Source organism: Balaenoptera acutorostrata, chromosome 2, assembly GCF_949987535.1.
Source record: "Balaenoptera acutorostrata chromosome 2, mBalAcu1.1, whole genome shotgun sequence".
Classification (NCBI taxonomy): domain Eukaryota; kingdom Metazoa; phylum Chordata; class Mammalia; order Artiodactyla; family Balaenopteridae; genus Balaenoptera; species Balaenoptera acutorostrata.
Window position 1 is genome coordinate 169,229,193 of NC_080065.1, and position 272,667 is coordinate 169,501,859.

Here is a 272,667-nt window from a genome sequence, read left to right on the forward strand (position 1 = left end):
TCCTCCCCCAGCCGCCCCAAGCCTCTGCCCTTTGCCTCCCTGGGGCCAGGGGTGAAACCAAATCTGGGGCAGTGACACCCAGGCTATTTTGGAGCTGGGCTGGGCGGGCTGGCAGTGGTGGGGGCGGGGTGGGGGCGGGCCCAATCTCCTTCAGCTGATAGCACCCGCCTGTCCTTTTGTCCCTGTCCAGTTTGAGGACCGGCAGGAGTGAGGGCTGCTGGGCGGGAGCTTTGTCGGTCCTGGGCCCTCGGAGGGAGGTGAGACCCAGCAGCCCCTGCCCCAGCATCTGAGCGCCTCGCCTGGGTGCTGCCCAGTGCCCCTGGTAGAGACAGGTGAGGAGGCAGAGAGCAGACGGGGTGGGGGGCCATCCAGTGCCCCTGAGGACGGCTCTGCTGAAGGTCACGGCTCCGGGGGATGGAGGGACCTGGGGTAGGGTTTCAGCCAGGCGGTGCTGCCCCTGGGGTTGGGGCCATGGATTCCAGCCCCTGCCCCATTGGTGAGCTGAGCCAGACCCTCATGTGGGGAGGGAGCAGCTGGGGGAGGAGGGGGGCGTCAGAAGCACCCACCTCCTCCTTTGCCCAGTGTCCTGAGGGTCTGGCTGGCCCTGCCCCCAGCTCTGTTGAGATGGACACCCGCTGACAGCTGGGGCTATTTTGGGCCTGTTGGCTCGGCGGAGGGGACAGCCAGAGGGCCAGTGACACCTGACTCCAGGAAAGAATTTCCCCTGGGGTTCAGGAAGCTGGAAGGCCCAGGGGTCTCAGGGGAAGGTACAGTCTGCGGGAGCTGCCCTTTGAAGTCTTTTCTGGAAGGGTGTGGGGGCCACAGGGTTGGGGGCAAGCTGGGGGGACAGGGCTTCTGGGAGGGGGCCGCCCAAGGTTCTGCTGTGAGGCTGTGAGCCACTTCCCACTCTGGACTCATCTGGAAAATGGCCCAAGACCCACAAGGACCCCAAGTTCTGGAAAAGCAAGTGTGGAGGGGCTGTGGGTGTGGCATGGGTCAGCCACAAGGCTCCCTGGCAGGCTTGCAAGGGGGGAGGGTCCTGGCCTCAGAGTGAAGGTCCTGCCAGTGCCAAGCTGGGGCCTCCAAGGGGCTAAGGAGCCCGAGCGGGGTCCACAGGGAACTGCCTTCCCAGGTGGGCATCTGTGAGAGGAAGGGTCTTCCTTGAGAAGCTGGGGTTGAGGTCCTGGCCCAGTCTCTCCTCCTGAAACTCCTGTTCTGCCCTTGTGGCTGCAGCTCCAGTAGCCCCAGCCCCCAACATGGCAGGGGGAGGAGGAGGACACTGCAGGTGACCCTGTGCCCAGAGGGGCCTTGGGTGGTCGCGGCCCCACACTCAGCTTGGATGAAGGCGGCTCCAGAGTCCTGGGGCATACCTTGGGGTGCCTTGGCCCTGCTGCCCAGTGGGGGTGCCTGCCTGGTATGGGTGTCAAGGGGTGTCTTGTCTGGGTGAGCCCCCTTAGACCTCCATGGGTCTGCCGCAATGAAGGTGGGGCATATAGGCCCTAGACAGGGAACGCATCCCCGGTGGCTTTAGAGGTTCTAGGGGTCTGTGCCCACCCTTCTGCACCTGCTGAGAGCTGGCTCTCCCTAAGCATGTGCAGAGATGAGACCTCCCTCCCCATCCCTGTCCTCCTGGCCCCCAGAGGCTGCCAGCTGTGGAACTGGCTCCCTGCCCCCTGCACATACTCGCTTATGAGCTCAGAGCAGTTGTCTCCCACAGCTGCTCTGGGTGTGGCAGGGGGAGGATGCCATGTCCTTCCTTGGGGAACCCACAGAGCTACTGTGTAATTCAGGAGGCGGTGGTGTGCTGGGAAGAGCCCAGAACTCAGGGCCCTGGGGAACTGGTGTCAAAGTAATCTTTCCACAGAGGGACGCTGAGGCCCAGGAGGGTGTCCATGGAGGCGGGTGGCCACCTGCCCAGGTCCTTCCCAGGCCAAGAGCCCAGCCAGGCCATGGGGGAGCTGGGGGCGGGGCAGAGGTGCTGACCGCACAGTGAGTCAGCAGGATGGTCCCAGCTCACCTCCTTGAGGGGGATTAAGGAGATTAGGTCCTAAATCACAGGGTGGGGAGCTGGAGGGCCTGGGGACATTGTCCCGTTTGTGCCATGGTGGGCAGCCCATGCTGATGGCCCGGCTCCTGGGGTGAAGAGAGTCAAGTCACTTGGGGACAGCCCAGGGCCCAGTGGGGTCCATTTGTGCTGGCTCTCTTTACAGAAGCCCCTGTGTAGGCAAGGCCCAGTTTCACCTCACCCACCTCTGCTGGGGGCCAGCGGTGCCCAACCTGGAGTGGGCAGAGGCCAGAGTCGGCCTGGGGCCTTTGGCATTGATGGTGCCAACCCCATCCCTGCAAGGGGTCCAGTCGGCAGAGCCACAGCCAGTGGAGCCTCAGCTAAGATCTGCAGAGTGACTACGTTACCTGCAGCAACCCCATTTGGGCCTGGCTAGCCGGCCTGCCCATTCCCAGCCTGGAACTCCTTGGCTCTTCCTGGGGGATTCTCCGATTGTCCTCCACAGACACACCATTGACTGACTGCCCCTGACCCTCCCCATTCCAATTCCTGGGGGAAGGAGGCAGGCACTCAGGGCGAGGGGGCGTGGGCAGCCCTGTGTGCTGGAGGAGCCCCCACCCCCCAAGCTGCAGGAGTTCCATTTTTTGCTCATTGATGAGCACACCCCCTCAGCGGTCCAGGGGAGGTGGGGGGGATCCCAGGAGAGGTGAGATGTGACCCGGCCCAGGACAGCTTCAGGCGGGACAGGCCCTGTGTACAGGGCTCTCTGTTGTGGAATGCCCAGTGAGGAGGGCTAGGCAGCTGTGCACACAGCCTGCAGTGGAGCCCAAACGCTTGGGTGGGGGAAGTCACTGAGGTGGGAGGATGGGGAGCAAAGGGGGGCATGCCAAGCAGAGGGCTCGGACGAGAGTCTGCTGGGGTGCAGAACCTGTGAGCTCTGGTGTGCCTTAGAGAGAGGGGACAGGCCAGTAGTGGGCACTTACTGTGAGCTTCCACAGCCAGGCCCTGTCAGAGTGCAGAGAGTGGCCTCTCTGTGACTGGGGGAGACTAGGTAGGTTGGAGTTTCAGACTCTAGGAAGCAACAGTGTGTGTGGAGGGCACAGGACACCTGCTGGCAGTTGGAGTGGCCCAGGAGGGACAGGGAAGGAAGGTCTTTGTGATGAGGTACAGCGTGGCAGATGCCGCACAGGGAGGAGGGCAAGCTTGGTGCTGGTGTGGTGTTTTGGGACAGGTGCTCAGCTGGACCTTGAGTTGGGGCAGCAGGCCTGGCGCTGGGACGAAAGGGAGGAGACGCTCCTGCCAATGAAAAAGAGTCCATTTGGGGGGTGGGGGTGGGGCCAGACCCCAAATGCCCAGAAAGAGGCAAATCGGCACTTCTGGACCACCATACCATCTGGTGATGCTACCTGCAGGGATGGGGTGTGTCGGGGGAGACGGCACCCGGATGGGGAAGAGGGGCCATGTGGAGGGCTTTACCCTGGATTAAGCTGGATTTTCCAGGACGGGTGAAGTGGCCACGTGGGGAAAAGGTGGGGGGCTCTGAGCACAGCAGGGTCTCATCCCCACTCTGCCCTTCCCCCTCACCCCACTCGCAGGTTCCCCCGCCTCCCCCCACCCCCACCCCCATGGATCACTCCTCGTTCAGCGGTGCACCTCGCTTCCTAACCCGGCCCAAGGCCTTCGTGGTGTCAGTGGGCAAAGATGCCACGCTGAGCTGCCAGATCGTGGGCAACCCCACGCCGCAGGTCAGCTGGGAGAAGGACCTGCAGCAGGTGGAGGCAGGCACTCGCTTCCGCCTGGCCCAGGACGGCGACCTGTACCGCCTCACCATCTTGGACCTGGCGCTGGGCGACAGCGGGCAGTATGTATGCCGTGCGCGCAACGCCATCGGCGAAGCCGTCGCGGCGGTCGGCCTGCAGGTGGACGCCGAGGCAGCGTGCGCCGAGCAGGCACCCCATTTTCTGCTGCGGCCCACATCCATCCGCGTGCGCGAGGGAGCCGAGGCCACCTTCCGCTGCCGCGTGCGCGGTTCGCCCCCGATGTCTGTGAGCTGGGACAAGGATGGGCGGCGCCTGGGCGCGCTGCAAGCTCCCCGAGTGCGCGTGGAGGCGAGCGGCGAGGCGAGCGCGCTGCGCATCCTGGCCGCGCAGCCGCGCGACAGCGGCACGTACACGGTGCACGCGGAGAACCCGCTGGGCGCCGCTAGCGCCGCCGCTGGGCTTTTGGTGGACACGGAAGCAGACACAGCCGGCCAGCCCGGGGCCTCCACAGCCATGCTCCTGGCGCACCTGCAGCTGCGGCGCGAGGCCATGCGCACCGAGGGCGCCCCGGCCTCGCCGCGCAGCGCCAGCACGCGCACCTGCACGGTGACTGAGGGCAAGCACGCGCGCCTCAGCTGCTTCGTGATGGGTGTACCCAAGCCTGAGATAGTGTGGAAGAAGGATGGGCAGCTGGTGGCCGAGGGCCGGCGACATGTGGTGTACGAGGACGCGCAGGAGAACTTCGTGCTCAAGATCCTCTTCTGCAAGCAGTCAGACTGTGGCCTCTATACTTGCACGGCGTCCAACCTCGTGGGCCAGACCTACAGCTCCGTGCTAGTCGTCGTGCGAGGTGAGCTCCTGGCACCGGGCGCAACGTCACTGTGCACAGTGACCACAGGCAGAGGCTCCTCCCCAGGCCTCCTGTCTTTTCCTTACAGCGGCGGCTGCTGCTGCCATCTCCCCACCCTGTGCCTGTCTGGTAGAGGAATCCGTGGTTGGAGGTCTTGGCAGCTCTCGCTGTTCTGTTCCATTGTCTTTGTGAGAGTAACACAAGTATACAACAAAGTGCTTTGTCACTATCACCCCCTCCCTCTGGGAGATGGTCAGGGTGCCCAGTGGCTGAGCCTGCTCTCTCCAGGCTGAGGGTGACCGAGGCTCTCCACCCCTCCTACAGGATGCTAAGGGGGTCTCCCTGGCAGAGCTGGAAGTAGGGCAGGAGCAAGGACAAACCTTGTGCTGTCAGAGGCCTCAGGCTGGGGCTGCACCAGGGTGCAGCTTGAAGGTGGTTCTGGGTCAGTTTGCAGGCTCATGTCCAGGTCTGGGGGCTCCCCCAGGGCACCGGGGCAGCTGTAGGCAACACCATCAGAATTTGCTGGAGGGCCGTTTACTCTTGTTTCCTAAGATCAGCCTCTTGAAGTGGTTGGAGTCCCACCTCCACTTTTTACCAGCTGTAGGATCTCCAGCAGGGCACTCAACCTTCGTGTGCGTGCCTCAATTTCCTCGTTTTTCGCACGGAAGTGCGCCCCTAGAGTTGAGCAATTTCGCAGGCCAGTACTTGTCCAGTGGCCTCACTGCTGTGTGAACCCAACCCATCCTGCCTGTCCAGGACCAGCTTAGGGGCCTGCTCAGTGGGGCTGCTTGCTGTGGCTTCACCTGCCTCATTTCTCCTTTTCTCTTCCAGACTTCTCCTTATATTTTTTTGGGGGGGAGCTCTTTCCTTTAAGTTCTGTTCCCTCTTCTTTGTCCTCCCTCCTTTTCTATACCCCTACCTCCCTCTGTCCCCTCCTTACAGCTCCTCTGCCCTCCCACCCACCACCCTCTGCCCCCAAAGCTCCTCCAACCCCTGTCCTGGCTCCCTGCCCCCACCCCAGCCTTACACCTCCCTTACCCTGCCCCCCTCCTTCCCCTCACCCTCCTCCTCGCCCCCTGACCGCCCCCTCCGTCACCCCTCCTGTCTGCCCCTCTTCCCTCTCCTCGCCCCACTCACCTGAGCTCTTTTTCCGCAGAGCCCATGGTGCCCTTCAGAAAGCGGCTGCAGGACCTGGAGGTGCCAGAGAAAGCGTCGGCCACGTTCCAGTGTGAGGTGCCGCTGCCGCCCGTGGAGTCTGCGTGGTATAAGGAGGAGACGCGGCTGTGGGCCAATGCCAAGTACCTCATCGAGGAGGCAGGCGCTGAGCGCCGACTGACCGTGCTCAATGTCACTTCCGATGACGATGCCGTGTACATCTGCGAGACGGCAGAGGGCAGTCGCACGGTGGCCGAGCTGGCGGTGCGAGGTGGGTGGGCAGGGGGCCCAGAGACTGGGCAAGGTCCGGGTCTCACAGGAGCTGGGCAAGTGGCATAGGTAGTGGCCGGGTGGGGTGGGCAGGACCCTGGCACGAGGGGTGCGTCAGGCAGGGGTGGGGTGGGCACTCGGGGGACAGGGGCGGGAAGGAGGTAGGGGTGGGACAGGCCTACAGGGGTCTCTCTGACCAGCTGCAGCCCTTACCCCTCCCTTTCCCCACTGCTCCTCTGCCCACTCCAGGCAACCTCCTTCGAAAGCTCCCGAGGAAGACAGCTGGGCGAGTGGGAGACACGGCCATGTTCTGTGTGGAGCTGGCCAAGCCAGAGGGCCCCATCCACTGGCTGTGGAACCAGCAGGAGGTGGTGGCCGGGGGCCGAGTGGCCATTACTGCCGAAGGCACGTGCCACACGCTGACCATCTCCCAGTGCAGCCTGGACGATGCGGGTGAGGTTGCCTTTGTGGCTGGGGACTGCCGGACGTCCACCCAGTTCTGCGTGTCAGGTAAGGGCCTAGGGAGTACCTGTCAGACAGAGGGTACCTCTTTCCTGCCCACAGTCCACTGGGCCCTGCTCTGAGTTGTCGCCTGTTGCGGGGAGCGCCGTGCGGGGCAGGGAACGCCTAGGTTGTAGCTCTGGTTCTCTGGGGCTCATGGCTTGTTTGACACCCGCCTCCACTATGGTCACACTAGGCATCTGCAAAGTAGGAGTCCTGGTGGCCCCCGACCCTGTGAACCAGATTAGAAAGTGCAGGCTGTTCTAGAAGCACAGCGTGTAGGGGGTGACATTGCGGGTGTGTCCTCTTTCTGTGGCCTTTGGTGTCGAGATTGGCTCCCCCAGGGTCAGCCCTTTGCTGGGGACAGGGACCCTGCACGTGGGTCTCAGCACCCTTGGAAGGGTCATTGTGCCTTGCCTCAACCATCATCCAGCCCAAGATCCCAATGCATAGATGGGGTCAAGGCTGAGGACTGGAAAGAGTTCCTTTCCAGGCCACGTGGACAGCGTAGGGTGGTCCCTGAGGCCCGGGCACTCTTTCCACTGCAAACAGAGAAATGGCCACAGAGCTGAGACTGGGGTTATGGGCTCACAGTGTCCTCTTGGGCTGGCAGTCCCCTTGGGCTGAGACCATTTCAGACCACCAGGGCAGTGCCCCCGGGGAGGGCTGGGAATTCTGTGACAACCCCTTTATCCTACTGTGACCTTGGACCCAGGGCTTGGGGAGGGGGCTCTCAGTTGGTGACATGGGCCCGTGCTCTGCTCAGCCCCCAGAAGGCCACCCCTGCATGCTCCTGAGGCCCCTGTGGTGAAGGCCAGGACAGAGAGCTCCGTGACCCTTGGCTGGTCCCCACCACCCCATGGGGACCGCCCTGTTGCTATCGATGGCTACCTGGTGGAGAAGAGAATGGGCACCCACCCCTGGAGCCAGTGCCATGAAGACAAGTGGGTGGCCACGCCTGAGCTGACCGTGGCTGGCGTGGCCGAGGAGGGGGAATTCCAGTTCAGGGTGTCAGCTGTGAACAGATTTGGCCAGAGCCCCTACCTCGAGTTCCCGGGAACTGTACACCTGGGTAAGTGTGGAAGGTTCTGTTCTCCCCGGCACCCTGGTGACAACCTGTGGGGCCATCTGCCCCTGAATCACCCAGACCCAGAGTGTGGCCCAGCCTTGGAGAGGCCAGAGTAACTCATGGGTCCTCTTTACGGTAGGGGGGTGAGCCCAGGGTCCTGATGCTATTGAAGACTTTTTTGTAGGAAGGCCAGGGGACCCCAAGACAGGACTTGAGCCCCACAGGAACCTATCTGTATCCACCAGCCCTGGGGCACTGGGCTACACAGCTGCCCCACCACACTGGGTTTGTGGGATCTGAAGGGGATCTCGGGTGGCTGTAACTTGTCCTCACTCCACCCTGCGTCTGACTTTCGCTCGTGGTCTCCATGTGCTTGTTCAGTGGACTTCCTAGAGCAGGGGTTATTTGGGCCCAGGCATTGGGGGAGAGGAGGGCAGGGGCCCAGCTCCTTCCTGAAGCCCCCATCCCACAGCCCCCCAGCTGGCTGTGAAAACACCTCTGAAGGCGGTAGAGGCAGTGGAAGGTGGCGAGGTGAGCTTCTCTGTGGACCTCACTACGGCCTCAGCAGGGGAGTGGTTCCTGGACGGGCAGGCCCTGAAGGCCAGCAGCGTGTATGTGATACACTGTGACGGCACCCGACACACTCTCACCATTCGCTTGGTGCCTGTCAGCCTGCACGGGGCCGAGCTCAAGTTCGTGGCCAATGGTATCGAGAGCAGCATCCGCATGGAGGTCCGAGGTAGGGGGACCCCGTCCCATGACTCTGGGGCCCCTCTGAGCCCCGTTTCCTCTGGGAGTGGGGGTGGGATGGGGTCCCTGGGGTCTCAGGGCTCGGGAGATCTGTCGTTGCTCCTAGGGCAGGCGGGCTGCTGGATGCAGTGGGGCCAGGCGGTGGGGTGTGCAGGGTCACCGGGTGTGAGTGGAAGAGGGGCTAAAGTGTCCCCGACGGCGCCAAGCTTCAATTCTCTGTCTGTATGTCCCCCCTTCCCTTCCCCTTCTCCCCTCCTCCCTCTTTGTTGATTCCTTCTCCTACGCCACTTCTTGTCCTGTCTCTGCCTTTCTTTCTTGCCTCTCTGACTCCCCTCCACCATATCTGGCTCTTCCCCCTCTGTTGACTCTGCCTCGTTCCACTTCCCCCGTCCCCTTCCCCCTATCCACACCCTGCTGTCTACACCCCGCTCTGTCCACTCCTTCATCCCACTTCCCTCCCCCCACCCCCTTCCTCCGATCGCTCTCCCTCTGTCCACTTCCCCCTTCACCCACACCCACTTTGTCCACCTGTCTGTGACTTCCAGCGGCCCCGGGGCTGACGACCAAGTGTCCGGCAGCAGCAGTGGCAGCACGGGAGGTGCTGGCCCGGCTGCACGAGGAGGCCCAGCTCCTGGCCGAGTTGTCGGACCAGGCTGCAGCTGTGACGTGGCTCAAGGACGGACACGCACTGTCTCCAGGCCCCAAGTATGAGGTGCAGGCGTCAGCCGGGCAGCGGGCACTGCTAGTGCGGGACGTGAAGCAAGAAGACGCAGGCCTGTATGAGTGTGTCAGCCACGGGGACCGCATCGCCTACCAACTATTGGTGCAAGGTGACACCAGTGTGTGTGTGTTCATGTCCTCCCTGGGCCGCCGCTGTAGCCAGGGCTGCGCATTCTGTCCTCCAGCTCTGGATAGGCTCTGGGGCACCTGGGTAGCAGGAGCTGCTGTTCTCTGTTTCCGTGGGGAGGGTGGGGGATCAGGGGCTCTGCCGACCCCCTGAGGAGGGTGGGGAGTCAGATAGGCTCAGGTGACCCTGTGGGGAGGGCAGGGGTGTGTGTGGGGTGCTCAGCCCACCCTGTGGAGACAGTGAGGGGATGGGATGGAGTCAGGTGACCATGTGGGGAGGGCAGGAGTCTGGGCAGCTCTGCTGACCTTGTGAGGAGGGTAGGGGGTCAGGGCAGGCTCAGGTGACCCCTGAGGGTAGGGTGGGGAACCAGGGGCCCATTGCCAACCCCGTTGGGAGGGTGGGGGTCAGGGACTCTGCTCAGTAGGGGAGGAGCTTCCTATGAGTGGGTGGCACTTGGGTGGTTGAAAGTCAGCAGCTGAGGCTGGCCCTGTCTCTGAAGGGGCCTAGGTTTGGGCGAGGGCCAGTGTCTCCCATGATCCTGAAGCCCCGAGCACCTTCATCTGCTAGCTGCCTGGGCACGTGTGTGGTTAGGGCTCTGTCGGACCCCTGACCTGCCCATGTGCCCTTGTAGGCCTCACATATTTTTTTGCACAAGGACACGGCTGGTGGCTGTGTGGATGCCGTGGCCGGGGGCTCAGCCCACTTTGAATACGAAACCTCAGAGGCCCACGTGTGTGTACACTGGTACATGGATGGCGTGGAGCTCAGTCACTCCTGCCAGTGCTTCTCACAGGAGGACATGGGCACACGGCACTGGCTGGTGGCTACCTCAGTCACCGTGCAAGATGAGGGCACCTACTTGTGCCAAGTGGGCGAGGACTCTGTGGACTTCTGGTCGTGGGTCTGTGGTTAGTGCACTGCCTCCCAGGTTTGGTGTGTGGGGAGCAGGTCTGGCTGCATCCAGCTGTGCAGCACTTGCAAGGCCAAGCTGTCTCTCCCTTCATTTCTTCTGAGAATACTTGGGGGTAGGGGCAGTTACTTCTGAATTTGGGTGAAGAAACTACCCACGAAACTAATATATATATGGGTGAAGAATGCAGGCTTGGAAAATAAAAGATAAGAAGGAAATTTAAAGCCCTTGTCCTCTTTTTAAAGATGGGGAAATGAGGCAGAGCAGACCTAGAAAGTGCTGGAAGTGTCCTTGGAAGGTTAGATTTGGATCTTGGTGAATCTGAGGCCCTGGCTCTTTCTAGAAGCCATTGAGGTCTCTTGGCAGATTCTCCAAGTCCAGTTCTGCCCCATCTTGGCCCTCAGAAGGGTCTCTGCCATGCCGCCCAAGCCTCCTTCCATCTGAGCACAGGCACTGGGACCGAGCTGCCCATCATGGAGCTCTGAGGCTGCTTCCCATCACACCCAGGAGGGGTTGGGGTACCTGGACCACCTGTGCCCATGGAGGGTTCCATGTGCAGCACCTGATCACAAAGGATCCTCATGGGAGGGATCCGAGGCTGCCTGGGGTCTAGAGCAAAGCTCTGTCATGGCTCCAGGACTTGGGAAACCTCACCTTGGCAGAGCCTCTGCTGTGCATCCCTCCCTGTCACCAGAGCCCTCAGAGATGTTTGCCAAGGAGCAGCCAGCACTCAGGGAGGTACAGACCGAGGTGGGGGCCAGTGCCACACTGAGCTGTGAGGTGGCCCAGGCCCAGATGGAGGTGACATGGTACAAGGATGGGAAGAAGCTGAGTGTGAGCTCAAAAGTGTGCATGGAGGCCAAGGGCTGCACCCGGCAGCTGGTGGTGCAGCAGGTGGGGAATAGGGACGCAGGGGAGTACAGCTGCGAGGCCGGGGGCCAGAAGGTCTCCTTCCGCCTGGGTATCACAGGTCAGTTGATGAAGCAGACATTTGACCATTTCACAGGAACAGGCCTGGAGGAACCAGGCCTGTTTTCAGTGTGGGTGACGGCAGTGCTCAGCTGACTCATCAGGCCCGTATCAGTTATACAAATAACCCCAGAACTTAGTGACCCAATGGAACGATTTGTGGGCAGGAATTCAAGCAGTGCTCAGCGTGGGTGGCTCATCTCTGCTCCACATGGTGTTGACTGGGACACTAGGATCCAGTCTGGCCTCATTTGTGTGTCTGATGTCCCAGTAAGGGGGCTGGCTGTGATGGCAGGCCTCTCTCTTCTAGTGATGTTGTCTGGGCTCATTCCTGTCTGGGACCATGCTGTTCTCTCCTCTGGGCCTATGCTCTCCATGTGACGTCTCATTCTCAAGGCCTCTTTCTCCATGTGGGTAGCCTGAGCTCCTTCATATTCTGGCTGGGTTCCCTTTAGGGATTAGGAGATGCTACAGGGTTTGTTAAGGTTTGTTTTCACCAGTCCCAGAATATTACATTCTGTGTGTTTTATTGCACAAAGCCAGACATAAGGCCAGCCTAGTTCCAAGGAGTTGGAGAAGTAGACCTCACTGTTGATGAGGAGTCCCCTGGTTAATTGGGGACAGTTTCTAACAATCTACCACAAGGACACAGGCTCTATCTGTCTAGATCTTTGCTTTCTTGAGCATAAGATAAAGATCTTTCTAATGCTTATTGCCTCATGGTCACAAGATGGCTTCCATAGTTCCAGCCATAATGTTCAAGGTGGGAAAAACATGTAAGGATTGTGTGTGTGTTTGTTTTTTTCCTTTTCACTGCTCTGCAGTAAATTATCACAAACTCAGTGGCTTAAAATAATGCCCATCTGTTAGTTCACAGTTCTATAGATTAGAATTCAAGATGTGGATTCTGGATTCTCTTATCAGGGTCTCAAGGGCTGGAATCCATGTGCCATCTGGCTGAGTTCTCTCAGGGCCCTTCCAAGTTGTTGGCAGAATTCATTTCCTTGTGGTTCTGGGTCTAAGGCTATTTCCTGGCTGGCTGGCAGCCAGGGGCTGGTCTTAGGTCCTTTGCCACATGGCCCCTCATGTCCATTCACTCTTTTTTTTTTTTAACATCTTTATTGGAGTATAATTGCTTTACAACGGTGTGTTAGTTTCTGCTTTATAACAAAGTGAATCAGTTATACATATACATATATTCCCATATCTCTTCCCTCTTGCGTCTCCCTCCCTCCCACCCTCCCTATCCCACCCCTCTAGGTGGTCACAAAGCACCGAGCTGATCTCCCTGTGCTATGCGGCTGCTTCCCACTAGCTATCTATTTTACATTTGGTAGTGTATATATGTCCATTCCACTCTCTCACCTTGTCACATCTTACCCTTCCCCTTCCCCATATCCTCAAGTCCATTCTCTAGTAGGTCTGTGTCTTTATTCCCGTCTTACCACTAGGTTCTTCATGACCTTTTTTTTTTTCCCTTAGATTCCATATATACGTGTTAGCATACTGTATTTGTTTTTCTCTTTCTGACTTACTTCACTCTGTATGACAGACTCTAGGTCCATCCACCTCACTACAAATACCTCCATTTCGTTTCTTTTTATGGCTGAGTAATATTCCATTGTATATATGTACCACATGTTCTTTATCCATTCATCCGATGATGGACACTTAGGTCGCTTCCATGTCCTGGCTATTGTAAATAGAGCTGCAATGAACATTTTGGTACATGACTCTTTTTGAATTATGTTTTTCTCAGGGTATATGCCCAGTAGTGGGATTGCTGGGTCGTATGGTAGTTCTATTTTTTGTTTTTTAAGGAACCTCCATACTGTTCTCCATAGTGGCTGTATCAGTTTACATTCCCACCAACAGTGCAAGAGTGTTCCCTTTTCTCCACACCCTCTCCAGCATTTATTGTTTCTAGATTTTTTGATGATGGCCATTCTGACCAGTGTGAGATGATATCTCATTGTAGTTTTGATTTGCATTTCTCTAATGATTAATGATGTTGAGCATTCTTTCATGTGTTTGTTGGCAATCTGTATATCTTCTTTGGAGAAATGTCTATTTAGGTCTTCTGCCCATTTTTGGATTGGGTTGTTTGTTTTTATGTTATTGAGCTGCATGAGCTGCTTGTAAATTTTGAAGATTAATCCTTTGTCAGTTGCTTCATTTGCAAATATTTTCTCCCATTCTGAGGGTTGTCTTTTGGTCTTGTTTATGGTTTCCTTTGCTGTGCAAAAGCTTTTAGGTTTCATTAGGTCCCATTTGTTTATTTTTGTTTTTATTTCCATTTCTCTAGGAGGTGGGTCAAAAAGGATCTTGCTGTGATTTATGTCATAGAGTGTTCTGCCTATGTTTTCCTCTAAGAGTTTGATAGTGTCTGGCCTTCCATTTAGGTCTTTAATCCATTTTGAGTTTATTTTTGTGTATGGTGTTAGGGAGTGTCCTAATTTCATTCTTTTACATGTAGTTGTCCAGTTTTCCCAGCACCACTTATAGAAGAGGCTGTCTTTTCTCCACTGTATATGCTTGCCTCCTTTATCAAAGATAAGGTGACCATATGTGCGTGGATTTATCTCTGGGCTTTCTATCCTGTTCCATTGATCTATGTTTCTGGTTTTGTGCCAGTACCAAACTGTCTTGATTACTGTAGCTTTGTAATATAGTCTGAAGTCAGGGAGCCTGATTCCTCCAGCTCCATTTTTCGTTCTCAAGATTGCTTTGGCTATTCGGGGTCTTTTGTGTTTCCAGACAAATTGTGAAATTTTTTGTTCTAGTTCTGTGAAAAATGCCATTAGTAGTTTGATAGGGATTGCATTGAATCTGTAGATTGCTTTGGGTAATAGAGTCATTTTCACAATGCTGATTCTTCCAATCCAAGAACATGGTATATCTCTCCATCTATTTGTATCATCTTTAATTTCTTTCATCAGTGTCTTATAATTTTCTGCATACAGGTCTTTGTCTCCTTAGGTAGGTTTATTCCTAGATATTTTATTCTTTTTGTTACAATGGTAAACGCGAGTGTTTTCTTAATTTCACTTTCAGATTTTTCATGATTAGTGTATAGGAATGCAAGAGATTTCTGTGCATTAATTTTGTATCCTGCTACTTTACCAAATTCGTTGATTAGCTCTAGTAGTTTTCTGGTAGCATCTTTAGGATTCTCTATGTATAGTATCATGTCATCTGCAAACAGTGACAGCTTTACTTCTTCTTTTCCGATTTGGATTCCTTTTATTTCTTTTTCTTCTCTGATTGCTGTGGCTAACACTTGCAAAACTATGTTGAATCATAGTGGTGAGAGTGGGCGACCTTGTCTTGTTCCTGATCTTAGTGGAAATGGTTTCAGTTTTTCACCATTGAGGACGATGTTGGCTGTGGGTTTGTCATATATGGCCTTTATTATGTTGAGGAAAGTTCCCTCTATGCCTACTTTCTGGAGGGCTTTTATCATAAATGGGTGTTGAATTTTGTTGAAAGCTTTCTCTGCATCTATTGAGATGATCATATGGTTTTTCTCCTTCAATTTGTTAATATGGTGTATTACGTTGATTGATTTGGATGTATTGAAGAATCCTTGCATTCCTGGAATAAACCCCACTTGATCATGGTGTATGATCCTTTTAATGTACTGTTGGATTCTGTTTGCTAGTATTTTGTTGAGGATTTTTGCATCTATGTTCATCAGTGATATTGGCCTGTAGTTTTCTTTCTTTGTGACGTCTTTGTCTGGTTTTGGTATCAGGGTGATGGTGGCCTCGTAGAATGAGTTGTGGAGTGTTCCTCCCTCTGCAATATTTTGGAAGAGTTTGAGAAGGATAGGTGTTAGCTCTTCTCTAAATGTCTGATAGAATTTGCCTGTGAAGCCATCTGGTCCTGGGCTTTTGTTTGTTGGAAGATTTTTAACCACAGTTTCAATTTCAGTGCTTGTGATTGGTCTGTTTATATTTTCTATTTCTTCCTGGTTCAGTCTCGGCAGGTTGTGCATTTCTAAGAATTTGTCCATTTCTTCCAGGTTGTCCATTTTATTGGCATAGAGTTGCTTGTAGTAATCTCTCATGATCGTTTGTATTTCTGCATTGTCAGTGTTATTTCTCCTTTTTCATTTCTAATTCTATTGATTTGAGTCTTCTCCCTTTTTCTCTTGATGAGTCTGGCTAATGGTTTATCAATTTTCCATTCACTCTTATGCTTCAAATCTCTTTGGCCAGGAAGAACCCCCTCCCTTCTAAGGTCTCACCTGATTAGGTCAGGCCCAACCAGGATAATCTCCTTGTTAATGAACTCATAGTCAACTAATCTGGGACCTACATTCCTTCTGCAGAATCCCTTCACAGCAGTGCCTGGATTAGTGTTTGGTGGAATAGCTTGGAGAAGGTGCATGCATACTGTGGTGCAGGGATTTTGGGGCAGTCCTACCTAGCACAGGGTGTCACCTGCTCTTTCTTCTATTCAGAGAACAGATGCTCTCTGAGGAGCCCACAGCCGATTTTCCCTATGCCTCCCAGTACTGTGTGGGTCCGATGGCCATGCCTTGCTCAGGCACCTGGGAAAGTGAGTGCCTAATCTTCCAGCTTCAGCAGTGGAACATTGAGGGTGGTAGAGGTGGGCGTGTGGTGGTGTGGCTGGCCTGGTTCTGCTGAGGGATCTGTCCTGTGGCACTGGCCCATGCCCACACCAGGGTGGCTGTGCCCTGGTTTTGGACACTGACTTCGAGGCAGGCTGTGGAGGGATCAGAGTGGACAGGGTCAGACCTCACTCCTGCCTCTTAGGAGACAGGTGACCTTAGGCAAGTCGTCAGTGTCATGTCCCCCTGAAGTCTGTCTGGAAACTCAGAATGTGGCCTTAACTGGAAATGGGGTCTTTGCAGACAACATCAAGGAAAGGATCACAAAATGAGATTACCCTGGATTAAGGTGGGCCCTGACTCCAATGACAGGTGTCCTTTGAGAGAAAGAAGAGGGATATTCGCGATACAGATACACGGGGACATGGCCAATGAAAATGGAGGCAGAGATTGGGGTGATGCAGTCACAAACCCAGGGATGCCTTGAACCACCAGATTATAGCCATCCTGGTGGATGTCAGGTAGTATCTTACTGTGGTTTTGATTTGTATTTCCCTGATGACTAATGATGTTGAGCATCTTTTCATATGTATTTGGCCATTTGTATATCTTCTTTGGAGAAATGTCTATTCAGATCCTTTGCTTGTTTTTTAATTATTTATCTTTTTATTACTCAGTTGAAAGAGTTCTTCATATATTCTGCATAGTATAGCCTTATACTATATATAATATAGTGTAGCCTTATCAGATATATGATTTGCAAAGAGTTTCTTCCATTCACTTTCTTAATTGTGCCCTTTGATGCACAAAAGTTTTAAAATTGTGATGAAATCTAGTTTATCTTCTTTGGTTGCTTGTGTGTTAGGTGTCACATCTAAGAAATCGTTTCCCAATCCAAGGTCAAATAGATTGACACCTATGTTTTCTTCTAAGAGTTTTCCAGTTTTAGCCCTTGTATTTAGGTCTTTGATCCATTTTATGACAATTTTTGTGTATGGTGTGAGTTAGGGGTCCAACTTCATCCTTTCCATTGGATGTCCAGTTGTCCCAGCACCATTTGTTGAAAAGAATTTTACCCCATTGAATTTTCTTGGCATCCTTGTTGAAAGTCAATTAACCATTAATTAAGTATTTACTTCTGGACTCTCAATTTTATTCCATTGATATATATGTCTACCACGGTCTTGATTATTGTAGCTTTGTGGTATGTTTTGAAATTGGGAAGTGTGAATTCTTTAACTTTTTTTTCAACATTGATTTGGCTATTTGATGTCCCTTGCATTTCCACATGAATTTTAGGATCATCTTTTTAAGTTTTGCAAAAAAGACAGCTGGTATTTTGATTGGGATTGCATCAAAATGTGTAGGTCAATTTGGGGAATATTGCCATCTTTTTATTTTATTTTAAAAATTTATTTATTTATTTATTTTTGGCTGCGTTGGGGTTTTGTTGCTGCAAGTGGGCTTTCTCTAGTTGTGGCGAGCAGGGGCTACCCTTCGTTGGGGTGCGCGGGCTTCTCATTGCGGTGGCTTCTCTTGTTGCAGAGCATGGGCTCTAGGCATGCGGGCTTCAGTAGTTGTGGTGCATGGGCTTAGTTGCTCCGTGCATGTGGGATTTTCCCAGACCAGGGATTGAACCCATGTCCCCTGAATTGGCAGGCAGATTCTTAACCACTGCAGCACCAGGGAAGTCCCCAAATGACTGGTATCAGATTTCTTTTTTAATTTTATTTTTTGGCCACGCCGTGTGGCATGCGGGATCTTAGTTCCCTGACCAGGGATCGCACCTGAGCCCCCTGTAGTGGAAGTGCAGAGTCTTAACCACTGGACCACTAGGGAAGTCCCCTTTGCCATCTTAACAGTGTTAGTCTCCTAATCCACAATATGAGATGACTTTCTATTTATTTTGGTCTTTTAAATTTCTTTCAGTTATGTTTTATAGTTTTTAGTGTGCAGGAATTGCGCTTATTTTGTTAAGTTTGTTGCTAAGTATTTTATTCTTTTTGACGCTACTGTAAATGGAATTGTTTTCTTAATTTCATTTTTAAATTGTTCATTCCTAATGTATGGAAATAGAATTGATTTTTGTATATTGGTCTAGTATCTTGCAGCTTCTCTGAATTCATTTATTCACTCTATTAGTTCTTTTGTGGATGCCTTAGGATTTTCTATATACAAATCATGTCATCTGCAGGTAGTTTTACTTCATTTCCAGTCTGGATGCCTCTCATTTTGTTTTTGATTACTGATTAAATCTCTTTACTTGTTATAGGTCTATTCAGATTTTTTTCCATTTATTCTTGTGTTAGTTTTGATAGTTTATGTGTTTCTAGGGATTTCTCCATTTCATCTAGGTTATCTAGTTGGTGTGCAGTTGTTCATAGTATTCTCTTATAATCCTTTTTATTTTTGTAAGGTCTTTATTGATGTCCCCAGTTTTTTATCCTGATTTTAATAATTTGAGTCTTCTATCTTTTTTCTTAGTCAGTCTAGCTAATATTTTGTCAATTTTGTTGATCTTTTCAAAGAACCACCTTTTGGTTTCCTTGATTCTTTCTATTGCTTTTGTATTCTCCATTTCACGTATCTATGCTCTAATCTTTATTTTCTTCATTCTTCTAAGTTTGGGTTTAACTTAATCTTTTTCTTGTTTCTTAAGGTATGAAGTTAGGTTATTGATTTGTGATCTTCTTTTTAAGATAGGCCTATAGCTTATAGCTATGGATGGCAGGAAACTGAACACTGCTTTCACTGCACCTCATAAGTTTTGGTATGCTGTGTTTTCATTTTCATTTATCTCAAAATATTTTCTAATTTTCCTTGTAATTCTCCTTTGAGTGTGTTGTTTAATTTTGACATACTTGTGAATTTTCCAGTTTTCTTTCTAGTATTGCTGTCTAGTTTCATTCCATCATAGTCAAAAAGATTCTTTGTATGCTTTCAGTCTTTTTAGATTTATTGAGACTTGTTTTATGGCCTAACATGTGGTCTGTGTTAGAGGATGTTCCATATGTGCTTGAGTAAAATGTGTCTTCTGTTGCTATTGGGTGGAGTGTCCTCTGTAAGTCAGTTAGGTCTAGTTTCTTGTATAGTGTTATTCATGTCCTATTTCCTTATTGATCTGTCTGGTTGTTCTATCCATTATTGAAAGTAGGGTACTGAAGCCTCTGACTATTCTTGGAGAACTGTCTATTTCTCCCTTTAATCTTTTAGCTTTTGTTTCATATATTTTGGAGCTCTCCTGTTAGTTGTGCTTATGTTTATAGTTGTGATATCTTCTTGATGAATTGACCCTTTTAATCAATATATAACATCCTTAATCTATATCTGTATATATTAAATATAATGTCTTGTAATGTTTTTTTCCTTTTGTTTGACATTAGTATAGCCACCTCAGGTCTCTATTGATTGCTATTTGTATGGAGTATCTTTTCACTTTCAACCTATTTGTATCTTTGGATCTAAAGTGAATCTCCTGTAGACAGCATTTAAAAAATTCATTTTGTATTAAGTTAATTCTTATAAGGAAGTGTTTCCTTCTGCTATTTTACTCTTTGTTTCTTATATGTCATATCTTTTTGCCATTATTTTCTCCATTATTGTCATTTATGATTAATTTATTTTTTCTAGTGTACCATTTTTGTTACTTTCTCATTTCTTTATGTATATGTACATTCATTTTTTCTTAGTGATTACCCTGGGGATTGTCATTAACATCTAACTTTGTAATAATCAAGTTTGAAATTATATCATCTTAGTTTCAATAGAAAAACTCTGCTTCTTTACGGGTTGTGCCCCAAGCTGAATGTTGTTAATGTCACAAGTTATGTCTTTATACATAGTTGGTCCGTTAACTTTACAGTTTTATAATTATTGTTTATGCATTTGTATTTTAAGTCATATAAGAAATAAAAGGAATTATCTAAGCACCAGAAGAATGATCCAATATAAATGAGAGTTGGAACTTACAAACAAGAGCAAGATTAGAAGATCAGAAGTTCCACCCAGAAACTTCAGATGATAGAAAAACAATCTGAAAGAGTATGTCAAATAAGTCTACTTAAAATGATTAAAGAGATGTATGGAAGACTAGAAAATGTAAGAAAAAGTGAAATACTAGGAAAAAGAACAGGCAGATTTAAAGAACCAAATGAAACTTCTTAATAAGAAACACAACTTTTGTAATAACAATTCAGTGGAGGGATAAACAGCAAATTAGACATAGCTGAAGATAGAATTATTGAATTGGAAGATAGATCTGAGAAAATTACTCAGGATGAATCACAAAGAGGTAAAAAATAAGAGATAATGACAGACATAGAGAAGAGAAGTAGAAGGCCACACGTATGTCTAAAAGGACTTCTAGGAGAGACTAGAGATAATGAGGAAGATGAAATAATGAAAGAAATAATGTGGAGAAATTTTAGAAATGGTAAAAGACATGAACCCTAAACTTCAAGATTCATAAGAAATAATGGGAATTATAAAAAAAAAAAAAGTCACAGCTAGTGAATTCCAGAAGGCCAAAAACCAAGAGGACATCTTAACCTCCAAAGGGAAAAAGATTAATGGGATGATAATTATTATTCCTGTAGATTTTTCAACAGCAATGAAGAGCACAGAAAAGATGGTATAGTCTCCAAAGCACTGAGGGAAAATAACTGTTGATCTAGAATTCTGTATCCAGCTAAACTATCATTCAAAAGTTAAGGTGAAATACAGACATTTTCAGAGAGTAAATGGAGAGAATTTATCATTCATAAAATCTCACTGAAAGAATTACCAATGAATATACTTTATAAAGAAGAAAATCAAGTCTAGAGTAGTAGAATGGATTCTAGAGCAGCGGTCCCCAACCTTTTTTGCACCAGGGACCAGTTCTGTGGAAGACAGTTTTTCCATGGACCAGGGAGGGGGGATGGTTCAAGCGGTAATGCGAGCTATGGGGGGGATGGTTCAGGTGGTAATGCAAGCGATGGTTCAGGCGGTAATGCAAGCGATGGGGGGATGGTTCAGGTGGTAATGCGAGTGATAGGGAACAATGGGGAGCAGTGGGGAGCAGCAGATGATGCTTTGCTTGCTCACCCACTGCTCACCTCTTGCTGTGAGGCCCAGTTCCTAACAGGCTGTGGACTGGTACTGGTTTGTGACCCGGGGGTTGGGGACCCCTGTTCTAGAGGAATGTGATGTCAAGCAAATACAGTAAGTTAATAAAAAGCAGCATCTGATTCTCAAAGCCAAGGATTTGATTACACCAATGGTGATTGGCCTGCTAGAAGTTGTAGACTGCATTAATATATTAGTGTTCCTGTGACTCAGGGGTATTGCCTGCTCTTGGTGACATGGTACAAGAAATTCTCCCTGAAAATACCAATGCTGTGATATGCCAGCCACAAATTATGCCTCTGTTTGTTAGGGTAATTATGAGATCACAGGTGCTAAGTAGATGCCAGAGCCTGAATTGTAACATATACCAACATGAAAATTATTGAACTGAGAGCCTTCAGATTCTGAGAACTAACCTGTTCCCTGCTTTGTACATCTTCTGAAGTTCTCTGTGTTGAAAAAGCTAGGAATAGGACCGGCTTATGGCCAAGGCATCATGGTGTTGAGATCCAGAAGGTGGGCCCTCATCCAATTCTAGAAACTTGATTGTCTCTGTGTCTTCCTCCCTGTCCCCAGAGGCCACACTGATATTTGCCAAGGAGCATCCAGCATGCAGGGAAGTGCAGGCTGAGGTGGGGGCCAGCACCATGCTAAGCTGTGAGGTAGTCCAGGCCCAGACAGAGGTGATATGGTTCAAGGAGGGAAAGAAACTTGAGTTCAAGCTCAAAAGTGTGTGTGGAGGCCAAGGAAGGGCTGCACCCCGAGGCTGGTGGTGCAGCAGGTAGGCAAAGTAGATGCTGGGGGTGTACAGCTGAGAGGCCAGGGACTGGAAGGTCTCCTTCCACCTCGACATCACAGGTGGGTTCCTTGAGGCCCTTCTTATGTTCCTCAGGTTAATTATTAGGGAGTGGGGGTGTGTGGTCATGCCCCCTAAAAGTGTGTTTTGTCACAAAACTTACCACATAGCAGCTAGCGGGTATTAATTACATGCCAAGGGCCAGATTTTATGAAGTGCTTCTTGTCTTTTTACTTGTATAAACTTCACAAACACCTCGGGAAGAGGAATTCTGATTATTCCCATTTTAAGATAAGGCACAAGGAAATTCCATAACTTGCCAAAGTTCACATAGCCAGAGAATTACAGAGCCAGGATTTAGGCCCAATATTCTGAGGGCTGTTTTCTCTGGTTATCAAATTACAGTTTAACAATCCTCTGCCCATATTAAAAAAAATTTTTTTTAGAGACTATTCCACTGTCTTCCAGATTCCATGTATTATTTTGGAATATCAACTGTCAGATATATTATGTTCCCTCAAGGGTCAAAATTTTTTTTCTTTTCCTGTTGTTTTTAAGGTATTGTTTTTGATTTTGATTTTCAGCAGTTTACATTGATGAACCTAGGTGTGATTTTCTTTGTATTCATCGTGGTTAGGGTTGCAGAGCATTTTGAGTCTGTGGATTTTTGTCTTTCCTCAACCATAGAGTGTGGTTTCTCACATGTCTCGTATGTATCTCTCTTTCTCTCTACCTCTTAATTCTTTTTCTCTCTCTGCTTTAGTCTGGATATTTTCTTTAGATCTGTCTTCCAATCCACTAATTTTCTATTCTTCTATATCTAATCTGTTGTCAAACCCATTTATACTGTGTTTACTTTCAGTTATTGTATTTTCCAGTTTCATAATTTCCATTTGTTTAATTTCTTATAGATTCTATAGATTCTAGACTCTGTAGTAAAATTTTTGTATTTGATATATTTTCTTTTCTTTCATACTAAAGAAATATCATGGTTATATCCTGGTCTGATCATCTGATATTGCTTTTTTTTTGGATTTCTATTCACTCTTGTCCTTGGCATGCCAGTGAATTTTCAGTTGACTGTCAGACATTGTTTGAGAAAACTTTTTGAATATGGATGATGTTATCTTACTTCAGACAGAAGATCAGTATTTCCTTTGCTAGGGAGGGAGAGAACATCTAAGAACTTTAGTCTATTCAAGGACTGCACTGACTCAAGGCTGCATTGCAGTTTTGATCAGGGTCATCTATCTCTGGTTTGCCCCCAGTCTTGGGCATAGTCCTCCAAGGATTTCTACAGAGACTTGGGGTATGGATGGGGGTCTCTTTTCAGGCAGACACTCAACTTTAATCTTTGTCTCTCTGGTAATGCAAGGTGCTAAAAAGTCTGCTATAGTTTTCAGAGGTTTTCTGCTTGGCTTCGTAGTCTCCTGGGCCATGCAGTTGTGGAGCTCATCAAACATCTTGAGGGGAATGTTGTTGAGTGTGGGGCTCAATTCTACAAGATCTCTTTTCCCTGGAGGCTTGGCTCCTCAATCTCTAACTTTATCTCTCTGCTCACACAAGGTGTACATAGCATGACCAGTTTTCCTGTTTCGTAGTAGCAGCCCTATGCCTTTTAGTGTCATGCTGTACTAAGGAGCAGCAGTGTCCAGAGGAGAAAATCAGATGCCCAGTGTGGTTCCAAAAGTGCAGTTCCCTTTTACCTTCCTCACTCACTCCACATCTATCCTTCTAGGAGAGCCCTGGCCCTCATCTCTGTTAGAATGACTCCCCTCAGCTTTCATCAAAGCTGCCTCCCTTTTATCATTTAGCACTTCACCTAAACATTACTCCTTAGCAAGATTTTCTCTGACCACCAAATCTAAGTCACCAGTCAGTCCCTTCTCTCTAGCATGTCACTCTGTCTTATTTCATCACAGCATTCACCGTAGCATTACATCATTGTCATGTTTGTATGTTTGTTTGTTTTTCCTCAGTAGAAGGTAAGATCTGTAAGAACAGAGACTGTGTTACTCACGTTTCCAGCCATGGTGTAGCATTCCCAGCTACCACCATAGTGCCTGCAGATAATGGGCCCTCCATTGACATTAGTTGCATCAGTGATTGAATGAATGAATGACTGCATCTACAGCATGGACTCTCTGAGATCCTATATGTATTTATTTGAGTTTAATGGAACATATACAATTATTTAAATTGATGATATCAGCCATTGGTAAGGATGTGGAGAACTGGAACTCCAACACACTGCTGGTGCGAGTGTAAGTTGGTACAAAAATTTTGGAAAACTGGAAATATCTGCTAAAGCCAAAAGCAGATGTTCCTATGTTCCAACAGTTCTGGTGCCCTAAAAGATATGTGAAAGAATGTTCATAGCAACTTTACACATCATATCTCCAAATTGAAAACAACCCAAATGAACCACAAGAGAAAAAGGAAAAATAAATTGTGGTGCTCACTCATACAACAGAATCCTGTATATCAGTATGAAAGAACTGACTGCTGCTACATGTATAACGTGGATAGATCTTACAGACATTATGTTGAGTGAAAGAAAAGAGACCCAAAGAACACATAATGTATAATTCCATTCATGTGAAATCAAAGAACAGACAAAAGTAACTGATGGAGGTCGAGGTCAGAATAGTGCTTCCTTTTGGGGAGTGGTCAGTAGTGAAAGGGGGGCTGTAAATGTTCTGTTTGTTGATGTGTTTTGATCACATGGCAATAGGTACACCTAAATTTCATTGAGCTGTATGAATGAATTAGTGCACTTTACAGGTGAGTTATACCTAGAAAAATGTAGAATAGTTTATGGAGGACATACCATATGCTTGGGTCTGGGGATACAAGTGCACACAACCCAACCTGCCTGCCAGAGGTGACTGTCACATGGGAAAGACAATGAACTAGCTGTGACAGATGCTAGAATAACTTTGGCCACTTTCCTCCAGCCTTAGGAATCGACCTTGAGTCAGAACATCACCAAAATGTACACTTGAGATATATGTTTGTAAACACAACTCTACACCTTCCTGGGCACATGGCTCCAAGGAGAAAATTTACTGAACTCTCAAGTTTTGGTCTCACAGGCTGGTACCAGCTTTGTGTCTCTGACACTGTGTGTCCCTTTCTGTGCCCAGAGTCCTCTGCGGTGTTTATCAAGGGGCAGCCAGCACATAAAGAGGTGCAGGCCGTGGTGGGGGCCAGCACCACACTGAGCTGCGAGGTGGCCCAGGCTCAGATGGAGGTGACGTGGTACAAGAACAGGAAGAAGCTGAATTCGAGCGCAAAAGTGCGTGTGGAGGCCAAGGGCTGCACCCAGAGGCTGGTGGTGCAGCAGGTGGACAAGGCAGACGCCGGGGAGTACAGCTGCGAGGCCGGGGGCCAGAAGGTCTCCTTCCACCTGGATGTCACAGGTCAGTCCTTGGAGGTAGTAACTTAGCCTTGTGTGGAGGTGATGGGACTGGCTTGCATCCCCTGACAGACCCGATGATCTTCCCACTAGACTTCATCTCTTTTAGCTTTCCATCTTCCCACCTCCCATTTTCATACCCATGGCTGGACCAAGGGAGGCTGGATGGGCAGGCTGTGAACAGAAGGGATAATGGTGTTCCTATAAACCCTGAGTGGTGTTTCCACACAGTAATGCACAGTCTTCAGTTCCCAGCATCTGCCCAGAACCTGCCGGGTATTCCTTGGTGTCTGGGACTCTGGTTCTGTTTTGCACTTGGAGTCTGAAGTAGACCAGATGTCTTTTAACTGTGGGTATGTGAATTTGCTCCTCCTGGATGTCCTGACAGCTCCTAGATGCCATCACCTAGCAACGCATGTGGGTTCACACTAGGGAGAGATGTTTGAATTTCATTAAGCCAGGACAAGGGGAAATTTCTGCCACACAGTCATACTTGGATTTATCTCAAGACTGAACTATGGATTATCAAAGTTTTAGGTGTTCTGAACACTCTTTCTTCCTTGCACATGGATATAGAAGTTATCTGTGCATCTACATGTAACAAAATCTAGATCCATTTTTCTTGCAATATGTGTGCAAAGTAAACAGAGACCAGAGGGTTGGTCGATATGTGCCTGAGATATGCACAAGTGAGGTCTGGAATTCTCTTTTCAAAGCAAATACTGATTTCCTTTTGTTTTCTTTTAGAACATTCTATGTCATAATTCCCCATGGAGTCTGATTTATAGATTTAGAGTTGGAGAGGAATAGTAGCTTCTCCTATACCAACATGTATGTATCTTTTAAGAATGGTATTTTAGAAGAATATGACAATATTTTTTCATGGCAATAAATGTGAAAGTTTTGACAAATTGATCACATTCTTAGAAAACGATATAAAAAGTGACACAAGAAACATTCAACAACTCAAGTAGTCCTATAATCTTTTAAATAATTGGAACCATAATGATAAATCTTCTCATAGAGAAAGATCTAAGCCCAGTAGTTCCACTGATAAATTATATGAAATACTTTGGAAAGAAAATCCGTGTTCATGGATATTCTTCTAGAGAATAGAAAAAGGAGATAAACAGTCTCTGATCTGTTTCATGTAGATGGCATAACATTGATACCAATATCTGACAAAAAAATTGTAAGAATTAAAATTACAGACCAACCTATTATAGATATCAAGGCCAATATCTGAAACAAAATATTATCAAAATAAATTTAACAATATATTAAGAGGAAAATTGGTAATACACTGTGATAAAAGTCATAGTCCAGAAATGCAAGGTTGTTCAAACACTAGAAACATTAGCAAAGAAATCTGTTCATGACATGCAGAATAAAGTATTTGGTAAGATTTGGCATTATAAATACAGAAGAAAAGTTTAATAAAGTTGGCATCAATTCATGACATAAAATTCTTAACGAATTATAAATAAAACAGTTCTTAATCTGATAAATGATGCTGCAGACAAACCAGCTAATTGCACACAAAAAAGTGAAAGTTTGAAAGTTTGTCTGTGAGATAGGGAACCAGACAAGGAAAGCAACTGTTACTGCTTTTAACCAACATTGTACAGCAGAGATAGGAGGAAAAGAAAGTAAAAGACATAAATGTGTGAAGAAACAAAAGTTGAATTCATGCATAATATGATTAATCCAAAGGATAAATTATGAGACTTAATAAGATAGTTGAGAATGATTACCATGTAAAAAAATCAATATGAAGAAAACACGTCTACATCTACATTGTACCAACAAACATCTGGAAAATGAAATTTTTAAAAGAGTTACAATAGCATCAAAAGAATCATTTTCTAATTCCAAGTCTAATAAAGGGTGTTGAGAGGCTCTGTGTGCGTGGGGGAATTATTAAAAATGTTTTGAGAGACAGTCAAGAAGTTCTAAATAGTTGGGTAGAAATCCAGGGAAGAATAAAAAATGTTCAATACCAATTAAAATCCAAACAAATGTTTGTTTAGTGGGGATTTTGAAAATTCAGAAGTAAATTGCTAAGATCATATACAGTCAATACACTCTTGAAGAAGAGCAAAAAGTGAGTTATTTGCTATACCAATATCAAGATTGTTATAAAGCTACAGTAATGAATACAATAGTGTCTCGTTGCAAGGAGAGATACACAGACCAAAGGACCAGAATAGTGATCTTCGACACAAATCTGAACATGAATGGATGCCCACATTCCCCTGCTCCTTTTTTTAAAAAAAATGTGGAATCATGCAAGGAGTAGAGACAACATGGTTTTAATAAATGGTACTTAAACCATTTAACCATATAGAAAAACGATTAGGCCAGTAATTCATATCCCACACGGTCAACTCATGTTGGGTTAAACACCACAGAATAGAAGGGAAAATCATAGAACTCTTAGATGATAACATAGATGGTTTTAGTTACCTCAGATTAAAGAATGATTTCTTTCTTTTTTTAAATAAATAATTAAAAAAATTTTATCATTAGTGTATAGGAATGCAAGAGATTTCTGTGCATTAATTTTGTATCCTGCTACTTTACCAAATTCATTGATTAGATCTAGTAGTTTTCTGGTAGCATCTTTAGGATTCTCTATGTATAGTATCATGTCATCTGCAAAGAGTGACAGCTTTACTTCTTCTTTTCCGATTTGGATTCCTTTTATTTCTTTTTCTTCTCTGATTGCTATGGCTAAAACTTCCAAAACTATGTTGAATAATAGTGGTGAGAGTGGGCAACCTTGTCTTGTTCCTGATCTTAGTGGAAATGGTTTCAGTTTTTCACCATTGAGGACGATGTTGGCTATGGGTTTGTCATATATGGCCTTTATTATGTTGAGGTGAGTTCCCTCTATGCCTACTTTCTGCAGGGCTTTTATCATAAATGGGTGTTGAATTTTGTCGAAAGCTTTCTCTGCATCTATTGAGATGATCATATGGTTTTTCTCCTTCAATTTGTTAATATGGTGTATCACGTTGATTGATTTGCGTATATTGAAGAATCCTTGGTATTGGCACAAAAACAGAAATATGGATCAATGGAACAGGATAGAAAGCCCAGAGATAAACCCACGCACATATGGTCACCTTATCTTTGGTAAAGGAGGAAAGCATATACAGTGGAGAAAAGACAGCCTCTTCAATAAGTGGTGCTGGGAAAACTGGACAACTACATGTAAAAGAATGAAATTAGAACACTCCCTAACACCATACACAAAAATAAACTCAAAATGGATTAAAGACCTAAATGTAAGGCCAGACACTATCAAACTCTTAGAGGAAAACATAGGCAGAACACTCTATGACATAAATCACAGCAAGATCCTTTTTGACCCAGCTCCTAGAGAAATGGAAATAAAAACAAAAATAAACAAATGGGACCTAATGAAACTTAAAAGCTTTTGCACAGCAAAGGAAACCATAAACAAGACCAAAAGACAACCCTCAGAATGGGAGAAAATATTTGCAAATGAAGCAAATGACAAAGGTTAATCTCCAAGATTTACAAGCAGCTCATGCAGCTCAATAGCAAAAAAACAAACAACCCAATCCAAAAATGGGCTGAAGACCTAAATAGACATTTCTCCAAAGAAGATATACAGATTGCCAACAAACACATGAAAGAGTGCTCAACATCACTAATCATTAGAGAAATGCAAATCAAAACTACATTGAGGTATCACCTCACACCGGTCAGAATGGCCATCATCAGAAAATCTGCAAACAATAAATGCTGGAGAGGGTGTGGAGAAAAGGGAACACTCTTGCACTGTTGGTGGGAATGTAAATTGATACAGCCACTATGGAGAACAGTATGGAGGTTCCTTAAAAAACTAAAAATAGAACTACCATACGACCCAGCAATCCCACTACTGGGCATATACCCTGAGAAAACCGTAATTCAAAAAGAGTCATGTACCAAAATGTTCATTGCAGCTCTATTTACAATAGCCAGGACATGGAAGCAACCTAAGTGTCCATCATCAGATGAAAGGATAAAGAAGATGTGGCACATATATACAATGGAATATTACTCAGCCATAAAAAGAAACGAAATTGAGTTGTTTGTAATGAGGTGGATGGAGTTAGAGTCTGTCATACAGAGTGAAGTAAGTCAGAAAGAGAAAAACAAATACAGTATGCTAACACATATATATGGAATCTAAGGGAAAAAAAAAAGGTCATGAAGAACCTAGTGGCAAGACGGGAATAAAGACACAGACCTACTAGAGAATGGACTTGAGGATATGGGGGGGGGAAGGGTAAGCTGTGACAAAATGAGAGAATGGCATGGACATATATACACTACCAAATGTAAAATAGATAGCTAGTGGGAAGCAACCGCATAGCACAGGGAGATCAGCTCGGTGCTTTGTGACCACCTAGAGGGGTGGGATAGGGAGGGTAGGAGGGAGGTAGATGCAAGAGGGAAGAGATATGGGAATATATGTATATGTATAACTGATTCACTTTGTTATAAAGCAGAAACTAACACACCATTGTAAAGCAATTATACTCCAAGAAAGATGTTAACAAAATTTTTTAAAAATTTATTATTTTTGGCTTCGCTGCTCCACCCGGGCTCTCTCTAGTTGCGGCAAGCTGGGGCTACTCTTCACTGTGGTGTGCGGGCTTCTCACTGTGGTGGCTTATCTTGTTGTTTAGCATGAGCTCTAGGTGCGCAGGCTCAGTAGTTATGGCTCACAGGCTCTAGAGAGCAGGCTCAGCAGTTGTGGCGCACGGGCTTAGTTACTCTGTGGCATGTGGCATCTTCCTGGACCAGGGCTCGAACCTGTGTCCCCTGCATTGGCAGGCAGATTCTTAACCACTACACCACCAGGGAAGTCCCAAAGAATGACTTCTTAAAATACAATTGCACTAATCATAATGAAAAAAATTTGACTACCTTAAAACTAAATATGTATTGATAGATTCATCAGAAGATAGCATAAAGTACTGAAAAGGCAAACCACACAGATGTGGAAGACATTTAGAACATACACACTTGTCAGTGCCTAGCATTCGTATGTATAAAAACGTCCTTAAAGTGAACATACAAATGGCAGACAATGCTATTGAAAATAGGGCAAAAACGTTGACCAGTGACACCACAGAAGAGCAAACACTGATGACCAAAAACATCAGAAATGGGTCTTTACTTTGAATCATCAGAAAAAATGCAAAAGACTGCCACAGGAGGTACATTTCACTCCCACCACACTGCCAACAGTGAGAGTAGGTGAGGGTAGAACTTCAGCAAATCTCATTCACTGCAGATGAGAACATGCCCTGCACATTCCTGTGGGAAAAGATTCTGGCCTCATCTAGGAAGTATGAGGAATGAACCCATAATGACCCCACAATTTCTGTCCTAGAGGAATTGTGCAAAGAGGAAGTTTATCAGAGTATCCCCATCAGATGCTTGCACCACTTAACAATACAAAAAAATTAAATTGTACTAGCAATTCCCACAACACAGAAAAGTGAAGTCATGGTGGGGTAGAAACCCAGTGTAAAGGTAAAAACAAAAAAACCCACCGATGATACTGTGGTTTCTTTAAAGACTGAGGTAAGGAAACATTTCTAAATAGAACACAAATGCTCTAAACTGAAAGGGCTGAAATGGACATCGGTGAAACTATTGAAGGGAAAAACTTTGATTCATCAGAGGACTCGATCACACAGTGAAAGGTCGAGTCCCAAAGTTGGGAATAAACTTGAGAGCTAGCAATCTGTCCTTTTGTAGTATTTCAATGCATAAAGAGTGCCTAGAGATGAATGGAGAGAAGAGAGAGCCTACTATTGGTGAGTGGGCAAAGTTATGAATAGTGTCACCAGGAAGAACAAAAGAGCAATGGGGACCCCAGTTGTAAGGGAAAAGGTGCTCAGCTTCTTTATTCCGCAGACAATGGAAAAGAAAGCCCCGGGGAGGTGCCAGCACTCCCTCCAGCTTGTCACAAGGTGACCATCCTAAGTGTAGGCCAGGGCGCCGAGCCTCAGTGATTTGCCTGGACTGCAGGTGCAAAGTTCCCTGCTTAGGCGTATGGAGAAGACTGTGGCCCCACGTGGGAAGGTTTGGGAACACGAGGGTGGGACCCTGCAGATGCCATGAGCAGGGGAGAAGTCTCTTCCAAAAGCGCACCCTCCCCCAACCCCCCCACCTCCCGGACCAGCTCACGTGGACCCGGGTGAGAATGCATCACTTGTGTGACTTGTCGCTGAGAAAGGCAGGGGGACGTCTGCAGGGCACACGCCTGGTGCAGAGCCTGGAGAAATTTCCAGCTTGGCCCCCGCCGCACCTCCGCACCCTTCGCACCCGCCTGGCCCTCTGCTCCCCACTCAGGTCTCCTTTGCCCGGGGCTGCCTTCCTGACTGAGATGGTGTCCTTGACCCGTGTATCCCTCCCTGTCCCCAGAGCCCAAGGTGGTGTTTGCCAAGGAGCAGCCGGCACGCAGTGAAGTGCAGGCCGTGGCGGGGGCCAGTGCCACGCTGAGCTGCGAGGTGGCCCAGGCCCAGACGGAGGTGACGTGGTACAAGGACGGAAAGAAGCTGAGTTCGAGCTCGAAAGTGCGTGTGGAGGCCTCGGGCCGAGGGCGGCGGCTGGTGGTGCAGCAGGCGGGCAAGGCAGACGCCGGGGAGTACAGCTGCGAGGCCGGGGGCCAGAGCGTCTCCTTCCACCTGGATGTCACAGGTCAGTCCTGGAGGAGGATACTAAGCTAGCCTATTTGGAGGTGACGAGGGGACTGTCTTGCGGCCTCCACAGACTGGTGTTCACTCTCCTGTAGCCTCCCAGTCTTCCACGTCCCACGTTTATAGCCATTTTTGCCTGGGGGTGGTAGGATGGAGAGGGTGGGCGTGGAAGGAAGAGGGGCCATTTGTGTCCAGCTGTTTCCATGTGGTAAGGCTCAGTCACAGTGTCTTAGCACCTGCCCAGAGCCTTCCTGTTGTTCCTGGTGTCGGGACCCTGGCTCTCCCTGATGCGTGGGGTCTGAGGTAGGCCTGGGGATATGTGACTTTCCTCCCATGGTACGTCTTTCCTGACATCTACCACATGGCTCCTGCCGGGTCTCAGTTTGCCAGATGGGGTTTCAGTATCATTGATGGTGGATTAGTTGAGATATTGGCCACACAGTCCTGCTTGGAATTTTCTTAGGAGTGAACTTTGGATGATCAGATTGGAGGTGTCTGGGATGCCGTTCCTTCAATTTCCTGGATAAGGAAGCTCCGGTTGCCTGTAGGTAGCAGAAGATAGGCCCAAGTTTTGTTGTCACGATCTTGCAAAGGGTGAAGGAAAGGAGGATTGGAACAGAGTCACCTGTGCTATTTAGGGTGATCTTCTTAAAGGCAATAGGATTTTGCCTTTGTCTTCAAACAGTTTGGATGCTGCAGGTCACTATTCCCTGTGGCATCAAATTGATGAATTTAGGAACAGAAAGGGAAAAGTCACTTCTGCCCCGTCAGTCTGCTTTGCTAATGAGCAGTTAGTGTAGTAGCAGCAGACTCTCACTGGCAAAGCAGTCTTTATTTCGTTGCATTTTCCTAAAGGTTAGTGAGTGTCTCTGCCTCGTGGCTGGAACATAAGGCAGTCTAAGAACTCAGGTTACTCGTCTTCTGTGGAGAGAGCCTTCATGCTGAGTAGGGGTGGGCCCCCATTCCACATTGACTCCTAGGTGCCAACCCATAACTGTTTGAGACCGTGCGAGCATAGGATGATTCATGGGTGTGTATAAATATCCCAGATCCCACCAGGCATTTCTCTAAAATGTGGCTTTCGGAGAATATTGGAGAGTGTTCTAAGATAAAAGCTTTGAAAAGTTGTGAAGTTTGACGAAATCCTGGGCAACTGTATGAAAACTGACAGAAGAAGATATAGAAAACTGAAAGAGTTGTATGACTTGTCATACAGTAGGACCAATAATGAAAAATCTTCCCAGGAACTACCTTGTAGTTCTCTGGTACAGTCTACGAAATATCCTGGAAAACTGTTATTCCATGCTTGTGGAGATGGTCTTAGAGATAGAAAAAGGTGGTACACTCCATAAGTCTCTTTAAGTTCAGAACATAACATCAGTGCATACCAGAATCGCAGAAGAAAGGCAGGAAGGATGACTGACATTCCAGACGTATGTATTGCGAATGTCACAGCCAAAATCATGAATGAAATGTCAGCAACAGGAATTCAGCCGTGCCTCCACGGGGTGGAGATGCGTGATGAGAGTCGTATAGTCCAGGATTGCACGTTGTGTTCAAGGTTGTCAAAGTGAATAGATATAAAGCTTGGCATTAAGAGATTGAATGCAGAAGGATGTGGCCCTCTGAAGGAGTAGAGAATCAAACGGTAGATGCAACTTGATCGTCCGAAACCCAGGCAAAAAGTGTGATAAAACTGAGCACCAGTTCCTGCCATATAAATCTTATCATAGTGTAGAAAAGTGTTCTTTTTGTCACGTTATAATAAAATTCCTCCAACAACAACAGCAACAACAAGAGCAGCATCCCACTGAACGTGTCCCTGGACATCTTTGTTGTGAGGGAGAATGCTGTACAGTGGGCCACTGTCACCACTGAGTGGAGTGAGGAGGGGCATAAAATCCCTGGCAAAGGGTTTAGAAAAACGCAAGGTAGAATTTGCTGATGATGTGATTATCAACTCAGACAATCCGATGGATGAATTATTAGGCTGTGTACGATTGTTGAGTAAGACTAGGGTGGAAGAGAATCAACATGCAGAAGACATTTCCACAGCTAAGTCCTGGCGAGAAACGCTTGGAAAGTGAAACTTTTGTGAAAGAGTGAAAATGGCACAATTGTATCATGTATCTAATTCCAGGTCTGATCAAAGTTGCTATGAGACTATGTGGGGAAATTATTACACATTGTTGAGAGAGAGTCAGAGGTTTCAATCGATGGACAGTAATCTGAGGAGAAAAATCAAAGATGTTGATTAACAACGAAAATCGAACGAAATTTGTGTTTTGGGTGGTCGGATGGTAGAATAGCAGGCAGATTCCAAAGGCAAGGTACAGCCAATGTGCTATTTGCTTGAAGAAGCACGGTGGGAGCACTTCCTGTGAGCCGTTGTTAAGAATTATCGTGAGGCTATATAGTTTTCAAGATAAGGGGATCCCAGTGCAGCTATATTTACCGCATCAGAGGAATGTAGTAGTGAGGTCAGAAAGAGCTCCTTGCAGGAATGGATTCCTGCACCACCAAGGACTAATCCCCCCTCCTGCCCCGCTCCCAGCCCCCACCCCTCCGCCACAATTTCATCTGTTACTGTGCTGTCTCTTCGAGATGACGAGGAGGGATGTTGTCTTCATAAATAGTGCTTGGACCACTTACCCATAGGGAAAAATTAAAGTGTACTGACAATTCACACCACACACAAAAGTACACTCGTGGTGGGTTAGAAACCTCAGTGTTAAAAGGTACAAACCAAAAAAGAGTCCGGCGATACCGTGGTTTCTTTAAAGACCGAAGGTAAAGGAAGATTTCTTAAATGGAACACCAATGCTCCAAACTGAAAGGGCTGAAATGGACATTGGTGACACTCTTGAAGGTAAAAACTTTGATTCATCGGAGGACTCGATCACAAAGTGAAAGTGCAAGTCCCTCAGTTGGGAATAACCTTGAAAGCTAGCAATCTGTCCTTCTGTAGTCTTTCAATGCATAAAGAGTGCCTAGAGATGAATGGAGAGAAGAGAGAGCCTACTATGGGTGAGTGGGCAAAAACGTGAATAGTGTCACCAGGAAGAACAAAAGAGCAATGGGGACCCCAGTCGTAAGGGAAAAGGTGCTCAGCTTCTTTATTCCTCAGACAAGGGAAAAGAAAGCCACGGGGAGGTGCCAGCACTCCCTCCAGCTTGTCACAAGGTGACCATCCTAAGTGTAGGCCAGGGCGCCGAGCCTCAGTGATTTGCCTGGACTGCAGGTGCAAAGTTCCCTGCTTAGGCGTATGGAGAAGACTGTGGCCCCACGTGGGAAGGTTTGGGAACACGAGGGTGGGACCCTGCAGATGCCACGAGCAGGGGAGAAGTCTCTTCCAAAAGCGCACCCTCCCCCAACCCCCCCACCTCCCGGACCAGCTCACACGGACCCGGACCCGGGTGAGAATGCATCACTTGTGTGACTTGTCGCTGAGAAAGGCAGGGGGACGTCTGCAGGGCACACGCCTGGTGCAGAGCCTGGAGAAATTTCCAGCTTGGCCCCCGCCGCACCTCCGCACCCTTCGCACCCGCCTGGCCCTCTGCTCCCCACTCAGGTCTCCTTTGCCCGGGGCTGCCTTCCTGACTGAGATGGTGTCCTTGACCCGTGTATCCCTCCCTGTCCCCAGAGCCCAAGGTGGTGTTTGCCAAGGAGCAGCCGGCACACAGTGAAGTGCAGGCCGTGGCGGGGGCCAGTGCCACGCTGAGCTGCGAGGTGGCCCAGGCCCAGACGGAGGTGACGTGGTACAAGGACGGAAAGAAGCTGAGTTCGAGCTCGAAAGTGCGTGTGGAGGCCTCGGGCCGAGGGCGGCGGCTGGTGGTGCAGCAGGCGGGCAAGGCAGACGCCGGGGAGTACAGCTGCGAGGCCGGGGGCCAGAGTGTCTCCTTCCACCTGGATGTCACAGGTCAGTCCTGGAGGAGGATACTAAGCTAGCCTATTTGGAGGTGACGAGGGGACTGTCTTGCGGCCTCCACAGACTGGTGTTCACTCTCCTGTAGCCTCCCAGTCTTCCACGTCCCACGTTTATAGCCATTTTTGCCTGGGGGTGGTAGGATGGAGAGGGTGGGCGTGGAAGGAAGAGGGGCCATTTGTGTCCAGCTGTTTCCATGTGGTAAGGCTCAGTCACAGTGTCTTAGCACCTGCCCAGAGCCTTCCTGTTGTTCCTGGTGTCGGGACCCTGGCTCTCCCTGATGCGTGGGGTCTGAGGTAGGCCTGGGGATATGTGACTTTCCTCCCATGGTACGTCTTTCCTGACATCTACCACATGGCTCCTGCCGGGTCTCAGTTTGCCAGATGGGGTTTCAATGTCATTGATTGCGGATTAGTTGAGATATTGGCCACACAGGCCTGCTTGGAATTTTCTTAGCAGTGAACTTTGGATGATCAGATTGGAGGTGTCTGGGATGCTGTTCCTTCAATTTCCTGGATAAGTAAGCTCCGGTTGCCTGTAGGTAGCAGAAGATAGGCCCAAGTTTTGTTGTCACGATCTTGCAAAGGGAGAAGGAAAGGAGGATTGGAACAGAATCACCTGTGCTATTTAGGGTGATCTTCTTAAAGGCAATAGGATTTTGCCTTTGTCTTCAAACAGTTTGGATGCTGCAGGTCACTATTCCCTGTGGCATCAAATTGATGAATTTAGGAACAGAAAGGGAAAAGTCACTTCTGCCCCGTCAGTCTGCTTTGCTAATGAGCAGTTAATGTAGTAGCAGCAGACTCTCACTGGCAAAGCAGTCTTTATTTCGTTGCATTTTCCTAAAGGTTAGTGAGTGTCTCTGCCTCGTGGCTGGAACATAAGGCAGTCTAAGAACTCAGGTTACTCGTCTTCTGTGGAGAGAGCCTTCATGCTGAGTAGGGGTGGGCTCCCATTCCACATTGACTCCTAGGTGCCAACCCATAACTGTTTGAGACCGTGCGAGCATAGGATGATTCATGGGTGTGTATAGATATCCCAGATCCCACGGGGCATTTCTGTAAAATGTGGCTTTCGGAGTATATTGGAGAGTGTTCTAAGATAAAAGCTTTGAACAGTTGTGAAGTTTGACGAAATCCTGGGCAACTGTATGAAAACTGACAGAAGAAGATATAGAAAACTCAAAGAGTTGTATGACTTGTCAATCAGTAGGACCAGTAATGAAAAATATTCCCAGGAACTACCTTGTAGTTCTCTGGTAGAGTCTACAAAATATGCTGGAAAAGTGTTATTCCATGCTTGTGGAGATGGTCTTAGAGATAGAAAAAGGTGGTACACTCCATAACTCTCCTTAAGTTCAGAACATAACAGCGATGCACACCAGAATCGCAGAAGAAAGGCAGGAAGGATGACTGACATTCCAGACGTATGTATTGCGAATGTCACAGCCAAAATCATGAATGAAATGTCAGCAACAGGAATTCAGCCGTGCCTCCACGGGGTGGAGACCAGTGATGAGAGTCGTATAGTCCAGGATTGCACGTTGTGTTCAAGGTTGTCAAAGTGAATAGATATAAAGCTTGGCATTAAGAGATTCAATGCAGAAGGATGTGGCCCTCTGAAGGAGTAGAGAATCAAACGGTAGATGCAACTTGATCGTCCGAAATCCAGGCAAAAAGTGTGATAATACTGAGTACCAGTTCCTGCCACATAATTCTTATCATAGTGTACAAAAGTGTTCTTTTTGTCACGTTATAATAAAATTCCTCCAACAACAACAACAGCAACAACAAGAGCAGCATCCCACTGAACGTGTCCCTGGAAATCTTTGAAGTGAGGGAGAATACTGTACAGTGGGCCACTGTCACCACTGAGTGGAGTGAGGAGGAGCATAAAATCCCTGGCAAAGGGTTTAGAAAAACTCAAGGTAGAATTTGCTGATGATGTGATTATCAACTCAGACAATCCGATGGATGAATTATTAGGCTGTGTACGATTGTTGAGTAAGACTAGGGTGGAAGAGAATCAACATGCAGAAGACATTTCCACAGCTAAGTCCTGGCGAGAAACGCTTGGAAAGTGAACCTTTTGTGAAAGAGTGAAAATGGCACAATTGTATCATGTTTCTAATTCCAGGTCTGATCAAAGTTGCTATGAGACTATGTGGGGAAATTATTACACATTGTTGAGAGAGAGTCAGAGGTTTCAATCGATGGACAGAAATCTGAGGAGAAAAATCAAAGATGTTGATTAACAATGAAAATCGAACGAAATTTGTGTTTTGGGTGGTCGGATGGTAGAATAGCAGGCAGATTCCAAAGGCAAGGTACAGCCAATATGCTATTTGCTTGAAGAAGCACGGTGGGAGCACTTCCTGTGAGCCGTTGTCAAGAATTATCGTGAGGCTATATAGTTTTCAAGATAAGGGGATCCAAGTGTGGCTATACTTACCGCATCAGAGGAACGTAGTAGTGAGGTCAGAAAGAGCTCCTTGCAGCAATGGTTTCCTGCACCACCACGGACAAATCCCCCCTCCTGCCCCCCTCCCAGCCCCCTCCCCTCCGCCACAATTTCATCTGTTACTGTGCTGTCTCTTCGAGAAGTCGAGGAGGGATGTTGTCTTCATAAGTAGTGCCTGGACCACTTACCCATAGGGAAAAATTAAAGTGTACTGACAATTCACACCACACACAAAAGTACACTCGTGGTGGGTTAGAAACCTCAGTGTTAAAAGGTACAAAGCAAAAAAAGAGTCCGGCGATACCGTGGTTTCTTTAAAGACCGAAGGTAAAGGAAGATTTCTTAAATGGAACACCAATGCTCCAAACTGAAAGGGCTGAAATGGACATTGGTGACACTCTTGAAGGTAAAAACTTTGATTCATCGGAGGACTCGATCACAAAGTGAAAGTGCGAGTCCCTCAGTTGGGAATAACCTTGAAAGCTAGCAATCTGTCCTTCTGTAGTCTTTCAATGCATAAAGAGTGCCTAGAGATGAATGGAGAGAAGAGAGAGCCTACTATGGGTGAGTGGGCAAAAATTTGCATAGTGTCACCAGGAAGAACAAAAGAGCAATGGGGACCCCAGTTGTAAGGGAAAAGGTGCTCAGCTTCTTTATTCCTCAGACAAGGGAAAAGAAAGCCATGGGGAGGTGCCAGCACTCCCTCCAGCTTGTCACAAGGTGACCATCCTAAGTGTAGGCCAGGGCGCCGAGCCTCAGTGATTTGCCTGGACTGCAGGTGCAAAGTTCCCTGCTTAGGCGTATGGAGAAGACTGTGGCCCCACGTGGGAAGGTTTGGGAACACGAGGGTGGGACCCTGCAGATGCCACGAGCAGGGGAGAAGTCTCTTCCAAAAGCGCACCCTCCCCCAACCCCCCCACCTCCCGGACCAGCTCACACGGACCCGGACCCGGGTGAGAATGCATCACTTGTGTGACTTGTCGCTGAGAAAGGCAGGGGGACGTCTGCAGGGCACACGCCTGGTGCAGAGCCTGGAGAAATTTCCAGCTTGGCCCCCGCCTCACCTCCGCACCCTTCGCACCCGCCTGGCCCTCTGCTCCCCACTCAGGTCTCCTTTGCCCGGGGCTGCCTTCCTGACTGAGATGGTGTCCTTGACCCGTGTATCCCTCCCTGTCCCCAGAGCCCAAGGTGGTGTTTGCCAAGGAGCAGCCGGCACGCAGTGAAGTGCAGGCCGTGGCGGGGGCCAGTGCCACGCTGAGCTGCGAGGTGGCCCAGGCCCAGACGGAGGTGACGTGGTACAAGGACGGAAAGAAGCTGAGTTCGAGCTCGAAAGTGCGTGTGGAGGCCTCGGGCCGAGGGCGGCGGCTGGTGGTGCAGCAGGCGGGCAAGGCAGACGCCGGGGAGTACAGCTGCGAGGCCGGGGGCCAGAGTGTCTCCTTCCACCTGGATGTCACAGGTCAGTCCTGGAGGAGGATACTAAGCTAGCCTATTTGGAGGTGACGAGGGGACTGTCTTGCGGCCTCCACAGACTGGTGTTCACTCTCCTGTAGCCTCCCAGTCTTCCACGTCCCACGTTTATAGCCATTTTTGCCTGGGGGTGGTAGGATGGAGAGGGTGGGCGTGGAAGGAAGAGGGGCCATTTGTGTCCAGCTGTTTCCATGTGGTAAGGCTCAGTCACAGTGTCTTAGCACCTGCCCAGAGCCTTCCTGTTGTTCCTGGTGTCGGGACCCTGGCTCTCCCTGATGCGTGGGGTCTGAGGTAGGCCTGGGGATATGTGACTTTCCTCCCATGGTACGTCTTTCCTGACATCTACCACATGGCTCCTGCCGGGTCTCAGTTTGCCAGATGGGGTTTCAGTATCATTGATGGTGGATTAGTTGAGATATTGGCCACACAGTCCTGCTTGGAATTTTCTTAGGAGTGAACTTTGGATGATCAGATTGGAGGTGTCTGGGATGCCGTTCCTTCAATTTCCTGGATAAGGAAGCTCCGGTTGCCTGTAGGTAGCAGAAGATAGGCCCAAGTTTTGTTGTCACGATCTTGCAAAGGGTGAAGGAAAGGAGGATTGGAACAGAGTCACCTGTGCTATTTAGGGTGATCTTCTTAAAGGCAATAGGATTTTGCCTTTGTCTTCAAACAGTTTGGATGCTGCAGGTCACTATTCCCTGTGGCATCAAATTGATGAATTTAGGAACAGAAAGGGAAAAGTCACTTCTGCCCCGTCAGTCTGCTTTGCTAATGAGCAGTTAGTGTAGTAGCAGCAGACTCTCACTGGCAAAGCAGTCTTTATTTCGTTGCATTTTCCTAAAGGTTAGTGAGTGTCTCTGCCTCGTGGCTGGAACATAAGGCAGTCTAAGAACTCAGGTTACTCGTCTTCTGTGGAGAGAGCCTTCATGCTGAGTAGGGGTGGGCCCCCATTCCACATTGACTCCTAGGTGCCAACCCATAACTGTTTGAGACCGTGCGAGCATAGGATGATTCATGGGTGTGTATAAATATCCCAGATCCCACCAGGCATTTCTCTAAAATGTGGCTTTCGGAGAATATTGGAGAGTGTTCTAAGATAAAAGCTTTGAAAAGTTGTGAAGTTTGACGAAATCCTGGGCAACTGTATGAAAACTGACAGAAGAAGATATAGAAAACTGAAAGAGTTGTATGACTTGTCATACAGTAGGACCAATAATGAAAAATCTTCCCAGGAACTACCTTGTAGTTCTCTGGTACAGTCTACGAAATATCCTGGAAAACTGTTATTCCATGCTTGTGGAGATGGTCTTAGAGATAGAAAAAGGTGGTACACTCCATAAGTCTCTTTAAGTTCAGGACATAACATCAGTGCATACCAGAATCGCAGAAGAAAGGCAGGAAGGATGACTGACATTCCAGACGTATGTATTGCGAATGTCACAGCCAAAATCATGAATGAAATGTCAGCAACAGGAATTCAGCCGTGCCTCCACGGGGTGGAGATGCGTGATGAGAGTCGTATAGTCCAGGATTGCACGTTGTGTTCAAGGTTGTCAAAGTGAATAGATATAAAGCTTGGCATTAAGAGATTGAATGCAGAAGGATGTGGCCCTCTGAAGGAGTAGAGAATCAAACGGTAGATGCAACTTGATCGTCCGAAACCCAGGCAAAAAGTGTGATAAAACTGAGCACCAGTTCCTGCCATATAAATCTTATCATAGTGTAGAAAAGTGTTCTTTTTGTCACGTTATAATAAAATTCCTCCAACAACAACAGCAACAACAAGAGCAGCATCCCACTGAACGTGTCCCTGGACATCTTTGTTGTGAGGGAGAATGCTGTACAGTGGGCCACTGTCACCACTGAGTGGAGTGAGGAGGGGCATAAAATCCCTGGCAAAGGGTTTAGAAAAACGCAAGGTAGAATTTGCTGATGATGTGATTATCAACTCAGACAATCCGATGGATGAATTATTAGGCTGTGTACGATTGTTGAGTAAGACTAGGGTGGAAGAGAATCAACATGCAGAAGACATTTCCACAGCTAAGTCCTGGCGAGAAACGCTTGGAAAGTGAAACTTTTGTGAAAGAGTGAAAATGGCACAATTGTATCATGTATCTAATTCCAGGTCTGATCAAAGTTGCTATGAGACTATGTGGGGAAATTATTACACATTGTTGAGAGAGAGTCAGAGGTTTCAATCGATGGACAGTAATCTGAGGAGAAAAATCAAAGATGTTGATTAACAACGAAAATCGAACGAAATTTGTGTTTTGGGTGGTCGGATGGTAGAATAGCAGGCAGATTCCAAAGGCAAGGTACAGCCAATGTGCTATTTGCTTGAAGAAGCACGGTGGGAGCACTTCCTGTGAGCCGTTGTTAAGAATTATCGTGAGGCTATATAGTTTTCAAGATAAGGGGATCCCAGTGCAGCTATATTTACCGCATCAGAGGAATGTAGTAGTGAGGTCAGAAAGAGCTCCTTGCAGGAATGGATTCCTGCACCACCAAGGACTAATCCCCCCTCCTGCCCCGCTCCCAGCCCCCACCCCTCCGCCACAATTTCATCTGTTACTGTGCTGTCTCTTCGAGATGACGAGGAGGGATGTTGTCTTCATAAATAGTGCTTGGACCACTTACCCATAGGGAAAAATTAAAGTGTACTGACAATTCACACCACACACAAAAGTACACTCGTGGTGGGTTAGAAACCTCAGTGTTAAAAGGTACAAACCAAAAAAGAGTCCGGCGATACCGTGGTTTCTTTAAAGACCGAAGGTAAAGGAAGATTTCTTAAATGGAACACCAATGCTCCAAACTGAAAGGGCTGAAATGGACATTGGTGACACTCTTGAAGGTAAAAACTTTGATTCATCGGAGGACTCGATCACAAAGTGAAAGTGCAAGTCCCTCAGTTGGGAATAACCTTGAAAGCTAGCAATCTGTCCTTCTGTAGTCTTTCAATGCATAAAGAGTGCCTAGAGATGAATGGAGAGAAGAGAGAGCCTACTATGGGTGAGTGGGCAAAAACGTGAATAGTGTCACCAGGAAGAACAAAAGAGCAATGGGGACCCCAGTCGTAAGGGAAAAGGTGCTCAGCTTCTTTATTCCTCAGACAAGGGAAAAGAAAGCCACGGGGAGGTGCCAGCACTCCCTCCAGCTTGTCACAAGGTGACCATCCTAAGTGTAGGCCAGGGCGCCGAGCCTCAGTGATTTGCCTGGACTGCAGGTGCAAAGTTCCCTGCTTAGGCGTATGGAGAAGACTGTGGCCCCACGTGGGAAGGTTTGGGAACACGAGGGTGGGACCCTGCAGATGCCACGAGCAGGGGAGAAGTCTCTTCCAAAAGCGCACCCTCCCCCAACCCCCCCACCTCCCGGACCAGCTCACACGGACCCGGACCCGGGTGAGAATGCATCACTTGTGTGACTTGTCGCTGAGAAAGGCAGGGGGACGTCTGCAGGGCACACGCCTGGTGCAGAGCCTGGAGAAATTTCCAGCTTGGCCCCCGCCGCACCTCCGCACCCTTCGCACCCGCCTGGCCCTCTGCTCCCCACTCAGGTCTCCTTTGCCCGGGGCTGCCTTCCTGACTGAGATGGTGTCCTTGACCCGTGTATCCCTCCCTGTCCCCAGAGCCCAAGGTGGTGTTTGCCAAGGAGCAGCCGGCACACAGTGAAGTGCAGGCCGTGGCGGGGGCCAGTGCCACGCTGAGCTGCGAGGTGGCCCAGGCCCAGACGGAGGTGACGTGGTACAAGGACGGAAAGAAGCTGAGTTCGAGCTCGAAAGTGCGTGTGGAGGCCTCGGGCCGAGGGCGGCGGCTGGTGGTGCAGCAGGCGGGCAAGGCAGACGCCGGGGAGTACAGCTGCGAGGCCGGGGGCCAGAGTGTCTCCTTCCACCTGGATGTCACAGGTCAGTCCTGGAGGAGGATACTAAGCTAGCCTATTTGGAGGTGACGAGGGGACTGTCTTGCGGCCTCCACAGACTGGTGTTCACTCTCCTGTAGCCTCCCAGTCTTCCACGTCCCACGTTTATAGCCATTTTTGCCTGGGGGTGGTAGGATGGAGAGGGTGGGCGTGGAAGGAAGAGGGGCCATTTGTGTCCAGCTGTTTCCATGTGGTAAGGCTCAGTCACAGTGTCTTAGCACCTGCCCAGAGCCTTCCTGTTGTTCCTGGTGTCGGGACCCTGGCTCTCCCTGATGCGTGGGGTCTGAGGTAGGCCTGGGGATATGTGACTTTCCTCCCATGGTACGTCTTTCCTGACATCTACCACATGGCTCCTGCCGGGTCTCAGTTTGCCAGATGGGGTTTCAATGTCATTGATTGCGGATTAGTTGAGATATTGGCCACACAGGCCTGCTTGGAATTTTCTTAGCAGTGAACTTTGGATGATCAGATTGGAGGTGTCTGGGATGCTGTTCCTTCAATTTCCTGGATAAGTAAGCTCCGGTTGCCTGTAGGTAGCAGAAGATAGGCCCAAGTTTTGTTGTCACGATCTTGCAAAGGGAGAAGGAAAGGAGGATTGGAACAGAATCACCTGTGCTATTTAGGGTGATCTTCTTAAAGGCAATAGGATTTTGCCTTTGTCTTCAAACAGTTTGGATGCTGCAGGTCACTATTCCCTGTGGCATCAAATTGATGAATTTAGGAACAGAAAGGGAAAAGTCACTTCTGCCCCGTCAGTCTGCTTTGCTAATGAGCAGTTAATGTAGTAGCAGCAGACTCTCACTGGCAAAGCAGTCTTTATTTCGTTGCATTTTCCTAAAGGTTAGTGAGTGTCTCTGCCTCGTGGCTGGAACATAAGGCAGTCTAAGAACTCAGGTTACTCGTCTTCTGTGGAGAGAGCCTTCATGCTGAGTAGGGGTGGGCTCCCATTCCACATTGACTCCTAGGTGCCAACCCATAACTGTTTGAGACCGTGCGAGCATAGGATGATTCATGGGTGTGTATAGATATCCCAGATCCCACGGGGCATTTCTGTAAAATGTGGCTTTCGGAGTATATTGGAGAGTGTTCTAAGATAAAAGCTTTGAACAGTTGTGAAGTTTGACGAAATCCTGGGCAACTGTATGAAAACTGACAGAAGAAGATATAGAAAACTCAAAGAGTTGTATGACTTGTCAATCAGTAGGACCAGTAATGAAAAATATTCCCAGGAACTACCTTGTAGTTCTCTGGTAGAGTCTACAAAATATGCTGGAAAAGTGTTATTCCATGCTTGTGGAGATGGTCTTAGAGATAGAAAAAGGTGGTACACTCCATAACTCTCCTTAAGTTCAGAACATAACAGCGATGCACACCAGAATCGCAGAAGAAAGGCAGGAAGGATGACTGACATTCCAGACGTATGTATTGCGAATGTCACAGCCAAAATCATGAATGAAATGTCAGCAACAGGAATTCAGCCGTGCCTCCACGGGGTGGAGACCAGTGATGAGAGTCGTATAGTCCAGGATTGCACGTTGTGTTCAAGGTTGTCAAAGTGAATAGATATAAAGCTTGGCATTAAGAGATTCAATGCAGAAGGATGTGGCCCTCTGAAGGAGTAGAGAATCAAACGGTAGATGCAACTTGATCGTCCGAAATCCAGGCAAAAAGTGTGATAATACTGAGTACCAGTTCCTGCCACATAATTCTTATCATAGTGTACAAAAGTGTTCTTTTTGTCACGTTATAATAAAATTCCTCCAACAACAACAACAGCAACAACAAGAGCAGCATCCCACTGAACGTGTCCCTGGAAATCTTTGAAGTGAGGGAGAATACTGTACAGTGGGCCACTGTCACCACTGAGTGGAGTGAGGAGGAGCATAAAATCCCTGGCAAAGGGTTTAGAAAAACTCAAGGTAGAATTTGCTGATGATGTGATTATCAACTCAGACAATCCGATGGATGAATTATTAGGCTGTGTACGATTGTTGAGTAAGACTAGGGTGGAAGAGAATCAACATGCAGAAGACATTTCCACAGCTAAGTCCTGGCGAGAAACGCTTGGAAAGTGAACCTTTTGTGAAAGAGTGAAAATGGCACAATTGTATCATGTTTCTAATTCCAGGTCTGATCAAAGTTGCTATGAGACTATGTGGGGAAATTATTACACATTGTTGAGAGAGAGTCAGAGGTTTCAATCGATGGACAGAAATCTGAGGAGAAAAATCAAAGATGTTGATTAACAATGAAAATCGAACGAAATTTGTGTTTTGGGTGGTCGGATGGTAGAATAGCAGGCAGATTCCAAAGGCAAGGTACAGCCAATATGCTATTTGCTTGAAGAAGCACGGTGGGAGCACTTCCTGTGAGCCGTTGTCAAGAATTATCGTGAGGCTATATAGTTTTCAAGATAAGGGGATCCAAGTGTGGCTATACTTACCGCATCAGAGGAACGTAGTAGTGAGGTCAGAAAGAGCTCCTTGCAGCAATGGTTTCCTGCACCACCACGGACAAATCCCCCCTCCTGCCCCCCTCCCAGCCCCCTCCCCTCCGCCACAATTTCATCTGTTACTGTGCTGTCTCTTCGAGAAGTCGAGGAGGGATGTTGTCTTCATAAGTAGTGCCTGGACCACTTACCCATAGGGAAAAATTAAAGTGTACTGACAATTCACACCACACACAAAAGTACACTCGTGGTGGGTTAGAAACCTCAGTGTTAAAAGGTACAAAGCAAAAAAAGAGTCCGGCGATACCGTGGTTTCTTTAAAGACCGAAGGTAAAGGAAGATTTCTTAAATGGAACACCAATGCTCCAAACTGAAAGGGCTGAAATGGACATTGGTGACACTCTTGAAGGTAAAAACTTTGATTCATCGGAGGACTCGATCACAAAGTGAAAGTGCGAGTCCCTCAGTTGGGAATAACCTTGAAAGCTAGCAATCTGTCCTTCTGTAGTCTTTCAATGCATAAAGAGTGCCTAGAGATGAATGGAGAGAAGAGAGAGCCTACTATGGGTGAGTGGGCAAAAATTTGCATAGTGTCACCAGGAAGAACAAAAGAGCAATGGGGACCCCAGTTGTAAGGGAAAAGGTGCTCAGCTTCTTTATTCCTCAGACAAGGGAAAAGAAAGCCATGGGGAGGTGCCAGCACTCCCTCCAGCTTGTCACAAGGTGACCATCCTAAGTGTAGGCCAGGGCGCCGAGCCTCAGTGATTTGCCTGGACTGCAGGTGCAAAGTTCCCTGCTTAGGCGTATGGAGAAGACTGTGGCCCCACGTGGGAAGGTTTGGGAACACGAGGGTGGGACCCTGCAGATGCCACGAGCAGGGGAGAAGTCTCTTCCAAAAGCGCACCCTCCCCCAACCCCCCCACCTCCCGGACCAGCTCACACGGACCCGGACCCGGGTGAGAATGCATCACTTGTGTGACTTGTCGCTGAGAAAGGCAGGGGGACGTCTGCAGGGCACACGCCTGGTGCAGAGCCTGGAGAAATTTCCAGCTTGGCCCCCGCCTCACCTCCGCACCCTTCGCACCCGCCTGGCCCTCTGCTCCCCACTCAGGTCTCCTTTGCCCGGGGCTGCCTTCCTGACTGAGATGGTGTCCTTGACCCGTGTATCCCTCCCTGTCCCCAGAGCCCAAGGTGGTGTTTGCCAAGGAGCAGCCGGCACGCAGTGAAGTGCAGGCCGTGGCGGGGGCCAGTGCCACGCTGAGCTGCGAGGTGGCCCAGGCCCAGACGGAGGTGACGTGGTACAAGGACGGAAAGAAGCTGAGTTCGAGCTCGAAAGTGCGTGTGGAGGCCTCGGGCCGAGGGCGGCGGCTGGTGGTGCAGCAGGCGGGCAAGGCAGACGCCGGGGAGTACAGCTGCGAGGCCGGGGGCCAGAGTGTCTCCTTCCACCTGGATGTCACAGGTCAGTCCTGGAGGAGGATACTAAGCTAGCCTATTTGGAGGTGACGAGGGGACTGTCTTGCGGCCTCCACAGACTGGTGTTCACTCTCCTGTAGCCTCCCAGTCTTCCACGTCCCACGTTTATAGCCATTTTTGCCTGGGGGTGGTAGGATGGAGAGGGTGGGCGTGGAAGGAAGAGGGGCCATTTGTGTCCAGCTGTTTCCATGTGGTAAGGCTCAGTCACAGTGTCTTAGCACCTGCCCAGAGCCTTCCTGTTGTTCCTGGTGTCGGGACCCTGGCTCTCCCTGATGCGTGGGGTCTGAGGTAGGCCTGGGGATATGTGACTTTCCTCCCATGGTACGTCTTTCCTGACATCTACCACATGGCTCCTGCCGGGTCTCAGTTTGCCAGATGGGGTTTCAATGTCATTGATTGCGGATTAGTTGAGATATTGGCCACACAGGCCTGCTTGGAATTTTCTTAGCAGTGAACTTTGGATGATCAGATTGGAGGTGTCTGGGATGCTGTTCCTTCAATTTCCTGGATAAGTAAGCTCCGGTTGCCTGTAGGTAGCAGAAGATAGGCCCAAGTTTTGTTGTCACGATCTTGCAAAGGGAGAAGGAAAGGAGGATTGGAATAGAGTCACCTGTGCTATTTAGGGTGATCTTCTTAAAGGCAATAGGATTTTGCCTTTGTCTTCAAACAGTTTGGATGCTGCAGGTCACTATTCCCTGTGGCATCAAATTGATGAATTTAGGAACAGAAAGGGAAAAGTCACTTCTGCCCCGTCAGTCTGCTTTGCTAATGAGCAGTTAATGTAGTAGCAGCAGACTCTCACTGGCAAAGCAGTCTTTATTTCGTTGCATTTTCCTAAAGGTTAGTGAGTGTCTCTGCCTCGTGGCTGGAACATAAGGCAGTCTAAGAACTCAGGTTACTCGTCTTCTGTGGAGAGAGCCTTCATGCTGAGTAGGGGTGGGCTCCCATTCCACATTGACTCCTAGGTGCCAACCCATAACTGTTTGAGACCGTGCGAGCATAGGATGATTCATGGGTGTGTATAGATATCCCAGATCCCACGGGGCATTTCTGTAAAATGTGGCTTTCGGAGTATATTGGAGAGTGTTCTAAGATAAAAGCTTTGAACAGTTGTGAAGTTTGACGAAATCCTGGGCAACTGTATGAAAACTGACAGAAGAAGATATAGAAAACTCAAAGAGTTGTATGACTTGTCAATCAGTAGGACCAGTAATGAAAAATATTCCCAGGAACTACCTTGTAGTTCTCTGGTAGAGTCTACAAAATATGCTGGAAAAGTGTTATTCCATGCTTGTGGAGATGGTCTTAGAGATAGAAAAAGGTGGTACACTCCATAACTCTCCTTAAGTTCAGAACATAACAGCGATGCACACCAGAATCGCAGAAGAAAGGCAGGAAGGATGACTGACATTCCAGACGTATGTATTGCGAATGTCACAGCCAAAATCATAAATGAAATGTCAGCAACAGGAATTCAGCCGTGCCTCCACGGGGTGGAGACCAGTGATGAGAGTCGTATAGTCCAGGATTGCACGTTGTGTCCAAGGTTGTCAAAGTGAATAGATATAAAGCTTGGCATTAAGAGATTGAATGCAGAAGGATGTGGCCCTCTGAACGAGTAGAGAATCAAACGGTAGATGCAACTTGATCGTCCGAAACCCAGGCAAAAAGTGTGATAAAACTGAGCACCAGTTCCTGCCACATAATTCTTATCATAGTGTACAAAAGTGTTCTTTTTGTCACGTTATAATAAAATTCCTCCAACAACAACAACAGCAACAACAAGAGCAGCATCCCACTGAACGTGTCCCCGGAAATCTTTGAAGTGAGGGAGAATACTGTACAGTGGGCCACTGTCACCACTGAGTGGAGTGAGGAGGAGCATAAAATCCCTGGCAAAGGGTTTAGAAAAACTCAAGGTAGAATTTGCTGATGATGTGATTATCAACTCAGGCAATCCGATGGATGAATTATTAGGCTGTGTACGATTGTTGAGTAAGACTAGGGTGGAAGAGAATCAACATGCAGAAGACATTTCCACAGCTAAGTCCTGGCGAGAAACGCTTGGAAAGTGAACCTTTTGTGAAAGAGTGAAAATGGCACAATTGTATCATGTTTCTAATTCCAGGTCTGATCAAAGTTGCTATGAGACTATGTGGGGAAATTATTACACATTGTTGAGAGAGAGTCAGAGGTTTCAATCGATGGACAGAAATCTGAGGAGAAAAATCAAAGATGTTGATTAACAATGAAAATCGAACGAAATTTGTGTTTTGGGTGGTCGGATGGTAGAATAGCAGGCAGATTCCAAAGGCAAGGTACAGCCAATATGCTATTTGCTTGAAGAAGCACGGTGGGAGCACTTCCTGTGAGCCGTTGTCAAGAATTATCGTGAGGCTATATAGTTTTCAAGATAAGGGGATCCAAGTGTGGCTATACTTACCGCATCAGAGGAACGTAGTAGTGAGGTCAGAAAGAGCTCCTTGCAGCAATGGTTTCCTGCACCACCACGGACAAATCCCCCCTCCTGCCCCCCTCCCAGCCCCCTCCCCTCCGCCACAATTTCATCTGTTACTGTGCTGTCTCTTCGAGAAGTCGAGGAGGGATGTTGTCTTCATAAATAGTGCCTGGACCACTTACCCATAGGGAAAAATTAAAGTGTACTGACAATTCACACCACACACAAAAGTACACTCGTGGTGGGTTAGAAACCTCAGTGTTAAAAGGTACAAAGCAAAAAAAGAGTCCGGCGATACCGTGGTTTCTTTAAAGACCGAAGGTAAAGGAAGATTTCTTAAATGGAACACCAATGCTCCAAACTGAAAGGGCTGAAATGGACATTGGTGACACTCTTGAAGGTAAAAACTTTGATTCATCGGAGGACTCGATCACAAAGTGAAAGTGCGAGTCCCTCAGTTGGGAATAACCTTGAAAGCTAGCAATCTGTCCTTCTGTAGTCTTTCAATGCATAAAGAGTGCCTAGAGATGAATGGAGAGAAGAGAGAGCCTACTATGGGTGAGTGGGCAAAAATTTGCATAGTGTCACCAGGAAGAACAAAAGAGCAATGGGGACCCCAGTTGTAAGGGAAAAGGTGCTCAGCTTCTTTATTCCTCAGACAAGGGAAAAGAAAGCCACGGGGAGGTGCCAGCACTCCCTCCAGCTTGTCACAAGGTGACCATCCTAAGTGTAGGCCAGGGCGCCGAGCCTCAGTGATTTGCCTGGACTGCAGGTGCAAAGTTCCCTGCTTAGGCGTATGGAGAAGACTGTGGCCCCACGTGGGAAGGTTTGGGAACACGAGGGTGGGACCCTGCAGATGCCACGAGCAGGGGAGAAGTCTCTTCCAAAAGCGCACCCTCCCCCAACCCCCCCACATCCCGGACCAGCTCACACGGACCCGGACCCGGGTGAGAATGCATCACTTGTGTGACTTGTCGCTGAGAAAGGCAGGGGGACGTCTGCAGGGCACACGCCTGGTGCAGAGCCTGGAGAAATTTCCAGCTTGGCCCCCGCCTCACCTCCGCACCCTTCGCACCCGCCTGGCCCTCTGCTCCCCACTCAGGTCTCCTTTGCCCGGGGCTGCCTTCCTGACTGAGATGGTGTCCTTGACCCGTGTATCCCTCCCTGTCCCCAGAGCCCAAGGTGGTGTTTGCCAAGGAGCAGCCGGCACGCAGTGAAGTGCAGGCCGTGGCGGGGGCCAGTGCCACGCTGAGCTGCGAGGTGGCCCAGGCCCAGACGGAGGTGACGTGGTACAAGGACGGAAAGAAGCTGAGTTCGAGCTCGAAAGTGCGTGTGGAGGCCTCGGGCCGAGGGCGGCGGCTGGTGGTGCAGCAGGCGGGCAAGGCAGACGCCGGGGAGTACAGCTGCGAGGCCGGGGGCCAGAGTGTCTCCTTCCACCTGGATGTCACAGGTCAGTCCTGGAGGAGGATACTAAGCTAGCCTATTTGGAGGTGACGAGGGGACTGTCTTGCGGCCTCCACAGACTGGTGTTCACTCTCCTGTAGCCTCCCAGTCTTCCACGTCCCACGTTTATAGCCATTTTTGCCTGGGGGTGGTAGGATGGAGAGGGTGGGCGTGGAAGGAAGAGGGGCCATTTGTGTCCAGCTGTTTCCATGTGGTGAGGCTCAGTCACAGTGTCTTAGCACCTGCCCAGAGCCTTCCTGTTGTTCCTGGTGTCGGGACCCTGGCTCTCCCTGATGCGTGGGGTCTGAGGTAGGCCTGGGGATATGTGACTTTCCTCCCATGGTACGTCTTTCCTGACATCTACCACATGGCTCCTGCCGGGTCTCAGTTTGCCAGATGGGGTTTCAATGTCATTGATTGCGGATTAGTTGAGATATTGGCCACACAGGCCTGCTTGGAATTTTCTTAGCAGTGAACTTTGGATGATCAGATTGGAGGTGTCTGGGATGCTGTTCCTTCAATTTCCTGGATAAGTAAGCTCCGGTTGCCTGTAGGTAGCAGAAGATAGGCCCAAGTTTTGTTGTCACGATCTTGCAAAGGGAGAAGGAAAGGAGGATTGGAACAGAATCACCTGTGCTATTTAGGGTGATCTTCTTAAAGGCAATAGGATTTTGCCTTTGTCTTCAAACAGTTTGGATGCTGCAGGTCACTATTCCCTGTGGCATCAAATTGATGAATTTAGGAACAGAAAGGGAAAAGTCACTTCTGCCCCGTCAGTCTGCTTTGCTAATGAGCAGTTAATGTAGTAGCAGCAGACTCTCACTGGCAAAGCAGTCTTTATTTCGTTGCATTTTCCTAAAGGTTAGTGAGTGTCTCTGCCTCGTGGCTGGAACATAAGGCAGTCTAAGAACTCAGGTTACTCGTCTTCTGTGGAGAGAGCCTTCATGCTGAGTAGGGGTGGGCTCCCATTCCACATTGACTCCTAGGTGCCAACCCATAACTGTTTGAGACCGTGCGAGCATAGGATGATTCATGGGTGTGTATAGATATCCCAGATCCCACGGGGCATTTCTGTAAAATGTGGCTTTCGGAGTATATTGGAGAGTGTTCTAAGATAAAAGCTTTGAACAGTTGTGAAGTTTGACGAAATCCTGGGCAACTGTATGAAAACTGACAGAAGAAGATATAGAAAACTCAAAGAGTTGTATGACTTGTCAATCAGTAGGACCAGTAATGAAAAATATTCCCAGGAACTACCTTGTAGTTCTCTGGTAGAGTCTACAAAATATGCTGGAAAAGTGTTATTCCATGCTTGTGGAGATGGTCTTAGAGATAGAAAAAGGTGGTACACTCCATAACTCTCCTTAAGTTCAGAACATAACAGCGATGCACACCAGAATCGCAGAAGAAAGGCAGGAAGGATGACTGACATTCCAGACGTATGTATTGCGAATGTCACAGCCAAAATCATGAATGAAATGTCAGCAACAGGAATTCAGCCGTGCCTCCACGGGGTGGAGACCAGTGATGAGAGTCGTATAGTCCAGGATTGCACGTTGTGTTCAAGGTTGTCAAAGTGAATAGATATAAAGCTTGGCATTAAGAGATTCAATGCAGAAGGATGTGGCCCTCTGAAGGAGTAGAGAATCAAACGGTAGATGCAACTTGATCGTCCGAAATCCAGGCAAAAAGTGTGATAATACTGAGTACCAGTTCCTGCCACATAATTCTTATCATAGTGTACAAAAGTGTTCTTTTTGTCACGTTATAATAAAATTCCTCCAACAACAACAACAGCAACAACAAGAGCAGCATCCCACTGAACGTGTCCCTGGAAATCTTTGAAGTGAGGGAGAATACTGTACAGTGGGCCACTGTCACCACTGAGTGGAGTGAGGAGGAGCATAAAATCCCTGGCAAAGGGTTTAGAAAAACTCAAGGTAGAATTTGCTGATGATGTGATTATCAACTCAGACAATCCGATGGATGAATTATTAGGCTGTGTACGATTGTTGAGTAAGACTAGGGTGGAAGAGAATCAACATGCAGAAGACATTTCCACAGCTAAGTCCTGGCGAGAAACGCTTGGAAAGTGAACCTTTTGTGAAAGAGTGAAAATGGCACAATTGTATCATGTTTCTAATTCCAGGTCTGATCAAAGTTGCTATGAGACTATGTGGGGAAATTATTACACATTGTTGAGAGAGAGTCAGAGGTTTCAATCGATGGACAGAAATCTGAGGAGAAAAATCAAAGATGTTGATTAACAATGAAAATCGAACGAAATTTGTGTTTTGGGTGGTCGGATGGTAGAATAGCAGGCAGATTCCAAAGGCAAGGTACAGCCAATATGCTATTTGCTTGAAGAAGCACGGTGGGAGCACTTCCTGTGAGCCGTTGTCAAGAATTATCGTGAGGCTATATAGTTTTCAAGATAAGGGGATCCAAGTGTGGCTATACTTACCGCATCAGAGGAACGTAGTAGTGAGGTCAGAAAGAGCTCCTTGCAGCAATGGTTTCCTGCACCACCACGGACAAATCCCCCCTCCTGCCCCCCTCCCAGCCCCCTCCCCTCCGCCACAATTTCATCTGTTACTGTGCTGTCTCTTCGAGAAGTCGAGGAGGGATGTTGTCTTCATAAGTAGTGCCTGGACCACTTACCCATAGGGAAAAATTAAAGTGTACTGACAATTCACACCACACACAAAAGTACACTCGTGGTGGGTTAGAAACCTCAGTGTTAAAAGGTACAAAGCAAAAAAAGAGTCCGGCGATACCGTGGTTTCTTTAAAGACCGAAGGTAAAGGAAGATTTCTTAAATGGAACACCAATGCTCCAAACTGAAAGGGCTGAAATGGACATTGGTGACACTCTTGAAGGTAAAAACTTTGATTCATCGGAGGACTCGATCACAAAGTGAAAGTGCGAGTCCCTCAGTTGGGAATAACCTTGAAAGCTAGCAATCTGTCCTTCTCTAGTCTTTCAATGCATAAAGAGTGCCTAGAGATGAATGGAGAGAAGAGAGAGCCTACTATGGGTGAGTGGGCAAAAATTTGCATAGTGTCACCAGGAAGAACAAAAGAGCAATGGGGACCCCAGTTGTAAGGGAAAAGGTGCTCAGCTTCTTTATTCCTCAGACAAGGGAAAAGAAAGCCATGGGGAGGTGCCAGCACTCCCTCCAGCTTGTCACAAGGTGACCATCCTAAGTGTAGGCCAGGGCGCCGAGCCTCAGTGATTTGCCTGGACTGCAGGTGCAAAGTTCCCTGCTTAGGCGTATGGAGAAGACTGTGGCCCCACGTGGGAAGGTTTGGGAACACGAGGGTGGGACCCTGCAGATGCCACGAGCAGGGGAGAAGTCTCTTCCAAAAGCGCACCCTCCCCCAACCCCCCCACCTCCCGGACCAGCTCACACGGACCCGGACCCGGGTGAGAATGCATCACTTGTGTGACTTGTCGCTGAGAAAGGCAGGGGGACGTCTGCAGGGCACACGCCTGGTGCAGAGCCTGGAGAAATTTCCAGCTTGGCCCCCGCCTCACCTCCGCACCCTTCGCACCCGCCTGGCCCTCTGCTCCCCACTCAGGTCTCCTTTGCCCGGGGCTGCCTTCCTGACTGAGATGGTGTCCTTGACCCGTGTATCCCTCCCTGTCCCCAGAGCCCAAGGTGGTGTTTGCCAAGGAGCAGCCGGCACGCAGTGAAGTGCAGGCCGTGGCGGGGGCCAGTGCCACGCTGAGCTGCGAGGTGGCCCAGGCCCAGACGGAGGTGACGTGGTACAAGGACGGAAAGAAGCTGAGTTCGAGCTCGAAAGTGCGTGTGGAGGCCTCGGGCCGAGGGCGGCGGCTGGTGGTGCAGCAGGCGGGCAAGGCAGACGCCGGGGAGTACAGCTGCGAGGCCGGGGGCCAGAGTGTCTCCTTCCACCTGGATGTCACAGGTCAGTCCTGGAGGAGGATACTAAGCTAGCCTATTTGGAGGTGACGAGGGGACTGTCTTGCGGCCTCCACAGACTGGTGTTCACTCTCCTGTAGCCTCCCAGTCTTCCACGTCCCACGTTTATAGCCATTTTTGCCTGGGGGTGGTAGGATGGAGAGGGTGGGCGTGGAAGGAAGAGGGGCCATTTGTGTCCAGCTGTTTCCATGTGGTAAGGCTCAGTCACAGTGTCTTAGCACCTGCCCAGAGCCTTCCTGTTGTTCCTGGTGTCGGGACCCTGGCTCTCCCTGATGCGTGGGGTCTGAGGTAGGCCTGGGGATATGTGACTTTCCTCCCATGGTACGTCTTTCCTGACATCTACCACATGGCTCCTGCCGGGTCTCAGTTTGCCAGATGGGGTTTCAATGTCATTGATTGCGGATTAGTTGAGATATTGGCCACACAGGCCTGCTTGGAATTTTCTTAGCAGTGAACTTTGGATGATCAGATTGGAGGTGTCTGGGATGCTGTTCCTTCAATTTCCTGGATAAGTAAGCTCCGGTTGCCTGTAGGTAGCAGAAGATAGGCCCAAGTTTTGTTGTCACGATCTTGCAAAGGGAGAAGGAAAGGAGGATTGGAATAGAGTCACCTGTGCTATTTAGGGTGATCTTCTTAAAGGCAATAGGATTTTGCCTTTGTCTTCAAACAGTTTGGATGCTGCAGGTCACTATTCCCTGTGGCATCAAATTGATGAATTTAGGAACAGAAAGGGAAAAGTCACTTCTGCCCCGTCAGTCTGCTTTGCTAATGAGCAGTTAATGTAGTAGCAGCAGACTCTCACTGGCAAAGCAGTCTTTATTTCGTTGCATTTTCCTAAAGGTTAGTGAGTGTCTCTGCCTCGTGGCTGGAACATAAGGCAGTCTAAGAACTCAGGTTACTCGTCTTCTGTGGAGAGAGCCTTCATGCTGAGTAGGGGTGGGCTCCCATTCCACATTGACTCCTAGGTGCCAACCCATAACTGTTTGAGACCGTGCGAGCATAGGATGATTCATGGGTGTGTATAGATATCCCAGATCCCACGGGGCATTTCTGTAAAATGTGGCTTTCGGAGTATATTGGAGAGTGTTCTAAGATAAAAGCTTTGAACAGTTGTGAAGTTTGACGAAATCCTGGGCAACTGTATGAAAACTGACAGAAGAAGATATAGAAAACTCAAAGAGTTGTATGACTTGTCAATCAGTAGGACCAGTAATGAAAAATATTCCCAGGAACTACCTTGTAGTTCTCTGGTAGAGTCTACAAAATATGCTGGAAAAGTGTTATTCCATGCTTGTGGAGATGGTCTTAGAGATAGAAAAAGGTGGTACACTCCATAACTCTCCTTAAGTTCAGAACATAACAGCGATGCACACCAGAATCGCAGAAGAAAGGCAGGAAGGATGACTGACATTCCAGACGTATGTATTGCGAATGTCACAGCCAAAATCATAAATGAAATGTCAGCAACAGGAATTCAGCCGTGCCTCCACGGGGTGGAGACCAGTGATGAGAGTCGTATAGTCCAGGATTGCACGTTGTGTCCAAGGTTGTCAAAGTGAATAGATATAAAGCTTGGCATTAAGAGATTGAATGCAGAAGGATGTGGCCCTCTGAACGAGTAGAGAATCAAACGGTAGATGCAACTTGATCGTCCGAAACCCAGGCAAAAAGTGTGATAAAACTGAGCACCAGTTCCTGCCACATAATTCTTATCATAGTGTACAAAAGTGTTCTTTTTGTCACGTTATAATAAAATTCCTCCAACAACAACAACAGCAACAACAAGAGCAGCATCCCACTGAACGTGTCCCCGGAAATCTTTGAAGTGAGGGAGAATACTGTACAGTGGGCCACTGTCACCACTGAGTGGAGTGAGGAGGAGCATAAAATCCCTGGCAAAGGGTTTAGAAAAACTCAAGGTAGAATTTGCTGATGATGTGATTATCAACTCAGGCAATCCGATGGATGAATTATTAGGCTGTGTACGATTGTTGAGTAAGACTAGGGTGGAAGAGAATCAACATGCAGAAGACATTTCCACAGCTAAGTCCTGGCGAGAAACGCTTGGAAAGTGAACCTTTTGTGAAAGAGTGAAAATGGCACAATTGTATCATGTTTCTAATTCCAGGTCTGATCAAAGTTGCTATGAGACTATGTGGGGAAATTATTACACATTGTTGAGAGAGAGTCAGAGGTTTCAATCGATGGACAGAAATCTGAGGAGAAAAATCAAAGATGTTGATTAACAATGAAAATCGAACGAAATTTGTGTTTTGGGTGGTCGGATGGTAGAATAGCAGGCAGATTCCAAAGGCAAGGTACAGCCAATATGCTATTTGCTTGAAGAAGCACGGTGGGAGCACTTCCTGTGAGCCGTTGTCAAGAATTATCGTGAGGCTATATAGTTTTCAAGATAAGGGGATCCAAGTGTGGCTATACTTACCGCATCAGAGGAACGTAGTAGTGAGGTCAGAAAGAGCTCCTTGCAGCAATGGTTTCCTGCACCACCCCGGACAAATGCCCCCTCCTGCCCCCCTCCCAGCCCCCTCCCCTCCGCCACAATTTCATCTGTTACTGTGCTGTCTCTTCGAGAAGTCGAGGAGGGATGTTGTCTTCATAAATAGTGCCTGGACCACTTACCCATAGGGAAAAATTAAAGTGTACTGACAATTCACACCACACACAAAAGTACACTCGTGGTGGGTTAGAAACCTCAGTGTTAAAAGGTACAAAGCAAAAAAAGAGTCCGGCGATACCGTGGTTTCTTTAAAGACCGAAGGTAAAGGAAGATTTCTTAAATGGAACACCAATGCTCCAAACTGAAAGGGCTGAAATGGACATTGGTGACACTCTTGAAGGTAAAAACTTTGATTCATCGGAGGACTCGATCACAAAGTGAAAGTGCGAGTCCCTCAGTTGGGAATAACCTTGAAAGCTAGCAATCTGTCCTTCTGTAGTCTTTCAATGCATAAAGAGTGCCTAGAGATGAATGGAGAGAAGAGAGAGCCTACTATGGGTGAGTGGGCAAAAATTTGCATAGTGTCACCAGGAAGAACAAAAGAGCAATGGGGACCCCAGTTGTAAGGGAAAAGGTGCTCAGCTTCTTTATTCCTCAGACAAGGGAAAAGAAAGCCACGGGGAGGTGCCAGCACTCCCTCCAGCTTGTCACAAGGTGACCATCCTAAGTGTAGGCCAGGGCGCCGAGCCTCAGTGATTTGCCTGGACTGCAGGTGCAAAGTTCCCTGCTTAGGCGTATGGAGAAGACTGTGGCCCCACGTGGGAAGGTTTGGGAACACGAGGGTGGGACCCTGCAGATGCCACGAGCAGGGGAGAAATCTCTTCCAAAAGCGCACCCTCCCCCAACCCCCCCACCTCCCGGACCAGCTCACACGGACCCGGACCCGGGTGAGAATGCATCACTTGTGTGACTTGTCGCTGAGAAAGGCAGGGGGACGTCTGCAGGGCACACGCCTGGTGCAGAGCCTGGAGAAATTTCCAGCTTGGCCCCCGCCTCACCTCCGCACCCTTCGCACCCGCCTGGCCCTCTGCTCCCCACTCAGGTCTCCTTTGCCCGGGGCTGCCTTCCTGACTGAGATGGTGTCCTTGACCCGTGTATCCCTCCCTGTCCCCAGAGCCCAAGGTGGTGTTTGCCAAGGAGCAGCCGGCACGCAGTGAAGTGCAGGCCGTGGCGGGGGCCAGTGCCACGCTGAGCTGCGAGGTGGCCCAGGCCCAGACGGAGGTGACGTGGTACAAGGACGGAAAGAAGCTGAGTTCGAGCTCGAAAGTGCGTGTGGAGGCCTCGGGCCGAGGGCGGCGGCTGGTGGTGCAGCAGGCGGGCAAGGCAGACGCCGGGGAGTACAGCTGCGAGGCCGGGGGCCAGAGTGTCTCCTTCCACCTGGATGTCACAGGTCAGTCCTGGAGGAGGATACTAAGCTAGCCTATTTGGAGGTGACGAGGGGACTGTCTTGCGGCCTCCACAGACTGGTGTTCACTCTCCTGTAGCCTCCCAGTCTTCCACGTCCCACGTTTATAGCCATTTTTGCCTGGGGGTGGTAGGATGGAGAGGGTGGGCGTGGAAGGAAGAGGGGCCATTTGTGTCCAGCTGTTTCCATGTGGTGAGGCTCAGTCACAGTGTCTTAGCACCTGCCCAGAGCCTTCCTGTTGTTCCTGGTGTCGGGACCCTGGCTCTCCCTGATGCGTGGGGTCTGAGGTAGGCCTGGGGATATGTGACTTTCCTCCCATGGTACGTCTTTCCTGACATCTACCACATGGCTCCTGCCGGGTCTCAGTTTGCCAGATGGGGTTTCAATGTCATTGATTGCGGATTAGTTGAGATATTGGCCACACAGGCCTGCTTGGAATTTTCTTAGCAGTGAACTTTGGATGATCAGATTGGAGGTGTCTGGGATGCTGTTCCTTCAATTTCCTGGATAAGTAAGCTCCGGTTGCCTGTAGGTAGCAGAAGATAGGCCCAAGTTTTGTTGTCACGATCTTGCAAAGGGAGAAGGAAAGGAGGATTGGAATAGAGTCACCTGTGCTATTTAGGGTGATCTTCTTAAAGGCAATAGGATTTTGCCTTTGTCTTCAAACAGTTTGGATGCTGCAGGTCACTATTCCCTGTGGCATCAAATTGATGAATTTAGGAACAGAAAGGGAAAAGTCACTTCTGCCCCGTCAGTCTGCTTTGCTAATGAGCAGTTAATGTAGTAGCAGCAGACTCTCACTGGCAAAGCAGTCTTTATTTCGTTGCATTTTCCTAAAGGTTAGTGAGTGTCTCTGCCTCGTGGCTGGAACATAAGGCAGTCTAAGAACTCAGGTTACTCATCTTCTGTGGAGAGAGCCTTCATGCTGAGTAGGGGTGGGCTCCCATTCCACATTGACTCCTAGGTGCCAACCCATAACTGTTTGAGACCGTGCGAGCATAGGATGATTCATGGGTGTGTATAGATATCCCAGATCCCACGGGGCATTTCTGTAAAATGTGGCTTTCGGAGTATATTGGAGAGTGTTCTAAGATAAAAGCTTTGAACAGTTGTGAAGTTTGACGAAATCCTGGGCAACTGTATGAAAACTGACAGAAGAAGATATAGAAAACTCAAAGAGTTGTATGACTTGTCAATCAGTAGGACCAGTAATGAAAAATATTCCCAGGAACTACCTTGTAGTTCTCTGGTAGAGTCTACAAAATATGCTGGAAAAGTGTTATTCCATGCTTGTGGAGATGGTCTTAGAGATAGAAAAAGGTGGTACACTCCATAACTCTCTTTAAGTTCAGAACATAACAGCGATGCACACCAGAATCGCAGAAGAAAGGCAGGAAGGATGACTGACATTCCAGACGTATGTATTGCGAATGTCACAGCCAAAATCATAAATGAAATGTCAGCAACAGGAATTCAGCCGTGCCTCCACGGGGTGGAGACCAGTGATGAGAGTCGTATAGTCCAGGATTGCACGTTGTGTTCAAGGTTGTCAAAGTGAATAGATATAAAGCTTGGCATTAAGAGATTGAATGCAGAAGGATGTGGCCCTCTGAACGAGTAGAGAATCAAACGGTAGATGCAACTTGATCGTCCGAAATCCAGGCAAAAAGTGTGATAAAACTGAGCACCAGTTCCTGCCACATAATTCTTATCATAGTGTACAAAAGTGTTCTTTTTGTCATGTTATAATAAAATTCCTCCAACAACAACAACAGCAACAACAAGAGCAGCATCCCACTGAACGTGTCCCCGGAAATCTTTGAAGTGAGGGAGAATACTGTACAGTGGGCCACTGTCACCACTGAGTGGAGTGAGGAGGAGCATAAAATCCCTGGCAAAGGGTTTAGAAAAACTCAAGGTAGAATTTGCTGATGATGTGATTATCAACTCAGGCAATCCGATGGATGAATTATTAGGCTGTGTACGATTGTTGAGTAAGACTAGGGTGGAAGAGAATCAACATGCAGAAGACATTTCCACAGCTAAGTCCTGGCGAGAAACGCTTGGAAAGTGAACCTTTTGTGAAAGAGTGAAAATGGCACAATTGTATCATGTTTCTAATTCCAGGTCTGATCAAAGTTGCTATGAGACTATGTGGGGAAATTATTACACATTGTTGAGAGAGAGTCAGAGGTTTCAATCGATGGACAGAAATCTGAGGAGAAAAATCAAAGATGTTGATTAACAATGAAAATCGAACGAAATTTGTGTTTTGGGTGGTCGGATGGTAGAATAGCAGGCAGATTCCAAAGGCAAGGTACAGCCAATATGCTATTTGCTTGAAGAAGCACGGTGGGAGCACTTCCTGTGAGCCGTTGTCAAGAATTATCGTGAGGCTATATAGTTTTCAAGATAAGGGGATCCAAGTGTGGCTATACTTACCGCATCAGAGGAACGTAGTAGTGAGGTCAGAAAGAGCTCCTTGCAGCAATGGTTTCCTGCACCACCACGGACAAATCCCCCCTCCTGCCCCCCTCCCAGCCCCCTCCCCTCCGCCACAATTTCATCTGTTACTGTGCTGTCTCTTCGAGAAGTCGAGGAGGGATGTTGTCTTCATAAGTAGTGCCTGGACCACTTACCCATAGGGAAAAATTAAAGTGTACTGACAATTCACACCACACACAAAAGTACACTCGTGGTGGGTTAGAAACCTCAGTGTTAAAAGGTACAAACCAAAAAAAGAGTCCGGCGATACCGTGGTTTCTTTAAAGACCGAAGGTAAAGGAAGATTTCTTAAATGGAACACCAATGCTCCAAACTGAAAGGGCTGAAATGGACATTGGTGACACTCTTGAAGGTAAAAACTTTGATTCATCGGAGGACTCGATCACAAAGTGAAAGTGCGAGTCCCTCAGTTGGGAATAACCTTGAAAGCTAGCAATCTGTCCTTCTGTAGTCTTTCAATGCATAAAGAGTGCCTAGAGATGAATGGAGAGAAGAGAGAGCCTACTATGGGTGAGTGGGCAAAAATTTGCATAGTGTCACCAGGAAGAACAAAAGAGCAATGGGGACCCCAGTTGTAAGGGAAAAGGTGCTCAGCTTCTTTATTCCTCAGACAAGGGAAAAGAAAGCCATGGGGAGGTGCCAGCACTCCCTCCAGCTTGTCACAAGGTGACCATCCTAAGTGTAGGCCAGGGCGCCGAGCCTCAGTGATTTGCCTGGACTGCAGGTGCAAAGTTCCCTGCTTAGGCGTATGGAGAAGACTGTGGCCCCACGTGGGAAGGTTTGGGAACACGAGGGTGGGACCCTGCAGATGCCACGAGCAGGGGAGAAGTCTCTTCCAAAAGCGCACCCTCCCCCAACCCCCCCACCTCCCGGACCAGCTCACACGGACCCGGACCCGGGTGAGAATGCATCACTTGTGTGACTTGTCGCTGAGAAAGGCAGGGGGACGTCTGCAGGGCACACGCCTGGTGCAGAGCCTGGAGAAATTTCCAGCTTGGCCCCCGCCTCACCTCCGCACCCTTCGCACCCGCCTGGCCCTCTGCTCCCCACTCAGGTCTCCTTTGCCCGGGGCTGCCTTCCTGACTGAGATGGTGTCCTTGACCCGTGTATCCCTCCCTGTCCCCAGAGCCCAAGGTGGTGTTTGCCAAGGAGCAGCCGGCACGCAGTGAAGTGCAGGCCGTGGCGGGGGCCAGTGCCACGCTGAGCTGCGAGGTGGCCCAGGCCCAGACGGAGGTGACGTGGTACAAGGACGGAAAGAAGCTGAGTTCGAGCTCGAAAGTGCGTGTGGAGGCCTCGGGCCGAGGGCGGCGGCTGGTGGTGCAGCAGGCGGGCAAGGCAGACGCCGGGGAGTACAGCTGCGAGGCCGGGGGCCAGAGTGTCTCCTTCCACCTGGATGTCACAGGTCAGTCCTGGAGGAGGATACTAAGCTAGCCTATTTGGAGGTGACGAGGGGACTGTCTTGCGGCCTCCACAGACTGGTGTTCACTCTCCTGTAGCCTCCCAGTCTTCCACGTCCCACGTTTATAGCCATTTTTGCCTGGGGGTGGTAGGATGGAGAGGGTGGGCGTGGAAGGAAGAGGGGCCATTTGTGTCCAGCTGTTTCCATGTGGTAAGGCTCAGTCACAGTGTCTTAGCACCTGCCCAGAGCCTTCCTGTTGTTCCTGGTGTCGGGACCCTGGCTCTCCCTGATGCGTGGGGTCTGAGGTAGGCCTGGGGATATGTGACTTTCCTCCCATGGTACGTCTTTCCTGACATCTACCACATGGCTCCTGCCGGGTCTCAGTTTGCCAGATGGGGTTTCAATGTCATTGATTGCGGATTAGTTGAGATATTGGCCACACAGGCCTGCTTGGAATTTTCTTAGCAGTGAACTTTGGATGATCAGATTGGAGGTGTCTGGGATGCTGTTCCTTCAATTTCCTGGATAAGTAAGCTCCGGTTGCCTGTAGGTAGCAGAAGATAGGCCCAAGTTTTGTTGTCACGATCTTGCAAAGGGAGAAGGAAAGGAGGATTGGAATAGAGTCACCTGTGCTATTTAGGGTGATCTTCTTAAAGGCAATAGGATTTTGCCTTTGTCTTCAAACAGTTTGGATGCTGCAGGTCACTATTCCCTGTGGCATCAAATTGATGAATTTAGGAACAGAAAGGGAAAAGTCACTTCTGCCCCGTCAGTCTGCTTTGCTAATGAGCAGTTAATGTAGTAGCAGCAGACTCTCACTGGCAAAGCAGTCTTTATTTCGTTGCATTTTCCTAAAGGTTAGTGAGTGTCTCTGCCTCGTGGCTGGAACATAAGGCAGTCTAAGAACTCAGGTTACTCGTCTTCTGTGGAGAGAGCCTTCATGCTGAGTAGGGGTGGGCTCCCATTCCACATTGACTCCTAGGTGCCAACCCATAACTGTTTGAGACCGTGCGAGCATAGGATGATTCATGGGTGTGTATAGATATCCCAGATCCCACGGGGCATTTCTGTAAAATGTGGCTTTCGGAGTATATTGGAGAGTGTTCTAAGATAAAAGCTTTGAACAGTTGTGAAGTTTGACGAAATCCTGGGCAACTGTATGAAAACTGACAGAAGAAGATATAGAAAACTCAAAGAGTTGTATGACTTGTCAATCAGTAGGACCAGTAATGAAAAATATTCCCAGGAACTACCTTGTAGTTCTCTGGTAGAGTCTACAAAATATGCTGGAAAAGTGTTATTCCATGCTTGTGGAGATGGTCTTAGAGATAGAAAAAGGTGGTACACTCCATAACTCTCCTTAAGTTCAGAACATAACAGCGATGCACACCAGAATCGCAGAAGAAAGGCAGGAAGGATGACTGACATTCCAGACGTATGTATTGCGAATGTCACAGCCAAAATCATAAATGAAATGTCAGCAACAGGAATTCAGCCGTGCCTCCACGGGGTGGAGACCAGTGATGAGAGTCGTATAGTCCAGGATTGCACGTTGTGTCCAAGGTTGTCAAAGTGAATAGATATAAAGCTTGGCATTAAGAGATTGAATGCAGAAGGATGTGGCCCTCTGAACGAGTAGAGAATCAAACGGTAGATGCAACTTGATCGTCCGAAACCCAGGCAAAAAGTGTGATAAAACTGAGCACCAGTTCCTGCCACATAATTCTTATCATAGTGTACAAAAGTGTTCTTTTTGTCACGTTATAATAAAATTCCTCCAACAACAACAACAGCAACAACAAGAGCAGCATCCCACTGAACGTGTCCCCGGAAATCTTTGAAGTGAGGGAGAATACTGTACAGTGGGCCACTGTCACCACTGAGTGGAGTGAGGAGGAGCATAAAATCCCTGGCAAAGGGTTTAGAAAAACTCAAGGTAGAATTTGCTGATGATGTGATTATCAACTCAGGCAATCCGATGGATGAATTATTAGGCTGTGTACGATTGTTGAGTAAGACTAGGGTGGAAGAGAATCAACATGCAGAAGACATTTCCACAGCTAAGTCCTGGCGAGAAACGCTTGGAAAGTGAACCTTTTGTGAAAGAGTGAAAATGGCACAATTGTATCATGTTTCTAATTCCAGGTCTGATCAAAGTTGCTATGAGACTATGTGGGGAAATTATTACACATTGTTGAGAGAGAGTCAGAGGTTTCAATCGATGGACAGAAATCTGAGGAGAAAAATCAAAGATGTTGATTAACAATGAAAATCGAACGAAATTTGTGTTTTGGGTGGTCGGATGGTAGAATAGCAGGCAGATTCCAAAGGCAAGGTACAGCCAATATGCTATTTGCTTGAAGAAGCACGGTGGGAGCACTTCCTGTGAGCCGTTGTCAAGAATTATCGTGAGGCTATATAGTTTTCAAGATAAGGGGATCCAAGTGTGGCTATACTTACCGCATCAGAGGAACGTAGTAGTGAGGTCAGAAAGAGCTCCTTGCAGCAATGGTTTCCTGCACCACCCCGGACAAATGCCCCCTCCTGCCCCCCTCCCAGCCCCCTCCCCTCCGCCACAATTTCATCTGTTACTGTGCTGTCTCTTCGAGAAGTCGAGGAGGGATGTTGTCTTCATAAATAGTGCCTGGACCACTTACCCATAGGGAAAAATTAAAGTGTACTGACAATTCACACCACACACAAAAGTACACTCGTGGTGGGTTAGAAACCTCAGTGTTAAAAGGTACAAAGCAAAAAAAGAGTCCGGCGATACCGTGGTTTCTTTAAAGACCGAAGGTAAAGGAAGATTTCTTAAATGGAACACCAATGCTCCAAACTGAAAGGGCTGAAATGGACATTGGTGACACTCTTGAAGGTAAAAACTTTGATTCATCGGAGGACTCGATCACAAAGTGAAAGTGCGAGTCCCTCAGTTGGGAATAACCTTGAAAGCTAGCAATCTGTCCTTCTGTAGTCTTTCAATGCATAAAGAGTGCCTAGAGATGAATGGAGAGAAGAGAGAGCCTACTATGGGTGAGTGGGCAAAAATTTGCATAGTGTCACCAGGAAGAACAAAAGAGCAATGGGGACCCCAGTTGTAAGGGAAAAGGTGCTCAGCTTCTTTATTCCTCAGACAAGGGAAAAGAAAGCCACGGGGAGGTGCCAGCACTCCCTCCAGCTTGTCACAAGGTGACCATCCTAAGTGTAGGCCAGGGCGCCGAGCCTCAGTGATTTGCCTGGACTGCAGGTGCAAAGTTCCCTGCTTAGGCGTATGGAGAAGACTGTGGCCCCACGTGGGAAGGTTTGGGAACACGAGGGTGGGACCCTGCAGATGCCACGAGCAGGGGAGAAATCTCTTCCAAAAGCGCACCCTCCCCCAACCCCCCCACCTCCCGGACCAGCTCACACGGACCCGGACCCGGGTGAGAATGCATCACTTGTGTGACTTGTCGCTGAGAAAGGCAGGGGGACGTCTGCAGGGCACACGCCTGGTGCAGAGCCTGGAGAAATTTCCAGCTTGGCCCCCGCCTCACCTCCGCACCCTTCGCACCCGCCTGGCCCTCTGCTCCCCACTCAGGTCTCCTTTGCCCGGGGCTGCCTTCCTGACTGAGATGGTGTCCTTGACCCGTGTATCCCTCCCTGTCCCCAGAGCCCAAGGTGGTGTTTGCCAAGGAGCAGCCGGCACGCAGTGAAGTGCAGGCCGTGGCGGGGGCCAGTGCCACGCTGAGCTGCGAGGTGGCCCAGGCCCAGACGGAGGTGACGTGGTACAAGGACGGAAAGAAGCTGAGTTCGAGCTCGAAAGTGCGTGTGGAGGCCTCGGGCCGAGGGCGGCGGCTGGTGGTGCAGCAGGCGGGCAAGGCAGACGCCGGGGAGTACAGCTGCGAGGCCGGGGGCCAGAGTGTCTCCTTCCACCTGGATGTCACAGGTCAGTCCTGGAGGAGGATACTAAGCTAGCCTATTTGGAGGTGACGAGGGGACTGTCTTGCGGCCTCCACAGACTGGTGTTCACTCTCCTGTAGCCTCCCAGTCTTCCACGTCCCACGTTTATAGCCATTTTTGCCTGGGGGTGGTAGGATGGAGAGGGTGGGCGTGGAAGGAAGAGGGGCCATTTGTGTCCAGCTGTTTCCATGTGGTGAGGCTCAGTCACAGTGTCTTAGCACCTGCCCAGAGCCTTCCTGTTGTTCCTGGTGTCGGGACCCTGGCTCTCCCTGATGCATGGGGTCTGAGGTAGGCCTGGGGATATGTGACTTTCCTCCCATGGTACGTCTTTCCTGACATCTACCACATGGCTCCTGCCGGGTCTCAGTTTGCCAGATGGGGTTTCAATGTCATTGATTGCGGATTAGTTGAGATATTGGCCACACAGGCCTGCTTGGAATTTTCTTAGCAGTGAACTTTGGATGATCAGATTGGAGGTGTCTGGGATGCTGTTCCTTCAATTTCCTGGATAAGTAAGCTCCGGTTGCCTGTAGGTAGCAGAAGATAGGCCCAAGTTTTGTTGTCACGATCTTGCAAAGGGAGAAGGAAAGGAGGATTGGAATAGAGTCACCTGTGCTATTTAGGGTGATCTTCTTAAAGGCAATAGGATTTTGCCTTTGTCTTCAAACAGTTTGGATGCTGCAGGTCACTATTCCCTGTGGCATCAAATTGATGAATTTAGGAACAGAAAGGGAAAAGTCACTTCTGCCCCGTCAGTCTGCTTTGCTAATGAGCAGTTAATGTAGTAGCAGCAGACTCTCACTGGCAAAGCAGTCTTTATTTCGTTGCATTTTCCTAAAGGTTAGTGAGTGTCTCTGCCTCGTGGCTGGAACATAAGGCAGTCTAAGAACTCAGGTTACTCATCTTCTGTGGAGAGAGCCTTCATGCTGAGTAGGGGTGGGCTCCCATTCCACATTGACTCCTAGGTGCCAACCCATAACTGTTTGAGACCGTGCGAGCATAGGATGATTCATGGGTGTGTATAGATATCCCAGATCCCACGGGGCATTTCTGTAAAATGTGGCTTTCGGAGTATATTGGAGAGTGTTCTAAGATAAAAGCTTTGAACAGTTGTGAAGTTTGACGAAATCCTGGGCAACTGTATGAAAACTGACAGAAGAAGATATAGAAAACTCAAAGAGTTGTATGACTTGTCAATCAGTAGGACCAGTAATGAAAAATATTCCCAGGAACTACCTTGTAGTTCTCTGGTAGAGTCTACAAAATATGCTGGAAAAGTGTTATTCCATGCTTGTGGAGATGGTCTTAGAGATAGAAAAAGGTGGTACACTCCATAACTCTCTTTAAGTTCAGAACATAACAGCGATGCACACCAGAATCGCAGAAGAAAGGCAGGAAGGATGACTGACATTCCAGACGTATGTATTGCGAATGTCACAGCCAAAATCATAAATGAAATGTCAGCAACAGGAATTCAGCCGTGACTCCACGGGGTGGAGACCAGTGATGAGAGTCGTATAGTCCAGGATTGCACGTTGTGTTCAAGGTTGTCAAAGTGAATAGATATAAAGCTTGGCATTAAGAGATTGAATGCAGAAGGATGTGGCCCTCTGAACGAGTAGAGAATCAAACGGTAGATGCAACTTGATCGTCCGAAATCCAGGCAAAAAGTGTGATAAAACTGAGCACCAGTTCCTGCCACATAATTCTTATCATAGTGTACAAAAGTGTTCTTTTTGTCATGTTATAATAAAATTCCTCCAACAACAACAACAGCAACAACAAGAGCAGCATCCCACTGAACGTGTCCCCGGAAATCTTTGAAGTGAGGGAGAATACTGTACAGTGGGCCACTGTCACCACTGAGTGGAGTGAGGAGGAGCATAAAATCCCTGGCAAAGGGTTTAGAAAAACTCAAGGTAGAATTTGCTGATGATGTGATTATCAACTCAGGCAATCCGATGGATGAATTATTAGGCTGTGTACGATTGTTGAGTAAGACTAGGGTGGAAGAGAATCAACATGCAGAAGACATTTCCACAGCTAAGTCCTGGCGAGAAACGCTTGGAAAGTGAACCTTTTGTGAAAGAGTGAAAATGGCACAATTGTATCATGTTTCTAATTCCAGGTCTGATCAAAGTTGCTATGAGACTATGTGGGGAAATTATTACACATTGTTGAGAGAGAGTCAGAGGTTTCAATCGATGGACAGAAATCTGAGGAGAAAAATCAAAGATGTTGATTAACAATGAAAATCGAACGAAATTTGTGTTTTGGGTGGTCGGATGGTAGAATAGCAGGCAGATTCCAAAGGCAAGGTACAGCCAATATGCTATTTGCTTGAAGAAGCACGGTGGGAGCACTTCCTGTGAGCCGTTGTCAAGAATTATCGTGAGGCTATATAGTTTTCAAGATAAGGGGATCCAAGTGTGGCTATACTTACCGCATCAGAGGAACGTAGTAGTGAGGTCAGAAAGAGCTCCTTGCAGCAATGGTTTCCTGCACCACCACGGACAAATCCCCCCTCCTGCCCCCCTCCCAGCCCCCTCCCCTCCGCCACAATTTCATCTGTTACTGTGCTGTCTCTTCGAGAAGTCGAGGAGGGATGTTGTCTTCATAAGTAGTGCCTGGACCACTTACCCATAGGGAAAAATTAAAGTGTACTGACAATTCACACCACACACAAAAGTACACTCGTGGTGGGTTAGAAACCTCAGTGTTAAAAGGTACAAACCAAAAAAAGAGTCCGGCGATACCGTGGTTTCTTTAAAGACCGAAGGTAAAGGAAGATTTCTTAAATGGAACACCAATGCTCCAAACTGAAAGGGCTGAAATGGACATTGGTGACACTCTTGAAGGTAAAAACTTTGATTCATCGGAGGACTCGATCACAAAGTGAAAGTGCGAGTCCCTCAGTTGGGAATAACCTTGAAAGCTAGCAATCTGTCCTTCTGTAGTCTTTCAATGCATAAAGAGTGCCTAGAGATGAATGGAGAGAAGAGAGAGCCTACTATGGGTGAGTGGGCAAAAATTTGCATAGTGTCACCAGGAAGAACAAAAGAGCAATGGGGACCCCAGTTGTAAGGGAAAAGGTGCTCAGCTTCTTTATTCCTCAGACAAGGGAAAAGAAAGCCATGGGGAGGTGCCAGCACTCCCTCCAGCTTGTCACAAGGTGACCATCCTAAGTGTAGGCCAGGGCGCCGAGCCTCAGTGATTTGCCTGGACTGCAGGTGCAAAGTTCCCTGCTTAGGCGTATGGAGAAGACTGTGGCCCCACGTGGGAAGGTTTGGGAACACGAGGGTGGGACCCTGCAGATGCCACGAGCAGGGGAGAAGTCTCTTCCAAAAGCGCACCCTCCCCCAACCCCCCCACCTCCCGGACCAGCTCACACGGACCCGGACCCGGGTGAGAATGCATCACTTGTGTGACTTGTCGCTGAGAAAGGCAGGGGGACGTCTGCAGGGCACACGCCTGGTGCAGAGCCTGGAGAAATTTCCAGCTTGGCCCCCGCCTCACCTCCGCACCCTTCGCACCCGCCTGGCCCTCTGCTCCCCACTCAGGTCTCCTTTGCCCGGGGCTGCCTTCCTGACTGAGATGGTGTCCTTGACCCGTGTATCCCTCCCTGTCCCCAGAGCCCAAGGTGGTGTTTGCCAAGGAGCAGCCGGCACGCAGTGAAGTGCAGGCCGTGGCGGGGGCCAGTGCCACGCTGAGCTGCGAGGTGGCCCAGGCCCAGACGGAGGTGACGTGGTACAAGGACGGAAAGAAGCTGAGTTCGAGCTCGAAAGTGCGTGTGGAGGCCTCGGGCCGAGGGCGGCGGCTGGTGGTGCAGCAGGCGGGCAAGGCAGACGCCGGGGAGTACAGCTGCGAGGCCGGGGGCCAGAGTGTCTCCTTCCACCTGGATGTCACAGGTCAGTCCTGGAGGAGGATACTAAGCTAGCCTATTTGGAGGTGACGAGGGGACTGTCTTGCGGCCTCCACAGACTGGTGTTCACTCTCCTGTAGCCTCCCAGTCTTCCACGTCCCACGTTTATAGCCATTTTTGCCTGGGGGTGGTAGGATGGAGAGGGTGGGCGTGGAAGGAAGAGGGGCCATTTGTGTCCAGCTGTTTCCATGTGGTAAGGCTCAGTCACAGTGTCTTAGCACCTGCCCAGAGCCTTCCTGTTGTTCCTGGTGTCGGGACCCTGGCTCTCCCTGATGCGTGGGGTCTGAGGTAGGCCTGGGGATATGTGACTTTCCTCCCATGGTACGTCTTTCCTGACATCTACCACATGGCTCCTGCCGGGTCTCAGTTTGCCAGATGGGGTTTCAATGTCATTGATTGCGGATTAGTTGAGATATTGGCCACACAGGCCTGCTTGGAATTTTCTTAGCAGTGAACTTTGGATGATCAGATTGGAGGTGTCTGGGATGCTGTTCCTTCAATTTCCTGGATAAGTAAGCTCCGGTTGCCTGTAGGTAGCAGAAGATAGGCCCAAGTTTTGTTGTCACGATCTTGCAAAGGGAGAAGGAAAGGAGGATTGGAATAGAGTCACCTGTGCTATTTAGGGTGATCTTCTTAAAGGCAATAGGATTTTGCCTTTGTCTTCAAACAGTTTGGATGCTGCAGGTCACTATTCCCTGTGGCATCAAATTGATGAATTTAGGAACAGAAAGGGAAAAGTCACTTCTGCCCCGTCAGTCTGCTTTGCTAATGAGCAGTTAATGTAGTAGCAGCAGACTCTCACTGGCAAAGCAGTCTTTATTTCGTTGCATTTTCCTAAAGGTTAGTGAGTGTCTCTGCCTCGTGGCTGGAACATAAGGCAGTCTAAGAACTCAGGTTACTCGTCTTCTGTGGAGAGAGCCTTCATGCTGAGTAGGGGTGGGCTCCCATTCCACATTGACTCCTAGGTGCCAACCCATAACTGTTTGAGACCGTGCGAGCATAGGATGATTCATGGGTGTGTATAGATATCCCAGATCCCACGGGGCATTTCTGTAAAATGTGGCTTTCGGAGTATATTGGAGAGTGTTCTAAGATAAAAGCTTTGAACAGTTGTGAAGTTTGACGAAATCCTGGGCAACTGTATGAAAACTGACAGAAGAAGATATAGAAAACTCAAAGAGTTGTATGACTTGTCAATCAGTAGGACCAGTAATGAAAAATATTCCCAGGAACTACCTTGTAGTTCTCTGGTAGAGTCTACAAAATATGCTGGAAAAGTGTTATTCCATGCTTGTGGAGATGGTCTTAGAGATAGAAAAAGGTGGTACACTCCATAACTCTCCTTAAGTTCAGAACATAACAGCGATGCACACCAGAATCGCAGAAGAAAGGCAGGAAGGATGACTGACATTCCAGACGTATGTATTGCGAATGTCACAGCCAAAATCATAAATGAAATGTCAGCAACAGGAATTCAGCCGTGCCTCCACGGGGTGGAGACCAGTGATGAGAGTCGTATAGTCCAGGATTGCACGTTGTGTCCAAGGTTGTCAAAGTGAATAGATATAAAGCTTGGCATTAAGAGATTGAATGCAGAAGGATGTGGCCCTCTGAACGAGTAGAGAATCAAACGGTAGATGCAACTTGATCGTCCGAAACCCAGGCAAAAAGTGTGATAAAACTGAGCACCAGTTCCTGCCACATAATTCTTATCATAGTGTACAAAAGTGTTCTTTTTGTCACGTTATAATAAAATTCCTCCAACAACAACAACAGCAACAACAAGAGCAGCATCCCACTGAACGTGTCCCCGGAAATCTTTGAAGTGAGGGAGAATACTGTACAGTGGGCCACTGTCACCACTGAGTGGAGTGAGGAGGAGCATAAAATCCCTGGCAAAGGGTTTAGAAAAACTCAAGGTAGAATTTGCTGATGATGTGATTATCAACTCAGGCAATCCGATGGATGAATTATTAGGCTGTGTACGATTGTTGAGTAAGACTAGGGTGGAAGAGAATCAACATGCAGAAGACATTTCCACAGCTAAGTCCTGGCGAGAAACGCTTGGAAAGTGAACCTTTTGTGAAAGAGTGAAAATGGCACAATTGTATCATGTTTCTAATTCCAGGTCTGATCAAAGTTGCTATGAGACTATGTGGGGAAATTATTACACATTGTTGAGAGAGAGTCAGAGGTTTCAATCGATGGACAGTAATCTGAGGAGAAAAATCAAAGATGTTGCTTAACAATGAAAATCGAACGAAATTTGTGTTTTGGGTGGTCGGATGGTAGAATAGCAGGCAGATTCCAAAGGCAAGGTACAGCCAATATGCTATTTGCTTGAAGAAGCACGGTGGGAGCACTTCCTGTGAGCCGTTGTCAAGAATTATCGTGAGGCTATATAGTTTTCAAGATAAGGGGATCCAAGTGTGGCTATACTTACCGCATCAGAGGAACGTAGTAGTGAGGTCAGAAAGAGCTCCTTGCAGCAATGGTTTCCTGCACCACCACGGACAAATCCCCCCTCCTGCCCCCCTCCCAGCCCCCTCCCCTCCGCCACAATTTCATCTGTTACTGTGCTGTCTCTTCGAGAAGTCGAGGAGGGATGTTGTCTTCATAAATAGTGCCTGGACCACTTACCCATAGGGAAAAATTAAAGTGTACTGACAATTCACACCACACACAAAAGTACACTCGTGGTGGGTTAGAAACCTCAGTGTTAAAAGGTACAAAGCAAAAAAAGAGTCCGGCGATACCGTGGTTTCTTTAAAGACCGAAGGTAAAGGAAGATTTCTTAAATGGAACACCAATGCTCCAAACTGAAAGGGCTGAAATGGACATTGGTGACACTCTTGAAGGTAAAAACTTTGATTCATCGGAGGACTCGATCACAAAGTGAAAGTGCGAGTCCCTCAGTTGGGAATAACCTTGAAAGCTAGCAATCTGTCCTTCTGTAGTCTTTCAATGCATAAAGAGTGCCTAGAGATGAATGGAGAGAAGAGAGAGCCTACTATGGGTGAGTGGGCAAAAATTTGCATAGTGTCACCAGGAAGAACAAAAGAGCAATGGGGACCCCAGTTGTAAGGGAAAAGGTGCTCAGCTTCTTTATTCCTCAGACAAGGGAAAAGAAAGCCACGGGGAGGTGCCAGCACTCCCTCCAGCTTGTCACAAGGTGACCATCCTAAGTGTAGGCCAGGGCGCCGAGCCTCAGTGATTTGCCTGGACTGCAGGTGCAAAGTTCCCTGCTTAGGCGTATGGAGAAGACTGTGGCCCCACGTGGGAAGGTTTGGGAACACGAGGGTGGGACCCTGCAGATGCCACGAGCAGGGGAGAAGTCTCTTCCAAAAGTGCACCCTCCCCCAACCCCCCCACCTCCCGGACCAGCTCACACGGACCCGGGTGAGAATGCATCACTTGTGTGACTTGTCGCTGAGAAAGGCAGGGGGACGTCTGCAGGGCACACGCCTGGTGCAGAGCCTGGAGAAATTTCCAGCTTGGCCCCCGCCTCACCTCCGCACCCTTCGCACCCGCCTGGCCCTCTGCTCCCCACTCAGGTCTCCTTTGCCCAGGGCTGCCTTCCTGACTGAGATGGTGTCCTTGACCCGTGTATCCCTCCCTGTCCCCAGAGCCCAAGGTGGTGTTTGCCAAGGAGCAGCCGGCACGCAGTGAAGTGCAGGCCGTGGCGGGGGCCAGTGCCACGCTGAGCTGCGAGGTGGCCCAGACCCAGACGGAGGTGACGTGGTACAAGGACGGAAAGAAGCTGAGTTCGAGCTCGAAAGTGCGTGTGGAGGCCTCGGGCCGAGGGCGGCGGCTGGTGGTGCAGCAGGCGGGCAAGGCAGACGCCGGGGAGTACAGCTGCGAGGCCGGGGGCCAGAGTGTCTCCTTCCACCTGGATGTCACAGGTCAGTCCTGGAGGAGGATACTAAGCTAGCCTATTTGGAGGTGACGAGGGGACTGTCTTGCGGCCTCCACAGACTGGTGTTCACTCTCCTGTAGCCTCCCAGTCTTCCACGTCCCACGTTTATAGCCATTTTTGCCTGGGGGTGGTAGGATGGAGAGGGTGGGCGTGGAAGGAAGAGGGGCCATTTGTGTCCAGCTGTTTCCATGTGGTAAGGCTCAGTCACAGTGTCTTAGCACCTGCCCAGAGCCTTCCTGTTGTTCCTGGTGTCGGGACCCTGGCTCTCCCTGATGCGTGGGGTCTGAGGTAGGCCTGGGGATATGTGACTTTCCTCCCATGGTACGTCTTTCCTGACATCTACCACATGGCTCCTGCCGGGTCTCAGTTTGCCAGATGGGGTTTCAATGTCATTGATTGCGGATTAGTTGAGATATTGGCCACGCAGGCCTGCTTGGAATTTTCTTAGCAGTGAACTTTGGATGATCAGATTGGAGGTGTCTGGGATGCTGTTCCTTCAATTTCCTGGATAAGTAAGCTCCGGTTGCCTGTAGGTAGCAGAAGATAGGCCCAAGTTTTGTTGTCACGATCTTGCAAAGGGAGAAGGAAAGGAGGATTGGAATAGAGTCACCTGTGCTATTTAGGGTGATCTTCTTAAAGGCAATAGGATTTTGCCTTTGTCTTCAAACAGTTTGGATGCTGCAGGTCACTATTCCCTGTGGCATCAAATTGATGAATTTAGGAACAGAAAGGGAAAAGTCACTTCTGCCCCGTCAGTCTGCTTTGCTAATGAGCAGTTAATGTAGTAGCAGCAGACTCTCACTGGCAAAGCAGTCTTTATTTCGTTGCATTTTCCTAAAGGTTAGTGAGTGTCTCTGCCTCGTGGCTGGAACATAAGGCAGTCTAAGAACTCAGGTTACTCGTCTTCTGTGGAGAGAGCCTTCATGCTGAGTAGGGGTGGGCTCCCATTCCACATTGACTCCTAGGTGCCAACCCATAACTGTTTGAGACCGTGCGAGCATAGGATGATTCATGGGTGTGTATAGATATCCCAGATCCCACGGGGCATTTCTGTAAAATGTGGCTTTCGGAGTATATTGGAGAGTGTTCTAAGATAAAAGCTTTGAAAAGTTGTGAAGTGTGACGAAATCCTGGGCAACTGTATGAAAACTGACAGAAGAAGATATAGAAAACTCAAAGAGTTGTATGACTTGTCAATCAGTAGGACCAGTAATGAAAAATATTCCCAGGAACTACCTTGTAGTTCTCTGGTAGAGTCTACAAAATATGCTGGAAAAGTGTTATTCCATGCTTGTGGAGATGGTCTTAGAGATAGAAAAAGGTGGTACACTCCATAACTCTCTTTAAGTTCAGAACATAACAGCGATGCACACCAGAATCGCAGAAGAAAGGCAGGAAGGATGACTGACATTCCAGACGTATGTATTGCGAATGTCACAGCCAAAATCATGAATGAAATGTCAGCAACAGGAATTCAGCCGTGCCTCCACGGGGTGGAGACCAGTGATGAGAGTCGTATAGTCCAGGATTGCACGTTGTGTTCAAGGTTGTCAAAGTGAATAGATATAAAGCTTGGCATTAAGAGATTGAATGCAGAAGGATGTGGCCCTCTGAAGGAGTAGAGAATCAAACGGTAGATGCAACTTGATCGTCCGAAATCCAGGCAAAAAGTGTGATAAAACTGAGCACCAGTTCCTGCCACATAATTCTTATCATAGTGTACAACAGTGTTCTTTTTGTCACGTTATAATAAAATTCCTCCAACAACAACAACAGCAACAACAAGAGCAGCATCCCACTGAACGTGTCCCCGGAAATCTTTGAAGTGAGGGAGAATACTGTACAGTGGGCCACTGTCACCACTGAGTGGAGTGAGGAGGAGCATAAAATCCCTGGCAAAGGGTTTAGAAAAACTCAAGGTAGAATTTGCTGATGATGTGATTATCAACTCAGGCAATCCGATGGATGAATTATTAGGCTGTGTACGATTGTTGAGTAAGACTAGGGTGGAAGAGAATCAACATGCAGAAGACATTTCCACAGCTAAGTCCTGGCGAGAAACGCTTGGAAAGTGAACCTTTTGTGAAAGAGTGAAAATGGCACAATTGTATCATGTTTCTAATTCCAGGTCTGATCAAAGTTGCTATGAGACTATGTGGGGAAATTATTACACATTGTTGAGAGAGAGTCAGAGGTTTCAATCGATGGACAGTAATCTGAGGAGAAAAATCAAAGATGTTGCTTAACAATGAAAATCGAACGAAATTTGTGTTTTGGGTGGTCGGATGGTAGAATAGCAGGCAGATTCCAAAGGCAAGGTACAGCCAATATGCTATTTGCTTGAAGAAGCACGGTGGGAGCACTTCCTGTGAGCCGTTGTCAAGAATTATCGTGAGGCTATATAGTTTTCAAGATAAGGGGATCCAAGTGTGGCTATACTTACCGCATCAGAGGAACGTAGTAGTGAGGTCAGAAAGAGCTCCTTGCAGCAATGGTTTCCTGCACCACCACGGACAAATCCCCCCTCCTGCCCCCCTCCCAGCCCCCTCCCCTCCGCCACAATTTCATCTGTTACTGTGCTGTCTCTTCGAGAAGTCGAGGAGGGATGTTGTCTTCATAAATAGTGCCTGGACCACTTACCCATAGGGAAAAATTAAAGTGTACTGACAATTCACACCACACACAAAAGTACACTCGTGGTGGGTTAGAAACCTCAGTGTTAAAAGGTACAAAGCAAAAAAAGAGTCCGGCGATACCGTGGTTTCTTTAAAGACCGAAGGTAAAGGAAGATTTCTTAAATGGAACACCAATGCTCCAAACTGAAAGGGCTGAAATGGACATTGGTGACACTCTTGAAGGTAAAAACTTTGATTCATCGGAGGACTCGATCACAAAGTGAAAGTGCGAGTCCCTCAGTTGGGAATAACCTTGAAAGCTAGCAATCTGTCCTCCTGTAGTCTTTCAATGCATAAAGAGTGCCTAGAGATGAATGGAGAGAAGAGAGAGCCTACTATGGGTGAGTGGGCAAAAATTTGCATAGTGTCACCAGGAAGAACAAAAGAGCAATGGGGACCCCAGTTGTAAGGGAAAAGGTGCTCAGCTTCTTTATTCCTCAGACAAGGGAAAAGAAAGCCCCGGGGAGGTGCCAGCACTCCCTCCAGCTTGTCACAAGGTGACCATCCTAAGTGTAGGCCAGGGCGCCGAGCCTCAGTGATTTGCCTGGACTGCAGGTGCAAAGTTCCCTGCTTAGGCGTATGGAGAAGACTGTGGCCCCACGTGGGAAGGTTTGGGAACACGAGGGTGGGACCCTGCAGATGCCACGAGCAGGGGAGAAGTCTCTTCCAAAAGCGCACCCTCCCCCAACCCCCCCACCTCCCGGACCAGCTCACACGGACCCGGACCCGGGTGAGAATGCATCACTTGTGTGACTTGTCGCTGAGAAAGGCAGGGGGACGTCTGCAGGGCACACGCCTGGTGCAGAGCCTGGAGAAATTTCCAGCTTGGCCCCCGCCTCACCTCCGCACCCTTCGCACCCGCCTGGCCCTCTGCTCCCCACTCAGGTCTCCTTTGCCCGGGGCTGCCTTCCTGACTGAGATGGTGTCCTTGACCCGTGTATCCCTCCCTGTCCCCAGAGCCCAAGGTGGTGTTTGCCAAGGAGCAGCCGGCACGCAGTGAAGTGCAGGCCGTGGCGGGGGCCAGTGCCACACTGAGCTGCGAGGTGGCCCAGGCCCAGACGGAGGTGACGTGGTACAAGGACGGAAAGAAGCTGAGTTCGAGCTCGAAAGTGCGTGTGGAGGCCTCGGGCCGAGGGCGGCGGCTGGTGGTGCAGCAGGCGGGCAAGGCAGACGCCGGGGAGTACAGCTGCGAGGCCGGGGGCCAGAGTGTCTCCTTCCACCTGGATGTCACGGTCAGTCCTGGAGGAGGATACTAAGCTAGCCTATTTGGAGGTGACGAGGGGACTGTCTTGCGGCCTCCACAGACTGGTGTTCACTCTCCTGTAGCCTCCCAGTCTTCCACGTCCCACGTTTATAGCCATTTTTGCCTGGGGGTGGTAGGATGGAGAGGGTGGGCGTGGAAGGAAGAGGGGCCATTTGTGTCCAGCTGTTTCCATGTGGTAAGGCTCAGTCACAGTGTCTTAGCACCTGCCCAGAGCCTTCCTGTTGTTCCTGGTGTCGGGACCCTGGCTCTCCCTGATGCGTGGGGTCTGAGGTAGGCCTGGGGATATGTGACTTTCCTCCCATGGTACGTCTTTCCTGACATCTACCACATGGCTCCTGCCGGGTCTCAGTTTGCCAGATGGGGTTTCAATGTCATTGATTGCGGATTAGTTGAGATATTGGCCACACAGGCCTGCTTGGAATTTTCTTAGCAGTGAACTTTGGATGATCAGATTGGAGGTGTCTGGGATGCTGTTCCTTCAATTTCCTGGATAAGTAAGCTCCGGTTGCCTGTAGGTAGCAGAAGATAGGCCCAAGTTTTGTTGTCACGATCTTGCAAAGGGAGAAGGAAAGGAGGATTGGAATAGAGTCACCTGTGCTATTTAGGGTGATCTTCTTAAAGGCAATAGGATTTTGCCTTTGTCTTCAAACAGTTTGGATGCTGCAGGTCACTATTCCCTGTGGCATCAAATTGATGAATTTAGGAACAGAAAGGGAAAAGTCACTTCTGCCCCGTCAGTCTGCTTTGCTAATGAGCAGTTAATGTAGTAGCAGCAGACTCTCACTGGCAAAGCAGTCTTTATTTCGTTGCATTTTCCTAAAGGTTAGTGAGTGTCTCTGCCTCGTGGCTGGAACATAAGGCAGTCTAAGAACTCAGGTTACTCGTCTTCTGTGGAGAGAGCCTTCATGCTGAGTAGGGGTGGGCTCCCATTCCACATTGACTCCTAGGTGCCAACCCATAACTGTTTGAGACCGTGCGAGCATAGGATGATTCATGGGTGTGTATAGATATCCCAGATCCCACGGGGCATTTCTGTAAAATGTGGCTTTCGGAGTATATTGGAGAGTGTTCTAAGATAAAAGCTTTGAAAAGTTGTGAAGTGTGACGAAATCCTGGGCAACTGTATGAAAACTGACAGAAGAAGATATAGAAAACTCAAAGAGTTGTATGACTTGTCAATCAGTAGGACCAGTAATGAAAAATATTCCCAGGAACTACCTTGTAGTTCTCTGGTAGAGTCTACAAAATATGCTGGAAAAGTGTTATTCCATGCTTGTGGAGATGGTCTTAGAGATAGAAAAAGGTGGTACACTCCATAACTCTCTTTAAGTTCAGAACATAACAGCGATGCACACCAGAATCGCAGAAGAAAGGCAGGAAGGATGACTGACATTCCAGACGTATGTATTGCGAATGTCACAGCCAAAATCATAAATGAACTGTCAGCAACAGGAATTCAGCCGTGCCTCCACGGGGTGGAGACCAGTGATGAGAGTCGTATAGTCCAGGATTGCACGTTGTGTTCAAGGTTGTCAAAGTGAATAGATATAAAGCTTGGCATTAAGAGATTGAATGCAGAAGGATGTGGCCCTCTGAAGGAGTAGAGAATCAAACGGTAGATGCAACTTGATCGTCCGAAATCCAGGCAAAAAGTGTGATAAAACTGAGCACCAGTTCCTGCCACATAATTCTTATCATAGTGTACAACAGTGTTCTTTTTGTCACGTTATAATAAAATTCCTCCAACAACAACAACAGCAACAACAAGAGCAGCATCCCACTGAACGTGTCCCCGGAAATCTTTGAAGTGAGGGAGAATACTGTACAGTGGGCCACTGTCACCACTGAGTGGAGTGAGGAGGAGCATAAAATCCCTGGCAAAGGGTTTAGAAAAACTCAAGGTAGAATTTGCTGATGATGTGATTATCAACTCAGGCAATCCGATGGATGAATTATTAGGCTGTGTACGATTGTTGAGTAAGACTAGGGTGGAAGAGAATCAACATGCAGAAGACATTTCCACAGCTAAGTCCTGGCGAGAAACGCTTGGAAAGTGAACCTTTTGTGAAAGAGTGAAAATGGCACAATTGTATCATGTTTCTAATTCCAGGTCTGATCAAAGTTGCTATGAGACTATGTGGGGAAATTATTACACATTGTTGAGAGAGAGTCAGAGGTTTCAATCGATGGACAGTAATCTGAGGAGAAAAATCAAAGATGTTGCTTAACAATGAAAATCGAACGAAATTTGTGTTTTGGGTGGTCGGATGGTAGAATAGCAGGCAGATTCCAAAGGCAAGGTACAGCCAATATGCTATTTGCTTGAAGAAGCACGGTGGGAGCACTTCCTGTGAGCCGTTGTCAAGAATTATCGTGAGGCTATATAGTTTTCAAGATAAGGGGATCCAAGTGTGGCTATACTTACCGCATCAGAGGAACGTAGTAGTGAGGTCAGAAAGAGCTCCTTGCAGCAATGGTTTCCTGCACCACCACGGACAAATCCCCCCTCCTGCCCCCCTCCCAGCCCCCTCCCCTCCGCCACAATTTCATCTGTTACTGTGCTGTCTCTTCGAGAAGTCGAGGAGGGATGTTGTCTTCATAAATAGTGCCTGGACCACTTACCCATAGGGAAAAATTAAAGTGTACTGACAATTCACACCACACACAAAAGTACACTCGTGGTGGGTTAGAAACCTCAGTGTTAAAAGGTACAAAGCAAAAAAAGAGTCCGGCGATACCGTGGTTTCTTTAAAGACCGAAGGTAAAGGAAGATTTCTTAAATGGAACACCAATGCTCCAAACTGAAAGGGCTGAAATGGACATTGGTGACACTCTTGAAGGTAAAAACTTTGATTCATCGGAGGACTCGATCACAAAGTGAAAGTGCGAGTCCCTCAGTTGGGAATAACCTTGAAAGCTAGCAATCTGTCCTCCTGTAGTCTTTCAATGCATAAAGAGTGCCTAGAGATGAATGGAGAGAAGAGAGAGCCTACTATGGGTGAGTGGGCAAAAATTTGCATAGTGTCACCAGGAAGAACAAAAGAGCAATGGGGACCCCAGTTGTAAGGGAAAAGGTGCTCAGCTTCTTTATTCCTCAGACAAGGGAAAAGAAAGCCCCGGGGAGGTGCCAGCACTCCCTCCAGCTTGTCACAAGGTGACCATCCTAAGTGTAGGCCAGGGCGCCGAGCCTCAGTGATTTGCCTGGACTGCAGGTGCAAAGTTCCCTGCGTAGGCGTATGGAGAAGACTGTGGCCCCACGTGGGAAGGTTTGGGAACACGAGGGTGGGACCCTGCAGATGCCACGAGCAGGGGAGAAGTCTCTTCCAAAAGCGCACCCTCCCCCAACCCCCCCACCTCCCGGACCAGCTCACACGGACCCGGACCCGGGTGAGAATGCATCACTTGTGTGACTTGTCGCTGAGAAAGGCAGGGGGACGTCTGCAGGGCACACGCCTGGTGCAGAGCCTGGAGAAATTTCCAGCTTGGCCCCCGCCGCACCTCCGCACCCTTCGCACCCGCCTGGCCCTCTGCTCCCCACTCAGGTCTCCTTTGCCCGGGGCTGCCTTCCTGACTGAGATGGTGTCCTTGACCCGTGTATCCCTCCCTGTCCCCAGAGCCCAAGGTGGTGTTTGCCAAGGAGCAGCCGGCACGCAGTGAAGTGCAGGCCGTGGCGGGGGCCAGTGCCACGCTGAGCTGCGAGGTGGCCCAGGCCCAGACGGAGGTGACGTGGTACAAGGACGGAAAGAAGCTGAGTTCGAGCTCGAAAGTGCGTGTGGAGGCCTCGGGCCGAGGGCGGCGGCTGGTGGTGCAGCAGGCGGGCAAGGCAGACGCCGGGGAGTACAGCTGCGAGGCCGGGGGCCAGAGTGTCTCCTTCCACCTGGATGTCACAGGTCAGTCCTGGAGGAGGATACTAAGCTAGCCTATTTGGAGGTGACGAGGGGACTGTCTTGCGGCCTCCACAGACTGGTGTTCACTCTCCTGTAGCCTCCCAGTCTTCCACGTCCCACGTTTATAGCCATTTTTGCCTGGGGGTGGTAGGATGGAGAGGGTGGGCGTGGAAGGAAGAGGGGCCATTTGTGTCCAGCTGTTTCCATGTGGTAAGGCTCAGTCACAGTGTCTTAGCACCTGCCCAGAGCCTTCCTGTTGTTCCTGGTGTCGGGACCCTGGCTCTCCCTGATGCGTGGGGTCTGAGGTAGGCCTGGGGATATGTGACTTTCCTCCCATGGTACGTCTTTCCTGACATCTACCACATGGCTCCTGCCGGGTCTCAGTTTGCCAGATGGGGTTTCAATGTCATTGATTGCGGATTAGTTGAGATATTGGCCACACAGGCCTGCTTGGAATTTTCTTAGCAGTGAACTTTGGATGATCAGATTGGAGGTGTCTGGGATGCTGTTCCTTCAATTTCCTGGATAAGTAAGCTCCGGTTGCCTGTAGGTAGCAGAAGATAGGCCCAAGTTTTGTTGTCACGATCTTGCAAAGGGAGAAGGAAAGGAGGATTGGAATAGAGTCACCTGTGCTATTTAGGGTGATCTTCTTAAAGGCAATAGGATTTTGCCTTTGTCTTCAAACAGTTTGGATGCTGCAGGTCACTATTCCCTGTGGCATCAAATTGATGAATTTAGGAACAGAAAGGGAAAAGTCACTTCTGCCCCGTCAGTCTGCTTTGCTAATGAGCAGTTAATGTAGTAGCAGCAGACTCTCACTGGCAAAGCAGTCTTTATTTCGTTGCATTTTCCTAAAGGTTAGTGAGTGTCTCTGCCTCGTGGCTGGAACATAAGTCAGTCTAAGAACTCAGGTTACTCGTCTTCTGTGGAGAGAGCCTTCATGCTGAGTAGGGGTGGGCTCCCATTCCACATTGACTCCTAGGTGCCCACCCATAACTGTTTGAGACCGTGCGAGCATAGGATGATTCATGGGTGTGTATAGATATCCCAGATCCCACGGGGCATTTCTGTAAAATGTGGCTTTCGGAGTATATTGGAGAGTGTTCTAAGATAAAAGCTTTGAAAAGTTGTGAAGTGTGACGAAATCCTGGGCAACTGTATGAAAACTGACAGAAGAAGATATAGAAAACTCAAAGAGTTGTATGACTTGTCAATCAGTAGGACCAGTAATGAAAAATATTCCCAGGAACTACCTTGTAGTTCTCTGGTAGAGTCTACAAAATATGCTGGAAAAGTGTTATTCCATGCTTGTGGAGATGGTCTTAGAGATAGAAAAAGGTGGTACACTCCATAACTCTCTTTAAGTTCAGAACATAACAGCGATGCACACCAGAATCGCAGAAGAAAGGCAGGAAGGATGACTGACATTCCAGACGTATGTATTGCGAATGTCACAGCCAAAATCATGAATGAAATGTCAGCAACAGGAATTCAGCCGTGCCTCCACGGGGTGGAGACCAGTGATGAGAGTCGTATAGTCCAGGATTGCACGTTGTGTTCAAGGTTGTCAAAGTGAATAGATATAAAGCTTGGCATTAAGAGATTGAATGCAGAAGGATGTGGCCCTCTGAAGGAGTAGAGAATCAAACGGTAGATGCAACTTGATCGTCCGAAACCCAGGCAAAAAGTGTGATAAAACTGAGCACCAGTTCCTGCCACATAATTCTTACCATAGTGTACAAAAGTGTTCTTTTAGTCACGTTATAATAAAATTCCTCCAACAACAACAACAGCAACAACAAGAGCAGCATCCCACTGAACGTGTCCCTGGAAATCTTTGAAGTGAGGGAGAATACTGTACAGTTGGCCACTGTCACCACTGAGTGGGGTGAGGAGGAGCATAAAATCCCTGGCAAAGGGTTTAGAAAAACTCAAGGTAGAATTTGCTGATGATGTGATTATCAACTCAGACAATCCGATGGATGAATTATTAGGCTGTGTACGATTGTTGAGTAAGACTAGGGTGGAAGAGAATCAACATGCAGAAGACATTTCCACAGCTAAGTCCTGGCGAGAAACGCTTGGAAAGTGAACCTTTTGTGAAAGAGTGAAAATGGCACAATTGTATCATGTTTCTAATTCCAGGTCTGATCAAAGTTGCTATGAGACTATGTGGGGAAATTATTACACATTGTTGAGAGAGAGTCAGAGGTTTCAATCGATGAACAGTAATCTGAGGAGAAAAATCAAAGATGTTGATTAACAATGAATATCGAACGAAATTTGTGTTTTGGGTGGTCGGATGGTAGAATAGCAGGCAGATTCCAAAGGCAAGGTACAGCCAATATGCTATTTGCTTGAAGAAGCACGGTGGGAGCACTTCCTGTGAGCCGTTGTCAAGAATTATCGTGAGGCTATATAGTTTTCAAGATAAGGGGATCCAAGTGTGGCTATACTTACCGCATCAGAGGAACGTAGTAGTGAGGTCAGAAAGAGCTCCTTGCAGCAATGGTTTCCTGCACCACCACGGACAAATCCCCCCTCCTGCCCCCCTCCCAGCCCCCTCCCCTCCGCCACAATTTCATCTGTTACTGTGCTGTCTCTTCGAGAAGTCGAGGAGGGATGTTGTCTTCATAAATAGTGCCTGGACCACTTACCCATAGGGAAAAATTAAAGTGTACTGACAATTCACACCACACACAAAAGTACACTCGTGGTGGGTTAGAAACCTCAGTGTTAAAAGGTACAAAGCAAAAAAAGAGTCCGGCGATACCGTGGTTTCTTTAAAGACCGAAGGTAAAGGAAGATTTCTTAAATGGAACACCAATGCTCCAAACTGAAAGGGCTGAAATGGACATTGGTGACACTCTTGAAGGTAAAAACTTTGATTCATCGGAGGACTCGATCACAAAGTGAAAGTGCGAGTCCCTCAGTTGGGAATAACCTTGAAAGCTAGCAATCTGTCCTCCTGTAGTCTTTCAATGCATAAAGAGTGCCTAGAGATGAATGGAGAGAAGAGAGAGCCTACTATGGGTGAGTGGGCAAAAATTTGCATAGTGTCACCAGGAAGAACAAAAGAGCAATGGGGACCCCAGTTGTAAGGGAAAAGGTGCTCAGCTTCTTTATTCCTCAGACAAGGGAAAAGAAAGCCCCGGGGAGGTGCCAGCACTCCCTCCAGCTTGTCACAAGGTGACCATCCTAAGTGTAGGCCAGGGCGCCGAGCCTCAGTGATTTGCCTGGACTGCAGGTGCAAAGTTCCCTGCGTAGGCGTATGGAGAAGACTGTGGCCCCACGTGGGAAGGTTTGGGAACACGAGGGTGGGACCCTGCAGATGCCACGAGCAGGGGAGAAGTCTCTTCCAAAAGCGCACCCTCCCCCAACCCCCCCACCTCCCGGACCAGCTCACACGGACCCGGACCCGGGTGAGAATGCATCACTTGTGTGACTTGTCGCTGAGAAAGGCAGGGGGACGTCTGCAGGGCACACGCCTGGTGCAGAGCCTGGAGAAATTTCCAGCTTGGCCCCCGCCGCACCTCCGCACCCTTCGCACCCGCCTGGCCCTCTGCTCCCCACTCAGGTCTCCTTTGCCCGGGGCTGCCTTCCTGACTGAGATGGTGTCCTTGACCCGTGTATCCCTCCCTGTCCCCAGAGCCCAAGGTGGTGTTTGCCAAGGAGCAGCCGGCACGCAGTGAAGTGCAGGCCGTGGCGGGGGCCAGTGCCACGCTGAGCTGCGAGGTGGCCCAGGCCCAGACGGAGGTGACGTGGTACAAGGACGGAAAGAAGCTGAGTTCGAGCTCGAAAGTGCGTGTGGAGGCCTCGGGCCGAGGGCGGCGGCTGGTGGTGCAGCAGGCGGGCAAGGCAGACGCCGGGGAGTACAGCTGCGAGGCCGGGGGCCAGAGTGTCTCCTTCCACCTGGATGTCACAGGTCAGTCCTGGAGGAGGATACTAAGCTAGCCTATTTGGAGGTGACGAGGGGACTGTCTTGCGGCCTCCACAGACTGGTGTTCACTCTCCTGTAGCCTCCCAGTCTTCCACGTCCCACGTTTATAGCCATTTTTGCCTGGGGGTGGTAGGATGGAGAGGGTGGGCGTGGAAGGAAGAGGGGCCATTTGTGTCCAGCTGTTTCCATGTGGTAAGGCTCAGTCACAGTGTCTTAGCACCTGCCCAGAGCCTTCCTGTTGTTCCTGGTGTCGGGACCCTGGCTCTCCCTGATGCGTGGGGTCTGAGGTAGGCCTGGGGATATGTGACTTTCCTCCCATGGTACGTCTTTCCTGACATCTACCACATGGCTCCTGCCGGGTCTCAGTTTGCCAGATGGGGTTTCAATGTCATTGATTGCGGATTAGTTGAGATATTGGCCACACAGGCCTGCTTGGAATTTTCTTAGCAGTGAACTTTGGATGATCAGATTGGAGGTGTCTGGGATGCTGTTCCTTCAATTTCCTGGATAAGTAAGCTCCGGTTGCCTGTAGGTAGCAGAAGATAGGCCCAAGTTTTGTTGTCACGATCTTGCAAAGGGAGAAGGAAAGGAGGATTGGAATAGAGTCACCTGTGCTATTTAGGGTGATCTTCTTAAAGGCAATAGGATTTTGCCTTTGTCTTCAAACAGTTTGGATGCTGCAGGTCACTATTCCCTGTGGCATCAAATTGATGAATTTAGGAACAGAAAGGGAAAAGTCACTTCTGCCCCGTCAGTCTGCTTTGCTAATGAGCAGTTAATGTAGTAGCAGCAGACTCTCACTGGCAAAGCAGTCTTTATTTCGTTGCATTTTCCTAAAGGTTAGTGAGTGTCTCTGCCTCGTGGCTGGAACATAAGGCAGTCTAAGAACTCAGGTTACTCGTCTTCTGTGGAGAGAGCCTTCATGCTGAGTAGGGGTGGGCTCCCATTCCACATTGACTCCTAGGTGCCAACCCATAACTGTTTGAGACCGTGCGAGCATAGGATGATTCATGGGTGTGTATAGATATCCCAGATCCCACGGGGCATTTCTGTAAAATGTGGCTTTCGGAGTATATTGGAGAGTGTTCTAAGATAAAAGCTTTGAAAAGTTGTGAAGTGTGACGAAATCCTGGGCAACTGTATGAAAACTGACAGAAGAAGATATAGAAAACTCAAAGAGTTGTATGACTTGTCAATCAGTAGGACCAGTAATGAAAAATATTCCCAGGAACTACCTTGTAGTTCTCTGGTAGAGTCTACAAAATATGCTGGAAAAGTGTTATTCCATGCTTGTGGAGATGGTCTTAGAGATAGAAAAAGGTGGTACACTCCATAACTCTCTTTAAGTTCAGAACATAACAGCGATGCACACCAGAATCGCAGAAGAAAGGCAGGAAGGATGACTGACATTCCAGACGTATGTATTGCGAATGTCACAGCCAAAATCATAAATGAACTGTCAGCAACAGGAATTCAGCCGTGCCTCCACGGGGTGGAGACCAGTGATGAGAGTCGTATAGTCCAGGATTGCACGTTGTGTTCAAGGTTGTCAAAGTGAATAGATATAAAGCTTGGCATTAAGAGATTGAATGCAGAAGGATGTGGCCCTCTGAAGGAGTAGAGAATCAAACGGTAGATGCAACTTGATCGTCCGAAATCCAGGCAAAAAGTGTGATAAAACTGAGCACCAGTTCCTGCCACATAATTCTTATCATAGTGTACAACAGTGTTCTTTTTGTCACGTTATAATAAAATTCCTCCAACAACAACAACAGCAACAACAAGAGCAGCATCCCACTGAACGTGTCCCCGGAAATCTTTGAAGTGAGGGAGAATACTGTACAGTGGGCCACTGTCACCACTGAGTGGAGTGAGGAGGAGCATAAAATCCCTGGCAAAGGGTTTAGAAAAACTCAAGGTAGAATTTGCTGATGATGTGATTATCAACTCAGGCAATCCGATGGATGAATTATTAGGCTGTGTACGATTGTTGAGTAAGACTAGGGTGGAAGAGAATCAACATGCAGAAGACATTTCCACAGCTAAGTCCTGGCGAGAAACGCTTGGAAAGTGAACCTTTTGTGAAAGAGTGAAAATGGCACAATTGTATCATGTTTCTAATTCCAGGTCTGATCAAAGTTGCTATGAGACTATGTGGGGAAATTATTACACATTGTTGAGAGAGAGTCAGAGGTTTCAATCGATGGACAGTAATCTGAGGAGAAAAATCAAAGATGTTGCTTAACAATGAAAATCGAACGAAATTTGTGTTTTGGGTGGTCGGATGGTAGAATAGCAGGCAGATTCCAAAGGCAAGGTACAGCCAATATGCTATTTGCTTGAAGAAGCACGGTGGGAGCACTTCCTGTGAGCCGTTGTCAAGAATTATCGTGAGGCTATATAGTTTTCAAGATAAGGGGATCCAAGTGTGGCTATACTTACCGCATCAGAGGAACGTAGTAGTGAGGTCAGAAAGAGCTCCTTGCAGCAATGGTTTCCTGCACCACCACGGACAAATCCCCCCTCCTGCCCCCCTCCCAGCCCCCTCCCCTCCGCCACAATTTCATCTGTTACTGTGCTGTCTCTTCGAGAAGTCGAGGAGGGATGTTGTCTTCATAAATAGTGCCTGGACCACTTACCCATAGGGAAAAATTAAAGTGTACTGACAATTCACACCACACACAAAAGTACACTCGTGGTGGGTTAGAAACCTCAGTGTTAAAAGGTACAAAGCAAAAAAAGAGTCCGGCGATACCGTGGTTTCTTTAAAGACCGAAGGTAAAGGAAGATTTCTTAAATGGAACACCAATGCTCCAAACTGAAAGGGCTGAAATGGACATTGGTGACACTCTTGAAGGTAAAAACTTTGATTCATCGGAGGACTCGATCACAAAGTGAAAGTGCGAGTCCCTCAGTTGGGAATAACCTTGAAAGCTAGCAATCTGTCCTCCTGTAGTCTTTCAATGCATAAAGAGTGCCTAGAGATGAATGGAGAGAAGAGAGAGCCTACTATGGGTGAGTGGGCAAAAATTTGCATAGTGTCACCAGGAAGAACAAAAGAGCAATGGGGACCCCAGTTGTAAGGGAAAAGGTGCTCAGCTTCTTTATTCCTCAGACAAGGGAAAAGAAAGCCCCGGGGAGGTGCCAGCACTCCCTCCAGCTTGTCACAAGGTGACCATCCTAAGTGTAGGCCAGGGCGCCGAGCCTCAGTGATTTGCCTGGACTGCAGGTGCAAAGTTCCCTGCGTAGGCGTATGGAGAAGACTGTGGCCCCACGTGGGAAGGTTTGGGAACACGAGGGTGGGACCCTGCAGATGCCACGAGCAGGGGAGAAGTCTCTTCCAAAAGCGCACCCTCCCCCAACCCCCCCACCTCCCGGACCAGCTCACACGGACCCGGACCCGGGTGAGAATGCATCACTTGTGTGACTTGTCGCTGAGAAAGGCAGGGGGACGTCTGCAGGGCACACGCCTGGTGCAGAGCCTGGAGAAATTTCCAGCTTGGCCCCCGCCGCACCTCCGCACCCTTCGCACCCGCCTGGCCCTCTGCTCCCCACTCAGGTCTCCTTTGCCCGGGGCTGCCTTCCTGACTGAGATGGTGTCCTTGACCCGTGTATCCCTCCCTGTCCCCAGAGCCCAAGGTGGTGTTTGCCAAGGAGCAGCCGGCACGCAGTGAAGTGCAGGCCGTGGCGGGGGCCAGTGCCACGCTGAGCTGCGAGGTGGCCCAGGCCCAGACGGAGGTGACGTGGTACAAGGACGGAAAGAAGCTGAGTTCGAGCTCGAAAGTGCGTGTGGAGGCCTCGGGCCGAGGGCGGCGGCTGGTGGTGCAGCAGGCGGGCAAGGCAGACGCCGGGGAGTACAGCTGCGAGGCCGGGGGCCAGAGTGTCTCCTTCCACCTGGATGTCACAGGTCAGTCCTGGAGGAGGATACTAAGCTAGCCTATTTGGAGGTGACGAGGGGACTGTCTTGCGGCCTCCACAGACTGGTGTTCACTCTCCTGTAGCCTCCCAGTCTTCCACGTCCCACGTTTATAGCCATTTTTGCCTGGGGGTGGTAGGATGGAGAGGGTGGGCGTGGAAGGAAGAGGGGCCATTTGTGTCCAGCTGTTTCCATGTGGTAAGGCTCAGTCACAGTGTCTTAGCACCTGCCCAGAGCCTTCCTGTTGTTCCTGGTGTCGGGACCCTGGCTCTCCCTGATGCGTGGGGTCTGAGGTAGGCCTGGGGATATGTGACTTTCCTCCCATGGTACGTCTTTCCTGACATCTACCACATGGCTCCTGCCGGGTCTCAGTTTGCCAGATGGGGTTTCAATGTCATTGATTGCGGATTAGTTGAGATATTGGCCACACAGGCCTGCTTGGAATTTTCTTAGCAGTGAACTTTGGATGATCAGATTGGAGGTGTCTGGGATGCTGTTCCTTCAATTTCCTGGATAAGTAAGCTCCGGTTGCCTGTAGGTAGCAGAAGATAGGCCCAAGTTTTGTTGTCACGATCTTGCAAAGGGAGAAGGAAAGGAGGATTGGAATAGAGTCACCTGTGCTATTTAGGGTGATCTTCTTAAAGGCAATAGGATTTTGCCTTTGTCTTCAAACAGTTTGGATGCTGCAGGTCACTATTCCCTGTGGCATCAAATTGATGAATTTAGGAACAGAAAGGGAAAAGTCACTTCTGCCCCGTCAGTCTGCTTTGCTAATGAGCAGTTAATGTAGTAGCAGCAGACTCTCACTGGCAAAGCAGTCTTTATTTCGTTGCATTTTCCTAAAGGTTAGTGAGTGTCTCTGCCTCGTGGCTGGAACATAAGGCAGTCTAAGAACTCAGGTTACTCGTCTTCTGTGGAGAGAGCCTTCATGCTGAGTAGGGGTGGGCTCCCATTCCACATTGACTCCTAGGTGCCAACCCATAACTGTTTGAGACCGTGCGAGCATAGGATGATTCATGGGTGTGTATAGATATCCCAGATCCCACGGGGCATTTCTGTAAAATGTGGCTTTCGGAGTATATTGGAGAGTGTTCTAAGATAAAAGCTTTGAAAAGTTGTGAAGTGTGACGAAATCCTGGGCAACTGTATGAAAACTGACAGAAGAAGATATAGAAAACTCAAAGAGTTGTATGACTTGTCAATCAGTAGGACCAGTAATGAAAAATATTCCCAGGAACTACCTTGTAGTTCTCTGGTAGAGTCTACAAAATATGCTGGAAAAGTGTTATTCCATGCTTGTGGAGATGGTCTTAGAGATAGAAAAAGGTGGTACACTCCATAACTCTCTTTAAGTTCAGAACATAACAGCGATGCACACCAGAATCGCAGAAGAAAGGCAGGAAGGATGACTGACATTCCAGACGTATGTATTGCGAATGTCACAGCCAAAATCATAAATGAACTGTCAGCAACAGGAATTCAGCCGTGCCTCCACGGGGTGGAGACCAGTGATGAGAGTCGTATAGTCCAGGATTGCACGTTGTGTTCAAGGTTGTCAAAGTGAATAGATATAAAGCTTGGCATTAAGAGATTGAATGCAGAAGGATGTGGCCCTCTGAAGGAGTAGAGAATCAAACGGTAGATGCAACTTGATCGTCCGAAATCCAGGCAAAAAGTGTGATAAAACTGAGCACCAGTTCCTGCCACATAATTCTTATCATAGTGTACAACAGTGTTCTTTTTGTCACGTTATAATAAAATTCCTCCAACAACAACAACAGCAACAACAAGAGCAGCATCCCACTGAACGTGTCCCCGGAAATCTTTGAAGTGAGGGAGAATACTGTACAGTGGGCCACTGTCACCACTGAGTGGAGTGAGGAGGAGCATAAAATCCCTGGCAAAGGGTTTAGAAAAACTCAAGGTAGAATTTGCTGATGATGTGATTATCAACTCAGGCAATCCGATGGATGAATTATTAGGCTGTGTACGATTGTTGAGTAAGACTAGGGTGGAAGAGAATCAACATGCAGAAGACATTTCCACAGCTAAGTCCTGGCGAGAAACGCTTGGAAAGTGAACCTTTTGTGAAAGAGTGAAAATGGCACAATTGTATCATGTTTCTAATTCCAGGTCTGATCAAAGTTGCTATGAGACTATGTGGGGAAATTATTACACATTGTTGAGAGAGAGTCAGAGGTTTCAATCGATGGACAGTAATCTGAGGAGAAAAATCAAAGATGTTGCTTAACAATGAAAATCGAACGAAATTTGTGTTTTGGGTGGTCGGATGGTAGAATAGCAGGCAGATTCCAAAGGCAAGGTACAGCCAATATGCTATTTGCTTGAAGAAGCACGGTGGGAGCACTTCCTGTGAGCCGTTGTCAAGAATTATCGTGAGGCTATATAGTTTTCAAGATAAGGGGATCCAAGTGTGGCTATACTTACCGCATCAGAGGAACGTAGTAGTGAGGTCAGAAAGAGCTCCTTGCAGCAATGGTTTCCTGCACCACCACGGACAAATCCCCCCTCCTGCCCCCCTCCCAGCCCCCTCCCCTCCGCCACAATTTCATCTGTTACTGTGCTGTCTCTTCGAGAAGTCGAGGAGGGATGTTGTCTTCATAAATAGTGCCTGGACCACTTACCCATAGGGAAAAATTAAAGTGTACTGACAATTCACACCACACACAAAAGTACACTCGTGGTGGGTTAGAAACCTCAGTGTTAAAAGGTACAAAGCAAAAAAAGAGTCCGGCGATACCGTGGTTTCTTTAAAGACCGAAGGTAAAGGAAGATTTCTTAAATGGAACACCAATGCTCCAAACTGAAAGGGCTGAAATGGACATTGGTGACACTCTTGAAGGTAAAAACTTTGATTCATCGGAGGACTCGATCACAAAGTGAAAGTGCGAGTCCCTCAGTTGGGAATAACCTTGAAAGCTAGCAATCTGTCCTCCTGTAGTCTTTCAATGCATAAAGAGTGCCTAGAGATGAATGGAGAGAAGAGAGAGCCTACTATGGGTGAGTGGGCAAAAATTTGCATAGTGTCACCAGGAAGAACAAAAGAGCAATGGGGACCCCAGTTGTAAGGGAAAAGGTGCTCAGCTTCTTTATTCCTCAGACAAGGGAAAAGAAAGCCCCGGGGAGGTGCCAGCACTCCCTCCAGCTTGTCACAAGGTGACCATCCTAAGTGTAGGCCAGGGCGCCGAGCCTCAGTGATTTGCCTGGACTGCAGGTGCAAAGTTCCCTGCGTAGGCGTATGGAGAAGACTGTGGCCCCACGTGGGAAGGTTTGGGAACACGAGGGTGGGACCCTGCAGATGCCACGAGCAGGGGAGAAGTCTCTTCCAAAAGCGCACCCTCCCCCAACCCCCCCACCTCCCGGACCAGCTCACACGGACCCGGACCCGGGTGAGAATGCATCACTTGTGTGACTTGTCGCTGAGAAAGGCAGGGGGACGTCTGCAGGGCACACGCCTGGTGCAGAGCCTGGAGAAATTTCCAGCTTGGCCCCCGCCGCACCTCCGCACCCTTCGCACCCGCCTGGCCCTCTGCTCCCCACTCAGGTCTCCTTTGCCCGGGGCTGCCTTCCTGACTGAGATGGTGTCCTTGACCCGTGTATCCCTCCCTGTCCCCAGAGCCCAAGGTGGTGTTTGCCAAGGAGCAGCCGGCACGCAGTGAAGTGCAGGCCGTGGCGGGGGCCAGTGCCACGCTGAGCTGCGAGGTGGCCCAGGCCCAGACGGAGGTGACGTGGTACAAGGACGGAAAGAAGCTGAGTTCGAGCTCGAAAGTGCGTGTGGAGGCCTCGGGCCGAGGGCGGCGGCTGGTGGTGCAGCAGGCGGGCAAGGCAGACGCCGGGGAGTACAGCTGCGAGGCCGGGGGCCAGAGTGTCTCCTTCCACCTGGATGTCACAGGTCAGTCCTGGAGGAGGATACTAAGCTAGCCTATTTGGAGGTGACGAGGGGACTGTCTTGCGGCCTCCACAGACTGGTGTTCACTCTCCTGTAGCCTCCCAGTCTTCCACGTCCCACGTTTATAGCCATTTTTGCCTGGGGGTGGTAGGATGGAGAGGGTGGGCGTGGAAGGAAGAGGGGCCATTTGTGTCCAGCTGTTTCCATGTGGTAAGGCTCAGTCACAGTGTCTTAGCACCTGCCCAGAGCCTTCCTGTTGTTCCTGGTGTCGGGACCCTGGCTCTCCCTGATGCGTGGGGTCTGAGGTAGGCCTGGGGATATGTGACTTTCCTCCCATGGTACGTCTTTCCTGACATCTACCACATGGCTCCTGCCGGGTCTCAGTTTGCCAGATGGGGTTTCAATGTCATTGATTGCGGATTAGTTGAGATATTGGCCACACAGGCCTGCTTGGAATTTTCTTAGCAGTGAACTTTGGATGATCAGATTGGAGGTGTCTGGGATGCTGTTCCTTCAATTTCCTGGATAAGTAAGCTCCGGTTGCCTGTAGGTAGCAGAAGATAGGCCCAAGTTTTGTTGTCACGATCTTGCAAAGGGAGAAGGAAAGGAGGATTGGAATAGAGTCACCTGTGCTATTTAGGGTGATCTTCTTAAAGGCAATAGGATTTTGCCTTTGTCTTCAAACAGTTTGGATGCTGCAGGTCACTATTCCCTGTGGCATCAAATTGATGAATTTAGGAACAGAAAGGGAAAAGTCACTTCTGCCCCGTCAGTCTGCTTTGCTAATGAGCAGTTAATGTAGTAGCAGCAGACTCTCACTGGCAAAGCAGTCTTTATTTCGTTGCATTTTCCTAAAGGTTAGTGAGTGTCTCTGCCTCGTGGCTGGAACATAAGGCAGTCTAAGAACTCAGGTTACTCGTCTTCTGTGGAGAGAGCTTCATGCTGAGTAGGGGTGGCTCCCATTCCACATTGACTCCTAGGTGCCAACCCATAACTGTTTGAGACCGTGCGAGCATAGGATGATTCATGGGTGTGTATAGATATCCCAGATCCCACGGGGCATTTCTGTAAAATGTGGCTTTGCGGAGTATATTGGAGAGTGTTCTAAGATAAAAAGCTTTGAAAAGTTGTGAAGTTGTGACGAAATCCTGGGCAACTGTATGAAAACTGACAGAAGAAGATATAGAAAACTCAAAGAGTTGATGACTTGTCAATCAGTAGGACCAGTAATGAAAAATATTCCCAGGAACTACCTTGTAGTTCTCTGGTAGAGTCTACAAAATATGCTGGAAAAGTGTTATTCCATGCTTGTGGAGATGGTCTTAGAGATAGAAAAAGGTGGTACACTCCATAACTCTCTTTAAGTTCAGAACATAACAGCGATGCACACCAGAATCGCAGAAGAAAGGCAGGAAGGATGACTGACATTCCAGACGTATGTATTGCGAATGTCACTGCCAAAATCATAAATGAACTGTCAGCAACAGGAATTCAGCCGTGCCTCCACGGGGTGGAGACCAGTGATGAGAGTCGTATAGTCCAGGATTGCACGTTGTGTTCAAGGTTGTCAAAGTGAATAGATATAAAGCTTGGCATTAAGAGATTGAATGCAGAAGGATGTGGCCCTCTGAAGGAGTAGAGAATCAAACGGTAGATGCAACTTGATCGTCCGAAATCCAGGCAAAAAGTGTGATAAAACTGAGCACCAGTTCCTGCCACATAATTCTTATCATAGTGTACAACAGTGTTCTTTTTGTCACGTTATAATAAAATTCCTCCAACAACAACAACAGCAACAACAAGAGCAGCATCCCACTGAACGTGTCCCCGGAAATCTTTGAAGTGAGGGAGAATACTGTACAGTGGGCCACTGTCACCACTGAGTGGAGTGAGGAGGAGCATAAAATCCCTGGCAAAGGGTTTAGAAAAACTCAAGGTAGAATTTGCTGATGATGTGATTATCAACTCAGGCAATCCGATGGATGAATTATTAGGCTGTGTACGATTGTTGAGTAAGACTAGGGTGGAAGAGAATCAACATGCAGAAGACATTTCCACAGCTAAGTCCTGGCGAGAAACGCTTGGAAAGTGAACCTTTTGTGAAAGAGTGAAAATGGCACAATTGTATCATGTTTCTAATTCCAGGTCTGATCAAAGTTGCTATGAGACTATGTGGGGAAATTATTACACATTGTTGAGAGAGAGTCAGAGGTTTCAATCGATGGACAGTAATCTGAGGAGAAAAATCAAAGATGTTGCTTAACAATGAAAATCGAACGAAATTTGTGTTTTGGGTGGTCGGATGGTAGAATAGCAGGCAGATTCCAAAGGCAAGGTACAGCCAATATGCTATTTGCTTGAAGAAGCACGGTGGGAGCACTTCCTGTGAGCCGTTGTCAAGAATTATCGTGAGGCTATATAGTTTTCAAGATAAGGGGATCCAAGTGTGGCTATACTTACCGCATCAGAGGAACGTAGTAGTGAGGTCAGAAAGAGCTCCTTGCAGCAATGGTTTCCTGCACCACCACGGACAAATCCCCCCTCCTGCCCCCCTCCCAGCCCCCTCCCCTCCGCCACAATTTCATCTGTTACTGTGCTGTCTCTTCGAGAAGTCGAGGAGGGATGTTGTCTTCATAAATAGTGCCTGGACCACTTACCCATAGGGAAAAATTAAAGTGTACTGACAATTCACACCACACACAAAAGTACACTCGTGGTGGGTTAGAAACCTCAGTGTTAAAAGGTACAAAGCAAAAAAAGAGTCCGGCGATACCGTGGTTTCTTTAAAGACCGAAGGTAAAGGAAGATTTCTTAAATGGAACACCAATGCTCCAAACTGAAAGGGCTGAAATGGACATTGGTGACACTCTTGAAGGTAAAAACTTTGATTCATCGGAGGACTCGATCACAAAGTGAAAGTGCGAGTCCCTCAGTTGGGAATAACCTTGAAAGCTAGCAATCTGTCCTCCTGTAGTCTTTCAATGCATAAAGAGTGCCTAGAGATGAATGGAGAGAAGAGAGAGCCTACTATGGGTGAGTGGGCAAAAATTTGCATAGTGTCACCAGGAAGAACAAAAGAGCAATGGGGACCCCAGTTGTAAGGGAAAAGGTGCTCAGCTTCTTTATTCCTCAGACAAGGGAAAAGAAAGCCCCGGGGAGGTGCCAGCACTCCCTCCAGCTTGTCACAAGGTGACCATCCTAAGTGTAGGCCAGGGCGCCGAGCCTCAGTGATTTGCCTGGACTGCAGGTGCAAAGTTCCCTGCGTAGGCGTATGGAGAAGACTGTGGCCCCACGTGGGAAGGTTTGGGAACACGAGGGTGGGACCCTGCAGATGCCACGAGCAGGGGAGAAGTCTCTTCCAAAAGCGCACCCTCCCCCAACCCCCCCACCTCCCGGACCAGCTCACACGGACCCGGACCCGGGTGAGAATGCATCACTTGTGTGACTTGTCGCTGAGAAAGGCAGGGGGACGTCTGCAGGGCACACGCCTGGTGCAGAGCCTGGAGAAATTTCCAGCTTGGCCCCCGCCGCACCTCCGCACCCTTCGCACCCGCCTGGCCCTCTGCTCCCCACTCAGGTCTCCTTTGCCCGGGGCTGCCTTCCTGACTGAGATGGTGTCCTTGACCCGTGTATCCCTCCCTGTCCCCAGAGCCCAAGGTGGTGTTTGCCAAGGAGCAGCCGGCACGCAGTGAAGTGCAGGCCGTGGCGGGGGCCAGTGCCACGCTGAGCTGCGAGGTGGCCCAGGCCCAGACGGAGGTGACGTGGTACAAGGACGGAAAGAAGCTGAGTTCGAGCTCGAAAGTGCGTGTGGAGGCCTCGGGCCGAGGGCGGCGGCTGGTGGTGCAGCAGGCGGGCAAGGCAGACGCCGGGGAGTACAGCTGCGAGGCCGGGGGCCAGAGTGTCTCCTTCCACCTGGATGTCACAGGTCAGTCCTGGAGGAGGATACTAAGCTAGCCTATTTGGAGGTGACGAGGGGACTGTCTTGCGGCCTCCACAGACTGGTGTTCACTCTCCTGTAGCCTCCCAGTCTTCCACGTCCCACGTTTATAGCCATTTTTGCCTGGGGGTGGTAGGATGGAGAGGGTGGGCGTGGAAGGAAGAGGGGCCATTTGTGTCCAGCTGTTTCCATGTGGTAAGGCTCAGTCACAGTGTCTTAGCACCTGCCCAGAGCCTTCCTGTTGTTCCTGGTGTCGGGACCCTGGCTCTCCCTGATGCGTGGGGTCTGAGGTAGGCCTGGGGATATGTGACTTTCCTCCCATGGTACGTCTTTCCTGACATCTACCACATGGCTCCTGCCGGGTCTCAGTTTGCCAGATGGGGTTTCAATGTCATTGATTGCGGATTAGTTGAGATATTGGCCACACAGGCCTGCTTGGAATTTTCTTAGCAGTGAACTTTGGATGATCAGATTGGAGGTGTCTGGGATGCTGTTCCTTCAATTTCCTGGATAAGTAAGCTCCGGTTGCCTGTAGGTAGCAGAAGATAGGCCCAAGTTTTGTTGTCACGATCTTGCAAAGGGAGAAGGAAAGGAGGATTGGAATAGAGTCACCTGTGCTATTTAGGGTGATCTTCTTAAAGGCAATAGGATTTTGCCTTTGTCTTCAAACAGTTTGGATGCTGCAGGTCACTATTCCCTGTGGCATCAAATTGATGAATTTAGGAACAGAAAGGGAAAAGTCACTTCTGCCCCGTCAGTCTGCTTTGCTAATGAGCAGTTAATGTAGTAGCAGCAGACTCTCACTGGCAAAGCAGTCTTTATTTCGTTGCATTTTCCTAAAGGTTAGTGAGTGTCTCTGCCTCGTGGCTGGAACATAAGTCAGTCTAAGAACTCAGGTTACTCGTCTTCTGTGGAGAGAGCCTTCATGCTGAGTAGGGGTGGGCTCCCATTCCACATTGACTCCTAGGTGCCCACCCATAACTGTTTGAGACCGTGCGAGCATAGGATGATTCATGGGTGTGTATAGATATCCCAGATCCCACGGGGCATTTCTGTAAAATGTGGCTTTCGGAGTATATTGGAGAGTGTTCTAAGATAAAAGCTTTGAAAAGTTGTGAAGTGTGACGAAATCCTGGGCAACTGTATGAAAACTGACAGAAGAAGATATAGAAAACTCAAAGAGTTGTATGACTTGTCAATCAGTAGGACCAGTAATGAAAAATATTCCCAGGAACTACCTTGTAGTTCTCTGGTAGAGTCTACAAAATATGCTGGAAAAGTGTTATTCCATGCTTGTGGAGATGGTCTTAGAGATAGAAAAAGGTGGTACACTCCATAACTCTCTTTAAGTTCAGAACATAACAGCGATGCACACCAGAATCGCAGAAGAAAGGCAGGAAGGATGACTGACATTCCAGACGTATGTATTGCGAATGTCACTGCCAAAATCATAAATGAACTGTCAGCAACAGGAATTCAGCCGTGCCTCCACGGGGTGGAGACCAGTGATGAGAGTCGTATAGTCCAGGATTGCACGTTGTGTTCAAGGTTGTCAAAGTGAATAGATATAAAGCTTGGCATTAAGAGATTGAATGCAGAAGGATGTGGCCCTCTGAAGGAGTAGAGAATCAAACGGTAGATGCAACTTGATCGTCCGAAATCCAGGCAAAAAGTGTGATAAAACTGAGCACCAGTTCCTGCCACATAATTCTTATCATAGTGTACAACAGTGTTCTTTTTGTCACGTTATAATAAAATTCCTCCAACAACAACAACAGCAACAACAAGAGCAGCATCCCACTGAACGTGTCCCCGGAAATCTTTGAAGTGAGGGAGAATACTGTACAGTGGGCCACTGTCACCACTGAGTGGAGTGAGGAGGAGCATAAAATCCCTGGCAAAGGGTTTAGAAAAACTCAAGGTAGAATTTGCTGATGATGTGATTATCAACTCAGGCAATCCGATGGATGAATTATTAGGCTGTGTACGATTGTTGAGTAAGACTAGGGTGGAAGAGAATCAACATGCAGAAGACATTTCCACAGCTAAGTCCTGGCGAGAAACGCTTGGAAAGTGAACCTTTTGTGAAAGAGTGAAAATGGCACAATTGTATCATGTTTCTAATTCCAGGTCTGATCAAAGTTGCTATGAGACTATGTGGGGAAATTATTACACATTGTTGAGAGAGAGTCAGAGGTTTCAATCGATGGACAGTAATCTGAGGAGAAAAATCAAAGATGTTGCTTAACAATGAAAATCGAACGAAATTTGTGTTTTGGGTGGTCGGATGGTAGAATAGCAGGCAGATTCCAAAGGCAAGGTACAGCCAATATGCTATTTGCTTGAAGAAGCACGGTGGGAGCACTTCCTGTGAGCCGTTGTCAAGAATTATCGTGAGGCTATATAGTTTTCAAGATAAGGGGATCCAAGTGTGGCTATACTTACCGCATCAGAGGAACGTAGTAGTGAGGTCAGAAAGAGCTCCTTGCAGCAATGGTTTCCTGCACCACCACGGACAAATCCCCCCTCCTGCCCCCCTCCCAGCCCCCTCCCCTCCGCCACAATTTCATCTGTTACTGTGCTGTCTCTTCGAGAAGTCGAGGAGGGATGTTGTCTTCATAAATAGTGCCTGGACCACTTACCCATAGGGAAAAATTAAAGTGTACTGACAATTCACACCACACACAAAAGTACACTCGTGGTGGGTTAGAAACCTCAGTGTTAAAAGGTACAAAGCAAAAAAAGAGTCCGGCGATACCGTGGTTTCTTTAAAGACCGAAGGTAAAGGAAGATTTCTTAAATGGAACACCAATGCTCCAAACTGAAAGGGCTGAAATGGACATTGGTGACACTCTTGAAGGTAAAAACTTTGATTCATCGGAGGACTCGATCACAAAGTGAAAGTGCGAGTCCCTCAGTTGGGAATAACCTTGAAAGCTAGCAATCTGTCCTCCTGTAGTCTTTCAATGCATAAAGAGTGCCTAGAGATGAATGGAGAGAAGAGAGAGCCTACTATGGGTGAGTGGGCAAAAATTTGCATAGTGTCACCAGGAAGAACAAAAGAGCAATGGGGACCCCAGTTGTAAGGGAAAAGGTGCTCAGCTTCTTTATTCCTCAGACAAGGGAAAAGAAAGCCCCGGGGAGGTGCCAGCACTCCCTCCAGCTTGTCACAAGGTGACCATCCTAAGTGTAGGCCAGGGCGCCGAGCCTCAGTGATTTGCCTGGACTGCAGGTGCAAAGTTCCCTGCGTAGGCGTATGGAGAAGACTGTGGCCCCACGTGGGAAGGTTTGGGAACACGAGGGTGGGACCCTGCAGATGCCACGAGCAGGGGAGAAGTCTCTTCCAAAAGCGCACCCTCCCCCAACCCCCCCACCTCCCGGACCAGCTCACACGGACCCGGACCCGGGTGAGAATGCATCACTTGTGTGACTTGTCGCTGAGAAAGGCAGGGGGACGTCTGCAGGGCACACGCCTGGTGCAGAGCCTGGAGAAATTTCCAGCTTGGCCCCCGCCGCACCTCCGCACCCTTCGCACCCGCCTGGCCCTCTGCTCCCCACTCAGGTCTCCTTTGCCCGGGGCTGCCTTCCTGACTGAGATGGTGTCCTTGACCCGTGTATCCCTCCCTGTCCCCAGAGCCCAAGGTGGTGTTTGCCAAGGAGCAGCCGGCACGCAGTGAAGTGCAGGCCGTGGCGGGGGCCAGTGCCACGCTGAGCTGCGAGGTGGCCCAGGCCCAGACGGAGGTGACGTGGTACAAGGACGGAAAGAAGCTGAGTTCGAGCTCGAAAGTGCGTGTGGAGGCCTCGGGCCGAGGGCGGCGGCTGGTGGTGCAGCAGGCGGGCAAGGCAGACGCCGGGGAGTACAGCTGCGAGGCCGGGGGCCAGAGTGTCTCCTTCCACCTGGATGTCACAGGTCAGTCCTGGAGGAGGATACTAAGCTAGCCTATTTGGAGGTGACGAGGGGACTGTCTTGCGGCCTCCACAGACTGGTGTTCACTCTCCTGTAGCCTCCCAGTCTTCCACGTCCCACGTTTATAGCCATTTTTGCCTGGGGGTGGTAGGATGGAGAGGGTGGGCGTGGAAGGAAGAGGGGCCATTTGTGTCCAGCTGTTTCCATGTGGTAAGGCTCAGTCACAGTGTCTTAGCACCTGCCCAGAGCCTTCCTGTTGTTCCTGGTGTCGGGACCCTGGCTCTCCCTGATGCGTGGGGTCTGAGGTAGGCCTGGGGATATGTGACTTTCCTCCCATGGTACGTCTTTCCTGACATCTACCACATGGCTCCTGCCGGGTCTCAGTTTGCCAGATGGGGTTTCAATGTCATTGATTGCGGATTAGTTGAGATATTGGCCACACAGGCCTGCTTGGAATTTTCTTAGCAGTGAACTTTGGATGATCAGATTGGAGGTGTCTGGGATGCTGTTCCTTCAATTTCCTGGATAAGTAAGCTCCGGTTGCCTGTAGGTAGCAGAAGATAGGCCCAAGTTTTGTTGTCACGATCTTGCAAAGGGAGAAGGAAAGGAGGATTGGAATAGAGTCACCTGTGCTATTTAGGGTGATCTTCTTAAAGGCAATAGGATTTTGCCTTTGTCTTCAAACAGTTTGGATGCTGCAGGTCACTATTCCCTGTGGCATCAAATTGATGAATTTAGGAACAGAAAGGGAAAAGTCACTTCTGCCCCGTCAGTCTGCTTTGCTAATGAGCAGTTAATGTAGTAGCAGCAGACTCTCACTGGCAAAGCAGTCTTTATTTCGTTGCATTTTCCTAAAGGTTAGTGAGTGTCTCTGCCTCGTGGCTGGAACATAAGGCAGTCTAAGAAATCAGGTTACTCGTCTTCTGTGGAGAGAGCCTTCATGCTGAGTAGGGGTGGGCTCCCATTCCACATTGACTCCTAGGTGCCCACCCATAACTGTTTGAGACTGTGCGAGCATAGGATGATTCATGGGTGTGTATAGATATCCCAGATCCCACGGGGCATTTCTGTAAAATGTGGCTTTCGGAGTATATTGGAGAGTGTTCTAAGATAAAAGCTTTGAACAGTTGTGAAGTTTGACGAAATCCTGGGCAACTGTATGAAAACTGACAGAAGAAGATATAGAAAACTCAAAGAGTTGTATGACTTGTCAATCAGTAGGACCAGTAATGAAAAATATTCCCAGGAACTACCTTGTAGTTCTCTGGTAGAGTCTACAAAATATGCTGGAAAAGTGTTATTCCATGCTTGTGGAGATGGTCTTAGAGATAGAAAAAGGTGGTACACTCCATAACTCTCTTTAAGTTCAGAACATAACAGCGATGCACACCAGAATCGCAGAAGAAAGGCAGGAAGGATGACTGACATTCCAGACGTATGTATTGCGAATGTCACTGCCAAAATCATAAATGAACTGTCAGCAACAGGAATTCAGCCGTGCCTCCACGGGGTGGAGACCAGTGATGAGAGTCGTATAGTCCAGGATTGCACGTTGTGTTCAAGGTTGTCAAAGTGAATAGATATAAAGCTTGGCATTAAGAGATTGAATGCAGAAGGATGTGGCCCTCTGAAGGAGTAGAGAATCAAACGGTAGATGCAACTTGATCGTCCGAAATCCAGGCAAAAAGTGTGATAAAACTGAGCACCAGTTCCTGCCACATAATTCTTATCATAGTGTACAACAGTGTTCTTTTTGTCACGTTATAATAAAATTCCTCCAACAACAACAACAGCAACAACAAGAGCAGCATCCCACTGAACGTGTCCCCGGAAATCTTTGAAGTGAGGGAGAATACTGTACAGTGGGCCACTGTCACCACTGAGTGGAGTGAGGAGGAGCATAAAATCCCTGGCAAAGGGTTTAGAAAAACTCAAGGTAGAATTTGCTGATGATGTGATTATCAACTCAGGCAATCCGATGGATGAATTATTAGGCTGTGTACGATTGTTGAGTAAGACTAGGGTGGAAGAGAATCAACATGCAGAAGACATTTCCACAGCTAAGTCCTGGCGAGAAACGCTTGGAAAGTGAACCTTTTGTGAAAGAGTGAAAATGGCACAATTGTATCATGTTTCTAATTCCAGGTCTGATCAAAGTTGCTATGAGACTATGTGGGGAAATTATTACACATTGTTGAGAGAGAGTCAGAGGTTTCAATCGATGGACAGTAATCTGAGGAGAAAAATCAAAGATGTTGCTTAACAATGAAAATCGAACGAAATTTGTGTTTTGGGTGGTCGGATGGTAGAATAGCAGGCAGATTCCAAAGGCAAGGTACAGCCAATATGCTATTTGCTTGAAGAAGCACGGTGGGAGCACTTCCTGTGAGCCGTTGTCAAGAATTATCGTGAGGCTATATAGTTTTCAAGATAAGGGGATCCAAGTGTGGCTATACTTACCGCATCAGAGGAACGTAGTAGTGAGGTCAGAAAGAGCTCCTTGCAGCAATGGTTTCCTGCACCACCACGGACAAATCCCCCCTCCTGCCCCCCTCCCAGCCCCCTCCCCTCCGCCACAATTTCATCTGTTACTGTGCTGTCTCTTCGAGAAGTCGAGGAGGGATGTTGTCTTCATAAATAGTGCCTGGACCACTTACCCATAGGGAAAAATTAAAGTGTACTGACAATTCACACCACACACAAAAGTACACTCGTGGTGGGTTAGAAACCTCAGTGTTAAAAGGTACAAAGCAAAAAAAGAGTCCGGCGATACCGTGGTTTCTTTAAAGACCGAAGGTAAAGGAAGATTTCTTAAATGGAACACCAATGCTCCAAACTGAAAGGGCTGAAATGGACATTGGTGACACTCTTGAAGGTAAAAACTTTGATTCATCGGAGGACTCGATCACAAAGTGAAAGTGCGAGTCCCTCAGTTGGGAATAACCTTGAAAGCTAGCAATCTGTCCTCCTGTAGTCTTTCAATGCATAAAGAGTGCCTAGAGATGAATGGAGAGAAGAGAGAGCCTACTATGGGTGAGTGGGCAAAAATTTGCATAGTGTCACCAGGAAGAACAAAAGAGCAATGGGGACCCCAGTTGTAAGGGAAAAGGTGCTCAGCTTCTTTATTCCTCAGACAAGGGAAAAGAAAGCCCCGGGGAGGTGCCAGCACTCCCTCCAGCTTGTCACAAGGTGACCATCCTAAGTGTAGGCCAGGGCGCCGAGCCTCAGTGATTTGCCTGGACTGCAGGTGCAAAGTTCCCTGCGTAGGCGTATGGAGAAGACTGTGGCCCCACGTGGGAAGGTTTGGGAACACGAGGGTGGGACCCTGCAGATGCCACGAGCAGGGGAGAAGTCTCTTCCAAAAGCGCACCCTCCCCCAACCCCCCCACCTCCCGGACCAGCTCACACGGACCCGGACCCGGGTGAGAATGCATCACTTGTGTGACTTGTCGCTGAGAAAGGCAGGGGGACGTCTGCAGGGCACACGCCTGGTGCAGAGCCTGGAGAAATTTCCAGCTTGGCCCCCGCCGCACCTCCGCACCCTTCGCACCCGCCTGGCCCTCTGCTCCCCACTCAGGTCTCCTTTGCCCGGGGCTGCCTTCCTGACTGAGATGGTGTCCTTGACCCGTGTATCCCTCCCTGTCCCCAGAGCCCAAGGTGGTGTTTGCCAAGGAGCAGCCGGCACGCAGTGAAGTGCAGGCCGTGGCGGGGGCCAGTGCCACGCTGAGCTGCGAGGTGGCCCAGGCCCAGACGGAGGTGACGTGGTACAAGGACGGAAAGAAGCTGAGTTCGAGCTCGAAAGTGCGTGTGGAGGCCTCGGGCCGAGGGCGGCGGCTGGTGGTGCAGCAGGCGGGCAAGGCAGACGCCGGGGAGTACAGCTGCGAGGCCGGGGGCCAGAGTGTCTCCTTCCACCTGGATGTCACAGGTCAGTCCTGGAGGAGGATACTAAGCTAGCCTATTTGGAGGTGACGAGGGGACTGTCTTGCGGCCTCCACAGACTGGTGTTCACTCTCCTGTAGCCTCCCAGTCTTCCACGTCCCACGTTTATAGCCATTTTTGCCTGGGGGTGGTAGGATGGAGAGGGTGGGCGTGGAAGGAAGAGGGGCCATTTGTGTCCAGCTGTTTCCATGTGGTAAGGCTCAGTCACAGTGTCTTAGCACCTGCCCAGAGCCTTCCTGTTGTTCCTGGTGTCGGGACCCTGGCTCTCCCTGATGCGTGGGGTCTGAGGTAGGCCTGGGGATATGTGACTTTCCTCCCATGGTACGTCTTTCCTGACATCTACCACATGGCTCCTGCCGGGTCTCAGTTTGCCAGATGGGGTTTCAATGTCATTGATTGCGGATTAGTTGAGATATTGGCCACACAGGCCTGCTTGGAATTTTCTTAGCAGTGAACTTTGGATGATCAGATTGGAGGTGTCTGGGATGCTGTTCCTTCAATTTCCTGGATAAGTAAGCTCCGGTTGCCTGTAGGTAGCAGAAGATAGGCCCAAGTTTTGTTGTCACGATCTTGCAAAGGGAGAAGGAAAGGAGGATTGGAATAGAGTCACCTGTGCTATTTAGGGTGATCTTCTTAAAGGCAATAGGATTTTGCCTTTGTCTTCAAACAGTTTGGATGCTGCAGGTCACTATTCCCTGTGGCATCAAATTGATGAATTTAGGAACAGAAAGGGAAAAGTCACTTCTGCCCCGTCAGTCTGCTTTGCTAATGAGCAGTTAATGTAGTAGCAGCAGACTCTCACTGGCAAAGCAGTCTTTATTTCGTTGCATTTTCCTAAAGGTTAGTGAGTGTCTCTGCCTCGTGGCTGGAACATAAGGCAGTCTAAGAAATCAGGTTACTCGTCTTCTGTGGAGAGAGCCTTCATGCTGAGTAGGGGTGGGCTCCCATTCCACATTGACTCCTAGGTGCCCACCCATAACTGTTTGAGACCGTGCGAGCATAGGATGATTCATGGGTGTGTATAGATATCCCAGATCCCACGGGGCATTTCTGTAAAATGTGGCTTTCGGAGTATATTGGAGAGTGTTCTAAGATAAAAGCTTTGAACAGTTGTGAAGTTTGACGAAATCCTGGGCAACTGTATGAAAACTGACAGAAGAAGATATAGAAAACTCAAAGAGTTGTATGACTTGTCAATCAGTAGGACCAGTAATGAAAAATATTCCCAGGAACTACCTTGTAGTTCTCTGGTAGAGTCTACAAAATATGCTGGAAAAGTGTTATTCCATGCTTGTGGAGATGGTCTTAGAGATAGAAAAAGGTGGTACACTCCATAACTCTCTTTAAGTTCAGAACATAACAGCGATGCACACCAGAATCGCAGAAGAAAGGCAGGAAGGATGACTGACATTCCAGACGTATGTATTGCGAATGTCACTGCCAAAATCATAAATGAACTGTCAGCAACAGGAATTCAGCCGTGCCTCCACGGGGTGGAGACCAGTGATGAGAGTCGTATAGTCCAGGATTGCACGTTGTGTTCAAGGTTGTCAAAGTGAATAGATATAAAGCTTGGCATTAAGAGATTGAATGCAGAAGGATGTGGCCCTCTGAAGGAGTAGAGAATCAAACGGTAGATGCAACTTGATCGTCCGAAATCCAGGCAAAAAGTGTGATAAAACTGAGCACCAGTTCCTGCCACATAATTCTTATCATAGTGTACAACAGTGTTCTTTTTGTCACGTTATAATAAAATTCCTCCAACAACAACAACAGCAACAACAAGAGCAGCATCCCACTGAACGTGTCCCCGGAAATCTTTGAAGTGAGGGAGAATACTGTACAGTGGGCCACTGTCACCACTGAGTGGAGTGAGGAGGAGCATAAAATCCCTGGCAAAGGGTTTAGAAAAACTCAAGGTAGAATTTGCTGATGATGTGATTATCAACTCAGGCAATCCGATGGATGAATTATTAGGCTGTGTACGATTGTTGAGTAAGACTAGGGTGGAAGAGAATCAACATGCAGAAGACATTTCCACAGCTAAGTCCTGGCGAGAAACGCTTGGAAAGTGAACCTTTTGTGAAAGAGTGAAAATGGCACAATTGTATCATGTTTCTAATTCCAGGTCTGATCAAAGTTGCTATGAGACTATGTGGGGAAATTATTACACATTGTTGAGAGAGAGTCAGAGGTTTCAATCGATGGACAGTAATCTGAGGAGAAAAATCAAAGATGTTGCTTAACAATGAAAATCGAACGAAATTTGTGTTTTGGGTGGTCGGATGGTAGAATAGCAGGCAGATTCCAAAGGCAAGGTACAGCCAATATGCTATTTGCTTGAAGAAGCACGGTGGGAGCACTTCCTGTGAGCCGTTGTCAAGAATTATCGTGAGGCTATATAGTTTTCAAGATAAGGGGATCCAAGTGTGGCTATACTTACCGCATCAGAGGAACGTAGTAGTGAGGTCAGAAAGAGCTCCTTGCAGCAATGGTTTCCTGCACCACCACGGACAAATCCCCCCTCCTGCCCCCCTCCCAGCCCCCTCCCCTCCGCCACAATTTCATCTGTTACTGTGCTGTCTCTTCGAGAAGTCGAGGAGGGATGTTGTCTTCATAAATAGTGCCTGGACCACTTACCCATAGGGAAAAATTAAAGTGTACTGACAATTCACACCACACACAAAAGTACACTCGTGGTGGGTTAGAAACCTCAGTGTTAAAAGGTACAAACCAAAAAAAGAGTCCGGCGATACCGTGGTTTCTTTAAAGACCGAAGGTAAAGGAAGATTTCTTAAATGGAACACCAATGCTCCAAACTGAAAGGGCTGAAATGGACATTGGTGACACTCTTGAAGGTAAAAACTTTGATTCATCGGAGGACTCGATCACAAAGTGAAAGTGCGAGTCCCTCAGTTGGGAATAACCTTGAAAGCTAGCAATCTGTCCTTCTGTAGTCTTTCAATGCATAAAGAGTGCCTAGAGATGAATGGAGAGAAGAGAGAGCCTACTATGGGTGAGTGGGCAAAAATTTGCATAGTGTCACCAGGAAGAACAAAAGAGCAATGGGGACCCCAGTTGTAAGGGAAAAGGTGCTCAGCTTCTTTATTCCTCAGACAAGGGAAAAGAAAGCCATGGGGAGGTGCCAGCACTCCCTCCAGCTTGTCACAAGGTGACCATCCTAAGTGTAGGCCAGGGCGCCGAGCCTCAGTGATTTGCCTGGACTGCAGGTGCAAAGTTCCCTGCTTAGGCGTATGGAGAAGACTGTGGCCCCACGTGGGAAGGTTTGGGAACACGAGGGTGGGACCCTGCAGATGCCACGAGCAGGGGAGAAGTCTCTTCCAAAAGCGCACCCTCCCCCAACCCCCCCACCTCCCGGACCAGCTCACACGGACCCGGACCCGGGTGAGAATGCATCACTTGTGTGACTTGTCGCTGAGAAAGGCAGGGGGACGTCTGCAGGGCACACGCCTGGTGCAGAGCCTGGAGAAATTTCCAGCTTGGCCCCCGCCTCACCTCCGCACCCTTCGCACCCGCCTGGCCCTCTGCTCCCCACTCAGGTCTCCTTTGCCCGGGGCTGCCTTCCTGACTGAGATGGTGTCCTTGACCCGTGTATCCCTCCCTGTCCCCAGAGCCCAAGGTGGTGTTTGCCAAGGAGCAGCCGGCACGCAGTGAAGTGCAGGCCGTGGCGGGGGCCAGTGCCACGCTGAGCTGCGAGGTGGCCCAGGCCCAGACGGAGGTGACGTGGTACAAGGACGGAAAGAAGCTGAGTTCGAGCTCGAAAGTGCGTGTGGAGGCCTCGGGCCGAGGGCGGCGGCTGGTGGTGCAGCAGGCGGGCAAGGCAGACGCCGGGGAGTACAGCTGCGAGGCCGGGGGCCAGAGTGTCTCCTTCCACCTGGATGTCACAGGTCAGTCCTGGAGGAGGATACTAAGCTAGCCTATTTGGAGGTGACGAGGGGACTGTCTTGCGGCCTCCACAGACTGGTGTTCACTCTCCTGTAGCCTCCCAGTCTTCCACGTCCCACGTTCATAGCCATTTTTGCCTGGGGGTGGTAGGATGGAGAGGGTGGGCGTGGAAGGAAGAGGGGCCATTTGTGTCCAGCTGTTTCCATGTGGTAAGGCTCAGTCACAGTGTCTTAGCACCTGCCCAGAGCCTTCCTGTTGTTCCTGGTGTCGGGACCCTGGCTCTCCCTGATGCGTGGGGTCTGAGGTAGGCCTGGGGATATGTGACTTTCCTCCCATGGTACGTCTTTCCTGACATCTACCACATGGCTCCTGCCGGGTCTCAGTTTGCCAGATGGGGTTTCAATGTCATTGATTGCGGATTAGTTGAGATATTGGCCACACAGGCCTGCTTGGAATTTTCTTAGCAGTGAACTTTGGATGATCAGATTGGAGGTGTCTGGGATGCTGTTCCTTCAATTTCCTGGATAAGTAAGCTCCGGTTGCCTGTAGGTAGCAGAAGATAGGCCCAAGTTTTGTTGTCACGATCTTGCAAAGGGAGAAGGAAAGGAGGATTGGAATAGAGTCACCTGTGCTATTTAGGGTGATCTTCTTAAAGGCAATAGGATTTTGCCTTTGTCTTCAAACAGTTTGGATGCTGCAGGTCACTATTCCCTGTGGCATCAAATTGATGAATTTAGGAACAGAAAGGGAAAAGTGACTTCTGCCCCGTCAGTCTGCTTTGCTAATGAGCAGTTAATGTAGTAGCAGCAGACTCTCACTGGCAAAGCAGTCTTTATTTCGTTGCATTTTCCTAAAGGTTAGTGAGTGTCTCTGCCTCGTGGCTGGAACATAAGGCAGTCTAAGAAATCAGGTTACTCGTCTTCTGTGGAGAGAGCCTTCATGCTGAGTAGGGGTGGGCTCCCATTCCACATTGACTCCTAGGTGCCCACCCATAACTGTTTGAGACCGTGCGAGCATAGGATGATTCATGGGTGTGTATAGATATCCCAGATCCCACGGGGCATTTCTGTAAAATGTGGCTTTCGGAGTATATTGGAGAGTGTTCTAAGATAAAAGCTTTGAACAGTTGTGAAGTTTGACGAAATCCTGGGCAACTGTATGAAAACTGACAGAAGAAGATATAGAAAACTCAAAGAGTTGTATGACTTGTCAATCAGTAGGACCAGTAATGAAAAATATTCCCAGGAACTACCTTGTAGTTCTCTGGTAGAGTCTACAAAATATGCTGGAAAAGTGTTATTCCATGCTTGTGGAGATGGTCTTAGAGATAGAAAAAGGTGGTACGCCTCATAATTCTCTTTAAGTTCAGAACATAACATCGGTGCATATCAGAATCGCAGAAGAAAGGCAGGAATGATGAATGACATTCCAGACGTATGGACTGCGAATGTCACAGCCAAAATCATAAATGAAATGTCAGCAACAGGAATTCAGCCGTGCCTCTACGGGGTGGAGACCAGTGATGAGAGTCGTAGTCCAGGATTGCACGTTGTGTTCAAGGTTGGCAAAGTCAATAGATATAAAGCTTGGCATTAAGAGTTTGAATGCAAAGGATGTGGCCCTCTGAACGAGTAGAGAATCAAATGGTAGATGCAACTTGATCGTCCGAAATCCAGGCAAAAAGTGTGATAAAACTGAGCACCAGTTCCTGCCACATAATTCTTATCATAGTGTACAACAGTGTTCTTTTTGTCACGTTATAATAAAATTCCTCCAACAACAACAACAGCAACAACAAGAGCAGCATCTCACTGAACGTATCCCCGGAAATCTTTGATGAGAGGGAGAATGCTGTACAGTGGGCCACTGTCACCACTGAGTGGAGTGAGGAGGAGCATAAAATCCCTGGCAAAGGGTTTAGAAAAACTCAAGGTAGAATTTGCTGATGATGTGATTATCAACTCAGACAATCCGATGGATGAATTATTAGGCTGTGTACGATTGTTGAGTAAGACTAGGGTGGAAGAGAATCAACATGCAGAAGACATTTCCACAGCTAAGTCCTGGCGAGAAACGCTTGGAAAGTGAACCTTTTGTGAAAGAGTGAAAATGGCACAATTGTATCATGTTTCTAATTCCAGGTCTGATCAAAGTTGCTATGAGACTATGTGGGGAAATTATTACACATTGTTGAGAGAGAGTCAGAGGTTTCAATCGATGGACAGTAATCTGAGGAGAAAAATCAAAGATGTTGCTTAACAATGAAAATCGAACGAAATTTGTGTTTTGGGTGGTCGGATGGTAGAATAGCAGGCAGATTCTAAAGGCAAGGTACAGCCAATATGCTATTTGCTTGAAGAAGCACGGTGGGAGCACTTCCTGTGAGCCGTTGTCAAGAATTATCGTGAGGCTATATAGTTTTCAAGATAAGGGGAGCCCAGTGCGGCTATACTTACCGCATCAGAGGAACGTAGTAGTGAGGTCAGAAAGAGCTCCTTGCAGCAATGGTTTCCTGCACCACCACGGACAAATCCCCCCTCCTGCCCCCCTCCCAGCCCCCTCCCCTCCGCCACAATTTCATCTGTTACTGTGCTGTCTCTTCGAGAAGTCGAGGAGGGATGTTGTCTTCATAAATAGTGCTTGGACCACTTACCCATAGGGAAAAATCAAAGTGTACTGACAATTCACACCACACAAAAAAGTATACTCGTGGTGGGTTAGAAACCTCAGTGTTAAAAGGTGCAAAGCAAAAAAGAGTCCGGCAATACCGTGGTTTCCTTAAAGACCGAAGGTAAAGGAAGTTTTCTTAAATGGAACACAAGTGCTCCAAACTGAAAGGGCTGAAATGGACATTGGTGACACTCTTGAAGGTAAAAACTTTGATTCATCGGAGGACTCGATCACAAAGTGAAAGTGCGAGTCCCTCAGTTGGGAATAACCTTGAAAGCTAGCAATCTGTCCTCCTGTAGTCTTTCAATGCATAAAGAGTGCCTAGAGATGAATGGAGAGAAGAGAGAGCCTACTATGGGTGAGTGGGCAAAAATTTGCATAGTGTCACCAGGAAGAACAAAAGAGCAATGGGGACCCCAGTTGTAAGGGAAAAGGTGCTCAGCTTCTTTATTCCTCAGACAAGGGAAAAGAAAGCCCCGGGGAGGTGCCAGCACTCCCTCCAGCTTGTCACAAGGTGACCATCCTAAGTGTAGGCCAGGGCGCCGAGCCTCAGTGATTTGCCTGGACTGCAGGTGCAAAGTTCCCTGCTTAGGCGTATGGAGAAGACTGTGGCCCCACGTGGGGAGGTTTGGGAACATGAGGGTGTGACCGTGCAGATGCCATGAGCAGGGGAGAAGTCTCTTCCAAAAGCGCACCCTCCCCCAACCCCCCACCCCCCAGACCAGCTCACGGGGACCCGGGTGAGAATGCATCACTTGTGTTACTTGTCGCTGAGAAAGGCAGGAGGACTTCAGCAGGGAATAAGCCTGGTGCAGAGACTGGAGAAATTTCCAGCTTGGCCCCCGCCTCACCTCCGCACCCCTCACACCCGCCTGGCCCTCGGGTCCTCACTCAGGTCTTCTTTGCCCAGGGCTGCCTTCCTGACTGACATGGTGTCCTTGACCCGTGTATCCTTTGCTGTCCCCAGAGCCCAAGGTGGTGTTTGCCAAGGAGCAGCCGGCACGCAGTGAAGTTCAGGCCGTGGTGGGGTCCAGTGCCACACTGAGCTGCGAGGTGGCCCAGGCCCAGACGGAGGTGACGTGGTACAAGGACGGAAAAAAGCTGTGTTCGAGCTCGAAAGTGCGTGTGGAGGCCACGGGCCGAGTGCAGCGGCTGGTGGTGCAGCAGGCGGGCAAGGCAGACGCCGGGGAGTACAGCTGCGAGGCCGGGGGCCAGAGCGTCTCCTTCCACCTGGATGTCACAGGTCAGTCCTGGAGGAGGATACTATGCTAGCCTATTTGGAGGTGATGAGCGGGCTCTCTTGTGGCCTCCAGAGACTGGTGTTCAGTCACCTGTAGCCTCCCAGTCTTCCACGTCCCACGTTTATAGCCATTTTTGCCTGGGGGAGGTTGGATGGAGAGGGTCCGCGTGGAAGGAATAGGAGCTATTTGTGTCCCCCTGTTTCCATGTGGTACGGCCTCGTCACCGTGTCTTAGCACCTGCCCAGAACCTTTCTGTTTTTCCTGGTGTTGGGACCCTGGCATCCCTGGTGCGTGGCGTCTCAGGTCGACCTGGGGATATATGGCTTTCCTCCCATCGTATATCTTTCCTGACACCTACCACATGCCCTCATCTGTCAGCTCATGCTGGGTCTCGGTTTGTCAGATGATGTTTCAACTTCCTTGTTCCCGGATTCGTGGAGATATTGGTTACACCGTCCCGCTTGGAATTATCTTAGGAGTGAACTTTTGACGATCAGATTTCAGGTTCCTGGGATGCCCTTCCTTCCTTTTCCTGGATAGGGAAGCTCCGGTTGCTTTTAGGTAGCAAAAGATAAGCCCAAGTTTTGTTATCACTACCTTGCAAAGGGAGAAAGAAAGGAGGAATGGTATAGAGTCACCTGTGCTATCTAGGGTGATCTTAAATGCAATAGGATTTTGTCTTTGTCTTCAAACTGTTTGGATGCTGCGGGTCGGTGTTCTCCGTGGCCTTATTTTGATGAATTTAGGAATGGAAAGGAAAAAGTTGCTTCTGCCCCGTGAGTCTGCTTTGCTAATGAGGAGTTAGTGTACTAGCAGCAGCCTCTGCCGGGCAAAACAGTCTTCATTTTGTTGTATTTTCCTAAAGGTTAGTGAGTATCTTTGCCTCGTGGCTGGAAGAATGAGCAGTCTAAGAAATCAGGTTTCTCATCTTGTGTGAAGAGAGCCTTAATGCTGAGTTGGGGTGGGCTGCTATCCCACATTGAGTACTAGGTGCCAACCCATTACTGTTTGAGACCGTGCAAGCATAGGATGATTTATGGGTGTGTATAGATACCGTAGATCCCACTGGGCATTTCTGTAAAATGTGGCATTTGGAGAATATTAGAGAGTGTTCTAAAATAAAAGCTCTGAAAAGTTGTGAAGTTTGACTAAATCCTGGCCAGCTGTATGGAAACTGACAGAAGAAGATATAGAAAACTCAAAGAGGTGTATGACTTGTCAATCAGTAGGAAAAATAGTGAAAAATTTTCTCAAGAACTACCTCATAGTTCTCTGGTACACTCTACAAAATGTCCTGAAAAACTATTATTCCATGCTTGTGGAGATGGTCTTAGAGACAGAAGGAGGAGATGCACTCCATAACTTTTTTTATGCACAGAATATAACATAGATACCAGAACCACACAAGAAAGGCAGGAAGAATGAGTGAAATTCCAGATGTATCTATTGTGATTATCAAAGCCCAAATCATAAATTAAATGTTAGTAAAAGGAATTCAGTCATGTATGTAGGGGGTAGAGATCAGTTATGAAAGTCATATTGCAGGATTGCACCTTGGGTTGAATGTTGGCAACGTTAATAGATACAAGGCTTGACATTAACAGACTGAATGCAAAAAATGTGATCATCTCAATGAGCACAGAATCAAATGTTTGATTAAATTTAAACGTCCTATATCGAGGCAAAAATTTGGTAAAATGGACCATCAGTTCCTTCCATAATATTCTTAGCAAACTGTATAAAAGTGTTCTTTTTTTAATATTATAAAATACATATACAATAGCAGCAACAGCAACATCCCTGTTAATGGGTATCTGGAAACCCTGATGTGAGTGACAGTACACGTAGGCCACTCTAACCACTGAGTCAAGTATGAAGGATCATAAAATCACTGGCAAAAGTTTTCATGAATCTAAAGTTGGAATATGCTGATGATGTGATTATCAATTCAGAGAACCCCAGAAATAATTTTTAGACTGTGTACGATTCTTGAGTAGGATTAGTGTTTAAAGAAGTCAATATGCAGAAAACATTTCTACATCTAAGTTCATGGAAACATTGATTGTTGGGTGTATCCTGGAGGGAGAGAGGCAGTTCTTTTATATCATGGGTTGTTTTCCATGTAATAATCCTTAGTCACATTTTCCTAGCTTGTTCAGACTCCATTGGTGGTCTTTGGTGTCTGTTACTCTGGGTCTACCTGTTGCATAGGGCTGAGGTAGATGAGATATCTGTCCCCTGGGGTTTTTGTGGCAAGTCATCTATATCTTTAGCAAGAACACTTGAGGGTTCCTGTTAGTAAGAGATGTTTCAATTCATTGAAGCAGAATAAGGTAAAATGTTGGCCACACAATAATACTTGGAATTATTTCATGGCTGAATTTTGTGTTATAAAGTTTTAGGTGTCCTGGGACAGCAATTTTCACATTGATAAGTAAGCTCTCTGAACACAGATGTAGCAAAATATAGATCCATATTTTGTTGCAAGGTGTGTACAAAATTCACAAAGAACAGAGGATTACAAATTGATCAATTCCTAGAAAACTATGACAAAACTCACACAATGGAAAATAGACAAGTTGTACAGCCGATAATCTTTTTTTTTTTTTAACATCTTTACTGGAGTATAATTGCTTTACAATGGTGTGTTAGTTTCTGATTCATAACAAAGTGAATCCACTATACATATACATATATCCCCATATCTCCTCCCTCTTGCGTCTCCCTCCCTCCCACCCTCCCTATCCCACCCCTCTAGGTGGTCACAAAGCACCGAGCTGATCTCCCTGTGCTATGCGGCTGCTTCCCACTATTTTACATCTGGTAATGTATATATGACCATGCCACTCTCTCACTTCGTCCCAGCTTACCCTTCCCCCTCCCCATGTCCTCAAGTCCATTCTCTATGTCTGCGTCTTTATTCCTGTCCTGCCCCTAGGTTCTTCAGAACCATTTTTTTCTTTTTTTAGATTCCATATATATGTCTTAGCATATGGTATTTGTTTTTCTCTTTCTGACTACTTCACTCTGTATGACAGACTCCAGGTCCATCCACCTCACTACAAATAACTCAATTTCGTTTCTTTTTATGGCTGAGGAATGTTCCATTGTATATATGTGCCACATCTTCTTTATCCATTCATCTGTCAATGGACACTTAGGTTGTTTCCATGTCCTGGCTATTGTAAATAGAGCTGCAATGAACATTGTACTACATGACTCTTTTTGAATTATGGTTTTCTCAGAGTTTATACCCAGTAGTGGGATTGCTGGGTCATATGGTAGTTCTATTTTTAGTTTTTTAAGGGACCTCCATACTGTTCTCCATAGTGGCTGTATCAATTTACATTCCCACCAACAGTGCAAGAGGGTTCTCTTTTCTCCACACCCTCTCCAGCATTCATTGTTTGTAGATTTTTTGATGATGGCCATTCTGACTGGTTTGAGGTGATACCTCATTGTAGTTTTGATTTGCATTTCTCTAATGATTAGTGATGTTGAGCATCCTTTCATGTGTTTGTTGGCAATCTGTATATCTTCTTTGGAGAAATGTCCATTTAGGTCTTCTGCCCATGTTTGGATTGGGTTGTTTGTTTTTTTGACATTGAGCTGCATGAGCTGCTTGTAAATTTTGGAGATTAATCCTTTGTCAGTTGCTTCATTTGCAAATATTTTCTCCAAATCTGAGGGTTGTGTTTTCGTCTTGTTTATGGTTTCCTTTGCTCTGCAAAAGCTTCTAAGTTTCATTAGGTCCCATTTGTTTGTTTTTGTTTTTATTTCCATTTCTCTAGGAGGTGGGTCGAAAAGGATCTTGTTGTGATTTATGTTATAGAGTGTTCTGCCTAAGTTTTCCTCTAAGAGTTTTATAGTGTCTGGCCTTCCATTTAGGTCTTTAATCCATTTTGAGTTTATTTTTGTGTATGGTGTTAGGGAGTGTTCTAATTTCATTCTTTTACAGGTAGTTGTCCAGTTTTCCCAGCACCACTTATTGAAGAGGCTGTCTTTTCTCCATTGTATATTCTTGCCACCTTTATCAAAAATAAGGTGACCCTATGTGTGTGGGTTTATCTCTGTGCTTTCTATCCTGTTCCATTGATCTATATTTCTGTTTTTGTGTCAGTACCATACTGTCTTGATTACTGTAGCTTTGTTGTATAGTCTGAAGTCTGGGAGCCTGATTCCTCCAACTCCGTTTTTCTTTCTCAAGATTGCTTTGGCTATTCGGAGTCCTTTATGTTTCTATACAAATTGTGAAAATTTTTGTTCTAGTTCTGTGAAAACTGCCATTGGTAGTTTGATAGGGATTGCATTGAATCTGTAGATTGCTTTGGGTAGTATAGTCATTTTCTCAATGTTGAATCTTCCAGTCCAAGAACATGGTCTACCTCTCCATCTGTTTGTATTACCTTTAATTTCTTTCATCAGTGTCTTATAGTTTTCTGCATAGAGGTCTTTTGTCTCCTTAGGTAGGTTTATTCCTAGGTATTTTATTCTTTTTGTTGCAATGGTAAATGCGAGTGTTTCCTTAATTTCTCTTTCAGATTTTTCATCATTAGTGTATAGGAATGCAAGAGATTTCTGTGCATTAATTTTGTATCCTGCTACTTTACCAAAGTCATTGATCAGGTCTAGTAGTTTTCTGGTAGCATCTTTAGGATTCTCTATGTATAGTATCATGTCATCTGCAAACAGTGACAGCTTTACTTCTTCTTTTCTGATTTGGATTCCTTTTATTTCTTTTTCTTCTCTGATTGCTGTGGCTAACACTTCCGAAACTATGTTGAATAATAGTGGTGAGAGTGGGCAACCTTGTCTTGTCTCTGATCTTAGAGGAAATGGTTTCAGATTTTAACCATTGAGAACGATGTTGGCTGTGGGTTTGTCATATATGGCTTTTATTATGTTGAGGTAAGTTCCCTCTATGCCTACTTTCTGGAGGGTTTTTATTATAAATGGGTGTTGAATTTTGTCAAAAGCTTTATCTGCCAGCCGATAGTGTTTTAAATAAATGGAACCATAATAAATAATCTCACAGCAGAAGTCTAAGCCCACTCACTCTACTGTTAAATTGTGCTGAGTATTCTGGAATGCAATTATTCCATGTTCATACAGATTCTTCTGTAGTATTGAAATATGGAATACACTCTCTAATTCATTTTATGTGTAGAACATATCATTGATACCAAAATCTGACAAGGTAAATATGAAGAAGTAACACAGTTTAATCTATTGATGATATCAAGGCTAATATCTTCAACAAAATAGTAGCAAACTGAATTCAACAGGTTATCAAGAGGAAAATACACTCTGAGAACAGTCGTATTGCAGGAGTGCAAGGTTTATCTAACGCAAGGAACAGTAGAAAATGTATAGAAAGATTGACATCAAGAAAATAAAAGAAAAATGATACTACTTCCCCAATAAATGGAGATTAAAAATACTCAATGAAATATAACATCATATATCCAGGAGAAATACTTGATAAAATTTAGCATCAATTCCTGCCATAAAATTCTTACCAAAGTATAAATAAAAGGTTGTTCTTTCATTTAATAATTGGTAGTATAGAGAAAACTAGCTAACATCACACATAAAGTGAAACCTTGAAAGCATTGCCTTTGAAGTAGGGAACAAGACAAGGAAACCAATTTTCACCACTGTAATGCTACATTTATAGCACAGTAAGGAGGGAAATTGGAACACACAGATGATATGATTGTCAGTTTAGAAAATCTAGAAACATTAATTACTACACTTAGTAAGAGAGTTGGGAAACATTACCACATACAAAAATAATATACAGAAAACAGTTCTATATCTATATACCAGAAACAAGAAACTAGAAAATGAAATTTTCAAAGAGTTACAATAACATTAGATGGGTCATTTTACCAGTTCCAAGTCTAAGAAAGAATCTTGAGACACTTTGTGGGAGAAATGACTAGATATTATAGAGAGGCAGGCAAAAGATACAAATAAATGGATATGAATCTATGGAAGACCTAGAAGTGTTCAATTCCCATTAAACCCCAAATAATAGTTCTTTTGGGTGTGAGAATATTGACAAGTTGATTGCAAAAGCCAGTCAAAGAACAGAATGAGGACATTTGCTCTCACCTAAATCAAGACTTTCATTTTATGTTACAGCAGTTTGGGCAAGTGGGTCTCAGTGCAGAGGTAGATAAATAGCCCAAGGGAATGGAATGGTGAGTTCGCGCTGAGGTGGAGAGAAAGGAGGGTCTTTTCATAAATGGTACTAAGACCATTAACTATATGGAAAAATAAAATAACACTGGAATCTACCTCCTAGCACACAAAGAACCAACTCCAGGCAGGTTAGAGACCTCAGTGTGAAAGGTAAAACAAGCTTTTATCAGATAATAGAGGTTATTTAATGACCTCAGGATAATGAAGGATTTTTAAACAGAACATAAATGCAGAAACCACAAAGGACAAATTGATATCAAGTTGATATATTTGCCTGTAACAGACTTAATTAAATAACTTAATTTCACCAGAAACATCATAAAGGAATGAAAAGGTAGAGCACAAAAATGGGGAGGATAGATAAACACACATAAGCATCAACACTCTCTAGCATTTATTTATATAAAGAGCTCCTAAATGAATATGGAAAAGACAGACAATGCTAATTTTGAAAATTGTGGAAAACTTGAACAGTGACACCACAGAAGAGTAAAACACAGAATGACCAAAAAATTCATAAAGATTCTTCACTTTGTGAATCATCAGGACCATGCAATAGACAGCCACAGATGGTGTAACTTCACTCCCACCAGGTTGCCAACAGTTGACAATACTGAGAGTAGGCAAGAGGGTGGAGCCTCAGGAACTCTCATGCACTGCAGATGAGAACATGCCCTGCACAATTGTATGGGAAAGACTCTGGCCTCATCTAGGAAGGCTGAGGAATGCATGACTCTACGGTTCCTCTCCTAGAGGATTTGTGCAGGGGAGAAGTCTTTCCCAGCTTCTCACTGGAACAGCCTACATAGATCAGGAGAATGTAGAAATAAATTGTGTCACTTGTTGCTGAGAAGGTGGTGGAGCTTCTCTAGGTCACACAGCTGGTGCAAAGCCTGGAGAAGTTTCCTGTCTTCCTGCCTTCCTGCCTTCGTCTTTAGTCGTTCTTTCCACAGTGCTGCATCTTGACTTAGATGGTATCTTTGACCCTATGCATCCCTCCCTTCCCCCAGAGCCCATGGTGGTGTTTGCCAAGGAGCAGCCAACACGCAGTGAAGTGCAGGCCATGGCGGGAGCCAGTGCCACGCTGAGTTGCGAGGTGGCCCAGGCCCAGACGGAGGTGATGTGGTACAAGGATGGGAAGAAGCTGAGTGCGAGCTCAAAAGTGCGTGTGGAGGCCAAGGGCTGCACCCGGAGGCTGGTGGTGCAGCAGGCAGGGAAGGTGGATGCTGGAGAGTACAGCTGTGAGGCCAGGGGCCAGAGGGTTTCCTTCCACCTGGATGTCACAGGTCAGTTATTTGGTAGGGATGCTAAATTAGCCCTTTTTGGAGATGATGTGACTGGCTTATAGCCATGACAGACCCAGTGGTCTTTCCATCACATTTAATCTCTTTACATCTCCCATCTTCCCACCTCCCACTTTCATGCTTGTGCCTGATCCCAGGGACACTGGATGGGAAGGGTGGGTATGGAAGGAAGAGGGGCCCCTCTTGTGCACCATGAGTGGTGTTTCCATGTTGTAATGTTCCAGGTGATCTTTGGTGTCCAGGACCCTGGCTCCATCTCACCCTTGGGGTCTCAAGTAGACCAGATGTCTCTCACCTCAGGATATGTGAATGTACCTTTGGATGTTCTAGCAGCATCCAGATTCCCTCACCCAGCACCATATGAGGATTCGCCCTAATCAGAGACGTTTGTATTTCTTTGAACCTGATAAGGGGAAGTTTCAGGCACATAATCATACTTGGCATTACCTCAAGTCTGAATTTTGGATCAGCAAAGTTTTAGTTGTTTTGGGACACTCTTCCTTCCTTGCACATGGTTGTAGAAGTTATGTATGTACCCAAATGTTGGAAAATATAGGTTCCTGTTCTGTTGCAATGTCTGTGCAAAGTAAACCAAGAGAAGAGGGTTGGTAGATATATGCCTTTGATATGCACCTCTGAGATACGGCACATTCATCTGAAAGCAAATTTTGGTTTCCTTTTGTCTTTCAATTAGTATATTCTGTGTCAGTATTTCCTTTGGAGTTTGATGTATAAATTTAGAAATGGAGAGTAGTAAGAAGCTTTTCTTACACCAGCATGCTTTGTTAAAGATGAGGTATGGTAGTAGCAGCCACTGACTGGTAAAGCGGTATTTATTTCATATCATTTCCTGATGACTCTTGTGTGTGTCTATACCTTCTGGGCTGGTTCACAGAGGTGTCTGCGAACTAACTTTAGTTTCCTTTTGTTAAGGGAGGTTAACCTCAAATAGAGATGGGCTGTGGTCCGGCATTGACTCCTAAGTGCCACCACATAACAGTTTGATATCGTGTTAGTATATAATGATTCATAGGTGTATATAGATACCAAGAAACCCACTATGAATCATTTGACATTATTATAATAAAACACGATATTATTTCACACAAGTAAATTTGCAAAGTTTTGAAATAGTGGCCAATTCTTAGAAAACTATACCAAAACTTACACAAGAAGAAATTAACAACTTGAACAGTCTAATAACCTTTTAACTAAATGGAAACATAATAAAAGAATCTTCTCATAGAACAAGATTAAGCTCAGTGGCTCTACTGGCAATTTATATAAAATATTCTGGAAAGAAATTATTCCACATTCTTCGAGATTCTTTAAGAGAATGGAAAAGGGATATACATATATATATGTATATATGGAGATATACATATATATGGATATATATAGATATGTGTGTATATATATATATATATATATGCTCTTTAACTCATTTTATGTAGCTAGCATATAGCATCGATACCAAAAGCTGACAAAGAAAGTATAAAGAATTGAAATTACAGGCCAATCTTTTATGGATGTCAGTATCAAAATCCTATACAAAATATTGGCAAAGTGAGTGGAGCAATACATGAAGAGCACAATACACTCAGATCTTAATCCAGGAATGCAAGGGTGGTTCAACATCAGAACATCAGAAAAATCAATACAATCCATAACATTAAGAAGCTAAAAGAGAAAAAGCATGTTTTTACCTAAAAGAATGCAGAATAAAAGTGCTTGATAAATTTTTTACATCATATTCAGAATAAGAGTTTTATGAAATGTAGTAGCATATATTTGTATTAATAAACTAGTAATAAAAGGATAGTTTCTTAATTTGATACAGGGTGCTAAAGAAAACAACAGCAAACATCACACTTATAGGGAAACCTTGAAAGCTTTTCTTTTTAATTGGAGCATTTCAAGTGGCTCCACTATCACAACTTGTGTCCAACATTGTACAGCCTATAAGGAGGAATATAAAGCAATAAAATTTAGATAAAGCAAAAGTGGACTTCACAGATGATAAGATTATTAATGCAGAAGGTAGAAAAGGAAGAATTTTTAGAGTTAGTAAGAAAGTTAAGGAAGATTGCCACATACAAAATACACAGAAAACACTTCCATGTTGATGTACTAGCAACAAAGAGTCAGAAAAGGGTATTTTAAGACAATTATAATAGCATCAAAAGTATCATGCTTCTAATTCCATGTCTAATAAAATATGTTTAAGGCTTCTGAGCAGGATATTATTAAATACTTTAGGGAGACAGTGCTAAATGAATGGTAGGATATGCATGGAAGGCACAAAGATGTCCATTCCTAATCAAAACCCAAAGAAAAGTTCTTTTGTGGGTGTGTCAAAATTGACTAGTTGATTCCAAGAGTCAAGTGGAACTGAAGCACTCATAATGTGAGAGCATTTCATCTGCAAGATACCAAACTTATTATAAAGCTACGGTAGTGAAGACAACTGGGTTTCAATGCAGGGATAAATACACAGGACAAAGGAACAGAATAGTGAGCTCTGAAACAGCCCTGCACATAACCAGACTCCCCCATCCCTTTTCTGTTTTTTAACTCTGTAGTGCTAGTGTGTGGTATAGAGAAAGGATGGTCTTTTCATAAACTGTGCTAATACCATGTAACTGTATACATATATCTCTATTTTTATATCTATTCCTCTATAATAAAAATGGACGTCTCCCTCACAGCACACACAAACACCAACTCCAGGTGGGTTAGAGACTCCAATGTGAAAGATAAAGCAAGCTCTTAGCAGCTAATATAGATTATTTAATGAACTGAGGGTAATAAAAGGTTTCTTAAATAGGATACAAATGCATTAATCACAAGGGACAAATTGACATACTTGCCTGTATTAAAACTAAGAACTTTATATCAACAGAAGACACATAAACGATGAAAAAACAAGTGACAAAGATGGAGAAGTTATTTACACACCCATAATTCTCAAAGTTCTAACATAAATATATAAAGAGCTCCTGAAAATGAATAAGGAAAAGACAGACCATCTACTGCTAACTGGGCAAAAGCCTTGCAATGACACTACAGAAGGGCAAACACCAAAAGCCAAAAAGATCGGAAATGGTGCTCCACTTTGTAAATCATCAGGACCATGCAAAAGAGAGCTCAGGAAGTGCAACTACCAGATTGCCAACAGTTGACAACAGCATGGAGCCTCGGGAACTCTCCTGCGCTGTGGGTGGGAACGTTCTCTGCTCAGTCATGTGGGAAAGACTCCGCATCCTCTAGGAAGGTTGAGGTGTGCATGCCTCCTGATCCCACAGTTCCTTTCCTAGAGGAACATGTGCGTGGAAGAAATCTTTCGCAAAGTCCCCACTTGGAACAACATGCCCAGATCAGTGGTAGAATGTATAGATAAATTGTGGGTACTTGTTGCACAACTAGCACAGAGCCTGGAGAAGTTTCCAGTCCCCCTTCCCGTCTGTCCAGGCCTTCTTTCCCTAGTGCTGCCTTCCTGACTGAGATGGTGTTTTTGCCTCTGTGCATCCCTCCTTGTCCCCAGAGCCCAAGGTGGTGTTTGCCAAGGAGCAGCCGGCACGCAGTGAAGTGCAGGCCGTGGCGGGGGCCAGTGCCACGCTGAGCTGCGAGGTGGCCCAGGCCCAGACGGAGGTGACGTGGTACAAGGACGGAAAGAAGCTGAGTTCGAGCTCAAAAGTGCGTGTGGAGGCCAAGGGCTGCACCCGGAGGCTGGTGGTGCAGCAGGCGGGCAAGGCAGACGCCGGGGAGTACAGCTGCGAGGCCAGGGGCCAGAAGGTCTCCTTCCACCTGGATGTCACAGGTGGGTGCCAGGCTTGGGTGTAGAGGCTGAGCACCTGACAAATTGGGGGAAATTAGCACATCTCCAGCAGGGTGGGGGACATGTGTGTGTTGGGCCTGTGCTGGGTTCTCCTCTGATGCGGTCAGCCCCAGGGCTCTGTCCACTGGGAAGGTCCTTGAGTTGCGGGATGCTTGCCACAGCCCCTAGTCCAGGACACTTTTGGCATCTGCTTCCCCAGGTTCCTGCATCTCTCCATCACATCCCCACCTCTCCCAGCATGAAACCTGCCACAGGCTTTCTCAGTCATCTGCAGGCTGCTGAGGCCTGTAGTCTGCTGAAATGGCCATTCTTTGTCTGTCGTTGGCAAGGGGCACTATTCCCATATTAATTCTTCCTGGGCAGCTGTAGAGCCCAGTCCTGCTCTGAGGAGCTTCTGGCCTTGGATGCCCCTGCCCCCATTGGGTCTGGAGTCCCTGTCTCTGGCCTTGGGGCCCTGACCGTCCAGCTGCATTGAGGTCAGCCCATTGTGTCAGCCTCTGCTCAGATGCCCATCCTGTCCTGGGCCTGAGCCAAGCTGGTTTGTTGCCTGCTCCCGTCCCTCCTGCCCCTCCTGGGTGCTGATGACATCACTGGCTTTCAGTGTTCTGAGGTGGCTGACACTGTCCCTGTCCCCAGCTGTGGCCCTTGCCCCCAATCCAGCAGCCAGTGTGGTCCTTCCAGGTGCTCCCCTGGGTCAGCCCTCACAGGGACGCTCTTGGGTCCCCTCCCAGGGCCTTCCCCTTCCCCCTTCTCTGCCTTGGCTTTGCCCCCATGCTTGGCTGCTGGAGGCTCTCAGGCTGTTTCCTCCCTCTCAGTCTTTGCCTGGTCTCTCCACTCCGTATGAGGGTTCTTCTACGGAGACCGTCCTCCTCTGCCTCCCTTCCTGGCCCTGCTCCCCACTGCTCTTCTGGGATTTCGGTCCAGCCCCCAGGCTGTGTCAGGGTCACTGTGTGCCCTACTTTCCCTGCATTAGCTGCTCGTGGGGCCCATCTTCTCTTGGGGATGGGGGCAGGGATCCTAGACTCTCAGCTCTTGGTGGGACAGAGCTTGTGGCCCCAGGTGGTCCCTCCTGGCTGCCCTGCACTGCCCCTGTGAGCCTGGATGGTGCCTGGCAGGCAGAGTGTGGCCCTGTTGCATTCACTGTCTGGCTTGCTCAGCAGAGAGGCAGCAGTGGAGAGCTGGACAGCCCGGGCAGTTTCATTTCAAGTCTTCTCCCACCATGTGGCCTGGAGGGGGGACGGGACCCAGGCCAGGGATGCGAGGGTCTCCCCTCTAATGCTTGTTGGTCACCCCCCCACCCCCGCCCTCCAGAGCCGGAACTTGAGCCCCCGACCCTGGAGAGACCCAGACGCAGGGAACCTCTGGTGATCAGGGAACACGAGGACATCGTCCTGACAGCCACGCTGGCCACACCCACTGTGGCCGCGGTGACGTGGCTCAAGGACGGTGTGGAGATTCGCAGCAGCAAGCGGCACGAGATGGCCAGCCTGGGGGACACCCACACCCTGACTGTGCGTGACGCGCAGACCCTGGACAGTGCCGTCTACAGCTGCCGCCTGGGTGCAGAGGAGCAGGACTTCCCGGTGCAGGTGGAAGGTGAGTGGGGTCACGGGGAGGTCCTCTGGGAACCCCTTGTTTGCAGCGTCCTGGAGTGGAGACTGGGTGAGGCTCAGGGCGCAGGACCAGGCAGCTCAGAGCTGGTCCTATGGCCCGAGCCCCACCAGGCTGACGTCCCCTCCCCTCCCCTCCCCCAGAGGTGGCTGCCAAGTTCTGCCGTCCCCTGGAGCCCGTGAGCGGGGAGCTGGGCGGCACAGTGAAGCTGGTCTGCGAGCTGAGCCCGGCGCAGGCCCAGGTGGTGTGGCGCCGCGGGAGCACGCAACTCCGGGCCGGCAAACGCTTCCAGATGGCGGCCGCGGGGCTTCAGCGCTCGCTCACTGTGTCGGGCCTGCGGGCAGAGGATGCGGGGGAGTACGTGTGCGAGAGCCGCGATGACCACACCAGCGCCATGCTCACCGTGAGCGGTATGCGGATGCCGGGCGCAGGGGCTGGGCCGCCCAGGTGGGTGGGTGGCTTGGCGGAGCATTCCGGGGCTGCTTCCCGAAGAGGTGTCGTTCCGCGGCGTCTGCTAGGTGGGGGCCCCTGCCCCTCCTGCCCGCCTCTCAAGTGGAGCTCTTGTGCGCAGTCCCCCGCGTGGTCAAGTTCACGTCTGGGCTGAGCGCGGTGGTCGCGGAGGAGGGCTGCGAGGCCACCTTCCAGTGCATGGTGACTCCCAGCGACGTGGCGGTGACGTGGTTCCGGGATGGCGTCAAGCTACAGTCCAGCGAGAAGTTGCTCATATCGCAGAAGGGTGCCAGCCACAGCCTGACTATCTTGGGCCTGGCCCTGGAGGATGCCGGCCAGATCACCGCGCAGGCTGAGGGCATCAAGACCGTGGCTGCCCTCCGGGTCCGAGGTGCGTGTGTGGGGCAGCAGGAAGGGTGCACCGGCTCCTCGCAGCAGGCGTCTCCTAATGGGCTGGTCCCAAGGTAGCATCCTGCTGCCGGCCTGTATCCAGCTCATCTGGCTGACTTCAGAGGACACAGGGTTGGTCAGCTGCAGAGAGAAGAGTAGGGTCGGACCGAGGGGCCAGGCACCTGCTCTAAAGGGGGGATGGTAAACTCCTGTAGTGCACACCCGGTCGGGGAGTGGGTGGAGGCTCAGGCACTCCAGGGAGTCTTCCTAGAGGAGATGATCCTTGCTGAGCCCAAAGGATGGCAAGGTGGGAGAGACTGGAGTTGGCAGCCAGTGCAAGCAGATGCAGATGATGGGGGTGCGCTTTGCTCGCTGAAGCCAGATTGCGTGGGGGAGGGCCAGAACGTTACCTGAGGGTAAGTGGGAGCCAAACCATCTCAGGTTCTTGAGTAAGGGAGTAATGCGGGCAGATGCACTTCTGGGGAGATCATGGCAGAGCCCGAGACTGGGAGATTCACTCTAGCGTTTCTCTTCCTTAATGTGACGCATCCAGGGCCTAGTTAAAGCAGAGACTGTGGTGCAGCCGGTCTGGGAGCTCAGAGTCTGCCTGTCTCAATGGCTCCCTGTGTCCTGATGCTCCTGGTCACCGGCCACACTTAGGAGTTCCAGGTTCTGGTGGGGGATGGCAGGAGTTGTTCAGAGCAGGGGAGCAAGAGGTGGGAGGGGGACTGGGAAAGGAGAAGCCCCCCCTGAAGTGTGGTCTCCTTCCATAAAATTGTGCCTGTGCATGTGTGCAGCTGGGCCCTGAGTATGGCCAAGGCCTTGCCTAGCTTGGAGTCGGCATGTGGTGGAGGGCAGCTCTGCTGGCTGGGGGTTGGGGCAGGGTCCCTCTGCCTTGCTCTCCTGAAAGTGGCAGTGGCTGTAATGACCTCCCTCTCCTGTGACTCCAGAGGCCCCGGTGTTGTTCAAAAAAAAACTGGAGCCACAGACTGTGGAGGAGCGGAGCTCGGTGACCATGGAGGTGGAGCTGACGCGGCCATGGCCGGAGGTCAAGTGGACACGCAACGCCGCGGCCCTGGTGACAGGCGAGAACGTGGAGATCCACGCCGAGGGCTCAAGTCACCGCTTGGTTCTCCGCAGTGTGGGTTTCGCTGACCGTGGTTTCTATGGCTGCGAGACGGCAGATGATAAGACGCAGGCCAAGCTGACTGTGGAAAGTGAGCAGCTTAGGGGGCTTGGCCTGGGGTTGGGCATCGAGGAGTTGGGGAGGGTAGGGAATCTCCCCCTGGGGGCAGGGCCCTGGAAAAGGGGGAAAAGGGAAAGAGAGAGGAAGGGGCGGACCTCCACTTGCAGGGGCTGGGGAGGTGGGGAAGGGAGTAAAGGAGGGAGCAGGCATCCACCTGGAGGGGCAGACCTCCCCTTCCAGAGCACCTTGAGGCTCCCTGGGGAAGTGATGGGGGCTGGACCGAGGGCCAGGGTCTTGCTGCAGTGGCTCATCCTTCCCCTTGTTTGTCCCATAGTGCGCCAGGTCCGGCTGGTGCGGGGCCTGCAGACAGTGGAGGCGCAGGAGCAGGGCACAGCCACAATGGAAGTAGAGCTGTCCCATGCTGATGTGGAGGGCAGCTGGACTCGAGATGGCCTTCGGCTCCAGCCGGGACCCACGTGCCAGCTGGTGGTGCACGGCCCCACCCATACCCTTACGCTGTCTGGGCTGCAGAGGCAGGACAGTGGCCTGGTTTCCTTCAGGGCGGAGGGCGTGCACACATCTGCGCGGCTGATGGTCACTGGTAGGTGGACATGGGTGGGGCGGGACTCACTCCAGAGCACCTGCCCCTGTCCCCAGGGTGGCCCAGGGAGGCAGCTTTGGGCAGGGATATGGAATCCTGGAGGAGGGAGGCTCATTCCTTTAACCAGCTGAGTGATTCCAACCAGCTCAGGCCCTGTCCCCGCCCAGAGGCCCTGCTTCTCACCACTCCCCTCCTGTCTTCCCAGAGCTGCCTGTGAAGTTCAGCCGCCCTCTGCAGGATGTGGTGGCCACGGAAAAGGACAAGGTGGTCCTGGACTGTGAGCTGTCACGCCCCAATGTGGATGTGCGCTGGTTGAAGGTGCCTGGGAACTTGGACTCCTCTGCCCCCTCTTACCTCTCACCATGGGTGGGCGGGAGTGGGACCACCCTGCTGGGCAGTTCCAGCACTTGACTCGGCCTCATTCCTCCACAGGATGGTGCGCAGCTGCAGGTGAGCAAGACAGTGGGCATGGTGGCCCAGGGGGCCTGCAGGAGTCTCATCATTTACCGATGTGAGCGTGGGGACCAGGGCGTGTATGTGTGTGACGCCCACGATGCTCAGAGCTCGGCCTCCCTGACGGTGCAAGGTGAGGGCTGGGCGGGTGGGTGCAGGAACCTCCTGGCCCCCCACTGCATCACCCAGCAAGTGCTTGGCCCCCTGGCACTGCTCTTGTCCCACCCATCCTGCACTCCCTCAGCAAGCTGGGGTCGGGGGTAGCGGTCAGATAGCTCTGCGTGTCAGGATGTAGCAGGGCCTGCTTCTTGCCCCAGGCCGAAATGTCCAGATCGTGAGGCCTCTGGAGGATGTGGAAGTGATGGAGAGGGAGGGTGCCACCTTCTCCTGCGAGGTGTCCCACGATGAGGTGCCTGCCCAGTGGTTCCGGGAGGGCAGCAAGCTTCGGCCCAGTGACACTGTGCGGATCCGCCAGGAAGGTGAGACGAGGACAGTGGGTGGGCTTCAGCAGGGCTCCTCCTCCTTCCCGCCCCCCGGCCACCCCTCCCTTTAGTGCTGAGTGGCCTTTGTTCCCAGGAAGGACATACACTCTCATCTATCGGAGGGTCCTGGTGGAAGATGCAGGGGAAATCAAATTTGTAGCACAATGTGCAGAATCACGAGCCCAGCTCCGAGTAAAAGGTAATGGCGGCTCAGGGCAGGGCATGGGCTGGACAGCGTGTGTGTGAACAAGCACATGTACTGAGTCTTACGGGGCCGAAAGGCCAGCTGTCCCTGTCCTGGGGTCCCTCCTGGAATGAGGACAGCAGTGATCCAGGAGGAGGGAAAGCGGGTATTCCCTCCTTGGCAGGAAGAAAGTGGTCTAGGGGAGGCAGCCTTGGGGTCTCCTTCTTTGTTTAAAATGGAGGTACCAATGAATTCTCCTTCCTGGGACTGCAGCAAGTGCTGGAGAGAAAAGGTGTGAGGCCCTGGCAGGAAGTAAGCACACAAGGCTTTACCTGGTGGCCTTGACGGCAGTCAAAGTGGCTGCGGGGCATGAGGGAGAAAGGGTCTAGAAACAGGTAGGGGGCAGGGGTGTGGGGCGTTTGGATGCATAAGGTGAGGGCAGGGTGCAAGGGATTCAGGGGTGTGCCGGATGAGGGTGAGGCTGTGTGGCGAGGGGACAGGCGGGGTGGGGGAGTGGGGCAGGCATGCACATGATGAGGCCCACTGGATGATAGCAAGTGTGGGTGTGTGCCCACTGTCCTTGTGGTCAGATGTGAGCAGCAAGTCCCAGACTAGCCCGAGGGCAACACTCAGCCTAGCTATCTGCTGGCACTGGTGGGCGGGCCGGCATAGGCCTTTTAGCCTGAGCGTGACGTCCCAGTCCGGCTGCTTGGGAGATGCACAGCCAGAGCACCCAGCCCTGGGTGTTCGGGATCACTGTGCACCTGCCCTGACCCTGCTGGGTGTACCCACAGAGCTGCCAGTATCCATCCTACGCCCACTGCGGGACAAGATCGCGATGGAGAAGCACCGCGGTGTGCTCGAGTGCCAGATGTCGAGGGCCAGTGCCCAGGTGCGGTGGTTCAAGGGCAGCGTGGAACTGCAGCCCGGGGCCAAGTATGAGATGGTCAGTGACGGCCTCTACCGCCAGCTGGTCATCAACGCCGTCCAGCCTGAGGACGAGGACACTTATACCTGTGATGCTGGCGATGTTAAGACCAGTGCCCAATTCTTTGTGGAAGGTTCGGGCAGGGCTGGGTGGGCAGCTGTTCCTTTTTTCCCCCAGGGGAGGTGTTACAGCCTGTGGCACTCAGAGGTGGCCAGGTCTGAGAAGGACCTGACTGGGCGCATTGGGTCACCCCAGGGAGGAAGTGAGCATGCCTGAGAGGGTTTGTTCCCAGGAAGTAACACCAACCGCGCAGGAGGGGTGGCTGGTGATCCTCCCTCGGGACTGCCCCAGTGACTGGCCGCTCGCCCACAGAGCAATCCATCACTATCGTGCGGGGCCTGCAGGATGTGACGGTGGTGGAGCCCGCCCCTGCCTGGTTCGAGTGTGAGACCTCCATCCCCTCGGTGCGGCCGCCTAAGTGGCTCCTGGGGGAGACGGTGCTGCGGGCAGGGGCTGACGTGGGCATGGAACAGGAGGGCACAGTGCACCGGCTGGCGCTGCGGCGTACCTGCTCCACCATGACGGGGCCGGTGCACTTCACCATCGGCAAATCACGCTCCACCGCCCGCCTGGTCGTCTCAGGTGAAAGTGCGCTGCCTGGCGGGTTGGCCGAGGATGGAGAGGAGGCAGGGCAGGGGCAGGTGTTATGGCCTTGTGGTCTGGCCCACTTTACGCAGTGCTTCCCTCTTTCCTTCCGCCACAGACATTCCCATGGTGCTCACGCGGCCACTAGAGCCCAAGGTGGGGCGTGAGCTGCAGTCGGTAGTCCTGTCCTGTGACTTCAAGCCACCCCCCAAGACCGTGCACTGGTACAAGGAGGAGACACCCCTGGTGCCGTCTGACAAGTTCAAGATGGGGCTGGAGGGCCACATGGCAGAGCTGCGCATCCTGCGGCTCACGCCCGCGGATGCTGGTGTCTACCGGTGCCAGGCCGGCAGTGCCCAGAGCAGCGCTGAGGTTACTGTGGAAGGTACAGAGCGAGGGGGCACGGGGCCACCAGAGGGTCTCCGGGGAGGCGGTGATGGCGGCCATGCTGAGCTGCCTGGTGTGCTCCTGGCAGCGCGGGAGGTGACGGTGACGCAGCCGCTGCAGGACTTGGAGGTCACGGAGGAGGGCTGTGCCTGCTTCTCCTGCGAGCTGTCCCACGAGGACGAGGAGGTGGAGTGGTCGCTCAATGGGACGCCACTGTGCAACGACAGCCTCCACAAGATTACCCATGAGGGCCGCCGCCACACGCTGGTGCTGAAGCAGGTCCAACAGGCTGACACGGGCACTGTATGCGCCTCCTCGCCCAAGGTTATGGCCTCGGCCCGCCTGGAGGTCAAAGGTGAGGTGTCCTTGTGGGGTCTCTGGGGACCCCTGGGATGTGCACCTGGCACCCCGAGGGCCAGAGGTGGCAGCTCGTCCCCTCAGTCACCCACACCTTCCCTGCAGGGAAGCCGGTGGTGTTCCTGAAGGCGTTGGACGACGTGTCCGTGGAGGAGTGGGGCACGCTGACCTTGCGGTGCGAGGTCTCTGACCACCAGGCTCGTGTGGTGTGGCGAAAGGACGGCATGGAGTTGGGCCCCAGTGACAAGTATGACTTCCTGTACACAGCGGGCACTCGGGGACTCGTGGTGCACAACCTGAGCAGGGACGATGCTGGCCTGTACACCTGCGACGTGGGCACTGATGAGACCCGTGCCCATGTCACCGTGCACGGTGCGTGCTGCAGCCGGCTCCAGATGGCGGGGCCAGGGCACGGGGGGGCGTGGCTCTGGGCATGGGGGTGCCTCCGCCTGGGGGGCCCACCCACTCTCCGAGACCAGGGGCTGCTCTGCTGAGCCTGGAGAGGTCAGGGCAGGCTCCTGAAGGAGCGGGCTTGACAGGGTCATAGGAGGCCCAGGTGCAGGCAGGCGGGCCAGGGATGATGGGCAACAGAGCAAAGCTTGGGAGACTAGACTGGCCCTGCTTGATAGAGTCCCGAGGTGTAAAGGATTCTACAGAGGCTGGAAACATTCACTCTGCACCGGGGGATGTGTACGGGCAGGCACAGGGGCCACAGAGGGGCGGTCAGGAGAGCCTCCTGGAGTGGGCGAGTGGGAGAGCCCGAGAGGTCAGGCAGGGGTGCCCCAGTAGGGCTCCCAGGCCATGGCACAGCCTGGTGAAGGTGGCTGTGGGCAGGCCACATGCTTTTCACATGCTCCTCCCAATCTGGGCCTGGTTCCCCAACTATAGGGTGAATGCGTGACGTCCTGTGTGCACCACTGTCCTGGCTCCACCCCCGTAGTCCTGCTGCCTCTTGTGTGCGTGGCAGGCCTGCTGCCCTGTGATCCCGTGGCTGGTCCCTGATGGTCTGGCCAGTGTTTGATGAGACAGGAATGGGACAGGAAAGGGAGGGCGGTGTGGTGAGTTTGTCCTAGAGCTGGATTGCCTCTTCATTTTGGGTGCCTGTTCTTCTTCTGGAGCATATAAGCTGGTGACAGCTGTGTGTGGTGCTTATTCTCTCCACATTGTTCCATAGCAAATGTGAAGGCGGCCGCCCTGGTCATAACCCATAGCTATCAGCCGTCCAAACACCAAGGTGTGGACAGCTGGAGGCCAAGAGGACATTTGCTGAGAGGGGCAGCAGGCCCTCTGGGAGTGGGGTTGGGGAGGGTGGGTATGCAGGTTCTCTGGCTGGTCTTGCCCCTCCTGGGGTGTGGACCGGGGCTGCTATGGGCTTGACGGTGCCTGTCTCGAGGGGCAGGCTTCCGTGGGCCTGGCTGGCGTGACAGCTATCTCCTCTGGCCCACAGACCTGCACGTGGGCATCACCAAGAGGCTGAAGACAGTGGAGGTGATGGAGGGCGAGAGCTGCAGCTTTGAGTGCGTCCTGTCCCATGAGAACACTGGCGATGTTGCTGTATGGATGGTTGGTGGGAAAACGGTGGGCAGCTCTGGCCGCTTCCGGGCCACACGCCAGGGCCGCAAGTATACGCTGGCTGTCCGAGATGCTCTGCCAAGTGACGCTGGGGAGGTGGTCTTCTCTGTGCGGGACCTCACCTCCAAGGCCTCGCTCATCATCAGAGGTGGGTGATGGTGGCAGTGGGAACTGACTGGCTGGGGCAGGTCGGGGGTCTGTCTCCAGGGGCTGGTTTGGGAGCTGCAGAGCCTGGGCCCTCCCCAGGCAGCCTGGAGCAGGGGCCTTGGGCTTGGAAGCTGGAAGGGGGTGCATCTGGGGACTGTCTCCCCAGCCCCTGGTTGGCACCTGGAGGCATCTGTCAGAGTACTGGGGGGTTCTGGTCATCCAGGGGGCTTACTTTCTAGAATGAGGTTCTGGAGCCTTTGGGCAGGAGCAGGGTTTCTGATCTTCAGTCCGTGATTCGACTGCTGTGGTAGCTCCCAGGGTGCATGACTCATGAAGCCAGTGAAATTGCCATTGGCATTTCTGAGCTCCTACTTCCAGCATGAGTACTTGGTGCCAGTGGGTGAAGCTCAGCCCATAGTCAGCGCTGGCCCATGGCCATGCTTTGAGTCACAGGACTCTGAACAGTGCTGAGAACATAAGATTCTGTGGTCTAATATTTCTCCCTCCCGGGGTCGTTCCCTGGTATTCCAGGGCTCTGAGGCCCCTGGGTCTGAGGTTCCAGAGTTGGAAGTTTTGGAGCTGTAGGTTCTGTGGTCTCAGCCTTCAGAACCTGAAGGTCCCTGAATGCCTGCCCTGCCCTCACCCCAGGCATGGCTAGGGCTGTGGCCGTGGGTAGAGCTGTGGCCATGCCTCTTGGGCCACCATCTCTGTTCTTTTCAGAGAGGCCAGTTGACATTGTGAAGCCACTGGAAGACCAGCGGGCCGTGCTGGGTGAGGATGTGGTGTTGAGGTGTGAGCTGTCACGGGAGGGGACCCCAGTGTGCTGGCTGAAGGATGGGAAAGCCATTCGCAAGAGTAAGAAGTATGAGCTTCTCGTCGAAGGCACTCGAGCCATGCTGGTCATCCATGCAGCCTCACTCAAAGATTCTGGCGAGTACACGTGTGAGACGGAGTCTTCCAAAAGCACAGCCAGCCTCCGAGTGGAAGGTAACCCCCATGAGAGACTCTGGGACAGCCCCTGTGGCTTCTCTTCCCAGGCAGGAACGGAGGGGCGCCCAGCAGGGAAGGGACTTGCTCAGGTCCCTGAGGTTCTGTGGGTGGGCCAGGAGAACCACCTGTGATGGGAGTGATTTCCTGTCCTGAGGGCCTACATGGGGTCTGCATAGGCCTCTCCCTCCCATCCATTCTCCCCCAGAAAAGCCAAACCAGTTCACGGAGGAGCTGACTGACCTGCAGGTGGAGGAGAAGGGCACAGCTGTGTTCGCCTGCAAGACGGAGCGCCCCGCGGCCTCAGTGACCTGGCGCAAGGGCCTCACAGAGCTGCAAGCCTCGGAGAAGCATGCTCCCAGCCAGGAGGGCCTGACCTTGAAGCTCACCATCAGCGCCCTGGAGAAGGCGGACAGTGACACTTACACCTGTGACATCGGCCAGGCCCAGTCCCAGGCTCGGCTCCTGGTGAAAGGTTAGGCCCAGTCACCGTGCTGTTGCTTTCATTTGCACACTGTATTTCAAGGTCCATGGTGTGCTCAGCTGTAAGCTTTGTTTAAAGTAGACTTGAAGATGGGCAGAGATCAGATCTCTGCCTGGCCCTAGACAAACCCAGCCTTGGTTTCCCCCTCTCCAACGGGAGTTGTCCTGGGTGGTCTTGTCTCTGGCCCTCCCAGATGGGCCTTGTGTAAATGAGTCAGCAGCCCTCATTTATTTGTGCATTCATTTGCTGGATGAATGTTTCTGGAGCCCTTCCAGCGTGTGCCCCTGCATGAGCTCTGCACGTACTTACACGCAGATGTACCACCTCTGCTCCTGTGGAAGGAGACTCGCTCGGGGAAGTTGTCAGGTTTGAGCAGCAGTTTTCACCTGGCAGGCAGGGTGAGGGTTATCATTCTCCCACTTCACAGATGGGGAAACTGGGCCTTTACTCGGGGTTGTTGGCTGGTTCAGGGTTGTAGGACAAGTAGGCATCAGGGCAGGGTTGAGCCCAGCCCTCCAGATCCCAGGGCCGGTGTCCAGGGCGAAGTCAGCTGGAGGTCCTTCCTGGGGTCTCTCCACAGAAAAAAAACCCAAAAGAATAACAAAGAAGCCTCACTCTTGACTTTTTTCTCTTTTTCAGTGAAATACAGTGAATCCACTGAGCTCAGTGAAAACATTTTGTTAGTGCAGTAGAAGCACCACTATCTAATAAAGTATTGGGTTGGCCAAAAAGTTCGTTCAGATTTTCCCGTAAGATGCTACGAAAAACCCGAACGAACTTTTTGGCTAAGCCAATAGATGTTCATACTTTAAAAAAGTCAGAGTGTCCCATAGCGACAACATATGGTCTTTAAAAAAATTTAAAACACACAGACTTGTACCTGTCTAATAGTGTCAGCCAGAGCCTTTTCTTTGTGTATCGTTTCACGAATCAGAATTCCTTATCTCTTTTTGTGTACATCGCCCTCGTGATGTGCTATCTATGCTTTCTGGTGTGCAATAGCTTCAAGACACTTGTAAATACAGAAGGAATCTGGAGGCCAGTCTATCTCTATATTTATGACTTCTTCCTAAGCTTTCACCATACCTAAGACAACAGCCAAAAATTTTTTTCTAGCGAGTCACGTTGTCAGTCCTCCAATGCATTCGATTTAAATGTTATCATAGCCATGCGTCTTTTTTCACACTCGTTTCTTCTGGTAATACAAAATTTAATTGCGTTAAGTGATTTCTGTGACAGGCATAACTGGCCTAGACAGGTTAGGGAGCACAGCTTGATGGAGGGGCCTTGCTGTGGGTCACCTTGTGTGCTCTGCAGAAGGACCCCAGAGGTGGATTGGGGCTCACTGGTGGATCTAAAACAAATACTTTTGGACAGTTCAGCTCCGACCCACTTGCTGTTTTATGTTTTGTCATTCGGAGCCCGTTAGAGTCATTTGCTCGATCCCTGCTGTGCGCCCACCCCAGGTCTTGGGGAGCACCCTGTTTCCCTTGGCAGCCGGCCAGAGGGTCCCTGACATGCCCGTTTGTGTCCCTGCAGGCCAGAAAGTGCTCATCACGGAGGACCTGGAGGACCTGGAGGTGCAGGAGGGCTCCTCGGCCACCTTCTGCTGCCGTATCTCCCCTGCCGACTACAAGCCCGTCCACTGGTTCTTGGACAAAACCCCGCTGTCTGCCAATGAACTCAATGAGATCGAGGTCCAGCCGGGTGGCTACCATGTGCTTACCCTGCGGCAGCTGACCCTCAAGGACTCAGGTACCATCCATTTTGAGGCAGGCGACCAGCGGACCTCAGCTGCCTTGCAGGTCGCAGGTAGGCTGCGTGCCCAGTGCCCAGTGCCGTGGTGGGGGCCAGTCTGTGTGACAAAGCATGCAACCTCAAGACAGTGGCTTGGCCACACGCTGGGTGAGGCCCTGAGGCTTACAGAGAAGGCACCATGGACTTCCCATGGGCTGGGGCCTTGGATCCCAGGGAGCGGGGCTTGGGAGGCTGAGTGGCGCTATTTCAAGACGCGTTGCTGCACGTGGTATGCAGAGGTGAACGCAAGGTCAGTGTAGGGGCTGGGCCCACCCCGCTGGTGTGTGGAATCACACAGAGCCTGTCCTGTTCCCCCAGCAGCCCTGTCTGCAGCCCAGACTGAGGGGGACAGGTGGGCACTGACCAGGAGTGTTGCCTGGTCTGCAGTGAGACCTGGGGCTTTTCCTGCAGGAGCCCCCGAGTGTCTTATGCATCCCTCTCTGTCTTCAGAGAAGCCAAGTGTTTTCTCCCGGGAGCTCACAGATGCCACAGTCATGGAGGGGGAAGATCTGACCCTGGTCTGTGAGACTGCTGCTTTAGACAGCCCTGTGTGCTGGACCAAGGATGGGAAGGCCCTGCGGCCGTCGGCTCGGTGCCGTCTGAGCTATGAGGGCCGCCGAGCCCAACTGGTCATCACTGACACCACCCTTCAGGACGGTGGGCACTACAAGTGTGAGGCTGGGGGTGCCTGGAGCAGCTCCACTGTCAGGGTCCATGGTGAGCCCCTGGAGGAGGGTGCTGGGCAGCCTCCAGCTGCACTCTGGGCACCCCTGTTTCTTGTCTTGCTAGGGGCAAGGGGGACTCCAGGACTCTATCTGACCCTCTCTACCTCTGCCCTCTATGTGTGTGTGTGGGTGGGGTGGGGGCTGTTCTGAGGCTCCTTCTGTCCACCTGTATCTTTCCAGCAGTTCATCCATCTCGCTCTGCTCCCTACTGCCCATCTCTGGGTGTCTGATGCTCCTGATAGCATCCCTCACCCTCTCTTGGTCTTCTGACCAGCAATCTCTTTTTTACTTCATTCCTGACTTTGTTTTGTGTTCTGACGTCACCATGTCTCCCTTCTCCTGGCTTGGCTCATCTCCATCTGTCTCAGTCAGCTCGGGTCCGGGTAACAAATACCACAGACTGAGTAGCATAAAAAAACATGTCTCCCGGTTTATTGTCTCCCAGTTCTGGAGACTAGAAGTCTGAGATCAAGGTGTTGGCAGGCCTGGCTTCTCCTGAGGCCTTTCTTCTTGGCGTGTAGATAGCTGTCTTCTCCCTGTGTCTTCACAGTCATCCCTCTGTGTGTGTCTGTGTCGTAATCTCCTTTTCTTGTAAGGACACCAATACTGTGGGATTAAGACCCACCCTAGGGACATAATTTTACCTCAGTCTTCTCTTTAAAGACCCCCATCTCCAAATACGGCCCCATTCTGGGTCCTGAGGGTTAGGGCTCCAACAGATGAATTTGCGGGACACGATGTAGCCCATAACACTCCACCCTTCTCTGTTTCCTGCTGTTTGGCTCACCCTCCTGGAGAGGCAGAGGTCTTGAGGTCACTGTCACTAGCCCCCAGTGTAGACAGTGAGGTGGGCCTGCCTGCACCCTGCAGCTGCTGCTCTCAGCCATGCTTGACCGCAGGGGAGACCCCTGTAGGAGGCAGCGGGGTGAGGGCTGAGCTGAGCTCATGCCTGTCCACAGCTCAGCCAGTGCGGTTCCGAGAGGGGCTGAAGGACGTGGAGGTGCTGGAGGGTGGTGCTGCCACACTACACTGCATGCTGTCATCGGCGGCCATGCCCGTGGAGTGGCGTCGTGGAGATGAAGTTGTGCAGCCTGGAGACAAGTACAGCCTGCGGCAGGAGGGTACCATGCTGGAACTGCTCATCCGGGACCTGCAACCTCAGGACAGCGGGCAGTACTCCTGCTGCTTCGGGGACCAGATGACATCGGCCAGGCTCACTGTACAGGGTAAGTGTACTTACCCACTCTGCCCATGTGACCCTATGCGGTTCCATACAGCCCCTTTCATCCATTGTGGGGGGATGAAGATGAAGTCTTGTGTCCATCGGACCTTGTTGCAGCCCTACCTGCTGAGTTCATAGGAAGACTGAGAAGCAAGGAGGCCACAGAAGGGACCACGGCCACACTGCACTGCGAGCTGAGCAAGCCAGCCCCTGTGGAGTGGAGGAAGGGGCCTGAGACCCTCAGAGCTGGAGACAGAGTGAGCCTGAGGCAGGACGGAGCCGTGTGTGAGCTGGAGATCCGTGGCCTGACCGTGGAGGATGCTGGGGAGTACTCGTGTGTGTGCGGGCAGGAGAGGACATCAGCCACGCTCACCGTCAGGGGTAAAGACCACATGTGACCACGTGGACTGGCATTTGGTGGCTGCATCACCTCTCTGCTCTCAGTTTCCTTTTCTACTCTGCTGTCTCACTATCCTGTTCCTGTCCTTCCATAATTCTTTTGTTGTCCCTGTCATGGTCCCTGTCTGCTGTGTGGCACATGTACAGGTTGGACCTATAAATGTCACAGTCCACAGTGTGTACTGGGCACACCCAGCAGGTGGTCCGTGTCCAGTTAGGTTTTGTATCTTCTATGAACTATCCACGTCCTGTTTCTTCTGCGTGTTCAGAGAGTGTGATAGTGTTTGTGTGTTTCTGACCATCTCCAGGCCTGCCTGCCAAGTTCACAAAGGGTCTGAGGAAGGAAGAGGCCAGGGAAGGGACCACGGCCACGCTGCACTGTGAACTGAGCAAGGCAGCCCCTGTGGAGTGGAGGAAGGGGCCCGAGACCCTCAGAGCCGGGGACAGAGTGAGGCTGAGGCAGGACGGGGCCGTGTGTGAGCTGGAGATCCGTGGCCTGGTTGTGGCAGATGCCGGGGAGTACTCATGCGTGTGTGGTCAGGAGAAAACCTCAGCCACGCTCACTGTCAGGGGTAAAGACCCATGTGGCCAAGCAGAGCTGTGTTTTGGTGTCTAATTACTGATTTAATGGCATCCCCCTGCACTCATCCCACCTACCCTCCTCATCTCAGTGCCACCCTCTTCTTATAACTCCATGGAATTCCTTCCTCCTTCCTGGGCTGTTGTGTGAACCATGAGAAACGAGCATTTGAGCTATTTCCTACCCCTTGTGTCACTGCAGGTTCTGTCCTATTACCCTGTAGGAGTCTGTGTCCTTTCCTCTGTCCTGTCATGTCCTTCCTTTGAAGTTCTCCCTTGACTCTGATGTCTGTGTCTGTCTGATCATCCTTAGCTCTGCCTGCTGAGTTCATAAGAAGACTGAGAAGCAAGGAGGCCATGGAAGGGGCCACGGCCACACTGCACTGCGAGCTGAGCAAGGCAGCCCCTGTGGAGTGGAGGAAGGGGCCTGAGACCCTCAGAGCTGGAGACAGAGTGAGCCTGAGGCAGGATGGAGCCGTGTGTGAGCTGGAGATCCGTGGCCTGGTTGTGGCAGATGCTGGGGAGTACTTGTGTGTGTGCGGGCAGGAGAGGACATCAGCCACACTCACTGTCAGAGGTAAAGACTGTGTGTGGCCACGTGGAGCAGTGGCTTCGTGTCTGAGGGCTTGATCACGTCCTTGAGCTCTGCCCTGTCTGTGTACAGTCTTTCGCTTCTGTGTGCATCTCCTGCATTCCTGCAGCACGAGTCTCCCAGCACCTGCTTCTGTGAGGCCCATCTCAGATAAAGAGCAGAGAATATGGTCCTCCCTGCCCTCAGGGGCTCATGCCTGAGGGAGAGAAGGAGGGCGCCCACACAGTATAAGAGAGGAAGTATGGTCCTCTTGAGGGGGCATGCCAAGAGAGAAGCTAGGAAGTAGATCAAAGCGTGGCCCTCGAGGGTGGGATGTCGAACGGGGTGTCAAGAGATGGAAGCTGGGACATGCATGCTGGGCCATGGGAGAGCCGTGATGGGAGGTCCTAGGTTCTGCTGTCCAGCGTCTGGTGGTTAGGAGAGGTGAGGCTGGGTGTAGGGATAAGGTGGAGGTGAGGTGGGTATGGAGGTGAGGTGGAGTTTGAAGTGGAGAGTGAGGTGGAGTTTGAAGTGGAGAGTGAGGTGGAGGTGAGGTGGATGTGGAGGGTAAGGTGGAGGTGAGGTGGGTATGGAGGTGAGGTGGAGCTTGAAGTGGAGGGTGAGGTGGAGGTGAGGTGGGTGTGGAGGTGAGGTGGGTGTGGAGGTTAGGTGGAGGTGAGGTGGAGGTGAGGTGGATGTGGAGGGTGAGGTGGAGGTGAGGTGGATGTGGAGGGGGAGGTGGAGGTGAGGTGGGTGTGGAGGGTGAGGTGGAGGTGAGGTGGGTGTGGACAGTGCTTGACTGTGGAAGGAGAGGAAAGAGGGGCAGGAAGAGCTACATTGAGGAGCAGAGCCAGAGTCAGGAAGGGCAGGTGGACACCCATGCTGACGTTGGGGTCCCTGTCTGGCATCTGTGGCAGGTAAGCTGGCTTTAGGCAACTGCCACAGAAGGGGGTCCATCAGGCGTGGCGTGGCGACCTGTGGCTGGGACACGGGATGAGAGGTCACAGTTTGAGGGTGGGGCACAGTCAACTAGAGCAGGAGGGCTGGCCCATGGGTTTAGGGGCCAATAGGGCCACTTCCTTTGTGGGGTGGATGACGGCCAGCTGGGTGGATATCCTTGAAGCGGGGTAGGGGGAGTCCCCTTGCATCAGAGCAACCCACTGTGGGCATTTTGCCTGGTGTCCCCTCGGGGCCCCCCTTCCAGCCGGTGCTTGTGTGGGCAGCATGGTGTCTGTGGCCCATTCCTTGTCTGCAAGCTCCAGAGTCCATCAGTCTATGTGTCCATCTGACCTTCCCCAGCCCTGACCAGCCAATTCACAAAAGTTATGAAACGTGAGCAGGCCATGGGAGGGGCCATGTCCACATTCATGCTGTGCTGTGAGCTGAGCAAGGCAGCCCCATGCAGTGGTGGAAGGGGCCTGAGACCCTCAGAGATGAGGACTCAGGATGGAGCTTGGCTGTGGTGTGACTCATGGCCTGGCGATAGGTCAGCTCCCTGTGCTGGGGGTCCAGGTCCTCAGGGGCCTGCCCTAGTGAGGGCCTGGTCACTTCCTGCGGGGGTAGCAGATGGGACAGAGGATGAGGCCACCCACCATGTCCCGAGAGGGTCCTGTGAGCAGCATTGATGAAGGGGCACGGGGGCATCTCAGCGCAGAAGGAAGGACAGCTCTGCAGGTGCACAGGGGCCTCACATCCTGGGCCCTGTTGGGCCAGGCTCACAAGACAAGGTGGACAGTGAAGAGGATTCTGGAGGCTGGGCAGGGCCGTCATGTGTGCAGATACTCAGATCTCTGGGGAGAGGCCAGGCCACCATGCCACCTTGAACTTCATGAATGGAGTGCAGCGTCTCCAGCGCAGAGACACTGGGCACTCACACTGTTCAGACCCACCAGGAGACCAGAGGGGATGTGGGCCTGGAGGCCTATCTCACAGTCTAGAGCAACTTGCGCTGCACGAGGCACCACCAGTGGCCGAGGAGCGGAGGACTCAAGTTGACCAGCTGCAAGCAGCCCAAGAGAGCTGCTTTTAAGAGTATGCAGGTCCCAAGGACACCTACTCCAGGACGACAGGCCAGGAGGAGGGTGACTTCGGCTTCCCTTCTAGCTGTGGTGTTCCTAGCTCTGTCAGTCCTGTTCAGGCCCAGTCGTGCCGGGGCTCTGGCCCCAGCAGCAGCAGGAGTTGACTAGGGGGGAGTGCTGGTGCAAACTCGTGGGAAAGTTTAGGTAGCTCTCTTTGTGTCTCCGTCCCCAGCTATATCCCTCAAGATCATAAAATTGCTAAGGAATGAGGCCTGGAGGGGGCCACAGCCATGGTGTGGTGTAAGCTGGGCAGCCTGGCATGTAGAGTGGGGGAAGGGATCTGGGCCCTTGAATCTGGCATCAGATACACTCTGAGGCAGGATGGGCCATGGAAGATGCTGAGAGGACATCCCTTCTGATTACTGTCCTTTTCCATCCATCCTGTGGGCACTGTGGCCATTTCTATGTGTCTGTCCATGTCATGAGGTCCTCACTGAGGATTCCATTTCCTTGCTGGTTTGTATCTAGATGGGCTCAGCCTAGTCTGTCCTCTGCCCCCACGCACTGCCACCTACCCATGTGTCTGTGGGTCCAAGCTTTTATTCCTTATTTGCTCCAAAGTGTGAGTGTTGTATTGTCAAGTGTCCACATCCTGATCCCCCCCAAATTCTCCAGAGAGTCTGATGTTTTCTGTGTCACTCTGACCCTGCCCAGCCCTGCCCACCAAGTTCACAAAGGGTCTGAGGAAGGAGGAGGCCACAGAAGGGACCACGGCCACACTGCGCTGCGAGCTGAGCAAGACGGCCCCCGTGGAGTGGAGGAAGGGGCCCGAGATCCTCAGAGCCGGGGACAGAGTGAGCCTGAGGCAGGACGGGGCCGTGTGTGAGCTGGAGATCCGTGGCCTGGCTGTGGCAGACACTGGGGAGTACTTCTGCGTGTGTGGGCAGGAGAGGACCTCAGCCACGCTCACTGTCAGGGGTAAAGACCACGTGAGGCCAAATAGACTTGTTTCCATGTCACCAACTCCCCTGTTGGATCCTGTGACTTTCTGTATCTTTTCAACTGGATTCCCCCAGCTGTCTCATGGCTCCTGTTTCCTTGTCCAGTAGATGTCATGTCCAGTGCTTTGTGTTCTCTGTTCCCTCTGGGGCATTTGCCTCCATCACCATCTGTGCATTTGTTCACTTGTTCATACTGTGCACTCTTGCAGTTTGTGTGGTTTTTGTGGTGTCCTGGACATAGAGTCCCCTGAGAGAGTCTGATGTCCTCAGTGACTTCTTAGCTTTCCTCAGCCCTGCCTGCCAAGTTCACAAAGGGTCTGAGGAATGAAGAGGCCACAGAAGAGACCATGGACATACTGTGCTGCGAGCTGAGCAAGATGGCCCCTGTGGATTGGAGGAAGGGACCCGAGACCCTCTGAGATGGAAATAGAGGGAGCCTGAGGCAGGGTGGGGCCGTGTGTGAGCTGGAGATCATGGCCTGGCTATGATGGATGCTGGGGAGTACTCGTGTGTGTGTGGGCAGGAGAGGACCTTGGCCGTGCTCACTGTCAGGGGTAAAGATCACATGTGATCAATCAGAGCCATGTTTTGGTGTCCAGTTATTGACTTCATTGCATCCATCTGCATTCATTCCACGTTCTCTCCCTGTCTCGGTGCCACCCTTTTTCCATAAGGCAGTGGAATCCCTTCCGCCTTCCTGGGCTGTTGTATGAACCAGAAGAAACCAGCAGTTAAGCCACTTCCCACCCCTCGTGTCACCACTGGTACTGTCCTGTTGTCCTGTTGTTCTGTTGTGCTGTTGGAGTCTTGTGTCTTTTCCTCCATCCTGTCACGTTCTGACCCCAAACTTCTCCAGAGAATCCGACGGTCTCCATGTCATTTTGACCCTTCTCAGCCCTGCCTCCTTGGTTAATACAAAGTATTAGGCCTGAGGAGTCCACAGAAGGGGCTGGGCTGAGGGAAGCCACCAACCGCAGTGTGTCCTCGGCACACCCAGCACATGGCCCATGTGTGCTTGGGTTTTGTGTTTCCTCTGTGTTGTTTGCATCCTGCCTTTTGTGTGTGCTCACAGAGTGTGATTGTGTGTGTGTCTTTCTGACCAGCCCTGCCTGCCAAGTTCACAAAGGGTCTGAAGAATGAAGAAGCCATGGAAGGGGCTACAGCCACCCTGCGCTGTGAGCTGAGCAAGGTGGCCCCTGTGGAGTGGAGGAAGGGGCCCGAGACCCTCAAACCTGGGGACAGAGTGAGCCTGAAGCAGGACGGGGCCAAGTGTGAGCTGCAGATACATGGCCTGGTTGTGGCGGACGCCGGGGAGTACTTGTGTGTGTGCGGACAGGAGAGGACTTCTGCCACACTGGCCATCAGGGGTAAAGACTGCATGTGGCCACCTGAATGACTTCTCTCTGCCACCTGTTCTGTGCTCTCCCAATATCACTGTCATCTCAGGGTTACAGTCACCGTCTGTCTGATCCATCTCACAAAACGCACTGGCCAGCCCTGTCTAGACCCTGCGGGTACAGACCCAAGGGGCGGGTGGTGTGAGGACACCCCCAGGGAGGCATCGTGGTCCAGGAGAGCTGCTCTGGGCCACTGGCATGTGGCTGGGGCTGTGGGTACACATGGGCTCTCGACCTCAGGTGTGGAGTGGGGTCATTCATGTTAGTGACGGATGTGCACAGGAAGACTGAGGTGCAGCATTGAGGGGCTCAGGGAGCAGGTGGCCAGACAGGCCAGGCCCTCCTGTGTGTGGTAACAGCATTTGATTGACCTTGGAGATTGTGTGGAGCCTCTGAAGAGCTCTGTCTCAGAAAGCTTGGGCTGTATAACAAATACCATATATAGATGACTTACAACACACATTGTTTCACAGTCCTGGAGGCTGGAAGTCCAAGATCAAGGTGTCTGCAGGGTTGGTTTCTTTTGAGGCTTCTCTGCTTGGCTTGTAGACAGCTGTATTCTCCCTTTGTCCTCACCTGGGCATCCTCTGTGTGTTCCTGTATTCTAATCTCCTCTTCTTATAAGGACACTTATAAGTCAGATTGAATTAATGCCCCCCCCCCGCCCATGACCCCATTCTATCCTTAATTACCTCTATAAAGACCTTATTTCCAAATAAATTCACATTCTGAGTTCTTGGGGGTTAAGACTTCAACATATGAATTTGAGGGGAGGCATGATTCAGTCCATAATACTCTGTCATCTTGTCCCCCAAAATGCATGTTCTTTTCACATGCAGAGTACATTTACCCCATCCCCCAAACCCAAAAGTTTTAACCCATTCCAGTGTCAAGCTAAGTCCAAAATCTAATCTAAATTTCATCTAAATCAAGTATGTGTGAGACTAGAGTTACGATTCATCCTGAGGCAAAATTCCTCTCCAGCTGTGAACCTGTGAAATCAGACAAGTTACACGTTTCCAAAATACTTCAGTGGAACAAGCGTGGGATAGATATTCCCACTGCAAAAGAGAGAAATAGGAAAGAAGAAAGAGGCCACTGGTTTCACAGAAACCCAGCATCTAGTAGGACAGATTCTGTTAGATTTTAAGGCTGGAGAATGATCCTCTGGCTCAATGCTCTGTCTTCTGGGCCCATGGTGACCTCACCCCCTTGGCCCTGGACAGAGGTGGTGTGGCCCTCTGGGACCACGGATGCAGTGGCATCCCTGCTGACCTCTGAATTGCCATTGGGGTTATTCTTCCCAACTTTGAAGGATAGCACATGTTCCCAGCTGGATAGCTGTATTGACCCATCCTATAGAAATCCCAGCTTCCATCATTTTGTCCCTTCTGTGTCTGATTAAGTCATGGCTGGCAGTGTTTCTGCTGATATAAAATTCTCAAAAGCCTTGTTGGTCTCCTTTACAATTCACAGGAGTCCAAGCTTTCAGACAAGAGCCTTCCACACAGCCTTCCTGGATAATTCCATCTCTAGTCCTGGCTTTGCTGAGGTGGCTGATTGGATCCAGGACTCACACTCATAATGTCTTTACTGAATGATTTTCCAGCCACACCCTTGGTATTCTCTCTAGAACAGGCATTCTCATTTTTTGCAATTTCAGTGGGCTGAAAAATTTCTAAATCCTCAACTTTTGATTTCCCCTTGCTTAAATACTTCCTTCTTTGACATAACTCAGTTTTCTCTCACATTTTACCATAAGCAACAAGGAGCAATCAGTCTGTGTCTTCAATGCTTGGCTTACAAGTCGCCTCAGCTAAATATCCAAGTTCACTTGTAAGTTCTACCTTCCACAAAACTCTGGGACATGTTTCAGCCAAATTCTTTGCTGCTTTATTAAAGGATTGCCTTTCTTCCAGTTTCCAATAACACATTTCTCATTTCCATCTGAGACCTCACCAGAAGCACCTTTAGCATCCATATTTCTACCCATAATCTCTTCAAGGCAATCTAGATTTATCTAACATGCACCTCAGAACTCTTCCAGTTGTGACCCATCACCCAGTTCCAAAGCCACTTCCATAATTTTAGGTATTTGTTACAGTAGCGACCCACTCCTGGTACCAAAATCTGAATGGCTTAACAACATAACAGTGGCTTTAAACATCAGAAAATTTTTTCCTCCCAGTCCTAGGAGTTGGAAGTCTGAGATCAAGGTGTGGGCAGGGCTGGTTTCCCTCGAGACCTCTCTTCTTGGATTGTAGATGGCCATCTTCTCTCCATGTCCTCACATGGTCATACCTCTGTGTATGTATCTGTGTCCTAATATCCTCTCCTTACAAGGACACCAGTCGTGTTGGGTTAGGTTCCACCCCAGTGACTTCCTTTTTCCTCGGTCACCTCTTTAAAGACCACATCCCCCAATACATCTCCATTCTGTGGTCCTGGGGGTTAGGGCTCCAACATATGATTTCTGAGGGACATGATTCAGCCCACAACAGGTTGTAACCAGGGTGGGCTCTGGTCAACTATAACTTGTGAAGCTCACACTCTTCCTGGAGTTGGGATGGAGGAGAAGACTGCAGGTGGAGGGCTTGGGGCATGGTTAGAAGGCCACAGCTAGAATCCATTAGGGTCTAGGAGATCTAAGCCGGGAGAGTGCAAGTCCAGTGGAGTAAGGAAAGGAACGTGCAAGGTGGATGAGGTGGGGCCTGGTGTGGGCAGGGAAGGCATGCAGTGAGCCCAGATGTGGGCAGTGCTGAATCGACTCTCTACCTGGGGTGGGGAGCACAACTGAGGGATGTCAGTGGGGCTCTTGATGTCATGACTGGAAGGTGCCTTCTGGAGGCTCTCCCAGGAGAGATGTACATTGCATTGTTGCATGTGTGAGTTGTGAGCTGGAGGAGCCTGGTTTGTACTCTGGGTGCAGACGAGGTCAGCGCTTAGACAGTATGAACGGGTATAGGTAGGACAGATGCGCGCTGAGAAGACAAGAGGCCTGGATGGGACCAGTCCCCTGCCACCCTGCACCTCACTGGGCAAGATGCAAGATGAGCACACTGTCATATATGCATTGGTCTGCCTCTTCACATGTCCTCCACCCTGGCTGCTTCTGTTCTCATCCTGAATGTTCTGGTCATACGCCCAGTCCTTTTGAGGGGTTGATGATTTCTGTCCATCTAACCCTCTGCAGCCCTGCCTGCTCGGTTCATCCAAGATCTGAAGACCAAGGAGGCCACAGAAGGGACCACGGCCACACTGCACTGCGAGCTGAGCAAGGCAGCCCCTGTGGAGTGGAGGAAGGGGCCCGAGACCCTCAGAGCCAGGGACAGAGTGAGGCTGAGGCAGGACGGAGCCATGTGTGAGCTGGAGATCCGTGGCCTGGTTGTGGCAGATGCCGGGGAGTACTCATGCGTGTGTGGGCAGGAGAAAACCTCAGCCGTGCTCACCGTCAAGGGTAAAGACCTATGTGGCCAAGCAGAGCTGTGTTTTGGTGTCCAATTATTGACTTCCTGGTTTCCGCCTGCACTCATCCCATCCACCCTCCTTGTCTCAGTGTCACCCTCTTCTTATAACTCCATGGAATTCCTTCCTCCTTCCTGGGCTGTTGTGTGAACCATGAGAAACCAGCTCTGAGCTAATTCCCACCCCTCATGTCACTGCAGGTTCTGTCCTGTTATCCTGTTGGAGTCTGTTTTTTCCTCTGTCCTGTCATGTCTCCAAAGTTCTCCTGAGACTCTGATGTTCTGTGTTCGTCTGACCCTGCCCAGCCCTACCTGCTGAGTTCATAGGAAGACTGAGAAGCAAGGAGGCCACAGAAGGGACCACGGCCACACTGCACTGCGAGCTGAGCAAGGAAGCCCCTGTGGAGTGGAGGAAGGGGCCTGAGACCCTCAGAGCTGGAGACAGAGTGAGCCTGAGGCAGGACGGAGCCGTGTGTGAGCTGGAGATCCGTGACCTGACTGAGGAGGATGCTGGGGAGTACTCGTGTGTGTGCGGGCAGGAGAGGACATCAGCCACGCTCACCGTCAGGGGTAAAGACCACATGTGACCACGTGGACTGGCATTTGGTGGCTGCATCACCTGTCTGCTCTCAGTTTCCTTTTCCACTCTGCTGTCTCACTATCCTGTTCCTGTCCTTCCATAATTCTTTTGTTGTCCCTGTCATGGTCCCTGTCTGCTGTGTGGCACATGTACAGGTTGGACCTTTAAATGTCACAGTCCACAGTGTGTACTGGGCGCACCCAGCAGGTGGACGGTGTCCAGTTGGGTTTTGTGTCCTCTCTGTACTGTGCACGTCCTGATTGTTCTGTGTGTTCGGAGAGTGTGATAGTGTTTGTGTGTTTCTGACCATCTCCAGGCCTGCCTGCCAAGTTCACAAAGGGTGTGAAGAAGGAAGAGGCCACGGAAGGGGCCACGGTCACGCTGCGCTGTGAGCTGAACAAGGCAGCCCCTGTGGAGTGGAGGAAGGGGCCCGAGACCCTCAGAGCCGGGGACAGAGTGAGCCTGAGGCAGGACGGGACCGTGTGTGAGCTGGAGATCCGTGACCTAGTTGTGGCAGATGCCGGGGAGTACTCGTGTGTGTGTGGGCAGGAGAAAACCTCATCCACCCTCACTGTCACGGGTAAAGACCCATGTGGCAAAGCAGAGCTGTGTTTCGGTGTCCAATTATTGACTTCATGGCATCCCCCTGCACTCATCCCACCTACCCTTCTTGTTTCAGTGCCACCCTCTTCCCATAACACCATGGAATTCCTTCCTCCTTCTGCGCTATTGTGTGAACCATGAGCAACCAGCATCTGAGCTACTTTCCACCCCTCGTGTCACTGCACGTTCTGTCCTGTTTCCTGTTAGTGTCTGTGTCTTTTACTCCATCCAGGCATGTGCTGTCCCCCAATAATCTCCAGAGAATCTGATGTTCCCCACACCATCCAACCCTCTCCAGCCTTGCCCAGCAGATTCGTACAAACGTGCGGCCTGAGGAGTCTGTGGAAGGTGTCACTGCACACATTGAACGGACTGGGCTGAGGGAAGCCCCAGTGCACAGCGTGTGCTTGGCACACCCAGCACATTTCCCGTGTCCAGTTGTGTTTTGTGTCTTCTCTGTGATGTCCATGTCCTGTCTAATCTGTGCCTTTAGAGAGCGTTATAGTGTTTGTGTCTTTCTGACTTTTCCAGCCCTTCCCACCAAGTTCACAAAGGGTCTGAGGAAGGAGGAGGCCACAGAAGGGGCCACAGCGACACTGCACTGCGAGCTGAGCAAGGCAGCCCCTGTGGAGTGGAGGAAGGGGCCTGAGACCCTCAGAGCTGGAGACAGAGTGAGCCTGAGGCAGGACGGAGCCGTGTGTGAGCTGGAGATCCGTGGCCTGACTGAGGAGGATGCTGGGGAGTACTCGTGTGTGTGCGGGCAGGAGAGGACATCAGCCACGCTCACCGTCAGGGGTAAAGACCACATGTGACCACGTGGACTGGCATTTGGTGGCTGCATCACCTGTCTGCTCTCAGTTTCCCTTTCCACTCTGCTGTCTCACTATCCTGTTCCTGTCCTTCCATAATTCTTTTGTTGTCCCTGTCATGGTCCCTGTCTGCTGTGTGGCACATGTACAGGTTGGACCTTTAAATGTCACAGTCCACAGTGTGTACTGGGCGCACCCAGCAGGTGGTCGGTGTCCAGTTGGGTTTTGTGTCCTCTCTGTACTGTGCACGTCCTGATTCTTCTGCGTGTTCGGAGAGAGTGATAGTGTTTGTGTGTTTCTGACCATCTCCAGGCCTGCCTGCCAAGTTCACAAAGGGTGTGAAGAAGGAAGAGGCCACAGAAGGGGCCACGGTCACGCTGCACTGTGAGCTGAACAAGGCAGCCCCTGTGGAGTGGAGGAAGGGGCCCGAGACCCTCAGAGCCGGGGACAGAGTGAGCCTGAGGCAGGACGGAGCTGTGTGTGAGCTGGAGATCCGTGACCTGACTGAGGAGGATGCCGGGGAGTACTCTTGTGTGTGCGGGCAGGAGAGGACTTCTGCCACGCTGACCATTAGGGGTAAAGATGGCCCTGTGGACTTACTTGGGAGCCTGTACTTGTGCCCTTGTTTCTTGTGCCCACACTGGCTCCCTATGAGTGCTTGCCTCCTCTGTGTCGTGTGCAGTTTCTTTATGTCACCCTTGTGCTCCCCAGTTAGGGCTCTGTTCAGTGTCCTTGTGTCTGCGTACTGATCTCCAGCCAAATGACCTCACAAAACTTACCCTCACCGTAGGGATAGAACTCCCACCTTATTCCCTTCCCTCCACCCGTCATAATGCAGTCAACTTTCTCCTTATACTCCAAAGCCTCTAGTCAGGATCTGACGGTCATGGCCCCACCCTAGGGGTCCAAGGAGATCCCCTGCCCCCACCTTGATGACCTGGAGGGATACAGGCCTGTCTGTCGGCTTTCTGGGTGGAGGTCAGCATGAGAATAGCCTGGGTCAGGTCCAGAGCTCCTCTCATAGCCGCCAGTTCAGTCCCTCCTTCCCCTTAGAGTGGACCCAGGCCCATGACTCCACTTCTACCCCCAGCCTCCAGGAGCCCGTGGCATTGGGTCCTTTGCGCAGGTCAGGCAGCTGGGGTGAAGACATGGGCCACACCTGGCCTAGGCCCTGGGTGGGTCTCACTGGGTTTTGGGGTGCCAGTCTGCTGGCTGGGTGTCTGGGCACCAGCCTTGGGGCTGACCTTCTCTCTCCCCTCCACCCCCTGACCCCCACCCCACAGCCCCACAGGTGGTGTTCAGGAAGCCGCTGCAGAGCCTGCAGGCTGAGGAGGGCACCTCAGCCAGCCTGCGGTGTGAGCTGTCTGAGCCTGGCGCTGCCGTGGTCTGGAGTAAGGGTGGCCTGGAGCTGCAGGCTGACGAGCGCTGGGAGCCACAGCAGCGGGGCCACGTGGCAGAGCTGGTGCTTCGGGACTTGCGCCGGGAGGACACTGGAGAATACACCTGCACCTGTGGCTCCCAGGCCACCAGCGCCACCCTCACCGTCACAGGTGGGCCCCGAGGCCAGCCCCACGTACTGTGGGGGATTGTCAGGGCCGCACCTCCACCCCGGAGGTGACATGGGCTCCTGCGTGCAACGCGGGGCAGACCTGGCCTGAAGCTCTTCCCCCCGCTACCCCTCCACCTTAGCTGCACGCCTTTGGGCCCCCCTGCCCCCATAGCTGCTCCTGCACCTGCCCTCACATTCTCCCTCACCCCTGTAGTTGCACCCGTGAGGTTCCTTCGGGAGCTGCAGGCCCAGGAGGTAGACGAGGGCGCAACGGCACACCTGCGCTGTGAGCTGAGCCGGGCAGGCGCCAGCGTGGAGTGGCGCAAGGGCTCCCTGCAGCTCTTCCCCTGTGCCAAGTACCAGATGGTGCTGGAGGGCACAGCCGCTGAGCTGCTGGTGCACGGTGCTGAGCAGGAGGATGCCGGCCACTACACCTGCGACACAGGCCACGCACAGAGCACTGCGAGCCTCTCTGTCCGCGGTGAGCTTCCCGGGACCCCTGCCCTCCCCGGGCCCCTCAGCCCCCATGGAGCTGGCAGGCGCCTTGAGTAGCAGCCCTAAGAGCCCCTCCCTGACTCTCCAGCCCCTAGGCCCATGTTTAAGACGGAGCTGCAGAGTGCAGAGCAGGAGGTGGGTGGTGTGGCCCAGCTGTGCTGCCAGCTGAATGACTCAGAGCCTGGGGCCCCCGTGCTGTGGCTCAAGGAGGGTGTGGAACTGCAAGGGAGTCCCAAGTATGAGATGCGACGCAAGGGGGCCACGTGTGAGCTACTGATCCACGGACTTGAGGCCAAGGACGCGGGCGAGTACGCCTGCATGGTGGGCAGCCAGAAAACCTTGGCCTCCCTCAAAGTCAAAGGTGAGCCCTCCCTGCCACACCCACTCCCCACATAGCTGCCCTGGGGGCACACCTGGCCCACCCCGGTACCCCCTCTCACCGGGTGCTGTTCTGGGGTGGCTCTAAGACCCCTGGGGTTACAAGCGTTCTCTGCACCACTCTGGTGCTGCTGCCCCTAGAAAAGAGCATCGACGGTGAGGAAACCGTAGCCCCTGAACACCGCCCTGCCTCCCGCCCCTGCCAGCAGGTGGGGCAGCCTGGCCTGGGCCACCCTCTGTGAGCTCCTGCCTGTCTGTTCCGAAGGTCTTGCCCCCCCTGATGTCCCAGCCAGGGCAGGGCTGGCCACAGTGGGGGGCGGGGGGGAAGGAACAAAAGCAGCCCACCATCCCACAATCCCTTGCCCGCTTCCTCCAAACAGAGGTGCCCCCAGCCCCAGCTCTGTCCCCAGTAGCTCAGTGTCATGGTAGGGAGCTGTGTTTGTGAGCAAACTGGGTGATGAATCTCACGGGGGGCAGATAGAGGCTGTGTGGCAGGAGAAGAGCATGAGAGTGCCTGGGAGGGCTTCCTGGAGGTGAGTTGGGGCGGGGGGCATGGAAGCTTGGCCCAGGTGCTCTGACCTGGCTGGTAAAGGCCCCCTTTGCCCACACTCCAGAGCCTGAGGTGACCATCGTGCGGGGCCTGGTTGACACCGAGGTGCAAGCCGACGGGGAAGCAGAGTTCAGCTGTGAAGTGTCACGGGCTGAGGCCGTGGATGTGGAGTGGCGCCTCCAGGGCCTGCCACTGCAGAGCAATGAGGTGACCGAAGTGGCCGTGCGGGGTGGCCGCACCCATACACTGCGGCTGAAGAGCGTGACTCCCGAGGATGCGGGCATTGTCTCCTTCCACGTGGGCCTCCACACATCCTCTGCCCAACTCACCGTCACAGGTAGCAGGAACTGGGCCTCACTGCTCACTGCGCTTGGGGCCAGGACACCCAGGTCCTCCTTGGGCCAGGCCCTGTCAAGGGACAGTGATAGATGACAAGGTTTCCTGCCTTTGAGGGTGGGGAACTGGTGGTGAACGAGTGATTCTGGGGTGACCCAAGAGGTTGGGGTAGAGTGGTGCCCGGTGTGCTTGTCTTCCGGGATTGGGGCAGGGGTGCTGGGGGCAGACCCTGGAGACTGGGAGGTGCTCCTGACGGTGGGGGAGGGGCATCCCGGACACGGAGGCTGATGCCATGCTTCTACCCCTCCCCCAACCCATGCAGCCCCTGAGGTGACCATCCTGGAGCCCCTGCAGGATGTGCAGCTCAGCGAGGGCCAGGACGCCCACTTCCAGTGCCGACTGTCAAGGGCCTTGGGCCAGGAGGCCCGCTGGGCCCTGGGAGGGGTGCCCCTGCAGACCAACGAGATGAACGACATCACAGTGGAGCATGGCACACTCCACTTGCTCACCCTGCACAAGGTGGCCTTCCCCAGACCTGCCGGTACCCCGCAATGCGTCCAGGGGCCTTCCCACCCCCCAGGGGTGGGAGAGAGGGAAGGTTTCAACTCCAGTGGAATTGGGCTGGGGACTTGCAAAGTAGAGATGGTTGACATGGCACTGCCGGGCTGATGCCCCCATCTCTGCTTCCACAGGTGACCCCTGAAGATGCCGGAACCATCAGTTTCCAAGTGGGCTCATGTCGCTCAGAGGCCCAGCTGAAGGTCACAGGTGGGCAGCCCTCTCCTATACCCAGCCTTCCTGCTCGTAGGTGCCCATGTTTCCCTACTCAAGGAACTGTTGGCAGGTGGTGAGGCCAGAAACCTGAGCCTTCCAGCAGTGATCTTGCTATGGGGTGGCAGTTTTCCACTCTTGACCACTAAAGCCACTGGAAGTGGGCTAGTGAAGATCAGCCTGAGAAATTCTGGTGTGTGTTGGGTCCTTGTGTGGGATCAGTGCTGTGTGTAGGAGGGAGATGGGGAGTCTGGCTGCTGGGGATTTGGGCCCTGAGATGGAAGCAGGGCCTTCTGGACTTGTACCCTCCATATAGCTACTCCTTGTGATGCAGGTTTGTGTGCTCTTGTCCACATTTACACACACCTGCATACCTGACAGGCTCCCAGATGTTGATACAATAGCACACCTGTGACACGTGAGTGGTTTGGGGCATAGTGTACCTGGGCCCAGGCATGCAAATAGGATTTAAGGACCTTCAACTTGTTATACCTTGTCCCCAGAGTTAGTCATCTCTGGATACCTGGCCATGAGGGACCCTCCCTTGCTGTCCTACTCCTGGTTCTCATACTGGTCCTGTCCATCTACCATCCACTGGCCATCAACCCATCCACCATTTACCCATCCATCTATGCGTGCATGCATCCGTCCACCCCTCTATGCCATCGATCCATCGATCCATCCGTCCATCCATTTATCCAGCATCCATCCATTCATCCACCGTCCATCGTCTATCCATCCATCCACCCACCATTATCTACCATCAATACATATATCCATTCACCATCTATCCATCATTAATTCATCCATCCATCCATCCATCCATCTGTCCACCATCTACCCATTCATCCACATATCCATCCGTTTATCCATCTACCATCCAGCCATCCAGCCAGCCATCATTTATCCATTATCTGTCCATCCATCCACCATCCATTCACCCATCCATCCACTCACCCATCCATCCACTCATCCATCCACTATCTGTCCATCATATATTTACTATCTACCTCGAGAGGGGCCATTTGCAGCTCTGCCCTCAGGGAGTCCCCAGTCTGCTGGGGGAGTTGTACATGGAGACAGTGTGTCCTGAGTCCCAGGTGTCCCCACCCCGAGTCTTCATGTGGCCTGTGGGGCTGGGAAAGTCTCCAGAGTGCAGTGCCCTCAAGTTGAATGATGGGAAGGGGCAGTATCCTGTGTGTCCTGAGCAGAGTCAGGCCAGGAAGGGCCTCATGTATTCATCAGAGTGGGTGTCTGTGAGAGGCAGCATGGAGCTGGGTTGGGTCTTGCAGATCCCACTGAGGGAAGTGCCTTGGCCCCTCTCAACCCAGTGTCCCCAGTTGGGGCGAACTGGCTCATGTACAGACAGCAGTTGTGGCTTCAGGCAGAGAGCCATGAGCATGAGCTTGTGCAGATGGGTGGTTGGTGGGATACGGGCAAGCTTGGGAACTGTGCCGAAGATGGGAACGGGGAGCTGGTGGAGCAGGTTGAGGATACAGTTAGATGTGCACTCTTGGGAGAACATGGAGGGGCTGGTGTGGGCCTGGGACTGGAGAGTTGATGGTGCATGCCTAGGAGGGACGTGGAGGGCTTCTGAGGGAGAGCCTGGCTGGGGCAGGTGTGCAGACACAGAGAAGGCATCTGGGAAACACCCTGGGCTCACACCCTGCTGTGTGACAGGTCAGGGGGAAATTGCCATTTTGCATTAGGGCCCCAGAATCTTAGGGCCAAAGGGACCTTAGGGGACATCTGGACAAATGGCCCTCTGGGGATGGGAGAAGCATCTGCTTCCACACCCCCAGGAAGGGAGGCTCACTTCCTGAGCAGACCCCCTCCCTCTCAGAGAGGTGGACCCCATGACCTCTCTTCTCTATCCCACACCGAACCCCATAAAGATGGCAGCCATGGGACTTGGGGCTTGTTAACTTGTTAATTCTGCCTTCTGAAAAGGGTGAGATGCAGGTCATTGGTCTCCTTTGATGAAACCGAACATGTTCTGAAGGGGGCTGTGAGGTGCAGGGGGGCTGAGCTGGCTCTCCACAGGCTCACTATGGGTGGTCTCCATGTCTCATTCTGTGAGCAGGGGGTGCTAGCGGGCCTGGATAAATTTCTAGACCCCAGCCCCAGGCTGCCTCCAGCATGGTGGACCTCAGGGTGGCCCCACAGACCCAGGGCACCCCCAGCTCCCCTCCTTTCGTCCTCTTGCACAGAGGCAGCACCGTGCCTGGTACGTGGCTTACAGAACGTGGACGTCTTTGCGGGGGAGGTGGCCACGTTCTCCTGTGAGGTGTCCCGTGCGGGTGGGCCGGAGGCCCACTGGTGGCTGGATGGGACCCTGCTGCAGGACGGCCCCCAGAGTGCCATCTCCGTGCATGATGGGACCTTCCACTCCCTCACGCTCTCAGGCCTGGGGGTCGCTGACTCAGGCACCATCACCTTCCGGGCAGGGCCCCTGGTCTCCAGGGCCAAGTTGTTGGTCAAAGGTACCAGCCGATGGAACCCTGCCCTATGCTGGAGCTTCTGCCCCTGCTGCCGCTGTACGCTTCCTGCGGGCTCCCAGGGTGGGGGGTTCAGGGACTGGCCCCCAACACACAGACTGCACATCTCTCCGTGTGTACCATGAGTGGGCACTGTGGGCAGGCTGCAGTCCCACCTGGGGGATGAGAAAGAAGACCGGACTCAGCAGTGAAACTGGAGTTTCATTCCCACCTGCTTATAGGGCCCTGGGCACAGTTGCCCACCTGGCCACCACTCTGCAGTTGCCCCTCCTTCAGTCACACGCCCAGAGAGCAGCCTGGAGGTGAAGGCAGCTTTCCCAGCCCCGGGCACGGCCTGCACTGTCCTTGCTTGTAGCTGCTTCCCGTGCTGTTGGCTTGGTCAGGGTCTTGCACCCTTCTGGGAAAGAGCTAGTCCTTGGGGAGGGTAGTGGGCTTCCACGGAAGCCCCTCAGCCCACCCCCAGTGGGGGCATTGGGCACTTCTGGCACAGCAGCCCAGTGTGGCTTCGACTGGCATATTTGTCATCTGGCCTCCTCTGTGCTCTTGCAGAATAAATGTGGACATTTGCCCAGGTCAGAGGGGCAAACCATTTGTTGATAGGATTTCAGCAGATGGAAATAGGATGGGAGCCCTGAGGGGGCGGGCGACAAGGCCCCTGGAGAAGGGATAAGTTGGGCTTGGGGTGCCAAGTGCCCATCGGAGCTGTGGAGCCCGAATGGGCCCAAGGGCTTTCAGGAGTGGTTGTTGTGTCCTACTGGGGCAACATGCGCCCTGGGCTAGAGGAAGTGAGGGCTCAGGGGAAACAGTGGCTAGGAGAGGCCCAGTGGACGGAGACTGAGCTAACAGTCTGCTGTGGGCGGGGGTGTATGGTGGCAAGGTTTGCCCCACGTGGAGGGCCCTGGGTCACCGGGGTGGGTCCCCCTTCTACCACAGCCCTGCTTTTGCTTGCCTCTGAGTCGCTGATGCTGACTGCAGAGGGTGGGTGGGCCTCAGTCACACTGCTCCAGCTGACGTGTGCCTGGCCTGTCGGCCGACAGATCCCACAGTGGAAGTGGTCAGTGCCATGCAGGACCTGGCAGTGGAGGAGGGTGGCCCGGCTGAACTCCTCTGCCAGTACTCACGGCCCGTGCAGGCCACGTGGAAGATGGACGAGCAGGAGGTGTGCGCTGATGGGCGCCGTGTCATCATAGAGCAGGACTGGACCGTGGCCAGGCTGTCCTTCAGGCCGGCCTTGCCCTGCGACAGCGGCATCTATACTTGTGAGGCCGCGGGCACCCGCGTGGTGGCCCTGCTGCAAGTGCAAGGTGAGGCCGTCTGGCGGGCAGCCCCAGGCCCAGCACAGCTATGGTGCTGCTCACGTAGAGCCATAAGGGTGAAATGACAGGCAGTGACAGCGTGCTAGAAAGACGGGATCCCAGTAAGCAGATCCTAGGCTCTGAGCCTACCCACCCAGACCCCTTCTCCTCCCAAAGCAGCCTGTCAGGACAGCACAGATAGAAAACACAAGGGCAGAGGCTGCTTGAAGAATCTGTATCCAGAACACCCTGTCGGGGAGGGGTGGGGGTAAAGGCAGGCGGGGAGGCAGCCTGCAGGCAAGCAGGTGGGTGGGCAGGCCTGGGGCCTGTGTGGCCATAGACGGGGCTGTGTCCTAGAGCAGAGGAGGGCCACTGGGCTGAGCTCCACGAATACTGAGTTCAGACCCCAGCTCTGCCCCTTCCCGGGCTGGTCACTCAGAGGACGCTCTGAGCCCCACTTCCCTATCTGCAGCACAGCCAGGATACCCTATGGGGGGCCAAGGAGGGCAGACAATGGGCTGCAGCTCTGCAGGGGCCGTAGGTGCCATTTGGCTGAGGCTACTTTCTCTTTGGGAAAACCTGAAATGTTCCCAGTGGTGAGTGAGCTGGCAGTTGTCAGGCAGTTGTCAGGGGGGCCATCCAAGCTGGGAAGAGCAGGTGGGACCTGGTCTGGGCCACTGGCCGCCTGAGGTCACTCACACCCCATTCACACACTAGTTCAATAACTTAAGTTTTTAAACGCTTTTTTTTTTTTTGGCCCCTGGGGGCACAGCAGTGAACAGACAAAACTCTCTCCCTTCAGGGGTGACATTCCTGTGGGAGCTGAAGGAAAATGTGAGAAGAGCTGTGGGGAGGGGCTGCAGTGTGAACCTGGGCCTGAAGGAGGCAGCGGGGGTGGGGGCTTGTGGACATCTGGGGCAGAGCCTTCAGGCCTCCGGCAGGGAGTAGAGAACAAAATGCAGAGAAAGCAGGAGATGGCAGGAGGGAGACCTCAGGGGCTCACTGCTGCTTTAATATCTGGGATTTTATAGAAATAAAGCAGCCTTGATCCTTGGATAGGAGCTAAGGAGGGTGAACTCCAGCGCTGATTGCAGGCCCAGCCTTCTCCCTGCCCCCCACCCATCTCATCGCGGCCAAGAGCAGCTGCAGCCCTGATGGGGCTGGTCGCAGCCATCCAAGCACAGTGGAGATGTGGGATGCACCCCTCGGTCCCCGTTGGTTCTGTCAGTTCTGACCTGGGGAGGAAAGGAGCCAGGGTTATGGGGGGAGTCTGGTCTGTGATGTGAGCATACCAGGGCCAGGAGGGTGGCAAGGAGAGGGATGTGGATGGGCCCCGTGGGTCCTCTGCTCTGAGATGCCCTCCCCTCTTAACTCCTCGGGGACCCCTGTCCAGAGTGGACACCCCTGCCTGAGGGGTGTGTGGACTCTGTGGATGAGCTAGGAGGGAGCATCAGGGCTTTGTGTGGGTTCCATTCGGGGTGCATAGCCCAGACAGCAGTTGGGGCTGTGGGCCTGGAGCTTTGGCCAAGCTGCCACCCCCTCGGTGACCGCAGTGGCTCCTTGCTGTCGTGTCAAGGTCACGGCCTCCCCAGCATCCTGTACAGCCTTGGGTGATGTGGTGCTCCTCTCCTGCCTGACTTCACCCCTGCCTATTGCCCCCCACCTTGTTTTACGTCCTTCACCCCACTGGCCTGGCTCCCTGCTGCCCCCCGCACGAATCCCTCTTCAGTCCCATCATGGTGTCCCCTCTTACTTCTTCCCTTGCCTGGACACCTCCCCTACCCATCCTCAGAGATCCACCTCATTCAGGAAGCCCCCCGTGGACTTTGAAGCCCACTGGATCACCTTGGGTCCAGGTGGCCTGTCATGGGAATTGGCTCTTGGAGGTGGCAAGCCCTTGGGGACCAGGCATTGAGCTGGATCTGGGGCCTGGCATGCCCAGTCCTGACGTCATGGCTTCCATGAAAAATGCATAGCTGCTTATTACTGACCCCTGGGCTGTATGTACAAGAGAATTAGGTCAGGCTGAAAATGAGGGCAGAGGTCTGTCTGGTCTGAGTGAGTGAGGGGAGCAGCCCAACAGGTCTGCCAGCCTGGCTGGGGGAGGAAAGGAATGGAACACTTTTCCAGAGCCCCATGTTGCAGCAAAGCTGAGAGGCGTAAACCTCCATCTGGGTTTGAGCCCGGCTGTGGCCGCCAGTGAATTTTCAGTCTGTGAACAAACATTCGTGAGGCTTCTTACGTGTGAGGTGGGGAGGACCCTCCTTCCCAGCCGCAGGTCTGGTGATGGCATGGGGATGGGCAGGGCCCATCCTCAGGAGGTCCCTGTGTGGCTACTTCAGGCGGACACCCAGACGCCCTCCACCTGGCTGCATTCTCTTAGGCCCTTTGTCCTGAGGGGGCCTCTTCCACGTGACTCTTGGGGGTGCTGGGCAGGAGAAGCCCTGAGAACGCCCTGAGCCACCTTCTTTCCGCAGCCAAGAACACTGTGGTGAGAGGCCTGGAAAACGTGGAGGCGCCTGAGGGCGGTGAGGCGCTGTTCAAGTGCCTCTTGTCGCGGCCGGAGGTGGCAGCCCACACCTGGCTGCTGGATGACGAGCCGGTGCGCACCTCTGAGAACGCCGAGGTGGTTTACTTTGAGGACGGCCTGCGGCACCTGCTGCTGCTCAGAAACCTGCGGCCTCAAGACAGCTGCCGGGTGACCTTCCTGGCGGGGGACATGGTGACATCTGCGTTCCTCACAGTCCGAGGTTAGAGTTGTGGGGTCGGGGGGGTGGGCTGGGTCCAAGGGGGGAGGGTGGTTCTCTGCGATCCCTCCCACCAGATACCACGACGCAGGGGTAGGGGGGCGGTTCTGGGGCCACGGGGAGGGGGGGCGTAGTTCTCTGCAACCCCTCCCACTGATACCCCGCTGCAAGAGTGTGGGAGGGTGGGGATGTAAGGGGGCGGTCAGTCGCTGAGACCCCTCCCACGGGATCACCCACTGCAGGGACGCTGGGGGTGGAGCTGGACCACAGGGTGTGTGTGAGTCTCTCAGACCCATCCTACCAAGTACCACACGCTGCAGGGGGCGGGGGTGGGTGGGCTAGGGCCACTGTGTGGGAACTTGGGACTCTTCAACCTCTCCCACCAGATACCGGATACCTCACTGCTTGGGTGCAGGGGGAGGGGCTGAGGCCAGGGATGCAGGAGGCATGAGCCTCTTGGAACCCTCCCACGAGATATCACACTGTGGGGTGCGAGGGGGGTGGGGTCCTAGGAGGGGTCGTAGGTTACCAAGACCCCTCCCACTGGATATTTGGCTATGGGTAGTAGGCCAGGGCTGGGGCAGCAGTGGGGCGTGGGTCTCGGAGACCCCTCCCACTGGGTACCCAGCTGCTTGGTCAGGGGTGGAGTGCGGGGTAGTGGGGGGGGAAGCTGGGGCCTCTGGGAAGGGCATCGATTTCTGAGACTTGCCCACAGGAGCATGGGGTGGTAGCCTTGGGGACGTTGATCTCTGAGGCCACTCCCACCTGAGGCTGGTGCCCTCCTCTTCTTGGGGGCTACGGAAGGGGGTGGCGTGGGTGTCTCCGAGCCCCCCCCCGCCCCAGGCCGCCCCTTGGCCCCTGAACTCACACTCCCATCCCGCCCTGCAGGCTGGCGCTTGGAGGTCTTGGAGGCACCCCGGGACACGGCCGTGCTGGCCGGGGGGCGGGCCAGCTTCAGCTGCACGCTCAGCGAGACAGTGCCGGTGGGTGAGGCGACCTGGTACATAAATGGAGCCCCGGTGCAGCCTGACGACGCAGACTGGACAGTCACCGCCGAAGGCAGCCAGCACACCCTGCTGCTGCACCGGGCCCAGCTGCACCACGCCGGCGAGGTCACCTTCGCCGCCCGTGATGCCGTGGCCTCTGCGAGGCTCACTGTGCTGGGTGGGTGGCTTGGGTCTGCCTGCTGCAGCTCGGGTCCAGGGCTCTCGGGGAGACAGGTCGGGGGGCAAGAGGTTTCAGCTTCAGAGGCTGCTGGGGCTCTCCGTGGCCCCCCACGCTGGGTGGCCTCTGGGCACACAGTCTTCCTGGGACTCAAACGCACCTTCCTCGCCCCCGCAGAAAGGCTGGGCTGTGGGGCACAGCTGCTCACAGGACTCTGAGGGGTGGACCACACTGTGCCCCACCAGCAGACCCCAGGGTGGGCAGGGCTGCAGGTGCCGACGGCCAGCCTCTGCACTGACCCTGTGCCTCCTGCCCGCCCCCACAGGCCTCCCCGACCCCCCAGAGGACGCCGAGGTGGTGGGGCGCACTGGCAGCTCCGTGACACTGTCTTGGGTGGCTCCCGCGAGTGACGGCGGAGGCGGTCTCCGTGGCTATCGGGTAGAGATGAAGGCAGCGGCCACAGGAGAGTGGCAGCTGTGCCATGAGCTGGTGCCCGGGCCCGAGTGCCTGGTGGATGGCCTGACCCCCGGGGAGACCTACCGCTTCCGTGTGGCCGCAGTGGGCGCGGCAGGCGCTGGGGAGCCTGTGTACCTGCCCCAGACAGTGAGGCTTGGTGAGTTGCTGCCTTAGTCCTGGTTTATGAGGGTAGGGGTCCAGCCTGGAGCCCTCAAGGCCTCTCTGAGCTGGGGGTCCCTGCCCGCGTCCTTACTGATGCACCCCTCCTGTTCCTGATCACTCTTCCCAGCAGAGCCCCAGGAGCCCACGCCTGCACCCCCTGCCCCTGAGAGCCGGCAGGTGGCAGCTGGGGAGGACTTGGGCCTGGAGTGTGAGGTGGCCGAGGCCGGTGAGGTCATCTGGCTGAAGGGAACAGAGCGCATCCAGCCCAGCGGGCGCTTCCAGCTTCTCTGCCAGGGTCAGCGGCAGACGCTGTTGATTCGGGACTTCTCAGCGGAGGACCAGGGCGAGTATCGCTGCGCCCCTGCACGGGATCCGGTCTCTGTGGCAGCTGCTGCCTTCCAGGGTATGTCTCCCAGGGCCCAGCGTGCACAGGGGAGGGAGGAGCCCTGGGATATGGAGTGGGCCAGCCCTCTTGCTCACTGGTTCTCTCTCGGGGAACTGCAGGAGGTCATCTTGAGGACACTGCCTCACACCAGGAAAGACTGAGGCCCGGGGTGGGGAGATGCCCAGATCGGTGTGGCTCAGCCTCCTGTCAGAACCCATATCATTGGCATCTGAGGTCACGTCGCTCTCTGAGTGGGATCCTGGCCAATGCAGCCCTTGGTGCCCACTGCTGGTTCTTTAAACCCTTGGATCCCTGTTCTCTGAGCCCCCTGCACTCTGAGCTCCCCTGCACCTGCACTGACCCTGGCCTGGTGTTCCCTGTGGTCATCCCCTCCTGTGCAGGAGGAAGACTGAGGTCTGGCTTGATCAGGGGATGCTGAGGCCTAGAGAGGGCCATTCAGAGCCTCTAAAACCTTGTACACATTGTGCATCAGAACTCTTGGGGGCCCAGGCAGGCAGCAGAGGCCTATAAGGGGAACCGTGGTCAGTAGCTAAGGCCGGCCTGGGGTTATGGCTCTGTCCCTGCCTGACTGACCAGTTTCCTGCCCTCCTCAGTGGTGCTGACCCCAGAATCTGGGGATGAGGTCCCTACACAGCCCAGCCTGCCCCCTGAGGCGGCCCAGGAAGGCGACCTGCATCTCCTGTGGGAGGCCCTGGCCCAGAAGCGCCGCATGAGCCGAGAGCCTACGCTGGACTCCATCAGCGAGCTGCCCGAGGAGGATGGACGCCCGCAGCGCCTGCGGCAGGAGGTGGAGGAGGTGGCTCCTGACCTCTCTGAGGACTCTTCCACGGCTGACGAGCTGACACGCACTGGCGAGGCTGACCTCTCACACACCAGCTCTGACGACGAGTCCCGTGCGGGCACTCCTTCCCTGGTTACCTACCTCAAGAAGGCTGGGAGGGCCAGTGCCTCACCACTGGCCAGCAAGGTGAGTCTCCAGCTTGACCTACAAGGAGAGGCCTGGGTCTCTTAGATCCTTGCCACTCTGTCATTCATCCACACGTCATCTATCCACTGTTGTCCGTCGGTCCATCCACCATCTGTTTATCCGTTCTTCCACCCACCCACCATCTGCCCATCTGTTGGTCATCCATCTACCTATCCATCGACCGTCCACCTACCCATCCATCCATCCATCCACCTGGCTGTTAAAACTTCTTTTCTGAAGAGCTGGAACCTATCTCTCCTTGGTATTCCTCACAACTCTGTCCTGCTCTGGGGAAAGCAGTTTTAGGGAGGGTGGGCTTGCTTTTTGGAAGCAACAGAAGCCATCAGGCATTCGGCCTCAGTGAAGGTAGTGCAGTTGACAGCAGGTAGCAGGCAGCAGGCATGCTGGAGCAAGACGTGCAGCTGGGGCAGGAGACCTGGGCTCTGCTTCCCCCTGCCCTGTGTGTGTCCCTACACAATCCTTTCCCTGTCCCGGGCCTCAGGTGCCCCACCTCATCTGTGCACACAGGTTGAGGCCCCAGCAGCCCCTTCTGGGAAGCCACAAAAGCAGCAGGAGAAGCCAGCCTCAGTACCCCCACCACCAGGAGACCTGAGCGTTGGGGACTTGGGTGACCTATCCATGGACAAGGCAGCAGTGAAGATCCAGGCTGCCTTCAAGGGTTATAAGGTCCGGAAGGAGATGCAGCAGCAGGAGGGGCCTGTGTTCTGCCGCACGTTTGGGGACACCGTGGCACAGGTGGGAGATGTCCTGCATCTGGAGTGTGTAGTGTCCAGCAAGACAGATGTGCGTGCCCGCTGGCTGAAGGACGGTGTGGAGCTGACTGATGGCCAGCACCACCACACTGACCAGCTTGGGGATGGCACTTGCTCTCTGCTGGTCACTAGCCTGGGCCGGGCCGACGCTGGCCACTATACCTGTCAGGTGAGCAACAGGTTTGGCCGTGTGGCCCACAGCGCCTGTGTGGCGGTCAGTGGGACGGAGAGTGAGACCGAGAGTTCCTCCGGGAGTGAGCTGGATGACACCCTCCGCCGGGCCGCCCGGCGGCTGTACCGCCTCTTCCGCACGAAGGGCCCGGCAGAGGTTTCAGATGAGGAGATCTTCAGTGCTGACGAGGGCAAGGCGGAGCCCGAGGAGCCTGGGGACAGGCAGACATACCGCGAAGATGAACAGTCCATCTGCATCCGCTTCGAGGAGCTTGCCGAGGCCCGCCGGGCAGCCACCTGCTTCCAGGACATGTTTGGCACGCTGGACAACAGAGTGGACATCAGCCTGTCAGAGCAGGGGCTGCATGGGGTGGAGATGCGCATTGGCAAGGTGGCCCCCACCCCCGCAGCGCCTCCGGAGCCAGTACTGGCCGCAGAGGCAGGTGAGTCTGCAAGCTGCCTGGGTCAGGGGTGAGGGGAGAGGAAGAGCGAAGGCAGCAGCGGTGACCAGGGTCAGCTGAAAACTCAAGGAGGTTTAGCTCAAGGGGCTTTAGCTTCTGGCTGTTCGCAGATGCAGCCCACTGAGCTGGGAGGAGCCCTGACTTTGGGGTTAGACAGAGCTCAATTTAAATCCCAGCTCTGCCTGCTACTGGTTAGCCTCTTGGAACCTCAGAGTTCTGTTCTGTGAAATGGATTCGGGAATACTGACATCCTAGAGTTTAGGGTTATTTTTTCCCCCCATGAGGGTTTCAGATATAATCTGTATAAAAGGTGGGGTTCCACATAGTCCAGCCTGAACCCCATTTCCCACTCCAGCAACTAAGGTTAATTAAAAAGTCATTTCACTGTTTACTTGCATCTCCCTAGGAACAACAAAGGGAGTATCATTAATAACCCACAGCATCATTCCTCCTCTTTAATTCTGAGCTACTAGCGTGCTTCCAATCCCAGACAACCGACCTTGGTCTTCCCTTTACTTCCGCTTCCTCCCCATTTCCTGTCTGCTATCTCTCTGGCTCATGGTAGCTTGGGAACCAGGCTAACAAAGAGAGGATTCTTCTAGAGCATGGGGAGGAGGGAAGAGCTCAGTTGGCAGAGACAGAGTTCTGTTTCGCCGCCCATTCTGTGAGCACTCATGTGAATGGGTGCCGTGCAGATCACGCACATTGAACCGCTGGCAGCTGGGGCAACTTGGGGGAGCCTGAGGCTAACGTGTCGTATGCCCTGCCCATCCCTCCCAGCCCCGGTGTTCCTGACTGAGCTACAGAATCAGGAGGTGCTGGATGGGTACCCCGTGAGCTTTGACTGTGTGGTGACAGGCCAGCCCGTGCCCAGTGTGCGCTGGTTCAAGGACGGGAGGGTGCTGGAGGAGGATGACCACTACATGATCAGTGAGGACCAGCAGGGCGGCCACCAGCTCATCATCACAGCTGTGGTGCCAGCAGACATGGGTGTCTACCGCTGCCTGGCTGAGAACAGCGTGGGTGTGTCCTCTACCAAAGCGGAGCTCCGCGTGGACCGTGAGTGCTCGGCCAGGTTTGATGGTTCAGGGTGGGATCCTGGCTGGGAGAGGCAGTGCTGGAGACCATTGGCCTCAGGCCGGGCAGGATCTGGGGCTGGAATGTCTTGTGGAGGATAGAGTGTTCTCTTGGAGCCCCCTTGAGAGGTGGCTGGGCTGGGGAGGTACCTGGAAAGGTTTGGAGGTACCCCATGGGCACAGTGGGTGGTTAACGGCACTGTGGCACAATAAGAAATATATATTTGGTCTTTGTCCCTGATTCCTGGCGGGCCCTAGACAGCTTCAGTACAAATATATCCATCTGATTTTTGACAAAAATGCAAAAGCAATTAAATGGAGTAAGGATAGAATTTCAGATTCAAGGATGGAATTTCAAATGATGCTGGAGTAATTTGAACACTCGTAGGCAAAAATATGAACTTTGACCTTATGTGAAAATTAGCTCAAAATGGATTAAATACTTAAATGTAAAATATGAAGCTGGAGCTGAAGCTGAAGCTTTTTTAGAAAAAAGGAGGAGGAGATCCTCAGGACCTAGGGCTAGGAAAAGACTGCTTAGACTTGACCCATAAAAGGAAAAATTGGTAAACTGGACCTCCTCAGAGTTAAAACCTTTTGTTCTGAGAAAGACCAGGTGTTGAGGATGAAAAGCTATGGGCTGGGAGAAAATACCTGCAAATCACATATCTTATAAAGGACTAAAAAATATGTAAAGGAAAGCTCAAAATTAAACAATAAAAATTTTTTAAAAAATCCACTTAGAAAAAAAAAAAATCCACTTAGAATAGGGGCAAAAGACCTTTCCATACATTTCAAGAGAGAGGACATACAGACGGCAAAGAAGCACCTGGAAGATGTGCCTGTTTTTATTTCCATTTCCCTCATGGGATCTCTCATGCGTTGCTGGTGAGAGTGTAAAGTGGTGCAGCCACTCTGAAAAACAGTTTGCAGTTGCTCACAAAACTATGTAGTCACTGTATGATCTAACAATTGCCTTTTTTGCTATTTATCCCAGAGAAATAAAAACTCAAATTCATAATAAAACCTGTGCCCAAATACTCATAGCAGCCTTATTCCCAATAGCCAAAAACTGGTAATGACCCAACTGTTAAACTGTGGTATGGCTATTCTATGGAATACTACTTGGCAAAGAAAATGAACAAATTATTAACACGTGCAACAATTCTGATAAAATTTCATTTTATTGCATAAAGTTAAACAAACACACATATACTCAATGGAGTTCGTGTGAAACTTGTAAAATCTGAACAAGATCGAGGGATCATAGCAATGTCACCTTTTATAGCTATGAGACAAGTTAACATCGCTGGAAACTGGGTGAAGAGTAAATGGGATCTCTGTATTATCTCTTAGAACAGCATGAGAATCTATAATTCTCTCAACAAAAAGGAAAATAAAACTATTAAATATAGCAACAAGTCTATTATCTTAAATAAGACGATATTTTCTATATTTACCTAAGTGTTTCCATTTCCAAGCTCTTTATTTTGCTATGTAGGTTTAGATTTCTATCTCGTAACACTTTCTTTCTGCCTGAAGGACATATTTTAGCAATTTTTGTAGTGTGGGGATATCTGAAAAATGTCTTTATTTTGCTTTTCTTTAGGATATTTTTTCTAGGACAGTTTTTTCTTTCCATACTTTAAAGATGTTGCTCCACCACCTATTAGCTTGCATTCTTTCCAATGAGAAATATGATGTCGTTCTTATCTTTGTTTCTCTGTGCATAACTTATCTTTTCTATTGGGATTTAAAAGTTTTTAGATATTTGCACACCATAAAATTCACCATTTAAAAATGTATAATTCAGTGGTTTTTAATATATTCACAAGGTTATGCTACCATCTAATTCCAGAACATTTTCATCATCCCAGAAAGAAACCCCATACCTATTGACTGTCACTCCCCATTCCCCCTCCCCCAGCCCCTGGCAACCACTAATCTGTTTTCTGTCTGTGTGGGTTTGCCTATTCTGAACTTTCCATGTAAATGGAATTATACGATATGTGGCTTTTTATGTCTGGTTTCTATTACTGAGCTTGTTTCCAAGGTCTATCCATGTAATAACTATCAGTGCTCCATTCCTTTTCATGGCTGAAAAATATTTCACTGTATATGGACAATTTATCCATTCATTGGATGACGTTTATCCATTGGTTTATGGCTACTATGAATAATGCTGCTATGAACATTCATGTGCAAGTTTTTGTGTGGACATACGTTTTCATTTCTCTTGGTTCTATACCTAGGAGTGGAATTGCTGGGTCAGATGGTAAACTCTATGTTTAACTTTTAGAAGAACTGACAAACTCTTTTACACAGCAGCTGCACCATTTTACATTTCTGCCAGCAGTGTACAAAGGTTCCAATTTCCCTACATCTTTGCCATCACTTGTTTTTGTTCATCTTTTCAATTATAGTCATCCTAATGGATGTGAAGTGGTATCTCATTGTGGTTTTGATTTGTGTTTCCCTACTGACTAATGATATTGAGCATCTTTTCATGTTCTTATTGGCCATTTGTGTATCTTTTTTTGGAGAAATCCTTTGTCCATTTTAAAATTAGATTATTTGTTTTTTTTAATTTTGAGTTGTAAGAGTTTTTTGTATATTCTGAGTACTATTGATAGATCCTTATCAGGTATATGATTTTCTTTTTCTTTTCTTTTTTTTTTTTTGTAATAGATCTTTATTGGAGTACAGTTGCTTCACAATACTGTGTTAGTTTATGTTTTACAACAAAGTGAATCAGCCATATGCATACATGTATCCCCATAACCCCTCCCTCTTGAGTCTCCCTCCCACCGTCCCTATTCCATCTCTCTAGGTCATTGCAAAGCACCGAGCTGATCTCCCTGTGCTATGCTGCTGCTTCCCACTAGCTAACTATTTTACATTCGGTAGTGTATATATGTCAATGCTACTCTCACTTTGCCCCAGCTTCCCCCTCCCCGCTCTGTCTCCTCAAGTCCATTCACTATGTCTATGTCTTTATTCCTGTCCTGCCACTAGGTTCATCTGTACCATTTTTTTCTTTTTTAGATTCCATATATGTGTTAGCACACGCTATTTGTTTTTCTCTCTCTGACTTACTTCACTCTGTAAGACAGACTCTAGGTCCATCCACCTCACTACAAATAATTCAATTTCGTTTCTTTTTATGGCTGAGTAATATTCCATTGTATATATGTGCCACATCTTCTTTATCCATTCATCTGTCAATGGACATTTAGGTTGTTTCCATGTCCTGGCTATTGTAAATAGTGCTGCAGTGAACATTGTGGTACATGTCTCTTTTTGAATTATGGTTTTCTCAGGGTATATGCCCAGTAGTGGGATTGCTGGGTCATACAGTAGTTCTATTTTTAGTTTTATAAGGAACCTCCTTACTGTTCTCCATAGTGGTTGTATCAATTTACATTCCCACCAACAGTGCAGGAGGGTTCCTTTTTCACCACACCCTTTCCAACATTTATTGTTTTTAGACTTTTTGGTAATGGCCATTCTGACTGGTGTGAGGGGATACCTCATTGTATTTTTGATTTGCATTTCTCTAATAATTAGTGATGTTGAGCATCTTTTCACATGCCTCTTGGCTATCTGTGTGTCTTCTTTAGTGAAATGTCTATTTAGGTCTTCCACCCATTTTTTATTTGAATTATTTGGTTTTTTGATATTGAGCTGCATGAGCTGTTTGTATATTTTGGGGATTAATCCTTTGTCCATTGTTTCATTTGCAAATATTTTCTCCCATTCTGAGGGTTGTCTTTTCATCTTATTTATGGTTTCCTTTGCTGTGCAAAAGCTTTTAAGTTTAGTTAGGTCCCATTTGTTTATTTTTGTTTTTATTTTCGTTACTCTAGGAGATGGGTCGTAAAAGATCTTGCTGTGATTTATATCATAGAGTGTTCTGCCTATGTTTTCCTCTAAGAGTTTTATAGTGTCTGGTCTTACATTTAGGTCTTTAATCCATTTTGAGTTTATTTTTGTGTATGGTGTTAGGTAGTGTCTAATTTCATTCTTTTACATGTAGCTGTCCAGTTTTCCCAGCACCACTTATTGAAGAGGCTATCTTTTCTCATTGTATGCTCTTGCCTCCTTTATCGTAAATTAGGTAACCATATGTGTGTGGGTTTATCTCTGGGCTTTCTCTCCTGTACCATTGATCTATATTTCGGTTTTTGTGCCAGTACCATACTGCGTTGATTACTGTAGCTTTGTAGTATAGTTTGAAGTCAGGGACCCTGATTCCTCCAGCTCTGTTTCTCTTTCTCAAGATTGCTTTGGCTATTCGGGATCTTTTGTGTTTCCATACGAATTGTAAAATTTTTTGTTCTAATTCTATGAAGAATGCTATTGGTAGGTAGTTTGATAGGGATTGCATTGAATCTGTAGATTGCTTTGGGTAGTATTTTGACAATATTGATTTTGACAATATTGACAAATTTTGACAATATTGATTCTTCCAATCCAAGAACATGGTATATTTCTCCATCTGTTTATGTCATCTTTGATTTCTTTCATCACTGTTTTATAGTTTTCTGAGTACAAGTCCAAGTCTTTTTCCTCCTTAGGTAGGTTTATTCCTAGGTATTTTATTCGTTTTGTTGCAATGGTAAGTGGGATTGTTTCCTTAATTTCTCTTTCTGATTTTTTGTTGTTATTGTATAGGAATGCCAGAGATTTCTGTGCATTAATTTTGTATCCTGCTACTTTACCAAATTCATTGATTAGTTTTAGTAGTTTTCTGGTGGCAGCTTTAGGATTCTCTATGTATAGTATCATGCCATCTGCAGTGACAGTTTTACTTTTTCTTTTCCAATTTGTATTCCTTTTATTTCTTTTTCTTCTTTGATTGCTGTGGCTAAGACTTCCAAAACTATGTTGAATACGAGTGGCAAGAGTGGACATCCTTGTCTTGTTCCTGACCTTAGTGGAAATGCTTTCAGTTTTTCACCATTGAGTATGATGTTTGCTGTGGGTTTGTCATATATGGCCTTTATTATGTTGAGGTAGGTTCCCTGTATGCCCATTTTCTGGAGAGTTTTTATTACAAATGGGTGTGGGATTTTGTCAGAAGCTTTTTCTGCATCTATTGAGATGATCATATGGTATTTATTCCTTAATTTGTTAACATGGTGTATCACATTGATTTGCATATATTGAAGAACCCTTGCATCCCTGGGATATATCCCACTTGATAATGGTGTATGATCCTTTTAATATGTTGTTAGATGCTGTTTGCTAGTATTTTGTTCAGGATTTTTGCATCTATGTTCATCAGTGATGCTGGTCTATAATTTTCTTTTTTTGTGATATCTTTTTCTGGTTTTGGTATCAGGGTGATGGTGGCTTTGTAGAATGAATTGGAGAGTGTTCCTCCCTCTGCAATTTTTTGGAAGAGTTTGAGAAGGATCGGTGTTAGCTCCTCTCTAAATGTATGATAGAATTCGCCTGTGAAGCCATCTGGTCCTGGGCTTCTGTTTGTTGGAAGATTTTCAATCACAGTTTCAATTTCATTACTTGTGATAGGTCTGTTTATATTTTCTAATTTTTCCTGGTTCAGTCATGGAAAATTGTACCTTTCCAAGAATTTGTCCATTTCTTCGTGGTTGTCCATTTTATTGGCATATAGTTGTTTGTAATAGTCTCCTATAATCCTTTGTATTTCTGTGGTGTCAGTTGTGATTTCTCCTTTTTCATTTCAGATTTTATTGATTTGTGTCCTCTCCCTTTTTTTCTTGATGAGTCTGGCTAAGCGTTTATCAGTTTTGTTTATCTTCTCAAAGAACCAGCTTTTAGTTTTATTGATCTTTGCTATTGTTTTCTTCATTTCTATTTATTTCTGCTCTGATCTTTGTGATTTCTTTCCTTCTACTGACTTTGGGTTTTCTTTGTTCTTCCTTCTCTAGTTGCTTTATGTTAAGGTTAGATTGTTTATTCGAGATTTTTCTTGTTTCTTGAGGTGAGATTGAATTGCCATAAACTTCCCTCTTAGAACTGCTTTTGCTGTGCCCCATAGGTTTTGGGTGGTTGTATTTTTGTTGCCATTTGTTTCTATGTATTTTTTTATTTCTTCTTTGATTTCTTCACTGATCTCTTGGTTATTTAGTAGTGCACTGTTTAGCCTCCATGTATTTGTGGTTTTTACAATTTTTTCCTGTAATTGATTTTCAATCTCATAGCGTTGTGGTCAGAAAAGATGCTTGATACGATTTCAATTTTCTTAAATTTTCCAAGGCTTGATTTGTGACCCAAGATGTGATCTGTCCTGGAGAATGTTCCATGTGCCCTTGAGAAGAAAGTGTATTCTGCCACTTTTGGGTGGAATGTTCTATAAATATCAATTAAATCTATCTGGCCTGTTGTGTCATTTAAAGCTTGTGTTTCCTTATTTATTTTCTGTTTGGATGATCTGTCCATTGGTGTAAGTGGGGTGTTAAAGTTCCCTACTATGATTGTGTTACTGTCGATTTCCCCTTTCATGGTTGTAAGTATTTGCCTTATGTATGGAGGTGCTCCTATGTTGGGTGCATAAACATTTACAATTGTTATATCATCTTCTTGGATTGATCCCTTGATCATTATGTAGTGTCCTTCTTTATCTCTTATAACAGTCTTTATTTGAAAGTCTATTTTATCTGATATGAGTATTGCTACTCCAGCTTTCTTTTGATTTACATTTGCATGGAATATCATTTTTCATCCCTTCACTTTCAATCTGTATGTGTCCCTAGGTCTGAATTGGGTCTCTTGTAGACAGCATATATATAGGTCTTGTTTTTATATCCATTCAGCCAGTCTGTGTCTTTTGGTTGGGGCATATAATCCATTTACATTCAAGGTTATTATCCATATGTATGTTCCTATTACCATTTTCTTAATTGTTTTGGGTTTGTTTTTGTGGGTCTTTTTCTTCTCTTGTGTTTCCTGCCTAGAGAAGTTTCTTTAGCTTTTGTTGTAAAGCTGATTTGGTGGTGCTGAATTCTTTTAGCTTTTGCTTGTCTGAAAAGCTTTTGATTTCTCTGTTGAATCTGAGTGAGATCCTTGATGGGTAGAGTAATCTTGGTTGTAGGTTTTTCTCTTTCATCACTTTAAGTATATCCTGCCACTGCCTTCTGGCCTGTAGGGTTTCTGCTGAAAAATCAGCTGTTAACCTTATGGGGATTCCTTTTTATGTTATTTTTTGTTTTCCCCTTTTAATATTTTTTCTTTGAATTTAATTTTTGTTAGCTTGATTAATATGTGTCTTGGTGTGTTTCTCCTAGAGTTTATCCTGTATGGGACTCTCTGTGCTTCCTGGATTTGGGTGACTATTTCCTTTCCCATGTTAGGGAAGTTTTCCACTATAATCTCTTCAAATATTTTCTCAGACCCCTTCTTTTTCTCTTCTTCTTCTGGGACCCCTATATTCGAATGTTGGTGCGTTTAGTGTTGTCCTAGTAGTCTCTGAGATTGTCTTCAATTCTTTTCATTCTTTTTTCTTTATTCTGCTCCTCGGCAGTTATTTCCACCATTCTGTCATCCAGCTCACTTATTCGTTCTTCTGCCTCAGTTATTCTGTTGTTGATTCCTTCTAGTGTATTTTTCATTTCAATTATTGTGTTGTTCATCTGTTTGTTTGTTCTTTAGTTCTTCTAGATCTTTGTTAAACATTTTTTGTATTTTCTCAATCCGTGGCTCCATTCTATTTCCGAGATTCTGGATCATCTTTACTATCATTATTCTGAATTCTTTTTCAGTTAGATTCCCTATTTCCTCTTCATTTATTTGGTCTTGCAGGTTTTTACCTTGCTCCTTCATCCATGACATATTTTTCTTGCCATCTCTTTTTTTTTTTATGAGTGGGATTGTGTTCCTGTCTTAGTGGTTTTTTGGCCTCAGGCTTCCAATGCTGAAGTCTGTAGGCTGTTGGGTAGAGCTGGGTCTTGGCGCTGAGAGGAGGACCTCCAGGAGACCTCACTCTGATGCATATTCCCTGGGGTCTGAGTTCCTCTGTTAGTCCAGTGGTTCGGACTCAGACCTCCCACCACAGGAGTTTCAGCTCGTGAACCCAAGATCCTGCAAGCTGCACAGGACAGCAAAAAAAAAAAAAAAAGAAAGAACAATAACAAAGTAAAACATAAAATTAGACTAGGAAACTAACAGATATGTTAGAAAAAATATAAAAATAAGAATATAGATGAAACAATAACTGGAAGGTAAAACAGAATCACAGTAATAAAAAAGAGGAGGAGAAAAAAAAAAGGTGGAAAAGGCCTTGGCTATGGAGGGCAGGGCCTAAGCAGGGTTGAGGTTTAGGTGGTGGGTGGGGCCTATGCTTAGGACCCACAGGGCTGGAAAAGGCCCTGGGAGGTGTGGGGTGTGGGGCTTAGGCTCAACAGAACAGAAGGGGCCCAGGCGTGTCTCCTGCCTCTGGTCTCAGGGGGTGGGGGACCCCACCTTGGAGCCCAGCAGGCTTCCTTGGTTCGAGTGGGCGGGGCAAATTCCCTCTGCTCCTTTCCTGCTCCTCTGGTCCCAGAGGGCCCCTCCCACCTTCCTCTCCTGATCTCCCAGGCCTTCCTCCTACATCCCCAGGACCAACCTGGCCTGGAGAGGACCTCTGAGGGCATAGGACCTGGCCCGAGAGCTGGGCAGACGTCCCCAGCCGATTGAGCAGGGGAAATGCTGGGCCCACTCCCCTCTGATCCAAGCCCCCGCGGGTCCCCCCAGGCATGGGAACCCCTCCCCACCTCTCAGCCACACCTCAGGGGCGCTGGTCCTGTCCAACCTCCACTTCTCCTCCCCCTCAGTCCCCTCATGTCCTGCTGGTTTTCTTGCGGGTTCTTCCTGTCTCCTTGGGCATTGGGGTCCCCCACCAGCATCCAGCACGTGCCCTAGTTGTCTCAGATATATGATTTTCAAATCTTTTCTCCCATTCTGTGGGTTGTCTTGTCACTTTCTTGAGTGTTCTTTGATGCACAAAAGTTTTAAATTTTGATGGAGTATAGTTTATCTACTTTTTCTTTGGTTTCTTGTGCTTTACTTGTCATGTCTAAGAAACCACTGTCTAATCCAAAGTTATAAAGATTTACGCTTATGCTTTCTTCTCTCATATTTAGGTCTTTGGTACATTTTGAGTTCATATTTGTATATGGTATGAGGTAAGGGCCCCAATTCATTTTTTTCCTGTGGAAATCCAGTTGTCCTAGCACTATTTGTTGAAAAGACTATTTTCCCTCATAAAATTGTCTTGGAACTCTTGTCAGAAACGAATTTCTATTAAATGTGTAGGTTTATTTCTGACTCGCAATTCTATTCCTTTCATCCAAATGTCTGTCATTATGCCATTACCACACTGTTTTGACTATTGTAACCATGTATAATATTGTTTTGAAATTTTTAACTGTGAGTCTGCCAACTTGGTTCTTGTTCAAGATTTTATGACCATCCTGAGTCTCTTGCATTTTCTTATGAATTTTAGGATCAGCTTGTCAATTTCTGCAAACATGATCTCTGGATACTTTTTAAGACTTTTTTTTATCATTGGTTTTGAGTAATTTGATCATAGTCTTTGGTGCACTTGTCTTTATTTATATTCCTTGCGCAGTTAATTGAGCTTCTAGGAATTTTGGGTTAATAGTTTTCATTAAGTTTGAAATTTGGGGGAGGCATTATTTCTTCAATTATTTTTTCTTTCCCCCTTCATTTGGGAAGTTAAGTTACACATAATCGAGCCACTTGCAGTTGTACTACAGCTTACTAATAATCCCTTTCCATTTTTATTAATAAAATTCTTCTTTCTCTATGCATTTCATTTTTCATAGTTTCTATTGCTATGCTTTTATTTTCACTATTCTTTTGTAGTATCTAATCTGCTATCAATCCCATCCATTGTATTGTTTATCTCTAGAAGTTCTACTTGAGTCTTTTTTATATGTTCTATATCTCATCTTAACTTTTCAAACACATGGAATACAGTTCTAATACCTGTGTTAATGTCCTTATCTCCCAGTTTTAACATCTGTGTCAAATCTGACTTGGTTTTGACAATTGATTATTCTACACATTATAGGTTGTGTGTTTCCTGCCTCCTTGCATGTCGGACAGTCTTGGCTGAATGCCTGACAGTGTGAATTTAACCCTGTTGGGAGCTGGATATTTTGTGTTTCTGCAGGTGTTCTTGAGCAACACAGTGTGTTACTTGGAAGCAGCTTGATCCTTTTGGGTCTGGCTTGTGTGATTTGTTATTTGGGGCCAAGGCAGTGCTCAGTCCAAAGCTGATCATCTTCATCTGCTGAAGTGAGAGTGTTCCTGAGTACTCAACCTGATGCCCTGTGAATTATGAAAGTTTCTAATCTGACTGTAAACAGACATTATTCCAGCCCTCGTGCTCCTCTGGTACTACTGCCTCTAGTGCTTTCAGATGGCTCTTTCCTGTGTGCATGTGCCAATCAGTGTTCTGTGGCATCCTCGAGGGAGAGGGCCCTCTCTCTGTGCAGCTTTCTTTTCTCTGGTTTTCTGTTCCATGGGCACAGGCTGCCTTTGTCTCTCAGGACATCAGCTGTCTCCTCAACTCAGGGTCTGCCTGGCTCTGCCTTAGTTTCCTTTTCCTGTAAACTTAAGTCAGGAAGCTGGGGCAATTATAGGGCTCACCGTTGTTTCCTATCTCTAATACATCACTCTCCTTCATTCATCTTAACCATTCTGATGATTCTGTACCCAATTCCAATGTGTGTGGGGGTTTTTTTCCCACAGAAAGAAATTCTCTGAGACACCAGCCGAGTGCCCTACAGTTCAACTCAATTCTGACACCATCCACCTGGAAATAGCATCAGATCCCATAGGTTAAGGGCTCAGTCCCACAAGGCTGCCTCCCCCACCACTTCAGATATCAGCTGCAAGTCCAGGTTGTCACCTGTGCTTCTGGCCAACATGCTATAAATTAGAGGTTCCAATGACCCCCTTCCTTGGGTTTTAATAATTTGCTAAAGTGGCTCACAGAACTCAGAGAAACATTTCACTTACTAGATCAGCGCTTTATTATAAAAGGGTATAACTCAGGAGCAGCCAGATGGAAGAGACGTATAGGCAAGGCACGTGGGAAGGGGCAGGGCCAAGCATGCCACTCTCCCCCAGTGTCCATGTGTTTACCAGCCAGGAAGCTGTCTGAACCCTATCCTTTTGGGATTTTATGGAGACTTCATTACACAGGCACAACTGATTAAATCATTGACCATTGGTGATTTAAAAAAATTTTTTTATTGGAGTATAGTTGCTTTACAGTGTTGTGTTAGTTTCTACTGTACAGCAAAGTGAATCAGCTATACATATACACATATCCCCTCTTTTTTGGGTTTCCTTCCCATTTAGGTCACCACAGAGCATTGAGTAGAGTTCCTTGTGCTGTGCAGTAGGTTCTCTTTAGTTATCTATTTTATATATAGTATCAATAGCGTGTATATGTCAATGCCAATCTCCCAATTCATCCCACCCTCCCTTTCCCCCTTGGTATCCATAGGTTTGTTCTCTATGTCTGTGTCTCTATTTCTGCTTTGTAAATAAGATCGTCTATACAGTTTTTTCAGATTCCACATATATGCGTTATATACGATATTTGTTTTTCTCTTTCTGGCTTACTTCACTCTGTATGACAGTCTCTAGGTCCATCCACGTCTCTACAAATGACCCAATTTCGTTCCTGTTTATGGCTGAGTAATATTCCATTGTACATATGTACCACATCTTCTTTATCCACTCCTCTGTTGATGGACATTTAAGTTGTTTCCATGTCCTGGCTATTGTAAATAGTGCTGCAATGAACATTGGGGTGCATGTGTCTTTTTGAATTATGGTTTTCTCAGGGTATATGCCCAGTAGTGGGATTGCTGGGTCACATGGTAGTTCTATTTTTAGTTTTTTAAGGAACCTCCATACTGTTCTCCATAGTGGCTGTATCAATTTACATTCCCACCAAAAGTGTAGGAGGGTTCCCTTTTCTCCACACCCTCTCCAGCATTTATTGTTTATAGATTTTGTGATGCAGGCCATTCTGACAGGTATGAGGTGATACCTCATTGTAGTTTTGATTTGCATTTCTCTAATGACTAGTGATGTTGAGCATCTTTTCATGTGCCTCTTGGCCATCTGTATGTCTTCTTTGGTGAAATGTCTATTTAGGTCTTCTGCCCATTTTTTGATTGGGTTGTTTGTTTTTTTGATATGGAGCTGCATGAGCTGTTTGTATATTTTGGGGATTAATCCTTTGTCAGTTGCTTCGTTTGCAAATATTTTCTCCCATTCTGAGTGTTGTCTTTTCGTCTTGTTTATGGTTTCCTTTGCTGTGCAAAAGCTTTTAAGTTTAATTAGGTCCCATTTATTTATTTTTGTTTTTATTTTCGTTACTCTAGGAGGTGGGTTGAAAAAGATCTTGCTGTGATTTATATCATAGAGTGTTCTGCCTATGTTTTCCTCTGAGAGTTTGATAGTGTCTGGCCTTACATTTAGGTCTTTAATCCATTTTGAGTTTATTTTTGTGTATGGTGTTATGGAGTGTTCTAATTTCACTCTTTTACGTGTAGCTGCCCAGTTTTCCCAGCACCATTTATTGAAGAGGCTGTCTTTTCTCCATTGTATATTCTGGCCTCCTTTGTCATAGATTAGTTGACCATAGGTGCATGGGTTTATCTCTGGGCTTTCTCTCCTCTACCATTGATCTATATTTCTGTGTTTGCACTAGTACCATACTGTCTTGACTACTGTAGCCCTGTAGTATAGTCTGAAGTCAGCAGCCCGATTCCTCCCGCTCCGTTTTTTTTTTTTTTTTCTCAAGATTGCTTTTGCTATTCAAGGTCTTTTGTGTTTCCATACAAGTTGTAAAATTTTTTGTTCTACTGTGAAAAATGCCATTGATAATTTGACAGGGGTTGCATTGAATATGTAGATTGCTTTGGGTAGTATAGTTATTTTGACAATATTGATTCTTCCAGTCCAAGAACATGGTATATCTCTCCATCTGTTTGTGTCATCTTTGATTTCTTTATCAGCATCTTATAGTTTTCGGTGTACAGGTCTTTTGCCTCCTTAGGTAGGTTTATTCCTAGGATTGAACTCAATCTCCAGCCCCTCTCCCCTCCATGGACGTCAGGGGATCCCAACCTTCTAGTCACATGGTTGGTTACCCTGGCAACCAGCCCCCATCCTTAGGGGCTTTTGGAAAATCACTTCATTAACATAAAAAACCCCACCTCTGTGCCTCTCCTCACTTAGGAAATTCCAAGGGTTTAGGACCTCTGAGTCAGGAACAGGAGGAAGACCAAACATATATTTCTTATTATAAATCACAACATCATAACCATTGTTTTGTGTATTGTGTTTGTTTTCCTTTGGTTGTTTCAGGGGGCCAGTGTCTTAGTTCAGGCTGTTATAACAAAGTACCATAGACTGTGCAGCTTAAATAACAGAAATTTATTGCTTAAAGTTGTGGAGACTGGAAGTCTGAAATCAGGGTGCCAGCGTGGTTGGGTGCTGGTGAGAGCCCTCTTCTGAGTTGCAGATGGCCATCCTCTCACTGTGTTCTCACATGGGGGAAGGGGCAAGGGGTCTCTTCTTATAAGGGCACTAATCCCATTCATGAGGCTCCACCCTCATGACCTCATCTAAGCCTGATCACCTCAGAAAGATCCCATCTTCAAACACCATCATGTTGGGGGTTAGGACTTCAGCATATGAATTTTGGGGGGACACAACATTCAGACCTTAGCAGATGATAAATCCAGACCCTCTTCTCCATTGTGGCTAGAAGTTGAAGTCCCTGCTGTTGGTTTTGAGGCCTGTGTTATCCTTGTTCCTTAGTTGGCTGGAACTGGAAGATGCTGTTGTTGCCACTGTCTCCTATTTATGAAGCCCAGTATTTATAATGTGTTGGGTCTTGTAGTTAGTTATAGGCCTGGAAACATGGGCTGGTAACAGCCTGGGGACAAGGAGGGGCCGCAGGATAGCTGTGTCCCCCATGCCTTCTGACTCAGAAGTGTGAGTGGCTCCCAGGAATGGCTGTGCAGTGAGAATCAGGTAGCCTCTGGGGTGGGACCCGTTCCCCAGGCAGATGGGGTGCAGGCCTCGCTTCAGCTCCACCCTTCATCCTCAGTGACCAGCACCGACTACGACACTGCTGCAGAGGCCACGGAAACCTCGTCCTATTTCAGCGCCCGAGGCTACCTGTCCAGGTAGAGGGCCATGAAGGGGTGGTCCTGGGCCCTTTGCGGGGGGTGGCAATGCTGGCTTGGACTGACAGAATCCAAATCCTGGAGCCTTCAACCAGGCCACAGCAGTCTCTGTCCAGGAAAGAGGAGACCTCAGAAGCCATCCACACTTGACCCTGGTCCCCTCCTGTCCTGGACCCCTCACTGGTCCATCTCGCATCTGCCCCTTCTTTGTTCTCCCTGCCAGCCGGGAGCAGGAGGGCACGGAGTCTACCTCAGAGGAGGGGCAGCTGCCGCAGGTCGTGGAGGACCTGAAAGATCTCCAGGTGGCCCCCGGCACAGGTCTGGCCAAGTTCCAGCTCAAGGTGAAAGGTAAGGGGGAGAGGGATGAAGGGCAAGGAGCTGCCTCCCACCAGAGGGAGGGTTAGGGTTAGGGTTAGATCACCCAGGGGTCTCTGAGGGCCTGTGGAGGGCATGGTGACCACTGGGCTGTGGCCCGGTGCTAACCACTCCCCCTGCGGTCCCAGGCTACCCCACGCCTCGACTGTACTGGTTCAAAGATGGGCAGCCCCTGACTGCATCTGCACACATCTGCATGACGGACAGGAAGACACTGCACACCCTGGAGATTGTCTCGGTCACCAGAGAGGATGCTGGCCAGTACTCGGCCTACATCAGCAACACCGTGGGTGCTGCTTACTCGTCTGCTCGGCTGCTGGTCCGAGGTGGGTGCTCAGGGATGCAGCAGAGCTTGGTGTCCACACCCAGGTTGATGTCCACCTATAAACCATGCTGTGGCAAGCCTGGGAGCTAGGGCCCAGTGGTCACTGCCCCTGTGTGCGGAAGTCACAGGTGGCCAGAAGCTGGCTCCCAGAGAACATGGGCCCTTAGAGGGCGTGGGGCCCATGAAAACTGACCAGCAGGCAGGATAGCTAGCTGGTGGAGTAGGCCCAGGCAAACATGGGGCCCTCCGTAGACTGCAGAGGAAGAGGCAGGTAGTAATTTGGGGAGTAGAGGTCTGAACTTCCTTATTTTCCAGAGTTCTGAGCACTGCAAGGTGATTCCAAGTCTTGCCCAAATCTGCCCTGGTCTAGGGACCCAACACTGCCTGCGGCATTGCTTCAGTGTGGTGTTTTGAGCTCAAGCATCCCCGAGTTGGTTTCAGAGCAACGCCCCAGAGTCCTGGGCGGGCATGGGTAACATTCCATCTGGTCCGTGGGGACTGAGTGTGAATTCCATGTCTGCATGGCCAGGTTTAGGAAAGGTGCTGTGTGTAGGAGTGGGCGGGGCCATCCTCGGGACCCACACCCTGCTAGGCAGGCCCACTCAGGGGAGGGGGCACCTTGGTGCTGTAGATCTGACTTCTGTGCTTTCTTCAGGCCCCAATGAACCAGAAGAGAAGCCAGCATTCGGTGAGCCGACCCCAGAGGGCAGAGGGAGGGAGGGTGGGGTGGGCACTGGGAACAGGTTCAGTGAGGGTGCGTGAGGGGGACGACCACGTGGAACTGGGGCTCTGCATCGGTGACTGTTTACCACCAGCCGCCCCATGTCTCTCCAGATGTACACCAACAGCTGGTGCCACCCCGATTCCTGGAGAAGTTCACCTCCAAGAAGGTGAAGAAGGGCTCCAGCATCACCTTCTCAGTGAAGGTTGAAGGTGAGATGTCCTGCCTCCCTGTCCCACTCAGGAGAGCCCCCAGGGAGGTCCCCTCCCTGCCCCCACTCAGGACCCTCCTAGGGAGGCTCAGAGGTGACCCCTGCCTCCCAGAGCCGCCCTCCTGGTGTGGGGAGACTGTCCACCATATAATCCTGCCTGCAGGAGACCCACCCCCAGCTGTGCATTGGCTGCGGGAGGAGGCTGAGCAGGGCGTGCTGTGGATCGGCCGCCACACGCCGGGCTACACAGTGGCCAGCTCTGCCCAGCAGCACAACCTGGTCCTTCTGGATGTGGACCGACAGCACCAGGGCACCTACACCTGCATCGCCACAAACGCTGCTGGCCAGGCCCTCTGTTCCGCAAGCTTGCACGTCTCTGGCTGTGAGTGGGCATGGGTGACCCAGCCAGGAGTGGGAGAGGGGCAGTGTGGGTAGTGTACAGCCTCAGAGCTCATGGGCCAGCTCCCACCCCCTACCCTGTGGGCTCCGCTCAGCTAGCTGAGACCCTCCTAGAGACACCCTGCCACCCTCAGTGGTTTCTTCCTGGGTCCCTCTCAGCTCTTCCCAGGGCGGGTGAGTCAAGTGCAGACCCCATTCCCGTCCCTACCAGTGGTGGGATGACCGTGGGCCAAGTTGGGACACTGGGCACAGTCTTCCTCGGGGCTCCAGATGACAGGGCCAAGGCCCCCTGGGGGGTGGTCCGGGCATCCCTGGCAGGGGTCCCGATCAGAATCAGAGCTCAAGGGTATGAGGTGTCAGCCTGGTCGCTCACCCTGTTCTCCTGACAGTACCTAAGGAGACTGGGGCAGCGGAGGAGCAGGCCAGGGTGAAGGAGGCCCTCATCTCCACCTTCCTGCAGGGGTGAGTGAGGGGCTGCTCAAGAGCCAGAGGGGCCAAGAGTGAGGTCCCGGGAGTGCGGGTCCTGGGAGTGCAGGTCCTGGGAGAGTGGGGTCCTGGCCCTGGGTGGGGGGGCAGTGCTGCTGCTGGGGAGGGAGCTCCATCACAGATCCCAGCCCAGCTCTGCCCACCTTGGGCCATGTGGCTTGGGTCCCCATTGTAAAGAGAGGACTTCCCCAGGGCCCTGTGGCATCCAGGCCCACTGCCCCCAGACCCTCTTTTCTGTCAGGCCCTTCAGGATACCTCCTCTCCCTTTAGGATCCAAGCTGTTTCCGAACAGATGTCGGAACCTTCAGGTTTCACTGACCTCGCTGGGCAGAGGAAAGGTACGGGCTGGGTGGGCACACATCTGTGCGGGGTGGGGGACAGGAGGTGTGGAGGAGGCTGCCCAGCTGGCAGGCCCCAGGACCGTGAGGCTCCTCCGGACCATGTGGCCCTAGGAACACCTGCTTGCCTCGCCCTGGGCTGGGCCTCCCTGCCCTCTTATGGGCCTAATTCTGAGCTTTGGTTGGTCTCCGGGCCATTTCTGACCCTCGAGGATGTGGAAGCTCACGGGGGCCCCTGGGCTGGGCCAGCCCTTGGCTTAGAGCTCATGTCCAGGGGGCTGTACGGATGCCTAGGAGCAGGCAGCTGCTGAGTCAGGGCTGGCATGAGGGCAGCTCGGGGAGGCAGGTGCTGGCTATGCTGCCGGCAGGGCCCCCACTCTGTCTGGGATTCTCCCCCTGCCCCCAAGCTGGGTCCCCCTACTCCCAGTCTCTAAGTGTGCCTGCCCCCTGACATGTCCAGCCACTTCCTGGCCACCTGCACAGTGCCCCAGCACCTTGGCATCTTTAAAAAATTGTTTTGTGGAGAATACTGAGTCTGCCCAGAAGTTGAGAGGAGGGAGCTGTGCACCCCATGTACCCATTGCCCACCTTTGGGATCACTTCTCCACTGACCTGCTTTGTTAATTTACCCATCCCTCCCTTCCCTGTGCTGCCCCCATCCCAAGCCGCCCTCATTCCCCCTTAACCCCAGCAACTCCTCCCAGCCCCTCACACCTGCAAAGGATCCCACTTCCATCAAGGTCAACCTGAAGCCATCAAACCACAGCTGCCAGGGGTCTGGCCCCCCAGCCCTCGGGCCACAATTTGGGGGTCCTGCCCCCTGCCTTCAGTGTCCAGAACCTGCCCTCATATTATACTTCCTGGCTGAGCTCCTTGTGATCTCCGTCCCTTCTGAGCCCCTTCCCAGACCAGCGGCCAAGTGGCCAACAGGAATGGAGGTGGCACAAACCCCACTGGGGACCCCACAGCTCCAAGCTCCAACCCCAGCCTGACCATTTACCCAGCTTTGCCCTTAGCTGCCCCTGCCCACCGCCTTGCAACCATGCTGGCTACCTGCTGTCCCCTGACTGCCTGCTCTCCCCACAACCACCTGCTGCCCCCACTGTCATCCCTGAGTTTGTGGTCCCCTAAGTCACACCTTGGCTCAGTTGCCCTTGAGCCAAAGAGACCCCTAGTCGTGGTCAGCCTTCCCTGCTTCTGGCAGCTCTGGCCCAAGTCTGTGCGTCCCCTTGGCTCCTCTGACCCCCAAGCCCAGGGTGGGCCTGGAGGCGGGTGTTTGGGCACATCTGTGGAGCACATGGCTGGCTGAGCTAGGGTCTGGCCCCCAGGAGAGCTCCCGGCAGCAGAGGCCTGTGGCCACCTGTCCTTGGCCGAGGTGGGCACGGAGGAGTTCCTGAAGAAGCTCACTTCGCAGATCACAGAGATGGTGTCAGCCAAGATCACACAGGGTAAGGGTAGCTGGTGATGGAATGAGGTGCAGGGGTGGCCGTGACTGAGCCCCCAGGACCGGGGCCCCTCCTCACATGAATGCCCTGTAGACCCATGGAAGGGCGGCATGGGGGGCAGGCCCTTCGAAGGCATCATGTGCCCTGTGTCCTCCAGCCACACTGCAGGTGCCTGGAGGTGACAGCGATGAGGAGTCCAAGACGCCGTCCGCGTCCCCCCGGCATGGCCGGTCACGCCCCTCTTCCAGCGTCCAGGAGTCATCCTCAGAGTCCGAGGATGGAGACTCCCGGGGAGAGGTGCATGGGCAGGGGAGGGGTGGGGCAGGGTGGGCAAGGGGGTATGAGAGTGTCGGGGGCAGGGTGAAGGTGGAGTTGGTGTAGGGGGCCGGGGGAGCTGGGGCAGAGGAGGTGTGGGGCACACACCTGAGTGGCCAATATCACCACTGTGACCCAGGACACCCCCAGCACCCCAGAGGTTCCTCCTTGTCCCCTTGGGGTGGGCCACCTGGCACTCCTGGTAGGATTTCCATCAGTAGAGATGGGTTGGGCCTGTTCTAGAACTTCATGGAATCTCAGGATGGCTGCTGCTTCTCCACTTAATTCCAGAGGCCTTGTAGCCTGGGGCCTTGGGAGGCCCACTGGCCCCTCTCCGGGTCTGACTCAGTGACTTCCCCCCCAGATCTTTGACATCTATGTGGTCACGGCTGACTACCTGCCCCTGGGGGCTGAGCAGGATGCCATCTTGCTGCGGGAGGGCCAGTATGTGGAGGTGCTGGACTCGGCGCACCCGCTGCGCTGGCTTGTGCGTACCAAACCCACCAAGTCCAGCCTCTCTCGGCAAGGCTGGGTGTCTCCTGCCTACCTGGACAGGCGGCTCAAGGTACCTGGATGGCTGGAAGGGTGGTCCTGGGGTTGTACCCCGCTTCCCCATGAAGGTGGGAGCCTCGCCCTGGAAGGACAGGCTAGTGCTCAGGCTGTCTATGACCCTCTCCTGTCTCTCAACAGCTGTCACCTGAGTGGGGGCCAGCTGAGGCCCCTGAGTTCCCCGGGGAGGCTGTATCAGAGGATGAGTACAAGACGAGGCTGAGGTGAGGGACCACCAGGCAGGAGCTGTGGGAAGTTGGGTTCCTGTGGGGGACTCCAAGATGCTAATTACACCCAAATCCCCTGGGGCTGGCCTCTAGCCGGCGGGACCTTGCCTGGAAACTTCGTGTGGTGGGGCTGCCTGGTGTGTGAGGGTGCCCTCCCTCCACCAGCTTTCCAGGCCCATTCTGAAAGTGGGCAGCAGGATGCACGTGACTTGGAAGTGCCCGGTTCAGCAGCTAAGCTCCTGGGTCTTCCTCTCATGGCTGTCTCCCCACCCAGCTCCATCATCCGGGAGCTGCTGAGCTCGGAGCAGACCTTTGTGGGCAAGCTGCAGTTCCTGCAGAACCACCACATGCAGTACCTGGACCACTGCCCCCACGTGCCCACGGCCGTGGCCAGCCAGAAGGCAGTCATCTTCCGAAATGTGCAGGACATCAGCCACTTCCACAGCAGGTGGGCATGCAGGGTGGGCCTCAAGGCTATTCCCCGGTCTGTGTGTACACGCATGTACACACGCACATGCTTAGACACACACTTGGACACACTGTTCACATGTGTAGACACATATGTGCACATACAAGTCATACATGCACAAGACACATGCCTACACACACGTGGACACACCACACATGTGCATACACACGTGGATGCTCACACTCGCGCATGCATGTACCGACAGGGCTGTACTCCAGGAGAGTGGGCAGGAGTCGAGAAGAGACAGAACCTTTGATGACTTGATTCACCCACTGGTGCACCACACACCTGTACAAGGACACACATGGCCCCAGGCACACAGGCACGTGCACCTGGCTTATCCCCGGAAGTGCCTGTGGCACACCTACCCACTGCAACCCAAGTACACAGACATACCCCAGAAATGTGCGCACACACGTACATGGGCACACACAAGTACATGCGCATACCTGCACATGCACACACCGCCCTTCACATGTGGGCATACATGTACATGGCACACACACGAATACATGTACACCCACAGACACGTACTCCCTGACGTGCTTGCACACCTGCACATAAGTGCACGCCCCGAAATACCACATATGCGTGGCCCTCACAGCCCAGAACGCTCACTGCCATCCACAGGAACCCGGCCCTGGGCAGGAGCCTGTTTCTTCCCAAACCTCAGGGTTTGGGGCTGGGTTGTGGGTCGTGGGTGAGGGTCCTGATGTCAGCCCTCACCTGACCACTGTTCCCCTCCATGGCAGCTTCTCACAGGAGCTGCACAGCTGCGACACGGATGATGACGTGGCCATGTGCTTCATCAAGAACCAGGCAGCCTTTGAGAAGTATCTGGAGTTCCTGGTGGGCCGAGTGCAGGCTGAGTCGGTGATGGTCAGCATGGCCGTGCAGGAGTTCTACAAGGTGCCCCTCTGCCCGTCAGCCCTGCCTCCACTCACCAGGCTTGATGCTGGCTTCCAGCTCTTAGATCATCTTCCCTGACCCTGCTCAGGCCCCACTTCAGCCTGCCCAGGCCCCCTGGCCCCTAGCTTAGAAAAGCGGGCAGGGTTCCCCCCAACCCCAAGCTCTGCTCACCTGTTAGACAACGACACCGGCCATCACCTGGGGCAGCGGTGGGGCCCACCTGGGGAGGAGGGTCTGTGTGTGGGACCCCGATCCACCAGCTTTGGGGCTCTGGGGACATAAGCCATCTGGAGGCTGTGCCCCCGCTGCCCTGAACCCAGCCCTGCGGTTTCCACAGAAATACACTGAGGAGGTGCTGTCAGCCGCAGATCCTTCGCAACCACCCCCGCCGTCCCTGCAGCACTTCCTGGAGCAGCCGGTGGAGCGGATCCAGCAGTACCAGGCCCTCCTCAAGGTAGGCAGGGCTGACCAGGGGCTGCGGGGCCACCCCCGTGCCCAGCCACCCCAGGTCTCGCCCTGACCCGCAGTCTCCCCCAGGAGCTGATCCGCAACAAGGCGCGGAATGGACAGAACTGTGCACTGCTAGAGCAGGCCTACGCAGTGGTGTCGGCCCTGCCGCAGCGTGCCGAGAACCAGCTGCACGTGTCGCTCATGGAGAACTACCCGGGCACCCTGGAGGCTCTAGGCGAGCCCATCCGCCAGGTCTGGGGCTGCGGGTGCAGTGGAGGGCCTGGGCAGGTGGCCAGGGCTTGTGGAGGGCTGGTCTCCAGGCTGGGCCTGGCTGACCACAGGCTCACCGCTCTCCTAGGGCCACTTCATTGTGTGGGAGGGGGCACCGGGTGCGCGGATGCCGTGGAAGGGCCACCACCGGCATGTCTTCCTGTTCCGCCACCACCTGGTGGTCTGCAAGCCCAGGCGAGACTCGCGCACTGACACCTTCAGCTACGTCTTCCGGAACATGATGAAGGTTTGCAGGGTGCCAGCGGAGCCTGGGTGGGCAGAGGGAGGCCATGCAGGATGTGCGGGCAGGTGGAGGCTGGTGGCCGGTCCTGCAGCCCTGTCCTGGGTGACCATGGCTCAGCCTGAATCTGGGCAGTCAGCCTGCGTCCTCCCCCCACAGCTGAGCAACATCGACCTGAACGACAAGGTGGAGGGCGATGACCGTGCCTTCGAGGTTTGGCATGAGCGGGAGGACTCAGTACGCAAGTACCTGCTGCAGGCGCGGACGGTCATCACCAAGAACTCCTGGGTGAAGGAGATCTGTGGCATCCAGCAGCGCCTGGCCCTGCCCGTGTGGCGTGAGTGCCTGGGCTCATGAGGCGAGGCTGGATGGGAGGCTGAACCTTTCAGCCTGGCTGTCTGGCTTGGGGGCACCCAGGTTGGCAGGTCCTGAGCTCTGGCGCCCTGCCCCTACCTGGGCAGGCACAAGGGAAGGGGCTCGATTCTGGGGCAAGTGACTCACTCTACCCTTGGTTAGCCCTTAGTCAGAGTGTAGGGCTGGCCCTGACCAGAATTGAGGGGAGCCTCGAGGTTCACTCGGGGCTTTCCAGCACAAGGCAGGTGCCCAGACTGTGTTAGGGATGTGAAGGGCCCAGAAGTCTTGGTTTTGCTTCCTCGCTTAGAACAGGAGAGAGGATCCCATTTCAACATGCCCTCTTTTTCCACAGTCCCTACCACTCCCCAGTATACAGCCAAACTGTGTCACTCACCCTAATGCCCATCCAGGCCCTAGTGTGGTACTATGGACAAAGGCTCACAAGGGATGGTATCTGTTGCAACCACACCCTTGGTCGTGGGGCTCTGGCCCTGCCAGGTGTGCACCTGAGGGGACGGGTAAATGCTCCAGGCCCTGCGTATGTATCCTCAGGCCCCCCGGATTTTGAAGAGGAGCTGGCCGACTGCACGGCTGAGCTGGGCGAGACAGTCAAACTGGCCTGCCGTGTGACGGGCACACCCAAGCCCATTGTGAGCTGGTACAAAGGTAGGCCTTTGGGGGCCAGTGGATACTGACCTTGCAACAAGCAAGAGCTGCGCAGAGGGAATCAGGCTGGGCAGGGGGCCAGGGATCCAGGGTGGGGTCTGGACACAAGAGACAGGCCTCCTGTCCCGGTTGCCTGCTCCTGAATCAAAGACAGGCTGGCCAGTGTGCACAGGCGGATGAGGTGGGACAGAGGCGGAGGCTGCTTAGCTATGCATCGTGTTCCTGACGCAGTGGCTCTGCCCACCACTGAATCTCACTCATTAGCTCTCTCATTTGACGTGTTTGTGCTGAGTGCCCAGGTACCATTCCAGGTGCAGGGAAGGTGCAGTGAACAGGCAGATCAACCTTGTCCAAGGAGGCTGACCTTCTAGGGGAGGAGACAGATGACAAGCACATAGACAAATGTGTAATATTTGTGACCAGCCATAGAAATAAGGCAGAGTGAAGGGCAGAGAGTAGCCATCATACAGACATGTTGGAGGAACTCCAAATAGGCAGTGAGGCTCCAGGAGGACAGGGGAGGGGGAGGCGCTGAGGCAGGTGTAGTGGGGAATGAGGCTGGGGAATGCTGGGCCTTGAGGGCTGCCGTGTGGGTCTCAGATCTGACTCTGTGTGTGATGGGAGCCGCAAAGTTTGGGGGTCCCCAGGAACACCGAGTTCAGGAGCCCAAGACCATTCTCACTGGACACCAACTGCAAGGTTGGGGGTCCCATAACCACCTTCAGGTTCAGTGATTCACTAGGACTCACAGAACTCAGCAGAGCCGTTCCACTCAGGGTTCTGGTTGACTGCAGTAAAAGGGAAGAGGCACATGGGGTGGGGTCCAGTCGGGGATCCAGGTGTGGTCCAGATGTCCCCCCAGTGGAGTTGTGAGGACATGCCTGTTTCTGTCAGCACAGATGTGGGCCGTCACACGGAGTGTGGCCAACCAGGGACACTCACTTGTTGAGCCTTGTTGTCCAGGGTTTCTTTTGGGGCATTCACGTAAGCTGACTACCTGCATGGCTGACCTCAATCTCTGGCCCCTCTGAGGTCAAGCTGATGCAGTACGGCTTAAAGCGCCCACCCTAAATCACAGTGTGGCATAGACCATCTGGCGTGGTCCAGGCTCCCAGGTAAACCAAGATACTCTTAATTAGGCCTCACCTGGCTGGCAGGTAGGTCTCCTCCTCCGGGCTGGCAGGTAAATCCTGAATCCCTAGTTCAGTCCCAGGAGCCAAGTCCAGTCCTGGTTTTGGAGGAGCTGTCCCAGGGAAGTCAGTCCTCCTGTCCTGCTTGTTCACAACCAGCTGGGGCATTTGTTCACCCACGAATGGCTAAGAATGGGGCTGGAGAAGACATGCAGGGGCATTTTGCTGGGACGTGAAAGAGGGGCCGTCCCAGTCCCACTGTCAGAGCTTCAGGCCAGAGTCAGTGGAGCAGCAGCTGGTCCCCCGCAGCACCCTGGGGATCATCCTTCTGGAGTCTGTGGGGTCCTGGGATCTGTGGAGCTCCCTTCCCAGCTGCCTCACAGAACCCATATGTAGTGCAGCTCCATTTCCCTGCCATCCCTTCTCACACCCAAAACTTTCACCTGTGACGGTGGGTCCAGAGAGACAAAGCCATTCCATAAAAGTTATTTAGAAGTAAGAATGAGCCTCTCAGCCGCCACCTTTCAGCTGGGCTGCCCCCAGGAAAGTGTGCCCGCCGGGCTGCGTCTGAGGGGAACGAGGGATGCACCATGCCCAGGAACAGTCAGAGTGGGATCCCAGGTTCCCAACTGTATCCAGACAATCCACTGTCCCTTTCATCTTGACCATTACCCTGTGAGCAGCTTGCAGGCTTTGACCCCTCTGAGGACAGCTGTGTCCAGTGAGTAGAGGAAGCAAGGGACAGTCAGACGGTCAATTCATGCTGGGCAGCTTCTGTGACAGACGACACAGGTTCTCAAACTGCAGGTGTTCCAGGCAGCATACACAGCCATGTGGTGTGGCCAGAGCTGGCGGTTCACCGACCTAAAGCAGCATCACAGTTGGAAACACCACAGATGGCCCTGAGAGGCACCCATCTGCCAGATGGGGGGGTCCACCCCAAGTGACGTGCACCCCCCTCACCTCAGAGCCTCTCTCTTGGCAGTCCCCTGTCTGGCATGCACTGGAGCTCAGTGCCACGTGCAGTGCAACAGCTCTACACAGGAACCCTGGTGGGAGCCCTTTCAGTGGCCTCACTTTGCCTCCACGGTTCATGGACCCAAGGAAGGGTGTCTTCAACCCACCTGTCTATAGCCTGTTAAGTGTCAAACCACATAGCCAGGGCGTTCACAACATCTCGAGGTCAGTGAGCACATAACCTTTGCCAGGAAAAGTAACATGTGGCAGGAGAAATCAGACTCAGCAGCCAGCAAAGTGTCATTCATTTGGCGGAAGCTTGAGTGTCGGGGGAGAGGGCCAAGTCCTGATCCACCCCCCACCCCCACCCAGGGGCAGCCAGCAGGGAGCAGAGAGCACCAGCGATGTGTATGAGAGATCATGCCCATGCGAATGCAGGGACCTCTGGTCTTGGTCCTTGCATGCCAGCAGGAAGGAAAAGCAGGTGGCTGCAATGCCCAGGACTCCCACCAGGAGCTGTTAGCCTGCACAGCAGACCCTATTACAGCCACCCTGTCCAAGTCAGCTAGAGCCACAGGACCAGTGACTGGATTGGGCTGGTGACAATCTCCTGCCAGCCACCACTCTCTCTGGCTGTTGATTTTGGACTCGGCCTCTCTCGTTACCTTGGCTCCTTTCACATCACCCAGCAAGCCTGGAACTTCCCTTCTCCTCCTGGGGTTCTGTTGGCAATCTTGGGAAGGGATAGGTTGCTGGGCTGGAACTGGTTACGTGCTCTATAGCCACCTATCCAAGTGTAGGGTGTCCCCACCCTTGTGTGGAGCAGGGAATTCCAAACAGCAAACATCAGGGTCCAGAGGTAGAAGCCACAGTCACAGCACCCTGACTTGACCCCAAGGTGACATTACTTTTCCTGCTCTCTGGGGACCTTGCTCACATCCCATCAGTGGAATCAGACGCCTGTGTCCAGCAGAGTCATCAAAATCTAAGTTCTCCCCCTGCCTGAAGTGCCTGGCATATCAGATGGGCATGTAGGGCCTCTGGTCCCTCTGGGCACAGGGAGACGAAGGCCCACTTCTGATTATTTTTCTCTTAAACAGAGGTGAAGGTGGAGGAGGAGGAAGGGGCCAGGGATGGAACAAGACACACTTCCATAGCTCAGTAATATCCAGTGTTTTGGGCTCGCTCAAAGCCCTAAACGGGACAGCAAGATTGTCACTACTGATCCCATCTGTTTTAGCTTCAGGGACCCCTTGACTTAAAAACCATATCACATTGTTCGGAGGGGCTCTGTGCCCCTTGCCTGGCTGGGGTTTAACTTTAATGGTGGTGACCTTTTGGATGGGGTCCACTTAGCAGGGGTTTCCACTGGCCCAGAGCCATGGTAACATCTCCCATCCTCTTTCTGGGTCTTCCCATAAGGGCTGAGTGAGTTTTCCAAGGAGGCAGGGCCACCTGTCAGGAAGCACTTACATCTCTTTGGATCATCTTCTCCAGTGTGTCACCAGCATTCTAGACACCATCCAGGTGCCATGAGCCCATGTGCCAGCTATTGATGGTTCCCCGTAGAGGTTTGTCTATATCAGGGAGTTGTCCCGAGCCAGGGTTCACAGCAAACACTGAGATCCTTTACTGTTAACTCTAAAAGAATCCTGCACATGTTTGGTGCCCATGCCTCTCATCTCTGAGTTCTAGCCCTGCTCCTGCCTGCATTCTGCCCATCAGGATTGGTGATGGCTCTCTCCTTGCACCCAGTGTAGGTGTGTGTTTCTGTGACTGGGGTAAGAAGGGAATGGAACCTTCCTGGGACTCAGCATGAGTTCTAATATTTGTTGGGAAGTGGGGCTGACCTGAGGCTGAACCAGCAATGTCCCCGCTGCACGGAAAGAGTACATCAACCAAGACACTATCCAAGTGTCTGTCTTTGAACCCACTTCTCAGTGCTCAGATTGCAGCCACCTGCCCAGTTTCTCTCCATTCGCAGCAAATAGCTGTTTCCTGCCCAGCTGACCATGAAGTGTGGTCAGTATGTTCACCACTGATTCCCATGGACCTCCCTCATGTTCTGTTAACTGGCCCACGGGCCACTTTCTTTCTCTTTTGGGATGCTGTGTCTCTGAGAGGTATCCCTTCCTTGCTGCCAAAATTGCAGATCAGAAACTGTGAAGGGTCTGAGATGTTTCTTGGCTTGCAAGCCAGCAAGCCAGCCTGCCAGCCAGATACAAACAAAAGACACAAGACCCCAGGTCAGAGCCAAAGGCTGTTTCTCACAGCAAAAGCAGCATGGGCTGCGCATGCCTTGATCTCCACATCCAGGGACCAGATGTCAGCTTCATGCAGCGGGTTTTACCACAAGAGAGAACCCCCAAGTTTTAGGAGATGCCGAGCTTTTCTGGGGCTACTGGTACATCTTCTCATCCTTCCCTCCAGAGCGAGAAGCGACTTATGGTCCTGGAAGACAAGCAAATGTCTCATAGGGAAGGAAAGTGAGGGCTTGTCTCTGCTGCCCTGGATGGCTCCTGGGGTGTCAGTGCTGGCAGTAGGTGTCTTTGCCCAGAGGATCTGACTGTGCAGGAATGCCAGCAGTCCATGGAGAATTGTCTTCTGACAGCAAGATGAAGACTGAGAATTGACCACAGATTGACAGTGTCATCACCGGTAGCCTTGCCAAGGGCTGTTTCGTGTGCGAGGTGAAAGCCAAGAGGTGTGGGTTTGGGAAAGGATGGAAAGGGAAGCACCTGGAGACAGAGAGTGAGAACAACTCTTTCCTGGAATTATCATACAGGGACACAGAAAAATGAGGTGGCAGCTGGAGGCTTTTGGGGGGATATATTTTTAAACTGTTTCTTAAGGTTCCCTGTGAATCAGACGTCAAGATGCTGCTTATGAACTGTTATAACTTAAACAACCTTGTTCGGAAAGTACAGAGCTATTGGAAAGTGTTCATCTATGAAATTTTACATATTTATGGAGGAAAGAATTCTTTGTAGCGAAAGATGCACATCTCACCATCCCTCTCCCAGGAAAGAAATGTGTTACAGCTGGACGTGTTAGATGGGCATTTGGATGAGGGTGATTAAAGAAATGGGTGGTGTCTGAGTATGTCTACTAGGTGGGGTCAGGACCTTGGAGGCCCCCCGGACAGTTGCAGAATCATTGGCGAGGTGATTGAGGGTCTGGTTATCAGAAGGAGATGTCCTCTCCTTGGGTTTGGGTCCCCCAGCCCGGCCCCTGCCTCCAGCTAAGAGCCTGCCTTTAAGAGGCTACACTGTGCCCAGGGAGGTCTGGGGAAGTAGATGGGGGGCGGTGCGCCACGTGTCCATCCAGGGCTCCAGGTCAGCTTGGCCTGCTAGACCCCTGGCGGGGAACCCACACTGGCTCTTGGGTTACAGGGGCAGCCTCCTCCATCAAAGCCTGCGACTGTGACCCCCAGGCGGGCCCGGTCTCTTGTCCCTGATGGGGTTCCCTCTGTGACGGCCCTCCTCTCCTTTCCAGATGGGAAGCCAGTGGAGGCGGACCCTCATCACATCCTCATTGAAGACCCTGATGGCTCGTGTGCCCTCATCCTGGACAACCTGACTGGTGTCGACTCTGGCCAGTACATGTGCTTTGCAGCCAGTGCTGCTGGCAATGCCAGCACCCTGGGCAAGATCTTGGTGCAAGGTGAGCCCTGGGGGGAAGGCCAGAGTGTGAGTGCCCAGGCCCCACCCTCTGGGCATTGGAAGGGTATCAGCCCTCATGGGGGGGGCACGGGCCTGCGGATGGAGCTGGCAGGGGGTGGGTGTGAACGTCTTACTGAGGTCGGGGGACTCGCTGGTGGGGGTGGGGTCCTGCTCCGTCATGGTGTCTCTCTCTGTCTCTGTCTCTCTCTGTATCTCTATGTCTCTATCTGTCCATCTCTTTTTTGTTTCTTTCTCTGTATTTCTGTATCCATTTCTGTGTCTCTTTCTATCTGTCTCTGTCTCTGTCTTTTTGTCTCCCTGTATCTCTGTTCCTCTGTCTCCATCTCTCTGTCTCTGTGTCTCTCTCTATCTGTCTATCTCTTTCTCTCTGTGTCTCTGTCTCTTTCTCCATCTCTCAATCTCTCTCTCTCTCCCCTCTCCCCACATTCCCTGGACCCTGCAGTCCCGCCTCGGTTTGTGAACAAGGTCCGGGCAGTGCCCTTTGTGGAAGGAGAAGATGCCCAGATCACCTGCACCATCGAAGGTGTCCCACACCCTCAGATCAGGTGGGCCAGGCAGCTTGGGGCTAGGGTGGAGGTGGGCAGGTGGGCCTTCCCTGGGGCCATCCTGCCTGCCTGAAAAATGAGGGTGGGCAGCCTGTTCGCTGGGTTGGGGTAGGCTGGACACAGAAACTCAGGCTTTCCGATGAGAAGTGGGCACGATGGGGCTGCAGCACGTTCTGAACACAGCTCTAGCTGCAGCAAGGAGGACAGAGGATGTTGGGTGGGTGGCATCCAAGAGGGATGTAAGGGATGTCCTCTGTAAGGACATCTGGATCTGCGGGGTGGGTGAGGGGAGGGTCCTGAGCATGGGGGACCTGGGGAGACCCCACCTGACCACCCCCGGGGTTGGCTTTAGATGGTACAAGGATGGGGCCCTGCTGACCCCTGGGGGCAAATACCAGACCCTGAGTGAGCCCCGCAGCGGCCTGCTGGTGCTGGAGATCCGGGCAGCTGGCAAGGAGGACCTGGGCCTCTATGAGTGTGAGGTGAGGAGGGTGGGCCCAGGGGGAGGGGGCTGAGGGGACCTGTCTTGGGGATCCTGCCTGGTTACCACCATTCCTGACCACAATGAGAGAGGGGAAACCAGACCATTGTCACCCACCATCCATGATGAGGGGACACCAGACCACTGTCACCCACTGCCCATGTTGAGAAGACAGGGACCGAGGAGGCGGGCCCTGGGTGAAGCTCCCTCAGTCCTCGTGGCCCGGGGGGACCGGCAATGGTCTGGGGGAGGTGTGTGCTGGCTGTGGTTCTTCCTGGCTGCTAGCTACTGCTGCTGCTGGCATCCTTCAGGGGGGACGTGTGGTGCCTGCTCCCCATGGCAACTCTCAGGGAAAAAATGGACCCGTGTCAGCTCTGGACCTGTGCTGTCCATTTCGGTCACTGTTGTCCACACACAGTGGTTTAAATTTAAATCAGTTAAAGTTAACTCTAGGTGAAGATTCACTTCTATTTCAAGTACTCAGAGCCCACATGGCCACTACACTGGACAGAGCAGAGAGTGTCCCCACCATCACAGGAAGCTCCTGGTCAGTGCTGGGGACACAGTGGCTCGCCTGGTACCCTTTTCCCTGTGGTCAGGCTCTGCAGCTCTAGGAACAGCCATGGTGGGCCCCCCATGCTACAGCTGGCCTGTACGGCCTCAAAGAGACTGCCCAGGCCCCTTGGGGAGCCATGGGCTCTAAGTGGGCCTCTGCTGTCTGCCCTGCAGTTGGTGAACCGGCTGGGCTCCAAACGAGGCGGCGCGGAGCTGTTCATGCAGGGCCCGGCGCTGCAGGCCCGAGAACAGCAGCACGTGGGGCAGCTCGCTGCCGTGGAAGGTGAGTGCTTCCGCTGCCAGTCGCGGCCTGGGCTGGACCCGCCATATGCCTGGGCAGCGCCAGGTGGGGTGAAACCATCAGCGCCTCTAATCAGAGCACACTTCCTGGATGAGGGGAAGCAAGGACGGAGGAGGGGATTCAGAGGTTGAGGGGCAAGCACTGGTTGCCAGCTCCTGACTGGAGCAGCATGTATGTGGGCCGGAGGAGGGTGGGCTGTGAACCCAGAGCCTGGGGAAGGCTGAAGGGGCAGTCCGAGGGGGTGGGGTGGGGGGCGCCCCTAAGCCCTGCTCACCATCCCTGGGGGAATAACAAGTGCATATAAAGGCCAGACCTGGGTCCTGAGCAGCCTGCCAGGCAGTGGTCAGAGGGTTATTATAGGATGGGTGGCAGGGATGGTAGGAGGGACGGCTCCACAGAAGCAGGCTGCTGGACCCCAGTTTGGCTCCTGGGAGAGGGAACAGGTGTCCGGGGCCTGACCCTTCCACACTTGGTGGGGCTGGCTGAGGAAAAGGCAGAATGCCGTGGCTTGGCCTCCCTGGCCTGGCCTGGGCCAGGCTGCAAGGGGTCTGGGCTGCAGAATGGGCCTCATTAGGGAGCAGTGTGCTCCTGGGCAGGAGGTGAAGAGTGGCAAGATGCCTCACTCCACCACTCACGCTTGGCTCCAGGATCCCAGCTGGGCCCAGCCCGGGGATGGCCCAGGGCAGGCAGCAGCCCCAGGGAGAGTTTCTCCCAGTCTGAACTGCCTCACCTGGAAGGGGCTGCCAGGACAGATGCTGAGCCTCCCATCCTCGGGGGCATGCAAGCAGAAGCTGCACCAAAAAAGCTGGTGGAGCTGCAGCTCTCACAGTAGGATGGGCTGGGATATGTGTCCTCCCAAGTCCTGAAAGTTGGCTTCTCTGATGCCTTGAGCCACCGGATCAATCCCTCCCAGGGCCCAACGTGCAGGGGCTGCTGTCTCTCTGGACCCTCACAGAGTCGGCCACCTGGCGCCAGGAGCTCAGCCTTGGGGCCTTTGACGCCCTCTCGGGACTCTTCCTTCCCTCGTGGGCAGGGGTCCTGTTCCTCAAGCCCCAAAGGGCACTGGTCAAGCCGGTTCCCATCGGAGGGCCCCATGGCATCTGCCGGCACCTCTATCCTGCCCTGTGGCATCTTACGTCGGGCAGAGCAGGGCTCAGCATGCACCTCAGCACACTCTCTCGACTGGTGACAAGCACATCCTACAGAGCTATTTACTTCATTGTCATGATGGGTCTCTGTCAAGGTCCCGTGGATGCAGGGTGTGGAGGAGGGGTGGCCCACCTGTGTCGGAAATGGCCTTCGTACCTCATGAGGAGAGGCCAGTCTTCACAGACCCTGGAATTGGAGCCCGCTGCCTCCTGCTTCCTAACCCTATCCTGCCGCTTCATCATTAACCCGGTGGTTCTGCAGCCAGAACGGGCCCTGGCTGGCCCTGTGGGGTGGGGCGCTGCCCTTTCGCTTGTGAAACTGCGCAGGGCCAGGAGCCGCACTTTGCACAGCCGCACCCCTTCCACAGCCAGTACTCACTGGAGCCCAGAGCCCATCTGGTGGCAGGTTAGGTCAGGAACAAAGGTGCCAGGAATGTAGCAGCCCACGGGTGCCCTAGCCACCACCCCCAAAAGCAACAGAATGAGGCCCCTGTCAGGGAGGATGAGGCAAGGAGCCCTGGATCTCTCACTGCTTCGCCTACAGGCCACAACAAGTTGGTGATCTCTGGGCCCAACTAAGTCTAAACACACAGGATATTTTGGCTGGATCCCATTCTCTCTTCCAGTGGACTCGCCTCTCTCCAGGAGGCAGCTTGCACAAGCACATACAGGCACGCACACGTGTGCATGCAGACACACACATTAGCATGGACACACATATGCACACACACAAACATGCACAGTAAATGTGGCTCCCGAGTGCCATGCAGACACAGCTAGTACATTTAATTCACGTTCATCTAATTGGAGACAAGGTTAAAAAAATCACAGTCGGGCTTCCCTGGTGGCGCAGTGGTTGAGAATCTGCCTGCCAATGCAGGGGACACGGGTTCGAGCCCTGGTCTGGGAAGATCCCCCATGCCGCAGAGCAACTAGGCCCGTGAGCCACAACTACTGAGCCTGCGCGTCTGGAGCCTGTGCTCCGCAACAAGAGAGGCCGCGATAGTGAGAGGCCCGCGCACCGCGATGAAGAGTGGCCCCTGCTTGCTGCAACTAGAGAAAGCCCTCACAGAAACGAAAACCCAACACAGCCAAAAATAAATTAATTAATTAAAAAAAAGAAGAAGAATTAAAGATGCCTTTAAAAAAAAAAATACTCACAATCATCTAAGGGGAGTTCTTTTTCTATGTGGCACTGCAACAGCGCAGAAAATCCCATCGACCAGGGACTAGGAGGCTGTGTGCCCTAGGCCATGCCACCTGACTTTTCTGAGCCTCCCCCTCAATTTTCCCCACAGGATGGCGAGAGGGACTGTTGAGATGTATGGGTGCTGGTAGCTGGTGGGTTGCCTGCTATCCAGCTGGGCAAGGCTGGGAGAGGCATGTCTGTGCCAAGCCTGACCCTGTCCAAAAGCTACAGAGGAAGAGGGCTCGAGATGGTGGGGAGTAGTTGCTGCCAGGTCCCCAATGGGTCCCGCCCTGTCCCTGGGACGCGGGCCCCCTGTCAGCAAAATGGGAACCACAGGCCGTATCCTGCTGGCTCCAGCGAGGAGGAAAGCTAGGAAAGTCAAGAGACAATTGAATTTGTGGGGTGCTCCTATGGGAAGACCTAGGTTTCCCTGCTCCCTCAGAGCTCAGGACCCTGCTCAGGCATCCTCCCAGAGGGACTTCTGTGGCCTCATGCCACAGAACTCAGATGTGCTACCTCTAGGACTCCGGAGTCATTCTGCCCTGGAGAGACGCCCTTTGGTCTTTAGATTTTTTGTGTGACATAGGCACCAGCCATCCCGGTCCCAGTTTGGCTATCAGCCACAGGCCATTCCTTTTCCCTCTCTAGGCCTCGGTTTCTATGAAAAGTGGAACTTCAGGCCTGACAAATTCACAGGGCTCCCTGGGCACATGGGCTGAAGGAAAAGCTTGGATTTCTGTGTGGGCAGCCTAGACAGAGCCCTTACTCTCCTTGAAGCTCCTGCAAGAACCCCTCAAGAGAGATTCTTCCCTCACGTGGGACACACTGTTATCACAACTCCTCATTCCCCAGCCACTCGAGGCAGGCATTGTCACCTCCATTTCAAAGATGAGGGACCTGGGACTCTACGCTGAGACATTCCTACCAGGGGCACACAGTCAGGCAGGGTTTGGATCCAGTGCCCTAAGCTGAGCAGTTTACTACACTGCCATGCCACTCAGATAGCTCAGCCCCCAAACACCGGCTGATCTGTAACCCTCGCTATTCCAACTGTTTTCTTTGTAGTCACTGAGCAGGAGACTAAAGTCCCCAAGAAAACCGTCATCATGTAAGTGCAGGCGTGTTCCTAACCTTCCTTCTGACTGCAGTGCTCCCTGCATGCCCACTAACCTCCCTGGAGCTTGCCTGTGTAGCTTGGCCCCTTGCTTGTGACTGCTTGCCCACATGGCCTTTGTTCACCACGCAGACTGCCAGCACCTTGCAGATACTCCCAGGGCATTCACCTCCCCCTGGGCCCTTGGCTACCTTCACACTTCAAAGCTGTCTCTTCCACGGTCTAAGTACCCTTTTCATGGCCCCATTGCCTCAGCAGGGTAGACTTACTCTGTGTACGTCACAGTGGCTCACCCAGGGCTTGGACCCAGAATCATGCCAGTTAGGGGGAAGCAGGGACTGAAAGCTGCTTCCCCCAGTGTACTAGAGGCAGAATGCTACCCTAGGATACCCTAGGGCATTGTCCAATGGAACTTTCTGTGATGATGGAAATAATCTATATTTACACAGCCCACTACAGCAGCTACTAGCCGCACGTGGCTATTTGTCGAGTGTGACTGAAGAACTAGATTTTTAAATGTATTTGATTTTCAACAATTTGAATTTAATTAAAATAGCATAACCATAGTGAACAGCACAGCTCTGGGGCCCTTAGAGGTCTCCAAACTCAGCCCTCACACTAGGAAGACGGGCACACTGAGGTTCAGGGAAGAGAGGAGGCTTGCTGAGGGTGGTTCGCAATTGCAAGCCAGCCGAGAACTCATTTCCTCGGCACCACACCCACTGTCCCATTCTCCATCCTTCAGTGCCTTCAAGGCTGAGGAAAAGCCACGCATGTCATTGATAATTAAATAATACAAGAGGTCCAGAGCTAGGTGAACCCATGGAAGGCAGGATTGGTTTTGACCTGGATAATCTGGAAGGACTTCCAGTAGGAGATGTGTGAAGTAGTTGGGTGGAAGAGCTTGTAAAATTCAGGAGGAAGAAAGACTATGATTTCCTAAAGCCAGGGGACTGGGAGGCTCCAGGATGGGGAAACCTCTTAATTCCGCATAGGCGTAAGACCTCCTGTAGGTGCCTGCAGGTGGTGATATTGCTGGAGAATCCCATCTTGATAAGCTCCTGGGTTAACCCTTCCGTGACTTTCTCCCTTCTCCCCCAAAGCCGATTGCCACCTCACAATAGATGGGTCTGCCTGGGGCAGAAGTAAGTCCCATCCCTGGAGGTATGCAATCATGCCAGATCTTTACACAGATCACCTCTACATTTCATGTACGAGGGGAGCATTGTTATTTACATTTTACGGAAGACAAAATGAAGGAGCAGAGATGGGGCCAGGCAGCCCCACTGAGGAGGCATTAGGGCGTCCTCGTGCTTATGGGAGGCTGGACTAGGTAACTCCCAAGGCATCCTGAAGTCCAGTCTATTCCAGGCTTAGGGAGGTAGCAACCCTCACCCTGCAGGGAAGAGTGTACCCCTTCATCTTGAGGAATGGAGAGAGGCAACTGCCTGGAGCAGCATCGCACCAAGGGCTCCACACATTGCGCCTGCGGCACAATGAGGGGCTCTGGGGAGCCAAGGGGTACCAGAAGGAACCGGGAGAGACACCCCTGCCACCTGGCAGCCTCAGGTGCTGTGCCAGTGGCCTCAGAGCAGGGTGCCTACATGCCCTCGTGGGGGCAGCAGTGAGCCGAGCATGGGGGTGCATTTAGGAGGAGTGATCCAGCTGTCCAGTTCCACTGGACTCACTGTCTTGGCTTAGCAAATCAGGCAGTGTGAGGCCAGCAGACGGGGCCTTGCCCAGGTTTGGGCAGTCTCTGACCCAGGGACAAGCCTAGTGCCACTGAGCCTTGTGTGAAGCAGGAAGGCAGGCCTGTGGCCCTGAGTAGGCCACGTCTCCACGCCTCAGCTTCCCCAACAGTTAAGGGGGGATGGCATTTCCCCTTTACCAGGTGAGGGCCAGAGGAGGCAGGATCTGTACTTGCTATGTACCCCAAGGTGTGGCCACACATCTCTGGGCCCATGCCTGGGAGTAACTGCTCTTGGATGGAGCTGTGAGTTAGACAAAAGCAAAGCTGAACAAGAGACAGACAAAGTCCTAGTCATTGCAGGCAGCTGGTGACAGCACTGAGTTGTCACCATATGCATGCCGGGTCCCTCTGCCTGAGCCCGAGAGGAAACGCAGGTCCTGGGGCCCAGGAGAGCTGTGTGTTACTAAATGCATTCCTGCTCCCTGCCTATTACTCATTTCACCTTCAGTACCTGGCAAGGTCAGGGGTACTGGTTGGCATAGGAAGGCCTGGGCTGACTGGTGGGCTTCTGACTCTTGGCTCTGGGCAAGTTTCGAGCCCTTTTCAGCCTTGTCTGCACCTGTAAAAGGGGGTCAGACCCATCCCCCAGAGTTGCTGCAAGGTCCCTGGCCAGCGCCCCATGCACACTCACATGCAAATGGACTTGAGTTCTATCTCCTCTTCCCCTTCCATCCCCTTCCTGTTTTGGGAAATGGAGCCCAGGAGGGAGGTGGACTTGTCTAAGGTCACACAGCCCATGACGGCCAAGCCATGCCTAGAGCCAGGTGTCCTTGCCGGGCCTCACATCCCCAGACCGAGAGGCCATGAGCATAGGCCACAGGTTAAGACTCTGACATTCCTCCTGCATCTGCGGCATCAGCTGCCCAGCCTGTCCCTAACCGAGGATCACTGAGGCACCTGCCCTCTGAGAGCCCCTCTAACCCCCACCACCCTCCTGCCATGTTACAAAGCACAAAGCACTGATGGGATCAACAAGGAGGGCTGTATGGCTTGCACCCCTTCATTAGCTCTGTAAGGAGGGCTGGTGTCTCCAAAATGAGACAGCCGTAAACAAGGAAGGGGGATTGACACATGACGTTACAAACCAGTCTGGGGTTTGGACGTACCTGCGTGATATAGCATGGGCCTCCCCTGATGCCTCAACTCTCATTTTGAGATCTGTACACTAGAGCCTGAGGTTGGCCAGATGAGACTCTGCTTTGTTTCTTTGGTTCTCTGGATGGGGATCTGGAGATCGGGCTCAAGCGCATGTGTAGGAGTTAGTTTATGCAATTTCACCACTTGCTTGCTTGTACACTAACCTGATATCTCTCGCTGGCCCCCGAATGTGCTGATGGCAAGGGAGCTGGGTGAGGCTGTGGGTCTCTGTGCCTATCTCCTCTCGGTCCTCTCCCCACAGAGAGGAGACGATTACCACTGTGGTGAAGAGCCCCCGTGGCCGACGCCAGTCCCCCAGCAAGTCTCCCTCCCACTCCTATCACCCTGCCAGCCTGTCCAAGCCAGGCCTGTCGGCCCCTGAGCTGCTGCACTCGCCAGGGGCCAGCCAATCCTGCAGGCCCGAGGCAGAGCCAGGCTGGAGGCCCACTGTGCCCACTCTGTACGTGACGGAGCCCGAGGCCCACGTGTCAGCCCTGCCTGGGGGCACTGGGCCCCAGCCCAAATGGGTGGAGGTCGAGGAGACCATTGAAGTTCGGGTGAAGAAGACTGGCTCAACGGGCACGTCTCTGGCCAGAGAGACGCCTGGCAGCTCGGAGGGGCTTCTCTCCACACTGCCTGGCAGGATGCCTGGAGAAGACCCCAATACAAACAACTCCAACAACAAGCTGTTGACCCAGGAGCCCCCAGCAATGGTCAGTGTTGGCAAGCCCCTAGTCTTCCATGTGGAAACGGGGCCAGAGACCCCTGAGCTGTGCCCTCCCTGGGCTGCTGAAGAGGAGGCCCCCCTGGAGGAGACGGAGGAAAGAGGTACCTACCAGACAGAAGAGCCCCTGAGTGCCGATGGTCTTCAGGGCCGGGACCCCAAGATCCTCACACACAACGGCCGTGCACTCACACTGGCTGACCTGGAGGATTATGTGCCCCAGGAAGGGGAGACCTTTGGCTGCAGCGGCCCCACGCCCGGTGCTTCTGGTGACCCGCCCTGCGAAATCTCAGTGCTTCAGAGAGAGATCAGCGAGCCCACCGTGGGGCAGCCCGTCCTGCTCAATGTGGGGCTCCCGCCAGGTTCCCAAACCTCCCCTGGCTTCTTCAGCCGCGTGCCCAGCTCCCGGGAGGCGTTTCCATCGGGGCCGCAGGACCTTGGCCCCAGGGGCGTCTCCTTCTGCTTTCAGGAGGCCCGGGCTGGAGGTACCATGTCCCGGAAGCCGTCCTTCTGCACTCAGGTTCAGCACTCTGTGGACAGTGGCCAGAGCAGCTTCAAAACGGAGGTTTCCACCCAGACGGTCAGCTTTGGGACAGTGGGGGAGACTGTCACCCTGCACATTTGCCCGGATGGGGACCTGGACCCTAGCCCCTCCCAGGGCTGAGGCCAAGACCCTCAGGAGCTGGGTGGCTAGGGTTGCGATGAGAGACTCTTGGGGCTGGGACACCCCTGACTAAGCTGCCGTGGTTGCATGGGGCAGCAGAAAGAGGCAGGTGGCCTTGGGGCCTAGGACCCGGCCTGGCACCAGCATCAACTCACCTCGCAGCGGCCCTGGGTTTTCAACTCAGGAGACAGTCCCAAAGCTGGCACCCCTCGGACACGTGTGCTCTGACCCTGCCCTGGCTCTCCAGCAACTCAGGGCACCTCCCTCCCCTTGCTCCCTGGGTGCTTCCTACCTCACAGGACTTGGTCTTCAGCTGAGGACATTGCACGCATCTGTGATCTCAGGGTGTACCGAAGCTGCTCTGAGAGCGCTGGCCGGAGTGACTCGCAGACTGCAGCTCTGGGTTCGGGGGCTCCAGGCACAGGGAAGGCACTTGGGCATCTTTCCCGCTCCGTTCATGAGGCAGTGGCTGCCACACGGGCCCTGTCTGCCCCAGCTTAGGCCCCCGTCCCAGTGGCCAGGCCTGGCACAGCCCTGCCTCTCACCCAGGCTGGGGGTTCCAGCCTCCCTCTCGATAGGGGGCTTCCCCCAGGCCACATCTTACGCGTGAACGTTTTTTCTTGGCCTCCAGGAGGCCTGTGTGGGGCCCAGCTCTACAGACCCTCCTAGGCCTTTTCTACAGGGTGGACCAGGGTCTCTGAGTGGGAAGCAGCCCCCGTCAGTCGACCCTGATGATGCTAATAAACTGGTTCCTTGCACTGCCTTTGCTCTGCTCTTTTGTGCTTCTCCACCTGGTGACTCCGATGACTCGGGAGTGGGGGGCCCTCCTGGCCTGGTCCTGGAGACCAACCAGTGGACAGCCCAGGCCCTTTCCACTGACAGCCCTGGGTGGACGCTCAGCATCGACCTGTGGGTCCTGGCTAGTCCTGGGGATCCTGGGTTGAGACGTGATAGTTCGCCTGTCCAGCTTGCTCACGTGTGGGCTGAGGGGCTGGGGACAGACAGGTGCACACAGTGTGGCTGGGGCAGCGCATAGTGGTTGCTCCTGCTGGGGGCCTCCTGTGCAGCTGGGTCCTTTGTCAGGACAGACATGGGGGTGTGATGTGTCAGGGGTCCTGATGACCTCCTTGGAGTGGGGAAGACAGGATGGTTGCCCCAACTCCATAGAGGGCAAACAGATGGCAGCCTGCCCAGTTGCCTCTTCAGCCTGGTGGGCCCTAGGATACAGAAGATCAACAGGAGGGAGGCTCTGGGGCAGGGGAGAGCTCCTTAAAGGGGGACCTTCTAGAAATGGAGTGGTGGGCATCTCCGAATGGCCACACAGGGGCTGGCAGCCAGGTGGAGGAGGGAGCTGCACTGAAGGCTGAGGGCAGGAAGCCGAGACACAGGATGGTCTGAAGGTTCCCGGGGCAGGGACCAGGTGAGAGTAGTGGTCTGGGTCAGGCCAGGCTGCAGGTGGAAGGGAGAAAGCTGCTGGGTGGAGGACAGGGGCTGCCCTGGGAGGGCAGGAATGCAGCCTACCCTCTGAGGAGTTCATGGCTCCTAATTTGGCATCTGGCTGTCCCTAGCTTCCCTAGACTGTGGGGCTGGGTCCACTTGAGCCTGGGTGACCCGGTACCCTAGGATCCAGAGTGGGCTACAGGGCAAGGCCAGCCCCAGGATGAAGGGATGAGACGAGCTGAGGCTGAGGGGCCACCCACAGTGGTGGGTGGGAGTCCAGGCCCAGCTGCCCCTATAGGAACTGACATTCTTGTGAGGGCATCTGTGTAACACCCTGCGGGTGGACCAGTCCTGAGCTCGCCGCCTAGAGTGCCATCTCCCCTGGCACAGTCTCTGGATCCCTTCTTCTCTCAGGGCCCTCCACCTTCGGCCCTTCCGGCACCCAATGGGTGGCTGGAGCAGGAAGGTGGGAAGGGTGGCCTGGGGGTGGCTCATCTGGGCAGTATCCCACTCCCCGGGCTCAGGCCAACCCTTACTCCTATGCGTGGACCTGCCTCTCCTACAGATGCTGCCATCCCACCCCCAGATGCCCTGGGGCAAGTGGACCAGGAGAGCACATCCATCCAGAGGACAGTGATGTACCCTGAGGCGCCGGGACCCACCACAGCGGAACACACCAGCCCCGGCCCCAGACCTGGGGGGCCACCTGGACTCCAGGAGGCCGGCCAGAATCCCCCAGGAGTGGAGGCTGGGGATGCACCCGGTGAGGCCTGGCAGCAGGCTGAAGGCAAAGTACTACCTGCTCCCAGGACCAACCCCACCACCCCTAACCTCCCCCCCGTTCTGACACCAACCTTGGTTAATTCGGGTGCCCATCCCATGGGGGTGAACTAGCAGAGCCTAGGGACCCCCAACATTCTGATGGCTCCACATGTTGGGGACGCTGGACGAGGCCCACCCCTCACTCAGCCTGTGAAACTAGAGGGGGGGATGGGTTCTGGGAGGTCCTTCCCACCCTGAGCATGTCTGTCCCAGGAGCCAGAGGCCTCCTGTGGTCAGCCCTCAGGGGACAGCTTGGGTACCCTGTGCTCCTGGGAGGGTGAGGAGGAAGAGGAAGAGGAGGAGAGGGGACAGAGAGAGTGAGAGGGGGAGGGGAAGGTTGTGGGGAGAAGGAGAGTGAGGAGAAGGAGGAGGGGAAAGAGCGAGAGAAGGGGAGGGTGGAGAGGAGGGGAATGGGAGGGGGAGGAGGAGGAGGAGGAGGAAGAGGAAGAGGGCGAAGAAGGGGAGGAGGAGGGGAATAGGAAAGAACAGTAAGTGAGCAGTGCCCCAGGCAGACCAGACCCCTGGGAATGTGCTATGGGGCCCCTCCCCCCAGCCCAGGGGGCTGAAGTGCACTTGCACGGCTGGAGCTCTAGGTTTGCGGTCACGGACCCTGTGCTCTTGGAGCCCCTGCTCTGCCTGTCCTCCCCTCCTCTGGGCCCTGGAGGTCGATGCAGAGGCAAGTCATGAGGGATTGTCTCCAACCCTATCCCAGGCTCCGTCTCACTGGGCCCCTTGCCTCCCACCAGGCGAGCCCCGGAAGGTGCCGCAACCTCCCTCCCACGAGGGCCTGGAGCAGAACTCTCGGGCACACGCTGAGGTCCAGGAACGCATGGTGCCCATCCGGTAACTTCCCCAGCTGGCTGGGGGATGAGGGGACATCCTGGGGGCAGGGCCGGGCGCGGGGACAGGAGAGTAAGGGGTGGAATCACAGCACCCCTGCACTCTCCATACCAGACCCACCCTAAGCCCAGGGGTGGGGCAGGGAGGAGAGGCCACCCCTGGGGCAAGGGAAGTTGGGGGAGCTCCCTTCTCACCCAGGGCTGGGGCCCCTGCCTGTACATCCCCTCCCAAAGAGTCTGCTACAGCCCCCATCTTATCTTGAAGCTCTGCCTCCCATACCCCAAAAGTGGAGGGGTGGGGCAGACAGCTAACTCCACTCCATGGCCCCAGGATGGAGGGCGCTGCCTGCCCCAGGGCAGGTGCAACAGAGCTCTGGGACATCCACAGCCACGTGTTCACAGAGACGAAGCACAGGACATTTGTGTACCAGGCCAGCGACATGTGTGCCACAAGTAGGTGGGGGCCCGGCAGTTTACACGTGTGCCTGCCATGCCCTGGGCAAGGGGAGACATTTGCATGGAGGGGCCTGCAAAACCACCTGGCATGTCCCAGCTTTACTGTGGCCAGGGCCCCTGCTGCCCCTCTCCCTGCGTCCCCTCAGAAGGCATCACTGGGAGGGGAGATGCAGGCAGCAGTGACCTTTTCCCCACTCAGAGTTAGCATATTCTGTGCGGCCTGCCCTCAGAGAGCCGAGGTTGAAGCAGGAGAGACAGGGGTTAGACTGAAGGAAGCACTTCCGGACCATCAGGGGTGTGGGGGGAGTCAGGATGGGGTCACCTTCACTTGGGAGGTAGGTGGGCTCTTTCACCCTGGGGTATATCTCGGGGCCTCTCTGCCCACCTAGGGTACCAGGGCACACCTGGGGTTACTGCCAGCCCACCTGGGTCTGGGTCTCTGTGAATGTAGGCCGGGGATCAAAGATTTCAACACAGGACAGGCGGTGGTGGGACAGAGCCAGGCTCCTTCCCAACGGCTCCCTCCCCTACCCCCAGGGCCCCCATCCATGCAGGTCACGATTGAGGATGTGCAGGCCCAGAGGGGCGGCGTGGCGCAATTCCAGGCTGTCATTGAGGGCAACCCGCAGCCCACAGTGACCTGGTATAAGGTAGGGACAGGCGTGGGGTGGGGGCCTGCCTGCGAGAGGGGTAGTGTGTGAAACCCCACTGGACTGGACACAGCACTCTCTGAAGGTCATGCTGGGCCGTGGTGCTGGGGTCACCCATGGTGGGCTGATGGCCTCCCTGCCCTCCTGTGTCTCCAGGACGGTGCCCAGTTGGTGGATGGCCCCCGGCTCAGCCAGCAGCAGGAAGGGACCACATACTCCGTGGTACTAAGGGATGTGGCCCAGCATGACGCTGGTGTCTACACATGCCTGGCCCACAACGCTGGTGGCCAGGTGCTATGCAAGGCAGAGCTGCTGGTCCATGGGGGTGAGTGGGGGACCCCTTCCCAGGCCTGTCCTGGCTTCATGCAGGCATGTGGGGCTGTGGGGATGGGGGTCCTGTGAGCTCCCACAGCCTCGGGCACTATAAAGTTGGGGGACAGAGGGACGGGGTGGTCATCTTTGCTCTCACCTACAGCTTCCCCCTCCCTGGCTACAGGCGACAGTGAGCAAAGCTCTAGGAGGAAACTGCACTCCTTCTACGAGGTCAAGGAGGAAATTGGAAGGTATTCCCCGCCCCCCATCCCAGCCCCAGGAGCCTCACCCGCTGGACCCCCACCCCCTAAGACCCTCATCCTCAGCCTCCCGGAGTTCCTACCCCAGAGTTTCCGTCCAGGAGCTCCCAGCCCTCCCCGCCACTGCACCCCTACAATCCCCACTTCAGCACTAGCAGAAGCCCACCCTCCCCCCTGGAACCCCGCCTCCACCGAGTACCTGCCTCCTCCAGCCCTCACCTTCTGGAGCCCCTGCCTCCTGCGAACCCTACCTCTTTCCGGAGCCCCCGCCCGCAGAGCGCCTGCTGCCCCACACCCGCCGGGAATTCCGCCCCCTCCAGTACCCACTCCCCCAGCCCCTGCTCTCCCGGAACTTCCCTTCTCAGGAGCTTTGCCCCCTTCCAAACCCCGTGCCCCAGGAACCCCACCCCCAACGCGCTGTCCCCTCCTCCCAGGGGTGTGTTCGGCTTCGTGAAGAGGGTGCAGCACAAGGGCAACCAGATGTCCTGCGCCGCCAAGTTCATTCCCCTGCGGAGCAGGACACGTGTCCAGGCTTATCGGGAGCGGGACATCCTAGCAGGGCTGAGCCACCCACTGGTCACTGCACTGCTGGACCAGTTTGAGACCCGAAAGACCCTGATCCTCATCCTGGAGCTGTATCCCGTCTCACCCCAAGGGTGCAAGGTGGCGGGGGGAGGGGGTGTGCCCCAGGCACACAGGGCTCCGGAGGGCTGCGTGGGGCCTGTGGTTTTGGTGATCCCATGGGGGCAGCCCGTAACGCTGGCGTTTCGATGCTTTGTGACTAACCCCCTCCCCGCCCCTGAACACACTGCATAGACCTCATAGCTCCTAGGCCTTTGGGCCAGGAATTTGGGCAGGGCTGTGTCCAGAAGATCCAAGACCGTGCCCCTGTGGGCTCCTCCTGCTCTCCACGTTGCCTTTCCAGCAGGAAGTTTGGACTTCTTACCTGGCTTCTGCAGGCCCCAAGCGCTGACGCTGCTTTGGATGCGTACCCATGCTCCAAGGAGGGGCGCACACCCTACCGGATCCATCTGCCACTCGTGGCCCCGCTGAGGGTCTCTGAATGTCGTGTGTGCTCACCACACCCCCACCTCCCCAGTCAGCGTCCCCTGCAGGGGGAGGGGGGGGACACGTGGGCTCTGTGCAGAGGGGAGAGGATATCTCCGCTCCCACTCTGCTGCTGCCCACTGGCCTCAGCCCCTCTTCTTGGGGCATCTTGTCCCTCCCATCCTCCTCAACTGCAAGCACCAGACTCCCTAGAATAGCCACCCGCCCCCCCGCCCCGCGATAAGACTCCCCCCAGGTGGTGTGAGGCTATGAGGGTTCCAGACCCTAGAGCTTTCCTTGACAGAGTCCCAGGTGCTCGTCGGAGGAACTGCTGGACCGCCTGTTCAGGAAGAGTGTGGTGACAGAGGCCGAGGTGACTGTGCTACCTGGGCCGCCCACCCAGCTTCAGGGCAGCATGCGTGCCTGGCCAGGCCTCCTGCTTCCCCTCCCCTGTCCACCTGTCCCGCAGACCAGCTCCCCAGCATAGTACTCCCCACCTCAGAGACCTTCTAGGGTATTCCAGGGCCTCACAGGGTGTTGCAGCTCCTGTCGGGCTTTCAGAGCCCTCCCGTGCCCTGGGCTCGCTTCTTCCCCATCCCAGACTGCACTGAACTAGCTGACCAGGCCTCGCCTGCTCTCCCAGTCCCCTCTTGCTTTGCACAGGCTGCTGCACACATCCAAACCTGCCCCGCCTTGGGGCTCAGAGGAATCCCCCAGCTACAGGGGTCTGTGAGGCTTTGCATGTAACCTGCCCTGCGGGACCACTGTCCCAGGCTCAGGTCTGGAGGGAATTGGAGGCAGTGTAGGTGGGAGCAGGCAGGGAAGTAAGTAGAGGGGGTTCTCGAGGCTGGCTGTCTCACCTGAGCACCAGCCTTTGCTGCAGGTCAAGGTCTACATCCAGCAGCTGGTGGAGGGGCTGCACTACCTGCACGGCCAAGGCATCCTCCACCTGGACATAAAGGTATGCAGCTCCCTGGTGCCCCCAGAGCCCAGTGAGGGGCAGGTGGGAGCCTGGAGCCTATAGGCTGAGAGGGTGCAGGCCCAACACGTCCAAATTCCCTGTCAGGATTTCCTCACCTCTGGGGACAGGGAGCTCACTACGTTATGACAGCCCCTGCAGGTGGGGTGCAGGTCTGATGGAGCAGAAGCTGTCCCCAAATGGTACTGAAACCTGTCCCTGGGGCTGCCCACTACCCCATGCTGGCCTCACCATCATTGTGGGGCAGCCCCTCAAAGACCTTTGAGTGTCCTCCCCAGGCCCGGCAGCCCTGGGAGTCACTTCCTTAGGGTACGGCCTCACCCACTCCCGACTCTGCCTGACAGCCCCCCAACATCCTGATGGTGCATCCTGCGCGGGAAGACATTAAAATCTGCGATTTTGGCTTTGCCCAAAAAATCACCCTGGCAGAGCCGCAGTACAGCAAGTACGGCTCCCCTGAGTTTGTGGCCCCTGAGATCATCGAGCAGACCCCTGTGAGCGAGACCTCCGACATCTGGTGAGTAGGGGGGCACCCGCTCTCTGCCTCCTCCTCCTCCCCGCCAGGCCAGGTCTGGGGTGACTCACAGCTGTGGTTTTTTTTCCTGCAGGGCCATGGGGGTCATCTCCTACCTCAGGTGAGCAGACCCCTGCTCCTGTCAGCTGTCTCCTCCAAAGCCAGCCCAGACCCCTCCTCAGCAGGCCCACGGGAAGCTGTTGAACTGCTGGCTGCTCCTCAGACCAGAGACCCGAGACCTAAGGGGCAACTATCTTGGGAACATGCAGTCAGCCAACTCTGATAAGGGGTTTCTGCCAAGTGCTTTTCACACACACCCTGTCACAGAGGAGCTCTGCTGGGTCACGCGGCAGAGCACTGAGCTGTTTCCCTAAAGGGTATGGGTAATTTGTCCAGAGCCCCCTTACAACAGTTATTGCTGCCCTGAGGACGCTGGTGGTATAGACTGAGCCTGGATTTCCCCTACAGGTGGAGCCCTGATCCTTCCACCCCTGGCTAAGGCCAGGTGCCCCCTCCAGACTGACCCTTGATCTCTGCCCCAGGCTGAGCCTGGATCCCTACCCCAGGCTGACCCTTGATCCCTTTCCCAGACCAAGCCTGGATCCTCACCCCAGCCTGGGACCAGATACCCACTCCAGGCTTAGCCTGAATCCCAGCTCCAAGCTGAGCCTGGATCTCTGGGCAAATCTGAGACATATGCTGGGATTCTCAGGGCTGGATGACAGTGGTGTTAAGAGGCATCTCCAGTCAGGGCTGGGAGCCCCCAGCCGCCACCATCCCCATGAGACCCAGCACTCCCTGTCCTGGCAACCTGCCTCCCATGGACCCAGAAATTCAGGTCACAACTGAAGGCCAGTCACGTCTCTGCTTTCAGCCTGACCTGCTCGTCCCCATTTGCTGGCGAGAGTGACCGAGCAACCCTTCTGAATGTCCTGGAAGGGCGGGTGTCCTGGAGTAGCCCCATGGCCACCCACCTCACTGAGGATGCCCAGGACTTCATCAAGGCTGCTCTGCAGAAGGCCATGGAGTGAGTACACACGCCCTTCCCTCTGCCTGAGGTCCTCATGCTTGCCCCAGTGACCACTTGGACTGATCCCGGCCTTCCTCTCCCCACAGGGCCCGGCCCAGTGCCGCCAAGTGCCTTGCCCACCCTTGGTTCCTGGTGAGTAGGCTGAACGCGGGCTGGCCTGGCTCATGGGGAGGGAAACTGAGGCCAAGAAGAATGGGGGCCTGCCTGGGCCACAGGGTGCACCAGGGTCTCCCCACAACGTGCCTCTCTCGCCTGGGCTCCCCCAGAAGTCTGTGCCTGCAGAGGAGGCCCACTTCATCAACACCAAGCAGCTGAAGTTCCTCCTGGCCCGCAGCCGCTGGCAGGTGAGCTGTGCTGCCCTGTGGAGGGGGTGAGGGGGTGGGGTGCGGAGGGGGTGGGAGGCCAGAGAGGGGAATGAGGCTGTGCGTGCCCCTTCTGGGTCTGGGAGAGCAGGGAAGTGGGGCTGGGCATCCTTCATTTCAGATCTTTGCTACCGGGGTGAGGTGGGGCAACATGCAACATCCCTGCCAAGATGGGGACAAACTGGCAGAGCCCTGGGCCCACGTCTTGTAATGCCCACCATTTCCTGAGCACCCCTCTGGGCCCACTGAGAGCTGGGAAGGCAGCGGGCAGCCAGCTGACGACCCCCTGTCCTCCACACCCCCAGCGCTCCCTGATGAGCTACAAGTCCATCCTGGTGATGCGTTCCATCCCGGAGCTGCTCCAGGGCCCGCCCGACAGCCCATCCCTCGGGGTGGCCCGGCACCTGCGTGGTGATGCCAGTGCCTCCTCCAGCAGCTCTTCCTCCTCCGACAACGAGCTGGCACCGTTTGCCCGGGCCAAGTCGCTGCCCCCCTCCCCGGTGACCCACTCCCCGCTGCTGCACCCCCGGGGCTTCCTGCGGCCTTCCGCCAGCCTGCCTGAGGAGGCCGAGGCCTGCCCACCCGCCGCAGCCTCGCCTCTGCCTGCGTCGCCCCAGGGTGCACAGCCCCCAGCTGCCCTGGGCTGTGTGCCCCGGCAGAGTGTCATCCGAAGCCTGTTCTACCAGCAGGTGGGCGAGGGCCCAGAGCTGGGGGGCGTGTCCGCGGGCAGCAGACGGCACCCCGCCCGGCGGCGGCACCTGCTCAAGGGTGGCTACTTCTCGGGCGTCCTGCCCGGCCTTCGAGAGCCACTGCTGGAGCACCGTGCGCTGGAGGAGGAGGCTGCCAGGGAGGAGCAGGCCACCCTGATGGCCGAAGCACCCTCCCTAGAGGCCGCCCTGCAGATGCCCAGTGCAAGCGCCCATGAGGCCTCTGGCTTCAGCCGCTCCCTGGACCTTGACTGGCTGAACACGGCCAGCCCCTCTGCCAAGGCCTGCAGCGAGGGGCAGTGTTCCGCTCTGGGCCCCTCGAGCCCTCAGGGGGCCCACGGAGAGAGCATGCCTGGAGGGGATGCACGTGCCAGGGAGGAGGAGCACCCAGAGGGGTCCCTGCAGGGGCTGAGACTACTTCCGTCCACCGGTGGTGATGGGTGCTCCCCTCAGCAAGAGGGGTCATTCCAGGACAGCTGTGGAGGGCAGGCTGCCCCTTTCTTTCAACCCCAGAGGAGTCCTGCCCCCCAGGACTGTGGCACCCCTGCTGCTTTGGCACCACAACCTCCTGGCTCCTTCCCGCCAGGGCACTGCACAGAGCCCCTCTTGACATCCCCGAGCCCTTTCTTCTCAGGAAAGCCACAGGCCTCCCTCTCCCCAGCCCAAGCAAGCCCCCAGCCAGACTCTGAGAGAGGGCTGAAGGACATCCCTCGTGCCGGGAGGCCCGATCCACCCAAACCCCCAGAGCCAGCCTCCCATGTGGGCATGGAGCCCAGGCCCCCCTTGGACACTGAAGGCCTGTCCCAGGAGACAGAGGGCCTGTCCCAGCCTTCGCCCAGCCCACAGCGGCCTCAGGAGCTGGCAACCACACGGAAGTTCTCCCTGGGATGCCATGGGGGCTACGCGGGGGTGGTGGGCTACGGCACCTTTGCCTTTGGTGGGGATGCCGGTGGCATGCTGGGTCAGGGCCCCCTGTGGGCCAGAATGTCCTGGGCCGCCTCTCAGTCCTCGGAGGAGGAGGAGGAGGAGGAGGCAGGGGCCGGGAGCCCACCACCCCAGGCCAGCACAGTGCCTCTACCTGAGGGTGGCAGGGCCCTCCCGAGGGCCTCCCAGGAGGTGAGCTCATGGGAAGACTTAAGTGGGGGCTCTCAGGTGTCGCTCGTACAGATCCGGGACCTGTCCAGGGACCTGGAAGCGGCTGACACTGTGTCTCTGGACATCTCGGAGGTGGATCCTGCCTACCTCAATTTGTCTGACCTGTACGACATCAAATACCTCCCGTTGGAGTTCATGACCTTCAAGAAGGTCCCCAAGCCTGTGGAGCCAGAGCTGCCACCCTCCCCCGAGTCTGAGGCTGGGGAGGAGCTGGCTGAGCTCCCAGAGGCCACATGGTCCTGGCCGGGTATTCTGGGCCCGCCAGAAAGCCTGGAGATCACAGAGGAGCCAGAGGACATGCAGGCCCTGCTCGGGGAGGCTGCTGGTGGCAGCAAGCGCAAGTGGTCACCCCCTTCCAGCAGTCTCTTCCACTTCCCCGGGAGGCAGTCACTGCTGGAGGAGCCCACAGAGCTGGGGCTACGCCGGAGAGTGAGGGCCTCGGTGGCCCATATCTCCCGCCTCCTGAGGGGCAGGCCCGCAGGTTACTACCCCCACCCTGCCCCAGGACAGGGTACATCCCTGTTCCCCACTCTGCACCTTGGGGCTCCTTGTCCAAAAGGACAGCTCAGGAGCTCACCTGCGTGATGCAGGAAGCCCTCCATCTTATGCTCCCCTCCCCTGTCCCGGTGCTGCCCACACCTCCCGGGACACAGTGGCTTGTTTTCGAGGTCACCTTTGCAGCTTCGATCCCTCCCCATGTGCATGTGAGGCCCAGTTGTAATTCAACTGCAGTTATACCCCTGCGGAAGTAGGAACCAGACCAGCCCTCCCTGATCCCTGACCCCTGGGCCCTCCCTGACCCCAGAGCCCTCAGCCAGGCCTCCCCAGGCACCTGTGGCCCCTTGAGCTGCTGCCCTTACCTGCCCGTGGTGGCCCTGCCTAGGATGGGCTGATGCTGATGGGGTAGGGAGGGTGGTGCCCTCTGCAGCAGATGTAGCTCGTTTTCAATAAGACCCCCTGGGATCTGGGCTTTTCTGCCACATGGGAATCCCACAGTTGGCCACAAGTGGCCCCAGAGCCTTCCTCCCATGCTCCCAGAGGAGCCAGGCCCCTAACGTGTGACCTCTCATGGCCACTTCCTTACTGCAGGTCTGGAGAAGGAAGGCCCCCGCAGGAAGAAGGCAGGCCTAGCTTCCTTCCGCCTATCAGGCCTGAAGAGCAGGGACCAAGGTGGGTACACTGCCCAGGGGCTGGGCCCCCACTGCAGCCCAAGGGACCTTACTGTGGGGAAAGGGAACCCTGCCAAGACCGTGCAGGGCGGAGGGAAGCTCACATCCATGGGGTCTTGAGTACACAGCGGGGGACTCTGGTGCCCCAGCAGTCACGGCCCTGCAGTCTTGGAAGCCTTCCTGGAGTAGGCGCTGGTGTTGGAGATGAGCCGGTTGGGGGTGGGGCTCATCTGTATCCCCACGGCGGGGTCCAGGCCTTGCTCTCAGGCTTAGGGTCACCTCTGAAAGCTCACCTCACCTCCCTTCCCCAGCACCATCGTTCCTAAGGGAGCTCTCGGATGAGATGGTGGTCCTGGGCCAATCTGTGACTCTGGCCTGCCAGGTGTCGGCCCAGCCAGTTGCACAGGCCACCTGGAGTAAAGGTAAAGAGCTCTCCTGAGGCTGAGGGTCAGGGAGGCAGCGGGTGCTCCTTTAGGGCATTACTCTCATTGTACAGAGGGAAACTGAGGCTCAGAGAGGGTGTGGGCCCTGGGTGTGACCACGAGGCAGGGCACCTGTTGGGAACTTCTCTCGAGGTCCACTCTATCCTGCTGCAGATGGGGCTCTTCTTGAGAGCAGCAGCCGCCTCCTCATCTCCTCCACGCTCAAGAACTTCCAGCTTCTGACCATCCTGGTGGTGACTGCCGAGGACCTGGGCGTGTACACGTGCAGTGTGCGCAACGAGCTGGGGACGGCGGCCACCACAGCCATTCTCCGGAAGGCAGGTGCGTAGGCCGAGCAGGGCGCAAGGAATGTGATGTTCGCCACCCAAGTATCCACATCCTGGCACTACCGGGGCCTGGAGGGGTCACAGAAGGCGGTAGCCGGCTCTGCAGACCGGGGCTCCCGGGAGGGACGCAGGAGGCAGGGTGACAGAGCTGGCCAGGCCCTCTCCCTGACACCTCTTTGGGTGCTCCTCTCCTTGCATTTCCCACGGTACCTCCCTCCCTGTCTCTCCAGCAAATGCAGGAAGAGGCGGCTTCCCATTTTGTTTCTCTATTATAGTCAAACCATGCTCTCAAAACACAGCGCTGGGGTGTGTTTCTGGGGGAGCCAAGACAGAGGCTGCAGGCCTAGCTCTCAGACCTCTGACCTGGTCCCCAGAGGAGGCGAACCCCCACATGCCCTGCACCACAGCCCAGCAAAGTAGAGGCCCCTCTGACTAGAGCCTGGGATTGGTGGTGGGCTGTGAGCAAGGGCCATTCCATGGGGTTCCTGGGTGGGCACCAGTGGGAGGGGAGGCTAGCGGGGTTGGATAGAGCAGACACCTCCTGAGGCCCCTCAGAGGAGAGGCGCTGAGCCCCTCCTACTAGTCAGCATTGGAAAGGACCTCTGAATGAACTGGACCAAGTGAGGGTGGGCTCAGGGGCCTGGCAGCAGGGTGCAGGAGGATGAGGCGGGGCTGGCTGGGGCTCAGAGCTTCATTAGAGAGCTCCTGGGAGCCCGCCTCAGATTGCTGACTGTGGGCCCTGCAGAGCGCCCCTCTTCCTCCCCACGCCCCGACATCGGGGAGGTGTATGCGGACGGGGTGCTGCTGGTCTGGAAGCCTGTGGAGTCGTATGGCCCTGTGACCTATATCGTGCAGTGCAGCCTGGAAGGTACGGGGCCACTCCTGAATCCTCACATCCTGGGGGACCCCAGGGTCGCTGTGGGGGGATCGTGGGGAAGCGCCTGGCTGCTCTGCGCCCCTGGGTGGCCTGCGCAGGCCTCTCCACCCTGACACGGAGTGGGGAGGCCTTGGGCTGCCTCTCACCCGCTCCTGTGTGGCCCAGGCGGCAGCTGGAGCACGCTGGCCTCGGACATCTTTGACTGCTGCTACCTCACTGGCAAGCTTTCTCGGGGCGGGGTGTACACCTTCCGGACGGCCTGTGTCAGCAAGGCGGGCATGGGCCCCTACAGCAGCCCCTCGGAGCAGGTCCTCCTGGGAGGGCCCAGCCACCTGGGTGAGCCACTCTGCAGGGCTCTACGGAATGCGCCGTGCCACTTCAGTGAGTCACACACTCACTTGGGATGGTTGGTTCTGCCTGCCAGGCCCCCCCACCCACAAATGGCCTGAGGAATGAGAGGTCAGAGTGTTCGGGGGTTCAAAGAGGGCCCCCCTGTCAGGTTGCCTGGGAAGGGGTGATGGGAGAAAAGGCTGGGGGAGATGGGGCTGCGGGGGTGCCCTCCGCCAGTCATCGGCTTCCCCTTCCCACAGCCTCTGAAGAGGAGAGCGGTGCCTCCGGGCCAGCCCAGCCCCTCCCCAGCATGCAGACCTTCGCCTTCCAGACACAGATCCGAAGGTGCGGGCCCTCTGGGGAGGGCGTGTGGCAGCGTCATGGCCTCCTCCGCCCCACTAGCTCTTCAGGCTTCCACCCCAGCCCCATCCTCTCTCCCCTCTGATCACTTCCACCTGCATTTGCCTCAGCGCATCTGCCACCCCGTCCTGGACCTCCCCCCTGGGCTTGCTTCTCTGAGATTGGGAGGGAGAGTGGGGTCCGGCCTGCGCCACCAGGCGGGCTGGCTCCTCACCAGCCTGGCCCGTGCTTTCTCCCTAGGGGCCGCTTCAGCGTGGTGCGGCAGTGCCGGGAGAAGGCCAGTGGACGCGTGCTGGCTGCCAAGATCGTGCCCTGCCACCCTGAGGACAGGACTGCCGTGCTGCGGGAATACGAGACCCTCAAGGGCTTGCGCCACCCCCACCTGGCACAGCTGCAGGCTGCCTACCTCAGCCCCCGACACCTGGTCCTCATCCTGGAGATGTGCTCTGGGCCTGAGCTGCTCCCTTGTCTGGCCGAGAGGTGAGAGGGCAGGGCCTGGCCGCCAGCACTGTGGTCCACCTCCGGCCCACCTCCTGGCCCCGCCTGCACCAGCCAGCCAACCAGAGTGGCTCAGCAAGGCTGGGCCTTCCCTCCTAAGCCCAGCAGGGAAGTCTGGTGCTTGCCCGTGGCCCCTCGGCTGTGGACAAAGCCTGGGTGCCCCTCCCCACGTGCCGCCTAACTGGCCCTCTGCCCCCAGGTCCTCCTACTCAGAATCAGAGGTGAAGGACTATCTGTGGCAGATGCTAAGTGCTGCCCAGTACCTGCACGCCCAGGGTATCCTGCATCTAGACCTCAGGTCCGAGAACATGATTGTCACAGAGTACAACCTGCTCAAGGTCATCGACTTTGGAAACGCCCAGAGCTCCGCCCAGGAGAGGGTCCTGCCCTCGGAGAGTTTCAAGGACTACGTGGAGACCATGGGTGCGCAGGGCACAGACACCAAGCCTGATCTGGGGGAGGGGTGTGCCAGGAGCAGCCCTTCCCCCAGCCCTGTCTCCCTGCCTGCTCCACTGCAAACACCCAGCCCCTCACCTGTGACCCCACCCATGCCGTCCCCAGCTCCGGAGCTCCTAGAGGGCCAGGGTGCCGTCGCGCAGACCGACATCTGGGCCATAGGTGTCACGGCCTTCATTATGTAAGTCTCCACGTGCCCTGTGGGCTGGGAGGGCTGGCTGGAAGGGCAGGCCTGGGGTCCACTGAGGGTGACCCAAGGCCCCTGTGACTCCCATCCATTGAGGGTGACCTCAGTCACTTGACCCCCACCCACTCAGGTTGAGCGCTGAGTACCCGGTGAGCAGCGAGGGAACGCAAGACCTGCAGAAAGGCCTGCGCAAGGGGCTCATCCAGCTGAGCCGCTGCTACGCGGGGCTGTCCGGGGGCGCTGTGGCCTTCCTCCGAAGCACGCTGTGCGCGCACCCCTGGTAGGCACCCCCACCTACCCTGCCTGGCCCATCTCCCTATGACCTGACCTGCCCGCTGTGGGCGGGAGCACGGCTAACGCCACCCTCCCGCGCGCTCCAGGGGCCGCCCAAGCGCGTCCAGATGCCTGCAATGCCCGTGGCTGACCGAGGAGGGCCCCGCCAGCTCCCAGCCTGCGGCCGTGACCTTCCCCACAGCAAGTCTGCGCGCCTTCGTGAGAGAGCGCGAGAAGAGGCGGGCGCTGCTGTACAAAAAACACAACCTGGCCCAGGTGCGCTGAACGCCTGGCCCTGTGGGACCGCACCTCTCAGTCTTTCAGGACGCCCTTCATATGCACACACACATCAATAAAAAGCAGAACTGGATGAGGCGCTCTCTGTTTCATTATTTTGTTTGAGGGAGGGAGTGAGGGCCCTGCCACCTTCCTGGTGTTTGGGGGAGGGTAGAACTGCCCTTCTCTGTCCCGGCTGTGTGCCCGCAAAGACTTCATTAGGACTAGAGCCCTCTGAACCAGTTCAATGTGGAGGCAGCTCCATACTCTTGCGGGTGTGTGCGTTTCTACTAACCGTGTCAGTGCTGCATCAGACATGGACACAAGCCCAGGTAGTTTGCTGGGAAAACCTGATTGTGGGCACGTATCAAGGATTCCGACTTGTTCCACCACAGCACCATTTCTGGGGTGGGGGAGGAGCTCAAGCTGGAGCGCGTGGACAGCAGACACTACCCTCTTAGTTCTCAGCGAGTCTCACAGACGTGGTGACGGAGACATGCCGGTGAATCCAGCCCTCCTCGCTTTCCCCATCTCCAGACAACGGTGTCCGCACACTGGACATCCACCCCTTAGATCTTACTTGGACACAAAACACTTCATCTAAAAACCGAACATCTCCAAAAGTGAACTGCCACCCTGCCCCGCTCACACACACACACACACACACACACACACACACACACACTAACCTTCTGCAGACTCAGTAAACATGGCCACTCAACCAATCCTTAAGCCCAACCACCTGGGTCCTGGGCACTGCGACCTTACATTGCGACGTCAGCATCTGACCCCACTCCACCCCCTCATTGGCTCACCTGGCAAGGCAGGAATGGAGGTGGGAAGGGAGCCAAGGTGGGTGCAGGCTCTGTGCTCTCTTGGGCTGGTAGGGTTCTGCTGTTAGCAGAGAGGCTTCTCCCTTAGCTCTTCCCATCCGCATTCCTCCCCCCCGCCCCCGCCACCCCCAACGGGGCTCCACCGCTGGCCCATCATCAGCTCCACACCACTCTCCTATCCTCTGGGCTCTACCTATTCATCCCTCCCTCTCTCTTAACCCCTGGCAACCGCTGAAAGGATTTTTGTTTTTCTTTTTCTTTTTAACTATCTCCATAGTTTTGCCTCTGCCAGAATGTCATATAGTTGGAATCATACGGTATATAGACTTTTCAGATTGGCTTCTTTCACTTAGTAATAATTTAAGGCTCCTCCAGTTGTTTCATGGCTTGATAGATAATTTTTTTCTTCAATTTTATTTTTGTAGTAATAAATTGATCATCGTAAGTGTTTTAAGAGTACAGTTCGGTAGTTATATATTCATAATGCTTGCAGCCATCACCACCATTCAGCCCCAGAACTCTTTTCACCTCATAAAACTGAAATTTTATATCCATTAAACACTAACTCGCCATTCTCCCCTCTCCTCAGCCCCTGGCACCCACCATTCTACTTTCTGTCTCTATGAATTTGACTACTCTAGGTATCTCGTATAAGTGGAATCATGCAGTATTTGTCCTTTTGTGACTGGCTTATTCACTTAGCATAATGTCCTCAAGATCCATCCATGTTATAGCATATGGCAGAATTTCCTTCCTTTGAAGGTTGAATAATATTCCATTGTATGTATATACCACATTTCACTTATCCATCGATGTACACTTGGGTTGCTTCCATGTTTTAGCTATGTGAATGTTGCTGCTATGAACATAGTGTACATTTATCTCTTCTAGACCCTGCTTTCAATCCTTTTCATTATATACCCAGAAGTGGAATTGCTGGGTCATATAGTAATTACATTTTTAATTTTTTGAGGGAACTCCCTAGGGTTTTCCACATTGGTTGTATCATTTTCCTTTCCCTCCAACAGCACAGAAGGTTTTCAGCTTCTCTACATCCTCATCAACATCTGTTGTTTTCTGGGTTTGTTTTTTTTTTTTTTTTGATAGTAGACCATTCTAATAGGTGTGAGGTAGTATCTCATCATAGTTTTGATTTGCATTTCCCTAGTGATCAGTGATACGGAGAACCTTTCATGAATTTATTGGCCATTTGTATATCTTCTTTGGAGAAATAATCTATTCAACTCCTTTGCCCATATTTGAATCACGTGGTTTGTGTTGTTGTTGAGTTTTAGGAATTTTTTATATATTTTGAATATTAATTCTTTAGATGTATGATTTGCAAATATTCTCTTCCATTCTGTGGGTTGCCAATTTACTTTGTTGATATTATCATTTGATACACAAATTTTTAAAGATTTACCTAAAGTCCAGTTTGTCTATATTGTCTTTTGTTGCTTACAACTTTTGTAACATAGTCAATAAATAATTACCAAGGTCAATGACAAGAAGATTTCACCCTAAATGTTTTCTCCTAAGAGTTTTATAGTTTTAGGTCTTACACTTAGGTCTTAGGTCCATTTTGAGTTAATTTTTGTATATGGTGTTCAGTAAGGGTCCAACTTCATTCTCTTGCATGAGGATATCCAGTTTTCCCAGCATCATTTGTTGGAAAGACTCTCCTTTCCCCATTGAATGGTCTTGGCACCCTTGTCAAAAATCATTTGACTATATATGCAAGAGTCTATTTCTGGGCCCTCTATTTTAATCCATTGGTGTATGTGTCTGTCTTTATGCCAGTACTACACTGTTCTGATTACTGGAGATTTTCAGTAAGTTTTGAAACCAGGAAGTGTGAATCCTCTAGCTTTGTTCTTTTTCAAGATTGCTTTACCTATTGGGGCCCCTTAACTGCCATTGGATTTTAGGATAGGTTTTCTTATTTCCTGCCAAAAAAATGTCATTGGGATACTGATAGGGATTGAATTGAATCTGTCGATTGCTTTGGGCATTATTGACATTTTAAAAATATTAGATCTTTCAATCGATGAACATCGGATATGTTTCCAGTTATTTATGCCTTCTTTATTTCAACAAGGTTTTTTTAGTTTTCATTGTACAGTCTTTCACCTCCTTGATAAAGTTTATTCCTAAGTATTTTATTCTTTTTGATGCCACTGTAAACTGAATATTTCCATAATTTTCTTTTCAGATTGTTCATTGTTACTGTATAGAAATGCAACAGATTGTTGTGTGTTGACTTTGTATCCTGCTGCTTTGCTGAATTCATGTATTAGCTCTAACAGATCTTTCTGTGGAATCTTTAGGGTTCCTTACATATAAGATCTTATCATTTGCAAACAGAGATAATTTTATTTCTTTCTTTCCAATTTGGATTAATTTTATTTATTTTGCTTACCTAATTGCTCTGGCTAGAACTTCTAGTACCATGTTGAATAGAAGTGGTGAAAGTGGGAATCCTTGTCTTGTTCCTGATCTTAGAGGGAAAAACTTTCAGTCTTTCATCATTGAGTATGATGTTCACTGTGGGTTTTTCATATATCACTGTTATTATGTTGAGGTAGTTTCCTTCTATTCCTACTTTGTTGTTGTTGGCCTTTTTTTTTTTTTTATCATGAAAAGGTGTTGAATTTGTCAAATGGTTTCTCTGCATTAAGATGATCACATGTTTTTCCTTCCTACATTATATTAATTTAGGGATGGATCAGTTTGTGAATGTTAAACCATCCTTTCATTCCAGGAATGAGTTCCACTTGGTCTAGTGTATAATCCTTTTAATGTATTGTTGAATTCAGTTTGCTAGTATCTTGCTGAGGATTATTGCATCAGTATTCATCAGGGATATTGGTCTGTAGCTCTTTTGTGGTGCTTTTGTCTGCCTTTTATATCAAGTTAATGCTGGCCTCATAGAATGAGTTTGAGAGTGTTCTCTCCTCTTCATTTTTTGGAAGTTCATGGAGAATTTGTTTTAATCCTTCTTTAAATGTTTGCTAGTATTCACCAGTGAAGCCATGTGGTTCTGTTTTTGTTTTTTTTTCTTCCTTCAGAGGTTTTTGATTACTGATTCAATCTCCTTACTAGTTACAGGTCTGATCAGATTTTCTAGTTCTTCATGATTCAGTAGGTTGTGTGTTTCTAGGAATTTATCTATTTTTCTAGATCATCCAGTTTGTTTTGTACAATTGTTCATAGTATTATTTTATAATCCTTTTAATTTCTTTGGTATCATTTGTAATGTCCCCTCTTCATTTCTGATTTTTTGTCTTCACTCTTTATTTTCTTAGTCTATCTTAGGGTTTGTTAATTTTATCTTTTTTAAAAAAAAAAAAGTCTTTATTTCATTTTTTTCTATTGTTTTTATATTCTCTATCTCATTTATTTTTGCTCTTATTTCCTCCCTTCTTCTAGCTTGAGTTTTAGTTTGATCTTCATTTTCTAGTACTTTAAGGAGAAAATATAGGTTGTTGATTTGAGAGCTTCATTCTTTTTTAGTGTAAGTGTTTACACCTATAAACCTCCCCCTTGGCACTGCTTTTGCTGCATTCCATATGTTTTGGTATGTTGCATTTACATTTTCATTTGTCTCAAGATATTTTCTCATTTCACTTTTGATTCCTTTTTTGACCCATTGGTTGTTTAAGAATGTTTTGTTCAATTTCCATATATTTGTGAATTTTCCAGTTTTTCTCTTTCTTCTACTATCGATTTCTAATTTTATTCCTTTGTGATTGGAAAAGATACTTTGCATGATTTCAATCTTTAAAAAATTTTAAGATTGGTTTCATAGCCTAACATGTGATCTATCCTGGAGAATTTTCCATGTGCACATGAGAAATAAGTATATTCTACTTCTGTTGTGTGGAGTATTCTATATATGTCTGTTATGTGCAGTTGGTCTACAGTATCATTCATGCTTACTATTTCCTTATTAAGCTTTTGTCTGGCTATCCATTATTGAAACTGTGGTATTAAAGTTTTCTACTACTGTTGTAGATTTGCCTATTTCTCCCTTCAATTATGTCAGTGTTTGCTTCATATACTTAGAATTTCTGCTGTTTGATGTATGTACATTTGCAATTCTTACATCTTGGTGAATTAACTTTTTCTTCATTATATGATGTTCTTCTTTGTCTCTTGTGAAGGTTTTTGAATTAAATTCTATTTTGTCTGTTATTAGTATAGCCACCCCTGCTCTTTTTTTGTTAGTACTTGATGGACCATCCTTTTCAATCCTTTAGCTTTTAACTTCTGTACGTTCGTAGATCTAAAGTGAGTCTCCTGTTGACAGCAAGAGTCAAATCCAGTTGTTGTATCCATTTATTTGATCTATGTCTTTTTATTGAGAAGTGTAATCCATTTTCATTTAAAGTAATTAATGATAGAGAGGACTTATTATTGACATTTTGCTATTTGTTTTCTGGTATTGTATTGTAATATTTCTGTTATTTGTATTGTAGTTTTTTGTCCCTCATTTCCTCTCTTTCTTCCTTTCTTTGTGTTTCATTAATTTTTTTTTAATTTATTTATTTATTTATTTATTTATTTTTGGCTGTGTTGGGTCTTTGTTTCTGTGCGAGGGCTTTCTCCAGTTGCGGCGAGCGAGGGCCACTCTTCATCGTGGTGCACAGGCCTCTCACTGTCGTGGCCTCTCCCGTTGTGGAGCACAGGCTCCAGACGCGCAGGCTCAGTAGTTGTGGCTCACGGGCTTAGTTGCTCTGCAGCATGTGGGATCTTCCCAGACCCGGGCTCGAACCCGTGTCCCCTGCATTGGCAGGCAGATTCTCAACCACTGCGCCACCAGGGAAGCCCCATTAATTTTTATAGTGAAAAAAATCCACTATAAAAATTGTTGTGAAAAAATGAGAAGTGATTCCCTTCTCATTTCTTTTTGTATATTCTAAGAATATTTTATTTATACTTGTCATCAGGATTACATAAAACAGTTTAAAGTTATAACATCTATTTTAAGCTGATAACAACTTAATTTAAATAACATACAAGAACTCTACACCTTTACAGTTCCACCCCCATTTTATGATATTGATTTCACAAATTATATCTCTATATATTGTACCCATTAAGATAAATTTATAATTATTTTTTTATTTATCTTTTAGATCCTATAAAAGAATTTAAAGTGGAGTTATGAACTAGAATTACGATAATACAGATTTTAATATTTGTCCATATTATCTTTACCACGTAACTCATTACTTTTGTATGGCTTCAAGTTACTGTATAGTGGCCTTTAATTTTAACTTGAAGGACTTCCTTTAGCATTCTTGTAGGGCAGGTCTAGTGGTAATAAATGCCATCAGGCCTTGTTTATCTGGAAATGTCAAAATTTCTCCATTTTTGACTGACAGTTTTTCTGGATACTGTATTTTGTGTTTCAACACTTTGAATATATCATGCCACTGCTTTTTGGACTGCAAAGTTTCTGCTGAGAAATCTGCCTATAATCTTATAAAGACTCCATTTACATGATGGGTAGCTTTTCTTTTACTGCTATCAAGACTCTCTTTTTGTCTTTGACATTTGAAAGTTTGATTATAATGTGTCTTGGTGTGAGTTTCTGTGGATTTATCTTAGATTGGATTTGTTGAACTTTTTGAATTTGTATGTCTATTTCTTTCCTCAAATTTTGGCTGTTTTCAGTTGTTATTTCTTCAAATAATGTCTGCTCATTTCTCTCTCTCTTCTTTTTCGGAACTCCAGTAGTGTGAATGTTAGCCCGTCCACCTGATGGTGTCCTACAAGTTCCTTAGTCTCTGTTCACTTTCTTTGTTCTTTTTTCCTCCCTTTTTGCTCCTGATTAGATGATTTTAAATGATCTGTCTTTAACTTTACTGATTCTTATTTGCCTGTTCAAGTATGCAATTGAACTCCTCTAGTAAATTTTTTCAAATCATTTATTGTGTTCTTTACCTCCAGAATTTCTGTTACATTCTTTTTTATAATTTCTGTCTCTTTGTTGGTATTCTCATTTTGTTCATGCATCATTTTCCTGACTTTGTTTAGTCAACTATCTGTGTTCTCTTTTAACTCATTGAACATCTTTAAGACAGTTGGTTTAAATTCTTTATCCAATAACTCAGAGACCTATGTTTCTTTAGAGTCAGTTTCTGGAGATTAATTTTGTTTCCTTGAATGGGCTATGTTTCCCTTTTCTTTGTGTGCTTTGTGATCTTTTGTTGAGATTTGGGCATGTAAAAATAGTCACCTCTCCAAGTCTTTATGGACAAGCTTCATAAAAGGGTAGACCTTTACTTATCAGCTTGGCATAGAGGCCAGGTGCTTTTAAACCTTTTCTGGGGTTGCTGTTTGCTTTTGTTCCAGTTCCTGGTAAATACAGTTGCTTTTAAATGCCTTTGATTACCTAATATTTTCTCCCCTGTGTCTTCTCAGAATCCTAGCAGTTCTCTTGTGTTCCTCTGCCCATACTCTCTTGCCCCAAGACACACATGTAACTATAGACTTCTTGCAGCTCTAAGGTACCACCGTGCCAACTGCTTCTTTCAACAGCCTCCAACCAGGTATCCAAACTATGCCACCGTTTCCATCAGTACTTCAAGTCAGAAGACAGAAACCACTCCCTCAGGCAGCTCCCAGACAAGTGAGAATGTTGCAAGCCATTTCCAGTGTTTTCTTTTTAATCCAAAGGAAGGAGCTGGGAATAGAGCAGGTTCCACTTGATTGAGCTGTCCTGTGTCAGAAAGTGGAAGAGGCAAGGGTAAGAAAATGCCACAAAATTTCCTTTTTGTGGATTTCTTCACATTGTCTACATAGACAATCAAGTCATTTGCGATGAGGACCAGTTTCATTTTTTCTCATCTGTACACCTTTTTTTTTTTAACGTATTTATTGGAGTAAAATTGCTTTATATTGTTGTGTTAGTTTCTGCTGTATAACAAAATAAATCAGCTATATGTATACATATATCCCTATATATCCTCCCTCTTGCATCTCCCTCCCACCCTCCCTATCCCACCCCTCTAGGTGGTCACAAAGCACCGAGCTGATCTCCCTGTGCTATGCTGCTGCTTCCCACTAGCTATCTATTTTACATTTGGTAGTGTATATATGTCAATGCCACTCTCTCACTTCGTCCCAGCTTACCCTTCCCCCTCCTTGTGACCTCAAGTCCATTCTCTACGTCTGCATCTTTATTCCTATCCTGCCCTTAGGTTCGTCAGACCATTTCTTTTTTTTTTTTTAAGATTCCATATATATGTGTTAGCATATGGTATTTGCTTTTCTCTTTCTGACTTACTTCTCTCTGTATGACACATTCTAGGTCCATCCACCTCACTACAAATAACTCAGTTTTGTTTCTTTTTATGGCTGAGTAATATTCCATTGTATATATGTGCCACAGCTTCTTTATCCATTCATCTGTCGATGGACACTTAGGTTGCTTCCATGTCCTGGCTATTGTAAATAGTACTGCAATGAACATTTTGGTATATTTCTCTCTTTGAATTATGGTTTTCTCAGGGTACATGCCCAGTAGTGGGATTGCTGGGTCGTATGTTAGCTCTATTTTTAGTTTATTAAGGAACCTCATACTGTTCTCCATAGTGGCTGTACCAATTTACATTCCCACCAGCAGTGCAAGAGGGTTCCCTATTCTCCACACACTCGCCAGCATTTATTGTTTGTAGACTTTTTGATGATGGCCATTCTGAATGGTGTGAGGTGATACCTCATTGTAGTTTTGATTTGCATTTCTGTAACAATTAGCTATGTTGAGCATCCTCTCATGTGTTTGTTGGCAATCTGTATATCTTCTTTGGAGAAATGTCTATTTAGGTCTTCTGCCCATTTTTGGATTGGGTTGTTTGTTTTTTGCATATTGAGCTGAATGAGCTGCTTCTATATTTCAGAGATTAATCCTTTGTCAGTTGCTTCATTTGCAAATATTTTCTCCCATTCTGAGGGTTGTCTTTTGGTCTTGTTTATGGTTTCCTTTGCTGTGCAAAAGTTTTTAAGTTTCATTAGGTCCCATTTGTTTATTTTTGTTTTTATTTCCATTTCTCTTGGAAGCAGGTCACAAAGGATCTTGCTGTGATTTATGTCATAGAGTGTTCTGCCTATGTTTTCCTCTAAGAGTTTGATAGTGTCTGGCTTTACACTTAGGTCTTTAATCCATTTTGATTTTATTTTTGTGTATGGTGTCAGGGAGTGTTCTAATTTCATACTTTTACATGTACCTGTCCAATTTTCCCAGCACCACTTATTGAAGAGGCTGTCTTTTCTCCACTGTATATGCTTGCCTCCTTTATCAAAGATAAGGTGACCATATGTGCATGGGTTTAGCTCTGGGCTTTCTTTCCTGTTCCATTGATCTATATTTCTGTTTTTGTGCCAGTACCAAACTGTCTTGATTGCTGTAGCTTTGTAATATAGTCTGAAGTCAGGGAGCCTGATTTCTCCAGCTCCATTTTTTGTTCTCAAGATTGCTTTGGCTATTTGGGGTCTTTTGTGTCTCCATACAAATTGTGAAATTTTTTGTTCTAGTTCTGTGAAAAATGCCAGTGGTAGTTTGATAGGGATTGCATTGAATCTGTAGATTGCTTTGGGTAATAGAGTCATTTTCACAATGCTGATTCTTCCAATCCAAGAACATGGTATATCTCTCCATCTATTTGTATCGTCTTTAATTTCTTTCATCAGTGTCCTATAATTTTCTGCATACAGGTCTTTTGTCTCCTTAGGTAGGTTTATTCCTAGATATTTTATTCTTTTTGCTGCAATGGTAAACAGGAGTGTTTTCTTAATTTCACTTTCAGATTTTTCATCATTAGTATATAGGAATGCAAGAGATTTCTGTGCATTCATTTTGTATCCTGCTACTTTACCAAATTCATTGATTAGCTCTAGTAGTTTTCTGGTGGCAGTTTTAGGATTCTCTATGTATAGCATCATGTCATCTGCAAACAGTGACAGTTTTACTTCTTCTTTTCCGATTTGGATTCCTTTTATTTCTTTTTCTTCTCTGATTGCTGTGGCTAACACTTCCAAAACTATGTTGAATAATAGTGGTGAGAGTGGGCAACCTTGTCTTGTTCCTGATCTTAGTGGAAATGGTTTCAGTTTTTCACCATTGAGGACAATGTTGGCTGTGGGTTTGTCATATATGGCCTTTATTATGTTGAGGAAAGTTCCCTCTATGCCTACTTTCTGCAGGGCTTTTATCATAAATGGGTGTTGAATTTTGTCGAAAGCTTTCTCTGCATCTATTGAGATGATCATATGGTTTTTCTCCTTCAATTTGTTAATATGATGTATCACGTTGATTGATTTGCGTATATTGAAGAATCCTTGCATTCCTGGAATAAATCCCACTTGATCATGGTGTATAATCCTTTTAATGTGCTGTTGGATTCTGTTTGCTAGTATTTTGTTGAGGATTTTTGCATCTATGTTCATCAGTGATATTGGCATGTAGTTTTCTTTCTTTGTGACATCTTTGTCTGGTTTTGGTATCAGGGTGATGGTGGCCTCGTAGAATGAGTTGGGGAGTGTTCCTCCCTCTGCAATATTTTGGAAGAGTTTGAGAAGGAAAGGTGTTAGCTCTTCTCTAAATGTTTGATAGAATTCGCCTGTGAAGCCATCTGGTCCTGGGCTTTTGTTTGTTGGAAGATTTTTAATCACAGTTTCAATTTCAGTGCTTGTGATTGGTCTGTTCATATTTTCTATTTCTTCCTGGTTCAGTCTCAGTAGGTTGTGCATTTCTAAGAATCTGTCCATTTCTTCCAGGTTGTCCATTTTATTGGCATAGAGTTGCTTGTAGTAATCTCTCATGATCGTTTGTATTTCTGCAGTGTCAGTGGTTACTTCTCCTTTTTCATTTCTAATTCTATTGATTTGAGTCTTCTCCCTTTTTATCTTGATGAGTCTGGCTAATGGTTTATCAATTTTGTTTATCTTCTCGAAGAACCAGCTTTTAGTTTCATTGATTTTTGCTATTGTTTCCTTCATTTCTTTTTCATTTATTTCTGATCTGATCTTTATGATTTCTTTCCTTCTGCTAGCTTTGGGTTTTTTTTGTTCTTCTTTCTCTAATTGCTTTAGGTGCAAGGTTAGGTTGTTTATTCGAGATGTTTCCTGTTTCTTGATGTAGGCTTGTATTGCTATAAACTTCCCTCTTAGCACTGCTTTTGCTGCACCCCATAGGTTTTGGGTCATCGTGTCTCCATTGTCATTTGTTTCTAGGTATTTTTTGATTTCCCCTTTGATTTCTTCAGTGATCACTTCGTTATTAAGTAGTGTATTGTGTAGCCTCCATGTGTTTGTATTTTTTACAGATTTTTTTCCTGTAATTGATATCTAGTCTCATAGCGTTGTGGTCGGAAAAGATACTTGATATGATTTCAATTTTCTTAAGTTTACCAAGGCTTGATTTGTGACCCCTTAGCCATTTTTTTTAAAGTGCATCTGCTAGTGACCGAGTTGTTGCAGTTTTCCTTTATCTGAGAATAATTTCCCCCTTTGTTCCTGAAGAATATTTCCTCTGAGTATAGGATTCTGGTCTTTATTTTCAACATGTGAAAATATTTTTCCATTTCCTTCTGGTTTCCATGGTTTGTGATGAGAAATTTACTGTCATTTGAATTGGTTTTTCTGTACAGGTCAGGTATCATTTTTTCTCCTGGATTGCAAGGGTTTTTCTTTTTCTTAATTTTCAGAAACTTGATTATATCTCTTGCTGTGAATTCCTTGTGTTTCTCCTGTTTTGGGTTTGCTCAGCATCTTGAATTTGCAGGTTTATGTCTCTTGCAAAATTGCAAAGTTTTCAGTCATTATTTCTTTAAGTATGTTTCAGCCTTTTTGGTTTTCTCCTCTCCCTCTAAGACTCTGACACTAAATGCTAGATCTTTTGTAATAGTCCCATAGGTCCCTGAGGCTCTGTTCATATTTTTTCACACTATTTTCTATATGTTTTTAACATATTTTAAAATTTATATTGTTCTATCTTCAGGTTCACTGATTTTTTTCCTCTGTCCCCTCCATTCTACTATTGAGTCTATTTTCTGGGCTTTTTACTTGGGTTATTGTACTGTTAAGTTCTAAAATTTCCATTTGATTTTTCTTTATATCTCTATTCCTTTGCTGAGACTTTCAATTTCTTTGCTGAAGCATTCTAGTTATTTGTTTCAAGTGTGTTTGCAATTTTTGGAAGCATTTAATCAAGCTGCTTTGAAACCTTTGTCAGATAATTCCAACATTTTTTGTCATCTCAGTGTTGGTGTGTACTGCTTTTTTTTTTCACTCAGTTTGAGATGTTCCTGGGTTCTTGGTTATGACAAATGATTTTTTGTGGAAATATGGACATTTTCCTATCATTTTATGAGACTCTGGTTCTTATTGAAAGTTTCTGTTTTAGCTGGCTATGGTACAATAAAAAATATATTTGGTCTTTGTCCCAGGTTTCTGGTACAGAGCTCCCAAAACTCTTGGAATTTCCTTAGTGATAGTATTGTCTTTTGTTAATCTTAACTAACTCCTTTAGTTAAATTCATCACACCTGAATTTATGCTAATGAGGTGACTTAGGATGGGACCTCTAGATGACTTCAGGATGAGACTGGTCACCAGAAACACCAAGTGATTAGAAGGTTGGAACTTTCAGCCCTATACATGACCTCAGGGAGGGGAAGGAGGCTGGAGATTAAGTATAAAAACAAACAATGAGATTCAGAGAGCTTCCTGGGTTGGTGAACACATCAACTTGCTGGGAGGGTGGTGTGCCTAGAAAGAGTGTAAAAGCTCCATCAGCCCCATCCCATACCTTGCCCTATGGATCTCTTCCACCTGGCTGTTTTTGAGTGGTATCTTTTATAATAAACCAGTAAACATAAGTAAAGTGTTTCTTGAGTTCTATGTGCCATTCTAGCAAATTATCAAACCTGAGGAGGGGGTCATGGGAACCCCTGATTTATAGTTGGTTGGTCAGAAGTACAGGTGGCCTAGGACTTGAAACTGGCATCTAAAGTGGAGACAATCTTGTGAGGCTGAGTCCTTAACTTGTGGAATCTGATGCTAACTCCAGGTAGTTAGTGTCAAAGTCAAATTGAATTGTTGGACACAACACCCAGCTAGTGTCAGAGAATTGGACAATTTTTGTTGAAAACAGAAAACACTCTAGACTGGCTTTCTCCACCATCACTCTGGCAGAGGAAGGGTTGGTGGCACCTTGTTACTGCCAGGTGGAGGTAGAAGTTAAGGTAGCCGACTTGGCCTCCACTGAGGCCTCCATTGGGGCAGGGATGTGGAGGTCCTTGTTACTGCTGAGCAGAGGTGGGAGTTCCAGCTGCCCTCTGGTCTCCTCTGACACACAGGAATTGGGTAGCAGGGCTGAAATTCCAGGTCCCTACTTGGTCTTCTCAGACATCACCCCACTGTGGTGGGTTTGGGGCACCTCATTACCACCTGGAGAAGGCCATAGTCTAGGATATACAGGTTTTCTCTTCTGCTAGGCTGCCCTTATCCTGGTATCATGACTAGAGAGAGCAGGTTTTCATTGGGCATTTTTTGCCTGTGCCCATTGGTGTCTCTGAGTTGCTGGCTTCTGCTCCAAGTTTGGAATATATGAAGGATAAAGAAAACTCAAGGAGCTCACCATTGTGTTGTTTCTAGGGTCATGATTTCCCTGTCTGCTGTACCTTCCTGTATCCACCTTTCAAGATTGGTGCAAGCTGAATTGTGTCCCTCCAAATTCATATTTTCAAATCCTAACTGCCAGGACATCAGAATGTGACTATATTTTGAGATGGGACCTTCAAAGAGTTACATTAAGAGGTCATTAAGGTGGTTTGTCTTTATAGGAGGAAATTAGGACACAAACACGCACAGAGGGGGGACCATGTCAGGACAGAGGAGACAGTGGCCATCTACAAGCCAAGGAGAGAGGCCTCAGGAGAAACCAGCACTGCTGACACCTTGATCTTGGACTTCCAACTCCAGGACTGGGAGAGAATAAATGTCTGTTGTTTAAGTTCCTAGTGTGTGGTATTTGTAATGTGGCCCAAGCTGACTAATACAAGGGTCTTCTTATGTTCGTTTTACATATAATATCTGGGGTTTTTAATTGTGCTTAGCACGAGGAACAGTGAAAAATTTATATACTCCATTTTTTTTTCAAAATTGAAAGTCCCCCAGTCACCATTTTGAACTCACTATCTCACTTTCTCTACTTTATTCTTTTGGATATACAATTCAACACAGTGCACAGCACCACAGTTGAATCTCAGTATCTCTTAGGAGCTCCTTATTTATTTGTAAATCTCTACCTGTCTGTATTGTATTCTTGGTGTTTCTTCCATATATGCCAATTCAGTAAACCTTTCTTTGATTGCACCAACTAGGATTTTATCTTTTGAATTGAATTTTGTATTTAGTAACACTTGACAGATAGGTAGATATGTTCTAGGATTTCTCCTGTTTTCCTTTCCACTAGTCCTTGATCCTTGTCTATTTTTTTCATACTCCCTAACTTACATGTTTGCTATCATCTCAGTTATCTGAAAAAAAAATCACCCTGTTCATCTTAAAATCATTTTGTGATTGCTCCTGTTTTCCTTTTTTTTTTTTTTTTCTGGGTAGAGGTCTTAGTCATCTCTGGCTGCATAACAAAATACCACAGATTGGGTGGCTTAAACCGTGGATCATTTTCCCACAGTTCTGGAGGCTGGAAGTCTGAGGTCAGGGTGTTAGCATGGTTGGGTTCTGGTGGGGGCTCTCTTTCTGGTTCTCAGTAGGTCTCCCTCTTCCTGTGTCCTCATATGGTAGAGAGAGAAGGCCCTGTTCTCTCTTCCTCTTCTTAGAAGGATGTTTATCTCATCATGGAGATCCCACCCTCATGACCTCATGTAAACCTAATCACCTCCCAAAGGCCCCACATCCTGAAACTATCTCACTGGGGGTTGGGGCTTCAACATACGTGTTTTTTTTTGGAGGCGGGGGAAGCACAAACATTCATTCCATAACAATAAAAGTCTTCTGATCATTCATCATGTTGCCTGTGTTGGTTTCATTGTGTGTCTTGAAAATCTGGCTGCATTCCCACACAGCTGCATGGGGTGCTTGAAAACCCAAGTGCCAACAATCTGTCTCAGCCTGGATCTGAGGAAAAGCCATCATGAAACTACAGTCTTAATGATTATTCTTTTTTTTCTGATTGGTTCTTTCCACAGGGAATAATTTATCTCTTTTTTTCTTATACCTATATTGTTATTATTCTCCTCTTATTTATATTCTTTACTTTTCTATGCCAAGATTTGAGAGGCATTTTTTTCATTCCCTGGACCTCACTTGTGCCTGAATCCTAGATGGACAGACCTCTAGATATTCATTTTTATTCAATCAACAAAGGTACATGTATATTTGTTGAATGAATTTAAAATATATGTTTAATTATATCTATATATAAATCTATATATTTATGTATCTGTATCAATCTATATCTATATCTATCTATATCTATACCTATACCTATATAATCACATGCTTGGTCTTTATGGTGACCAGTCCGCATCCTGAATCTATCTAGGACCCACCATGGGTCACCTCATTAGCATAACATGGACTATACATATTTACACACACATATGAAATAAATATGTATAGCATACAATGCTAAGGACTGTTCAAGGCAATAGAGATATAGTGACAAGAAAACCTACCCCAAATCCTAACTTCATAGTGGTTGCATTTCCTTTTTATTTTAAATTTGGTTTTGTTTTCTGTCATCAAAAGATACAGAGATTGAACAGGACCAGGTTGAGACTCAGTGAAACTGATGTGGTTTATCCTTGACCTGAATAAGAATGCTGGGCATTTCTCACAAGAGGGAGGTGGGTATGGTTGGCTACAAATAAGTAGTCACCCTGGTGAGTAAGTGAGATTTGAAGTCAAAAGGAAGAGGACTTGAGGTAAAAGACCAAGGCTGCTGGGCAGGTGGATTTGGAGATGCGGAAAATGGGTTTCCAAGAATAGCTGCCACTGGGCGCTTATCTCTCACCAGTGAGCATAACTCACAAATGTAGGAAGAATTGGGGAAGGGAGGAAATGCTCAGAATCTGCACAGCAGTGAGGGCTCTGTACCTGCCTGGGACTTCATGTCTGTGGTATTATAAACATATATGGTTTTTGTCCTCAGCTTCTGGCACAGAGTTTCAAAATTCTTGAAATTTCCTGACTGATAGAAGCATCTTGTGTTGCTAATGAGGTGACCTATTGTGGTCCCTAGATAGCTCAGGATAGGGGTTGGTCTCCAGAAAGACCAGGAATATGACTAGAGGGTTGGAACTTTGATCCCCCAACCCCAACATTTTGGGAAGGGAGGAGGCTGGAAACAGTTTAACCATGATGCCAGTGATTTAGTCATTTAGGCCTATTTAATGAAACCCCAATAAAAAATCTAGACCCCAAGGCTAGAAGAAGCTCCCTGGTGACACATTGATATGCTGGGATGCTGGGAGAGGGCTGTGCCTGATTCCGTGTGAGGGCATGGAAGCTCTGCATCTCCCTGCATGCTGGCCACCCGCACCTGGTCTTATGCACCTCTTCTATTTGGCTGTTATTGAGTTGTATCCTTTTTGATATGTATCATAAGTATAGCACTTTCCTGAGTTCTGTGAGTCATTTTAGCAAATTTTTGAACTTGAGGGTGTCATGAGAACCCCTGAATTTATAGCCAGTTGGTCATAAGTGCAGGTGGCCCCCAAGATTTGCGACTGATGTTGCAATGCAACTGGTCTTGTGGGACTGATCCCCTTAGCTGTGGGGTCTGTGCTAACTCCAGGTAGTGAGGGTCAGACTTGTCCAGCTGATGTGGAAGATAACTCCCATTAGCAGTCCACAGCTTTGGAACTTCAGAAAGCTGAGCCCCCCAGCACTGGCTCCCGAAGTTTCCTGATTGCCATTGGCATCACTCACCCTATCTATCCCAATAATCTTGGAAACATACATTTTCCAGTACTGGATGTGTTTATGCTTGAAAAATAGAGAGTGGTTGGTTATTTGGTTGAATCCTGAATGGTACTGTCTCTTCACAGATCTTCCTGAAGTTTGAGATGAGGGATGACAGAGCCACAACTGGGTCTCCACTGATGCCCGCAAGGGCCCTGCAGCCTCTTTCTGGCAAAGCCTTAATGTCTCTCACATCCTCCTCCATCCACAGTGGATGCATTTGGTCCTTAGTGATACCCTCAGTATTAGTTGTTTCACTTGACTACTGGAGTGGAAGGAAATGACATGCCCAAACCAGAGCAGAGATCATAGGAATAAGAGTGGGCTGCTACAGGAATTACTGTTGAAATACATGAGATCTGAACTTGAGGGCTCTCAGTGGCCATAGCGTTTGATACATGGAGAGAATGAACTAGGTCTGGACTCCTGTCCCTAGTAACTTTTTAGTGAGAATCAATATAACTTGTTCTGGGCACCAGTGGACCAAAATGATGATGAATGATAGCAAATAACATTAAAGATGGTGATTTACACCTTTACAGCCTCTCATATGGTTTAGGTATTATTGCAAGCAAATTGCTCATATAAACATGATACATCATAACAATATAAAGGAAGTAGAAAATTATGGAAATCAAAGGCAATTGATGCATTTGTAATCATAGTAGAAGATTTTAATACACTATGTTTAAAAACCAATAGATCAGATATGTAAAACTACATAAATTTGTGGAAGTATTGCTATCACAACTGGAAACATTTGAGCTAGACAGAAAGATAGGCAGATAGGTGGTATTTTGTATCCATAAAATAGAGGAGCCGCATTATTTTCAGATACCCAGATGTCATCCACGAAAATGAGAAGCCATTTGGTAACAAACCCCTCAAAGCAGAAATGATACAGGTCATATTTTCTGACCACTGTAAAATGGCATTTGTGACTATCAGTGAAAGGATAAACAAGTCATAGATAGCCACCTGCAAGTTTTAGAAACCATCCTAAATAATTTCTGCATTAAATGGAAAGGTGAAATGATGATTAACTTTAAAGAGGCATCCTAAGGAGAAGGCATGAAGGTTAGCAGGAAAGGATGTTCCTTTGTACCCCCCAACTCTAGAAATTCTCAGGTGAACACTGGGCAAAATGATTTATTCTGGTCATATTCAGGTTCTCTTCACTAAAATAGGGGTGGGATTACTGCAGAATATAGAATATTGCATGAAAATTTAAATTTTCATTTGATCACACTATACAAACTGTTGTTACCACATGGTAACTAGGAAAAAAATAGCAGTCGGCATACAGACCCTTTGGGGTTTCTTCCGAGACCTTGCTTTCTGCAGCCAGTGGTCAATGTGCCTTCAATACAAGTTTTCCCATGCTCCCATGCATCTGAGGCTGCTGGCCCCTTGGGCAACTAGACTAACAGATATGATAGCTAAGTAACTAGATGATAGATAGATAGGTAGGTAGACAGATAATATAGATCTATTGGTACATTAGATAGATAGATCAAAAGATAGATGGAATAAATAGATAGATTAGATAGATCAATTGGTATATTAGATAAGTAGATATGATAGATAGATGACATGATAGAGAGATAATTTAGATAGATATATGGATTAGATAGATGGATGGAGTGAATAGATATATCAATAGATAGATTAGATAGATCTATCAATAGATAGATTAGATTGATTGATGGATTGGTAGATTAGGTAGATAGGTAGATATAATACATAGATGATAGTGAGGGAGATTATAGATAGAAAAATAAAGCTATAGATAGATGGATACATAGATAGATACATAGATTAGATAGATGGAGGGATAGATGAATGGGTGGATAGATGAATGAGATGATGTTAGGGATATATAGATAGATGAAAGATTAGAAAGATAGGTAGATATGATAGATGATAGAAAGATTATAGATAGATTAGATCTATTGATCAATAGATAGATTAGAATGACGGATTGATCAGTCAATAGATATTCTGAAAACTCCTTCTGATTCAGAAAACTGAAATCCTGAAGCAAATTATAGCAGGTACACTCTATCAGTAGAGATCCCAAGGAAGTCAGGGGATTCCCAGGGCAGAAGCAAAGACAGAGGAGACCAGGGCTGAACAGAGAATCTGGACATTCGTGTTTCAACAGTAGTCACGAATTGGGGCAGGGCAAGTGAGTGAGTAGACAGAGATCTCCTACTGAAATGGGGACACGCAGTTTTGCCCTATCTGCAGAGGGCTGGGCAGCCAAGAACCAAGATCAGGCAAACAGGAGCATGGAATCTGAAATTATGAGGCAAAAAGGAAGGCAGCCCCTGGGTGAAGGACAGAAACCACAAATCAATGGACTCCTGAGGTTGGAATTACAAGTGTGTCAATACATAAAAAGTGGAACAAAAGATAAAATCAAAGTCACGTGCAAAGAGGAAGACGCCATAAAGCTGACTAGGCAATTTTGGAAGTAACCAATAAGCAATTCTAAACTAGAAAACTATAATAGCCGAAATTAAAACCCAAGATGTGATATGGATTAAACATTAAATTAGACTTGGCTAAAAAAAGAATTAGTGAACTAGAAAATTAAGATGCACAAACCTAGCCAAACTATAGCAAAGAAACAACAGAATAGAAAATACAAGTACAATTATATACAAGTGATGACTAAAAGAAGGGGGAAAAAAAGGCAGATTTAACTGGATTTCCAAGAATAGAAAAGAGATTTTTTTTAAAAAAGCAATCATGAATAAAATAATGAATTATAAATTTTCTAGAAGTGAAAATAATTCTCAGATTCAGAAAACCCAAAAAGAGATCAAACCAGCTACAAATGTAAACCTAGTGAAATATCATTAGTGAATAAGGACAAAGTAAAAATACTTTCAGAAGCACAAAAACTGAGAACTTTTATGAACATCAGGAACTCTGGAGGACATACGGTTAAAGGAATGAAAATAATCATAGTTCTAAGAGAACTTAGTGATCCCTGAAGGACTGAGTAGCCAACAGGAATAGTAAAAAACTGGCAAGCACGAAAAAGCCGATACAACACAGACATTGGGAAAAATGACCCACAAACGTACTGTCTTAAGGCAGATGGCAATGCCGTGCTAGATGAATAATTTATCTGAACTGGAGGACTTTTTTTTTCATTTTTTAATATGATTCCATTTTTTCTACTTTCTTAGCATATCAGTTATAATTTTTTTTTAATTTAAATTAAATTTATTTATTTATTTATTTTTGGCTGCGTTGGGTTTTTGTTGCTGCCCACAGGCTTTCTCTAGTTGCGTCGAGTGGGGGCCACTCTTCTTTGTGGTGTGTGGGCTTCTCATTGCAGTGGCTTCTCTTGTTGTGGATCATGGGCTCTAGGTGTGCAGCCTTCAGTAGTTGTGGCACATGGGCTCAGTAGTTGTTGCTCACGGGCTTAGTTGCTCCGCGGGCCGTGGGGTCTTCCCAGACCAGAGATCGAACTCGTGTCCCCTGCATTGGCAGGCAGATTCTTAACCACTGTGCCATCAGGGATGTCCAAAGACTCTTTCTAAAACAAATTCTATCACTAATTTGTTTAGAATGGATGGTTCTTCCCCAATATGTTTTGCAAAACCTTAGTTCTCTTTTTGTCAGCTCTGATAAGCACCAAAGGACTGACAGTGGCTTAGCCATTGACCACAAGCCTCTGGTCACCCAGGATGACTGGGTTGTTCATCCATAATATGGTTGAGAAGGATGAGATGAGGAATTCTACCTAGTACATGACCACAAAGGAACTAACCAGCAGGATGGCCTGTGTGGCCCTTTTCTCTGAGGAGACTCTTGGAGAGAGGCTGGTGCTGTGAAGTTCCTGGGATTGCCTCTGATGCCTGAACAAGAGAATCACAATGTATGCCCTTGAGAGCAGCATGATTCCTACAAAGGAGATATCCCCAAACAGTGACAGCAAGAAGAACAGGTCCTTGTTGATGTAGCTCATGGGGAAAAAAGAACAGTATTCACTGATATACATGGATCAGTGAGGACACGTTGGATGAAGGCACAGTGTAAATGACCAGGTTGCTACAGAAGGGCACATTTAGGAACTATAAAGAAGAAATGGAAGATGTAACTTGTGGAGGGAAATTTGAACCTGGCCAACCAGGTGATGACCTGGAGCATGCTCAGGAGGCAGGGGGTACCGATGGAGAGGCCCCTCATCACCCTGTACAGGTAGACCAAGGCTTTGCATGAGAAGTCAGTTTGGAAATTCTGTATCCCAAACATGTCCATCAACATTAAGAGTGCCACAGTGAGGAAAATCACTATGTGGACGAGGACCAAGTGGCAGAGAGCTTGGTGGCCTGCGATCCAGAAGGAGTATGATAATGTGGAAAAGGAGGAAGGTGTTGGCAGAGAGTCCAATGCCAGCATGAAAAATGAGGTGTTTTTTGTTGGTAACATAGTTAGAAAATTTGCTCATCTTAAAACATAATGTGTATATCTGGAGAAAAGAGAGAGAGAGAGCTAGCCGAGACCACCAATGTTATGTCCATCATTGCCATAACAGTCTCCACCATCACCAATCTCCATCATTATTAGTTTACCAAAATGTTTTCTTTAATCCTGCTTTGCTCTTAGATATTCATAAAGATTCTTCAAAAACATCTCTCTCCCAATCAAATGGTCCTTACAGGACAACCTTCATGTATAATGAGATCTCCTGGGATTCCTTCATCTTGGTTTATTCCCATCTAACCAGTAGCTTTAGAGAGAGAATGAGTCTCTGTTAAGATTTCCCAGGAATGGTACCTTGTCAGGAAGAAGAGAGAAATAACTCCCTGAATGTCAGTATCTTTTAACAGTACTGATACCTGGCAATCTTTGAGTGCTTTTTATCTGGCTGCCCACAAGATGGCTCCAGTTGACACATGTTTTCACCCCCATCACAGAGAACCCCAATATGAGCACCTGACAACCCTAGAGAGGGTTACCAGAACCTAGTTCTCAACAATCAGCATGAAACTGTGCCCCATAGTGTTAAATAACCCATCCTGAAACTGTCCCCCATAGCGTTAACAGAAACTGGTGACTAACAGAAATTCTTGAGCTCATCTTATAGCTTACTAAAAACCCCTCCACTTGTAGCCTGCCTTCACTGAGCAAGATCACCTTAATTATTCTTTTGCAAATTGCATACTCTCCAAGCTTCACATAGCCTAAACAATAAGACGTTTGCTCTAGTTGTTTTCCAGGAACATGGAATCAGCTGTGTCTAGTTTGAGCTGAGCCAGCTAAGACTAGTTGGGACCACTGACCCTAAAACTGGGCCTGCACAGGTGTCTGATGAAAGACTTTTTGATGTCAGAGGGCCAAAACTCCACCCTCAGATCATGCTATACACCTCCACTTTTGAACATGCTTCCCATGAAGTAGCATATAAGTTAGATACGCCTTTGCAGAACACCAATTACCTCACCTCTTCCCTACCTTCAGTCACCTTTTCCCATGCCTAAGACCACCCTGCTTCTCTATTCCATAAATATGCCAACCCATTTGCTTTCGCTGAGGTAGAGCTGATATTTGTTTTCCTATATCCTTGCTTGGCTTGTGAATTAACCCCTTCTTTGCTGCAAACCTCGGTATCTCAGGGTTTTGGCTTGCTGCGCCTTGGGCAAAATGAACCTGTTTTCATTCAGAAACAATGCCCCACATTTCTTTACTCAGTGACATCCATGGAGCTCACACCATGACAGCCTGACTGTTCACCTCAATGCTTTCTTTAAGACAAAAGCAGCCTAAGAGTATCTTGTCATGCCTGGAAAGTTCTTTGCTCCACAATTGTAAGGATATATTAGAATCAAAAGCAAACAGAGACCCGCCTTGAAAATTCCCAGAGCAGACAAAACCGACTTAATCATACAAGCAAAGCTTTAGCTTACTTTGCAAGACTAACTTGACCTGGGTCATTTCTTGCTTATGCCTCTGGAAATCATAAGCAAAACTTAAACTGTTTCCCAAGGTTGATATGAAGTAACTGCTAACCAATTCCCTATTATTTAAGAAAATTCTAACATATTATAACCAATCACTGCATTCTCACGTATAAACTATTTTATAAAAACATACCCCTGAGCCTCACTCCCTGTTTTTGTTTGAGTGCTCCCAGTTTGCGAACTGTCTTTTTGATATGTGCACAGTAAACTTCTACTAATTACTACTTCGGTGATTTGTTGCTTTTACTTCAGCTATTTCTGAACTTTTGACAGATGCTTTACCTTTCAAGTACCTTCTCAGATTCTGACACCAATTCTGATGCAATTTGTTCCACACCATCAAGCAATTAATTCTGATACCATCTACCTGGAGATAGGGCCAGATCCCACAGGTTAAGGGCTCAGTCCCACAAGACTTCCCAACCCCATCCACTTCATATGCCAATTGCAAGTCCAGGCTGTCACCTATGTTTCTGACCAACCAGCTATAGATCAGAGGTTCCAACAACCCCCAACTTGGGTTTGATTAATTTGCTAGAGTGGCTCACAGAACTCAGAGAAACATTTTAGTTACTGGATTACTGGTTTATTACAAAAGGATATAACTCAGGAACAGCCAGATGGAAGAGATGCATAGAGCAAGGTATGGGAGAAGAGGCTCAGAGCTTCCATGCTCTCACTGAGCACACCACCCTCCCATCGTCACCAGGTGGAAGCTCTCTGAACCCTGTCCTTTTGGGTTTTTATGGAGGTTTCATCATATAGGCATGGTTGATTAAATCATTGGCCATTAGTAGTTGATTCAACCTCTAGCCCCTCTCCCCTCCCTGGAGGTCAGGAGGTGAGACTCAAAGTTCCAAACCTCTAATCATATGGTTGGTTCTCCTGGCAACCAGCTCCCATCTTTAGGGGCTTTCCATAAGTCCTTCATTAACATAAACTCTGGTGTGGTTGAAAGGGGATTGTGATAAATATCATGGTACCTCTATCACTCTTATCACTTAGGAAATTCCAAAGTTTTTAGGAACTCTGTGCAGGAATGGGACAAAGACCAAAGATATATTTCTTATTATAAACCACAACATCACACCTTCAAAATATTTCCAGTACTTCATTAGACTCATGGAATTCTTTGTAAAAGCCACCCTGGAGAGCAGGCAAGTGTTCATGCACTTGCCCTGGGCAGCAGGCATGCTGGTTGAGTGTGCTTGATAAAATCCAGGACTTTACAGCAACTGAGTACATCGCCCCGAAAAACTGGCCAACAGGGAAGATTCCTCAGTAACAAAATGAAGAGTATCAGATAACACCATGTCCAGGGGCCTGTACAGCACTGTAAATCTATCAATATTAATTTCTAAGGAACTCTTTTCATGTGAGTTTACAAGTATTGTGTAATACCCAGTGTTCATGGTCTAGAGAAATCACTGATCTAAAACCAATTGAAATGTTCTGAGGAAGAAAAAAATTAACTGCTTGCTTCTTTTTATCCATGAGGAGGAAAATAGAAAACACCACAACAATGTGGAATTCACATATAAAGAGGCAAAAATATAAGTCAGAAGTTGATGTTTTACCAACACATTAAAGACCATAAGAACAGACACACATGTCAGCCCTCACCATGAGAAGTGAGGACTAGGCATTCCTGGGGTTGAGAGGGGGCCCTGACAACACTCAGAACAGAGATACTATAGGTCAAGACCACCCTCGTGTGTGTCAAAAGCACCTGTTTTTCACCATCAACCTTCTCAATGTATCTAAGCCTGAAGCACAGATGTAGCCCTGGCTGAACATGTCAAAATAATCGCAGTAACTAGACCAGGAAGAAAATACTGATTATAAATCCTATGGGCTTAGACCACATATCAAAATAAAGGTCAGGGAAAAGGGAAAAATAAAAGAAAGGTAAATGAAGAGCCCTTTACCAGACTCCATTACAAGTTTTGAGAAGTTGACTATTTGGGGGAAAAGACGTTTGGTAACATCTACTTTCTTATCTATAAGATGAGCATAACAATCAGTTGTTTTATATAATGAATGATTTAATTTCTGTAAAGCTCCATGCAATCTTCCTAGATAAAATTAAATACAATATACTGAAGGAAATGTCACCCCCAAATATACCTCTTTGAAATAAAAATTATTTTGAACTGAAGGCAACTAGGAATCAGTAAATGCAGAAAAAGTACCCCCCTTTTCTGCCTAAAGGCAGGAAATAGATACTCCTTTTACTGGAGACAGACTCTTATTAGCCCAGGATGGCACTAGAGGAATCTGCAAACAAATCTTATTAAGCTAACCTTTATCTTTCTAGTTACTTCTGTACCATTTACTACCCTGAGTCTAAACCATTTATCTTGTCACTTCTTTCCATATTTATTATTTGTCTAAAAGCTCTAAAACTTCCTGCTCTAGTCACTTATTTAGATCTTTCATTCTCTTGTGAAGGCTCCCATGTACATGTGAAATTTTTTCAAAAAATTGTATGATTTTCTCTTCTTAATTTTAAAATTAAACTTACAAAAGTTTAGTTTTCAGACCCAACCATGGACCTTAAGAGGGTCAAGGAAAACTTTGCTCCCCTATAATGCTATGAAGAACGTCCTGTGAATTGTTATTTTGATATTGACCAACGTCATTGCTGCCATCGATTTTATCCACTTTCATAAACAGTCTTGTAAAACTACGAAGCATGAAGTGACACTGAAGCCTGAAAGTGAGCTGTTTAAGATGAGGTGCAGAGGAGTCTGTGAGGACAGAGGCAACACCATTTCTTCTTGCAAGATTCTAGCCAAAGATCACAGAGAAAAAGAACTGGGGCTTACAGACAAGTGACATTCTTTTTTTTTTTTTTAACATCTTTATTGGAGTATAAATGCTTTACAATGGTGTGTTAGTTTCTGCTTTATAACAAAATGATTCAGCTATACATATACATATATCCCCATATCTCCTCCCTCTTGCGTATACCTCCCACCCTCCCTATCCCACCCCTCTAGGTGGTCACAAAGTACCAAGCTGATCTCCCTGTGCTATGCGGCTGTTTCCCATCAGCTATCTATTTTACACTTGGTAGTATATGTAAGTCCATGCCACTCTCTCACTTCATCCCAGCTTACCCTTCCCCTCCCCGTGTCCTCAAGTCCATTCTCTACATCGTCTGCATCTTTATTCCTGTCCTGCCCCTAGGTTCTTCAAAACATTTTTTAGATTCCATATATACGTGTTAGCATACGGTATTTATTTTTCTCTTTCTGACTTACTTCACTCTGTATGACAGTCTCTAGGTCCATCCACCTCACTACAGATAACTCAGTTTTGTTTCTTTTTATGCTGAGTAATATTCCATTGTATATATGTACCACATCTTCTTTATCCATTCTTCTGTTGATGGACACTTAGGTTGCTTCCATGTCCTGGCTATTGTAAATAGTGCTGCAGTGAACATTGTGGTACATGACTCTTTTTGAATTATGGTTTTCTCAGGGTATATGCCCAGTAGTGGGATTGCTGGGTCGTATGGTAGTTCTATTTTTAGTTTATTAAGGAACCTCCATACTGTTCTCCATAGTGGCTGCATCAATTTACGTTCCCACCAACAGTGCAGGAGGGTTCCCTATTTTCCACGCGCTCTCCAGCATTTATTGTTTGTAGCTTTCTTGATGATGGCCATTCTGACCAGTGTGAGGTGAAACCTCATTGTAGTTTTGATTTGCATTTCTCTAATGATTAGTGATGTTGAGCATCCTTTCATGTGTTTGTTGGCAGTCCGTATATCTTCTTTGGAGAAATGTCCATTTAGGTCTTCTGCCCATTTTTGGATTGGGTTGTTTGTTTTTTTGATATTGAGCTGCATGAGCTGCTTGTAAATTTTGGAGATTAATCCTCTGTCAGTTGCTTTATTTGAAAATATTTTCTCCCATTCTGAGGGTTGTGTTTTCGTCTTGTTTATGGTTTCCTTTGCTGTGCAAAAGCTTTTAAGTTTCATTAGGTTCCATTTGTTTATTTTTGTTTTTATTTCCATTTCTCTTGGAAGCAGGTCAAAAAGGATCTTGCTGTGATTTATGTCATAGAGTGTTCTGCCTATGTTTTCCTCTAAGAGGTTTATAGTGTCTGGCTTTACATTTAGGTCTTTAATCCATTTTGAGTTTATTTTTGTGTATGGTGTTAAGGAGTGTTCTAATTTCATTCTTTTACATGTAGCTGTCCAGTTTTCCCAGCACCACTTATTGAAGAGGCTGTCTTTTCTCCATTGTATATTCTTGCCACCTTTATCAAAAATAAGGTGACCCTATGTGCGTGGGTTTATCTCTGGGCTTTCTATCCTGTTCCACTGTTCTATATTTCTGCTTTTGTGCCAGTACCATACTGTCTTGATTACTGTAGCTTTGTAAATATTGTCTGAAGTCCTGGAGCCTGATTCCTCCAGCTCCTTTTTTCTTTCTCAAGATTGCTTTGGCTATTCAGAGTCTTTTGTGTTTCCATATATATTGTGAAATTTTTTGTTCTACTTCTTTGAAAAAAGCCATTGGTAGTTTGATAGGGATTGCATTCAATCTGTAAATTGCTTTGGGAAGTATAGTCATTTTCACAATGTTGATTCTTCCAATTCAAGGACATGGTAGATCTCTCCATCTGTTTGTATCATCTTTAATTACTTTCATCAGTGTCTTATAGTTTTCTGCATACAGGTCTTTTGTCTCCTTAGGTAGGTTTATTCCTAAGTACTTTATTCTTTTTGTTGCAATGGTAAATGGGAGTGTTTCCTTAATTTCTCTTTCAGATTTTTCATCATTAGTATATAGGAATGCAAGAGATTTTTGTGCATTAATTTTCTATCCTGCTACTTTACCAAATTCATTGATTAGCTCTAGTAGTTTTCTGGTAGCATCTTTAGGATTCGCTATGTATAGTATCATGTCATCTGCAAACAGTGACAGCTTTACTTCTTTTTTTCTGATTGGATTCATTTTATTTCTTTTTCTTCTGTGACTGCTGTGGCTAAAATTTCCAAAACTATGTTGAATAATAGTGGTGAGAGTGGACAACCTTGTCTTGTTCTTGATCTTAAAGGAAATGGTTTCAATTTTTCACCATTGAGAACAATGTTGGCTGTGGGTTTGTCATATAAGACCTTTATTATGTTGAGGTTATTTCCCTCTATGCCTACTTTCTGGAGGGTTTTTATACTAAACGGTGTTGAATTTTGTTGAAAGCTTTTTCTGCATCTATTGAGATGATCATATGATTTTTCTCCTTCAATTTGTTAATATGGTTTATCACATAGATTGATTTGCGTATATTGAAGAATCTTTGCGTTTCTGGGATAAACCCCATTTGATCATGGTGTATGATCCTTTTAATGTGCTATTGAATTCTGTTTGCTTGTATTTTGTTGAGGATTTTTGTATCTATGTTCATCAGTGATATTGGCCTGTAGTTTTCTTTCTTTGTGACATCTTTGTCTGGTTTTGGTGTCAGGGTGATGGTGGCCTCGCAGAATGAGTTTAAGAGTGTTCCTCCCTCTGTTATATTTTGGAAGTGTTTGAGAAGGATAGGTGTTAGCACTTCTCTAAATGTTTGACGGAATTCGTCTGTGAAGCCGTCTTGTCCTGGGCCTTTGTTTGTTGGAAGATTTTTTATCACAGTCTCAATTTCAGTGCTTGTGATTGGTCACTTTATATTTTCTATTTCTTCCTGGTTCAGTCTCGGAAGGTTGTGCTTTTCTAAGAGTTTGTCCATTTCTTCCAGGTTGTCCATTTTATTGGCATATAGTTGCTTGTAGCAGTCTCTCATGATCCTTTGTATTTCTGCAGTGTCAGTTGTTACTTCTCCTTTTTCATTTCTAATTCTATTGATTTGAGTCTTCTCCCTTTTTTTCTTGTTGAGTCCAGCTAACGGTTTGTCAATTTTGTTTACTTCTCAAAGAACCAGCTTTTAATTTTATTGCTCTTTGCTACCATTTCATTCATTTGTTTTTCATTTATTTCTGATTTGATCTTTATGATTTCTTTCCTTCTGCTAACTTTGGGGTTTTTTTGTTCTTCTTTCTCTAATTGCTTTAGGTGTAAGTTTACGTTGTTTATTTGAGATGTTTCTTGTTTCTTGAGGTAGAATTGTATTGCTATAAACTTCCCTCTTAGAACTGCTTTTGTTGCATCCCATAGGTTTTGGGTCATCATGTTTTCATTGTCATTTGTTTCTGTATATTTATTGATTTCCTCTTTGATTTCTTCAGTGATCTCTTGGTTATTTAGTAGCATATTGTTTAGCTTCCATGTGTTTGTATTTTTTACAGATTTTTTTTCCTGTAATTGATATCTAGTCTCAGAGCATTGTGGTCAGAAAAGATACTTGATATGATTTCAATTTTCTTAAATTTACCAAGGCTTGATTTGTGACACCAGATATGATCTATCCTGGAGAATGTTCCATGAGCACTTGAGAAGGAAGTGTATTCTGTTGTTTTTGGATGGAATGTCCTATAAATATCAATTAAGTCCATCTTGTTTAATGTGTCATTTAAAGCTTGTGTTTCCTTATTTATTTTCATTTTGGATGATCTGTCCATTGGTGAAAGTGGGGTGTTAAAGTCCCCTACCATGGTTTTGTTACTGTCGATTTCCCCTTTTATGGCTGTTAGCATTTGCCTTATGTATTGAGGTGCTCCTATTTTGGGTTCATAAATATTTACAATTTTATATCTTCTTCTTGGATTGATCCCTTGATCATTATGTAGTGTCCTTCTTTGTATCTTGTAGTAGTCTTTATTTTAAAGTCTATTTTTTCTGATATGAGAATTGCTACTCCAGCTTTCTTTTGATTTCCATTTGCATGGAATATCTTTTTCCATCCCCTCACTTTCAGTCTGTATGTCTCCCTAGGTCTGAATTGGGTCTTTTGTAGACAGCACATAAACAGATCTTGTTTTTGTATCCATTCAGCCAGTCTATGTCTTTTGGTTGGAGCATTGAATCCATTTACATTTAAGGTAATTATCTATATGTATGTTCCTATTACCATTTTCTTAATTGTTTTAGGTTTGTTACTGTAGGTTTTTTCCTTCTCTTGTGTTCCCTGCCTAGATAATTTCCATTAGCATTTGTTGTAAAGCTGGTTTGGTGGTGCTGAATTCTCTTAACTTTTGCTTGTCTGTAAAGGTTTTAATTTCTCCATCGAATCTGAATGAGATCCTTGCTGGGTAGAGTAATCTTGGTTGTAGATTTTTCCCTTTCATCACTTTAAATATGTCCTGCCACTCCCTTCTGGCTTGCAGAGTTTCTGCTGAAAGATCAGCTGTTAAGCTTATGGGGATTCCTTTGTATGTTATTTGTTGTTTTTCCCTTGCTGCTTTTAATATTTTTTGTTTGTATTTAATTTTTGATAGTTGTTTTTTTTAATTTTTATTTATTTATTTTTGGCTGTGTTGGGTCTTCGTTTCTGTGTGAGGGCTTTCTCTAGTTGTGGCAAGTGGGGGCCACTCTTCATCACAGTGCGTGGGTCTCTCACTATCGCAGCCTCTCTAGTTGCGGAGCACAGGCTCCAGACGCGCAGGCTCAGTAATTGTGGCTCACGGGCCTAGTTGCTCCACGGCATGTGGGATCTTCCCAGACCAGGGCTCGAACCCATGTCCCCTGCATTGGCAGGCAGATTCTCAACCACTGTGCGACCAGGGAAGCCCTAATTTTTGATAGTTTGATTAATATGTGTTTGGCCTGTTTCTCCTTGGTTATTTCCTGTCTGGGACTCTCTGTGCTTTGTGGACTTGATTGACTATTTCCTTTCCCATATTAGGGAAGTTTTCAACTATAATCTCTTCAAATATTTTCTCAGTCCCTTTCTTTTTCTCTTCTTCTTCTGGGACGCCTATAATTCGAGTGTTAGTGTGTTTAATGTTGTCTCAGAGGTCTCTAAGACTCTCCTCAATTCTTTTCATTCTTTTTTGTTTATTCTGCTCTATGGTAGTTATTTCCACTATTTTTTCTTCCAGGTCACTTATCCATTTTCCTGCCTCAGTTATTCTGGTATTGATTCCTTCCAGAGAATTTTATATTTCATTTATTGTGTTGTTCATCATTGTTTGTTTGCTCTTTCATTCTTCTAAGTCCTTGTTAAATGTTTCTTGTATTTTCTCCATTCTATTTCCAAGCTTTTGGATCATCTTTACTATCATTACTCTAGATTCCTTTTCAGGTAGACTGCCTATTTCCTCTTCATTTGTTTGGTCTTGTGGGTTTTTACCTTGCTCCTTCATCTGCTGTGTTTCTCTGTCTTCTCATTTTGCCTAACTTACAGTGTTTGGGGTCTCCTTTTTGCAGGCTGCAGGTTCGTAGTTCCTGTTGTTTTTGGTGTCTGCCCCCAGTGGCTAAGGTCTGTTCCATGGGTTGTTTAGGCTTCCTGGTGGAGGAGACTAGTACCTATGTTTTGGTGGATGAGGCTGGATCTTGTCTTTCTGGTGGGCAGGACTGCGTCTGGTGGTGTGTTTTGGGGTGTCTGCGACGGTATTATTATTTTAGGCAGCCTCTCTGCTAATGGTTGGGGTTGTGTTCCTGTCTTGCTAATTGTTTGGCATAGGGTGTCCAGCACTGTAGCTTGCTGGTTGTTGAGTGGAGTTGGGTCTTAGTGTAGAGGTGGAGATCTCTGGGAGAGCTTTCGCTGTTTGATATTATGTGGAGCTGAGAGGTCTCTGGTGAGCCAATGTCTTGAACTCGTCTCTCCCACCTCAGAGGCACAGGCCTGACACCTGGCCAGAGCACCAAGACCCTGTCAGCCACGTGGCTCAGAAGAAAAGGGAGAAAAAAGGAAAGAAAGAAAGAAAGAAAAGAAAATACAAAGAAATAAAGTTATTAAAATAGAAAAAATTTTAAATTATTGAAAATAAAAAAATTAAAAATAATTTAAAAAAAGAAAGAAAGAAAGAAGAGAGCAACCAAAACAAAAATCAAATCCACCAATGATCAGAAGTGCTAAAAATTATATTAAAAAACAGAAACAAAAACAAAAATGGACAGACAGAACCCTCGGACAAATGGTAAAAACAAAGCTATACAGACAAAATCACACAAAGAAGCATACACATACACTCTTACAAAAAGAGAAAAAGGAACAAATATATATATTTATATATATAAAAAAAGGAAGAGGGCTTCCCTGGTGGTGCAGTGGTTGAGAACCTGCCTGCCAATGCAGGGGACACGGGTTCGAGCCCTGGTCTGGGAAGATCCCACATGCCGCAGAGCAACTAGGCCCATGAGCCACAACTACTGAGCATGCGTGTCTGGAGCCTGTGCTCCACAACAAGAGAGGCCGCGATAGTGAGAGGCCCGCACACTGCGATGAAGAGTGGCCCCCACTTGCCGCAACTAGAGAAAGCCCTCGCACGGAAACGAAGACCCAACACAGCCAAAAAAAAAAAAAAAAAAAAAAAGGAAGAGAGCAACCAAATCAATAAACAAATCTACCAATGATAATAAACTCTAAATACTAAACTAAGATAAACCTAAAACTAGAAACCAGTCAGTCACATACAGCAAACCCCAAGTCTACAGTTGCTCCCAAAGTCCACTGCTTCAATTTTGGGATGATTCATTGTCTATTCAGGTATTCCGCAGATGCAATGTTCATCAAGTTGATTGTGGAGATTTAATCTGCTGCTCCTGAGGCTGCTGGGAGAAATTTCCCTTTCTCTTCTTTGTTCACACAGTTCCTGGGGCTCAGCTTTGGATTGGCCCCGTCTCTGTGTGTAGGTCGCCTGAGGGCGTCTGTTCCCGCCCAGACAGTATGGGGTTAAAGTAGCAGCTGATTAGGAGGCTCTGGCTCACTCAGGCGTGGGGGGATGGGGGGGGTGGGAGGGAGGGGTACAGAATGCAGGGCGAGCCTGGGGTGGCAGAGGCCAGCGTGACGTTTCAGCAGCCTGAGGCGTGCCGTGTGTTCTCCCGGGGAAGTTGTCCCTGGATCACGGGATCCTGGCAGTGGCGGGCTGCACAGGCTTCCAGGAGGGGAGGTGTGGGTAGTGACCTGTGCTTACACACAGGCTTCTTGGTGGCTGCAGCAGCAGCCTTAGCGTTTCATGCCCATCTCGGTGTCCACGCTAATAGCCGCGGCTCGTGCTTGTCTCTGGAGCTCGTTTAGGCGGTGCTCTGAATCCCCTCTTCTCGTGCACCCTGAAACAATGGTCTCTTGCTCTTAGGCAGTTCCAAGCTTTTTCCTGGACTCCCTCCTGGCTAGCTGTGGTGCACTAACCCCCTTCAGGCTGTGTTCACGCAGCCAACCCCAGTCCTCTCCCTTGGGATCTGACCTCTGAAGTCTGAGCCTCAGCTCCCAGCCCCCACCCGTCCTGGCGACTGAGCAGACAAGCTTCTCAGGCTGGTGAGTGCTCGTTGGCACTGATCCTCTGTGCGGGAATCTCTCTGCTTTGCCCTCTGCACCCCTGTGGCTGCGCTCTCCTCCGTGGCTACAAAGCTTCCCCTCCACCACCCCCCGTCTCTGCCAGTGAAGGGGCTTCCTAGTGTGTGGAAACTTTTCCTCCTTCACAGCTCCCTCCCAGAGGTGCAGGTCCGGTCCCTATTCTTTTGTCTCTGTTTTTTCTTTTGTCCTACCCAGGTACGTGGGGAGTTTCTTGCCTTTTGGGAAGTCTGAGGTCTTCTGCCAGCATTCAGTAGGTTTTCTGTAGGAGTTGTTCCACATGTAGATGTATTTCTGATGTATTTGTGGGGAGGAAGGTGATCTGCACGTCTTACTCCTCCGCCATCTTGAAGGTCTCCCCCAGCCAAGTGACATTCTTGGCCAACTAGACTTCAGGTCCTGCAAAAGAGCCTCTGTGAAATATTCAAGTTCCATGGGGAGTAAAAATGAGAAATAGGAGAGATTTGGGACAAATGCAGAGACTGGGTTGAGCAGAAGGTACAGCAGGAAGCAAGATGCTTTCTCACCAGGATATTTATAATCTCAAGATATTGATTTATCTAGGTCTCTTGAAGGGAAACAGACAAAACTCTTATGCAGACAACACAGTTCTTGGTGACCATCCATGGCCACAATCATTGGGAACCCTAAAAATGCTTGCTTTAGGGCAATTTCTCCCTGACCACTAATAAAGGAGATGACAGAGCGTAGATGACTTTCTTTGCATACCAGCTGTTTAAGTACTCAGTTTGCAGGCAAATAGAGTATGTGTAACTTATGATTATGTTTTGTCTCCTGCATTCTCCTTCCTAACATCCTTGGAGCACGGGGCTGGCCAGGGATAAGTTTTAAAGAAAAACATGAGCTCTCTCCTTTATGAAACCATTAGAAGGTGTCAGACTGCTCAAGCTCCTCAGATAACAGTGTTCTTAGAGCCAGGAGCTCTAAGACCCTCATGGTGAACACTTTCTGCTCTTGTTTACCTCTTTATTAGCCATGAGATTTGTGATGGTTTGAACAAACAAATTAAATTTTGGGATTTTGTGGAAAGAGCAGTTAAACAGTCTTTAGAGGATTATTGATAACGAAGGAGCATGTTTTGCTCCAAAGTATTGCAAATCGTTGTTTTCTAATCATTCAAGAAAATTTTACCCAAAATAATAGAAGGAATATTGTTATAAGTTCTTATTTACTTAGAACATTTAAAATATGAAACTGAATTTTAAAATAGAATCTCAAATTTATTCCTATCTCCCATGAATATGAGTTAGTAATTAACTCTACAAAGATGTGACTGTTAGAAGAAACTGTGATACCTCAGTTATCAAAGATATCCAGAAAAAAAGAGTTCTGATGTAGTAAGAACTGTAATGATATTAAATAAAAAGGCAATCATGATTATCTGTTAACTTTCATTACTACATTATAAATTTAAATACATTTTATTATAGAAGAGGGAAATAATTTTTCCTCTACCCTTCTTAGTTCTTGGCTGAGACCGCCCTGTAATAAAAGACAGATTAACAGAAGAAAAAAAAAAAAACTAATTACATATGTATGTATGTATGGGAGCCCCACAAAAATATGAGATTTAAAAAGCAGCCAGGATTTGAGGCTATATACCATCCTGAGCTAAAGAAAGGGACAGGGTCTGGGGCTTCTAGGTGGGAAGGCAATTGATGAGAAGGTGAGAAGAGCAAACAAAGTTGCCTTGCCATGCAGATAAGACTCTTAGGTGTAAAGTTGTCTCTGGTAGTAGCTCTCTTTCTGGTACAGGCACTCTTTCTAATGTAAATGTCCCTCACAAAAGGGTAACTTCTATCTTGTTTTCAGAACATCTATGTAAGCTGTTTTACAAAGTTATCAGTTCAGCATAATCCTTATGCCAAAGAGGCATATTTTGGGTGGCCCATTCTGCTCCCCTTTATTTCCACTGTCGACTGAAAACAATGCACAACATGAGAGTTGTGAGTTAAGTTTTATTTGGGGCATAATGAAGATTATAGCCTTGGAGACAGCATTTCTGATAGCTCTGAGAAACTGCTCTGAAGAGGTAGTGGGGGAAGGTCAGTATATATGTGATTTTGGTGAAGGGAGAGTACATGCAATCAAGCACACGTTTTTTGCAGAAGGTTGCTATTAGTCATAAGGAGCAGATGTCACCATGAAGGATTTTAGTGTTTTCTAGATATGAGGAGATGCAAGATTTGGGCTCATAAAATCTTCTCCTGAAAATATCTATCTGAAGACCTGTTCTGCCAGTTTTTCCTAGAGCACAGAGTGCCTCATTCCTGGCCTCCACCCAGAATTCCTTTCAGGGGGTGTTGAAAGTCAGCAGCTACAGCAGCTCATGATTTAATCCTTGTAGAGGTAGATGGCAAGTGCCAATGGCAAGTGCTAACTTGTAGTTGACACCACCTTTGAAACTTCCCCAAAGAAGTTTCACTGTCCAGAGCCGAGTTGTTAGGTTGTTTCACCTCAATGAACTGGTTTCTTAGTCCTGGGAATAGATCAGTTCAGTTAAACAGTGTGTCTCATTTCAGGAAGGGGTATTGCTGGTGAGCTTCCAAAGCTATGCCTCTAGTGCAAGCAATCAAGTATTTAATAAGAGGCATTTCTATTGAAACAAAACAAACCCCCCCACAAAATTAATGGTTGGAGCAAATTATAAATCCAGTTTCTGAGTCCTGAGGGCAGCCAATTGAGAAGATTTCTAGATGTTGGACTCAAAGCATGTTTTGCAGTTTGAATGTATCTGGTGATGTCATTGGGTGTTCCAGTGAACATTCTGAGTGTCCCACACAGCAACAGGCAAGGTTGTCTACATGTGTTCTGTCATGGAGATTTCCCTGAAGTTTATATCAAGTCATCCAGCTTCAGTTTGCAGGGCTTCAGGAAAAGGGCAATTTTTAAAGTGATTCCAAGTCAAAATGGTGGAAGAAAATTGGAAATGTAAGTTTGGGGAGTTGTAGTCAAATATTGGAGAGAACTAGAAATCAGGATCCAGTCCAGTTTATAGGTAGATAGGTAGTTCTCAAAACCTCAAAGGCAATGAATAAGACTAGAATCAGATAACAATGGCAGTGTGTTATAGTTTTCTACTGAAACATGATTTTCTTCTCTACAATCACCCCATTTCTACCATAGATAACCAAAGTAAGACAAATTTGTTTGTAAATTTGTTTGCAAAGTTTCTAACATGGTCAGATTATTTACGTAAGTGCAGCAAGAATAGTGATGACCATACGGGCTCTTTTAAAGTCTGCTTTGCTGGACCTTTTCATAAGCAATCTCAGATTGGACTCTTAAAAGTCTCTTGAGGCTAAGAAGCCAAGCCAAGACTCACCATCAGACTTCTCTTACAATACCTACAAATTTGGGCGAATTCTTCTCTCCTTGAGACCCCCCAAATATCCTGAGGTTCCTAGGGCTGCCAGGAAGCAGGCTTATTTATTCACCTAGTAAGGCTTCCAGGAACCCTGTAAGCAAGGCCCCAGGGAGTTTCCAAGGGGCTTTATTGGCTCTATAAAGTCAACCTTAGTTTCTTAAAGCTGTTGGATCATATCTGAGTTTATGCACATTCTCAAATATGACATTCCAATCAATGCCTTGGTAATATAACCAGTGTTTTCCATTGTGTCCTGTTACAGGAGGACAGATTCTTATTGAACTTATTCAAATAACTTCATTGCCACGAAAATAAGAATACTCAATAAGAGTTTCTGAATTCTAGGAGGGTCAGGTAGGGAAAAAAATAAATGTTTCAATTCCATTTACAATGGTATAATTTACAAAATTACTGTAAGTTTAAAAAATTGCTTAAAAGAAAAAGTTTCCATAAATCTGGAAAAACAAAAAATTAAAGAACCAGTGATGTTTTCAAGAAAAAGACAGAAAAATTATAATCATTCTCATTAGTTCATTCAGTCACATTTAATTAATTCTCATTGATCTTGATCTTCTGTTACCAGTTTTATAAATCCACCAGTGTCTCCATTAGAGTTCTGTAAATTCTTACCCAGTTCAGTGATATCTGAAAGTTATCAAAACTTGTCAAAGTTCTTCCCAAGAATCTCTTTGAAGACAAGCACTTTTGCAAGCATATGAATAAAACAATAACTGTTAATAAATGACAAAAGAACTTTATTTATTTATTTATTTATTTATTTTTGGCTGTGCTGGGTCCTCGGTTCGTGCGAGGGCTTTCTCTAGTTGCGGCAAGTGGGGGCCACTCCTCATCGCGGTGCGGGGACCGCTCTTCATTGCGGTGTGCGGGCCCCTCACCATCGCGGCCCCTCCCGCTGCGGGGCACAGGCTCCAGACGCGCAGGCTCAGCAGTTGTGGCTCACGGGCCCAGCCGCTCCGCGGCATGTGGGATCCTCCCAGACCAGGGCTCGAACCCGCGTCCCCCGCATTAGCAGGCAGACCCTCAACCACTGCGCCACCAGGGAAGCCCCAAAAGAACTTTAAAAAGGTCATGGTTAAAAATCTGATGAAAGTTCATTACAATGCAATTGATAAGGAAATTTGGTTATTTCTGTGACATACGTTTTAGGATAATAACCACAATTATGACATATAACACTATACCAGGACACATCAGATTTCTAGGAATTCATACAATTTCTGGAATACATATTAATAACATACAACCGTACAAATATAACCTAAAGAAGTTTTAGCATCACTTATTTGACAATGCTTCCCATATAATTTAACATATCAAATAGACCTAATTAGTTTAATCTCTCTTTTTTATAAGGAGAGAGAACAAGTCTTTTGAGTTATTTTAGGGTCCCTCTGGGAAAATCTCAAAGTTAGTCCAAGGTCAAAAAGACTTCATTAAGAATTTGATTTGGGGGTATTAAAAATATCAAAAGGCCATTCTGACAGGTGTGAGGTGATACCTCACTGTAGTTTTGATTTGCATTTCTCTAATAATTAGTGATGTTGAGCATCTTTTCATGTGTCTCTTGGCCATCTGTATGTCTTCTTTGGAGAAATGTCTATTTAGGTCTTCTGCCCGTTTTTTGATTGGGTTGTTTGGTTTTTGATATTGAGCTGCATGAGCTATTTGTATATTTTGGAGATTAATCCCTTGCTGGTTGCATCATTTGCAAATATTTTCTCTCATTCTGTGGGTTGTCTTTTCATTTTGTTTATGGTATCCTTTGCTGTGCAAAAGCTTTTAAGTTTAATTGGGTCCAATTTGTTTATTTTTGTTTTTATTTCCATTACTCTGGGAGATGGATCAAAAAAGATCTTACTGTGATTTATGTCAAAGAGTGTTCTGCCTATGTTTTCCTATAAGAGTTTTATAGTATCCAGCCTTACATTTAAGTCTTTAATCCATTTTGAGTTTATTTTTGTGTATGGTGTTAGGTAGTGTTCTAATTTCATTCTTTTACATGTAGCTGTCCAGTTTTCCCAGCACCATTATTGAAGAGACTGTCTTTTCTCCATTGTATATTCTTGCTTCCTTTGACATAGATTAATTGACCATAGGTGTGTGGATTTATTTCTGGGCTTTCTATCCTTTTCCATTGATCTATATTTCTGTTTTTGTGTCAGTACCATACTGTTTTGATGACTGTAGCATTGTAGTATAGTCTGAAGTCAGAGAGCCTGTTCCTCCAGTTCCATTTTTCTTTCTCAAGATTGCTTTGTCTATCTGGAGCCTTTTTTGTCTCCATAAAAATTGTGGAATGTTTTTCTACTTCTGTGAAAAATGTCATTGGTAATTTGATAGAGATTGCATTGACTCTCTAGATTGCTTTGTGTAGTTTAGTCATATTGACAATATTGATTCCTCCAGTCCAAGAACATGGTATATCTCTCCATCTGTTTGTGTCCTCTTTGATTTCTTTCATCAGCATCTTATAGTTTTTTGAGTATAGGTCTTTTGCCTCCTTAAGTAGGTTTACTCCTATTGTTTTTGTTGTGATGGTAAATGGGATTGTTTCCTTAATTTCCTTTCTGATCTTTCATTTTTAGAGTATAGGAATGCTAATGATTTCTGTGTATTAATTTTGTATCCTGCAACTTTACCAAATTCATTGATGAGCTCTAGTAGTTTTCTGGTCGTGTCTTTAGGATTTTCTATGTGTAGTATAATTTCCTCTGCAAACAGTGGTTTTACTTCATCTTTTCCAATTTGGATTCCTTTTATTTCTTTCTTCTTCTCTGATTGCCATGTTTAGGCCTTCCAAAACTCTGTTGAATAAAAGTGGTGAGAGTGGACATTCTTGTCTTGTTCCTTATCTTGGAGGAAATGCTTTCAGTTTTTCACCATTGAGAATGATGTTAGCTGTGGGTTTGCCATATATGGCTTTTATTATGTTGAGGTAAGTTCCCTCTATGCCCACTTTCTGGAGAGTTTATATTATAAATGGGTGTTGAATTTTGTCAAAACTTTTTCTGCATCTATTGAGATAATCATGGTTTTTATTCTTCAGTTTATTAATGTGGTGTATCACATTGATTGCTCTGCATGTATTGAAAAATCCTTGCATCCCTGTGATAAATCCCACTTGATCATGGTGTATGATCCTTTTAATGTGTTGTTGTATTTGGTTTACTAGTATTTTGTTGAGGATTTTTGCATCTATGTTCATCAGTGAGAATTGGCCTGTAATTTTCTTAGTTTGTGGCATCTTGACCTAACCAAAGGCAATTTAGAGCATCAACGGCCAATATGGGGAACTTCTGAAATCCCCAAATTTCCTTTGTTAAAAACTGAATTGGACAACGATAGCTCTAAAACTTCCCAAACTGAATTGAATGCTTATTTCGACTGGTGTTTTGAGGCTTCCAAATATTATCAGGAGCCTAAAATTGTCTCTCTGCAAAATAAGATTTTAAAATTAACTGAGGTAAACAAATGATTAAAGAAAAATTGTCTTAGGCTCCACCTCTGGTGCTATCTTTTTCTTCCCTTGGCTTCTCATGGTCAGGCCCTGCCTGTGACAGGTCCCTCCTTCTTCCTTCCCTTCTATACCACTTGCACCTCCTCTATACCCTCAGTTCCCTCATACTAATTATTTCACTGAACTTCCCTTTTTCCCTGAAACTTTCCCCACCTCCTTTCCTTTAAGCTATCAGAACCTATCTTATTAAAATTAAGCCTTCTGAGCATCCAGAGTCTAAATTCTTAATTCTTATATACTTTGGACTAAAGCTGAACTGTGAGGCATAGTCAAAGATTTTCCCAAAGTAGCCAAATATTCTTGTAGATTTGCTGTGGAATTTAATATAGTCTTTCAAACTTATCAGCCTGGTTTCTCTGACTTATATCAGCTAATTCCCATGCTTATTGGTGAAGGCCAGGCCCAGTATCGGTTAAAAACCACTAATTGGGAAAATCCTGAAAGGTCTCCAGGATTGCAACTGGGAGACCAGCACCCTAACTTACTATATAATCAGGCTGGAGGAATTTCATGAAGCAATTCCTAAGGCTTTTCCAAAACCTATTGATTGAAACAAAATTCAAGGTTCCACACAAAAATCTGACAAATCTATTCATGACTATTATAATCAACTTCAGATTATTTTTAAAGAAAATTCTGGTGTTCCTTCAGATGTTGATTCCTTCTCGGTAGGTTTTAACTGTTTATTAATGGGCTGAACAGGAATCTTTCCCTTCCGGTAAAAAGGATTAGAATGGAATGGGAAATGATGTCTACTCCAGATTTAGTTAATCTGGCAAACAAGCCCTCTCACACTCTAGATGAGTTACCTATAATAAAGACACTAAAATTCTTAATCTTCAACTCTGGCAAATGAAGGCCACTAAATGAAACCAAAATCCTCCTAGTTTCTGCTATCATTCCAAAGATCCAGGACCCTGGAAAAGAGACTGTTACAAATTTAAGTGCTTCAGGTACCTTCAGGCCTTTAACTAGCCTTTCCAACGTCCTCCTAATTCTCAATCCTGAGGCTCTGAGGAACTACAGAGGCTCTTCCCAATCTTCCCTCTTAATCAGAGAAACATTTGTCCAGATTGGGGATCAATCTCTTCCCAGTCCTAATTGACACCACAATGCAATTTTAGAATATTTCCACCACCCCAGAAAGAAACTCCTGCCCAGTGCAGCCAATCCCTGTTTCCACTCCAACTCCAGGCAAACACTAAGCTACTACGTGTCTCTACAGATTTTATGGCTGGTTTAAAAAAATAATCTTCATGATTTTACTTTGCTCACAACTGCATCTCAATAAATACAGTAAAACAACATTTAAGAAAAATGACGCAGCCCCTGCCTCAGAGTACTAAACAGTTCAAATAGTGGAAATCTCTAATGAACCTCAAAATGTTCCTGTCTATGAACCTACCCACTTGTTTAGGCCCTTTAAGAGATAATACACCCTTTTTTCATTAGTTCCTCTGCCTCTACACATTTATTAGGCTGAGCCTTTAGAGAAATATGCCAAAACTTCTTTCTTACAAAAGGGGGAAATAATTCTAGAATTTGACAGTAGATCATAAAAGCAGCCAACCAGGTGAATTAAATTTCCCTTTGACATCTTTTATTTGCTCCATCTCTGAGTGTACTAGGGTTGATTCTGGAAACACTGATCATTTGTTCCAAAACCTTCAACTGATATTGGCAAAATTCACAGCACACCTCTCATCAAGATTCAAATAGATCTCTCAAATTGAATTAATCAATAGCCTATAGTAAAGAAGCCCTTCAAGGTATAAAGCCCATAATAGAATATTACAAGGCTCAAGGCCTTGTTATCCATTGTACGAGTACCTGTAATAGTCCTATTTTACCTGTGAGAAAACCTAAGGGTAGAAGGGGAGGTTCGTCCAGGACCTTCAAGCAACAAGCAACACTATTATTTCTTGAAATCCTGTAGTTTCTAACCCTCATACACTACTAACATCCATTTCCATTGTAAGCAAATTCTTTACTGTAATGGTGCCAAGCATCACATGGTAATGGAGAACAACCTGGGAAGAAAATAACATACAATTCTAATAATAACACTGATCTTCAGGAAAGTCCAGAATGGCTCAGCAAAGAAATTACAACATGGAAGCAGGGAATGCAGGAAACGACAGAGGAGAAAAGAAGACTGGAGCTCTCAAATGTATGGATGCAACAAGCTGTTATAGATCAAGTGAGCCAATTAAAGACACTGGCCAGACCATGCTGAAGATGATCCGTTTTCTTAACCTTATTAGAGGTCACCCAGATGATGGAAACTCAGAAGTAGAGGGAAAGAGAGCAAAAAATGGTGTTTGCCCTGTTCCTCCGTCAGAAGTCAATCAGAAAGGTATCATTGATGACAGTAACACACATGGCCCTTTAGGTAGTCCCAAAAGAGATAAAGAGCTATCCAGAGAATTGTTGGAAGAAAACCAAGGGATTGAAGAGTTTATAAGACAAGTAACAAGTCTCCAAACTGAGAGAGCAACTTTGCAGCTTGAAAATTCACAGCTTGAAAGTGAGATTCAGAAGCTCCAGCTGAAGCTTCAAAATCAGCCTGAATTACAAGAAGAAGATGTCACACAAATTGAGAGAAAGTCAAATGAGGAGGGAGCACACTCTGTAGAAACTGAGAAGAAACTTCCTAAAGTGTGCAGAAGCCTGAACTCCACATGTCAGATCAGCAACTCTACAAGAAGTTGACTAAAGACGTGAGCACAGAATTTGAGAGAACCACTTCCTCCTATCAAAAGAAGAAACTCTTGTATGAGAAAAGAGTTCAGGAAAGCAGGATGGTAGTTCTGTTGATGGAGAGAAAGCTCCACAAGCTGAGGAAAGAGAATGATCAGCCAGGGAAACGCTGGCTAAATTCAAGTCCAAGTTCCCAAGTGGGCCTTATGCTCCTCCTGCTCCACCTACAGCCCACAGAGGCCCAGAAAGAACAGGGGGTCCCCTGGGTCCCCAGGAGAGAGAAGGGTCATGCTGAGAGCACTCTGGGACCCAGGGCCACCTGCAGGTTTGGCTCAACTTCACAGCAGCCAGGCCCTGGACACCCTCAACTACAGCAGAACACCTGCCTGTGCTTTCTTCCCTAAAGTCATTTTGATTCCTCTCTTTAGTTTACCTTCTATTATTTAATTGATGTTGCAAAAGTTCTTAATGAAGTTTGATATAGTACTATAATTGTAAGATAGTATTTTTAAAATTAAAAAATTGTTTAATATAATTCATATAAGTACATAGTTCCAGGTCATGAGACCCTCTAGAAATACATAGGTCTTTATTAAATTTTAATAAAGAATTGCTATTTACTACAATCATCAGTGAAATTTGACATGGTAGAGATGTTTAAATAATAAAAACCAATTTGTATGCTAATAGCTGTTACTATAAATGTATATATAAATTTACCTGAATAAAATTATTTTTTGGCCACGCCACACAGCTTGTGAGATCTTAGTTCCCCAACCAGGGATGGAAACTGGGCCCCCAGCAGTGGAAGCACAGAGTCCTAACCACTTGACCACCAAGGAATTCCTAAATAAAATTTGATAGGTTTTTAAAAAACAAGGCAAAAAAAGAAATGCAAACAACAACAGCATTCAAACTTCATAATGTTTTTATTAGTTTAACCCTTACATTCATAGATTAATTTAGGGCAGTTGACATTTCGCTATCATACGTTTTTTCTTGTATTTTTATATTTTGTTATTTTGTTTAAATAATATTTGCTGTTTAACTATTTCTAAATTTTTTTTCCAGTCAAAATAAAGATTTCCCTTAATGACACACCCACACACAAGGACAATGCAGATACAAGGCACTATAGTTATGTAACTATATGAAGAAATTGTAAATTAAAGCAGCCATAAGTATTTTTTATACTTTATTGTTTTGTTTAACATAGTGTTCTTTAAAATCTTCTAAATTTTATGCAGTCAAAATAAAAAATTTCCCCTGATGACAGACACATGCACACACATACACACACAAAAGCACAATACAGCTACAAAACTCTTTTACTAACAGGTAAAACTAAAGTGAGCCATACATTTTGAAAAATAAATTATAAATAAAAGGAGAAAGAAAAAATTACACCTACACTATTTTAATATACCTAAAAGTTTCCTAAATTATACACATTCAAAGAGAGTTTCCTGATGAATCAGACAGGATTCCAACAAGAAGCACTTCATCCCAATGGTGTAGGTGAAGAGGCTGTAATGGAAGTGCATGTTCCTAATCTTTAGATGGATAAGGGACTGGACAAGGGACACTGAAGTCCCCAGACACTAGCAGTGGGAGAGCAGTCCCCACCCCTGGGCCTGGAAGGAGGGGGTAAAAGAAGCATCATCTGATTCCAGTGAGGAGCTGTCCAGGGACTCAGGAAAGCTGCCCCACCATCTCTCTTTCTTAGCTAATTCCCCACACCAGCAAACAGGCACCTACAAACTTCTCAGGCTCTGTCGAAATTCAGAATCAGCCAACACACATCCCAAGTGAGGGGAAGATTCTGGAAGAGCTCAGACACTTGTGTGACCAGGGACTGGAAATCAGCAGAACAGAGGAAGGTTGCCTGGACAGCAGTTTCTGCATCCTAGTAGAAACAACTGTGGCCCTTCTGCACAAAAGACCATCTTGTTAGCTCACACATTTTCTGGCCTTACATTTCTCCCCCCTTGATTTGCCTCCCTTGTCCCAACGGGGCACATGGACTCCACAGGCAGTACTGGGCCAAGACTCCAGGAGACTGGATTAGGTCTCACCTCTGGGGTCATTTGTGCTATACTTCCTTCAGGCCATGGCCGCCTTGAAGGACCAGCTCTACCTAGTTAGGGTTCTTAGTTGTATAATTTACAACATGATGGGGAAAAGAAGGCAAGTGAGTGAAAGAGGAGGGAAAGGTTTTCCTTAGACCTGAGTATTTTATGCTGAGTTTGATGAAGAGTAGATAGCTGTGGGTAAATATGACAGGTAAGGAAGATGAACTGTGACAGATGAAATATGACAGGTAAGTGTAGTGAACTGCAGGAAACTTAGCAAGGCCTGTTTGTTCAGATTCTCATCAGAGTCCCTTTGTCTTTGGAGATAAGGATGCTCCTTTCCTCTGGGTATTGGGAGGGCACGTCTCAAGTGTGGATTTACGGTCTATGGGAGAAGGGTGAGGTGGGGGGAGGTCAGAGTGACCTTCCTTCTTCTGCCATTTTCTCAAACTCCTCAGCTTAAGATATTCAATATGCCAAGGTGCCATGTTCAGCTGTAGTGTGTCCTGAACCCCATCACAAGCTAACAGAAAGTTTTATGTCCTAGATGGGGTCATTAAAAGAAGCACTGGCGGTAAAGGTCTGTGTGAAGCAGTAGGAGGGTGGAGCCCACACTGAGCCAAGCTCTTTCCCAGGGATGACTTCTGCCCAGGTGCTCGGTGTCTGCTGCAGACCAGAGGGCTCTGGGCCACAGAAGGTATCCCTCAGACGGGGCCCCCAGGAAACCTGTTCCATACCCCTGATACAACATATCCATGTGTGCCTCCGACCCCACACAGCATTCTCGCAGAGGACTAAGGCACAAAACGTGCTTCCATGGCCCAGGTCCAAGGTGCCTGCTGTGGCCAACGGTGATAGGCACCTTTCCTACTTAAGGGCCAGGGCCATTGCCAGCTCGTGCACTAACCTTGACTCTCAGACTTCAGTTGCACAGAGGCAAGAAAGGATAAGGGCAGAGGAAAGAGGAAATGATATATCATAGCTCTTCTCCTGGCTACGTGAGTGCCTCTGAAAAGAGCCTTTGGTGTTGCAGCAGGACAGCCTAAATACTGGGCAGGACACCATCCTGCTCGATGGGCTCGTGGCCTAGCAGCTTGTTGAGCTCCTGGCCGCTGCGGATGGCCAACAGCAGGTGGCGCGCACCTCCCTGCTTTGACAACCAGACTTCTCTGAGTGAAGCGCCGGCCGGTAGCTTTTATACTCGGGGAGCACGCTGCCGCATGCTGCGACCACCAATAGGATAAAGGCGCTCTGCAGCTTCGTAGCCCCACTGGCTCCTCCGCTACCAGCCCTGTGGCTTGTCCAATCAGACGAGCCCTGAAAAGTCGCTTCATTTGCATGCGGCCCGGGAGTCAGGGCGCAGAACACAGTGCTGTGCTTTGTGCGCTCGTGTACGCGCTTCCCTGCTGACTGTCCTGTCTACGGGGGCCGAGGGCTGCCCGGTTGCTTCCGCCGGCTGGAAGGCAGGGGAATGGGCGTTTTGGCTAGGCCACACGCCTGAGATCCCCATTCACTCTCCGGTTTCCTCCGATGCTGGTGGCCCCTACGGGACAGGGGGAGCGCGAGATGCCCCGCCGGGCTGCGGCCGAGAGTGGCCTTCCAGGAGCCGCAGAAACACCGAACCCACGACAGGCTGGCCTTGCCCAAGAATGCCGCCTTACTGGTGGGCGCCAGACCCCTGGAGGTGGCGGAACGCGTGGATGGCCAGATCTCCGCAGAGGCGCGGTCAGCCCTGAGCTCAGCCTAGCCCCGGGTCAAGGTGCCGGGGAAGCCCCCGCAGACCTGCTCGCTCTCCAGAGGCAGACGAGTGGTGTCCGGCAGCCTAAGCGTGAGGATGAAATCTTTACAATTAACGAAGAAAGGAGTCTGTGGCAAAAGCAACCACGAGAGGTTGCTCGTGCGGAGGAAGAGACACCATTCTCGGTCACTGAACGAAATCAGTGGTTGATCCAAGATGCGGGATTGAGAAATTTTACAAAAGGAGAGTCTTGTACTGACAAATAGGGGACGTGAGGAGTCTGTATCTATGACCAATGTGTTCGGTTTTCTGTTGACTTCTTTTCAAATCTGCCTACTTTTTTTGTTTTTCACAAAACAACCCGAGCAACCTCTCGTGGCTGCCTTTCCCGCAGACCCCTTTCTTCCTTAATTGTTACCGTGGCCTGTGAAAGTTTAATTCTGACTGATTGACTTACTCGATCATTTGTTGTATTGATGACAATGTTTACTGCACATTTTTTCATTTCTAAATAGTTTTACAAATACTTGAAGACTTGTTTGTCTAGTAGAAGTGGCTCATTAGCACACCCTTCTTCAAGAACGAAGGTTTAATAAACCCCTAGAGTCCAAAAGGTTATCTTTAAAAAAAAAAAAATGCCTTAAGGATTTTTGTCTCATTTAAATTATCCATCTCCAAATTGACTAAGATTCAATTAGGAAATGAAGCACCTCAACTTTGTACCACCTGACTTGAAGAGGAGTCGGGGTGCCTCTGGGGCACCCACAGAGTGCTTCCCTCTGCCCAGCATGGTACCTGTGGGAACCTCACTTTCTGAGTAAGTTCAGCTGTTACCTAGTTTGTGGCATTTCATCCCCTCCCAGGCACCAGCCTTCCCTTGAGAAAACACTAGGTGTGCACTGAGGCCATTTTTGAACACGATGTGAGAACAGTTGACTCCACTCCTCCCACACCCGAGGGAGAATGAAGCACAGAGGTCCAGGGCAGAGGGCTTCGAAGCTGCCATCACTGGAGCTCGGTAAACAAGTAAAAGGAAATGAAGACACTCCAAGGTAGCAGGGCACAGCCTCCGGAAGTCTCAAAATGAGAATCTGGAGGAAGGTCCCCTGAAATTTGAATGAGGTGGATGGCCAGACACCCACTGAGTCTGTAAGATCGAACCAGCGTGCTTGCACATTAAAATAAGAAAAGTATTCTTTTCATATATAGGGGCTTCCAACTTTTTCCAGCATGCATACCACCTTAATGTTCCCAAACTTCTAAGGCTCCTTTCACACACACCCAGACACCCAGATTTGATAGGGAGCTAGTTACAGAACTAGCTAGCTACTATAGAAACCCCAAAGTGACTTGAAGTACCCTGGAATCTAACTTCCTTCCCTAACGTCAAGTCCTGAGTTAGGGTGGTCTCAGGATGACCAAAGAATCTCCCCTTCCCATTTTCCACCCCACAGTGCTGTGTGTCACCTTGGTTCTTTACCTTTTGTTTGTTGCTATTCCCCACTCCAATAGGATTTCCCACTCCAGTAGGAAACTACCCTAATGGGTTCCATTTATCACTTTGAAGCATTCTTCCATGAAGTGTTCTATGTGCACACATTAAGTTTAGGTAAACAGTGCTGTTTTATACTTCACTTTGTTTGCAGCATAGTGCCACAGCTCTGTGCCCTAAGCTCCACTATGTCTCTATGTGACAAGCTCCTCTGTATCTCTGGGCTTCAGCATACTCCATAGCCTCCATCCCCCGTTTGACCTTCCACCTCCCCCGTTGAGGGGCACTGGCGCTCATCTTCCCCACCCCCAAGACAACGGTGCCGAGGACGCCTGAGTGTGCATCCCCCTGTGGGCCTGGAGAGGACTAAGGAACACCTGTGAGTGGGTCACTGGGTCCAGGGTCATCATGCCCTAACTCTGATGACACCTGGCAGCAGTGCTGCAGAACCCAGCAGCAGTGCACGGGACAAATGGTGGCAGCTTTCCCATCTCCATCAGCCCAACAGTGTGAGTCATTACTTTTATGGACATGTGATTGCTCCAAAAACTAAGGAGTTTGAGCATCTCCTCCTGGGTTTCTGAGCCCTCTGGTTCCTCTTACGCACTTGCTTGTCCACACCTCTGCTGTGTTATTTTACTCCAGTCACTTTTGGCTCTTCACAATTTGCAGGAGCTCCTTGCAGTTTCAGTACGAACCACGTTGGTCTGGGCGCTGCAGACATCTTCTACTGCTCCGCCTGTCTGTGCTGACTCTGGCCATGGGACACTTGGTTGAGTACAGGAGGCATTTTTATAAGCCCAACCATCTCACCTGAGAAAACCATTCCCAACACCAGACAGTCCTCAGCCTGTCAGCTGGTGGCAGAAAAGCAATGGCAGCATTCTCATCAAACCGCTGTGGGTGTAGTTCTTGTGTTCCTTGAACCCCCCCTCCCCCATGGCAGGGCAGCGCTAGGGGGACATCCTACCAACAACGGCAAGGGAATGGGCCTCAATCCATAGGTCTGCACAGAGCTCAGCCTCAGGACTGGCCATAGCCATGAGGTCTGCCCCACCCTCCCCAGCAGGTCATACCCTGGGAAAAAGCTACATCTGCATCAAGGACGTAGTCAGCAGACCAGCTTCCCTGGAGTTCTCCGCACCTCTTGGACATGAAAATCAGGTTGGGGCATCCCTGTGCCCATGTCATGTTGGCAGAAACAGTTCTACTGCACTGCTCCCCATGCTGGTGTCCCCCATATCCACCTTTCTGCTACCTCAGTAACAGGGACCTGGGTCACCTCCAGGTTCTTGATGCTGCAAACAAGATTCAGTAGCCGTCCCGCACACATTACCTCATGGAACCATGCTGGCATCCCTTTGGCTCGCCAACCCAGGGCTGGAATTGCCACGTCACATGGTAGCACACAGTGTACTGTCTAGTCAACTACTGGAAGTGACCTCTGAGCCCTCCCTGATAGAAGTATCTGTGTGCCTAGGGCCATGGGATACATTGGTGTCTGGAAGAGGAACATTATTCCACAGAGAACAAGGGCCCACAATAGAGAGGCCACTGTGACCAGTCAGCAGGGAGCAGAGAGTGGGAGCTGACTTCAGTGAGGAAATGGCAGGGATCGGTTGTACAGCCCAGCAGGCAACACAGAACTTTCACCACTGGACATTCAGAGGAGCTGCTAAGCGAGAAGCCAAATCTTACTGGAATCAAAGGCCATCCATGCCGGAGACATTCCTGGCCTGCTGGACACAGGCCGGCAGCTCCCTCCTGTGTCCCCACTGCATCTCAAACTGGAGCCAGGGAGGGGGCCAGAGGCACCCCTGATCTGAGGTGTCAGGATTATTTATTAGCGTTACTCAGCCAAGGTCCTACAGCTTGCCAAGAGGATGAACCCATCACTCTCCCATATACAACCAGGCAGCTTTTCCCACCCTCTGCTTGTCATTCTTACATAGAGAGTATGTGAGAGAAAGGGAGAGACAGCTCATGCACTGAGAATTCTATCCACATACCATCAGAAAGCAAGCAACTCCATGCTAGTATCAGAACCTCCCACCTCTCCCCAGCACGGGGCACCCAGGGGGGTACCACCTTTCTGGCCTGCACCCCAGCCCTGTCTAGCACATCCATCTCCAGGCAGCCAACTGAGAGCAGAATGGACAGGCCTCCCAGCAGATCTCTGCAGAGGAGGAAAGCGGGTAGCTGGATCTCCAGCTGTGGGAAACTGAGGCAGCTCCCCAATTTCACTCAGCAGAAGCAGGAGGTGGAGGGCTCATCAGGGAGAAGTCCAACCCACAGACCCCCAACATGGGGCAGTGCAGACACAGTGCCTCCTCAGAGACCAGCCAGGGCATGGAGAGAAGATATATGGGAGGAGTGATGCCAAGCAAACTGGTTGAAGCGAGCCCTCTTTAGTGGGCTCTGTAAGCGCCGGCTACCAGCCAGGCAGGCCGCCTCCAAGCTCACAGAAACACAAGAGGCCAGCAGCACCAAAGCCCAGTGACTCCCAAGTCTGAAAGGCTTTGTCCAGAAACAGGCCATCGATCATAAAGCTGCACTTTGGGGAACAACTCACAGCCCCAACCACCATCCTTAACGCCTGTCTGTGTCAATTCTTGGACCCCTTGACCTTGTCACTTTGCGCTGCAGTTTTGTCTTTTGGAGGAATCTACACAATGACACTACTACTAAGAGGTTTTGCTAAATTCGTCCAGCAGAGGAAATATGAAGGGAAGCCAGAGG

General features: G+C 49.6%; 20 protein-coding genes and 1 pseudogene across 21 annotated transcripts; all 21 read left to right on the plus strand.

The window, feature by feature from the left end:
• The first annotated feature begins 209 nt into the window (after nt 1-209).
• On the plus strand, nt 210-35,804 carry LOC130707292 (obscurin-like). Of its 2 annotated transcripts, XM_057541147.1 has the most exons (10): nt 210-332; nt 3,601-4,615; nt 5,772-6,041; nt 6,290-6,550; nt 7,308-7,613; nt 8,083-8,349; nt 8,906-9,190; nt 24,711-24,986; nt 31,439-31,714; nt 35,357-35,804. In XM_057541147.1, the coding sequence occupies exons 2-10, from the start codon at nt 3,631-3,633 to the stop codon at nt 35,659-35,661; spliced, it is 3,231 nt and encodes a 1,076-aa protein (XP_057397130.1). In that variant the 5' UTR covers nt 210-332; nt 3,601-3,630; the 3' UTR covers nt 35,662-35,804. The 2 variants fall into 2 exon arrangements, with proteins under 2 accessions (XP_057397130.1, XP_057397131.1); XM_057541148.1 differs by lacking the exon at nt 24,711-24,986.
• Nucleotides 35,805-39,265: 3,461 nt separating this feature from the next.
• On the plus strand, nt 39,266-39,711 carry LOC103019378 (obscurin-like; the record flags this gene model as incomplete). Its single annotated transcript, XM_007176519.3, has 1 exon — nt 39,266-39,711. A coding segment is annotated over one exon (318 nt), but the record flags the coding sequence as incomplete, so codon positions are not given.
• Nucleotides 39,712-43,192: 3,481 nt separating this feature from the next.
• LOC130707202 (obscurin-like) lies at nt 43,193-43,630 on the plus strand (the record flags this gene model as incomplete). Its single annotated transcript, XM_057540420.1, has 1 exon — nt 43,193-43,630. A coding segment is annotated over one exon (309 nt), but the record flags the coding sequence as incomplete, so codon positions are not given.
• Nucleotides 43,631-47,105: 3,475 nt separating this feature from the next.
• LOC130707203 (obscurin-like) lies at nt 47,106-47,549 on the plus strand (the record flags this gene model as incomplete). The annotated part of the gene is made up of 1 exon (XM_057540421.1): nt 47,106-47,549. A coding segment is annotated over one exon (318 nt), but the record flags the coding sequence as incomplete, so codon positions are not given.
• Nucleotides 47,550-51,027: 3,478 nt separating this feature from the next.
• On the plus strand, nt 51,028-51,414 carry LOC130707204 (obscurin-like; the record flags this gene model as incomplete). Its single annotated transcript, XM_057540422.1, has 1 exon — nt 51,028-51,414. A coding segment is annotated over one exon (318 nt), but the record flags the coding sequence as incomplete, so codon positions are not given.
• A 3,535-nt stretch (nt 51,415-54,949) lies between these two features.
• On the plus strand, nt 54,950-55,393 carry LOC130707205 (obscurin-like; the record flags this gene model as incomplete). The annotated part of the gene is made up of 1 exon (XM_057540423.1): nt 54,950-55,393. A coding segment is annotated over one exon (318 nt), but the record flags the coding sequence as incomplete, so codon positions are not given.
• A 3,478-nt stretch (nt 55,394-58,871) lies between these two features.
• On the plus strand, nt 58,872-59,258 carry LOC130707206 (obscurin-like; the record flags this gene model as incomplete). The annotated part of the gene is made up of 1 exon (XM_057540424.1): nt 58,872-59,258. A coding segment is annotated over one exon (318 nt), but the record flags the coding sequence as incomplete, so codon positions are not given.
• A 3,535-nt stretch (nt 59,259-62,793) lies between these two features.
• On the plus strand, nt 62,794-63,237 carry LOC130707207 (obscurin-like; the record flags this gene model as incomplete). Its single annotated transcript, XM_057540426.1, has 1 exon — nt 62,794-63,237. A coding segment is annotated over one exon (318 nt), but the record flags the coding sequence as incomplete, so codon positions are not given.
• A 3,478-nt stretch (nt 63,238-66,715) lies between these two features.
• LOC130707208 (obscurin-like) lies at nt 66,716-67,102 on the plus strand (the record flags this gene model as incomplete). The annotated part of the gene is made up of 1 exon (XM_057540427.1): nt 66,716-67,102. A coding segment is annotated over one exon (318 nt), but the record flags the coding sequence as incomplete, so codon positions are not given.
• Nucleotides 67,103-70,637: 3,535 nt separating this feature from the next.
• LOC130707209 (obscurin-like) lies at nt 70,638-71,084 on the plus strand (the record flags this gene model as incomplete). The annotated part of the gene is made up of 1 exon (XM_057540428.1): nt 70,638-71,084. A coding segment is annotated over one exon (318 nt), but the record flags the coding sequence as incomplete, so codon positions are not given.
• Nucleotides 71,085-74,345: 3,261 nt separating this feature from the next.
• Nucleotides 74,346-75,015, plus strand: LOC130707210 (obscurin-like; annotated as a pseudogene).
• Nucleotides 75,016-78,484: 3,469 nt separating this feature from the next.
• Nucleotides 78,485-78,787, plus strand: LOC130707211 (obscurin-like; the record flags this gene model as incomplete). The annotated part of the gene is made up of 1 exon (XM_057540429.1): nt 78,485-78,787. A coding segment is annotated over one exon (303 nt), but the record flags the coding sequence as incomplete, so codon positions are not given.
• Nucleotides 78,788-82,396: 3,609 nt separating this feature from the next.
• On the plus strand, nt 82,397-82,840 carry LOC130707212 (obscurin-like; the record flags this gene model as incomplete). Its single annotated transcript, XM_057540430.1, has 1 exon — nt 82,397-82,840. A coding segment is annotated over one exon (318 nt), but the record flags the coding sequence as incomplete, so codon positions are not given.
• A 3,478-nt stretch (nt 82,841-86,318) lies between these two features.
• On the plus strand, nt 86,319-86,762 carry LOC130707213 (obscurin-like; the record flags this gene model as incomplete). The annotated part of the gene is made up of 1 exon (XM_057540431.1): nt 86,319-86,762. A coding segment is annotated over one exon (318 nt), but the record flags the coding sequence as incomplete, so codon positions are not given.
• A 3,478-nt stretch (nt 86,763-90,240) lies between these two features.
• On the plus strand, nt 90,241-90,684 carry LOC130707214 (obscurin-like; the record flags this gene model as incomplete). The annotated part of the gene is made up of 1 exon (XM_057540434.1): nt 90,241-90,684. A coding segment is annotated over one exon (318 nt), but the record flags the coding sequence as incomplete, so codon positions are not given.
• A 3,478-nt stretch (nt 90,685-94,162) lies between these two features.
• Nucleotides 94,163-94,606, plus strand: LOC130707215 (obscurin-like; the record flags this gene model as incomplete). Its single annotated transcript, XM_057540435.1, has 1 exon — nt 94,163-94,606. A coding segment is annotated over one exon (318 nt), but the record flags the coding sequence as incomplete, so codon positions are not given.
• Nucleotides 94,607-98,084: 3,478 nt separating this feature from the next.
• Nucleotides 98,085-98,528, plus strand: LOC130707216 (obscurin-like; the record flags this gene model as incomplete). The annotated part of the gene is made up of 1 exon (XM_057540436.1): nt 98,085-98,528. A coding segment is annotated over one exon (318 nt), but the record flags the coding sequence as incomplete, so codon positions are not given.
• Nucleotides 98,529-102,006: 3,478 nt separating this feature from the next.
• On the plus strand, nt 102,007-102,450 carry LOC130707217 (obscurin-like; the record flags this gene model as incomplete). Its single annotated transcript, XM_057540437.1, has 1 exon — nt 102,007-102,450. A coding segment is annotated over one exon (318 nt), but the record flags the coding sequence as incomplete, so codon positions are not given.
• A 3,478-nt stretch (nt 102,451-105,928) lies between these two features.
• LOC130707218 (obscurin-like) lies at nt 105,929-106,372 on the plus strand (the record flags this gene model as incomplete). The annotated part of the gene is made up of 1 exon (XM_057540438.1): nt 105,929-106,372. A coding segment is annotated over one exon (318 nt), but the record flags the coding sequence as incomplete, so codon positions are not given.
• Nucleotides 106,373-109,850: 3,478 nt separating this feature from the next.
• On the plus strand, nt 109,851-110,194 carry LOC130707219 (obscurin-like; the record flags this gene model as incomplete). Its single annotated transcript, XM_057540439.1, has 1 exon — nt 109,851-110,194. A coding segment is annotated over one exon (318 nt), but the record flags the coding sequence as incomplete, so codon positions are not given.
• Nucleotides 110,195-113,161: 2,967 nt separating this feature from the next.
• OBSCN (obscurin, cytoskeletal calmodulin and titin-interacting RhoGEF) lies at nt 113,162-221,878 on the plus strand. Its single transcript, XM_057540441.1, has 98 exons — nt 113,162-113,165; nt 113,775-114,050; nt 121,266-121,541; nt 125,104-125,379; nt 126,709-126,993; nt 127,152-127,418; nt 127,580-127,849; nt 128,799-129,065; nt 129,369-129,635; nt 129,841-129,953; nt 130,068-130,221; nt 130,406-130,567; nt 130,665-130,769; nt 131,549-131,815; nt 132,055-132,324; nt 132,446-132,712; nt 132,803-133,069; nt 133,177-133,443; nt 134,519-134,791; nt 135,511-135,777; nt 135,986-136,252; nt 137,801-138,073; nt 138,509-138,775; nt 139,743-140,009; nt 140,123-140,386; nt 140,713-140,976; nt 141,297-141,560; nt 144,287-144,550; nt 145,677-145,940; nt 149,164-149,427; nt 149,741-150,004; nt 150,331-150,594; nt 151,149-151,412; nt 151,739-152,002; nt 152,710-152,976; nt 153,190-153,456; nt 153,559-153,831; nt 154,463-154,735; nt 155,057-155,253; nt 155,427-155,502; nt 157,716-157,988; nt 159,041-159,307; nt 161,776-162,048; nt 162,934-163,209; nt 163,535-163,822; nt 163,955-164,230; nt 164,827-165,200; nt 165,729-166,587; nt 167,386-167,664; nt 181,810-181,888; nt 182,112-182,236; nt 182,392-182,589; nt 183,244-183,276; nt 183,423-183,521; nt 183,684-183,902; nt 184,309-184,381; nt 184,676-184,743; nt 186,072-186,191; nt 186,346-186,485; nt 186,868-187,068; nt 187,194-187,276; nt 187,554-187,727; nt 188,501-188,657; nt 188,995-189,111; nt 189,195-189,359; nt 189,466-189,624; nt 189,778-189,955; nt 190,525-190,638; nt 196,221-196,388; nt 196,851-196,953; nt 197,306-197,435; nt 198,164-198,272; nt 208,022-208,219; nt 209,025-209,121; nt 209,449-209,570; nt 210,111-210,223; nt 210,380-210,548; nt 210,699-210,786; nt 211,230-211,430; nt 212,155-212,215; nt 212,726-212,803; nt 213,166-213,338; nt 213,430-213,456; nt 214,210-214,362; nt 214,452-214,497; nt 214,632-214,709; nt 215,033-217,070; nt 217,679-217,759; nt 218,070-218,180; nt 218,355-218,522; nt 219,273-219,395; nt 219,570-219,785; nt 219,995-220,079; nt 220,335-220,574; nt 220,792-221,015; nt 221,154-221,229; nt 221,366-221,515; nt 221,616-221,878. Exons 1-98 carry the CDS (start codon nt 113,162-113,164, stop codon nt 221,791-221,793), a joined length of 21,138 nt encoding a protein of 7,045 aa, XP_057396424.1. The 3' UTR covers nt 221,794-221,878.
• Nucleotides 221,879-272,667: the final 50,789 nt, after the last annotated feature.

Bases quoted from the DNA above. Each gene is read 5' to 3' on its own strand.
- LOC130707292 (XM_057541147.1), top strand. From the start codon at position 3,631: ATGGATCACTCCTCGTTCAGCGGTGCACCTCGCTTCCTAACCCGGCCC. The intron at 6,551-7,307 runs GTAAGGGCCTAG...TGCTCTGCTCAG, and splicing joins CACCCAGTTCTGCGTGTCAG to CCCCCAGAAGGCCACCCCTG. The intron at 9,191-24,710 runs GTGACACCAGTG...TTCTGTGCCCAG, and splicing joins CTACCAACTATTGGTGCAAG to AGTCCTCTGCGGTGTTTATC.
- OBSCN (XM_057540441.1), top strand. The intron at 184,382-184,675 runs GTGAGTGAGGGG...CTCTCCCTTTAG, and splicing joins ATCTCCACCTTCCTGCAGGG to GATCCAAGCTGTTTCCGAAC. The intron at 197,436-198,163 runs GTGAGGAGGGTG...TCTGCCCTGCAG, and splicing joins TGGGCCTCTATGAGTGTGAG to TTGGTGAACCGGCTGGGCTC.